The sequence below is a fragment of the Engystomops pustulosus genome, chromosome 4 (genome assembly GCF_040894005.1).
Source record: "Engystomops pustulosus chromosome 4, aEngPut4.maternal, whole genome shotgun sequence".
NCBI lineage: Eukaryota > Metazoa > Chordata > Amphibia > Anura > Leptodactylidae > Engystomops > Engystomops pustulosus.
The window spans coordinates 213,170,881-213,426,556 of NC_092414.1; the positions used below are offsets into that span (position 1 = coordinate 213,170,881).

The window sequence follows — 255,676 nt, forward strand, 5'->3', positions numbered from 1 at the left end:
GCAGGAGACACTGACTACATGGCATCACGTGTGACCCTACAGACTGCAGCCAGTGTTATGTATTGTCCCTGGAGAGCTGTGTAATCAGACCTTTGTGTATGTTATTAGTAGCAGCAGGACTGTGATATATGGATTTATTTTCTAGGATTGTACTGGGGGGGATGTCCTCACACTGCTGTGCTCTGTACACCCATGCAGCCAGTGTTATGTATTGTCCCTGGAGAGTTGTATAATCAGACCTTTGTGTATGTTATTAGTAGCAGCAGGACTGTGATATATGGATTTACTTTCTAGGATTGTACTGGGTGTGTGTCCTCACACTGCTGTGCTCTGTGCACCCGTGCAGCCAGTGTGTCCAATCATACCCTTTCCCCCTGCCCTTTACTAACTAATGCAGTGTTTAATCAGCAGCCTCTACACCTATACACAGAGAGTGCAGAGAGCTAAGAGCACAGCAGTGTGAGGAGAATCCTGTAATATAAATCCATTTTTACAGCCCTGGTTCTACTAACATACACAATGGCCCCGGTCCGGTGACTTAGACCCTGCGGGGATAGAGTTTTCCCTCAGCTCCGCATCTGGACCTAATGCTGTAATACAAGGATCAATGGCTCTATATATAAGGAGCGGTTACATCTCCTCCAGCGCTCCACCCGTTCCCAGGCTGTGCTCGCCCTGACAACACACGAGAAGCCACGAGAGGACGGGCGAGACTATTTATAGAGGAGTTATGGAGATGGAGACAAACAGAAACCCACACAAAACATCCCACATGTGTGTCAGATGTCTCACAGAGAGACTGCCGGGAGGGGCCGCTGACCCCAGGGATAGTCTAGGGATAGTCACTGTCCTGTCCCCCCAAGTGTCAGCGTGTCCCTGTCCTGTCCCCCAAGTGTCAGCGTGTCCCTGTCCTACCCCCCCAAGTGTCAGCGTGTCCCTGTCCTGTCCCCCAAGTGTCAGCGTGTCCCTGTCCTGTCCCCCAAGTGTCAGCGTGTCCCTGTCCTACCCCCCCAAGTGTCAGCGTGTCCCTGTCCTGTCCCCCAAGTGTCAGCGTTTCCCTGTCCTGTCCCCCAAGTGTCAGCGTGTCCCTGTCCTGTCCCCCCAAGTGTCAGCGTGTCCCTGTCCTGTCCCCCAAGTGTCAGCGTGTCCCTGTCCTGTCCCCCAAGTGTCAGCGTGTCCCTGTCCTGTCCCCCAAGTGTCAGCGTGTCCCTGTCCTGTCCCCCAAGTGTCAGCGTGTCCCTGTCCTGTCCCCCAAGTGTCAGCGTGTCCCTGTCCTGTCCCCCCAAGTGTCAGCGTGTCCCTGTCCTGTCCCCCAAGTGTCAGCGTGTCCCTGTCCTGTCCCCCAAGTGTCAGCGTGTCCCTGTCCTGTCCCCCAAGTGTCAGCGTGTCCCTGTCCTGTCCCCCCAAGTGTCAGCGTGTCCCTGTCCTGTCCCCCAAGTGTCAGCGTGTCCCTGTCCTGTCCCCCCAAGTGTCAGCGTGTCCCTGTCCTGTCCCCCAAGTGTCAGCGTGTCCCTGTCCTGTCCTTTCCTCCCAAGTGTCCGCGTTTCCCTGTCCTGTCTCACAAGTGTCAGCGTGTCCCTGTCCTGTCCCCCCAAGTGTCAGCGTGTCCCTGTCCTGTCCCCCAAGTGTCAGCGTGTCCCTGTCCTGTCCCCCAAGTGTCAGCGTGTCCCTGTCCTACCCCCCCAAGTGTCAGCGTGTCCCTGTCCTGTCCCCCAAGTGTCAGCGTGTCCCTGTCCTGTCCCCCCAAGTGTCAGCGTGTCCCTGTCCCCCCAAGTGTCAGCATGTCCCTGTCCTGTCCCCCCAAGTGTCAGCGTGTCCCTGTCCTGTCCCCCAAGTGTCAGCGTGTCCCTGTCCTGTCCCCCAAGTGTCAGCGTGTCCCTGTCCTGTGCCTTCAAGTGTCAGTGTGTCCCTGTCCTGTCCCCCAAGTGTCAGCGTGTCCCTGTACTGTCCCCCCAAGTGTCAGCGTGTCCCTGTCCTGTCCCCCAAGTGTCAGCGTGTCCCTGTCCTGTCCCCCAAGTGTCAGCGTGTCCCTGTCCTGTCCCCCAAGTGTCAGCGTGTCCCTGTCCTGTCCCCCAAGTGTCAGCGTGTCCCTGTCCTGTCCCCCCAAGTGTCAGCGTGTCCCTGTCCTGTCCCCCAAGTGTCAGCGTGTCCCTGTCCTGTCCCCCAAGTGTCAGCGTGTCCCTGTCCTGTCCCCCCAAGTGTCAGCGTGTCCCTGTCCTGTCCCCCAAGTGTCAGCGTGTCCCTGTCCTGTCCCCCAAGTGTCAGCGTGTCCCTGTCCTGTCCCCCAAGTGTCAGCGTGTCCCTGCCCTGTCCCCCAAGTGTCAGCGTGTCCCTGTCCTGTCCCCCAAGTGTCACCGTGTCCCTGTCCTGTCCCCCAAGTGTCACCGTGTCCCTGTCCTGTCCCCCAAGTGTCAGCGTGTGCCTGTCCTGTCCCCCAAGTGTCAGCCTGTCCCTGTCCTGTCCCCCCAAGTGTCAGCGTGTCCATGTTCTGTCCCCCAAGTGTCAGCGTGTCCATGTTCTGTCCCCCAAGTGTCAGCGTGTCCCTGTCCTGTCCCCCCAAGTGTCAGCGTGTCCCTGTCCTGTCCCCCAAGTGTCAGCGTGTCCCTGTCCTGTCCCCCCAAGTGTCAGCGGGTCCCTGTCCTGTCCCCCAAGTGTCAGCGTGTCCCTGTCCTGTCCCCCAAGTGTCAGCATGTCCCTGTCCCCCAAGTGTTATCGTGTCCCTGTCCTGTACCCCCTAAGTGTCAGCGTGTCCCTGTCCCCAAAATCTTTATGATATTTTGGAGCTTCCTTACAACAGGACTGAGTCACAGCCGGTCACAGTGACAGTGTTGCTCTTCTGAGGGAGTTGTCGGGGTCACGTCCATTACACAATCCTTATTGTGTGCACAGTCATTATAACGAGAAACTTTCAATCCTTTTAATTCCTGTTGAATGCACAATCTTTCATAACACAGTAACATCTCTGCTGCTCCGGACTGACACTGACTAGTGATGAGTTATCTCCTACACCTTCTGGCGCTGAATCCGTAATGCGTCCACCATGTTGGTGGAACATCTACTACAAAGTGGCAATAATCAAGGGGTTTGTCCCACTTAGGAACCACAGGCTTCTGTACTGACAATGAAGAATCAACTTCTAGACCCACAATTTGTTCCTGTGATGGCACCACTAGGATTTGTACTGCTGCTGATTAAAATATATATATTTAAAATTTCTCTTTTAGAAATATGCTAACTGTTGAGATTTTTCTTTAATTTATACAAATTTCCATCCACTCTTGGTTCTTGTGCCTCCACTTATCTCTAGTATTAGCCTCCCTGAGCAAGGATCTCCATCGACCTTGTCCATGGACCTCATGCCACATGATAATAAACACAAGAACTAATAAAAGCAACAGGACTATTGGGTGGTGGGATGCTTAGTCTTCTTCAAACAGTTGGGTTAAATTTAGTACACATCCTCAGTTTGCCTCAAAGCAATGGAAATAGCCATCACATAGGATCGAAGTATTACTAAACTTTTGGGTGGTGGGATGCGGTCAGGGTTCTGGGTCAGTGAACCCCCTAGACCACCGTGGACGATGACACTAGCCAACACCTGGGACTGAAATCTAAGTGGCACCTGGTCTTCACCAGAGCCTACTGCAAAGCAGGATGGTTTTGCTGCGGCAGGGTGTATCGGGCACCCGAGCTACAGGATCGGCAGACAATCTCGTGGTCAAGCGCAGGCAGAAGTTCAAGACAGGCGGCAGAGGTGCAAAGTCAGGGTCAGATCCAAGGTCACAACAGGAGATCAAGGCTGGAGAACAAGAAACAATGGGAACACGCATCAGAAGCATTCTCTAAGTCTGGTAGCTCAAAAATCCAGCGGGGGTTGATGGGAGACGCCGGCCTTTATGGAAAACCCGGAAGTGCCAGTGCCAATCAGCGATGCGCTGGCCATTTAAATCTTCGAGAGCCGGCACGCGCGTATCCTAGGGAGCAGGGACATTCATGCTTACCAGACGAGGAGGGAGCAGGAACGTGGAGAGGTGAGGGCTGGGGGGTCGTGCCGCCACGGAGAGGGGCACGGGTATGCCTGTGATCCGAGACGTGGATCGCAGGGACACCCATGACTGATGCTTGATCTTCATCCAGTAGAATCTGGTAAACATTTTAATTCTGTCTAAAAGCAACATAAATGATAGAAGCAAAAAACTATTGTGTGGGGGAATGTTTAGTCTTCTACGAACAGTTGGGTTAAATTTAGTAGTCATCTTCAGCCTGCGTCTAAGCAATGGAAATGACCATTACATAAGATCAAAGTTTAACTAAACTATTGGGTGGTGAGATGCTTAGTCTTCATCTACTAGAATTTGGTAAACATTTCCAGCCGCCTCGAAAGCAATAAAACTTACAGAAGCAAAACTATTGCGAATGTGATGTTTAGTCTTCTATGAACAGTTGGGTTACACTTAGTAGACATTCTCAGCATCTAAGCAATTGAAATACCCAACACATAGGATCAAGGTTTTACTAAACTATTGGGTGGTGGGATGTTTAATCCTCTGCCGGTAGAATCTGGCAGACATTTTTTAGCCTGACCCAAGTCAATGGAAGCAACCATCATGCAGCATCTTGTCATGCGTCATAGTACAATAGCTGGAAAATTAGGTAGTCTACAGAAGAGATTGAAGCCCGCCTTCTGTGATCTTCATATACCTGAGTAGAACATATGGAAGAAGGTTCAACGTCTTTACGATAATCTGACTACTAATTTATACTAAAGTTAAAATTACTTTCCCCAAAAATAATTTCAGTTTAGTCGAAATGAGTCCCTTAATGAGAAGCATCAAAGTTTTTGTGGTCGAGTTATGTAAGAGTCTTCGGATATACCCAACGCCTGAAGACTGACGCATGATGCTGGCAGCAATCCTCAGCGTACAGTTGCTAATTTCTGATGAGTAGTGTCGTTTTTTATTGATTTCCTTCCAAGAAAGTGACTCAGAGCACATATTAATATTGGGAGTTGATAACTGAGGACGTCGGCGTGGTGGACTTGCTTATCAGCTGGGAAAATCTCACTGAATATAAGTGTTCAAATGACACATATTGATAATTGTGATTCCATGTGTGAGTAGTGATCTCGTCTAGAACCGGTTTGGCATAAATGGTTGCCAAAATGATTATGTCACCATCGACGGAGTCTACCATCAACCTTATAGGTCTGGCCGCTAAGAGTATGATGAAATTTCACTATAAGCATCAGGAAGCTGGTCCCCAACCCCCAAATATCCCAATATCAGTTTTAATGAACAGATAATTCATGGTCATTGGAAGGCCAAACAATCAAAACCATCAAAGATTTGAACCTAGATAACACAATGGAAGCTCCCACATTGCAATAGGAGGCATATGACAAGGTCTAGACTTGCTAGGCAGGCAATGCACATAATTATAGCGTAGCTTAAGGACAATGAAGGCTTGGGGCCATGGTAAGGTGTGGTTGATGGAAGTCAACCATTACCTGTTACATCTGTCAGAAGCTAAGGAAAATCAGAAAAACATCAAATGGTCAGATGATCCTGGCAGAACCTTGATGCAGGCAACGCACATATAGTAGCTGCTATGTCCCCTCACTTCTCCGCACACAAGTACACTTGGCTCAGTTGAAGCTGGTATACATGACCCCAGCAAGCAGTGTCAGACTGGGTTTCCTTAGACCCACCAGAGAAAATCAATCTGGGGCCCACACTTCAATATCCCCCAGGAAATATACTCTAGCAGCCTTCAAATTGTGATGTTTTCTGATGGACCTCTGGGGTTCAGTATTGGGTTGAGACAGGGCCCACCGGAGGATCCTCTGTTACTCTGGTGGGCCAGTCCGACACTGCCAGCAAGCCATCTTTATTGTCTTTGATATCTGGTGCCTTTTTTGGCTCTGGGCTCTAGATTTTGGGTTTTTCAAGTCAACATTATGTGATCAGGTCTGGGGCTGAGATCTGAATGATGTGATCACGTCTAGGTCTTCATCTAGGCCTGGGGTCTGAATAATGGAGTCTGGAGCCTTTATCTGTGGTGGATGCCTATATTTTTGGACTATTTAATCTGGTCTGAATTAAGTGATCTGGGATGTAAAGTATGTAATCTCTCCTAACCCTGATATTTGGATCTGGGTTCTGAATCATGGCGTCTTGGGTCTATACTTTCGGGACTGCAACCTAAATTATGTGAACCAGTCTGGCCATTAATCTCTGCTTGAGCTCAGAATTCTGGAGTCTATATTTTTGAGGACTTTTCTAGGGTCTATTTGCATTTGGGTCTCAATTTGGGATCTGAAATTATAGGGTGTTTATTTTGGGAACTGATATCTGAATTATTCAACCTGGTCAGAGTGCTTAGGGTCAAACTACATTGGGTTCTGGCCTAGGTCTGAAAATTGTGTCTTAGTCTTGGATTCCGGGTTCGGAATAAAAAAAATGGGAACTGGTTTGGGTTGTTTAATATGGATCCCCCATCCTTTATAAAGTTCTCTTTGTCTATCATCCAAATTGAAACTCTGCCTCATGGGAAGTTAATCCAAAAAAAACTTCTCTTCCAAATGTCTGTGGAAAAAAAACTTGGCGATCTCAACCTCTTAAACACTGCAGAAGGTCACGTGTTGCTCCTCGTTTGACCATGGAACCCGGCGAGACATTCACTGACAGGGGTGGAGTCCTGTTTCGAGAGGAACTGTGAGAACTAAGTGATGTGGAGGATTCCCCTCTGCTACTTGACAGGGCTCCGACAGTCCATGACTCAAACCTAACACCCCAAACCCCGTCCAAACTTTCCATCGGAGAATGTTCTTATGTATTCTGAGAATCCTCTTCCCAAGCCTTAGTCAGCTTCCAAGTGACCACAGAAAAACCTTACTATAACAAATACTCGACCATGTCATGACTACGACTACTATTTATAGGCAAACCGGGCCCATTATCACCCAGGATACATGTACAGATTGTACTTCCTGACACATCGCACATGCTTGATGATATATGAATATTTCCAGAGATAGATCATCCATGATGAGGGGAAACTTATGGAGACCAACGGGACTTTGGAGACAGTACTGTCCTAAATATTCCATATGATACCACTATAAAGTCACCCAATTACAAGCAATAATATCACTGCCTTAAAGAGGTTGTTCCAAGTATTTAAGGATGACTAACTGATCGGTGAGAGATTCCGACTGGTGGGATCTTCGGGATCATGATATTGGGAGGTCCTGTTCTCTCTAATGGGTGGTTGGATCTCCGTAATTCCCATACGCTGGTCCCATGGTCCTCCTGCCTCTCCGCACACTAGTGAGAGCACGTTCTATGGAGAGAGGCATAGGGATCGGCCTTATCTCTTGTAAGATTCCCCTTTATACGGCTTCCTGAGATCCTCCTGGACACATGTGTTGTACATTAGCTGATGGCCATTCATTCCACTGAAGAACGCTTTCTCCATGAGTCATGTCAAACAAGTGACATCACACCCGGATAATGTATACCGTGCCCTGCAGACGTTACATCACCCCACAACAGGTAAACACATAGGATCCATACAGACGCCGGGGTAAGACTGATAGACAATACAGTAAAGGGAAGCACGTAGATACATATACACAATGATACATACTGAATAGTGATGAATAACGGCATTTACAACGCAGTGCACAATCGTATGATAAATCCCCCCCTATATTTTTCAGTGTCTGTGTATCACAGAAATTTTTTGAAGGTATGGTGAATTAATGAATGGGGATAGTAGTAGAAGTAATAGTTCTTATTATTACTAATACTGGTAATGGTTAGTAAGTTGGTAATATTAGTTTTAGTAGAAGCAGTAACTGTAGAAGTGGCAATAGTAATACTGGTAGTAGTAGTAGTTGTGACAGTGGAATGAGTAATATCAGAAGCAGTAGTAGTAGTACTAATAATAGTACTAACAACAGATGTAACAGTAGTAATAATACCAGTAAAAGTAATAGCAGTAGTGGTAATAGTAGTAGTAATGGTAGTAGCAATAGTAAAAGTACGAGTGGTAGTAGTGGTGGTTGAATTGGTAGTCGTAAAGTAGTAATGATATTGGTAGTACTAATAGATGCAGTGGTGGTAGTAGTAGTAATAACAGTAGAAGTAATTGTAGTAGTGGTAATAGTATTAGCAGTAGTAGTAATAGCCATAGAAGTAGTAGCAATAGTGGTAATACTAGTAGTAGTAATGGTAGTAGCAGTAGTAATAATACAAGTGGTTGGAGTAGTAGTACTGAAAGTGGTAGTAGTAATAGATGCAGTGGTAGTATTAGCAGTAGTAGTAATAGCAGGAGAAGTAATCGTAGTAGTGGTAATGATAGTAGTAGTAATGGTAGTAGCATTAGTAATAGTACAAGTGGTAGTAGTATTTGCAGTAGTAGTAATAACTGTAGATGTAATAGTGTTAGTGGTAGTAGTAGTAATAGCGGTAGTGGTAGTAGTGGCTGTAATAGCAGTAGTAGTAATAGCAGTAGTGGTAGTAGTAGTAATAGATGCAGTGGCTGTAATAGCAGTAGTAGTAGTAGTAGCGGTAGTAGTAATAGCGGTAGTAGTAATAGGGGTAGTGGTAGATGCGGTAGTGGTAGCAGTAGTAGTAATAGCAGTAGTGGTAGTAGTAGTAATAGATGCAGTGGCTGTAATAGCAGTAGTAGTAATAGCAGTAGTGGTAGTAGTAGTAATAGATGCAGTGGCTGTAATAGCAGTAGTAGTAATAGCAGTAGTGGTAGTAGTAGTAATAGATGCAGTGGCTGTAATAGCAGTAGTAGTAATAGCAGTAGTGGTAGTAGTAGTAGTAATAGATGCAGTGGCTGTAATAGCAGTAGTAGTAGTAATAGCAGTAGTGGTAGATGCGGTAGTGGTAGTAGTAGTAGTAATAGCAGCAGTGGTAGTAGTAGTAATAGATGCAGTGGCTGTAATAGCAGTAGTAGTAATAGCAGTAGTGGTAGTAGTAGTAATAGATGCAGTGGCTGTAATAGCAGTAGTAGTAATATCAGTAGTGGTAGTAGTAGTAATAGATGCAGTGGCTGTAATAGCAGTAGTAGTAATAGCAGTAGTGGTAGTAGTAGTAATAGATGCAGTGGCTGTAATAGCAGTAGTAGTAATAGCAGTAGTGGTAGTAGTAGTAATAGATGCAGTGGCTGTAATAGCAGTAGTAGTAATAGCAGTAGTGGTAGTAGTAGTAGTAATCGATGCAGTGGCTGTAATAGCAGTAGTAGTAATAGCAGTAGTGGTAGATGCGGTAGTGGTAGTAGTAGTAGTAATAGCAGCAGTGGTAGTAGTAGTAATAGATGCAGTGGCTGTAATAGCAGTAGTAGTAATAGCAGTAGTGGTAGTAGTAGTAGTAATAGATGCAGTGGCTGTAATAGCAGTAGTAGTAATAGCAGTAGTGGTAGATGCGGTAGTGGTAGTAGTAGTAGTAATAGCAGCAGTGGTAGTAGTAGTAGTAGCGGTAGTGGTAGTAGCGTAGTGGTGGTAGCATTATTAGCGGTAGTAGTAGTAATAGATGCAGTGGCTGTAATAGCAGTAGTAGTAATAGGGGTAGTGGTAGATGCGGTAGTGGTAGTAGTAGTAGTAATAGCAGCAGTGGTAGTAGTAGTAATAGTAGCAGTAGTAATAGTGCATTGACATTATTTCGGGACATGTGATAAATTTAGCACATTTTGCAGAAGGGAAAAATTTACTATAAGGTCAATCATAAAATGTATATAGTATGTCTGATGTATTTGGGGCTATCGTCTAGTGCCCTCTGTTTCCTGTTGGGTTTTATCTTGGAGCCCAGACTCCCTGCATGCAGTGTATTATAAGGCTTCCAGTAATAATAATAGCCCCCATAGCTATACATGTCTGCGGGTGACGTCACACATTACTGACAGATCACTAAATATGGCAGCATGAACAATCACACACCGCAAGCTGCAGCTATTATTCACATCTGGGACGGCCAGACTGAGCATGAGCTTTCCACATGTATTAGGAAACACCCCCCCTTCCCGGGGGCGGCAGGACGGGATATAAATTCCAGGCTGGGTCACACTCACATACACACAGCAGCCAGACTCTCCCTAGTACTGCCAGTATATAGCGGAGCGCTGCACCTACTATCACCTCCGCACAACTTCAGAGAAATGGCTTTTAACGCACGGTAAGTGGACCTCACAGGGACAGGGGAAGTTTGGGGAACTTTACACAACTTAAAAGTAAACTTTAATTTATTTGAAACTGATTATTTATACTATTCTCCATTCACATCCAAAGCTGCATCAAAAGTTTAGCCAGTTGCCACATTACTATGTTAGCTACCCGTGTAGAGCTAAGCTGTTGGGTTTGGGCAGATTTTGGGATACTTTGTTGGATGTGACCGGTGTAAGTGAAAATTAGTGCAATTCATTATTTGCAACTTTTTATGTTGTTTTATAATATGGAAGGTAAAGCTCAGCTTTTGGAACATATCAAAGGAACCGTGGGGGGTAACCATAGAAATGTGAGTTTGTTAGCTTCAAAATAATTATTAGTCTGAAAAATATTATGAAGGGGATGGTAATGGGGTCAAATTTGGGGCCTATTGCAATTTTGGACTCCAAACATTGATAGATTTTTGAGATCAGTAACATGGGGAAGGATATGAGTGATATGACATCAACCATTTGCCCAAAGTATAGATTATGTTTTTGTGACGAGGGCGGGATACTTCATGCACCCATTGCGGTTCCCTCTGACTATAGATACTCACCTCTGTATGTTCCCTATAACTATAGATACTCACCTCTGTATGTTCCCTATAACTATAGATACTCATCTCAGTATGTTCCCTATAACTATAGATACTCACCTCTGTATGTTCCCTCTGACTATAGATACTCACCTCTGTATGTTCCCTATAACTATAGATACTCACCTCTGTATGTTCCCTCTGACTATAGATACTCACCTCTGTATGTTCCCTCTGACTATAGATCCTCACCTCTGTATGTTCCCTCTGACTATAGATACTCATCTCAGTATGTCCCCTCTGACTATAGATACTCACCTCTGTATGTTCCCTCTGACTATAGATACTCACCTCTGTATGTTCCCTCTGACTATAGATACTCACCTCTGTATGTTCCCTATAACTATAGATACTCACCTCTGTATGTTCCCTCTGACTATAGATACTCACCTCTGTATGTTCCCTCTGACTATAGATCCTCACCTCTGTATGTTCCCTCTGACTATAGATACTCATCTCAGTATGTCCCCTCTGACTATAGATACTCACCTCTGTATGTTCCCTCTGACTATAGATACTCACTTCTGTATGTTCCCTCTGACTATAGATACTCACCTCTGTATGTTCCCTCTGACTATAGATACTCACTTCTGTATGTTCCCTCTGACTATAGATACTCACCTCTGTATGTTCCCTCTGACTATAGATCCTCACCTCTGTATGTCCCCTCTGACTATAGATACTCACCTCTGTATGTTCCCTCTGACTATAGATACTCACCTCTGTATGTTCCCTCTGACTATAGATACTCACCTCTGTATGTTCCCTATAACTATAGATACTCACCTCTGTATGTTCCCTATAACTATAGATACTCACCTCTGTATGTTCCCTCTGACTATAGATACTCACCTCTGTATGTTCCCTCTGACTATAGATCCTCACCTCTGTATGTTCCCTCTGACTATAGATACTCATCTCAGTATGTCCCCTCTGACTATAGATACTCACCTCTGTATGTCCCCTCTGACTATAGATACTCACTTCTGTATGTTCCCTCTGACTATAGATACTCACCTCTGTATGTTCCATATAACTATAGATACTCACCTCTGTATGTTCCCTCTGACTATAGATACTCACCTCTGTATGTTCCCTATAACTATAGATACTCACCTCTGTATGTTCCCTATAACTATAGATACTCATCTCAGTATGTTCCCTCTGACTATAGATACTCACCTCTGTATGTCCCCTCTGACTATAGATACTCACCTCTGTATGTTCCCTATAACTATAGATACTCACCTCTGTATGTTCCCTCTGACTATAGATACTCACCTCTGTATGTTCCCTATAACTATAGATACTCACCTCTGTATGTTCCCTATAACTATAGATACTCACCTCTGTATGTTCCCTATAACTATAGATACTCACCTCTGTATGTTCCCTATAACTATAGATACTCATCTCAGTATGTTCCCTATAACTATAGATACTCACCTCTGTATGTTCCCTCTGACTATAGATACTCACCTCTGTATGTTCCCTCTGACTATAGATACTCACCTCTGTATGTTCCCTATAACTATAGATACTCACCTCTGTATGTTCCCTCTGACTATAGATACTCACCTCTGTATGTTCCCTATAACTATAGATACTCATCTCTGTATGTTCCCTATAACTATAGATACTCACCTCTGTATGTTCCCTATAACTATAGATACTCATCTCTGTATGTTCCCTATAACTATAGATACTCACCTCTGTATGTTCCCTATAACTATAGATACTCACCTCTGTATGTTCCCTCTGACTATAGATACTCGCCTCTGTATGTTCCCTATAACTATAGATACTCATCTCACTATGTTCCCTCTGACTATAGATACTCACCTCTGTATGTTCCCTCTGACTATAGATACTCACCTCTGTATGTTCCCTCTGACTATAGATACTCACTTCTGTATGTTCCCTCTGACTATAGATACTCACCTCTGTATGTTCCCTATAACTATAGATACTCACCTCTGTATGTCCCCTATAACTATAGATACTCATCTCAGTATGTCCCCTCTGACTATAGATACTCACCTCTGTATGTTCCCTCTGACTATAGATACTCACCTCAGTATGTCCCCTCTGACTATAGATACTCACCTCTGTATGTCCCCTCTGACTATAGATACTCACCTCTGTATGTTCCCTCTGACTATAGATACTCACCTCTGTATGTTCCCTCTGACTATAGATACTCATCTCAGTATGTCCCCTCTGACTATAGATACTCACCTCTGTATGTTCCCTCTGACTATAGATACTCACCTCTGTATGTTCCCTATAACTATAGATACTCACCTCTGTATGTTCCCTCTGACTATAGATACTCACCTCAGTATGTTCCCTATAACTATAGATACTCACCTCTGTATGTTCCCTCTGACTATAGATACTCACCTCTGTATGTTCCCTATAACTATAGATACTCACTTCTGTATGTTCCCTCTGACTATAGATACTCACCTCTGTATGTTCCCTCTGACTATAGATACTCACTTCTGTATGTTCCCTCTGACTATAGATACTCACCTCTGTATGTTCCCTCTGGCTATAGATACTCACCTCTGTATGTTCCCTCTGACTATAGATACTCATCTCAGTATGTCCCCTCTGACTATAGATACTCACCTCTGTATGTTCCCTCTGACTATAGATACTCACCTCTGTATGTTCCCTATAACTATAGATACTCACCTCTGTATGTTCCCTATAACTATAGATACTCACCTCTGTATGTTCCCTATAACTATAGATACTCACCTCTGTATGTTCCCTATAACTATAGATACTCACCTCTGTATGTTCCCTCTGACTATAGATACTCACCTCTGTATGTTCCCTCTGACTATAGATACTCACCTCAGTATGTTCCCTATAACTATAGATACTCACCTCTGTATGTTCCCTCTGACTATAGATACTCACCTCTGTATGTTCCCTATAACTATAGATACTCACTTCTGTATGTTCCCTCTGACTATAGATACTCACCTCTGTATGTTCCCTCTGACTATAGATACTCACTTCTGTATGTTCCCTCTGACTATAGATACTCACCTCTGTATGTTCCCTCTGACTATAGATACTCACCTCTGTATGTTCCCTCTGACTATAGATACTCACTTCTGTATGTTCCCTATAACTATAGATACTCACCTCTGTATGTTCCCTCTGACTATAGATACTCATCTCAGTATGTCCCCTCTGACTATAGATACTCACCTCTGTATGTTCCCTCTGACTATAGATACTCACCTCTGTATGTTCCCTATAACTATAGATACTCACCTCTGTATGTTCCCTCTGACTATAGATACTCATCTCTGTATGTTCCCTATAACTATAGATACTCACCTCTGTATGTTCCCTATAACTATAGATACTCACCTCTGTATGTTCCCTCTGACTATAGATACTCACCTCTGTATGTTCCCTCTGACTATAGATACTCACCTCTGTATGTTCCCTATAACTATAGATACTCACCTCTGTATGTTCCCTCTGACTATAGATACTCACCTCTGTATGTTCCCTATAACTATAGATACTCACCTCTGTATGTCCCCACAGGTTGCTGATACTTGTCCTGCTCTCATGGACCGTGTTTGCCTTACACCCAAAATCTGTAACCCACGTGGCCAAGCAAGATACCAATTTTGGGGTGCGCTTATTCAAGGAAATCCTACAAGAGAACAAGGATAAAAATTTAGGCTTCTCACCCTATGGGGTATCCTCGGCATTAAACATTCTACAGTATGGGACAGCTGGAAAAACCATGGGACAGCTGCGAGAGGTCCTGAATTATGGGTTTTCAGGTAAGATATTGACATTTCATTGAGGACAGTGCCCCAGAAGTCACCCTATTGCATCCTATTATTTCTGGTTCATGAGATCAGACATCTCCTTCTCATACAGTTTTGTAGACCTTCCACTCACGATTGACTCTTCCTTCATTCAGAGCGAACTGTCTCCACATCTCTCCGTAAACTGAGGGAGAAGATCTGCGGCTCGCTCGCCTCCGGAGACAACACAAAATCTGTCCACGTAGCAGACGGACTGTTTGTTCAGCGGGATCTTGAGTTGACGCCAGGTTTCCTTCAGCGTTTCTACTCTACTTTTCGAAGACACGTCACTCAAGTCAACTTCACCGACCCTCAAGCCAAGGACATCCTGAACCAATGGGTGGAGAACCAGACAGATGGTAAGAATGGAGAATGACTATGGTCACACGTTGCTACATGTCAACTTCTTGTCTTTCTTCTAATCGTTGTGACTCTATTTCTCATGACTAGGTATGATCCAGGACTTATTGGGAAGTAACTCTATTCCTCCACTTACCCGTCTGGTCCTGCTCAGTGCTGTCCACTTTGATGGCAAATGGGTCCTCCCCTTTCCAGAGAAAGAAACCCATGAGAGGCCGTTCTACCGCGCCGATGGCTCCCAGGTGCAAGTACAGATGATGGAAAACACCGCCAAGTACAACTACAGTAAGTGCCTACAGATTTACTGTATTCTGTATCCTACTGGAAAGTAGTAGAGCAATGGGTTAACAACTGATATGGTCTCTGCAGGTGAACTAGAAACTCCAGAGGGGGAGTATTATGACGTCATTGAGCTGCCATATGAAGGGGATGAGATCAGCATGTTGATCGCTGCTCCTTATGAGAAAGGCGTGCCACTGTCCACCATCACCGACATCCTGACCCCTGAACTCATCACCCAATGGAAAGAAAGTATGAGGAGATCAACACGCCTTTTTGTTTTGCCAAAGTAAGTTACATTTTGGCTATCTGTTGACCAAGTTCTTGACCAAATGCGTCAGTTCTGCACATATTGACCAGCAGGTGTGACAATGTTTGAGGAACATTCATCTTGGGCCATCCTTGGTCCTCAAACATTGGACCATCTAACTTTCCAGATGGTCATCATTCTAGACTCACGTTTACCTTGTGTTCCTAGGTTCTCTCTGACAAGTGAAGTCAACCTCAAGAGTCCTCTTCAACGTCTTGGAGTCACAGACATGTTCTCCGCAGAACGAGCAGACTTTAGCCGATTATCATGTAAGTAGTGTCCCGTGTAGCACTATCATGAAGAGAGGAACTTGCCATAGACGTGGACAACTTCAAAATCAGTTTTCCTCAGTTTAAACTAAATTATTTTTTTTATTTATAGCTGAAAGACCTCTCCATGTATCGGAGGCATTCCAGAAAGTCAAGGTGGAGGTGACGGAGAGTGGGACAAAAGCTTCATCTGCAACCGGTAAGAAAGTGACTCTTCTCACACATTGGACTTGTGGGTGAGAAGCAAAGTAGGCACCACGGGATAGGTTTAGTTACCTCGGGCATATGGGAGGGCACCTTGTGGACAAAATGACCCATGTGTAGTGTAATATGAGGTTGATGGACACATCATATATCATATTTTCTCATTTCGCAGCTGCAATTCTTCTGGCCAGAATGGCCCCTCTTGAAGTCATCATGGATCGCCCATTTTTGTTCATCATCAGGCACAATCCAACAGGTGAGGTCTATCATATACACACCTAACAGATACCTGCCCCCTGGTGGTGGCTGGCTATATTCATCAATAGAATACTAAAAATACAAAGAGTGATCCATTTTGTGTGTAGCAATAGATATAAAGATGATAATTTAAGGACCTAAAATGTAGAATTATTTACAGAGTTCTAAAGTAATATATTTTAGATAAATATTACAGTAGTAGTGGCCTTGACATACCCACAATCCTCACTTCACGATCTGTTTAAGACCCTCTAATTATAATATGTTGTTAATTTGTACATTGAGAGGATGGAGCTGTTGTTCAAAGGTAGAGACAATAGTGACAAGTTCATGGTAGATTCTGAAGGAACCGCAATGGGTCCATAGACAGGCCATTTCATCACGCAGAACTGGTTTATGATGCTAAACCTTTTGCATTCCTTGTTAAATGCTATATATGGGGATACATTTCTTTCCGTTGTCCATATTTCAGGCAATAACTTTTTAGGGACCGCAATGGGTACAGTAAAAGACCCTAACTCACTAATGATTGATAAACCTTAAACATTCCATGGAAAAATTTTCTTCTTTGAAATTTCTTTCTAATTTCTATATCTCACGCACAACTCATTAGGTCCAGTGATAGCCTTTGGGGGTAGTTGTCTACCCCATGACTGTTCCTAGAAAATAACTATACAGTATTATAAAATATCAAATCTAATGTTATTGATAGCATAGTTAGGTATCAGGACAGGATCATAGTTGTGCTATCAGCTACCTGGGAGATGCCACACATTACTTTGAAGTAAGAATGATTGATTGATATACACATCACTTACAATCTTTCATTTTCTCCTCCAGGTTCCCTACTATTCATTGGACAAGTCATGGAGCCCTGAAACCCAGTGCCCACTAGTGGCCATATCCAGTACCTCACCACCTCTTCCACCTCAAACAGCAGGAGTCACGTAACTCAAAGCCCCTCTACATGAGGAGGAGCAGCTGACCGGACTACTAGGAAATGGGGTGGATGAGGGTCGACACGGGTAGTATGAATGAGCAACAATATGCAAAGAGTGCGTGAGATGTACAGTATGAGATGATTGCGATGACTACAGATTGTACAATTATTACAGAGCAGATGATGTCATTTTATATGGAATTTCTATTTAATAAATCTATTTATTTATATTTTATGGAATCGGCGTGATTTGTTTTATCAGAGAACCCAAAATTTCCTACAAATTCTGCATAAAATTCTATAAATTTCATGTGTTCCTGGGGAAAGATGGGTGAAGCTAATGGTATCTTGGCTCATGTGATATCAGCAGGATGTACAGTGTATAACTGGGCTCATTTCTATGGAGGTTAAATGTGGACATGTCTGGCACCATCTCCTCTGGGCTGGTGGGACCAAGATAAACCTACTTGGTTCTGATGGTGTCCGGTGTGTGGTGGTGGCTGTAAGCAGGTGACGAGGACAAAGTGCGTTGTGTCTACAGTCAAGCATGGTGGTGGGAGCGTCATGGCTTGGGGGGGGGGGGCTTGTTGTTGACTGTGGAGAGATACAGCTCATTAATGGAACCATGAAGACACCATGTATTGTGATATACACGATCCACTCCTTTGGTCAACTTGGCCGTGGGGTATTGTCCAACATGATAATGACCCCAAACACAGCTCCAGGACCACCACTGTCTTCCGCAAGAAATTTAGGGTAAAGGTGCTGTAAAGGGCCAAGCATGTCTCCAGACCTAAACCCTAAGGGTCATCTGTAGAGCCTCCTCATTGGAAGGTGGAGGAGCTCAAGGTCTCTAACATCCAGCAGCTCCGTGATGTCCTCACGTAGGAGGAGCGGAAGAAGATTCCATCTGTGAAGATTGAGTTGGTGATCTCCATGCTCAAGATGGTGGCCACGCAAAATATTCCAACATATCTTAACCCTAAGAACTCAAACCGGGGCGGCACGGTGGCGGAGTGAGTAGCACTTCTGCCTTGCAGCACTGGAGTCCTGGGTTCGAATCCCACTCAGGTCAACATCTGCAAAGAGTTTGTATGTTCTCTCCGTGTTTGCGTGGGTTTCCTCCGGGTACTCCGGTTTCCTCCCACACTTCAAAACATACTGTTAGGCTGTTTAGATTGTGAGCCCCATGGGGACAGGGACCAATTTGACATGCTTGTGCAGCGCTGCGTAATCTGTGTGCGCTATATAAATAAAGAATTATTATAAACCTAAATATTCCAGACCTGAACCCTAAGGGTCATCTGTGGAGGTTCCTCATTAGAAGGTGGAGGAGCTAAAGGTCTCTAACATCCATCAACTCCGTGATGTCCTCACGGAGGAGGAGTGGAATAAGATTGCAGCGGGTGTAACCTGTGAAGATTGAGTGATGTCCACGATCCTGTAAAATTATATAATAAAATATTTCCAAATATGTGAGGGGTGTACCGCTTTTTTTGTAAGATAATGGGGGGTCATTTACTAAGGGCCCGATTCGCGTTTTCCCGACGTGTTACCCGAATATTTCCGATTTGCGCCGATTTTCCCTGAATTGCCCCGGGATTTTGGCGCACGCGATCGGATTGTAGCGCATTGGCACTGGCATGCACGCAACGGAAATCGGGGGGCGTGGCCGTAAGAAAACCCGACGGATTCTGAAAAAACGCTGCATTTAAGAACGGAAAATGTGTCGCTCGGGACGCGCTTACCTTCACTCAGCCCGAGCCGGTGAACTCCAGCGCGTTCAGATGCTTTTCAGCGCAGCAGCGCCACCTGGTGGACGGAGGAGGAACTACCTTAATAAATCCCGGCCGGACCCGAATCCACCGCAGAGAACGCGCGGTGGATCGCAAATGGACCGGGTAAGTAAATCTGCCCCTATGTCTATTACCTCAGTGTTTATGGGGACGAAGGATAAGGGGTTACATTTTAGACTATAATAATATGTATTTTTAAGGGTTGTCTCACTGATGTAGTAGATATATACAGTATATACTGGAGGACAATCCTGAAACTTGGTTGTAATTTCAGGGGCTTTTAGTTCTTAAAGGGCTATTCCTCCCATGAAGACAAGTTTCTTATTTGTTCTCAGGATAACACAATAACACATTCTCTAATCACTGTTATTAACAAAAATACAGCATCTCACAGATATAAGTCCAAATTGTCTCTATCAGTCCTGCTGTACACAATTTCAGTTGCCCCTTCTGACCTAGGGTTGGGCCGCCATCTTGGATTTTTGTGTGAGATCATGGAGCTGAGATTTCTGTCTGTAGCCACGCCCCCTGCATGGAGCTCAGGGACTCTGACTGATTACAGCCTGTCAGCTAGTGATGGGAATTCCGGCTCTTCTTATTGAGCTGGCTCATTAGGCTCCGCTCACAAAGAAGAGCCTGCTCCTTATGAAATATATAGTAGGGAGCTGCAGGCCAGTCAATCACCCCTCTCCACACCACTTTTATCCCGATTTTATCAGGTTAAAGGGGGCGTAGTGAGCCGCTTAGGGGGCGGGGTTTAGTGAGCCATCAGCTCACTGAGGTGAGCCGGCTCACATCGTTCACGCGAATGAGTCAGCTGTTTGTGCCAGCTCGTTCGCAAATCACCCATAACTACTGTCAACATATGGTGAGCAGAGAGAGGGAGGCTGCAAACTACAAGCTACAAGGAGATAAGTGTCACCCCACAGAACTAGATGGATAATAATGTGTCTGCTAAGAGAGGCCCCGCCCACACCCTAGGATTTTGCACTGAACAGCCTAGGGAGTGATAGGAGCTAAAACAGCAATAACACTGAGTAACATTGTAAAGTAAGGGGTTAAACTGATCTTTATTGTGTTAATTGAGAATCTTCTTTCTCAGAAAATCCCTTTAAAGTTACTCCGGACTATCCACTGGAGTCTAAGGTAGTCTGAACTCCGCCTCCTGCAGGGTAGCTTGAACAAAGCATGTAAATCTATGAGCTATGATATCCCACAGGGCTGAATATTCAGCTCAGATACAAAAAATTAAGAAGAATATGTAATATGTGTAAATTATGACTTATCCAACCAGGAAAATGGCGTCCAATCTTACTGACCCCGCCCCCATGGCGGAGATATGACTCGGTCTGATCATTGTAAAACTCCGCCCATAGTCTCTCAGTTCACCTGTCCTGCTTGTTTCCATAGAAACTAGGACCTCATAGCCCCGCCCCATTAAACGAGGACGCTTTTGCTTCCGAGGATGATTGAGCCTCGTGAGTTTCCGTAGTCCCAGTTGGCGCGTGCGCGGTGTTGTCTTTCCCGTAGCCACGCATGCGTATTCTTGATTGACTTCCCCCCTCCCTCCGGGGTGAGGCCGGGGGGAGGAGGCACCGGGTCCGGATAGTGAAACACGACAGGCCGGGGACCGAGGCCTGAGAAGAGGCCCTAGTACCGGGAGAGGCGGAGCACACAGCCGGCGCCAAGATGGTGAGAGTGACGGGAGAGGACGGGCGGAGCGCGGAGCCGCCATTGTGTAACACAGCTGTGTCCAGGTGTGAGGACTGCTGAGGTGGCGGTGCCTTGTGTCACCTCAGGGGTCACGTGACTGCAGGGGTCACAGCCGGGGGCACCATGTGACACCCCCGTACCTGAGCATCACCCCGAGAATATAGCGAGGGCTCCCCCATAATACAGAGGAGACCCTTCCTACAGAAGAGACCCCCACAGGGAGGGGGTAATACGTCCCCTCTAGGAGCCCCCCATAATACAGAGTACACCCTCCGTACTGAAGAGACCCCCACAGGGAGGAGGTAATACGTCCCCTCTATGAGCCCCCATAATACAGAGGAGACCCCACAGAGTGATGAGCTCCCCCATAATATGTTCTCTATGCTGCAGGGTCCCTCACAGGTAGGGGGTACCCCAATATAGTGTCCCCCTTTAAGATCACTGCATATAATGAAGAGAGAAGTCCTAAAATATAGTGTGGACCCACCAAATGATGAGCCCCCCCATACTACGGAGTACAGTCTCCAGACTCCACACTGTGTTATAGGATTCCTCACTAAAGACGAGTGCCCCCAATATCACCCGGGGAACCCTGTAATAGGGTCGTTAGTCTACAGAATACTGTCATCCTCTGTAGCCAGGAGGACCCCATAATATGGTCTCCATCCTCTATAAGAGAGCATGGACCTTACTTACTGACACTTCTCCATAATGTACCCCCATAACACAGTGTAGCCCCCCATACTGAGGAGCCCCCTCTATAAGAGAGCATGGACCTTACTTACTGACACTTCTCCATAATGTACCCCCATAACACAGTGTAGCCCCCCCCCATACTGAGGAGCCCCCTCTATAAGAGAGCATGGACCCTACTTACTGACACTTCTCCATAATGTACCCCCATAACACAGTGTAGCCCCCCATACTGAGGAGCCCCCTCTATAAGAGAGCATGGACCCTACTTACTGACACTTCTCCATAATGTACCCCCATAACACAGTGTAGCCCCCCCATACTGAGGAGCCCCCTCTATAAGAGAGCATGGACCCTACTTACTGACACTTCTCTATAATGTACCCCCATAACACAGTGTAGCCCCCCTATACTTAGGAGCCCCCTCTATAAGAGAGCATGGACCCTACTTACTGACACTTCTCCATAATGTACCCCCATAACACAGTGTAGCCCCCCCATACTGAGGAGCCCCTCTATAAGAGAGCATGGACCCTACTTACTGACACTTCTCCATAATGTACCCCCATAACACAGTGTAGCCCCCCCTCATACTGAGGAGCCCCCTCTATAAGAGAGCATGGACCCTACTTACTGACACTTCTCCATAATGTACCCCATAACACAGTGTAGCCCCCCCATACTGAGGAGCCCCCTCTATAAGAGAGCATGGACCCTACTTACTGACACTTCTCCATAATGTACCCCATAACACAGTGTAGCCCCCCCATACTGAGGAGCCCCCTCTATAAGAGAGCATGGACCCTACTTACTGACACCTGTCCATAATGTACCCCCATAACACAGTGTAGCCCCCCCATACTGAGGAGCCCCCTCTATAAGAGAGCATGGACCCTACTTACTGACACTTCTCCATAATGTACCCACATAACACAGTGTAGCCCCCCCATACTGAGGAGCCCCCTCTATAAGAGAGCATGGACCCTACTTACTGACACTTCTCCATAATGTACCCCATAACACAGTGTAGCCCCCCCATACTGAGGAGCCCCCTCTATAAGAGAGCATGGACCCTACTTACTGACACTTCTCCATAATGTACCCCATAACACAGTGTAGCCCCCCCATACTGAGGAGCCCCCTCTATAAGAGAGCATGGACCCTACTTACTGACACTTCTCCATAATGTACCCCATAACACAGTGTAGCCCCCCCATACTGAGGAGCCCCCTCTATAAGAGAGCATGGACCCTACTTACTGACACCTCTCCATAATGTACCCCCATAACACAGTGTAGCCCCCCTATACTGAGGAGCCCCCTCTATAAGAGAGCATGGACCCTACTTACTGACACTTCTCCATAATGTACCCCCATAACACAGTGTAGCCCCCCCATACTGAGGAGCCCCCTCTATAAGAGAGCATGGACCCTACTTACTGACACTTCTCCATAATGTACCCCCATAACACAGTGTAGCCCCCCCATACTGAGGAGCCCCCTCTATAAGAGAGCATGGACCCTACTTACTGACGCTTCTCCATAATGTACCCCCATAACACAGTGTAGCCCCCCCATACTGAGGAGCCCCCTCTATAAGAGAGCATGGACCCTACTTACTGACACTTCTCCATAATGTACCCCCATAACACAGTGTAGCCCCCCCATACTGAGGAGCCCCCTCTATAAGAGAGCATGGACCCTACTTACTGACACTTCTCCATAATGTATCCCCATAACACAGTGTAGCCCCCCCCCCCATACTGAGGAGCCCCTCTATAAGAGAGCATGGACCCTACTTACTGACACCTCTCCATAATGTACCCCCATAACACAGTGTAGCCCCCCCATACTGAGGAGCCCCCTCTATAAGAGAGCATGGGCCCTACTTACTGACACTTCTCCATAATGTACCCCCATAACACAGTGTAGCCCCCCCATACTGAGGAGCCCCTCTATAAGAGAGCATGGGCCCTACTTACTGACACTTCTCCATAATGTACCCCCATAACACAGTGTAGCCCCCCCATACTGAGGAGCCCCCTCTATAAGAGAGCATGGACCCTACTTACTGACACTTCTCCATAATGTACCCCCATAACACAGTGTAGCCCCCCCATACTGAGGATCCCCTCTATAAGAGAGCATGGACCCTACTTACTGACACTTCTCCATAATGTACCCCCATAACACAGTGTAGCCCCCCCATACTGAGGAGCCCCCTCTATAAGAGAGCATGGACCCTACCTACTGACACTTCTCTATAATGTACCCCCATAACACAGTGTAGCCCCCCCATACTGAGGAGCCCCCTCTATAAGAGAGCATGGACCCTACTTACTGACACTTCTCCATAATGTGCCCCCATAACACAGTGTAGCCCCCCCATACTGAGGAGCCCCCTCTATAAGAGAGCATGGACCCTACTTACTGACACTTCTCCATAATGTACCCCCGTAACACAGTGTAGCCCCCCCATACTGAGGAGCCCCCTCTATAAGAGAGCATGGACCCTACTTACTGACACTTCTCCATAATGTACCCCCATAACACAGTGTAGCCCCCCCATACTGAGGAGCCCCCTCTATAAGAGAGCATGGACCCTACTTACTGACACTTCTCTATAATGTACCCCCATAACACAGTGTAGCCCCCCCATACTGAGGAGCCCCCTCTATAAGAGAGCATGGACCCTACTTACTGACACTTCTCCATAATGTACCCCATAACAGTGTAGCCCCCCATACTGAGGAGCCCCCTCTATAAGAGAGCATGGACCCTACTTACTGACACTTCTCTATAATGTACCCCCATAACACAGTGTAGCCCCCCCCATACTGAGGAGCCCCCTCTATAAGAGAGCATGGACCCTACTTACTGACACTTCTCCATAATGTACCCCCATAACACAGTGTAGCCCCCCCATACTGAGGAGCCCCCTCTATAAGAGAGCATGGACCCTACTTACTGACACTTCTCCATAATGTACCCCCATAACACAGTGTAGCCCCCCCATACTGAGGAGCCCCCTCTATAAGAGAGCATGGACCCTACTTACTGACACTTCTCCATAATGTACCCCCATAACACAGTGTAGCCCCCCCATACTGAGGAGCCCCCTCTATAAGAGAGCATGGACCCTACTTACTGACACTTCTCTATAATGTACCCCATAACACAGTGTAGCCCCCCCATACTGAGGAGCCCCCTCTATAAGAGAGCATGGACCCTACTTACTGACACTTCTCCATAATGTACCCCCATAACACAGTGTAGCCCCCCCATACTGAGGAGCCCCCTCTATAAGAGAGCATGGACCCTACTTACTGACACTTCTCCATAATGTACCCCCATAACACAGTGTAGCCCCCCCATACTGAGGAGCCCCCTCTATAAGAGAGCATGGACCCTACTTACTGACACTTCTCCATAATGTACCCCCATAACACAGTGTAGCCCCCCCATACTGAGGAGCCCCCTCTATAAGAGAGCATGGACCCTACTTACTGACACTTCTCCATAATATGCCCCCCCCATACTGAGGAGCCCCCTCTATAAGAGAGCATGGACCCTACTTACTGACACCTCTCCATAATGTACCCCCATAACACAGTGTAGCCCCCCCATACTGAGGAGCCCCCTCTATAAGAGAGCATGGACCCTACTTACTGACACCTCTCCATAATGTACCCCCATAACACAGTGTAGCCCCCCCATACTGAGGAGCCCCCTCTATAAGAGAGCATGGACCCTACTTACTGACACTTCTCCATAATGTACCCCCATAACACAGTGTAGCCCCCCCATACTGAGGAGCCCCCTCTATAAGAGAGCATGGACCCTACTTACTGACACTTCTCCATAATGTACCCCCATAACACAGTGTAGCCCCCCATACTGAGGAGCCCCCTCTATAAGAGAGCATGGACCCTACTTACTGACACTTCTCCATAATGTACCCCCATAACACAGTGTAGCCCCCCCATACTGAGGAGCCCCTCTATAAGAGAGCATGGACCCTACTTACTGACACTTCTCCATAATGTACCCCATAACACAGTGTAGCCCCCCCATACTGAGGAGCCCCTCTATAAGAGAGCATGGACCCTACTTACTGACACTTCTCCATAATGTGCCCCCATAACACAGTGTAGCCCCCCCATACTGAGGAGCCCCCTCTATAAGAGAGCATGGACCCTACTTACTGACACTTCTCCATAATGTACCCCCATAACACAGTGTAGCCCCCCCCATACTGAGGAGCCCCCTCTATAAGAGAGCATGGACCCTACTTACTGACACTTTTCTATAATGTACCCCCATAACACAGTGTAGCCCCCCCATACTGAGGAGCCCCCTCTATAAGAGAGCATGGACCCTACTTACTGACACTTCTCTATAATGTACCCCCCATAACACAGTGTAGCCCCCCATACTGAGGAGCCCCCTCTATAAGAGAGCATGGACCCTACTTACTGACACTTCCCCATAATGTACCCCCATAACACAGTGTAGCCCCCCCCATACTGAGGAGCCCCCTCTATAAGAGAGCATGGACCCTACTTACTGACACTTCTCCATAATGTACCCCCATAACACAGTGTAGCCCCCCCATACTGAGGAGCCCCCTCTATAAGAGAGCATGGACCCTACTTACTGACACTTCTCCATAATGTACCCCCATAACACAGTGTAGCCCCCCCCATACTGAGGAGCCCCCTCTATAAGAGAGCATGGACCCTACTTACTGACACTTCTCCATACTGTACCCCCATAACACAGTGTAGCCCCCCCATACTGAGGAGCCCCCTCTATAAGAGAGCATGGACCCTACTTACTGACACTTCCCCATAATGTACCCCCATAACACAGTGTAGCCCCCCCATACTGAGGATCCCCTCTATAAGAGAGCATGGACCCTACTTACTGACACTTCTCCATAATGTACCCCCATAACACAGTGTAGCCCCCCCCATACTGAGGAGCCCCCTCTATAAGAGAGCATGGACCCTACTTACTGACACTTCTCCATAATGTACCCCCATAACACAGTGTAGCCCCCCCATACTGAGGAGCCCCCTCTATAAGAGAGCATGGACCCTACTTACTGACACTTCTCCATAATGTACCCCCATAACACAGTGTAGCCCCCCCATACTGAGGAGCCCCCTCTATAAGAGAGCATGGACCCTACTTACTGACACTTCTCCATAATGTACCCCATAACACAGTGTAGCCCCCCATACTGAGGAGCCCCCTCTATAAGAGAGCATGGACCCTACTTACTGACACTAATCCATAATGTACCCCCATAACACAGTGTAGCCCCCCCCCCATACTGAGGAGCCCCTCTATAAGAGAGCATGGACCCTACATACTGACACTTCTCCATAATGTACCCCCATAACACAGTGTAGCCCCCCCATACTGAGGAGCCCCTCTATAAGAGAGCATGGACCCTACTTACTGACACTTCTCCATAATGTACCCCCATAACACAGTGTAGCCCCCCCATACTGAGGAGCCCCTCTATAAGAGAGCATGGACCCTACTTACTGACACTTCTCTATAATGTACCCCATAACACAGTGTAGCCCCCCCCATACTGAGGAGCCCCCTCTATAAGAGAGCATGGACCCTACTTACTGACACTTCTCCATAATGTACCCCCATAACACAGTGTAGCCCCCCCATACTGAGGAGCCCCCTCTATAAGAGAGCATGGACCCTACTTACTGACACTTCTCCATAATGTACCCCCATAACACAGTGTAGCCCCCCCATACTGAGGAGCCCCCTCTATAAGAGAGCATGGACCCTACTTACTGACACTTCTCTATAATGTACCCCCATAACACAGTGTAGCCCCCCCATACTGAGGAGCCCCCTCTATAAGAGAGCATGGACCCTACTTACTGACACTTCTCCATAATGTACCCCCATAACACAGTGTAGCCCCCCCATACTGAGGAGCCCCCTCTATAAGAGAGCATGGACCCTACTTACTGACACTTCTCCATAATGTACCCCCATAACACAGTGTAGCCCCCCCCATACTGAGGAGCCCCTCTATAAGAGAGCATGGACCCTACTTACTGACACTTCTCTATAATGTACCCCATAACACAGTGTAGCCCCCCCCATACTGAAGAGCCCCCTCTATAAGAGAGCATGGACCCTACTTACTGACACCTGTCCATAATGTACCCCCATAACACAGTGTAGCCCCCCCATACTGAGGAGCCCCCTCTATAAGAGAGCATGGACCCTACTTACTGACACTTCTCCATAATGTACCCCATAACACAGTGTAGCCCCCCCATACTGAGGAGCCCCTCTATAAGAGAGCATGGACCCTACTTACTGACACTTCTCCATAATGTACCCCCATAACACAGTGTAGCCCCCCCATACTGAGGAGCCCCTCTATAAGAGAGCATGGACCCTACTTACTGACACTTCTCCATAATGTACCCCATAACACAGTGTAGCCCCCCCATACTGAGGAGCCCCCTCTATAAGAGAGCATGGACCCTACTTACTGACACTTCTCCATAATGTACCCCCATAACACAGTGTAGCCCCCCCATACTGAGGAGCCCCTCTATAAGAGAGCATGGACCCTACTTACTGACACTTCTCCATAATGTACCCCCATAACACAGTGTAGCCCCCCAATACTGAGGAGCCCCCTCTATAAGAGAGCATGGACCCTACTTACTGACACTTCTCCATAATGTACCCCCATAACACAGTGTAGCCCCCCCCATACTGAGGAGCCCCTCTATAAGAGAGCATGGACCCTACTTACTGACACTTCTCCATAATGTACCCCCATAACACAGTGTAGCCCCCCCATACTGAGGAGCCCCCTCTATAAGAGAGCATGGACCCTACTTACTGACACTTCTCCATAATGTACCCCCATACTGAGGAGCCCCTCTATAAGAGAGCATGGACCCTACTTACTGACACTTCTCCATAATGTACCCCCATAACACAGTGTAGCCCCCCAATACTGAGGAGCCCCCTCTATAAGAGAGCATGGACCCTACTTACTGACACTTCTCCATAATGTACCCCCATAACACAGTGTAGCCCCCCCCATACTGAGGAGCCCCCTCTATAAGAGAGCATGGACCCTACTTACTGACACTTCTCCATAATGTACCCCATAACACAGTGTAGCCCCCCCCCATACTGAGGAGCCCCCTCTATAAGAGAGCATGGACCCTACTTACTGACACTTCTCCATAATGTACCCCCATAACACAGTGTAGCCCCCCCCATACTGAGGAGCCCCCTCTATAAGAGAGCATGGACCCTACTTACTGACACTTCTCCATACTGTACCCCCATAACACAGTGTAGCCCCCCCATACTGAGGAGCCCCCTCTATAAGAGAGCATGGACCCTACTTACTGACACTTCTCCATACTGTACCCCCATAACACAGTGTAGCCCCCCCATACTGAGGAGCCCCCTCTATAAGAGAGCATGGACCCTACTTACTGACACTTCTCCATACTGTACCCCCATAACACAGTGTAGCCCCCCCATACTGAGGAGCCCCCTCTATAAGAGAGCATGGACCCTACTTACTGACACTTCTCCATAATGTACCCCCATAACACAGTGTAGCCCCCCCATACTGAGGAGCCCCCTCTATAAGAGAGCATGGACCCTACTTACTGACACTTCTCCATAATGTATCCCCATAACACAGTGTAGCCCCCCCATACTGAGGAGCCCCCTCTATAAGAGAGCATGGACCCTACTTACTGACACTTCTCCATAATGTACCCCCATAACACAGTGTAGCCCCCCCATACTGAGGAGCCCCCTCTATAAGAGAGCATGGACCCTACTTACTGACACTTCTCCATAATGTACCCCCATAACACAGTGTAGCCCCCCCATACTGAGGAGCCCCTCTATAAGAGAGCATGGACCCTACTTACTGACACTTCTCCATAATGTACCCCCATAACACAGTGTAGCCCCCCAATACTGAGGAGCCCCCTCTATAAGAGAGCATGGACCCTACTTACTGACACTTCTCCATAATGTACCCCCATAACACAGTGTAGCCCCCCCCATACTGAGGAGCCCCTCTATAAGAGAGCATGGACCCTACTTACTGACACTTCTCCATAATGTACCCCCATAACACAGTGTAGCCCCCCCATACTGAGGAGCCCCCTCTATAAGAGAGCATGGACCCTACTTACTGACACTTCTCCATAATGTACCCCCATACTGAGGAGCCCCTCTATAAGAGAGCATGGACCCTACTTACTGACACTTCTCCATAATGTACCCCCATAACACAGTGTAGCCCCCCAATACTGAGGAGCCCCCTCTATAAGAGAGCATGGACCCTACTTACTGACACTTCTCCATAATGTACCCCCATAACACAGTGTAGCCCCCCCCATACTGAGGAGCCCCCTCTATAAGAGAGCATGGACCCTACTTACTGACACTTCTCCATAATGTACCCCATAACACAGTGTAGCCCCCCCCATACTGAGGAGCCCCCTCTATAAGAGAGCATGGACCCTACTTACTGACACTTCTCCATAATGTACCCCCATAACACAGTGTAGCCCCCCCCATACTGAGGAGCCCCCTCTATAAGAGAGCATGGACCCTACTTACTGACACTTCTCCATAATGTACCCCCATAACACAGTGTAGCCCCCCCCATACTGAGGAGCCCCCTCTATAAGAGAGCATGGACCCTACTTACTGACACTTCTCCATACTGTACCCCCATAACACAGTGTAGCCCCCCCATACTGAGGAGCCCCCTCTATAAGAGAGCATGGACCCTACTTACTGACACTTCTCCATACTGTACCCCCATAACACAGTGTAGCCCCCCCCATACTGAGGAGCCCCCTCTATAAGAGAGCATGGACCCTACTTACTGACACTTCTCCATACTGTACCCCCATAACACAGTGTAGCCCCCCCATACTGAGGAGCCCCCTCTATAAAAGAGCATGGACCCTACTTACTGACACTTCTCCATAATGTACCCCCATAACACAGTGTAGCCCCCCCCATACTGAGGAGCCCCCTCTATAAGAGAGCATGGACCCTACTTACTGACACTTCTCCATAATGTACCCCCATAACACAGTGTAGCCCCCCCCATACTGAGGAGCCCCCTCTATAAGAGAGCATGGACCCTACTTACTGACACTTCTCCATACTGTACCCCCATAACACAGTGTAGCCCCCCCATACTGAGGAGCCCCCTCTATAAGAGAGCATGGACCCTACTTACTGACACTTCTCCATACTGTACCCCCATAACACAGTGTAGCCCCCCCATACTGAGGAGCCCCCTCTATAAGAGAGCATGGACCCTACTTACTGACACTTCTCCATACTGTACCCCCATAACACAGTGTAGCCCCCCATACTGAGGAGTGTCCTCCTATCATAGTGTGTGGGTCCTATATAAAGATGAGCTCCCCATATTGTGGGGTACAGCCTCCTATAATGAGGGGCTCTCGCCTACAATGATGTCAGGACCCCAGTAGTGGAGCTTGGATCATGTATAATAATCACAGCCCCATAACATGGCCCCCCCTAATATACTGCTCTGCCCCCAAAGTGATAAGCGCCCTCTATTATCCGTATGTAGAGCGTGGCTCCCCCACCCACATTTATTATCTATGGCCTCCGTCCTTCTAAACTCAACCTTTACAATTATGCTAATGAACTAGAAAGGGTCTGGCGGTGTTACTAGAGCCCCTCCGTGCTGCATCTTCACAGGCTGTTACACTGTGCAGGAGCATTTCTCCCTCTCTCTCATTGTGTAAGATTACATTTGGTAGAGGAAGGGGGAAGTGCTGAGGGAGTACAGTGGGAGGGAAGACAGTGTAACAGCCTGTGAAGCTACAACACAGAGGGGCTCTGGTAATGCCCCTCGGGCACTTTAGGCTCTCTTAGAATAATTTTATAAGCTGTTTTTTAGAAGGAAGGAAGCGATGGATAACAAATATACAGGGGATCCATAATGAATCTCAGATACCTCTCACAGCTGAGGGTTTGTTTCAGTTGTATCTGGTCTTTGCTGATCCTCCAGAGCCCTAAATCCTTCAGCAGCACAAGACCGTTACAATGTATCAGTGCAGGTAAAGTCTGGCATCCTAGGCTGCAGGGACACAATTGTGACAAACCTCCGGCGATGAGACCTATTCTAGATGGGTGAAGAGATGTAGCAGAGCTGGGATTGTCATGGAGATGTGCCTGCTGTGTGTTAGGGCATGCTCTCCTCACCAGAGTATAAGACGCAGGGCCAGTTGTAGCAGAGCTGAGGGTGTCAGGACATGCTGGGAGTTGTAGTATCATACCTAATGAAGAGCCGCAGAGTGCACACAGATGTAGCAGAGCTGAGGGTGTCAGGACATGCTGGGAGTTGTAGTATCATACCTAATGAAGAGCCGCAGAGTGCATACAGATGTAGCAGAGCTGAGGGTGTCAGGACATGCTGGGAGTTGTAGTATCATACCTAATGAAGAGCCGCAGAGTGCATACAGATGTAGCAGAGCTGAGGGTGTCAGGACATGCTGGGAGTTGTAGTATCATACCTAATGAAGAGCCGCAGAGTGCACACAGATGTAGCAGAGCTGAGGGTGTCAGGACATGCTGGGAGTTGTAGTATCATACCTAATGAAGAGCCGCAGAGTGCATACAGATGTAGCAGAGCTGAGGGTGTCAGGACATGCTGGGAGTTGTAGTATCATACCTAATGAAGAGCCGCAGAGTGCATACAGATGTAGCAGAGCTGAGGGTGTCAGGACATGCTGGGAGTTGTAGTATCATACCTAATGAAGAGCCGCAGAGTGCATACAGATGTAGCAGAGCTGAGGGTGTCAGGACATGCTGGGAGTTGTAGTATCATACCTAATGAAGAGCCGCAGAGTGCATACAGATGTAGCAGAGCTGAGGGTGTCAGGACATGCTGGGAGTTGTAGTATCATACCTAATGAAGAGCCGCAGAGTGCATACAGATGTAGCAGAGCTGAGGGTGTCAGGACATGCTGGGAGTTGTAGTATCATACCTAATGAAGAGCCGCAGAGTGCATACAGATGTAGCAGAGCTGAGGGTGTCAGGACATGCTGGGAGTTGTAGTATCAGACCTAATGAAGAGCCGCAGAGTGCATACAGATGTAGCAGAGCTGAGGGTGTCAGGACATGCTGGGAGTTGTAGTATCATACCTAATGAAGAGCCGCAGAGTGCATACAGATGTAGCAGAGCTGAGGGTGTCAGGACATGCTGGGAGTTGTAGTATCATACCTAATGAAGAGCCGCAGAGTGCATACAGATGTAGCAGAGCTGAGGGTGTCAGGACATGCTGGGAGTTGTAGTATCATACCTAATGAAGAGCCGCAGAGTGCATACAGATGTAGCAGAGCTGAGGGTGTCAGGACATGCTGGGAGTTGTAGTATCATACCTAATGAAGAGCCGCAGAGTGCATACAGATGTAGCAGAGCTGAGGGTGTCAGGACATGCTGGGAGTTGTAGTATCATACCTAATGAAGAGCCGCAGAGTGCATACAGATGTAGCAGAGCTGAGGGTGTCAGGACATGCTGGGAGTTGTAGTATCATACCTAATGAAGAGCCGCAGAGTGCATACAGATGTAGCAGAGCTGAGGGTGTCAGGACATGCTGGGAGTTGTAGTATCATACCTAATGAAGAGCCGCAGAGTGCATACAGATGTAGCAGAGCTGAGGGTGTCAGGACATGCTGGGAGTTGTAGTATCATACCTAATGAAGAGCCGCAGAGTGCATACAGATGTAGCAGAGCTGAGGGTGTCAGGACATGCTGGGAGTTGTAGTATCATACCTAATGAAGAGCCGCAGAGTGCATACAGATGTAGCAGAGCTGAGGGTGTCAGGACATGCTGGGAGTTGTAGTATCATACCTAATGAAGAGCCGCAGAGTGCATACAGATGTAGCAGAGCTGAGGGTGTCAGGACATGCTGGGAGTTGTAGTATCATACCTAATGAAGAGCCGCAGAGTGCATACAGATGTAGCAGAGCTGAGGGTGTCAGGACATGCTGGGAGTTGTAGTATCATACCTAATGAAGAGCCGCAGAGTGCATACAGATGTAGCAGAGCTGAGGGTGTCAGGACATGCTGGGAGTTGTAGTATCATACCTAATGAAGAGCCGCAGAGTGCATACAGATGTAGCAGAGCTGAGGGTGTCAGGACATGCTGGGAGTTGTAGTATTAGACCTAATAAAGAGCCGCAGAGTGCATACAGATGTAGCAGAGCTGAGGGTGTCAGGACATGCTGGGAGTTGTAGTATCATACCTAATGAAGAGCCGCAGAGTGCATACAGATGTAGCAGAGCTGAGATTGAGGCTGCAGGTTGTACACTACCTCCTATAGACCATGTTGATGAGATGTAGCAGAGCTGAGCGGTTTCCTATTGCAATATAAAAGTAATGACAAAACTTGCAGGTCCGGACTATTGGATATTCTGGAATAATAATAATAATTCTGGATCTTCCTAATTACTGGATTATCAGATAACAGGGTAATATTCATGGTGTAGTGTCACTTCTTCTACCTGATGAGTGCAGTCTATTGTTCCCTGTTGTCAGCCTCTTCCGATAGATTCCTGTAGGATTGTGGCAGCAGTGCTGCTGAGTGTCCAGTAGGGGGCGGCGGTGGCGGCTCACGTGTCCCCTCTCTCCTCACAGATGCGGTTTATGCTGCTGTTCAGCCGGCAGGGGAAGCTGCGGCTCCAGAAGTGGTACGTGGCCACCTCCGAGAGGGACAAGAAGAAGCTGGTGAGGGACCTCATGCAGACCGTGCTCAGCCGCAAGCCCAAGATGTGCAGCTTCCTGGAGTGGAAGGACCTCAAGGTGGTGTATAAGAGGTGAGCGCCCCTAGGGCACCCACACGCTGCCCCCAGGGGAGACTGGCACGTCCCAAACAAACACTGCCCCCAGGGGGCGACTGGCACGTCCCAAACGCTGCCCCCAGGGGGCGACTGGCACGTCCCAAACGCTGCCCCCAGGGGGCGACTGGCACGTCCCAAACGCTGCCCCCAGGGGGCGACTGGCACGTCCCAAACGCTGCCCCCAGGGGGCGACTGGCACGTCCCAAACGCTGCCCCCAGGGGGCGACTGGCACGTCCCAAACGCTGCCCCCAGGGGGCGACTGGCACGTCCCAAACGCTGCCCCCAGGGGGCGACTGGCACGTCCCAAACGCTGCCCCCAGGGGGCGACTGGCACGTCCCAAACGCTGCCCCCAGGGGGCGACTGGCACGTCCCAAACGCTGCCCCCAGGGGGCGACTGGCACGTCCCAAACGCTGCCCCCAGGGGGCGACTGGCACGTCCCAAACGCTGCCCCCAGGGGGCGACTGGCACGTCCCAAACGCTGCCCCCAGGGGGCGACTGGCACGTCCCAAACGCTGCCCCCAGGGGGCGACTGGCACGTCCCAAACGCTGCCCCCAGGGGGCGACTGGCACGTCCCAAACGCTGCCCCCAGGGGGCGACTGGCACGTCCCAAACGCTGCCCCCAGGGGGCGACTGGCACGAATACAACAAAAAGAAAACAAACTGTTCAATGCCCCAATATACTGGGGGTATCCTCCCCCGGATTGGGGTAAGCAGAATCACACATGAGGCAGATGGAGGCAGCACCGGCACTCGCCTCCTGTATCACCGCTCACTATATTCACACATTTCGGACAAATTTATAAAAGGATTATACACCTACAGATACGTTACATCATCTCCGGGACTGGTGATCCCAATGCCCCGTGTTACACGGGGGAGTGACGGGGGTACAGGAGGGGGGGGGCACCTGTTACACGGGGGAGTGACGGGGGTACAGGAGGGGGGGCACCTGTTACACGGGGGAGTGACGGGGGTACAGGAGGGGGGGGCACCTGTTACACGGGGGAGTGACGGGGGTACAGGAGGGGGGGCCGCACGCCCCCCCCCCCGCTCCTGTACCCCCGTCACTACCCTGTGTAACAGGTGCCCCCCCCCTCCTGTACCCCCGTCACTCCCCCGTGTAACAGGTGCCCCCCCCTCCTGTACCCCCATCACTCCCCCGTGTAACAGGTGCCCCCCCCCTCCTGTACCCCCATCACTCCCCCGTGTAACAGGTGCCCCCCCTCCTGTACCCCCGTCACTCCCCCGTGTAACAGGTGCCCCCCCCTCCTGTACCCCCGTCACTCCCCCGTGTAACAGGTGCCCCCCCCTCCTGTACCCCCATCACTCCCCCGTGTAACAGGTGCCCCCCCTCCTGTACCCCCGTCACTCCCCCGTGTAACAGGTGCCCCCCCTCCTGAACCCCCGTCACTCCCCCGTGTAACAGGTGCCCCCCCCCTCCTGTACCCCCGTCACTCCCCCGTGTAACAGGTGCCCCCCCCCTCCTGTACCCCCGTCACTCCCCCGTGTAACAGGTGCCCCCCCTCCTGTACCCCCGTCACTCCCCCGTGTAACAGGTGCCCCCCCCTCCTGTACCCCCATCACTCCCCCGTGTAACAGGTGCCCCCCCCCTCCTGTACCCCCATCACTCCCCCGTGTAACAGGTGCCCCCCCTCCTGTACCCCCGTCACTCCCCCGTGTAACAGGTGCCCCCCCCTCCTGTACCCCCGTCACTCCCCCGTGTAACAGGTGCCCCCCCCTCCTGTACCCCCATCACTCCCCCGTGTAACAGGTGCCCCCCCTCCTGTACCCCCGTCACTCCCCCGTGTAACAGGTGCCCCCCCTCCTGAACCCCCGTCACTCCCCCGTGTAACAGGTGCCCCCCCCCTCCTGTACCCCCGTCACTCCCCCGTGTAACAGGTGCCCCCCCCCTCCTGTACCCCCGTCACTCCCCCGTGTAACAGGTGCCCCCCCCCTCCTGTACCCCCGTCACTCCCCCGTGTAACAGGTGCCCCCCCCTCCTGTACCCCCGTCACTCCCCCGTGTAACAGGTGCCCCCCCCCTCCTGTACCCCCGTCACTCCCCCGTGTAACAGGTGCCCCCCCCCTCCTGTACCCCCGTCACTCCCCCGTGTAACAGGTGCCCCCCCCTCCTGTACCCCCATCACTCCCCCGTGTAACAGGTGCCCCCCCCTCCTGTACCCCCGTCACTCCCCCGTGTAACAGGTGCCCCCCCCCTCCTGTACCCCCGTCACTCCCCCGTGTAACAGGTGCCCCCCCCTCCTGTACCCCCATCACTCCCCCGTGTAACAGGTGCCCCCCCCCTCCTGTACCCCCGTCACTCCCCCGTGTAACAGGTGCCCCCCCTCCTGTACCCCCGTCACTCCCCCGTGTAACAGGTGCCCCCCCCCTCCTGTACCCCCGTCACTCCCCCGTGTAACAGGTGCCCCCCCCCTCCTGTACCCCCGTCACTCCCCCGTGTAACAGGTGCCCCCCCCTCCTGTACCCCCGTCACTCCCCCGTGTAACAGGTGCCCCCCCCTCCTGTACCCCCGTCACTCCCCCGTGTAACAGGTGCCCCCCCCCTCCTGTACCCCCGTCACTCCCCCGTGTAACAGGTGCCCCCCCCCTCCTGTACCCCCGTCACTCCCCCGTGTAACAGGTGCCCCCCCCCTCCTGTACCCCCGTCACTCCCCCGTGTAACAGGTGCCCCCCCCCTCCTGTACCCCCGTCACTCCCCCGTGTAACAGGTGCCCCCCCCTCCTGTACCCCCATCACTCCCCCGTGTAACAGGTGCCCCCCCCTCCTGTACCCCCGTCACTCCCCCGTGTAACAGGTGCCCCCCCCCTCCTGTACCCCCGTCACTCCCCCGTGTAACAGGTGCCCCCCCCTCCTGTACCCCCATCACTCCCCCGTGTAACAGGTGCCCCCCCCTCCTGTACCCCCATCACTCCCCCGTGTAACAGGTGCCCCCCCTCCTGTACCCCCGTCACTCCCCCGTGTAACAGGTGCCCCCCCTCCTGTACCCCCGTCACTCCCCCGTGTAACAGGTGCCCCCCCCTCCTGTACCCCCGTCACTCCCCCGTGTAACAGGTGCCCCCCCCTCCTGTACCCCCGTCACTCCCCCGTGTAACAGGTGCCCCCCCTCCTGTACCCCCGTCACTCCCCCGTGTAACAGGTGCCCCCCCCCTCCTGTACCCCCGTCACTCCCCCGTGTAACAGGTGCCCCCCCTCCTGTACCCCCGTCACTCCCCCGTGTAACAGGTGCCCCCCCCCTCCTGTACCCCCGTCACTCCCCCGTGTAACAGGTGCCCCCCCTCCTGTACCCCCGTCACTCCCCCGTGTAACAGGTGCCCCCCCCTCCTGTACCCCCGTCACTCCCCCGTGTAACAGGTGCCCCCCCTCCTGAACCCCCGTCACTCCCCCGTGTAACAGGTGCCCCCCCCCTCCTGTACCCCCGTCACTCCCCCGTGTAACAGGTGCCCCCCCCCTCCTGTACCCCCGTCACTCCCCCGTGTAACAGGTGCCCCCCCCTCCTGTACCCCCGTCACTCCCCCGTGTAACAGGTGCCCCCCCCTCCTGTACCCCCGTCACTCCCCCGTGTAACAGGTGCCCCCCCCCTCCTGTACCCCCGTCACTCCCCCGTGTAACAGGTGCCCCCCCCCCTCCTGTACCCCCGTCACTCCCCCGTGTAACAGGTGCCCCCCCCCTCCTGTACCCCCGTCACTCCCCCGTGTAACAGGTGCCCCCCCCCCATGCAACCCCATCACTGCTCTGTGTAAAAGGTGACACCCCCCCCCTCCTGTACCCCTGTCACTCCCCCGTGTAACAGGTGCCCCCCCCCCCATGCAACCCCATCACTGCTCTGTGTAAAAGGTGACACCCCCCCCCCTATTCTCCCTTCTCTAACAGGTGACTGCCCCCAGCATCCCAGTCACTGCTCTGTGTAACAGATGGCAACCCCTATACCCCCGTCATTGCTCTGTGTAACAGGTGACCGCCCCTGCACTCTGCACCTTGTAATGTGAGCCGCAATGCGCTCCTCTGGATGCAGCTTTGGGTGTGACTGGAGGTGATGTACATACACTATACATCTGGCACCCGCTGGTGTGTACAGGTCTCCCTGTGCTATACACAGGTCCTGGCACCTCACACCGGGCCACACAGCTGAGGCCCGCAGCTACAGGTATGTTGTGGTGATGCTGCCGTAATACTGGGTGTCCATGTACGGGTGCTGTGCATTAACCCCTGCGCTCCCGCTCTCTCCTAGGTACGCCAGCCTCTACTTCTGCTGTGCGGTGGAGGATCAGGACAACGAGCTGCTGACCCTGGAGCTCATCCACCGATACGTGGAGCTGCTGGACAAGTATTTCGGCAGCGTAAGTCTCTTCCAGACACGCGGAGGCGGCGGGGAGCGAGTGGGCTCAGTAATACAGGGGCCGGGGGCGAACAGCAAACCCTCCCCCGACATCATTACTTCCCCTACCTCACAGGCAACAAGCATTACTCCACACTCTACTAATTACATCACAGGCCCAGGGAGTAATCCTCCTAATCAGCAGCCTGTAAGTAGTATTACACACAGCCTACTCCATACTGTCACCTCACATGTCTCTACTGACCTCATCCATCATATAACTACTGTAATACTGCCCCCTATATACAGGAAAATAACTACTATAATACTGCCCCCTATGTACAGGAATATAACTACCATAATACTGCCCCCTATGTACAAGAATATAACTACTATAATACTGCCCCCTATGTACAGGAATATAACTACTATAATACTGCCCCCTATGTACAAGAATATAACTACTATAATACTGCCCCCTATGTACAGGAATATAACTACTATAATAATGCTCCCTATGTACAAGAATATAACTACTATAATACTGCCCCCTATGTACAAGAATATAACTACTATAATACTGCCCCCTATGTACAAGAATATAACTACTATAATACTGCCCCCTATGTACAAGAATATAACTACTATAATACTGCCCCCTATGTACAAGAATATAACTACTATAATACTGCCCCCTATGTACAAGAATATAACTACTATAATACTGCTCCCTATGTACAAGAATATAACTACTATACTACTGCCCCCTATGTACAGGGATATAACTACTATAATACTGCCCCCTATGTACAAGAATATAACTACTATAATACTGCCCCCTTGTGTACAGGAATATAACTACTATAATACTGCTCCCTATGTACAAGAATATAACTACTATACTACTGCCCCCTATGTACAGGGATATAACTACTATAATACTGCCCCCTATGTACAAGAATATAACTACTATAATACTGCCCCCTTGTGTACAGGAATATAACTACTATAATACTGCCCCCTATGTACAGGAATATAACTACTATAATACTGCCCCCTATGTACAAGAATATAACTACTATAATACTGCCCCCTATGTACAAGAATATAACTACTATAATACTGCCCCCTATGTACAAGAATATAACTACTATAATACTGCCCCCTATGTACAAGAATATAACTACTATAATACTGCCCCCTATGTACAGGAATATAACTACTATAGTACTGCCCCTATGTACAAGAATATGACTACTATAATACTGCCCCTATGTACAAGAATATAACAACTATAATACTGCCCCCTATGTACAAGAATATAACTACTATAATACTGCCCCCTATGTACAGGAATATAACTACTATAATACTGCCCCCTATGTACAGGAATATAACTACTATAATACTGCCCCCTATGTACAGGAATATAACTACTATAATACTGCCCCCTATGTACAGGAATATAACTACTATAATACTGCCCCCTATGTACAGGGATATAACTACTATAATACTGCCCCCTATGTACAGGAATATAACTACTATAATACTGCCCCCTATGTACAAGAATATAACTACTATAATACTGCCCCCTATGTACAGGAATATAACTACTATAATACTGCCCCCTATGTACAGGAATATAACTACTATAATACTGCCCCTATGTACAGGAGTATAACTACTATAATACTGCCCCCTATGTACAGGGATATAACTACTATAATACTGCCCCCTATGTACAGGAATATAACTACTATTATACTGCCCCCTATGTACAGGAATATAACTACTATAATACTGCCCCCTATGTACAGGAATATAACTACTATAATACTGCCCCTATGTACAGGAGTATAACTACTATAATACTGCCCCCTATGTACAGGAATATAACTACTATAATACTGCCCCCTATGTACAGGGATATAACTACTATAATACTGCCCCCTATGTACAGGGATATAACTACTATTATACTGCCCCCTATGTACAGGAATATAACTACTATAATACTGCCCCCTATGTACAGGAATATAACTACTATAATACTGCTCCCTATGTACAAGACTATAACTACTATAATACTGCCCCTATGTACAAGAATATAACTACTATAATACTGCCCCCTATGTACAGGAGTATAACTACTATAATACTGCCCCCTATGTACAGGAATATAACTACTATAATACTGCCCCCTATGTACAGGAATATAACTACTATAATACTGCCCCCTATGTACAGGAATATAACTACTATAATACTGCCCCCTGTGTACAAGAATATAACTACTATAATACTGTCCCCTATGTACAAGAATATAACTACTATAATACTGCCCCCTATGTACAGGAATATAACTACTATAATACTGTCCCCTATGTACAAGAATATAACTACTATAATACTGCCCCCTATGTACAAGAATATAACTACTATAATACTGCTCCCTATGTACAAGAATATAACTACTATAATACTGCTCCCTATGTACAAGAATATAACTACTATAATACTGCCCCCTATGTACAAGAATATAACTACTATAATACTGCCCCCTATGTACAGGAATATAACTACTATAATACTGCCCCCTATGTACAGGAATATAACTACTATAATACTGCCCCCTATGTACAGGAATATAACTACTATAATACTGCCCCCTATGTACAGGAATATAACTACTATAATACTGTCCCCTATGTACAGGAATATAACTGCTATGATACTTGTTACATGTATATAAGTGTCTCTGTGTATATAAGTGTCTGTGTATATACATTACTGCTGTGCAGGCTCCTGACCCCCCCCCCTGTGTGTGTCGCCCCCTGCAGGTGTGTGAGCTGGATATTATATTTAACTTTGAGAAGGCTTATTTCATCCTGGATGAGTTCCTGATGGGGGGAGAGATCCAGGACACGTCCAAGAAGAGCGTGCTGAAGGCCATAGAGCAGTCAGACATGCTGCAGGAGGTGAGTGCGCTGGGGCAGCGTCTCTTTGCTTTCCTTCTTCCTTTGTGTCTCGCTCGCTCTCGCTCTGCCCCCTCCTTTCTCTGCAGTGGATGAATCACCCGTCTCTGGTCCTGTCACAGCTCACTGACTCCCACCCACTCACTTTCATCGCAAGAAATTTCCACACTGGAGATGTGGAGGGAGGGGGAGAGTGTGTGTGGTGGGGAGATTACCAGCGAGTGGGGGGATTATACGGAGCGGGGGGGTGATGGGGACGAGCGGCGCATCAGGTGCCTGCGCCATTCACTGCCTCAATGAGATGATGAATGGGAGCCGGGGCAGTAATCATCCGGGATGGGGAGGAGGAGATTACACATTCATAGCAAGAGGCAGCGGTGATGATGATGATAAATGGGGCGAGCACAGGGGCCGGCAATGATAGATGGGGAGCGGGGGTCCGCTACTGGGGGCATCACCACCATCTGTGCCTACAGGTATAAATGTGAGAGACTGGTCAGACCCCAAACATACACATGTACTGATCCTGAGTTACATCCTGTATTATACTCCAGAGCTGTACTCACTATTCTGCTGCTGGTGCAGTCACTGTGTACATACATGACATTACTTATCCTGTACTGATCCTGAGTTACATCCTGTATTATACTCCAGAGCTGCACTCACTATTCTGCTGCTGGTGCAGTCACTGTGTACATACATGACATTACTTATCCTGTACTGATCCTGAGTTACATCCAGTATTATACCCCAGAGCTACACTCACTATTCTGCTGCTGGTGCAGTCACTGTGTGCATACATGACATTACTTATCCTGTACTGATCCTGAGTTACATCCTGTATTATACTCCAGAGCTGCACTCACTATTCTGCTGCTGGTGCAGTCACTGTGTGCATACATGACATTACTTATCCTGTACTGATCCTGAGTTAGATCCTGTATTATACTCCAGAGCTGCACTCACTATTCTGCTGCTGGTGCAGTCACTGTGTACATACATGACATTACTTATCCTGTACTGATCCTGAGTTACATCCTGTATTATACCCCAGAGCTGCACTCACTGTTCTGCTGCTGGTGCAGTCACTGTGTACATACATGACATTACTTATCCTGTACTGATCCTGAGTTACATCCTGTATTATACCCCAGAGCTGCACTCACTATTCTGCTGCTGGTGCAGTCACTGTGTACATACATGACATTACTTATCCTGTACTGATCCTGAGTTACATCCTGTATTATACACCAGAGCTGCACTCACTATTCTGCTGCTGGTGCAGTCACTATGTACATACATGACATTACTTATCCTGTACTGATCCTGAGTTACATCCTGTATTATACTCCAGAGCTGCACTCACTATTCTGCTGCTGGTGCAGTCACTGTGTACATACATGACATTACTTATCCTGTACTGATCCTGAGTTACATCCTGTATTATACCCCAGAGCTGCACTCACTATTCTGCTGCTGGTGCAGTCACTGTGTACATACATGACATTACTTATCCTGTACTGATCCTGAGTTACATCCTGTATTATACTCCAGAGCTGCACTCACTATTCTGCTGCTGGTGCAGTCACTGTGTACATACATGACATTACTTATCCTGTACTGATCCTGAGTTACATCCTGTATTATACCCCAGAGCTGCACTCGCTATTCTGCTGCTGGTGCAGTCACTATGTACATACATGACATTACTTATCCTGTACTGATCCTGAGTTACATCCTGTATTATGTTCCAGAGCTGCACTCACTATTCTGCTGCTAGTACAGTCACTGTGTACATACATGACATTACTTACCCTGTACTGATCCTGAGTTACATCCTGTATTATACTCCAGAGCTGCACTCACTATTCTGCTGCTGGTGCAGTCACTGTGTACATACATGACATTACTTATCCTGTACTGATCCTGAGTTACATCCAGTATTATACCCCAGAGCTGCACTCACTATTCTGCTGCTGGTGCAGTCACTGTGTACATACATGACATTACTTATCCTGTACTGATCCTCAGTTACAACCTGTATAATACTCCAGAGCTGCACTCACTATTCTGCTGCTGGTGCAGTCACTGTGTACATACATGACATTACTTATCCTGTACTGATCCTGAGTTACATCCTGTATTATACTCCAGAGCTGCACTCACTATTCTGCTGCTGGTGCAGTCACTGTGTACATACATGACATTACTTATCCTGTACTGATCCTGAGTTACATCCTGTATTATACTCCAGAGCTGCACTCACTATTCTGCTGGTGCAGTCACTGTGTACATACATGACATTACTTATTATGTACTGATCCTGAGTTACATCCTGTATTATACTCCAGAGCTGCACTCACTATTCTGCTGCTGGTGCAGTCACTGTACATACATGACATTACTTATCCTGTACTGATCCTGAGTTACATCCTGTATTATACTCCAGAGCTGCACTCACTATTCTGCTGCTGGTGCAGTCACTGTGTACATACATGACATTACTTATCCTGTACTGATCCTGAGTTACATCCTGTATTATACTCCAGAGCTGCACTCACTATTCTGCTGCTGGTGCAGTCACTGTGTACATACATGGCATTACTTATCCTGTACTGATCCTGTGTTACATCCTGTATTATACTCCAGAGCTGCACTCACTATTCTGCTGCTGGTGCAGTCGCTGTGTTATATGACCTATGTGTACTGTAAGATCTTTATATCTTGTTTCTGGGATTATATTGACCCCCTTGTTGTGTTTCTCTGCAGGAGGACGAGTCGCCGCGCAGCGTTCTAGAAGAGATGGGACTGGCTTGATAAACACAGAACACCCCCTCCCCTTTTTATTTTTGACCAAACCCTCTTGTACATTCCCCTTCGGTAAAATACACCAAGTCCCCCCCTTCCCATTCCCCGTGTACAATCACAGCGTCCCCTCCCTTGTCTACATGACATACGGCTATACTATGTGTGTACATACCGCTATACTATGTGTGTATATGACACGTGTGGCACATATACTGCTATACTATGTGTGTATACGTGGGTGGCTGTGCGCACACATACCGCTATACTATGTGTGTATATGACACGTGTGGCACATATACTGCTATACTATGTGTGTATATGACACGTGAGGCACACATACCGCTATACTATGTGTGTATATGTGGTCTTGTGCGTGGCCGCTCGTCCTCTCCTCCTTGTTCCGCCTCCAGGCAATGATGAAGGAAAGGGACCAATTGCACTTTCTCAATCCGTTCCCCGCACCCTAGAAAACGCGTAGAGACAAGTAATATGACACATTTTTGTACACAGTTTGGACGCCTACGGTTTTATTTTTGTTATATTTTTTTTATTTTTGGAACATTTTGGTGATGGGCACTTACCTTCTCTGTCTGTTCCCTCTCTGAATCTCCCACTTACGGACTTCTTCGTTACTCGTGTGGACCACTACCAATCACTACCTATTAGGGTCCATTACAAGGACGTTACTCTCTGCCCCCTTCTTACCCACCACCACCGCACGAACTTCTGGAATAAAACATGAGTGCTGCTAAATTACCTGCGCTTTCTGGTACTTCATCCAGAGTTCTTCAGGTTTGCTGGGTAATAACAATGTGGGGGGGGTACAAAGAAATGTTTGGTTTGGGGGTTTTACACATTTGCTACCCGGAAACGGTCAGAAAGCTGACGAAGATGATGGAAATCCCTCATTACTATCCACAAGTCGGTGGAAATCTACTAAATATACGACAGAAAACTGCAAATGATCAGTCAATATAGACTTGTAGGATGACTGTATGCAAAGGAGCCTGAGGGGCTCCATGTTCAATAGGTGTTAATGGAGCTTGGGGCCCCTCAGACTCATTTGCATACAGTCCTTTATCCTGGTGGTAGATGTCCTTTAAGGAATTCCACTTGCTTTGTGGAAAAACAGGTTGAAAAGTCCGCGATAACGTAACAGTCCGCAATAACGTAACAGTCCGCAATAACGTAACAGTCCGCAATAACGTAACAGTCCGCAATAACGTAACAGTCCGCAATAACGTAACAGTCCGCAATAACGTAACAGTCCGCAATAACAATAGGAAAGGTTATCTGGTATTCAGCTTGTGTAGTGTGTGCCTACGCAGGGTGAATATTGGTTGAAGCCTCCTTAGCCCCGGTCTCTGCCCTCCGTTATCTTTTGTGACCGTAAGAACTATAGTCTTAGTGGGTGCAGGAATAGAATAGAGTTGAAACATTCAGTCAGTGCCTGTATTCAGTCTATATAGTGTGTGTCTATGCAGGCTGAATACAGGTAACAGCCTTCTTAGCCCTTGACTTCACTCTCCATTCTCTCTGCAAATTCAGACAGTGAGAACTATAGTCTAAGGCTACATTCACACGAACGTATGGGGGACGTATATACGGCCGACGTATATACGGCCGATATACGTCCCCCATACACTCCTATGAGCGCACAGCACCCTACGGGAGCGGTACGGTGCAGCACACGTGCGGCACCGTACCGTTCCGTACCCGGGAAAAAGATAGGACATGTCCTATCTTTTCCCGTAATACGGGGCCGTGCGCTATAGGTTGCTATGGAGAGGGGCGGGGGTGAGCTGCGCTCACCTCCTCCTCCTCTCCCCGTACACTGCCGTTGCCCGCTACGGTACGGTACGGGCGGGCAACGGCAGTGTGAATGTAGCCTAAGTACTTACAGGAAGGTTGGGATAGGGTTTAAAAAATGCAGGAACATGACTGTCTGTACTGAGCTTGTGTAGTGTGTTTCTATGCAGGATTATTACTGTTTACACCTTCTTAGCCACTACGTGTTTTATCCTTTTGTAGCCTTCTTTTAGTTCATTCATATAACACGTTATCTCCTAGTCCAATCTCCACTAGTAGGACATGAGTACAGGCGGTCCCCTACTTAAGGACACCCGACTTACAGACAACCCATAGTTACAGACGGACCCCTCTGCCCACTGTGACCTCTGGTGAAGCTCTCTGGATGCTTTACTATAGTCCCAGACTGCAATGATCAGCTGTAAGATGTCTGTAATGAAGCTTTATTGATAATTCTTGGTCCAATTACACCAAAAATTTTGAAACTTCAATTGTCACTGGGACAAAAGAAAAAAATTGTCTAGAACTTCCATTATAAAATATACAGTTTCGACTTACATACAAATTCAACTTAAGAACAAACCTCCAGACCCTATCTTGTATGTAACCCGGGGACTGCCTGTAGAGAGATACAGGAAGAACTAAAAGCAGAAAGAAGGTAGGTTAGAGGCTCAGGGATAAGGAGGCTATTACCTATATTCAGCCTGCATATACAAGCACTATACAGTGTGGATACAGGCAGTCGCCAGTATGGAGCCTGCATATACAAGCACTATACAGTGTGGATACAGGCAGTCGCCAGTATGGAGCCTGCATATACAAGCACTATACAGTGTGGATACAGGCAGTCGCCCGTATGGAGCCTGCATATACAAGCACTATACAGTGTGGATACAGGCAGTCGCCCGTATGGAGCCTGCATATACAAGCACTATACAGTGTGGATACAGGCAGTCGCCAGTATGGAGCCTGCATATACAAGCACTATACAGTGTGGATACAGGCAGTCGCCCGTATGGAGCCTGCATATACAAGCACTATACAGTGTGGATACAGGCAGTCGCCCGTATGCAGCCTGCATATACAAGCACTATACAGTGTGGATAGAGGCAGTCACCCGTATTCAGCCTGCATATACAAGCACTATACAGTGTGGATACAGGCAGTCGCCCGTATGCAGCCTGCATATACAAGCACTATACAGTGTGGATACAGGCAGTCACCCGTATGGAGCCTGCATATACAAGCGCTATACAGTGTGGATACAGGCAGTCGCCCGTATGGAGCCTGCATATACAAGCGCTATACAGTGTGGATACAGGCAGTCGCCCGTATGGAGCCTGCATATACAAGCACTATACAGTGTGGATACAGGCAGTCGCCCGTATGCAGCCTGCATATACAAGCACTATACAGTGTGGATACAGGCAGTCGCCCGTATGGAGCCTGCATATACAAGCGCTATACAGTGTGGATACAGGCAGTCGCCCGTATGGAGCCTGCATATACAAGCGCTATACAGTGTGGATACAGGCAGTCCCCCGTATTCAGCCTGCATATACAAGCACTATACAGTGTGGATACAGGCAGTCGCCCGTATGCAGCCTGCATATACAAGCACTATACAGTGTGGATACAGGCAGTTGCCCGTATGCAGCCTGCATATACAAACATTATACAGTGTGGATACAGGCAGTCGCCCGTATGAAGCCTGCATATACAAGCACTATACAGTGTGGACACAGGCAGTTGCCCGTATGGAGCCTGCATATACAAGCACTATACAGTGTGGATACAGGCAGTCACCCGTATTCAGCCTGCATATACATGCACTATACAGTGTGGATACAGGCAGTCACCCGTATTCAGCCTGCATATACATGCACTATACAGTGTGGACACAGGCAGTTGCCCGTATGGAGCCTGCATATACAAGCACTATACAGTGTGGATACAGGCAGTCACCCGTATTCAGCCTGCATATACATGCACTATACAGTGTGGATACAGGCAGTCGCCCGTATGCAGCCTGCATATACAAGCACTATACAGTGTGGATACAGGCAGTCGCCCGTATGGAGCCTGCATATACAAGCACTATACAGTGTGGATACAGGCAGTCGCCCTTATTCAGCCTGCATATACAAGCACTATACAGTGTGGATACAGGCAGTCGCCCGTATGGAGCCTGCATATACAAGCACTATACAGTGTGGATACAGGCAGTCGCCCGTATTCAGCCTGCATATACAAGCACTATACAGTGTGGATACAGGCAGTCGCCCGTATTCAGCCTGCATATACAAGCACTATACAGTGTGGATACAGGCAGTCGCCCGTATGCAGCCTGCGTATACAAGCACTATACAGTGTGGATACAGGCAGTCGCCCGTATGCAGCCTGCGTATACAAGCACTATACAGTATGGATACAGGCAGTCGCCCGTATTCATCCTGCGTATACAAGCACTATACAGTGTGGATACAGGCAGTCGCCCGTATTCAGCCTGAATATACAAGCACTATACAGTGTGGATAGAGGCAGTCGCCCGTATTCAGCCTGCATATACATGCACTATACAGTGTGGATACAGGCAGTCGCCCGTATTCAGCCTGCATATACAAGCACTATACAGTGTGGATACAGGCAGTCCCCCGTATGCAGCCTGCATATACAAGCACTATACAGTGTGGATACAGGCAGTCGCCCGTATGCAGCCTGCATATACAAGCACTATACAGTGTGGATACAGGCAGTCGCCCGTATGCAGCCTGCATATACAAGCACTATACAGTGTGGATACAGGCAGTCGCCCGTATGCAGCCTGCATATACAAGCACTATACAGTGTGGATACAGGCAGTCGCCCGTATGCAGCCTGCATATACAAGCACTATACAGTGTGGATACAGGCAGTCGCCCGTATGCAGCCTGCATATACAAGCACTATACAGTGTGGATACAGGCAGTCGCCCGTATGGAGCCTGCATATACAAGCGCTATACAGTGTGGATACAGGCAGTCGCCCGTATGGAGCCTGCATATACAAGCGCTATACAGTGTGGATACAGGCAGTCGCCCGTATGGAGCCTGCATATACAAGCGCTATACAGTGTGGATACAGGCAGTCGCCCGTATTCAGCCTGCATATACAAGCGCTATACAGTGTGGATACAGGCAGTCACCCGTATTCAGCCTGCATACACAAGCACTATACAGTGTGGATACAGGCAGTCGCCCGTATTCAGCCTGCATATACAAGCACTATACAGTGTAAATACAGGCAGTCGCCCGTATTCAGCCTGCATATACAAGCACTATACAGTGTGGATACAGGCAGTCGCCCGTATGGAGCCTGCATATACAAGCACTATACAGTGTGGATACAGGCAGTCGCCCGTATTCAGCCTGCATACACAAGCACTATACAGTGTGGATACAGGCAGTCGCCCGTATTCAGCCTGCATACACAAGCACTATACAGTGTGGATACAGGCAGTCGCCCGTATTCAGCCTGCATATACAAGCACTATACAGTGTAAATACAGGCAGTCGCCCGTATTCAGCCTGCATATACAAGCACTATACAGTGTGGATACAGGCAGTCGCCCGTATGGAGCCTGCATATACAAGCACTATACAGTGTGGATACAGGCAGTCGCCCGTATGGAGCCTGCATATACAAGCACTATACAGTGTGGATACAGGCAGTCGCCCGTATGGAGCCTGCATATACAAGCGCTATACAGTATGGATACAGGCAGTTACCTATGCTGTTCCCTTAGTAGGGAGGACGATGGGCAGAGAAAGAACAGGAAGGTTACAATAGGGTTAAAGAATGAGAGCAGAGGCTTACGAGTCTTAAGCCTGTGTTCAGCCTGCATAGACACACACTATGAATACAGGCCTTCACTGTTAGGGGACACGTTACAGCCTGTCACTTCACAGAGTACGGGGAATTACTATATAAAGTATATTATAAAGATGTCATGTACTCTCAGCCAACACCATTACTGCACTACTGACACTGAAAATAAGAATAGCAGCCCCATTGTAACCCCCCCCCCCCCCCCGGTGTCTGCAGACAAATCCATACACATCTACGTGACTCCAGGCTCAGGGATTTTGGAGGAAGTGTCTGAACATGAGCAGAGCCTGACGTGTGCAGGAGGTCGTGCGCTGATCACAACGAGGAGGAATAATCTGTATAATGAGGAGTCTACTCCTGCATCTATGTTACCCAAACTGTGTACTAACCAATCACAGCTGCCCATACACATAAGACCTGATGGGAACAACATGTGCAGCACACTGGTATATAGCATAGTATAACCACAGCATGCACCTAATATCTACAGTATTATAGTAGTTATATTCTTGTACATAGGGAGCAGTATTATAGTAGTTATATTCCTGTACATAGGGGGCAGTATTATAGTAGTTATATTCCTGTACATAGGGGGCAGTATTATAGTAGTTATATTCCTGTACATAGGGGGCAGCATTATAGTAGTTATATTCCTGTACATAGGTGCAGTATTATAGTAGTTATATTCCTGTACATAGGGAGCAGTATTATAGTAGTTATATTCTTGTACATAGGTGCAGTATTATAGTAGTTATATTCCTGTACATAGGGGGCAGTATTATAGTAGTTATATTCTTGTACATAGGGGGCAGTATTATAGTAGTTATATTCTTGTACATAGGGGGCAGTGTTATAGTAGTTATATTCTTGTACATAGGGGCAGTATTATAGTAGTTATATTCTTGTACATAGGGAGCAGTATTATAGTAGTTATATTCTTGTACATAGGGGGCAGTATTATAGTAGTTATATTCTTGTACATAGGGGCAGTATTATAGTAGTTATATTCCTGTACATAGGGGGCAGTATTATAGTAGTTATATTCCTGTACATAGAGGGCAGTATTATAGTAGTTATATTCCTGTACATAGGAGGCAGTATTATAGTAGTTATATTCCTGTACATAGAGGGCAGTATTATAGTAGTTATATTCTTGTACATAGGGGGCAGTATTATAGTAGTTATATTCTTGTACATAGGGAGCAGTATTATAGTAGTTATATTCTTGTACATAGGGGGCAGTATTATAGTAGTTATATTCTTGTACATAGGGGCAGTATTATAGTAGTTATATTCCTGTACATAGGAGGCAGTATTATAGTAGTTATATTCCTGTACATAGAGGGCAGTATTATAGTAGTTATATTCTTGTACATAGGGGCAGTATTATAGTAGTTATATTCCTGTACATAGGGGGCAGTATTATAGTAGTTATATTCTTGTACATAGGGGGCAGTATTATAGTAGTTATATTCTTGTACATAGGGGGCAGTATTATAGTAGTTATATTCCTGTACATAGGGGGCAGTATTATAGTAGTTATATTCTTGTACATAGGGGGCAGTATTATAGTAGTTATATTCCTGTACATAGGGGGCAGTATTATAGTAGTTATATTCTTGTACACAGGGGGCAGTATTAAAGTAGTTATATTCCTGTACATAGAGGGCAGTATTATAGTAGTTATATTCCTGTACATAGGGGGCAGTATTATAGTAGTTATATTCCTGTACATAGGGAGCAGTATTATAGTAGTTATATTCCTGTACATAGGGGGCAGTATTATAGTAGTTATATTCCTGTACATAGGGGGCAGTATTATAGTAGTTATATTCCTGTACATAGGGGGCAGTATTATAGTAGTTATATTCTTGTACATAGTGGGCAGTATTATAGTAGTTATATTCCTGTACATAGGGGGCAGTATTATAGTAGTTATATTCCTGTACATAGGGGCAGTATTATAGTAGTTATATTCTTGTACATAGGGGGCAGTATTATAGTAGTTATATTCTTGTACATAGGGGGCAGTATTATAGTAGTTATATCCCTGTACATAGGGGGCAGTATTATAGTAGTTATATTCTTGTACATAGGGGGCAGTATTATAGTAGTTATATTCTTGTACATAGGGGGCAGTATTATAGTAGTTATATCCCTGTACATAGGGGGCAGTATTATAGTAGTTATATTCCTGTACATAGGGGCAGTATTATAGTAGTTATATTCCTGTACATAGGGGGCAGTAGTATAGTAGTTATATTCCTGTACATAGGGGGCAGTATTATAGTAGTTATATTCTTGTACATAGGGGGCAGTATTATAGTAGTTATATTCCTGTACATAGGGGGCAGTATTACAGTAGTTATATTCTTGTACATAGGGGGCTGTATTATAGTAGTTATATTCTTGTATATAGGGGGCAGTATTATAGTAGTTATATTCTTGTACATAGGGGGCAGTATTATAGTAGTTATATTCTTGTACATAGGGGGCAGTATTATAGTAGTTATATTCTTGTACATAGGGGGCAGTATTATAGTAGTTATATTCTTGTACATAGGGGGCAGTATTATAGTAGTTATATCCCTGTACATAGGGGGCAGTATTATAGTAGTTATATTCTTGTACATAGGGGGCAGTATTATAGTAGTTATATTCTTGTACATAGGGGGCAGTATTATAGTAGTTATATTCCTGTACATAGGGGGTAGTATTATAGTAGTTATATTCCTGTACATAGGAGGCAGTATTATAGTAGTTATATTCTTGTACACAGGGGGCAGTATTATAGTAGTTATATTCTTGTACATATGGGCAGTATTATAGTAGTTATATTCTTGTACATAGAGAGCAGTATTATAGTAGTTATATTCCTGTACATAGGGGGCAGTATTATAGTAGTTATATTTCTGTACATAGGAGGCAGTATTATAGTAGTTATATTCCTGTACATAGGGGGCAGTATTATAGTAGTTATATTCCTGTACATAGGGGGCAGTATTATAGTAGTTATATCCCTGTACATAGGGGGCAGTATTATAGTAGTTATATTCCTGTACATAGGGGGCAGTATTATAGTAGTTATATTCTTGTACATAGGGGGCAGTATTATAGTAGTTATATTCCTGTACATAGGGGGCAGTATTATAGTAGTTATATTCTTGTACATAGGGGGCAGTATTATAGTAGTTATATTCCTGTACATAGGGGGCAGTATTATAGTAGTTATATTCATGTACATATGGGGCAGTATTATAGTAGTTATATTCCTGTACATAGGGGGCAGTATTATAGTAGTTATATTATTGTATTACTGTATTGATGAATATTTAGAAAAAAAAGGTAATTAGGTAAATCCAGTAGGTATCTGTTAGTTACATATGCCATCTTTAACTGGAACATCCCTTTAAATAAAGTAAGTGATATTTTGTTGCGGTGATGAAATCTTTGTTGTGGTAATGAGTATCCCTTGCCTGTTCCTCCTGAGTGAGGATTACTCTCCCTGTGGGTGTATATTAGCGGTATCTGGACATCTGTGTGCCTGCAGTCGGTGTAAGTCACTCTATCCTCGGAGATTAATTGTGCTTCGCTTAGAGGAATAGATTTACCTCACACAGGATTTACCTTATCCCCTCGCTCAGGCTCTGAGCAAAGCTTCAACATTTCAATGCTTTTCCTAATTTAGTTAGGATATTACAGCCAAGCCGGTGAGTGGATATGTTAACTCTCATTTAAAGGGATGCTCTTCACTCTCTGAATCGTTACTAGTAATAATGAGTGACGTCACTGAGGTTTCTTGTCGGTGATGAATAAGTGTCTGTGCCGTCTTGATTGTGTAGTGAACCTACTGCGTTCTCTTGTTTGTCCTGCGTTTTTCACCCTCTCTTGAGTTGTCTCCGACGTGCTGCTGGAGGGTTCACCACCGTTGCCTATCCTGTGCCTATTCTTACATAAGTACCCTGTGACATTATTTGAAATTCTCAGAATTTCTCACTTTTTGGAATGCATGGAGAGCTATCTGTTTACATTAGACACTTGTATAACCCGATTGCGGTGTTCACCTAGGCACGATGTCAAAAACATCTACCTAATGTTACTACCTTCCATTCCTCATCAAGTCTTGGGCTCCTCAAGATATCTGAAGGTGTCCTAGCTCTAAGATGTTATGATCAGTCCTGCAGGTTGTGAAGGGCTAACCTCTGCGGAAAAGATCCACAAAGACTTGATCAGATTGAGATCTTGGGAATTTGAAGGCTAAGCCACCAACTTGATCTATGTCATGTTCTTCAGAATATTCCTGAAGACTCCCATTGACATTTGGAGCCATGGAGGACACTTTGACACCGTAACATTCATTGTCAATACCGGGACTCAAGGTTTTCGGTAGAACACACCTCCTTTGGTGACTTCTTCCCATATGTCACCCGTATCTGCCGCTCGTAAAGGTTAACCGCCTGGTTTTTGACATAATATCAAGGAAGTGCGTTCCTCCGGCCAGTCCACCTTCTTCCGTTGCAAAGTGGTCCAGTTTTAATGGTCACGAGATCATCTTAGGTTGGACATGTCTGGTTTGTTGACTTTGACTTGTCTGAAATGGCCGCCTTGTCCTATTGGCTTCCAGCTTGCCACCAGACTCTACCGTATGAGTGAACCTTAGGTGCCCTGTTGGCCAGTTTACCAATTGTTCTCCTTTAGGCCACTTTTGCTGTGGCCCACTCATTTATTGATCGCGCTTCGACAATGTTGTTCTGGTCTTCAAACTTGCCTATTTAGCTTGTTTCCGACCTCAGCCGACTGTTCACCTACTGCCGAATATATACCACCCCATAAAACCTTTCAGTGTCTCGAGATAATTACTCTCGCCCTCTACTGGTTGTAAGGTTTGCGCAGATCTGTGCAGGCATCTAACATAACATCCTTCAACTTGTCTTCATGTTATTGCAGAGGCGTACGTTTTGCGTCCCTTTAAGAAGAATGTGAATCTGCATTTAGGAAAGTGTTGGTATGACTGAACCGGTGAGTGACGAGCCTGAAATTACTCAGAGCGGGTGGTCACATACCCGGCAAACGCTATTATCTCTCTGTCAGGGAATTGTGAGGGGAGCAGAGGGTTAGTCATAAATGTCTCCGGAGAGTGATTAGAAAAGTAATAGTCTGCAAATTATTGTTAAGGTAGAAGAAAAAGAACCCATTCAGATTAAACCAACGCTGCACTTCTAAGCTTTCTTCTTCTTCTCCAAGTTCAAAGTCTGTTTCCAGAACTTGTGAGCGTGGAAAGTTCTTTTATCCGGGCTGATGTTTATCGGGAACGAAGGTCATTTTTGTAAGCTCCACATTAATTAGACCGTTTGACATTTGCAGTTCCTTCGTTTCTATTAAGACGGGGATGTAATCATCTCGCCTATCCAGCTTCACCTGCATGACCCCTTACCCTCCAAATAAGCTCCTACTACCATATGGCCAACGTAAACTGTGGCTGCATCTTTGTGTTGATCACATAGGCAGCCCCTTGGGATGCTTTTGGGCCTACAGACATCCAAGGCCTGCATCACCTCCGGAGCTGGGGACGATTTTGCTGCAAGGTTGCCGGCGCTGCTCCCTGATGGGCTTGTTCTTGCTGCCTTCCCTCTCCGCCCACTAAGCCCTGCAGCAATCCTCGAGGAGCTTCCATAGCGCCCGACCTACTGCGTCCTATCAGCCGAAGCCTCGATTTCACCACGAAGCCCATGGCCAATGCTTTCACTGCAGTGTCTGCTAGTGCCCCTGTCAGTCTCCTGCCTTGAAGACTTGCATTGTGCCCATCATCGCCTCTGGGACTTGGGCTGCCACTTTATCATCCTGTAGTAAAGCAGGTTTTTGGCTTTAAATTATTTAAAGTTAATTAAATAAATTATTGGCTTTCAATAAATACCACTGAAACCAGTGATGGGCTGCAGTGGTCATGCTCCATCAGTTTGACATCACCAAAGTTTTGAGCTAAGAATAAACTTATTTTATGGCAACCCTGCCAAAAGCCTTCAGGGCAAATGCTTAAGAGATTCTCCTCTTCAAAAATGTTTTCATTGGGTCATACACAGCAATCACCCTGCCCGATTGCTGGCAATTGGCAATTATCTGCGAGGAAACCTTGTAGGTTGTGTTCTGATTTACTGGAGTGTCCTCAGGACAGTTAGCATTTTGTACATTCTTCTCAGTGGGTCATGAAGTGGTATGTGGTTATGATCTCTTTTTATAGAGCGAAATCCTAAAAACAGAAACCCATCTTTTAATGGGTAACACACAGTATACTTGAATGAAGATCTTTAAGGGCTGCAGCTAATGATTCCCCCCAAAACAACCCTCATTAGACTATAGCTGCCAGGAGTGGTTCTTCAGAGGAGAACATATTGATGCCTAGGAACATACAATAGTGGTTCCATTGTGGTCACTTAACATTGAACACGTGGGTGGGTGGTGGCATGTCTAACTACTGACCTGTATCGATGCAGGTCTTGAACCCTTTGTCCCCGGCTCCCATAATCTGCCTCGATCGGGGCCTAGAAGCGGGCACAGGCATCTGAGACTACACCTGCGGGACCCGAGCTGGCTGTGGGAGCCCCCTTTAGATGCTTTGGGGCCTCCGGACATCCACGGCCAGAGTTGGGGCCAATTTTTCTGCAAGGCCTGCGGCGCTGCTCCATTACCCAGTCGGAGCCCTGATGGGCCTGTCCTGGCTGCCTCCCCTTTCTGCCCACTAAGCCCTGCACAAGCCCTATTGGAACCCTCGAGGAGCTGCCATAGCGCCCGGCTAACCATCTGGTCGAAGCCTCGATTAAACCACGCAGCCTGTGGCCTTCGCTTCCACTGCAATGCCTGCTAGTCCTCCATGTCAGAGACCTGCCTTGAAGCTTTGCATTGTACCCCTCATTGCCTCTGGGACTTGCACTGCCACTTTACCATCTTGTGGCGCTCCTGTGTTGATTCTCTGGTGCTGGGGGTTCCAGGAGCTTGGGCATATACCCATCCCATCTGCTGGACAAGACTCTCCTCAGGTACCAAGACCCTGTCATTCTCTCCCTACCGCCTGCTGTAAGCGACTGAACTATAAAGACCAGGGCACCATCCTCCGCCTCTTCATGACATCCCATACTTATTCTATGTCAGTGGGCGAGACTGCTGATTATCTAGCTTTCCTCCCCACCCCTTGACTTTCTCCTGAGAATAGTGCATAGGGCACTATAGGGCATATTATTGGGCTGCCCTGTTATGCCATTTCCCCTGGATGATCCACCTAGAAAAACTGTGTCCCCTGCTTATCATCCTGTATTCATCCTCCTTACCGCACCAACTATTTGACAAATTTACTCCCCAATGAAATAACCCTGCCCATCCTGAACTCTCCTCTATGCCCAGTGGGGGCAGCTGGAAGACCAAAGGGGTGATGTACATGCATGACATTTGTGAGGGTGGTGTGCTTAGTTTATTTCAGCAGCTCAAGAGTTGCTATGATCTGTCTAACTCTTTTCACCTGCCATTACTCCAGCTCTGTCATGCTGTGGTCATGTGTCCAGTTGGTGGAGCACTCCTTCCCTACCCGCTCCCTACTCTTGGAAGTCCCTGATAGGGTCCCTATTTCACTCCTTTACTGTGAGCTGTTGCCTGCCTTAACAACTCGGGCACCACGCCAGGCAAGAGACCATTGGGAAAGTAACCTGGTTTTCCTGACGGACAAATAGTAGGACATAGCTGACTTAATACTTTTTGACCCACTGCAGTTTCTCCTCAACTTAGTCAACTTAGGTCAGTGATGGCGAACCTATGGCACGGGTGCCAGAGGTGGCACTCTGAGCCCTCTCAGTGGGCACTCAGGCTGTTGCAACAGCACAGAATTCATCAATCAGACAGGACTTAATGGATCCTCCCGTAGGCCCAGGTAGCCCTCGACGTTAAGTATCTGGGTCTACCTGAGACTGCAGGAAGAGAAGGTGAGGACATGGTGAGAGTATCATTGGAGCTATTAAGCTCCTGCTCTTGAACCCTTCTTCCTGTTCATTGGATTGTCAAGGGAAGCTCCAATGGCAATCTGAATTTTCCCTCCTTCTGTCAACGATATTGGTGTCCTCAGGACTCTTGAAAGCTGTGGTATAGCTGTGATTTTCATAATTTTGGACACTCAGTCTCTAAAAGGTTCGCCATCACTGACTTAGGTGAAACTTTGTGGCATAGTTGCCTAAAGAAAAGGATTAAACATGGGGTCTTGGAAAACTAAAGTAGCATTTTGATTGTGCTCACATAGAATTAAACCATGGATTTGGAGCAAGTTGGGGCTAGTAAGAACAAGCACTTGGTTTGGGGGGGGCATAGTATACATTGGAAGACAATTGGCCAATTTTGGTCTTCTGACGACTGCATTTGTCGGAAGAGATGAGCATCGAGCAAGAGGGTTTTGTTCTTTGGAGATGAGCTGCTACAGGAGGAGCAAGCCCAAGGACTTTTCCATGTGCCGAGCCAAAGCCTACGGTGACACAAGGAGTCTTTCTTCAGGATCGTGCACCAACCCTCATGTCTTGTCCCAGACAAACTACTACTCCGACAACTTGAGAACAGGCAGCATCACTGAGTCATGAGGCACAACGCACCTCACGTCTCTCTATTATCACTCAGTCTCTGCGAATTAATAGGCTAAATAGCGGCTGTGCCCACCAAATCACTGCGTGGGCGGCAGGTACACTGTTAAAACCTCGAAGGCTCAGTCGGCTGCAAAATTCCTTTTTCTTTTAATCCAAAAAGAAAAAAAAATGAATGGAAAAGATGTCGGCACATTAGTCGCTTGATTTGGAATAGCGATACAGATCGTTATTGAAGTCATGACTCACGGCTGTGGGCAGGATGAGGGATTTTTTTTTTTTTTGCTTCACTCCGAAGCCGATAGAAAATGTATTAAGTCACAGCAAATAAAGAAACACTCAGAAGCCAATGTCCCTGCACGAGCCCCGGGGGCCAGAGGAAAAGCCGTCTTTTTCATCTTTCATTCCTGGATGTGTTTTCTTAAAGCCACCTCATTGTGAACGCGCTGAAGCAGCTTTTGTCGGAACAATTATAAAGTCTCCGTTCCCCGGAGCCGTCTATGACTCGCGTTCTAGTGGATAATCTCTTAGTAATGCTGATAATAGAGTATGACTTTGTGCCAATCTACCCATCGCAGAGGCGCACGATGCCACATGTTTTCCAAATCGGATCCAGGTCCCTGTACACGGATGTAATCGGTCCATAAAATTCATCCCAATGTCATTCTAGAACCCATTGCCACCCCCTCAGGGCTACAGCCCTTATAATGTATACACAACTATACATAATGTCCATGAGGCATGCAAGGAATCCCTACAACCCCATAGTGAAAACATGACTACAGTATGATGCTGTCGTACTGAAGTATTCTTGGAGTCTCTCCTTTCTTCTCGGGATTGCAACCCTTATAATTAAAATGTGACTACACAATGATGCTAGGAGTCCCAGCCTCTTCCTCAGGACTACAATCTTGTAGTCAGTAAATGACTACAGTGCAAGGCTGTAGTCTCGAAGAATCCTAGGAGTCCCTGCCTTCCCAATGGGACAGCATCCCTTATAATACAAAGACTGCAGTATCAAATTAAGCCATGAATGATGCAAGGATCTTCTGCCTTTCCATTGGGAGTATAGTCCTCCAATGAAGCCCTTACAAGCATGTAGTGCAATAGTATGCCTTACCAGTACTGCAGCCCCAACATTAAAAACATTAGGGGTTGGCCACTTTTCAATACATCTGTTCCAGTAGGCGTGTCTCCGCGTGTATTTGTACCTGTGTCTTTGCCTCCTTTGAGAGCTTCAGCCTTTCCCTGTTTTCGCCATGCTCCCCTTTACATATATACACAACCACCTCTCTTCCACAGCACTAGCTTGTCCTAATGGTGTCACCCACTGAGTCATAAACTCCTGCTACAGCTCCTCCTATCCATCAGAACTCAGAGATGTAAACAAAGAATCTCAGAGAGTCTGCACACAATGCAAAAGTAAGTAGCCTCTGCTTGATGAACATTTAGGAATTGTCCATAAGGCAGTAAGGTCACATGGGCAACTTATGAGAGAGTGGCCAAACCCTTTAATACTGTAGTCCAGAGCAAAGCCAGGAAATCCTAGCTTGCTATATAAATATGATCCTCAAATTTTATGAGCTTTTTACACCGATGTGAAGGAGGCCTTTGGGTGGACCTGATGCTGTGGAAATAGACTTTATTATCTTGTTTAGGAGCACAGATAAATGTACTATTCTTTTTTTAATAACCTGTTTAGTAAGAAACCCTGAAACCTATTTTCGCTGTACATTTGGTCCAGATGCTGAGACCCCACCTATCTGATATTGCCAGAGATGGAGCATGTGGGTAAAATGTCCTCTAGAACATGACATTGAATAATTAGTCAAATATGCTCTTTCCATTGAGGGGGTTGGCCACTATTTCATAAAGCTCTTCCATTGGACAGGTCTCTGCATGTATATGTACCTGTGTCTTTGCCTCCTTCAGGAGCTTTAGCATTTCCCTATTTTCACCACGCTGCCTTCTGCATATACACAGCATCCTCTCTCTGACCGTTCTGGGACGTTCGTCTGTCCTCAATAGTGATGGATCGTTCACAAAAGAGCCGGCTCATTTGCGTGAACTACGCTCACCTCAGAAAGTCAATGGCTCACTAGACACGCCCTTTAACGGCACCCCACACCCTCTTTAACAAGATAAAATCGGGTTAAAAGTGAAGTGGTGTTGGGTGGCTGACTGTCCTTCGGCTCCCTATCATATATTTAATAGGGAGCCGTTCAGGCGCCAGAAGAGCTGGCTCTTCTTAGGGAGTAGAGCCTAATGAGCCAGTTCTCTAAGAAGAGCCTTAATTCCCATCACTAGTCCTCAATGAGGGGGTGGGAACAGGATGAGTCATAACTCTGCTGCTACAGCTCCTTCTATTCAGCCGGGCTCAGACATCTAAACATAGAATCACAGAGAGTCTGCACACGACACAAAAGTAAGTATCAGGACTCCTAAATCACTTGCTGAACATTTAGGGATTATTATTAAGACAATAAAAGCACATGGGCAACTTTATGTAAAAGAATGGATCAATCAATTTAACTTTCAGACCTGTGGATGAGCCGTCAAGTGATGCACAACCCATTCAGATCTCCTAGATCGGAACTTCTTGTTGAAATAGACAATAGATTAGACTGATGCCCAGAATGTTGCGGTGCATGGCGTGTTACAATCGCTCATGCTTTATTTTACTGACATCAGGAGCCTCACAAAAAGGTGACGGAGAATCTTGACGAGCGGCCACGATCACTCTGCACAATGCCAAGTGTCAGCTGTTGTGGTGTAAAGCGCGTCATCCCTTGACTTCTGGAATAGTGGAAATGTTTTCTCTGAAATGATGAATCACTTATCACTGTCTGGCAATCGGATGGATGAATCTGGGTTTGGCAGATGCCCAGCGAATCAGAAAAACGCTCCTTATCGGAATGCATTAGTCTACTGTATAACCGGTGGTAGGAGGACGAATAGTCAAAGGTCTTGTCCAGTATTTCCACACGTTTTGTCTTAGCTGCTTCTCCATCAGGAACTGATCCTCATGACGACTTCTTTTGGCCATGGCATATCACAGAAGAATTATTCCAGCAGGTGTCTTCAGCATTTTGCAACACCTCTCAACACTACGCCCCTAAAAATGGCACAGTCACTTACATTACAGTGTTGCTGGTATATCAACTTATTCTACAAGTCTTTTCTGCTTCTCCTAATAATAAATATATCTTTCAAATGACCCAGTATAAATTAAAAATGCACTTTGACTGGCACTGGTTCCAGTTTCCTATCCTAAACCATATCATAGTCATGTCATTGTCATGTTTAGTTAGTGGCTACATTACTGACCAGCAGATGTAGCATTCAGAAACTCACTTTCCTCTCCATCAGGAACAGATCGTCATGATGACTTTTCTCAGCCATGGTATATTAGTGTAGAATAATAAGCGCAGGTATCTTTAGCATCTTGCAACACCTCTCCAAACTATGCCCCTAAAAATACCACAGTCATTCACATTATAGTGTTGTCGGTATATCAACTTATTCAAAAAGTATTTTCTTGTTCTCCTAAATAAAAAATATCCCTCTCAACTGAGCCAGTATTAATCAAAAATGCACTCTGACTGGCACTTGTTCCAGTTTCCTATCCTAAACCATATCAATGTCATGTAATTGTCATGTTTAGTCAGTGACTACACTACTGACCAGCAGTTGTGGCATTTAGCTACTCGCTGGTGACTTTCTTCTCCATCAAGAACAGAGACTTATGATGACTTCTCTCGTCCACGGTAAGTGTAGAATTATTAGAGCAGGTATCTTCAGCACCTTCCAACACCTTTCCACACTATGCCCCTAAAAATACCACAGTCACTTACATTATAGTGTTGCTGCTATATCAACTTAGATCAACAAATCTAATTCGGTGGTCCTAAATAACAAATCTCTCTCAACTGACCCAGTATAAATTAAAAATACACTCTAGCACTGTGACCAGGCTCCTAAATGTTAATAAGAAGCCTGAATGGCCCCTATCGGTTTGCTCTCCTGGCATTTCCATAGCCAGCCCCTCTCTGACTACAGCTCTGTATACTCCGATAGGCTGCTCTGTTTAATCACAAGCTCCACGCTAAATCAGTAGGAAATCAGTATATAGAGCGCTGACTTCCGTCACATCCAGGACAGGATAATTATAAACTTCATCTTCTCAATAACGGTTGAGTTTAGTGGAGACTATCGGTTTCCTGCCACACAGGAGGAGGGAGCGTGAGATGTGTTATAACTCCAGTAGCTTATAATGTTTCGGGATATAATCACTGTGTAGAAATATGTTAATGGTCCGTGATAACTATACAGGAATTTTCTTCCGTTTTACAGACCCCCTCGGGGAAACAAAAGGCCATATTATTATTCATCCGGAAGAACATGGATTACTCACCGGCGATGAGAATGATTGAGTAATTACAGGGAGGCAGAATTATCGGAAACGCTACCACAAAATCTGATATCGACGGAGGATATGGATCAGGCTGATTGTATAGAGAGGACGGGACCCCAAATGTGGAGGGAAGTGATTTACGTCATGTGGTTTTGTTTCTTTATTGATCAATTTTATGTATCAATTTTTCAAATTTTTTTCATTCTTCGCCTTCTGCTTAATCTCCTTTTCCCCCTCTTTTCTCTTCTACTTTTTGCTTCTTCTTTCTTTTAGTCTCTATTTTTCCTTCTCCTCCTCCTTCCTCTCCTCTTTTTCTTCAGCCGACCTTACAATTTTAGGTTTTAGTTGTTTTTTGATCAACAGATGTCACAGTGAACTAGTCGGTGGTGTCAGAGATCAGGGTACCGTTGTAACGCATATGAACGGAGCGGATGACCAGACATTTACAATCAGTAGTAAATGTCAGGGCCGGCGCCAGCAGTGGGAATACCCGGGCAAATGCCGGGGGGCCCAGAGCTGCTGGGGGGGCCCACATAAGGCTGTACTTAAGGAACCCATGGGGGTGAGGGGGCTGTATCTAATACATCCATAGGGGTCTGGTGGGGCTTTATATAAAATAACTGTAAGGGGGCTGTTTGGGATGATAAACTAGGGAATATTTTAGGGAACAGGTGACTGCTTTACTGTCAGAATTTTTGATGCCGCCAAGTGAGTTTACTGCAAAGGGGCCCACTGAGGCGCTCTCATCCCGGGGCATACTGAATCCTGGAGCCGACCCTGATTGAAGTTCATCGGTTTTGTAAACTGTCATTCATGACTGGGCTGCCATAAAGAGACGACTCATTTCAATGAACAGCGGGAGCCGGCTCTCATCTTGGAGCTAAGCCGGTGAGCCATCTTGCTGCAGATTGCACTAAAAAAGGGGCGGAACAGGCAGGAGGAAAGGACATGTGACCTTTATTGGGTGTCTCCTCCTAATTCTCCCTGACCCAACTCTCTATTTCTAGTAAAATTACACTGCACTTGTCGGTTCCCTACAGTGAGCCGATGGCTCAATTAACTCTGCTCCGTTATGACTGACTCTGCCCCTGAACAGAGACTCCATATAATATATTCATATACGTTCATCTTATGGACGCTTTCAGATTAGTTCTCATGGCTGACGACGCAACCCCTATTTGTTGCTCTGCAGGAGGCAGTTTGTTGTAGCAGGCCAGCAGCCTCTCTGAGCAGGGGGTGTGTAAGTCAGTTATATGGGAGTGTTGGAGGCTGCACCAATCGCCTTCTGGGGCGGCATACATTCACTCCATATGACTACCTGTCAGTTACATATACATGTGCCTATTACTGTCTATACTGGCTCTTAGTAAGTTTTCCTGATATTTTGCTGGGACTGAACATTTTGCCTTTACCTTGATCACTCTTTTTGATTCACAAATTTTGTATCTCGCCGCCATCTTGGTTTTGACACAATTTGTTCGTTTTTACTTTCTGTACTATGCACTTAGCTAGCATATGGACTGTTAGACAGTTGCATCTCGCAGTGTAGCCCTAATCTGGCAAGTAGGCAAGGATAGAGATTTTGAAGGTTCAGGGCTTGCTCTTAAAGTAGCGCAATACAGAAAGGAGCAAAACCGGCACTGCCGCCAGCTAAATAGACCCGTCGGCCAGGTGTGGTCATGTTAAGGGGTGAACCAGAGCTGCTGAGTTTGATCAGAACTAGTAAAGCTCAGCATCAGCCCTCACAGGGGTCATTTCCTTATAGATGCCCCAGTTACAGGGGAAAACTTATTAAAGAAAAAAAATGTAAAAATGATTAAAAAAAAGAAAAGTTAAAATACCTTATGAGGGACATACAAAGTAAAAACCTGCACAAAAAAAAAAAAAAAAAAAATTATAAATATTCAGAAAAATTCTCAATATAATAAAAAAAATCACCCCGTTTGCCCGAGACTATACATATTATATATCAAAACGACTGAAACTAAATAGGGAATTCAGTAATCATGTTCATTTTGAGATAATTTGAAAATGAAAAAAAAAAATACTATAAATTGCAAAAAAAAGCCTTTTTTACACTTTTAACCCCAAATAAAACTAAAAATGAAAAAAAAAAAATCTTTAAACTTTTATTATGCTTTAATTAGCACTATGTGTCCCAAAAAAAAAAAAAACACAGCAAAAAATTCTAAGGTAGCACACAAAAAAAGAAATTATGGTTCTTAAACCGCCATGTTCGAAAATTCGGTAAAAATGCCCCGGTCAGTAGTGCCTTTTCAGGCCGCGCCAATAAGGGGTTAAAATGGTACTTCCTAGATATGAAACCTCAGCTCACTTTATAAAGGAGAACAGAGAGTCCAGCTCAGTGCTGCAGTACATATATACACAGATTATTCTGTAATTTCTCAAAATATACATTTTTTATTGGGGGAAAATCTTGGCTACGGTGGCCAGCATCACATCACAATGTACAGAATGGAGACCTCCCTTATTGAGGCTTATTCCCTTATACAGGGCAGTTCTTGATCATTTTCTCTTTTACAAGGGATCCAGTATCATCCTGGAGCTATGATGATGTGTCCAGAGCATATATATATATATATATACACACTCACCAGCCACTTTATTAGGTACACCTGTCCAACTGCTCGTTAACACTTAATTTCTAATCAGCCAATCACATGGCTGCAACTCAGTGCATTTAGGCATGTAGACATGGTAAAGACAATCTCCTGCAGTTCAAACCGAGCATCAGTATGGGGAAGAAAGGTGATTTGAGGCCTTTGAACGTGGCATGGTTGTTGGTGCCAGAAGGGCTGCTCTGAGTATTTCAGAATCTGCTGATCTACTGGGATTTTCACGCACAACCATCTCTAGGGTTTACAGAGAATGGTCCGAAAAAAAAATACATCCATTGAGCGGCAGTTCTGTGGGCGGAAATGCCTTGTTGATGCCAGAGGTCAGAGGAGAATGGGCAGACTGGTTCGAGCTGATAGAAAGGCAACAGTGACTCAGATCGCCCCCCGTTACAACCAAGGTAGGCAGAAGAGCATCTCTAAATGCACAGTTCGTCGAACTTTGAGGCAGATGGGCTACAGCAGCAGAAGACCACACCGGGTGCCACTACTTTCAGCTAAGAACAGGAAACTAAGGCTACAATTTGCAAAAGCTCATCGAAATTGGACAGTAGAAGATTGGAAAAACGTTGCCTGGTCTGATGAGTCTCGATTTCTGCTGCGACATTCGGATGGTAGGGTCAGAATTTGATGCCATCATGTCAATATGGACCAACATCTCTGAGGAATGCTTCCAGCACCTTGTTGAATCTATGCCACGAAGAATTGAGGCAGTTCTGAAGGCAAAAGGGGGTCCAACCCGTTACTAGCATGGTGTACCTAATAAAGTGGCCGGTGAGTGTGTGTGTGTGTATATATGTATATATATATGTGTATATATATATATATATATATATATATATATATATATATATACACATATACACTGACCTCTGGACAGATGTGACCCCGGTTCCGTTCCTGACTATGCTGCTCCGCTGCCTGCCTTGACCTATTGCTACGTCCCCGACTCTGATCCTGTGTTGCCCGTCCTGACCTCCTGCCTGTCCCCCAACTAAGATTCTGCTCAACGTCTCTGTACCTGGACCTTGGCTGCAACTGCGGACAAAGTCGCACCTGTGGAACGACCTGGTGGTACCACGCCACAGCAAGTCCAACCCACTTTATGGCGGGCTCTGGTGAAAAACGGGTACCACTTTGATTCCGGTCCTTGAGGTCGGCTTATGTCATCGTCCACGGTGGTCCAGTGTGTCCACAACCCCTGGAGCCTGACAACATTTGTACAATCTTTCACAAATACACACATTTACACACTCATGTGCTCACATTTATCCAAGATATAAACATTAAGACACTTGTACATAGAGTATACACACATCTAATATACACATATAGCATATCTGCTTGATATACAAGCAAACTATACACACACCACAAATGCACAAAGAGCATATATACATCTCATATACACACATACACTATACAATATGCACATGAATAATACACACATCACATACAGGGCATATATACATGACATATACACACATACACTATACAATATGCACATGAATAATACACACATCACATACAGGGCATATATACATGACATATACACACATACACTATACAATATGCACATGAATAATACACACATCACATACAGGGCATATATACATGACATATACACACATACACTATACAATATGCACATGAATAATACACACATCACATACAGGGCATATATACATGACATATACACACATACACTATACAATATGCACATGAATAATACACACATCACATACAGGGCATATATACATGACATATACACACATTTACACAAACATACAACATATTCGTGCATTTATACACTTATACATACATATATACTCTCTCGGGAAGTCTTCTTATCCAAGGGTGGTGGCCAAAGATCTGTCCCAGTAGCTTCTGCGCACATGGGGGAAATAGACGGCAGGAAGTAGATATGAAAGATATAGGCACTGCCGTTCTGCTGTACACACCCTTCTCCCCCCCCCCCCCCCCAATATTTCTTATCAGGTTTGGAAGATGTGCCCTGTTACATACATATTATACCGTACCATACATATAATGGCGCACATCCTCTATTCTTTAGTGTGTCAGGTTGTCTGCCAGAGCCCCCAAACACTGCGGGCCCCATAGCAGCTGAGATGGCTGCTACTGCTGTAGTTACATCCCTGCATGATACTAAATCAAGATGGTGGATAGTATCCCAGTCCACCATCTACATGGACAACTCCAGTTTAGGGAACGTGAGGGCCAGTCAGTGACATCCATGTCATCCAAGAACCATCTACAACTTTAGGCCCCATGAGGGCGGGCCCTAACCTGCAGTGGGAGGAACCCAGGACCTACTGCATTATTTGGTACTTATTATTTCATCCAGGTGTCAAAATGAAGTCATAGTTGAAGCGTCACTGATCTGCCATCAAACTGGTCCGCCATCAAATTGATCCACCATCAAACTGATCCACCATCAAAGTGATCCTACTGAGTGATGGTACAGACAGCATAATACTCACCATGGATTGTGGGAACTGACCACCGGATGTAACAAGACAGCAGCAAAACTAAAGAACAATGGGGATGGACAAAGGAACATCAATCACTTGTGGTGCCCACATGAGTAATCGGGAAATTTAGCCCTAAAGTCTTCTTCTTCCCAAGCGGATAGATACTGATCTCTGAGGTTGGAATGACTTGGAGTTATACTGTGATAAATACATTTTCACTTTCTATTTTGAGCAACATTGATTAATTTCTAGCCTCGGCTCCGAGAGATGTAAAGACAGTTCTCAGCCTATGTGTGTAAACATTAAGGTGACCATTAACTAGGAGGCTTGTGTCAGGAGAAGTGTTGGCATGAGGACCTTGTACAGGTCAAAATCTCCATCTGCTTCAATATCGACATCCTACTTTGATTTCAACATATCCTTTAATCAGAGTGTCATGGCTCTTTCCATTGAATCAAAACATTTTACTCGGTAAAGAGGTCGGCCGATCTAACTGCATTGTGCCTACAGCCAAGATCAAGTCTTTCCATGAACCCTTGGATAACCTCTCTAAGGGAAGAACAGTAACGACGTCCTTCAGGGATTTAGAGTAATCACAAGTTAATGGTTACAAACTCGTAGTCTAATGGGGTGAGCAAGTCGAATGGTCAGGGGTATTGAAGAGGTTTTTTTGTAGAATTACCCTCGTGGTCTTTACCAATCATAAAGGCTCTGTCTTTAGCCAGTTGGGATAATCTGTAATCTACCGGAAACCTATCAAAACCACTATGAGCACAGGGGCCACAGTGAGCCACCTGTGGAGCTGAGCAGGTTGCATCGCAGAACGCAGGGGCGGATTAAGAATTTGATGGGCCCTGGTCTGTATGGACATTATAGACCCTTCAAGTCTGGAATCGCTTCCTACATCTGGTACTGGAATCGGCTTCTTGGGGAATGGACGATGTGTCCCTTACTCCTGCAGTTTCAGGACCTTTGGAGGCTCTTCAAAAGTCCTGAAATGGTCTTTGTGTACATGTGTATAGAGAGCAGGAACAGATGTACAAGGATTTCATGGGTGGAGGCCCTTCTCGTTATAAGATTTGGTGGGTGGTTTGGGTGGCCATGGGTCCCCTAGAAGGCTTGGGTCCCGAGCTTCCTCCCAAATCAAATATTATAATCCACTACTGGCAGTACGCCATTCCAACAGGAACTAGAGCGGCTGCTATTCACTGCTACCGTGATTTAGTAAGTAATTAGTCGTCCAAATTAGTCCATAACTCCTCGTGATCTTTTATTGCAAATGAGTGCATTGCCACAGCAGGCTGAAGATGAAAGTGATTTACGGGAGTTTGTGCATATGTAATTATGTGTGTGTACACTCTATTAGTAATGTTGAGGGAGATTCCGGGACCTGCACAGTAATTATTGTGGGACGACCTCTTTTCTTGATCATTTTACACGTACCAAAAAGAAATATTTGAAGGGTCCTGTTTGATAACAACGTCAACTTTGAGTTTTATTTGGTCCATTTAACCAGGAAAATATTTAGACCCATAAAAACTAACTTAACGTGGAGGACTTGCCCATCTCAAGTAGAGACGCATGCTCAGGCCACTAACAGAAAACCTTCACAGATTGCCAGAATAGCTCGTTGCATGAGATGCCTTGGAGATCGAGCCTCTGGAGATACCTACAGGGCTGGTAGTCCCAGAACAGCACTTGGAGCTACCTCCTCTCCAGCAAATTGAACAGTAGCAGGGAAATCAAAATTACCAAAGGTGAAGAAGACCTCTCTACCAGATATTTCTGGCTGCGGCTCAGTGTGTTAGAGTTACATTTCTTTAGGACTCATGGAGCAAAGTGGTATAATCTCCCTGGCAGGGCATTTTTGGATGATATTTGGAGATTGACTCATCCAGATAATATTTTTCTTCAATCCATAATTTGTTTCAGAGGTTGGACTATATGTTTATAAGAAGAGCCCATCTATATGTAGTTAGAGCTGAGAATATGTCAACGCGTTCTCTGACCACACTCCACTCACTCTGTGTCTCTCAGATCTACCATACCCTTCATGGTGCTGGAGACTAAATGAGACTTTCCTAGATCTGGAGAATGCAGATGGAGTTATTGAAGTTCAAGTTATCAACCTACTTCAAGCTACTGAAGTTCAAGCTATCAAAAGGTTTTGTTCTAAGGATAGATTTCATCCCATCACTTAGGAGGCTCACGAGGCCTTTATCTGAGGGAACTTATATGGTTCAAAGGAAACAAATGATGGTATGAAGTTGCTATACGAGCTTGTTGCTGCTCTAGAGTCCTTCCATGAAAGGAGTAAGATGGACTTACGATGTCCGTTGCAGGATCTTGAAATGAAAGCATCTAGAAACTATCTGTATGCTCAATATAATTGCTACGTTCATGGACATCAAGGTAATACAATGATGTGTTTCCTTCTACAGAAGCGGAAAGATACTTCATATATTAAACAAATTCTGAAAGATCCTGAAGAGTATGTAGTGGACACTGTTGGTAGAAGGGGCAAGTTTAGGAAGCTCTATAGAACTATGTATAATTTAACTCTGCACTATCCCAAGGGTTAGGGATGTTCTCCACAGTTTGATGGCTCCTAATTTGGAGCCCACCGAAATAGCCAAACTGTCTATACCACTCTCGGAACAAGAGGCGCAGGTGGTAATTATTTGCACTCCATAAATGTCCAAGACCCGATGGTCTTGTGGCCGCTTTCTATTGTAAATTGGGCCCATATCTAATTGTTTTATGGACTGGACAGAAGAACTTCCTTAAGATCTACATTTTGCCACCCCACTTGTCCCTCTAGTTCAATATTGAATATCCTCATCAGTTCTTTTTCAAGGTGTGCTCCATATTTCAGAGGTTTATCTGGAGAGAAAGTAGTTTGAAACTTGCAAACTTGTACTATAGGGTAAGTCACACTTTAAGGTGCCTACAGTAGTATAACCCCAGTTGGGAAGTGTTGGGTTCAGAGGCTGCATTGTCATGGAACCTTACTCCTATGTTAAAAACTCCAATACATAATTTTAGGGCGTCCTTATGGTGGTAAAATAAATGGCTCACAGCTACTGACTGAATTTCAGATCCTTCTATACCAGCTAGTTTTTTTCTGCATTATTTTTTCTTCTGCATCGAGTTATGTTGCACCAGGAAGACAGCAAAACTCGAGGGTTTGGTCTCCACCAGCGAAACTACTACTTGTGCTTATGGACAATCCATGGGAATTAACATCTCACTTGAACCAACTCTTCCCAAACATTTGCTTCCACCACAAGTAGAGACTATCACTTTTTGAAGGCAATTGTGTGATAAAGGTCTTTCTAGGCCAGCCCTAGTTCTTGGGTGAAGAACTGGCCCTCAAGTCATCTGTACCCGGTAGGCTCTCGGCTGTATAAACCATTGCTCCCTCACTCTCTTACTCCTGTGAAACCAGCTTATGTGGCCTTGTGTCAACAAAAACTAGATATATTTTTTTCCTGATAAAGCTATACGATACCCATTTTTTATAAACATTCCCATAAATTACTTACCAGATGGCATAGATCTTCTCAGAAACTTTTGAATCCTGATAGATGTTGGAAATGTGACAATCCTGGTGATACTCGTTCATACATTTTTGGGGTTCGGTACTACCGCTTTTGGGATGAAGTTTCCCACTATGTTGACTTCTTAAACTATCAGTCGATTACTCTGACCCTCATGTTGGTTCTTCTATGGCTGTCAAAAAAAAAATGTGGCCCCCCATCTAGTTTCAATCTTTCCACCTTTGCTTCATTGGCCTAATAAAAACTCCTCGCCTGTCGCACAATGATCTGAAAAACTAGATCAAATTTGCAGACCGTAAGAAATTGCCAGATGCTCTGACAGACGGCATGCGAAGTCCCGCTCATTATGGGACCCAAGGCTTAGTTTTAAAGATTGTTTAGGGACCACTTCAGCTGAGTTTCTTCCGATTGCTTATAGTATGAAGACTCTATGTATCTCTCTACCAATATAACTGGGTTTCGATGTTATGGATGTAAATATCCTCTAACTTTTATTGGTCTGGGAACACGGATTGGAGTTCTTTAGGTTTTGTTTTTGTTACAATGGCTTGGGGGCTGGTAACAACTGTGACCTCTATAGGTACAACACTGCCCAATGAAGTTACGCTGATGTTCACCACCAACAATGAACGGCTTAGGAACAGATAACTGAGCTTTGATGAAGAAAACCTCAAGATCTGACAAATATTATGTCTAAAACACTGAATAAACTCCTTTTACATTTGGCGCAAAGTATTTTACACAAAATGAGTACAAGAGAGGGATCCTTCCACTACGACTTAGACTTCATCCTTTATTAATTCTTGTAAAAACATCATCATACAGTAGATGACTGTTTTGGGCGCGATAAAAATCACTAAAAATCAAACACACTTGATCATTAAAGGACATCTACCATCAGTTTAGTGATGGCAGATGTGTCCTGAATAGAAGTTCCGGAGGACTTCTTTCATTATAACTCTATATCCCATGATTGCTGAAATATAGGGGGAGTCCATTAATTAAAATACGAGGCTCTCTTAGGGGTTCAGGTGACGTAGCCTCAGCACCCCATGGTAAAAGAGTTATAATAAAAGATGTCCTCAGGAACTTCTTATTAAGACACATCTACTATCGGTAAACTCATGGTGGAATTCCGTTAAGGGTGTTTGATTTGTATCTTGCCCAAAACGCGTCAGATACTGTACAATGGTGACTGTAACCTGCTGATAAAGGATGAAGTTTTGGCGAGGCCTGATCCCTGTCTTGTACTCCATGAAGTTTCTTCATAATTTGGAGTTCAGCTGTTTTGAAAATCCATGTGAACTGGTTGGTGAGTTGTGATTGATATAGCCAGGTCACTTTTCTGACGGAATGGTTAATGATGTAGCAGTGCTGAGTTATACACAGCCACTGTATGTGTCTCCTTTCTCTCATCGTTCCAGCAAGGGATTGTGTACAACTTCCAACTGCCCCTGAAGGTGAATATAAATGGAGCTGTATATGTCTGTAGACATGTAGAATTTTGGCAGATGTACTAGTTCCATACCGGCAGCATGTTTGTAGTAGTGAGACCTGTCAATCCGGACTAGGGAGGCAGGGCAGTGCAGCGATATATATGCATATGCAGGACACTATTGAACTCACTTTAGGTGAGTTACATATAAGTTTACAAACTGATTTTTTTTAACATTACATCTATGGAAAGGAACCATTTAGGGTGAAGGGCAATGCTTTTCTATCATAGTTTTTAATTATGTATTTGGGGTAGGTTAATTTGCATGGCAGGTTCTTCTAACTTTGTGGCTTCTTTCTGTAGAGATGTGGGCAGCCACAGTAACTTCCTTCTGGTTATGTGTTGGTGTCTAGCGAAGGTACATGGGTAAAGCACCTTTAGCACTTGGGGCTGGTTTATAGACTCCTGACTCTTGATATTTTGGGAGGAGTGGGGGGAACAACATATGATGACCCTTCCCCCTTTCTATCTACATTACTACCACATCTTTCCAGTCATTGTGGCACTGACGGAGACTCTTGATGTTTTGGGAGCAGTGGGAGGAACAACATATGATGACCCTCCACCTTCTGTCTATATTACTACAACATCTTCCCAGTCGTTGTGACACTGACGGAGACTCTTGATATTTTGGGAGGATCAACATATGATGTATCCACCCCCCCCTTCTATCTAAGTTACTACCACATATTCACAGTCGTTGTGGCACTGACGGAGACTCTTGATATTTTGGGAGGAGTGAGGGGGAACAACATATGATGACCCCCCCCCCCCTTCTATCTACATTACCACATCTTCCCAGTCATTGTGGCACTGACGGAGACTCTTGATATTTTGGGAGCAGTGGGGGGAACAACATATGATGACCCTCCACCTTCTGTCTATATTACTACCACATCTTCCCAGTCGTTGTGGCACTGACGGAGACTCTTGATATTTTGGGAGGAGTGAGGGGGAACAACATATGATGACCCTCCCCCCTTCTATCTACATCTAAGTTTCTACCACATCTTCCCAGTCGTTGTGGCATTGCACTTTCTTTTGTCCAGGTTTGTCTGATTGAAGTCCGTCTTAGTGAAGCTTTCCATATTCCTATTCTCTCCGTAAAAGTCAATGGAGTTTGGAAATACTTATTTCTTTGATAATTCCAATAATTATGGATCGGTACTCTCCATAGAAGACCCAAAGGCTAATATGTTTATAAATGTGTGTTCTAAAAGCAACTCCGTTATTCAAAAATTACGGCTCGTAGAAGTCAATGAGACTAAAAAATACGACTCTACGGATAGACTCTGTTGATGTCTTTGGGTAAATACTGATCCATAGTCATTGCAGTCTAAACTTGAGACCCAAATTGTAAACAGATCTGTCTTATAGATCAACACACTTTAGGCTCGTCCCTTCTCGTAGGTGTGGTTGATAGTGGTTGATGGTTTTGTTGTATTTTTTTAATGTGGACACTTTTTTCATGTATTTGACACCCCAAACTGTTAATTTTATATCCCCCGGCCCACAACCTTTGCATGGGCCAAATAACAACCATAACTCATAATAAAATAGTTCGCTTTATTTCCTTAGCAAAAGTATTCATATGATATGTACAAAGTGGAGCAGAGAGAAAGCTCGTTTATTAGCAAGGAACACCAACAGCATCACAGAACAGGCTACAGCAGCCAAGACACTGGATGGAGAGGAGGGGTGGGGGTGGGGGCATGCAACCGGAGATAGTCCAGGAGGAGACGGGAAACTCAGACGGGATCTGAGTTGGAGGGGCCGGGTACCCCATAACTATGACATCTTCGTTTTTTCTCTTTCGGGGTTGATGGGACTACAAATATTGTGCTCAATACTGAGAGACGTATTTTACCTCCCAATTTTTATGGTGTAGTAAATATTTAACCCTTAGGTTGATGGTGTAACCTTTTTTAGTGCTTTGGTTACCTCCAGACGGTGGAGACAAATATTTCTGGTGCTCGGATGACATCTCGAATTTTGATATATTTGCATATGGTTCTTTTAACTCCACCCTCTATAATAAGACAGGGGAGTGTTGGGTAGAGTAGGGCTGATATACTACTTCAGTACCTGGGAGAGCACCATCTATAAAACAGTCCTCCAGTCTATGTGGCAAAGCATGTCCAGAAATAGCCATCTCCACTGTGCATAGACCTTCTACGTTTTACATAAGTGCCTCCTTTAAGTCATCCCAAGGATTAAAGATTTAATGTTTCACCTTCTTGGATATTAAAATGAATACCGAGAATGGGAAACTTGTATAGTGCAATTCTGTTAATATACTGACTATATAGAACCTGGCCGGAAAATTAAATCCACATTTGAACTTGGGGGATTGTGGAAGTATCCAAAAGACCATGTCACGTTCAGATCCTCAAGTATAACACCACCTGGTCTCTGGACTATAAGGGCTGTTTTGTATAGTTAACATTTTGGTAGTGGACCTATAGAGTAGGTTGTAGGGTCACCTTTAGGCAATATAGTCATCTAAAATAATACTGGACAGCAAAGGTGCTATTGTGGATTCAGTTGTCACACTGACACTATTAGGCACTCGAATGGAGAGCTTGCTATATGTGTACATAATCATTGGATGCTGAGTTTACTTAAGTTGGTCTAAATGGATCCAACTGAGATCAGTGAAGGTGAATGAGTCATTTATCCATTTATTTTCTCAGTTGAGTTGTATATAATGGAGCTGGACTGGATTTTCTTACTGGGTCAAGTTGTTTAGTTATATTTCACTGGGATAAGATCTGGGAGTATATCACTGGAATACCTCGGGATGGTTCAGCAGGATCCTTTCAATATAGTTCTCCATTTCCTCCTGCTTATCTTGGTCATCATCAAAGTAGTCGTCCAGCTGTGGGACTGGAGGTTTATAATAGTATCTTGGAGGGGTCTGGAAGGTTCTAGGTAGTATGTAATTGGTGTAAGGAGCTGGACGTGCACGATATCTACGCGTGTATGGGTCTAAAGCTTTCATCCAGCTTGGCTGTGATGCCTTATTCCAACTTGAATCTTCCACTTTAGTCCACTTTGTGTCTGGTAGATTGTTCCAACTTGACTCTGAAACCTTGTTCCAGTTTGTATCTGACACCTTATTCCAGTTTGGTTCTGATACCTTGTTCCAACTTGGCTCTGACACCTTGTTCCAGCTTGGCTCTGACACCTTGTTCCAGCTTGGCTCTGACACCTTGTTCCAGCTTGGCTCTGACACCTTGTTCCAGCTTGGCTCTGACACCTTGTTCCAGCTTGGCTCTGACACCTTGTTCCAGCTTGGCTCTGACACCTTGTTCCAGCTTGGCTCTGACACCTTGTTCCAGCTTGGCTCTGACACCTTGTTCCAGCTTGGCTCTGACACCTTGTTCCAGCTTGGTTCTGACACCTTGTTCCAGCTTGGTTCTGACACTTTGTTCCAGCTTGATTCTGACATCTTACTCCAACTTGGCTCAGATACCTTATTCCAACTTGGCTTGGAAATTTCATTCCAGCTTGACTCAGGTACCTTATTCCACCCAGGTTTGGACATTAGATTCCATCTTGGCACGGACACCTTGTTCCATCTTGGCTCTGACACTTTTTTCCAGTTTGGCTCTGGCTCTTTTTTCCAATTGGGCTCAGATACTCTATTCCAGTTAGACTTGGGTTTTGTCCAAATTGGGTTTGACAACTTTTTCCAGGTGGACTCTGATAATCTGTTCCTATTCCAGTTTGGGGAAGAAGACTTTTTCCAGTTTGTGTTTAATTTATGCCAATTAGATTGTTGGTCAAGTTTTCTTCTGGGGTAGTAGGCAGAATCTGGCCATGATTGTGAAGGATTCCTGATTCTTTCCTTGCGTCCTAGAAAGTCATCTCTTGCTTTCTTCTTTTTCATCCTTCTCCTCTTCCTCTTCTCCACATCATTTATTATATCTACTACATCATCAGCTGGCAGATGTAAGCGACTAGAAAGCTCAATTAGTTTATCAATAGTTTGGGGATCTACTTCTTCTATATCATCATCTTTTGACCTCTTACTTGGATTGGTTCCCTCTTCTTCATCCTCGAAGAGTGGTCGTTGACCACCTTCAAAGTCATCTACTGGATAGTCTTGTTCATTCTCCTTTTCGTCCTCCTCTTCCTCTTCATCATCATTTTCACTTCCATTTATTAGGTATTGAAGCAGGAGATCTTGGGCAACATTGGCAAGTTTCTCGTCCTCTTCCTGTTCTTCTGCATCTTCCTCTAATCTTCGAGGAGTTTGTGCAACAGAATTAATCGGGCTTCTTTTTTCCTCCTCTATTTGATCTCCAAAGCCTAATAGTTCTCTTAGCTCTTGCAGGTCATCACTCTCAAGACCCCCTTCTTGAGGAAGATCCTGCACTTTTTTCGATGGCGGTTCAAATGCCTCAAGTTCTTGTAGAAGTGACTTTACACTTTCTATGTCTTCACCTTCATCTGTCTTCTCATCCTCTCGAATTGTGTCCTCTTTATCAGTGCTTCGTGTTCTACTCTTCACACTTTCAGTCAAGCTTTCCTCATCTACATTGCTCATCTCTTCTTTAACAATCTCTTGGTCACTAGGGGGCACTTTTTCTGGTAGTTTTGATGGAGATTGCTCTCCATTGTCTGGGTTCAATGCTTTTAAGAGCACAGCAGCGAGGTCTTTCGGACTTATGTCCTTAAATAGTTCATCTTCATCATCAGAGTTAGATGGAGGTTGAACATCATGGTTTGCCCTCTCTTGGATGGCTTCAGTATTTTCATGCTGACTTTGGACAAGGGGTGTCTCTTCATGGTCATCAAGTTTTGGTGGGTGTGCTGCATCACTGTGTGTGGTTCGATGGGTGGTCTGGTGTCTCTGTTCCTCAGTCACAGGCATGGCATGAAAAAAGGGGGTGTGTATCAGGGTAAGGGTCAGGATGAGGAGGAAGGGGGGTGCAGGGAACATGTCTTTAGGAACAGGGGAAGGGAAAGGTAGGCATAGTGTGCAGGTGGATGGGGGGGGACAACATAATCAATACATAAATATAAATATGATTATAATAAATATGAATATAATGTATAAATCGGCAAAATAAAGGAATAGGGGACAAGCAAAAATGATGAGAATGGAAGATGGAGAAGGGAGAGAGAAAAAGAGATAAAGTGTTTATTGGTTTGTGAAGTCATCACAGAAATTACACCATTTTTGCTTACTGCTGAGATCAACCTCTTCTTGGAAGCCTCAGTGATGGTTTGGAAGGGAGGGAGGGACGATAGGGGGGAGGGAGAGAGCAGTAGAGAGGAGCAGACAGAAGAAGATGGAGGAAAACAGGCTGTGTCTGCATGGGAGTGCGGGGGTTGCGAAACGAGAAAGTCAGGGAGTTCCAATGTGGAAATCCTTTAGGTCTTTCCCGAGCCCCCCCTTTCTAGAATCATGCAGGTGTCTCCTCCCTCTACAAAATTCTGCAGGTCCCTCTCGCTCCCTCCCTTCAAGAAATACTGCAGTTTTCTGTAAGTTAACACATTCATCTCTGTATAGAACTTGGTTTTACATCAGCTTAACATCATTACATACTTCATTGACATCCCCGCTTCACCAAAAACCTCTTTATAGACCTTCTTGTAGACCTTCTTATAGACCTTCTCATAGACCTTGTCATATGCGTTCTTCTAGACATTGTCGTAGACCTTCTTCTAGACATTGTCATAGACCTTCTTCTAGACATTGTCATAGACCTTCTTATAGACCTTGTCATAGACCTTCTTATAGACCTAGTCATAGACCTTCTTATAGACCTAGTCATAGACCTTCTTATAGACCTTGTCATAGACCTTCTTATAGACCTAGTCATAGACCTTCTTATAGATCTTCTTATAGACCTTATCATACACAATGCCTTAGACCTGGGCTCAACTTTTACCTTTATCTCTAATTATTTGGCACCTTTTCCTGTCCTTCCATCATTAACATCACGTATTATAGAGGGAATAATATCCTAATATTATTTTAGGCTTATGCATGACATCTATGGTGGCCTCTTCTTGTAGAGTCTTCGATGACTATTGCCTTCTTTCTGGTTCTCTTACTCCGATCCTTATCCTTTTTTTAGGGGAACCCTTTTGGAAACTATGTACATCTGCTGTGAGCCCAGGCTGCTTAGCTGTCAGAAAATATCCACATGCCTTTTCTTCTGGATCAGTGTCACGTAGTGAGAGCTTTCTGACAATCTGGGATTCCCTGGAAGAATCTCTCCCTCCGCCCTTCCTTCCAATCCTTTTAACTATTGATCTGACACAACCTCTTTAGCTCTGACTTGTACACATTCCCAGTATGCACTTGACATGCCTATTGTCAATATAATACATAATGCACATCCAGGGCTATTTCGTTGGCCCTGGAGGCAATTTATCTGCACTATAGGCTGTTACTATAGGAACCTAGGATGAAGATAGTGGCAGCCCTCCTCCCGTTCCTTCCCCCATCCTCTATGTACAGGGATGCCGCACCAGACACTGCAGAGGAATCATTATGTGTGTGAGTGGGAGGTTGTCCCCCAGTCCCCCCCCCCCCCAACTACCACCATCTCCTTACCCACCAAGGGTTCCCCCTCTCCTACTACTCTCAATGGGGATGCCCTACTGCATTCAATATCTGGAGGGGGAAGCAAACAAACCCATTATCATCTGTAGGTTAACCATTTCATGGGGACTGCTAGGCAGATGTTTCTAAGGACCTAGCAAATAGTTTTTCAATGGATTAAGATGTTCCACCTCGTATGTAAATAAGACTTGAATAGGTTATGACTGAACTTGTTCCTCTTTCTATTGTGCAAGTGTTTATCTGAAGTCTCTTACGATGATGTTACCATTACTTAACATGTCTCAACATGTCTCTTCTTACCTCATGTGGCCTCCTGCTTAATAGCATGACTCTTCTTAGATCTTCACCTACATTATTTATTTTCTTGTTTTCCAAGTTATTTTCACTAGTTTACTTATTCGTTCTTTGAATTTATGTCCCTTTTAACTTCTGTCTCCATCTATTTACCTTGGTTCTCCTTCTCCAACCGCTATATGTGTTCTCCATCTCCATTCTAGTTATATGTTCTCCATCTCCAGTGTAGTGATGTGTTCTCCATCCTTGTTTCCCGTTCTCCATCTCAGCCTAGTTATGTGTACAACTTCTACAACCTTTTCGTGTGTTCTCCATCCTATTTACAGGTTCTCCATCTCCACCCTAGTTACGTGTACTCAATCGACAACCTTTCTGTGTGTTCTCCATCTCCAGCCTCAGTGTGTGTTCTCCATCTCTGGTTTAATTACGTCTACTTTATATTCTAACTATTATATATATTATATATTATATTTTATTTCATTTCCTGCTTATTTACACGTTCATCATCTCGTGGCAGTGTATGAGTTTCTTGCCCTTTCTACATGTTCCCCATCTGCCTTTTCTCCAACTCCTTCCCATCGACCTGTTCTCCATCTCCTTCCCATATATTCTCCATCTTCTTCCAATCGATCTATTCTCTATCTCATTAACATCTTTGTGTTCTCCATCTTCTTCATATCTACATGTTCTCCATCTCCTTTCCATCTACCTGTTCTCCATCTCCTTCCCATCTACCTGTTCTCCATCTCCTTACCATCTACCTATTCTCCATCTCCTTCCTATGTACCTGTTCTCCATCTCCTTCCCATCTACCTGTTCTCCATCTCCTTCCTATCTACCTGTTCTCCATCTCCTTCCTATCTACCTGTTCTCCATCTCCTTCACATCTACCTGTTCTCCATCTCCTTCCTATGTACCTGTTCTCTGTCTCCTTCCCATCTACTTGTTCTTCATCTCCTTCTCATTTGTGTGTTCTCCATCTCCTTCCCATCTACCTGTTCTCTGTCTCCTTCCCATCTACTTGTTCTTCATCTCCTTCTCATTTGTGTGTTCTCCATCTACTTCCATGTTCCATGTTCTCCATCTCCTTCTTATCAACCTATTCACCATCTCCTTCCCTCCTACCTGTTCGCTGACCCTTCCCATCTACTTGTTCTTCATCTCCTTCTCATTTGTGTGTTCTCCATCTCCTTCCCTGCTCCGTGTTCTCCATCTCCGTCCCATCTACCTGTTCTCTGACTCCTTCCCATCTATCTGTTCTTCATCTCCTTCTCATTTGTGTGTTCTCCATCTCCTTCCCTGCTCCGTGTTCTCCATCTCCTTCCCCTCTACCTGTTCTCCATCTACTTCCCATCTACCTGTTCTCCATCTCCTTCCAATCTACCTGTTCTCCATCTCCTTCCCATCTACCTGTTCTCCATCTCCTTCCCATGTACCTGTTCTCCATCTCCTTCCCATCTACCTGTTTTCCATCTCCTTCCCATCTACCTGTTTTCCATCTCCTTCCCATCTACTTGTTTTTCATCTCCTTCTCATTTGTGTGTTCTCCATCTCCTTCCCTGCTCCGTGTTCTCCATCTCCTTCCCATCTACTTGTTTTTCATCTCCTTCCCATCTACCTGTTCTCCATCTACTTCCCATCTACCTGTTCTCCAACTCCTTCCCATCTACCTGTTCTCCATCTACTTCCCATCTACCTGTTCTCCATTTCCTTCCCATCTACCTGTTCTCCATCTCCTTCCCATCTACCTGTTTTCCATCTCCTTCCCATCTACTTGTTTTTCATCTCCTTCTCATTTGTGTGTTCTCCATCTCCTTCCCATCTACCTGTTCTCCATCTCCTTCCATGCTCCATGTTCTCCATCTCCTTCCCATCTACTTGTTCTTCATCTCCTTCTTACTTGTGTGTTCCATCTCCTTCCCATCTACTTGTTCTTCATCTCCTTCTTATTTGTGTGTTCTCCATCTCCTTCCATGCTCCATGTTCTCCATCTCCTTCCCATCAACCTATTCTCCATCTCCTTCCCATCTACTTGTTCTTCATCTCCTTCTTACTTGTGTGTTCCATCTCCTTCCCATCTACTTGTTCTTCATCTCCTTCTTATTTGTGTGTTCTCCATCTCCTTCCATGCTCCATGTTCTCCATCTCCTTCCCATCAACCTATTCTCCATCTCCTTCCCATCCACTTGTTCTTCATCTCCTTCCCATATACCTGTTCTCCATCTCCTTGCCATCTACCTGTTCTCTGTCTCCTTCCCATCTACTTGTTCTTCATCTCCTTCTGATTTGTGTGTTCCTTATCTCCTTCCACGTTCCATGTTCTCCATCTCCTTCTTATCAACCTATTCACCATCTCCTTCCCTCCTACCTGTTCTCCGACCCTTCCCATCTACTTGTTCTTCATCTCCTTCTCATTTGTGTGTTCTCCATCTCCTTGCCATCTACCTGTTCTCCATTTCCTTCCCATGTACTTGTTCCCCGACTCCTTCCCATCTACCTGTTCTAAATCTCCTTCCCATCTACCTGTTGTTTGTCTCCTTCCCATCTATTTGTTCTTCATAACCTTCTCATTTGTGTGTTCTCCATCTCCTTCCCTGCTCCGTGTTCTCCATCTCCTTCCCATCTACCGGCTCTCCATCTCCCTCGAAATCAACCTATTCTCCATCTCCTTCCCATCTACCTGTTCTCTGACTCCTTCCCATCTATCTGTTCTTCATCTCCTTCTCATTTGTGTGTTCTCCATCTCCTTCCCTGCTCCGTGTTCTCCATCTCCTTCCCATCTACCTGTTCTCCAACTCCTTCCCATCTACCTGTTCTCCAACTCCTTCCCATCTACTTGTTCTTCATCTCCTTCTTATTTGTGTGTTCTCCATCTCCTTCCCATGTACCTGTTCTCCATCTCCTTCCCTGCTCCATGTTCTCCATCTCCTTCCCATCAACCTATTCTCCATCTCCTTCCCATCCACTTGTTCTTCATCTCCTTCCCATATACCTGTTCTCCATCTCCTTGCCATCTACCTGTTCTCTGTCTCCTTCCCATCTACTTGTTCTTCATCTCCTTCTTATTTGTGTGTTCCTTATCTCCTTCCACGTTCCATGTTCTCCATCTCCTTCTTATCAACCTATTCACCATCTCCTTCCCTCCTACCTGTTCTCCGACCCTTCCCATCTACTTGTTCTTCATCTCCTTCTCATTTGTGTGTTCTCCATCTCCTTACCATCTACCTGTTCTCCATTTCCTTCCCATGTACTTGTTCCCCGACTCCTTCCCATCTACCTGTTCTAAATCTCCTTCCCATCTACCTGTTGTTTGTCTCCTTCCCATCTATTTGTTCTTCATAACCTTCTCATTTGTGTGTTCTCCATCTCCTTCCCTGCTCCGTGTTCTCCATCTCCTTCCCATCTACCGGCTCTCCATCTCCCTCGAAATCAACCTATTCTCCATCTCCTTTCCATCTACCTGTTCTCTGACTCCTTCCCATCTATCTGTTCTTCATCTCCTTCTCATTTGTGTGTTCTCCATCTCCTTCCCTGCTCCGTGTTCTCCATCTCCTTCCCATCTACCTGTTCTCCAACTCCTTCCCATCTACCTGTTCTCCAACTCCTTCCCATCTACTTGTTTTTCATCTCCTTCTCATTTGTCTGTTCTCCATCTCCTTCCATGCTCCATGTTCTCCATCTCCTTCCCATCAACCTATTCTCCATCTCCTTCCCATCTACTTGTTCTTCATCTCCTTCCCATCTACCTGTTCTCCGATTCCTTCCCAACCACCTGTTCTCCATCTCCTTCCCTGCTCCGTATTCTCCATCTCCAATCCCATCTACCTGTTCTACATCTCCTTCCCATCTACCTGTTCTCTGACTCCTTCCTATCTACTTCTTCATATCCATCTCATGTGTGTGTTCTCCATTTCCTTTCCATCTACCTGTTCTCCATCACTTGCCTATGTATATGTCCTTCATCCTTTGCCTTAAGTGAATCTCCTTGGTCTCCATCCCTGTTATGTTCGGTCTCTCCATCCCCTGATTCTTCCCATCTATTTGTAGATTAGCAGGCTTATTTTTTCCATCGTTATGTTCCGCAATGCTCCCTATGACCAATCAGTTGATGTCATTCATCAATATGCTCTTGTTATGTGTTTCTGTAGCTCAAACTCTCTTGCCTTCCTGTCCACATACCAAAATGTAATTAGCTACGGAAACATAAGGGTCTGTGAGCGTGGGTGGAAGATGACCACATACACCGGCTGTTGCAGTTTGCGCTCGGATGTAGAGGCGTAGTTGTTATTGAGCTGAACATGTCAATATTGTACTGACTGCCTGCATCAACAACAGCTTCACGAGGTCTTCCTCAACGTATCTGGACCATACCTTGTGGTTATCCAAATAAAAATTCCCTTTATCATCTCCTTTATGCTTTCCTTTCTGTTTCTACACCACTAGAACCATCCCTATGCCCTCCGATCTGTTTGCTTACGTTCACTTTCTTTGGTCCACTTCCCACCTCTATCATTGACGATTTCCCAAACATCTCAGTGCTTCACCTTATCATTGCATGTTCCCCGTCTCCTGGTCTACGTCTTATTCACATCTTCTTCTCCACATCCATCTCATACTCTTCGTCTTTGCTCGATCTACTGTTTTACTGTCTCTTCTCCAACTCTACATCGGAGACCTCATCCTCCTCCTCATCTCATCTTGTCCACCTGTGTCCCCCTCTAGTTTGGAGACCACTTCTTGACTATTTAAGCCTCTTCAATGTTGTGTATCGTTCTTCTCTGCCTCATCTATTCCCTTATTTCTCTTCCACCTCCCACTGTCACTCTTCACGTCCTCCGTTTCTTACCCTACGTCAGTTCTCTGCTCGATCCGTCTATTGTTATTGGTCTCTGCCCACCGCCTCAATCCGTGATACTATTTTCTACCTGTTGCTAGTCTCCCTCCATCTCATCATCGACTTTCATTAGCTCTCGTCAGTTTTTCATTTTCTCTTCACCAATTCCCAATCGATCCCCACCATGAAGTGTAGACCTGATGCCCCTCTTCCCCATTCCTGCCTCGTACCATATACAGAGAGAATGTGCAGCTATGCTTTATATTACCAATGTCCAAGTCCTATCTATCCGATACATATTCACAGTAGACACGACATACATCAGAGACTATGCCCACACCATCCTATCACAGACCGTGCAGCTGGGAACATCTTTATCCATCACTATGTGACTATACGAGAAGCAGAGGGGAGGCGAGGGGCCAATGTTCCTCTTATAATGAGATGTGTCAGTTCATGCGTCATTGGGCCCCCTCATTCATTAGTTGCATTTAAACCTCTCCGCTGTGATTAAGGATTTTCACGTCCCTTCTATCAAGAAGAAACAAAGGGCAATTCGATTTTGCTGCCAAGTTTCCGACCAGAAATGAAATCATTGTCTGGAACTGCGATGTTACATATGTCTACATACAAAAATATTCTTAAAGTTACATGCATAAAATTAGCATCACACTAATATTGCAATTGGAATATATAAATATACTAAAAATAATCCAAAAAATAGTCTAAACTTTTATGCTTAAAATGTGGACCTCACTAGTTCTGCAGTCGGAATACATACTGTAAATATACAAAAAATAATCCAAAAATATTCTAAACTTTCTTGCTTAAAATTAGGACCTCACTAGTCCTGCAGTCGGAATACATACTGTAAATATGCAAAAATAATCCAAAAAATATTCTAAACATTCATACTTAAAATTTGGACCTCATTAGTAATACAGTCAGAATACATACTATAAATATACAAAAAATAATCCAAAAATATCCTTAACTTCAAAATGCACCAGAATTAGATTTTCCGGCAATCCCTACTCTTGGAATGCATATATATATATATATATCTCAAAAAGCAAATCCAACAATATTGCTTATATCTTAGATGCACAAGAATTATCCAAAAATATTCCGAAATTGTTCCTGCACCTAAAGTCAGAAGCTGCTAAACAAAAATGATTCTGTGCCATGAAGAATTTTAGTAATTTTTTTCATTCGGAGTGGAGACCCCCATACGTTGCAGTGCTTCGAGCCCCCCCCCCCCCCCCCTCCTCCTGCTTCTTCCCTATTCATGGAATTAGGCAGCAACATCGTGATACAGATTTGGGTTCTCCATTATGGATAAAAGGGTGGAAAATCCCCACGTGGAGAGAGTTCGAGGAAGAGATGAAAGTTTATTTCATCGGTGGTACCGGGTTGGGGGTAGACTATAGAGAGAGGGGCGCACCTATAGGCACGGGCTGATACAGTTTCTAGTCGTAAGCAACAGATGCGAACGTCTAATCTCCAAACATCAACTTCTCGGAACGTACACGTTGATGAGGATTAGGTGAGGGCATGCAACAATGACCCCCCACCCTCCCTCCCGGCACTACCCCCACATGCATTCATTATGTCTCACTTGTTCTGGCAGTCTCGGAGGGATCTCTCTCCCTCCCTCTCTGTCTCTTTGTAGTCTTCAGTGTGTTGTCTCTGTGCAGTTTCAGCACCGGGGACAGCGGCGGCCGCTTTAAATACCCACCCAGCCCCTGGTCACGTGTCCCACCCAAGCTCTCGTGGATCTGCCCTCTCTGACGTCAATGTTCATTCATAAGAATCCTGCCCTGCCTGGGGGTGATGGGGGGCAGGCAGTGGGCATGCGCGGCGCGGGCAGCCTGGCAAGTGAATGGATGGGGGGAGGAAGGAGGGGTGAATGAGAGGAGAAAACATGAATGAGTCAATGAGCAGAGAAAAAAGGAAAAAAAAAAAATCATGAATGAACCTTCCAGATTTACTCCAGGCTGCAGGAAGGCACTGATTGGCTGGAGGGGATCCAGACACATATGGGAGATGTACTGGCAACCATTTACATCAATTACCTCTGGTCGCCTATAGCCGCACTTACACGTGAACCGGGCAGCAATTTACCATTTAACTCTTACGGTTCCTAGCAGGGCTACACTGCAGAGGAATTCACCTGCAGTCCTATGTAACAGCCGACACAAACATGAGATCAGACCCTCTGCAGTCTATCTGCCATAGAAGAATCTCATCCCAGATAATGTCCCGGCCCCCCGGACCCCCATTATCTCTAATGTTCTGTAACATCAGTTCACATTGTGCATTCACTGCCTCCACCGCTGTCTAGTCTGCAGCAACCGAGACCGAGCACGACTTATCCTCCACCTAGGAAGATGGATAGGAGATAGATAGGAGATAGATAGATAGATAGGAGATAGATAGATAGATAGATAGATAGATAGGAGATAGATAGATAGATAGATAGATAGATAGGAGATAGATAGATAGATAGATAGATAGATAGATATGAGATAGGAGATAGATATGAGATAGGAGATAGATATGAGATAGGAGATAGATAAGAGATAGATAGATATGAGATAGATAGGAGATAGATAGATAGATAGAAGAGATAGATAGATAGATAGATAGAAAGTAAATAGATAAGAGATGTAGGGATGTGATGTTTAGATATGAGAAAGGTAGTCAGAATACAAAAGATATGGGGTGGATAGAAACATAGATACAATGTATCCAGAGAAGAGATAGATAGTTACATGATACTTATATACATCATAAATGGATAGATAGAAAGTAAATAAGTTAGAAAGATGAGAGATGGATAATGTAGATCTTCTTTAGATGGATGGATTATGTAGATAAGTAGATACTTCTGCGTTACATGGATGGGTAGGAGATGGACAGATAATGTAGATATGGGATGGATATTATAGCTATGGGATGGCTATGGGGAGGATGGATACTATAGATACGGGATGGATATTATAGCTATGGGATGGCTATGGGGAGGATGGATACTATAGATACGGGATGGATGGATGGATTATGTAGATAAGTAGATACTTCTGTGTTCTATGGATGGCTAGGAGATGGACAGATAATGTAGATATGGGATGGATATTATAGCTACGGGGAGGATGGATACTATAGATATGGGATGGATGGATACTATAGATATGGGATGGATGGATGGATGGATTATGTAGATAAGTAGATACTTCTGTGTTCTATGGATGGCTAGGAGATGGACAGGCAGATAATGTTGCGCTTGGCTGAGCAGAGGGGACATGTCCAGGCCGTGTAATGACAGGGCTACATATATAGAGACATTTTGGGAGCCGGAGTGTGAGTGACTAATCCCCCCCCCCCCCCTCCCTCATTGTCATTTGCAGATGAGGAGAGGCAGCGGCGGTGACGTCTGGATTGCGTCTGTCTCCAGTTGTGGATCAGGCCTGGGAGTGACAGATAGAATAAGGGGTGAGAGAGGAGGGCAAGGACACCTACCTGCTGTGCACACCTACCCCCCCCCCCCCTCCTCTGGATGAGTCACACACTTCATGTGACTGCAGCTCCTGCCTCTTATCTCTCTCCATCTCCTTCCCTTCCTCATTTCTCTTCCTTTTTGTAACTTTTTGCCTGTCTCTTCCCCTGCCCTCGGTCTCCTCTTCGGCAGGTCCTGTGTCTGGGTAAGTCCTTGCTCTTCTTCTTGCTCTTGTCTGGCTGGACACCTGTAGAGTTTTATCGCTTTGTTCCCGCGCAGCGCGGCTCGGCCCCTGCAGGCACTTAACCCATTACTTACCCCGGAGCCTGGAAACTTTGTTACTATGATGTGTTACAATGTGTTAACCCCTGCCTGTCCCCTCGCCTCTTCCTCCAGACTCTGATTATCTGCCCAACCTCATCCCTGCAGTACAATTTTGTCTGGAGAGCGTTGTCACAGCTCCCACCCCCATAATTACCCCTGCAGAGCGTTGTCACTGCACACTCCCCCATAATTACCCCTGCAGAGCATTGCCACCGCACTCCCTCCTGTAATTACCTCTGCAGAGCATTGCCACCATACACAGCTTTCCATATTTTCACCTGCAGAGCATTGCCACCGCACTCTCTCCTATAATTACCTCTGCAGAGCATTGCCACCATACACAGCCTTCCTTATTTCCACCTGCAGACCATTGCCACCGCACACCCTCCTGTAATTACCTCTGCAGAGCATTGCCACCATAAACAGCTTCCATATTTTCACCTGCAGAGCATTGCCACCGCACACACAGCTGCCAGTGTTTACCCCTGCAGAGCATTGCCACCACACACATTCCTATAATCATACCTGCAGAGCATTGCCATTGCACACCCTCCTATCATAACCTCTGCAGAACATTGCCACCAGTCTCCCATATTTCCCTCTGCAGAGCATTGTCCTTACACACATTCCTATAATTATTCCTGCAGAGTATTGCCATTGCACATAATTAGCCCTCCGAGCATTCTCACTACACTCTCTTCTGCAGACCATTGTCACTGCTCACACTATTATAATGTCCTTCTTGTTTCCCCCCTGCAGAGCATTGTCCTTCAACCCCCACCCATAAATATCCTTGCAGAGCTTTGCCACAACACCGACCCCCATCAATGCCTCTGCAGAGCATTCCCCATTCATATAGCCTCACAATTATCCCTGCAGAGCATTGTCACTGCACACCCCCCTATATCCACCTCTGCAGAGCATTGCCCACAACATTGCCTCCCATAACTACCCCTGCAGAGCATTTACACTACACAAAGCATCCCATAATTATGCCTGCGGACCATTACCCCTGCAGAGCATTGCCACTGTGTACACTCCTATACTTACCCCCTGAAGAGCATTGCCACAGTGCACACCCCTATAGTTACCCCTGCAGAGCATTGCCACAGTGCCCACCCTTATACTTACCCCTGCAGAGTACTGCCACAGTGTACACTCCTATACTTACCCCCTGCAGAGCATTGCCACAGTGCACACCCCTATACTTACCCCTTGCAGAGCATTTCCACTGTGTACACCCCTATAATAACCCCTGCAGAGCATTACCACTGTGCACACCCCTATAGTTACCCCTGCAGAGCATTACCACTGTGCACACCCCTATAATAACCCCTGCAGAGCATTGCCACTGTGCACACCCCAATACTTACCCCTGCAGAGCATTTCCACTGTGCACACCCCAATACTTACGCCTGCAGAGCATTTCCACTGTGCACACCCCTATACTTACCCCTGCAGAGAATTGCCACTGTGCACACCCCAATACTTACGCCTGCAGAGCATTTCCACTGTGCACACCCCTATACTTACCCCTGCAGAGCATTGCCACTGAACACACTTTTGCCTTAATCAGTTCTTTCATCTGCAGAGCATCCCTTCTTTAACACCTGCAGAGCATCGTTTCCATCACCCCCTCAGATTCGTCTCCAGAACTTTTGTGTGCGTGCTTCCTCACATTTGGCATGCGCCATTAACCTCCGGCAATTCTCCGCTTCCCCATGCAGGGCATCGCTCCCTCTCTGCAGAGCCTCTTTCTACGATCCTCTGCATTACCTGAAGACCATCAAGGCTTTCGCATACTCCTGCAGAGCGTCGCCGCTCTTCCTAGAACTGTTTCAACTCTGCAGCACATCACTCTTTCTAGAAACCTTTCCCAGGCATTGTATCTAGATCTGCAGAACATTGCACCCCATTGTTGACATAGTTTCACCCCATAGACGTCCGTTAACTCCTTTCCCCGCAGCTCATCTCAACCTGAACTGTGATAAGAGCAAAATTGCTTCCTTTGTTCCCTCGTAACCTTGAGAGCCACACAGCGCTGAGCCTCACGTGCTGGCTGCAGAGCATCGCTCCACTTTTAACCCCTGATTATACTGATGATGACCCTATAAAGGGCCACTTACCTCTGCGGCACCAAATGTGATTCATTTTTTCCTGTAATTTGCCACGGCCAGGACGTAATCTTTTTGATTACACTGCAGACTATTACTCCCCCCTTTTAGTCACCGGTCTCGACCGCCAGGGCTCCGATTATCTCCGGTTTTTTTTTGTCTGCAGGTCATCGCAACCTTTCAGCTTCTCCATTTTTCAGAGTTTTGCAGAAATGACTGTAGTTTTTATATATATATATTTGTCTGTAACTCCTCGGGTGTGGGCTAGTTGTGACTCGCACCTACGTATCAGTGTTTGTCGCATTGCGGTAGTGGTGGCGTTCTGTGCGTGGGTGTGTTAGCCGCAGTTTGTGTGTGTGTGTATATATGTGTGTGGGAGGTTGTGTTTTACTTTACACATGTGTCCAGGTACCACTTTACGCTTATTTTGTGCCCCCCTTTGAGTCATAGGGGGAGATATTCTGTGTAGTCGTAGCGTCGGAGAAGTTGTACAGACGTGAACTCTTCTGTCGGACTACGTCGGGTTGTGCCGAGTGACGAGCTCAACTCTGCTGCATCCCAGATCGGCGCGTGGAGGAGCAGGTTGTCAGGATACGGCGTTCTCGCGACGCCGAGACCCGAGTGAATGCCACGCAATTAGCATTGTATAATAGTGGGGTAACAAGCGTGTAATGAGGAGATAATGTGTGTCACCGTTACGCAACCGGCGCACCGCGCTGTGAAATTATGTTCGGTATCTGAGGGAAACAGACACCAAGAGGGGGAATATTTTTGGCGGGTGATTAGGGGAGGAAACTTCTTGTGTACGGAGAGGGGGGGGGGTACTGACATCACAGGGCTTCTCGGAGAACACAGGGGGCACAAGATGCTGTTTTAAAACCCATTTATGGCTAATGATACCGTCCTCCTCCTCCTCCTGCCAAAGCGGCAGGACCCCATCCTAATAAATGCAGGGGACGTGCGTCATACGTGGATCTGGACCTATCTCACTGGAACATCCCCTTTTGCTTGAAAGGAGACGAGAGTTTTGTTGGATAAAGACTTCAAATATTTCCAGAGGAAGGGGGATACAAAGGTGGAGGGGGGGGGGGGGTTGGTCAACATGAGACTGATCATTACCGTCGAGGATGGAGGAAGCTGAAGAGCCGGGATGGGATTGTCATTGAGCACTCGTGAGGTGTTATGATGACTCGGTTGAGGTTATTTTTTCCTGTCCAATGACAAATGTTGCTCCGAAGCTCTTCTCATGGCCAAGATTGTTGGAAAGTATGGCCGAGGAGCCAGATCGTGTTCCTGAAATCCGGCTCGGCTGCCAAATGTGCGACGAGTGTCTATAGATAGAGGAGACAAAGTTGGTTGAGGAGATGGAGTCAGCAGTCAGTCATTCAAGAGGAATGGATATTCTTCAAACTGGGCATTCAGGGGGTACACTGAGGGGTGCACTGCACACACTATGCAGAGGGACGCAGCAGAAGAATAGCACATTCTGGGCACTAAGTTGGCAGAAGGAAGGCAGAGCAATGTCCAAAAAATTAGAATTGTTCAATATCAATCGCTTTAATTAGGCAATGAGGGGACATGAAGGGTGTACATAGGCATATGGATGGGTACCAGATGGGCAAAGGCGTACGGAGAGGTACCAGATGGGCAAAGGCGTAGAGAGGTGTACTAGATGGACAATGGCGTATGGAGAGGTACCAGATGGACAATGGCGTAGAGAGGTGTACCAGATGGGCAAAGGTGTAGAGAGGTGTACCAGATGGACAATGGCGTAGAGAGGTGTACCAGATGGACAATGGCGTAGAGAGGTGTACCAGATGGACAATGGCGTAGAGAGGTGTACCAGATGGACAATGGCGTAGAGAGGTGTACCAGATGGACAATGGCGTAGAGAGGTGTACCAGATGGACAATGGCGTAGAGAGGTACCAGATGGACAATGGCGTAGAGAGGTGTACCAGATGGACAATGGCATAGAGAGGTGTACCAGATGGACAATGGCGTAGAGAGGTTCCAGATGGACAAAGGCGTAGAGAGGTGTACCAGATGGACAATGGCGTAGAGAGGTGTACCAGATGGGCAATGGCGTAGAGAGGTGTACCAGATGGGCAATGGCGTAGAGAGGTGTACCAGATGGGCAATGGCGTAGAGAGGTGTACCAGATGGACAATGGCGTAGAGAGGTGTACCAGAGGGGCAATGGCGTAGAGAGGTGTACCAGAGGGGCAATGGCGTAGAGAGGTGTACCAGATGGACAATGGCGTATGGAGGGGTACTAGATGGGCAAAGAGTTGCAGCGGCAAAGTCTATAGATCCGGTCACCGTGACTGTGGTATCTTCTTATATTTGTTACTTTACTAATGTTGATGAACCTGAAGGGCTCCTGGGGGTATTGTCAGAGCCTCTCCATGCTGTAGTTTCACAGGCTGATACACTGTGCTAAAGCAATCCCCCCCCCCCCACTGTGTGACATTACATCAGGCAGAGGAAGGATTAGTACTGAGGGAGCAGTTTAAGAGCCTGTGAATCTGCAGCATGGAGGGTCTCTGGTAACACCTTAACAAGCTCTTCAGGCTCATAAGTTGATTTGAGAAGGAAGGAGGCCATGTGTAACAAATATAAGAAGATTACCACAGTCCTGGTGCCTGGATCCTATGTTGTGAGGATGACTGAGATCTATGATAGAGGCAGCTGAAATAATTGAAGATCAATGGGAAAGCTGCGCAGTACGGGGGTACAGTGGCTGAGGAGTGATGGGCTGGGCGCGGTGATGATGAGGAGCGACATGCCAGCCCAGATCTTCATCACTGTACTGCAGAGCTGAGCTACATGCCCAAACAGGAGAGGGGCACAGAGCCCACAAATCTGAGGTTACTGAGGAGGAGGAGGTGGTGACAATACAGGGGGACACATCAAAGTGGGCACATTGCCAGCAATACTGCATGCACAAGAAGAACAAAGGCGGCACCACACTGGGCACCGGGGCAGAAGAAAACTAACAGGTCCTAGTAACAGAAGGAAACGCCGAAATAGGTGTAATGATAGAACTGCAGCGCTGAATGTCAGACAAAGAAAGTGGGCATGACAGCCGGAGAGCGGCACACGCTGAGATGGGCACATTTACAGGAGAGCTGAATGCCCTGACAGCACAAAGAGACAAGTGATCAGCACATGATGGGAGAAGACGGGCATGATGACCCTCCAGAATACACTAATGTCTGCACATTGCCAGGAGAGCAGCTTATAGTCATAGGACAAAGGGACTAGGTGGGTACAGAGGCAGGAGAGCTGCTGGTGCTGGCACCACATCAATGTGGGCACAGTGACAGTGACCGAGGAGGACACAGGGACAAACCAAGGTGGGCACATTGACAGTGAGCGAGGAGGATACAGTGACAAACCAAGGTGGGCACATTGACAGTGACCGAGGAGGATACAGGGACAAACAAAGGTGGGCACAGGGACAGTGACCGAGGAGGATACAGGGATAAACCAAGGTGGGCACAGAGACAGTGACCGAGGAGGATACAGGGACAAACCAAGGTGGGCACAGTGGCAGTGAACGAGGGGGATACAGGGATAAACCAAGGTGGGCACGGTGGCAGTGAGCAAGGAGGACACGGTGACAAACCAAGGTGGGCACATTGACAGTGACCGAGGACGATACAGGGACAAACCAAGGTGGGCACATTGACAGTGACCGAGGAGGATACAGGGACAAACCAAGGTGGGCACAGTGACAGTGACCGAGGAGGATACAGGGGCAAACCAAGGTGGGCACACTCACAGTGACTGAGGAGGATACAGGGACAAGTCAATGTGGGCACAGTGACAGTGACCGAGGAGGAGACAGGGGCAAACCAAGGTGGGCACATTGACAGTGACCGAGGAGGAGACAGGGACAAGTCAATGTGGGCACAGTGACAGTTAGTCGAGGAGGAGACAGGGGCAAACCAAGGTGAGCACATTGACAGTGACCGAGGAGGATACAGGGATAAACCAAGGTGGGCACAGAGACTGTGACGGAGGAGGATACAGGGACAAACCAAGGTGGGCACATTGACAGTGACCGAGGAGGAGACAGGGACAAGTCAATGTGGGCACAGTGACAGTTAGTCGAGGAGGAGACAGGGGCAAACCAAGGTGAGCACATTGACAGTGACCGAGGAGGATACAGGGACAAACCAAGGTGGGCACAGTGACAGTGACCTAGGAGGATACAGGGATAAACCAAGGTGGGCACAGAGACTGTGACGGAGGAGGATACAGGGACAAACCAAGGTGGGCACATTGACAGTGACCGAGGAGGAGACAGGGACAAGTCAATGTGGGCACAGTGACAGTTAGTCGAGGAGGAGACAGGGGCAAACCAAGGTGGGCACATTGACAGTGACCGAGGAGGATACAGGGACAAACCAAGGTGGGCACAGTAACAGTGAACGAGGGGGATACACGGATAAACCAAGGTGGGCACAGAGACAGTGACCGAGGAGGATACAGGGTTAAACCAAGGTGGGCACAGTGACAGTGACCGAGGAGGAGACAGGGACAAGTCAATGTGGGCACAGTGACAGTTAGTCGAGGAGGAGACAGGGGCAAACCAAGGTGGGCACATTGACAGTGACCGAGGAGGATACAGGGACAAACCAAGGTGGGCACAGTAACAGTGAACGAGGGGGATACACGGATAAACCAAGGTGGGCACAGAGACAGTGAATAGGATATGGGGACAAACCAAGGTGGGCACATTGACAGTGACCGAGGAGGATACAGGGACAAGTCAATGTGGGCACAGTGACAGTGACCGAAGAGGAGACAGGGGCAAACCAAGGTGGGCACATTGACAGTGACCGAGGAGGATACAGGGACAAACCAAGGTGGGCACAGTGACAGTTAGTCGAGGAGGATATGGGGGCAAACCAAGGTGGGCACAGTGACAGTGACTGAGGAGGATACAGGGACAAACCAAGTTGTTCACAGCGAATGGAGGGTTGATGAGGCTGGCAGGATCACTATGAGGGTAGAGACTTATAGTTCCACGAGGGCACCAGAAATTGAAAGGGACACCTTAAGGCACAATTGCTGAAGAGTTACCTAAATAGCAGCTGGTACATTGGCATAAGAGCAGCGCAAAACTATGGGAAATACTAGGGTGGGCACAGAGACAGGAGCGCTGATGAGACTGGCAACATCTTAATGCCAGCATAATGGCAGGAAATTTAACAAAATCAGAAGGAAGAGATTTATTAAGGGATCGTTAGAGACAGACGCATAGGGCACGGTGCCAACACAGCACCAGAAACGGGAAGATTGAGTGGAAAACGAGCAGAAAATTGAGGTGTGGATATTGGCATGAGAGCAGACTGGCAGAACAAAGCGGCATGCTGACGCGTACAGCTTCATAGAGAAAGCATGACAAGAAGGAAGTGCACATGGAATACACAGAAGAGCACAACACCCATGTAGGGTGAGAATTACAGGGGAGCTACAGGGGGAGTATAGTAGAGGGTCACATATGCCAATGGGGTAGCAAAGGTGCTGATATTGTAGAGGATACAGTTACCAGTGTGACACCAAAGGGTCCAATATGGGAGAGTATACAGTTACCAGTGTGGCACCAAAGGGTCCAATATGGGAGAGTATACAGTTACCAGTGTGGCACCAAAGGGTCCAATATGGGAGAGGAGACAATAGAGTACGGAGTAGGGATCTATATGGGCAAATAATCACAGTTACCAGTGACGTAATAAAGGGTCAACACAGAAGAGGAGTGCAGTTGCCAGTAGGGTACCTTGTGGACATTATAGGAGAAGATTACACCATGTTTGGTGAAGTGCAGTCAGTTTTTATCGATTTTTGTTCTTAGGGTTCCTCCTTAGGCTGTCCTCTCAGTGGTCTCCTCGTTTCCATCTTTTAACCCTCGCACATAGTTCACAACCACTTGGTGTAGTCTCCGTTCAGTTACGATGACCAAGGTTTATTAAGATGCCATGACGGGCAAAGTGGATGAGCTGAGGTTAAGGCGGGCACAGCTCGGGTGTAACTAGTGGTGGGAGGAAGTCAATGCGTTTCAGGAGCAGTCGGGCCGTTGATGCTTTTAATGGGGTATCACCAGAATCAATATTAGAGAACGTCCCACTTACCAACAGAGATTGGTACCAGGCCAGATAATAAATAACAATACAGACCCCAGATCAGACAATAGCTAAAAATATTGACCCCAGGCCAGATTATAAATAACAATACAAATAACAATTTGTCTAAATTATAGACAACCTTAGACCCCCGCTATATTTAATAATACAGATCTCAGCCCAGATAACAATACATACCCCAAAAAGCTAAGAATACAGACCTCAGGCCAGATAACAAATAATTATAAACAACCTTAAACCTCATTATATTTAAAAGTACAGACCACAAATTATTATCCAGATCCCAGACTCTAAAACAAATAACAATACAGACCCCAGGCCAGATATTAAATAATATTAGACAACCTTCGACCTCACTATATTTAATACAGACCAGAAATTATAATACAGACCCCCAACCCCGATAATAATACAGACCACAAATTCAGATAAATAATAATAGACAACCTTAGACCCCACTATATTTAATAATAGAGACCCCAGCCCAGATTAACAATACATACCCCAGGTCAGACAATAGCTAAAATACAGACCCCAGACCAAATAATAAATAACAATACAGACCCCAGATCAGACAATAGCTAAATTACAGACCCCAGACCAAATAATAAATAACAATACAGACCCCAGATCAGACAATAGCTAAAATACAGACCCCAGACCAAATAATAAATAACAATACAGACCCCAGATCAGACAATAGCTAAAATACAGACCCCAGACCAAATAATAAATAACAATACAGACCCCAGATCAGACAATAGCTAAAATACAGACCCCAGACCAAATAATAAATAACAATACAGACCCCAGGTCAGACAATAGCTAAAATACAGACCCCAGACCAAATAATAAATAACAATACAGACCCCAGATCAAACAATAGCTAAATTACAGACCCCAGACCAAATAATAAATAACAATACAGACCCCAGATCAAACAATAGCTAAATTACAGACCCCAGACCAAATAATAAATAACAATACAGACCCCAGATCAGACAATAGCTAAAATACAGCTAAATACCGGCCAGATAATAAATAATTATAAACAACCTTAAACCTCACTATATTTAATACGTATAGAGCCGAAATGATAATATAGATCCTGGAATATAATTAATATTACAGACCAGGTGGTCAATGAACATACCAAACATTTAATAACCATATAGACCACAGACCAGACTAGAATGAATAATACAGACCCCAGACCAGATAATAAATAATACTAAACAACCTTAGACCCTACTATATTTAATAGTAGAGACCAGAATTTATAGTACAGACCCTCAGCCCAGATATCAAATAACAATACAGACCCCAGGCCAGACAATATCTAACGTACAACAGATCAAGTATTCAGCCAACAACTACAGAAAGTCCATAGCTCCAGGACATTGACACCAATGAAGGATATGCTGTAACGTGGAGACATTGAGATCAGGGTAGTCCGGGGACTCTGACCATTGTGTTATGGATTTGGTCGTAGCAGAGCACGACACGTCTGTCACTGAAAAGATATGACCTTGAATCTTGTCTTACCAAAACACATTAGTGAAATGAAAACAATTCCGAGGCAGACTCCGGAGCGGAGCATGATCTAAATATCAAAACATATCCCGAAACCTCTACAGACTGTTCTACATTCAGGCTCCGTGAAGCAAGTACAAAACATCTAGATAATGACAGGCGGTGAATGTAGAATACTTATTATGTCATCATGACCTGTACACGAGGAACCTCTCCTTGGGCTTCACGTCGTAGCCTTTTCATCAGAGGTGTCTTTAACTGGCAATACCGGGTTGCGTGGATTAGAGATAATCGGTGGAGTTTGCCAATTCTAACTAAAATAATGGAGAGACTGGTTGATGATACATCCTGCCACCGATCTTGGGAGTCTCGGAAGTCTTTCCTACGTGTGGCAATCTCGTAAAGGATCATGCTAGTGCCGGAGATATCCAGGAATTTCCAACACTTCCATCGTATTAGCTAGAGTGGCAGGACACACTCTCACTTTAACTGCCAATACCGGGTTGCGTAGATTAGAGATAATCGGTGGAGTTTGCCAAATGGAGAGACTGGTCAAGCATACATCCTGCCATCGATCTACTGTGTATGGGAGTCTTGGAAGTCTTTCCTATGTGTGGCACTCTCGTAAAGTATCATGATAGTGCCGGAGATATCCAGGAATTTCCAACACTTCCATCGTATTAGCAAGAGCGGCAGGACACATTCTCCACCGGCCGCTTAACCAGTTAGTGAGAACAGGACGTCTTCTACTTAGTTTTGCCGTCAAAACCTTCTGAAACCCTGATGCATAGTCAGATACCAGCTTTTGTTACAGTCCATGAGGAATCTCAGCCCATTCCTCATGAGCGCTGATTTCTAGTTGACTAATATTTTTGGGTCTGCTACTTCAAATCTCATAACGCAACTTCAGTCAGGTTAAAGCTATGGCCATCTAATTGGACTTCTCAAACCAAGCCATGGTGGAAGTTGAGGCATGTAAGGGATTATTTTCCCGATGGAAGGTCCCATGAAACCTAAGTGTCCTGCTTCCTAACAGGAGGCATGACGTCTCCTCCTTGGCTTTACTTATACTTGATTTAATCCGTCTTGCCCTCCATATGCTTAAGTTACCAGAGGCAAAGACAAGGGAGAAGCACAAGGACATCACCTTGCCACCATTCTTCACTGTAGGCATGGTGTTAATTTCAGCATATGTTTCATTCTAGCTTCCTACAGAAAAAAAATCAGCAAAACCTCTTTGCTTTACCTTACCTATAATTTTGAACATAGGGCATAAGAGGCTCAAATAAGAGCGGATCCTGGCAGAGGAGGCACACACCAGTATGTCAGTTTGGTTGGTTTACAATCCCTCATCATGGTGGTAGATGTCCTTTTACCTCCATTTTTTACAGCCGATTTGCATCAGATTGGCTTCTTCTTTTTTGATCACTCCATTTCGGGGCCCCAAACACTGAAAAATTCTATGTGCAATACATGGACAGCCCAGCAATACATAGACAGCCCACCAAAACATAGACTGCCCACCAATACATGGACGGCAGACCAATACATGGACGGCCCACCAATACATGGATGGCATACCAATACATGGACGGCCCACCAATACATGGATGGCATACCAATACATGGACGGCCCACCAATAAATAGACGGCCCACCAATACATGGACGGCCCACCAATACATAGACGGCCCACCAATACATGGACAGCAGACCAATACATAGACGGCCCACCAATACATGGACCGCAGACCAATACATGGACCGCAGACCAATACATAGACTGCCGACCAATACATAGACTGCCGACCAATACATAGACTGCCGACCAATACATAGATGGCCCACCAATACATGGACCGCAGACCAATACATGGACCGCAGACCAATACATAGACTGCCGACCAATACATAGATGCCCCACCAATACATGGACGGCAGACCAATACATAGACGGCCCACCAATACATAGACGGCCCACCAATACATAGACGCCCACCAATACATAGACGACCCACCAATACATAGACAGCCCATCAATACGTGGACGGCAGACCAATACATGGACGGCCCACCAATACATAGAGGTCCTGAGTCGAGAGCTGCAGTTACTCCTGTGCCTGTGCTAATCGTGGGAGCAGGACTGGGTCTCCGGCTTCTGCCTTCTCATTTCTTCACTGCATAACGCTGGAGTAGCTGAAGTAGCGCTATGCAGTGCATACAAAAACCGGTAACGCTGCCTTCTCTATAGATTCTGTGGTTAATGGGATCACTGGCTTTGAAAGAGTTAATCAGACTCGGTACAGCTCTGCCCCTGACATTTTCCCCCACAAGGGTTATTCTCCCCTGTAACTAGGGCTCTTATAGATGCTCCAGTTATAGGGAAAATCTTACTGGGAAAAAATAATTACAAAAAATGTAAAAAAAAAAATACCCCCCCCTATGGGTTTTTTATGACCTCATGGGGGACATATGAAGTATAAAACACACAAACATATTACATATTAATAAATATAGAGTATATAGAAATATATATCAATGTTTCCCAATAAAATACCTTATATACTCGAGTATAAGCCTAGTTTTTCAGCACAAAAAAAATGTGCTGAAAACCCAAACTCGGCTTATACTCGAGTAAAAAATATATAGGTTTTACCAGGTTTTTGTGGTAAAATTAGGGGCCTCGGCTTATACTTGGGTCGGGTTATACACGAGTATATACGGTAATAAAAACCTTCTTCTACTCTATAAAAAACAACGCCATAGTCATCACGTTTCCCCGAGACTATTCATATTATATATTAAAACAACCATCACATACTACAGAATTAATTAATAATGTTCATTTTATAGTTCATTTGAAGAAAAAAAAATAATAAAATTAAAAAAAAAAAAAAATTTTTATATATATATACATACACTATACATTACAAAAAAAAGTATTTTCCAAACTTTTTGTAACTTTAACCCTTAAAAAAACTATAAATGGAAAAAAAAAATCTGTTAACATTTGTTAATTTTTAACTAGGCATATGTGTCACAAAAAAGCCACAAAATTGTTTTGGGGTAGCACACACAAAAAAAATTCTCTACAACAATCTCCTCCTGCAAATGTGTGGCCCTTAAAAGCAATAAAAAAAATACTTATCACAGATGTTTTTGTTTTAAAGTTCTAAAACAAAAACAGCAACACGTTGGTATTTGGGTCACTATAGAGACAAGTATAATAGAGAGAAATGGCACAACATGTAAAACATAAAAATGTAAAGTAAATATAAAAATATTTTTTCCCAGCCTCTGACAGAAGGGTTGATAAAAAGGATTTATTAAGTTTTATGTTCTCCAATCAAAAAACGCAGGTAGTCCAGCAAAAAAAACAACCACTCAGGCAGCAATCCCAACAGAAAATTATGGAAATTATGAAAAAATAAAAAATAAATAAATAAAAATATATCTGAATATAAAAAAAAAGCTTAGTCAAAACAGGGAAAACCTTATTTCGGGGCACTGGCCAGAAGGCTGGGACATAAAAACTAAAGGACATTTACTACATTTATTTACCCAGTGTGACCACAGTGAAGAGGCCGAGACCTGGGAATCATAGTTGATTTAAGTAGTAGAGAGTCCCTTCTTCCCCATTGTAATCATTACAGTGTTGATGTTCCTGTTCTGTGGGGAAGCAGGGACTCCTTACATATATCACTCTGATGATCGGAGTCTGGTGCAGCCGTGTGGTTTATCTCTACTGCCGTTTGCAAAGCCAGGAGCCAATAGGATGTTATTTGAAAAAAAAATACCTGTGTGATTTACCATAAATGCAGCCATGAAAGGCCTTAAAAAGGAGATAGCTGTCCTTGGATACGACCACCTCCACACTTCGGCAGCAGTGGTCACATATATTGAGCCCTGACGGCCACCTGCATTCAGTGTTCACTACCACAAGGATGACTGTGGGACATGTAGTAACTCCCATTTGCAAAAACTGTTTGTTTATTTGTATTATCTCTCCAGCAATGGTGGTCGTATCCAAGGACAATAATCTTGTTGGTAATGAACCATATGGCTACATTTATGGGAGATTATCTTAATGCAGGTACCTAGTAAAACCCACCATCAGGGATCTACCTAGTAAGGTAGGTCTGATGGAAGGTTTCTACTATGTACCTGACCACAATACTGTTCCTGTCTAATCTTTACATTCAGTAAATCCAGAGAAAAATCTTATCTTTTATTTATGCAAATGGCCGACAGAGGCTACTGGGGTGTGGTGTAGCCTCTCTGGGGAGGAGGAGCCAAGGCTACTCCACTACCGTTCCAGTAATTCAGCTGGATTTTTTTCTTTACACAATTTTTTTAAAGTTTTTTTTTATCTATTGTTGCCTTGTATGACAAGAAAAGATATCTGGTGGTAACATTGAATGGGGATAAACATTGTGTGGACCATCGGCTAGAAACCCGACTTTTAAACACATCGATTTATGTACACATAGGATTAGATTTTCGATGCGTTGAAAAATGTCCCCGCCTCCACAAAAAGACAGATCCCATACAAACCCTCACTACCGCTCCTTCTTTGGGCTTCAATGATGAAACTTGTGTGATTAACTTTGTCATTTGCATTTTTCTTCAATAACTTCTACAAACTGTTTCATTGTATAAATGGGGTCTTGTTTTTTTTGCAGGACACCTTGTTTTTAATGGCACAATTTAAAATTTCACATATGCTATTGTCCAAGGGTCGGTTAAGCACACGATGGCGCATATACATATCTTACTTTTTATCTTCCCTTTTTTTAATTTTTTTGTGATTTTTAATGGTGCATGTGCTAATTTTTTTGTGCATGAGACTCCAGTCAAATTCCCTATTGTCTAGTTTTTTACAGTGTTCCCTGATTTATCACCTGAATCCTGATGTTAAAATGTGAATATTTTGGCACAAATCTAAGGCTGCCCCGGACCAGGCGTAGAATCTGATTGTGACATTTGGAGATGTTTGTCACTAGCTGACCACACTGCCGGGTATGGGATTCCTTGCATTATGTTGATATATGATCCAAGGAGCCCCTGATTCTCGGATGACTGCTGTGTCGGAGGAGCTGAGTGTTTTTCCGCTCCTTGGTGTTTTCTCTTGTGATCAGCTGTATCCGCACCCAGTGTCTTCCCATGATGTCCCACCATAGAAGCAACGGGTATCAAAAGAGGGTGCCTCAATGGGTGCCGTAAACACCTGATTAAAGGGTTGAGGCTGGTGGTTAGACAAAGGGGCCCATTGGTTTTTGCCTTTTAACCTCGTGCAGGGATCTCGTCTTTACTACAACAAGGACACGGGACTGTAGGTCAGAAGACGTAGATGAGCGGCAGGGTACAAAATCTAAGTACAGGATGGAGGTCAGGGTGGACGCACATTGATCAGGTCAAGACAGGATCATCAACAGAGCAGAAGTAAAAATTGTAGTCAAGGAGCCAGGGTCAAACACTCACTTTTTGGTAGCGTTGTGTTTATTACCAGGGGAGTGCGCTGATTGGTTAGGGACACATTAGTGGGCACACCGGCTCTTCTGAGGGTCATTGAGTTGCAGGGCAGCAGATGATACAAGGTCAGAATGGAGAGATAGCCGCAACCTTACCTCCAGAGCATGTGACACGGCGGGGCACCGGTTGTCGCCATCGCACCAATCTCCAGCATTTATGTCCGGGACAGCTCCGTACTTATTATACCTATAATGACCCTGTCGAAATAGGAGATGTTCTACTGACATGCCTCCCTCATGTAGAAAAAAAAAATCTTTGCTTTTATAAGATCTTAGCTTAAAGGATATAATTGGTTAATGGAATATCGCCACATGTTGTGTTCTCTTTATTTCATTTAATTTAGTTTTTTCTAAATGATTTTCCATTGAAAATCATATTTTTTTTTCCATTGCAAGTGGGTGGGAAGGGGCAGTTATAAATATAAAATAACACAAAAAGAGTTTTTTGTTATTTTTTCTTTCTTTAACCCGTTACCGACTTGGCCCTCGGTCCGTTTTTTACTCCCCACCATCAAAAATCCATAATTATTTTATTTTTCCATGTACATAGCTGTATGAGGACTTGTTTCCTTTTTCTGGTGGGGTTATTTAATATTCCATGCTGTGCCAGGAAAAAAAAATTCCAAATGTGGTAAAATTGGCAAGAAAAACTCATTTGTGCCATTTTCTATTGGGCTCTTTATTTAGCTATTTTAACGTTTTGTTCACCTCCTCTTTATGCCTTGGGTTGGTACAATAACGAAGATACCGGATTTATATTGGTATTAAATTTTTTTTAAAAAAGGAAACCTTTTGTACGAAAAAAAAAATATGTTCATTTCGCCAGGTGGTAACCCCAATAACGGTCTTATTTTTTGCGGGATTGGATTAGGTTTTCTTCGCTGCCGTTTTGCGTCCTCTATGACCATTTTATCACTTTAAAAAAAAAAAAAAAATCTGTTTAAATAAAGTTTTAAAGGCAGTAAACAAATCATATGGAATCAGGTAAAGTATTTGTCCTTTTTTACACCTTCAAGGGTAGTTTATCCCTGGTCCATGCTATAGTTAGTGCGCTGGTGTGGGGTTTCTCCACCCTGTACTGGCCCACTCCATGACAGCACAGCCCACTACACACCCCTCAGCACCCACTTGGCTTGGCTTAAAGGAAATCTACCATTTGCTTTTATACATTGTGAACCAAACATACCTTGAGAGTTCTGTAGCGACACAGATGCAGAAACATATCTTTAATCGCTGAACCAAGTGGTTTTGCTGAAAAAACAATTACAAAATTGTGATAATGAGGCTCTGTCGCTCCTGTGGCTGCCCCGGTGCTTCTCCTCACCCTAATTATGCCCTGCTCCAGCTTTGTCCTGCCCAGCATAAGCTGAGAATACGTCAGCACTGTGTTGTGCCTGACAGGCAGAAGTAATCAATCACTGCACCATCCCCCAGCTGCTGTGTATGATTGATTCCAGCTAAGGTTGATTAGTTCTGTCTTAACAGTTCCGGAAGCTCAGTATAATGTGTTTATGTAAAGCAGGCAGTTTGCAACCCAGCTTTCCCAAAGTCCTGAATTTTAGAATTGTTACACAAGATATGTTTTTGCATCAAGGTAGCCACGGCATTCTGAAGGTATGTCTGGTTCACAATGAAGCAAAACAAATGGTAGATTTCCTTTTAGTGGGGAAATAGTCACAATTCCTGACTGTTCACCAGAACAAGCCCTGACAAATTCCCCTTTTATATAATCGTGTAACTTCAGTATCCAAAACGCTTAATAGTTGTAGGTTATCAGGAAGCTCCAAGAAATGGTATGTGCCCCCACCAAAATATAAGGTAAGTATTAGGAAAAATGTGCTGTGTAAAAAAAAAAAAAATTAACATACCCTACAGCTAGAGCAATCAATTTTTGATGATTTTTGGCTTATCTGGCTAAATGGAATGACAAAATTTAAGAAAATTGTAGAAAATTGCTAGGTTGGTGAAATATAAATATTTAAAAGAAAATATAAAATTCTTTTATAAATAAAAAAAATAAAGAAAATTACAATAAAATAAAAAAGTAAAATGAAAATCATAATTTGAACAAAATAAACAAAATAAAAATAAATGAAAAAATAGAGGAATCTAAAAAAATATTTTGACTGAAAGATAAAAATAAAATGATCCTGTCAATGAAAGATAAAATAATAATAATAATACCTTATATGCTCGAGTATAAGCCTAGTTTTTCAGCACAAAAAAACCCCAAACTCGGCTTATACTCGAGTACAAAAAATATAGGTTTTTCCCAGGTTTTTGTGGTAAAATTAGGGGCCTTGGCTTATACTCGGGTCGGCTTATACTCGAGTATATACGGTAATATTATTGTTATTATTCATGAAAAATAAATCAATAATAAAAAAAGATTTAAAAAGCAGCAAGGAAAGAGTAAAAAATACTCTGGTGTTCCGGCATGCTTGACATGCCTAATAATGTATTTTTCTGTGTGCATGAAAAAACAAATATATATTTTAATAAAATACCCACAATTTATGATAATAGGAAAACAACTGCCTAGTGAAAGATCTAAAAATGAAACATGATAAAAGGATAATCACTTTAGGAAAAGATAAAAAAAAATGGTTTGAAAGTGATTTAAAAAAAAAAAGTACACAAAGAGTTTTTAAAACCCTCAAAGAAAAATCAAAAAAAATCTGCTCATAACAATTGAAAATCACCACCAAATACCAATATACCTATAAGCCTAGTTTTTCAGCACAAAAAAATGTGCTGAAAACCCAAACTCGGCTTATACTCGAGTAGAAAAAATATAGGTTTTACCGGGGTTTTGTGGTAAAAATTAGGGGCCTCGGCTTATACTTGGGTCGGCTTATATTCAAGTATATACGGTAAATAGATGTAATAAGATCTAGAAATTCCAAAAATAAAATCGCCAACAATAGAAAAAAGCAAAGTCTATAGTTAATATATTAAAATACAATCTGTTTTTTTTTTTTATTTAAACCGGGAAAGTTTTGGCCTCCTGTAAGCAACTAGTTTTTAATTCAAAAAAAAATTTTTTTCTTTAACTGGCTGATACTTTTTTTTTTTTCTCCAATCTTTCTTTCCTATGTTTTGATGGGACATAATGCTGTGTGTACCTGTCAGGCTTGTATTTTATACCATTTATAACATAATTAAAAATATATATATATATATTTTCTATAGGCAAAGAATTTTTTGGTGCAAAAAATTTTTTTAATTGTTAAAACTGTTTTCGAAGTTGTGAATGCAGAATTCTGTGATTATAAAGTTTTCTTTGTTGCCGTTGTGGGAGAATTTGAATCCTGTTGAAGTTGTTGTCCAGTTTGATCAAGTAGAGCCTGTCTGAGCCCCTAAAGCAGTGGTGGCGAACCTATGGCACGGGTGCCAGAGGTGGCACTCAGAGCCCTTTCTGTGGGCACTCAGGCCATCACCCCAGGACAGAGTTCACCAAACAGGACCAAATCCATCAAATCTTTCTGCTGTCCCAGGCAACTTGGAGAGAAGCTATAATTAAAGTCTGAATTTGCCCTCCATTCAACTGTATTGGTGGCCTCAGGCGGCCGATACAATTGAAAGAAGTGGAAGAATACCTTATATACTCGAGTATAAGCCTAGTTTTTCAGCACAAAAAAAATGTGCTGAAAACTCAAACTCGGGTTATACTCGAGTAAAAAATATATAGGTTTTACCAGGTTTTTGTGGTAAAATTAGGGGCCTCGGCTTATACTTGGGTCGGCTTATACTCGAGTATATACGGTAGGTAGCATTAAGTTACTTCTTAAAATGCCACGTTGGCACTTAACGGTAAATAAGTGGATTTTGGTTGTAGTTCAGGCACTCTGTCTCTAAAAGGTTCGCCATCACTGCCCTAGAGGGTAAATCCCCCAGTGGGCGCCTAAAAGTAACAATATTCTATAAATGCTTTTCCGTTCTTGATTTTGACCTTATTTGCAGAAAGCTTTGAGCGGAAGTGAGGAGCCGGAGCTCAGGCTCAATTACCGTCTTGATGTAAAAACAAGATTTTAGTTTGAGCGAGATTATTGTAATGAGATAAAAAGGTTTATTCCTCGCTCGCTGGTGAGTCACACGCCCATGTGTACCCGGCAATTACACATGAATCCTGCATCATTTCTGAAATAGCAGCTCCTGAGTCTTGTCAAAGCTTCTGCCATATATATATAACAAATTATATAAACTACGTAACACGCACATAAATACCTCAAATCACAAGAGTTTTTCAGTTCTTTTTTGGCTTTCCTCTGGATCCGCACTTTATACTCCAAACTCCTGCACTCATTGTGGGGTCACTGTGTACATATCCTGTAAATCTTTTATTTTATATAAAAGTGAAAAACATAACAATAATAAACATAAATAAAGCCATAACTTCTGGCAAAAGAAATACAAAAGAACAAATATAAACGAAAATAAACTTACAAAACCTCCTGGCCCAGCCACACACACCACACACTCAGCATGAGAACAAACACAACCCTCACCCAGTCCCACCGCCTACATTTTTTTTTTTTTTTTTAAATTGAAATACACAGCAAAATACACATAAATAAATAAACAATAAATAAACACAGAAATAACAATGAATATAACGGAAATAACATTAATAACAATAAATATAACTAACTAAATCCCACGCCCATCACCCTCCCCCCAGACACTGGTCTAACGTCCAAAGTTCGCGTTATATAGTCCAGACCAGTGCCCAGGATCGTACAGTCCAAGTCCCGTCCACCCCCCTCCCAACCTAACACCCTAACACCAACACCCCAAAACCAACCAACCTATATACACACAAGAACTATAACTACATATAACTATATACACACTGTACACAAAATACAAACACATTAAACATATCAACATATAACAAATACAAACCACATAAAGCCCAGGTTCGGCGCCTGCAAGCCCTACATCACTATACCCTCAGATACAAAACAAAAATCTACAGTGCAGCATCAGCCCAACACCAGGAGAGGAGATGACAGACTAAGGGACACTAAAGGAGAACCCCCTCCAAAGGAGAGAGGCCCTCCCCGTGCCCAGCCTCTCATACTCCAGAGAGCGCACCTTCACCAGGTCACCCAGAATGTTCCTAACCACCTCATCCACCGGGAGGATTTTACGCTGCGTCGATACTAAGCACCGTGCGTTCCACGTGTGGTACCTGACCACTAGACTTACTAGGAATACCGTGCAGCGGTCCCGGCCACCCAGGCCTCTGAATGCTCCATAGGCCCACTCTGCATAGGAGAGACCGGCCAACCCGGGCCAATGGATGGAAGCGCCCACCCGGTTGTACACCTCTGTGTTAAAGGGGAACTGAAGTAGGAAGTGGTCCATGCTCTCCAGCAGGCCAACGCACTCCTCCCGGGGACAACCCCTTTCCTCAGAGCTCCTACACTTCAGATTGTCCCTCACACACAGCTTTCCATGGAAGCAGCACCAAGTCATGTCCCAGAACTTGATAGAATTCAAAAGACTTAAACCCACCCTCAGATCCTGACTTGGGCAATCCCTAAAGGCCAGAGGCTTCTGGAAATGGGTCAACCTCGACATGGTCCTGATCTCCCGCACTCCCAGACCCCACCGGCGAATCACCTTCGGAACCGGGATAGCATAAGCCAGAAGATGCCCATGCGACATTGATCTTAAGAAAGGTATTCACTAGGAACACCACAGGGTTGACCATACACAACCCTCCTTGTCTCCTCGTGCGGTAAGTAACCTCCCTCTTGATAAGGTTCAGCCTATTCCCCCATAACAGCTGGAAGAACAGACTGTAGACCCGAGTCCAGAGGGGTTCTGGCAACATGCACACACTGCCCAGATAAATCAGCAACGGGAGCAGGTAAGTTTTGATCAGATTAACCCTTTCTCTGAGGGTCAAAGACCAACCCTTCCACTGGTCCACCTTCTGAGCGTCGATCTTAAGGCTGCTGTCCCAGTTTAACCTGGGCTAATCCCCCTGGCCAAATTCGATGCCGAGAACTTTGGCAGAGTCTTGGGGCCTGGAAGAGTGTCTGGGAGATCAAAGCCTGGATCCCCCTCTCCCAGCCAGGGACTCTCACACTTATCCCGGTTGATCTTGGACCCAGAAGCCTCTGAGTAGTGGTCAACCTCTGACATTACCCATTGTGCCTCCCCTCGCGAGGACACAAAAACGGTGACATCATCAGCATACGCTACCACCCTTAGAGTGGCTTCTGGAGCCACCCGGTCCATCCCGACTCCCACCAACGGCCCACGATCAACCCTCCTAAGGAATGGGTCAATCGCGAACATGTATAAAAGTGGGCTCAGAGGACAACCCTGGCGAACACCAGACCCGACCTCAAAAGAGCGGCCAATCCAACCATTCACAAGCGGGAAACTCTCTGCCCCTGCATACAAAACTTTCAGCCAATTGACAAACTCCCCCGGCAGGCCATACCTCAGAAGGACAGACCAGAGGTACTCGTGGTTAACCCGATCAAACGCTTTTGCCTGATCCAAGGACAGCAAGTACCCCTTCCAGTTACCAGCCCTGCCCTGCTCCACTGCCTCCCGAACACAGAGCACAGCACTAAATGTACTGCGGCCTGGAACAGAGCAGTGCTGGGTCCCCGAAAGGAGCCGGGGTGCAAACTGCACCAGCCGATTAAACAGCACCTTTGCCAAAACCTTTCTGTCCGTATTGAGAAGTGCTATGGGGCGCCAGTTCTCAACACGAGATCAGTCCTTACCCTTTGACAGGATGATCAGGGCTGACCTCCTCATTGACTTCGGCAGAGCGCCCGAGGAAAGACACTCATTGAATACCTCAGTCAAGAGGGGAACCAAGGCGTCCTTAAAGGTCTTTTAAAACTCGGATGTTAAGCCTTCCTCTTCCCTAATCATCTCTGTAAAAACATCAAGAGAAGGGTCTACTCCTGGCTCAGGGGCAGTTTCAGCTAGAAAACATATACATATCCTGTATTATACTCCAGAGCTGCACTCACTATTCTGCTGGTGCAGTCACTGTGTACATACATGACATTACTTATCCTGTACTGATCCTGAGTTACATCCTGTATTATACCCCAGAGCTGCACTCACTATTCTGCTGCTGGTGCAGTCACTGTGTCCATACATGACATTACTTATCCTGTACTGATCCTGAGTTACATCCTGTATTATACTCCAGAGCTGCACTTACTATTCTGCTGGTGCAGTCACTGTGTACATACATGACATTACTTATCCTGTACTGATCCTGAGTTACATCCTGTATTATACTCCAGAGCTGCACTCACTATTCTGCTGGTGCAGTCACTGTGTACATACATGACATTACTTATACTGTACTGATCCTGAGTTACATCCTGTATTATACTCCAGAGCTGCACTCACTATTCTGCTGCTGGTGCAGTCACTGTGTACATACATGACATCACTTATCCTGTACTGATCCTGAGTTACATCCTGTATTATACCCCAGAGCTGCACTCACTATTCTGCTGCTGGTGCAGTCACTGTGTACATACATGACGACATTACTTATCCTGTACTGATCCTGAGTTACATCCTGTATTATACCCCAGAGCTGCACTCACTATTCTGCTGCTGGTGCAGTCACTGTGTACATACATGACGACATTACTTATCCTGTACTGATCCTGAGTTACATCCTGTATTATACCCCAGAGCTGCACTCACTATTCTGCTGCTGGTGCAGTCACTGTGTACATACATGACATTACTTATCCTGTACTGATCCTGAGTTACATCCTGTATTATACCCCAGAGCTGCACTCACTATTCTGTTCCTGTTGCAGTCACTGTGTACATGCATGACATTACTTATCCTGTACTGATCCTGAGTTACATCCTGTATTATACTCCAGAGCTGCACTCACTATTCTGCTCCTGGTGCAGTCACTGTGTACATACATGACATTACTTATCCTGTACTGATCCTGAGTTACATCCTGTATTATACCCCAGAGCTGCACTCACTATTCTGCTGCTGGTGCAGTCACTGTGTACATACATGACATTACTTATCCTGTTCTGATCCTGAGTTACATCCTGTATTATACTCCAGAGCTGCACTCACTATTCTGCTGCTGGTGCAGTCACTGTGTACATACATGACATTACTTATCCTGTACTGATCCTGAGTTACATCCTGTATTATACTCCAGAGCTGCACTCACTATTCTGCTGCTGGTGCAGTCACTGTGTACATACATGACATTACTTATCCTGTACTGATCCTGAGTTACATCCTGTATTATACTCCAGAGCTGCACTCACTATTCTGCTGTAGTGTGCACCAGAGCTCCTCTCTAATGAAGTAAATGGGAGTCCCAAAAATAGCAGAAGCAGTATGCGTGGCTTTTTTCAGAGATAAGTGTTGGCCACAGAGGTGGATCCTAGTGGTCAAATGAAAAAGACAGTTGATATCCCAATAAGTATATTGGGTGCCAAAACCAATGGGACTGATTCCTTAGGAACAGCAGGGGTACAGAAATATTCCCACTGTATCTGAAGCCTTGGAGTGGAGCCTACTGTAGCATGCAGACTGAGCTGGAGAAGGTGGTAAAAGGTCCTCCTTGAGAATTGTAATTCCTGTCAGTATATGGCTGGGTTCACATCTTGTTTTTTTGCATGTTGTAAGGACATGTCGGGAGGATTCCTGACGTGTCCTTACAATATATGGCACAGACATTTCCCGCTGTATTCTTATGCAGTGCGATACATTGTCTATTCTGCCTGTGTTTACACAAACTCGGGTTCTCTAATGGTTAATATAATCCACTGAGTGAGCTCAAAGAATTCATGCAGAGACAGAAGCATGGTCTAAGACAGGGGTCTCAAACTCAATTTACCTGGGGGCCGTTGGAGGTAGATTCTGGGTAAGGCTGGGCCGCATCAAGTTTTCCACACAAAATGCGCTTACAAAATATCATTATTCAGATTCAAATGTCATGGCGTCTCCCAGTGCAAGGAAAGCCCCAAGCTGGGAGACGTGTTTTCTCTATGAACGCGTCCTGTGTACCGAGGGGTGCCAAGCTCCTACCGCACTGAGCCCAGTCAGGGACACTCCACCCCCCCCTCCCCCCCGGTACTTGCCTCCCCGTGTCCCTCCCATCGAAGAAGATGAAGTCGCCGCTCTGACCTGCACCAAGTGCGTTCAGAGCGGCGACTTCATCTTCTTCAAGTACCGGAGGGAAGGGGATTAACCGGTTACGGGCCCTTTCCTGTTTTTTCATGTCCATTTTTCACTCCTCACCTTCAAAAAACTATAACTTTTTTATTTTTACACGTAAAGAGCTGTGTGATGGATTGTTTTCTGCGTAACAAATTGCACTTCATAGTGATGGTATTAAATATTCCATGCCATGTACTCGGAAGCGGGAAAAAAATTCCAAATGCAATGAAAATGCATTTGCGCCATTTTCTTGTGGGCTTGGATATTACGTCTTTCACTGAGCGCCCAAATGACATGTCTACTTTATTTTTTGGGTCGGTACGATTATGGGGATACCAAATTTGTATAGGTTTTATAATGTTTTCATACATTTACAAAAATTAAAACCTACTGTACAAAAATATTTTTTTTTATTTTGCCAAATTCTGGCGCTAATAACTTTTTCATACTTTGGTGTACGGAGCTGTGGGTGCTGTTATTTTTTGCGAAATTTGATAATATGTTCAATGATATCATTTTTAGGACTGTACGACCTTTTGATCACTTTTTATAGATTTTTTTATATTTTTCAAAATGGCAAAAAAGTGCCATTTTCGAATTTGGGCGCTATTTTCCGTAACGGGGTTAAACGCACTGAAAAACCGTCATCATATTTTGATAGATCGGGCATTTTCGGACGCGTCGATACCTGATATGTTTATGATTTTTACTGTTTATTTATATTTATGTCAGTTCTAGGGAAAGGGGGTGATTTGAAATTTTAGGTTTTTTTATTATTATTTTTTTTTTTTAAACTTTTTTTTATTTTTATTTATACTATTTTTCAGACTCCCTAGGGTACTTTAACCCTAGGTTGTCTGATCGATCCTATCATATACTGCCATACTACAGTATGGCAGTATATGGAGATTTTCCTCCTCATTCATTACAATGTGCTATCAGCACATTGTAATGAAGGGGTTAAAACCTCGGGTCTTCGGAAGACCTGAGGCTACCATGGAGACGGATCTCCGCCCCCCGATGACGTCACGGGGAGCGGCGATCCCAGGTAAGATGGCGGCGCCCATGCGCCGCTATCTTTTTGAGGCTGCCGGCAGCTTTGTCGGCAGCCATCGCTGTGAAAGCACCCGCGATCGGTGCTAGCACCGATCGCGGGTGTTACCGGTAAGCCTTTGCTGCAATATGCAGCAAAGACTTACCGGCTATGGAGAGGGCTCAGCCCGTGAGCCCTCTCCATGCAGCGCGACCAGGTGGGGGCCGCAAAATATTGAGTTTGAGACCCCTGGTCCAAGATATGGTCCAAGATATGGTCTAAGATATGGTTTTAAGATATGGTTTTAAGATATGGTCCAAGATATGGTCTAAGATATGGTTTTAAGATATGGTCCAAGAGATGGTCTAAGATATGGTCTAAGATATGGTCCAAGATATGGTTTTAAGATATGGTCCAAGAGATGGTCCAGGATATGGTCCAGGATATGGTCTAGGATATGGTCTAGGATATGGTCCAGGATATGGTCCAGGATATGGTCCAGGATATGGTCTAGGATATGGTCTAGGATATGGTTTTAAGATATGGCCCAAGAGATGGTCCAGGATATGGTCCAGGATATGGTCTAGGATATGGTGTGGGATATGGTCTAAGATATGGTCTAAGATATGGTCTAAGACAGGGGTCCCCAAACTTTTTACATAGGGTGCCGTTCACTGTCACTGTCGTTGTAGAGCTGGACTGAAGTTTAAAAATTAAAAAAATATAAGAAATTCCTTGAAAACACAGCGCTAGCGGTACATGTGACTGCATCCGTAATACACTGGGCCCCCCTCAATTAATTATTTAATATACTGCACCCCTTTATGAACTATTTTATTTATTGGTACAATTAATGAATTAATTGGGTCAATTAATTATTAAATATGCTGCCCCCCCCCATTAATTACTAGACTGCCCCTCATAATTAATTATTTCCTATGCTGCCCCCCACCATTATTTCCTATGCTGCCCCCACCATTAATTATTTCCTATGCTGCCCCCCACCATTAATTATTTCCTATGCTGCCCCCCACCATTAATTATTTCCTATGCTGCCCCCCACCATTAATTATTTCCTATGCTGCCCCCACCATTAATTATTCCTATGCTGCCCCCACCATTAATTATTTCCTATGCTGCCTTCCACCATTAATTATTTCCTATGCTACCTTCCACCATTAATTATTTCCTATGCTACCTTCCACCATTAATTATTTCCTATGCTGCCCCTACCATTAATTATTTCCTATGCTGCCCCCCATCATTAATTATTTCCTATGCTGCCCCCACCATTAATTATTTCCTATGCTACCTTCCACCATTAATTATTTCCTATGCTGCCCCTACCATTAATTATTTCCGATGCTGCCCCCCATCATTAATTATTTCCTATGCTGCCCCCACCATTAATTATTTCCTATGCTGCCCCCACCATTAATTATTTCCAATGCTGCCCCTACCATTAATTATTTCCTATGCTGCCCCTCATAATTAATTATTTCCTATGCTGCCCCCACCATTAATTATTCCCTATGCTGCCCATCCATTATTATTTGCTACAATGGCCCCATAATTCATTATTTCATATATTAGGGCCGCCACAACCTTACCTCTGGCTCCAGCGTCTTCTTTCTTCTGGCTGCTGCCGGACAGGAAGGGGTCCGCGGCCGCGTGATTATGTAATCACGCGGCCGCGCATCCAGGTTCAAGAAGCGATGTGCGCCGGGGTTGTCTTCCGGGCACATCGCTCCACCTGCAATAATAGTGCAATAATAGTGCTAGTGACGGGCAGGAGCTTCCTGTCCGGATGGACGGATGCCCCTGCCTGACTGCAGAAGGCCATTGTCTAATCATTGACTCTATTGGAGTGCCAGCCCGGAGGCCCCCAAATAACAAATCCGGATCCGGGGGCTCGGCGCTAGCGCTCCAAGCGCTGGATGGGCCGGGGCTGGATAGAAACGGTCCGCAGGCAGAAAGTGGCCCACGGGCCGTAGTTTGGGGACCCCTGGTCTAAGATATGGTCTAGCAGGTTTGCTTCTCCAAGACTTTTCATAAACGCGGGATCCATAACGCCTGCTTTCTCCAAGGAAACCTAGAGAAGAATGTCCGCTCATGAATTTGAGAAGCATTTGGTAACACATTGGTAGTTCTGATGGACCATATCACCAGGGTTCTCCTCCTCCTGGCAGTCATGGAGGAGGAGGTTACTTTTCAACCTTTGCGGCTCACATTTTGGAGAACTTGCGTCTAACTTCCTCATCATCCATTTCTTGTTGCCTGACTCACAGGAATGCACATGCCCATCTCTGGATTCATACAATACCAATACGTGTCCATAGCCAAATAACCCCCCCCCCCCCCCGGCAACTCCACGTGACCCCTAGTAATAAAAAGCATCTTCTTCGAGTCTCCCTAATGCTGGTCTCTCTCTTTATGTCAAGTTTTTGCCCCACAGTTTATCTCAGACTGAAAAACTAGACGGAGAGGAGGAAGACAGTGGTAATCGCTGAGGGAAATTGGTGGTTACTTCATCAGTTGGTCAAGCGAATTTGCATCCCACCATTCATCGTTTTGGGGTGGTCCTAGTCTTTAGGGCCTAATGTAGATGCGTGGGATGTATGATGGGAAAATCTATGGCAAAGCTGAATGCTGATTGACTCCCATGCTCTGACCGTGAATGGGTGCTTGTCCTACAACCTATTCCTCAACTCTTCTAGAACTTCCCAAGCCCTGATCTTGGCTTGTTCCTGACTAGCGATGGTCAGACCCGTTTTGCATTCAGGTGTGCCACGTCCACCTGGCCAATCATAGCAAAGACTAGTAGCAAGGGGGTGTTTCAGCCACTAATCCGACAATACGTCTGGGTCAAGTAGCCCAACCAGAACTGAAACTATGGTTCTGCTCATCTCTATCCTTAACCTCATGCTGCTTGTGCCACTTTCTCCAGACCCTCGTAGGACAGCTGCCACCTACACCTGGACTACAGGTAGTAGTCACCTTGGGAACCTCTGATATTGCAGTGTATATCGTATTAGTTTTAGTGTCTGGTATATCGGTTACTTCTCTCCCAATATTGGGGTCGTGGAGAACATTTTCGTCGGACTGTGCAACTTTTTCAGGGATTGCACGGCTTGGACAGGTATTTAGCAAGTGTTGGCTTTGGGATTTTGGCACTCGCGATAGATTTTTTGTACTTTCCGGAGACAGAAATCGGGGAGGGGGTTGCCGTTGGCCGATCCGACTGAGATTTAACTTCCAAATTGTGTCGCAAGACCGAGCACTTTGATGCACCAGGAAGAAGAAGGTGAACTCCGGGGACCTGAACGGGGAAGCGACGCATGCAGGATATCGGGCGCACGATCTTAGGGAATCGCGGCACAGGGCATTATCGTCGGTGAACTCCAGCGTACAGGTAAGTAAATGAGCCCCTAGTGTATATACATATAATGTGGTAGGTTGGACACTGCAGTTTTCCACAACATATTGAGTGATTTGTGTTGCTTTTATCTGTATTATTCACATTTTACAGAGTGACACAGAGCGTGCCATTGTGTGGGTGCGCGGGCAGGAGGGTGGGCATGTACAGGTATGCATCCACGGCTGGCACACGCTCACGTACACGCTCAATGTCTCAGCTGCTCACCGTGATTAAACTCTCCTCGGACTTGGAATGACTCATTCTGCACTGCAGAGAGCGTCCTGCGTCACCAGGAGGGGAGTGGGGGCTGTGGGGGAGACACACACAAAGACTGGAGGGAGACACCCATCTATATATGTATGCTGGGTGCCAGATGCTGCCTATGGAAATGTATATCATTCCTACACATATATATAGAGACATATCAATACATAGAGATATAGCAGAGCCGGATATATCAGCTGTTATGCAGAGATAATGCAGTCAGGTCACCTGCACAGAGAGAAAACAATTAACCTTTCTTATCGCCATCCCGGGGACATATAACTATACCGCACCAATACACCCAGCTCCACTCATATCATATACTTATCTCTAGCTGAAAGTGCACGGAATATTGGCTACATTTATAGTATTCAAAAAAGATAGCAATTATATTATAGTACACAGGGGGAGGTATTATAGTAGTTATATTCCTGTACATGGGGGGCAGTATTATAGTAGTTATATTCTTGTACATAGGGGGCAGTATTATAGTAGTTATATTCTTGTACATAGGGGACAGTATTATAGTAGTTATATTCTTGTACATAGGGGGCAGTATTATAGTAGTTATATTCCTGTACATAGGGGGCAGTATTATAGTAGTAATATTCTTGTACATAGGGGGCAGTATTATAGTAGTTATATTCTTGTACATAGGGGGCAGTGTTATAGTAGTTATATTCTTGTACATAGGGGGCAGTGTTATAGTAGTTATATTCCTGTACATAGGGGGCAGTATTATAGTAGTTATATTCTTGTACATAGGGGGCAGTGTTATAGTAGTTATATTCCTGTACATAGGGGGCAGTATTATAGTAGTTATATTCTTGTACATAGGGGGCAGTATTATAGTAGTTATATTCTTGTACATAGGGGCAGTATTATAGTAGTTATATTCTTGTACATAGGGGGAAGTATTATAGTAGTTATATTCCTGTACATAGGGGGCAGTATTATAGTAGTTATATTCCTGTACATAGGGGGCAGTATTATAGTAGTTATATTCTTGTACATAGGGGGCAGTATTATAGTAGTTATATTCTTGTACATAGGAGGCAGTATTATAGTAGTTATATTCCTGTACATAGGGGGCAGTATTATAGTAGTTATATTCTTGTACATAGGGGGCAGTATTATAGTAGTTATATTCTTGTACATAGGAGGCAGTATTATAGTAGTTATATTCTTGTACATAGGGGGCAGTATTATAGTAGTTATATTCCTGTACATAGGGGGCAGTATTATAGTAGTTATATTCTTGTACATAGGGGGCAGTATTATAGTAGTTATATTCCTGTACATAGGGGGCAGTATTATAGTAGTTATATTCTTGTACATAGGGGGCAGTATTATAGTAGTTATATTCTTGTACATAGGGGGCAGTATTATAGTAGTTATATTCCTGTACATAGGGGGCAGTATTATAGTAGTTATATTCCTGTACATAGGGGGCAGTATTATAGTAGTTATATTCTTGTACATAGGGGGCAGTATTATAGTAGTTATATTCCTGTACATAGGGGGCAGTATTATAGTAGTTATATCCTTGTACATAGGGGGCAGTATTATAGTAGTTATATTCCTGTACATAGGGGGCAGTATTATAGGAGTTATATTCTTGTACATAGGGGCAGTATTATAGTAGTTATATTCCTGTACATAGGGGGCAGTATTATAGTAGTTATATTCTTGTACATAGGGGGCAGTATTATAGTAGTTATATTCTTGTACATAGGAGGCAGTATTATAGTAGTTATATTCCTGTACATAGGGGGCAGTATTATAGTAGTTATATTCTTGTACATAGGGGGCAGTATTATAGTAGTTATATTCTTGTACATAGGAGGCAGTATTATAGTAGTTATATTCTTGTACATAGGGGGCAGTATTATAGTAGTTATATTCTTTTACATAGGGGGCAGTATTATAGTAGTTATATTCTTGTACATAGGGGGCAGTATTATAGTAGTTATATTCCTGTACATAGGGGGCAGTATTATAGTAGTTATATTCCTGTACATAGGGGGCAGTATTATAGTAGATATATTCCTGTACATAGGGGGCAGTATTATAGTAGTTATATTCTTGTACATAGGGGGCAGTATTATAGTAGTTATATTCCTGTACATAGGGGGCAGTATTATACTAGTTATATCCTTGTACATAGGGGGCAGTATTATAGTAGTTATATACCTGTACATAGGGGGCAGTATTATAGGAGTTATATTCTTGTACATAGGGGCAGTATTATAGTAGTTATATTCCTGTACATAGGGGGCAGTATTATAGTAGTTATATTCTTGTACATAGGGGGCAGTATTATAGTAGTTATATTCTTGTACATAGGAGGCAGTATTATAGTAGTTATATTCCTGTACATAGGGGGCAGTATTATAGTAGTTATATTCTTGTACATAGGGGGCAGTATTATAGTAGTTATATTCTTGTACATAGGAGGCAGTATTATAGTAGTTATATTCTTGTACATAGGGGGCAGTATTATAGTAGTTATATTCCTGTACATAGGGGGCAGTATTATAGTAGTTATATTCTTGTACATAGGGGGCAGTATTATAGTAGTTATATTCCTGTACATAGGGGGCAGTATTATAGTAGTTATATTCTTGTACATAGGGGGCAGTATTATAGTAGTTATATTCTTGTACATAGGGGGCAGTATTATAGTAGTTATATTCCTGTACATAGGGGGCAGTATTATAGTAGTTATATTCCTGTACATAGGGGGCAGTATTATAGTAGTTATATTCTTGTACATAGGGGGCAGTATTATAGTAGTTATATTCCTGTACATAGGGGGCAGTATTATAGTAGTTATATCCTTGTACATAGGGGGCAGTATTATAGTAGTTATATTCCTGTACATAGGGAGCAGTATTATAGGAGTTATATTCTTGTACATAGGGGCAGTATTATAGTAGTTATATTCCTGTACATAGGGGGCAGTATTATAGTAGTTATATTCCTGTACATAGGGGGCAGTATTATAGTAGTTATATTCCTGTACATAGGGGGCAGTATTATAGTAGTTATATTCTTGTACATAGGAGGCAGTATTATAGTAGTTATATTCTTGTACATAGGGGGAAGTATTATAGTAGTTATATCCCTGTACATAGGGGGCAGTATTATAGTAGTTATATTCCTGTACATAGGGGGCGGTATTATAGTAGTTATATTCCTGTACATAGGGGGCAGTATTATAGTAGTTATATTCTTGTACATAGGGGGCAGTATTATAGTAGTTATATTCCTGTACATAGGGGGCAGTATTATAGTAGTTATATTCCTGTACATAGGGGGCAGTATTATAGTAGATATATTCCTGTACATAGGGGGCAGTATTATAGTAGTTATATTCTTGTACATATGGGGCAGTATTATAGTAGTTATATTCTTGTACATAGGGGGCAGTATTATAGTAGTTATATTCTTGTACATAGGAGGCAGTATTATAGTAGTTATATTCTTGTACATAGGGGGCAGTATTATAGTAGTTATATTCTTTTACATAGGGGGCAGTATTATAGTAGTTATATTCTTGTACATAGGAGGCAGTATTATAGTAGTTATATTCTTGTACATAGGGGGCAGTATTATAGCAGTTATGTTCTTGTACATAGGGGGCAGTAGTATTGTAGTTATATTCTTTTACATAGGGGGCAGTATTATAGTAGTTATATCCCTGTACATAGGGGGCAGTATTATAGTAGTTATATTCTTATACATAGGGGGCAGTATTATAGTAGTTATATTCTTGTACATAGGGGGCAGTATTATAGTAGTTATATTCTTTTACATAGGGGGCAGTATTATAGTAGTTATATTCTTGTACATAGGAGGCAGTATTATAGTAGTTATATTCTTGTACATAGGGGGCAGTATTATAGCAGTTATGTTCTTGTACATAGGGGGCAGTAGTATTGTAGTTATATTCTTTTACATAGGGGGCAGTATTATAGTAGTTATATCCCTGTACATAGGGGGCAGTATTATATTAGTTATATTCTTGTACATAGGAGGCAGTATTATAGTAGTTATATTCTTGTACATAGGAGGCAGTATTATAGTAGTTATATTCCTGTACATAGGGGGCAGTATTATAGTAGTTATATTCTTATACATAGGGGGCAGTATTATAGTAGTTATATTCCTGTACATAGGGGGCAGTATTATAGTAGTTATATTCTTGTACATAGGGGGCAGTATTATAGTAGTTATATTCCTGTACATAGGGGACAGTATTATAGTAGTTATATTCTTGTACATAGGGGGCAGTATTATAGTAGTTATATTCTTGTACATAGGGGGCAGTATTGTAGTAGTTATATTCTTGTACATAGGGAGCAGTATTAGAGTAGTTATATTCCTGTACATAGGGGGCAGTATTATAGTAGTTATATTCTTGTACATAGGGGGCAGTATTATAGTAGTTATATTCTTGTGCATAGGGGGCAGTATTATAGTAGTTATAATCGTGTACATAGGGGGCAGTATTATAGTAGTTATAATCGTGTACATAGGGGGCAGTATTATAGTAGTTATATTCTTGTACATAGGGGGCAGTATTATAGTAGTTATATTCTTGTACATAGCGGGTAGTATTATAGTAGTTATATTCTTGTACATAGGGGGCAGTATTATAGTAGTTTTATTCCTGTACATAGGGGGCAGTATTATAGTAGTTATATTCTTGTAAATAGGGGGCAGTATTATAGTAGTTATATTCTTGTACATAGGGGGCAGTATTATAGTAGTTATATTCTTGTACATAGAGGGCAGTATTATAGTAGTTATATTCCTGTACATAGGGGGCAGTATTAGAGTAGTTATATTCTTGTACATAGGGGGAAGTATTATAGTAGTTATATTCCTGTACATAGGGGGCAGTATTATAGTAGTTATATTCTTGTACATAGGGGAGAGTATTATAGTAGTTATATTCTTGTACATAGGGGGCAGTATTATAGTAGTTATATTCTTGTACGTAGGGAGCAGTATTAGAGTAGTTATATTCCTGTACATAGGGGGCAGTATTAGAGTAGTTATATTCTTATACATAGGGGGCAGTATTATATTAGTTATATTCTTGTGCATAGGGGGCAGTATTATAGTAGTTATATTCTTGTACATAGGGGACAGTATTATAGTAGTTATATTCTTGTACTTAGGGGGCAGTATTATAGTAGTTATATTCTTGTACATAGGGGACAGTATTATAGTAGTTATATTCTTGTAAATAGGGGGCAGTATTATAGTAGTTATATTCCTGTACATAGGGGGCAGTATTATAGTAGTTATATTCTTGTACATAGAGGGCAGTATTATAGTAGTTATATTCCTGTACATAGGGGGCAGTATTAGAGTAGTTATATTCTTGTACATAGGGGGAAGTATTATAGTAGTTATATTCCTGTACATAGGGGGCAGTATTATAGTAGTTATATTCTTGTACATAGGGGAGAGTATTATAGTAGTTATATTCTTGTACATAGGGGGCAGTATTATAGTAGTTATATTCTTGTACGTAGGGAGCAGTATTAGAGTAGTTATATTCCTGTACATAGGGGACGGTATTAGAGTAGTTATATTCTTATACATAGGGGGCAGTATTATATTAGTTATATTCTTGTGCATAGGGGGCAGTATTAGAGTAGTTATATTCTTATACATAGGGGGCAGTATTATATTAGTTATATTCTTGTACATAGGAGGCAGTATTATAGTAGTTATATTCTTGTACATAGGGGACAGTATTATAGTAGTTATATTCTTGTACTTAGGGGGCAGTATTATAGTAGTTATATTCTTGTACATAGGGGACAGTATTATAGTAGTTATATTCTTGTACATAGGGGACAGTATTATAGTAGTTATATTCCTGTACATAGGGGGCAGTATTATAGTAGTTATATCCCTGTACATAGGGGGCAGTATTATAGTAGTTATATTCTTGTACATAGGGGGCAGTATTATAGTAGTTATATTCTTGTGCATAGGGGGCAGTATTATAGTAGTTATAATCGTGTACATAGGGGGCAGTATTATAGTAGTTATATTCTTGTACATAGCGGGTAGTATTATAGTAGTTATATTCTTGTACATAGGGGACAGTATTATAGTAGTTATATTCTTGTACATAGGGGACAGTATTATAGTAGTTATATTCCTGTACATAGGGGGCAGTATTATAGTAGTTATATCCCTGTACATAGGGGGCAGTATTATAGTAGTTATATTCTTGTACATAGGGGGCAGTATTATAGTAGTTATATTCTTGTGCATAGGGGGCAGTATTATAGTAGTTATAATCGTGTACATAGGGGGCAGTATTATAGTAGTTATATTCTTGTACATAGCGGGTAGTATTATAGTAGTTATATTCTTGTACATAGGGGCAGTATTATAGTAGTTATATTCTTGTACATAGGGGGCAGTATTATAGTAGTTATATTCCTGTACATAGGGGGCAGTATTATAGTAGTTATATTCTTGTACATAGAGGGCAGTTTTATAATAAGATCACCCCCCCCCCTTAAGATAAGTGGAAAAGTTACCCTCAATTGTCAATTCATTTATAAAATGTAATGAAATTGTCAAGAAGAAGACTTTCCCATCTGAGCATTTTCACACTGAAGCCTCCAAACTTTTTACGCCTTTGCTGCTGCTTAGCATCGAGCTATAATCCATTGTTTGCATTAGCATACACTTAGTAGTTTGCATGTTAACACTATGGCGATCACTGGCGTTCTGGTGTAAATTAGTAACGCTGCATGCTCATGATCCATGGGTTTATTGTTAGTTGCTATGGAGTTTTACTTCATTATGAACAGCTTCTACACCTGAAGTGATAAGAAAAGGTAACTTCACCCGCCTTGATTTCTCAGGTTCACCTAATCAGGACTTGTGTGTAGTTGTGTGTGACGCAGCGCTGCTACATCATTAACCACTCCCTCAGAGAGGTGGGGCCGGGAGAGGACTGGTTATATGAAAAGAAATCAACCTCACTCCGTCCTCAGGAATTCTCTTCAGAGAATTACATGTCTCTCGCATTCATAAGTGTCAGTGAGCAGGTGGAGTAACTTTTTGGTTTTCTGTAGCCCCCTGAATCCATGATTGGCACAGAGGACATCAATTAAAGCCTTTTTTAGAGCAATGGTGGCGCCAGGAGGCGCACTAGCTACAGCCAGCGACATTTCATGTGACCGGAACCTCGTGATGTATTTGAAAGTTAAATCCCGCGCTCAGTCCGAGTCAGTCGGATCGTCCGACGGCATGCCCCCCCCCACCAATTTCTGTTGCATGAAAGCCAGAGCAGCCTCATTACAATCCGATCACGTGCGACACAATCTCGACTTAAATACCTCTCACAGTGGCGCAAATCCTAAAAATGTTGGAAAATCCGGCGAAAGTGCGGCCTTGGACCCTTAGTAAATAAGCCCCAATGTATGGTGCATTTAGAAGGACCTTTCTTTATTTACACAATGGACTTAAACCGCAAAATGTCCACAGCTCAATAAAACATAAATCGGTGGAGTGATAAGGATTCGTTTACCCTTCAAGTCTTTACACATCTTCTGAATAAATGATGGATGGCGAGGAGCCAAACCTTACTGTGACAACAATGGCACCCCAAGGGGAACCGAATAATGTTCTACCAATCCAAGGAGTTGGTGAGGTCAGGTAGATCTATATTCACGTTGGGGCAGATTTACTTACCCAGTCCAGTCGCGATTCAGTGGCGCGTTCTCCGACGCTGATTCGGGTTCACTAAGGTTGTGCGCCCGATGTCCACTAGGTGTCGCTGAAGTCCGCCGGAGTTCACCTCCTCCGTCTCGGTGTATGTGAGTGCTATTCTTGCGACACAAATTCTTTTTTAAATTCTGCGGTTTTTCCGAATCCGTCAGGTTTTCCGACGGCCACGCCCCCGATTTCTGTCACGTGAAAGCCGGCGCCGATGCTCCACAATCCGATCACGTGCGCCAAAATCCCGGGGCAATTCAGCACAAATTGGAAACAATCAGGAAACCCGGCGGAAAAACGCGTTTCGGACACTTAGTAAATGTGACACATTGGGGGTTATTTACTAAGGGCCTGATTCACGTTTTCCCGACGTGCTACCCGAAAATTTCCGATTTTCGCCGATTTCCCCTGAATTGCCCCGGGATTTTGGCGCACGCTATCGGATTGTGGCGCATCGGCGCTGGCATGCACGCGACGGAAATCGGGGGGGGGGGCGTGGTCGTACGAAAACCCGACGGATTCGGAAAAACCCGGCGCATTTAAAAAACAAAAATGTGTCGCGGAGCTTGCACTTACCTTCACTCAGCCCGGCTCGGTGTATTCCAGTGCATTCCGATGCTCTGGTGGACGGCGGAGGAACTGCCTTAATGAATCCCGGCCGGACCCGAATCCACCGCAGAGAACGCGCCGCTGGATCGCGAATGGACCGGGTAAGTAAATCTGCCCCATTATGTCTGGACCAAGCAAAATAAAAAGTCCCTGAACATTGGTGCTGATAACTGTGGATTTGTTACATTCTGTCCTTACTAGTCTAAACACTGGTTAACTCGTTTTGCTTAATGTCTCCTGTGGATTTTGTTCAGGGTTGCAAACAGTTAAGTTAGACAGATGGACAGAATCTTCTTCCCCTCACTTTTCTCCCTTGCGGGTTTCCCTGTCTGTATGTCAGAACTGGTCCAATCATCTTCGGGACTGGGACTCATAGTTTATATATGACATCTCATATACGTTTTAATGCTATTTCCTCCTAGCTTGCTATAAGTCTTATTTTGAGCTAGCTGGTTTCTTGACTTGTATATGTTTCCTGAACCTTGATTTTGCTTGTTGATTTTGTACTGCTCTGTCTTCTTGGTTCTGGACTTTAGTGGTTGAACTATTTCTATATTTATATTGTCCAGTCTTTGTCTCTGTGTTTGCACTTTGTGCAGGGAGGGAACATCAACCAGTTGTCACTTACCCCATAGGGAAGGCTGAGCAAAAATGTAGGGACAGCTGGGAAGGGGATTTAGCCTTAGCCTTCACTGCCCTTGTCTTGCCTTTCAATCCAACCAGGCCGTTCCCCAGCATAACAGTCACCCTATTTTCTGGGAAATCATAAGTTGGCCTATGGGATTTAGTCAGGGTGTCTTCATTCTTCTAGGATACCACAAGATACTAAATTCCTCAAGCATCTCATGGTCAGAACGTATTATAAAACAACTTATGAGCATGAAAAATCATCTCAGTTGACTTTCTTTTTAGGAAATTAGTAAAGTTGGCTATGGATTGATCTAAAATAAACCAGTGGTAGATAAAACCTCTGACTTATTTAGGTTTTCAGGTTCCAGTCACGTAGTCATTCATTTCATAGAAGCTCAAGCTCACTTGGACATATTTTAGTGCAGTGGTGGCGAACCTATGGCACGCGTGCCAGAGGCGGCACTCAGCACCCCAGCACACCAGACAGGACTCAAAGAATCTTCCTGCAGTTCCAAGCAAATTAAAAGACGCTGCTTTCAGTCATATATTAAAGTGATACTTACTTTGCTACTTGGGACTGTAGGAAGAAGGAGAAGGGACAAATTATCTTTGGAGGACCTCCTGCTGGCCCCACGATTCTCTATGTACAGAGGGACACTGGAAAGAAGCTAAAATGATGCAAATTTTCCATCATGTCCTCAGGAGGCCAATATGATAGAACGTTGTTGAGGAACAGGAAGCAATAAGTTACTGCTTTCATTTTTGGTTGGCACCTCGCGATAAATAAGGGGGGGGGTTTGGGTTGGGTACTCGGCCGCTAAAAGGTTCGCCATCACTGTTTTAGTGGTTTCATGTTGACATTATCAAAGATCTCCGCTGACTGGCTTTTAGAATATTTAGGAGATAAAGTTGAATAGTTTTAGTGATAGATCAACTTCTGACCTATCTGATATATTCGGTCTTCACTTGGCCTATCATGTCATAGAAGCCCAAAAATTGCTAAATTTTTAAAGCTGAGTTGAGCAGATGGTAACTGGCTTCAGTCTTTGGGCACCACCGAACTTCTCAGCTTACGGATCTTGAGGGAATTAGTCTTCGGCGGAGTGGGATATTTATGGTTGTAGCATAACACAACTTCTGACTCCATCTGGGGGCAACTCTATTTACGCTACTGAATATTAGTACATACATTACTGCAGTAGGAGATGTATGTACATAATGAATTTCCACACTGACTATTTTAGTGTCGTTATATTTTATTCATGGGCCGCTGTACTGTGCGGAGTTATTATCAGGCTTATTATGACGTTAAGTGCTCTTAGATGCATGCGGAGTCAAGTGCCTCTTGTCATTGCTTGCTTGCACCTACGCAGACATGAAGGTTCCATGTCCTTCTCCATTCATGACGTCACAGAGTAGAAGGATGCACAATTTTATATTCATTCCTGGAATTCAGAGACGTTTATCAATCTATGTTTTACAGCTATTAACTGCAGGCGCCTGAGGGAATCTTGACAAGATACAAGGATTGTCTCGGAGTGAAGCGGCCATCTTGTCAGCACTGTAATTGACAAGTCTTATGTCCAAGGTTGACTCTATTTTATAGAGAGGTCTAAATGACCAATTTCTAAGGAATGAAGACTCTTTATTTGAGATACTTTATCCATACCACAGTAGATATGTCTACAAATTTTAAATCTTCATGGCCAAGTCCTGTCAATTTCAGTAGGATCCTTCAACGTCTCCTAACCCTAATTTGACTGGAGAATACATAAAGACTTAGCCAGTGGTGGATTTAGCTTAAAGGCATCCCACACAAATTTATGGGGCCTGGAGACCATGTGGTGACCACACCGTGGTGGGATGCAAGTTTCTGGAATGGTTCAGGAAACCAAGGATGCACTTGGGCTCCGAACCGGAGTGTATACTTCTTTTCTGTAGACTATAGACTTTTTAGCTACCTCCAGGGGCTATGTCTCCAGGCACAGGATAAGGGGTTAACAATTTGATCAGTAGGGATCCAACTGGTGAGACCTCACTGATCATGAAAGCTTCAAGATGGCAATGTGGTACACGGCTGCCTGCACATCGCGCTGTGGCTTACTTTCCCCCGCAATGTTTTTTGGCAGCTTGCTACCCCATGCCTTACTCACTGCATCTAAAAGGAAGGAGGTCTAGAAGCCAGATGATCCACACTGCTACTCTGGATGCTCCGCTACCTGCTTACTGACTACTCTGGACTCTCTGCTACTTACTGACTCACTACTCTGGATGCTCCGCTACCCGCTGACTCACTTCTCTGGACGCTCCGCTGACTTGCTACTCTGGATGCTTCGCTACTCTGGATGCTCCGCTACCCGCTGACTCAATACTTTGGATGCTCCGCATCGCAGGCTATGTGTTGAGGGACACCACGGCTTCTCGGCATGGAAGCATTAGATGGCTGCTACCACCCACAGATCCAGACAGTCCACTGTGAGGGACCCCTGAAGAGAAGCAGACAACATCAGACTGCTAGTCAGGTGCAATAGAGCGCCGGAAGCTGGTAGCACACAACCTGATCCAGTCGCGGAGTTATAAGTCCCAGCATGATCTAAGGCTCACATGTACTCCAATGCTCTTGACCTCAGCCCATCCCTGATCATTCACTGGCCTGACCACTCGTTGCACAAATGTTTCTAGGTCCACTAGGCTAGCTGCTGTTCATACCATGAGCACCTTCAAAGCTTGGGGCTTTGGTACTGTTCTCTTGACCTCAGACCATCCTTGGCCATTCACTAGCTTGACCACTTGTTGCACCAGTGTTTTTAGGTCCACTAGGCTAGCTACTGTCCACACCAGGAGCACCTTCAGAGCTCGGGGCCTTGGTACTGTTCTCTTGACCTTGGACTATCTCTGACCATTTACTGGCCTGACCACTTGATGCACCAGTGTTTTGAGGTCCACTAGGCTTGCTGCTGTCCATACCATGAGCACCTTCAGACCTTGGGGCCTTTATACTGTGTAGGGCATGTTATAAGCTTTCTAGTCCTATAGGGCATCAAAGTTTTCTACACTATGACCTTTCACTTTTTTGTTGATTTGGAGGCTTAGATCCTATCTAGTTTTCTGGTTACATTTATTTGTGTTTGATTCCCTTTACCTCAAATTTAAGATTTTAATGAAGTCTTTGTGGATGTTCCTTCTTCTCGATTTTCACAAAGTCACATAGACTAAAGAGCTCAAATTAACCAGGGCTGCCCAAAATAATGGTTTACCGTGGTGGCTGGGAATTTGATTTGAGAGAGTGCAGAAGTTGAACCTGGATCCAGGAGACTTAGAGGGTCTTTGATGATTCTGCTACCCATAAGAGGAGACCTAGAGGGATCAGGACCTAGCGGTGCGCAGAGGTCCTGATAAATATCCCCCCAATACTATAAACATTACGGTTGGGGGTCTGGGAGAGATCTTGCATTAGGATCCAGCAGCTTTAAGTTAATGACTTATCATATGGATCAGTTAACGGCTGGAAAACCCCCTTTAAGGTCGACATAACCTTTAAGAGGACTCAAATACCGTAATAAAACAGACAACTTAATTATGTATTTCGAAGGAATTGGAAGAATTGTAATATTTTGTAAAATACACAGCCAGAGGATTGATTTCGGGATGACGAAACAAGAGAATTCATTGAGGAATTTGAGATGAATGAAGTGAAGTGGAACTTTTTTGAATTAAGCTCGGTGGACGGGAGGAGAATACAAATCATCTCAATGGCATTTGGAGACACAGTAGAAATTTGCCTTGTGGGACAGAAAATGAGGATCGAGGTTTTCTAGTTAAAGTTTATAAGAATTGCGACAGCCGCCGTTTGAATAGACTGGAGAGGAGCTACAGGGGACGTCGAGAAGGTAAGACGATGTGACTTACATCAAAACGAGCAGCCAGTGCGGTCAAAGTCACCGATTCACAGAGTTACGTTTTTTTAGGTTAGGCTGAGTAATTTCCAATATTACCCAAATGTTTCCATCCCAGCACCCCATGCGCGATTTCACTGTATGTAATGGGGCTCATTTACTAAGGGTCCGAACGCAGCACTTTCGTCGGGTTTCCCTAATATTTCTGTTTTGCGCCGAATTGCCCCTAGTTTTTGGCGCACGCAATCGGATTTTGGCGCATTCAGCGCCGGCTTTCACGCGACAGAAATCGGGGGGGCGTAGCCATCGGACAACTCGACGGATTCGTAAAAAAACTTGGAATTTTAAAAACTAATTGTGTCGCAAGATCAAGCACTCACATGCACCATGAAGAAGAAGGTGAACTCCGGTGGACCTCGGCGCAGCAGCGACACCTAGTGGAAATCGGGCGCCCGACCTTAGTGAATCGAGCCAGACCCGAATCCTCGTCGGACAATGCACCGCGGGATCCCGACCGGACCGGGTAAGTAAATGAGCCCCACTGAGTATGAAAGGCTCTCAATACCCTCTAGTGGAGCCCTCTGTATGTTTTCTTCAGTCGCCATCTTGGCTAATTTGATCCCTGTCTGGTCTGCTATCAATCCCATAATCCTAGCACCAAATCAAAGGGGCAGACAGTGTGGTTAGCCTTTTCTGCATATCCTGCTAAATATGTGATATGTCTAGACGTATTTTGTCATCTTCTACATTATAAGTATGTGACGGGAACCTGTCTCCGAGCCGCTCCTCATCCAGCAGTATAGTCTTGCAAAGTCACAGGTTTACAAAGATTTCATGAGTATTTGGTACCTTTGGTACCTTTGGTCATTATGACCAAACAGTTAAATTTTAGTTTTGTAAGACCACAGGATAAGTCTCCAAAATGAAGGTCCTTGTTCCTGTGCATTTGAATGAATCTGGCTGACAAATAACCTGTCTCCTTCCTGAACTGTATGATGGATGGAAATTCCCATCTTGTTCACATACTTGCATATAATTATGAACTAGGCACCTTAAAAATTCTGGAAATTGCACCCAAGGACGAACCAGACTTGTGCAAGTCCACATTGCTCTTCTTTATATGAAGGCTGATTTCTTTAGACTTTCCCATGATGTTATACAAAGAAGCAGTGTGTTTCAGGTGTGCCTTCAAAGTCAATCCACAACTGTGTCTCTAATTAACTAATATATTGCCAATAAATAAGAAGACATGATGATATCATATGGGATGCTCATATTTTTTTTAAGTCATAGTAATCTTAGTGTGTGTAAACTTTTGACTTTGTAGAAAGTCCAATGTCTCTCTATCATTAATGTGACATTTGGGAAATATAAATCATTTTGGTAATCCTAATCCTAAAACGGGTGAAATTTTATTCTGATTTCGGATATTGAGAAAATCACCATATGTGTCTTTTTATAGTGTATGTAAATTTTTGGTTTCAACTGTGACTTTATGGGTTTAACCTGCAATGTTTGGCTCCGTCTGGCCTGGATTCTTTGGGAATCTGCTGATTCCTGCTATTTTTGGATGTTTCTGTAATCTTGTCTCTTGGATTCCAGTCTGGAGAAGGAGCCTGGTGTCACCACAGGATCATCTGTATCTTGGCTGCAGCATAGAGATGTGGATCCATGGTGGAGGCACACAATTTTGGTGGAGTGGTTCCATTGTGACAGAAGGTAGCTCATTGGAGTAACACAGAAGTACAAGAGAGTCTAATAAGTAGAATTGAGCAGACCCAATGGTTGGGTTCAGGTTCAGAATTCGGGTCCGGCAGCTGATTCAGACATATTGCTGATTTGGTGGACAAACGTCAATCTTCTGGATTGGCTGTTCGGACACCAATCTGGCAATATGTTCGGGTTAGGTGGCTGAAACCCTAACCCAAAACTGACCACCGGGTCAGTTCATCTCTATTAAAGGGAAGTAAATAGTGTTCCTATATCTTCACTATCTTAGTCTCTTACTCCTAGTAGACACCTATGTTCTACCTTGCAATGTTGACACATAACGGAAGTATAAGTGGTGCTTAGCAGTAGTAGCAACAGGACCTTCACTAACCTCCAAAAAGCATGGCCCTATTCACCTGACAGCAGCTCCGGTGCCCCAAAAATAGCAGTGATTACAGTAGTTAAAGGACATTGTGGGCCTGAGAAACTATTCCAACTGTGCTGGAATCACTGGAAGATCCATATGGATGGGAAAATATTGAGGTTTGTAAAATGTCATCAATCAAGGGAAGCTTTCAGTTAAACTAACCCAGAATAACTAAACATATCATGCAGCAGTACAACTATCCCTATTTTGTTATTGCCCATGCTCGCAATGTTCCACAGACCGTTAGTAAAGTTGACTGACCATCTATACAAATCACCTCATATGATTCCGATCACCGTCTTTCCGCTCTGCTGTCTCCGGCATCTTCATGGCCTTCCTGCTCAGTCACACCTCTAGCCCATTACTCCCTCCCTAATCAATGAGCAAGATGTTGGTTATGTGGCTTTCTGAAGAGAATTCCCGAGGGAGGGCTGAATGAGGGAGCTGATTGGTGTATGATGAATGATGTATATGAAGTGAAAGCATTGACTCTTGTCAGTCAAGAAGCTGGAGGAGCAGCAGCTAGAAGAACATGAATATGCATAGGTGGTGAGTAGTTTACAAACAGAGTGTGGAACCACAGGCATTGAGATGAACAATATAGGGATAGTTGTTCTGCTGGATGATAGCAATTTTCCAAGATATGTCAGCTTCTCAACCTTGGGCTTTGTCCCAAAACCTGTACTGCGACTTCTTAGAATCTCATAAATGAGCTCTTCATACATGTCTGCCCCCACTATACTATATACTATAATGTCACTCAGATTCCCTTTACCTCCACTTCATGGTTTAATCCCCTTTTACTATCCTGCTAGGTTCCATTGCATCTCTTCTTCTCACCCCTTGTCTATGTGCCCCCAAGCATCAACAATCTCCCAAACTATGAACCTTCTAATCATCATACAGTAGGTAGGAGGCAATATTTTGGTGGGGGTGCATCTTATTTTGTATAAAATATTAGTCACATGTACATGACTGTCCTATTGGGTCAAAAGTTTTATAAAAATTTGGCAAATTGGGTGCTCACTGATATCAACAGCTTCGTGCTGAGGACCTCCTGGTAGGGATGGGTGCATCCATTGGGTGGCCATACGAAGAGTATAGCTGCAATAAAAATTTCTGCATGTTGTGTGTATTGACACAACACCATTACTGTTGCAATTCTGGACAGAGCAGAAGCCATAGACAGTTTCCCTCAGAAATTTCTCATCCAGGCAGGAGGGAGATGGTTCCTGTGCTGGAGATATGTGAACACACCCTTACTTGGGTGTCCATTAGAATACACTGGTTACCATAAAGTATAGAGTCAGGCCAAGTCCTCCGAAGCTCTGGCCAAGAGTCCCATCGTTCTCCAATGCACAACGACCTTCTCCAGTGACCTTGCTCCCCTGCCATTGGTTACAATATGTAGGACACATCACGTACATAGTGCGAGGACTACGTGTAAATAAGTTTGCTGATTTCCGGTGCGGAGGGGTTGGGTAGAGAACTGGTGGTGCCGGCTCTCTATGTATTCTACGTGGAGGACTGATAAACCTTCCTTCCAATTAACCTTTTTGCTGTTTTTGCTTTGGTAAAAGGCGCTTAGATGAGACGCGTTGGGCGACGCGTAGTGATAAAATCTCTCGTACGTATAAGAGGCGTTAATGGCATTCAGGAGAAAATCATTTTACACGGAGACGGAGATGCGTCATAAAAGAGTAACTGTTTAACGACTCCCTTAATTGTACAAATTAAAATGACGGGCGTTTTTATTAAAGCTGACATTTGTAGAAATACCCGTAACGCGCTCCGGCAGGAACCGAAACGGAACATCCGAGGGGTGTGTCATCCCGAGAATGGACACTTCATAGGAACATTGAATAGGTGGTTCTTTACAAGGGTCTTATGGATAGGTCATGTATAGGGTTCACAGCCCGGTCGCGTTGACGAACTTCAGCCAGGAGTTAGGTTTCGGCATTTGGGCTCAATCTCAACGGTAACACCATGATTGGCGCTGTCACCGATCACGGGTGTTAACCACTTAAACATGCGCATGCGTGCACACCCATGTGTTCTGGTTTTGTTTGAGGTTTGGTGAAATTTGGTGAGCCTGATCCTTAACGGTTCTTTACATCACTTATTGTAAGTATTTAACCTTTTAAGGGTCCTATATCCATAATGTATCATCGGTTCACCTGCAGTGAGGGCGTGCTGTGCCTGCAGTGAGGGCGTGCTGAGCCTGCAGTGAGGGCGTGCTGCGCCTGCAGTGAGGGCGAGCTGCGCGTGCAGTGAGGGCGAGCTGCGCGTGCAGTGAGGGCGAGCTGCGCGTGCAGTGAGGGCGAGCTGCGCGTGCAGTGAGGGCGAGCTGCGCGTGCAGTGAGGGCGAGCTGCGCGTGCAGTGAGGGCGAGCTGCGCGTGCAGTGAGGGCGAGCTGCGCGTGCAGTGAGGGCGAGCTGCGCCTGCAGTGAGGGCGAGCTGCGCCTGCAGTGAGGGCGAGCTGCGCCTGCAGTGAGGGCGAGCTGCGCCTGCAGTGAGGGCGAGCTGCGCCTGCAGTGAGGGTGAGCTGCGCCTGCAGTGAGGGTGAGCTGCGCCTGCAGTGAGGGTGAGCTGCGCCTGCAGTGAGGGAGAGCTGTGCGTGCAGTGAGGGAGAGCTGTGAGGGTGAGCTGCCCATGCAGTGAGGGTGAGCTGCGCCTGCAGTGAGGGTGAGCTGCGCCTGCAGTGAGGGTGAGCTGCGCGTGCAGTGAGGGTGAGCTGCGCGTGCAGTGAGGGTGAGCTGCGCGTGCAGTGAGGGTGAGCTGCGCGTGCAGTGAGGGTGAGCTGCGCGTGCAGTGAGGGTGAGCTGCGCGTGCAGTGAGGGTGAGCTGCGCGTGCAGTGAGGGTGAGCTGCGCGTGCAGTGAGGGAGAGCTGCGCCTGCAGTGAGGGAGAGCTGCGCGTGCAGTGAGGGAGAGCTGTGAGGGTGAGCTGCGCCTGCAGTGAGGGTGAGCTGCGCCTGCAGTGAGGGTGAGCTGCGCCTGCAGTGAGGGTGAGCTGCGCCTGCAGTGAGGGAGAGCTGCGCCTGCAGTGAGGGAGAGCTGCGCCTGCAGTGAGGGAGAGCTGCGCTGCGGCCAGATAGATGGCGCTCTCTGCTTTTGCCCCCGACCCTAGGATAGGAGTAGTAGTACTGTGCAGTGCCCATATACACAGGATAGGAGTAGTAGTACTGTGCTGTGCCCATATATACAGGATAGGAGTCGTAGTACTGTGCTGTGCCTATATATACAGGATAGGAGTAGTAGTACTGTGCATATATACAGGATAGGAGTAGTAGTACTGTGCTGTACCCATATATACAGGATAGGAGTCGTAGTACTGTGCTGTGCCCATATATAAAGGACAGGAGTAGTAGTACTGTGCTGTGCCCATATATACAGGATAGGAGTAGTAGTACTGTGCTGTGCCCATATATACAGGATAGGAGTAGTAGTACTGTGCTGTGCCCATATATACAGGATAGGAGTAGTAGTACTGTGCAGTGGCCATATATACAGGATAGTAGTAGTAGTACTGTGCAGTGGCCATATATACAGGATAGGAGTAATAGTACTGTGCTGTGCCCATATATACAGGATAGGAGTAGTAGTACTGTGCTTGCCTGATCATGATTCATATGACATCTTTGTATATTGTACATTATACGTGTTATGAATGTAATGAGAACGCACCTTATGCAGATTTTGGGGAGCACATATGTGTTATTGTTGGGGCAGATGCACACACACATTCTGCACATTTAGTGGGTGCCATATGTGTTATGGCTGTGACTCAGTACAGTATATACACAGTCTCTCTCTCTCTCTCTGTCGCTCCCTCCGAGCCGCAGTTGTGAGTCACCGACTACCCCCCCCCCCCATCACTTTACTGTGTTAATCTTCTATTAACACACAGAAAGTGTCTGGCATCAGTAGGAGGGAAACAAGTGACAATGAGATGGAGCAGAGTTATGTTCTGCTGCGCTGAGACAACATCCCGTCTTATCGAAGGAAAATCCTTTGTACTCAGCGGGGACTCTGAAGAATGAGCAGATCCCAGCCAGTAAATGCAAGAAGTGACTAATGCAGAATCGGACACGGTCCTCGGCTCCGCAGCCCACGTCAGCGCGACCGTCCATTACACAGCGACTTAGCGCCGCTCTCAATGAATCTTTCGCCATCTTTTAAGATCTTTGCTCCATTGTTTCATTATACGGTGATTACGCTCCATTATGATGAATGGGGACAGTCGCGCTTGTCCTCATCTCCTTCGTGTCTGTAATAGGGGATCATTCTAGGCAACGCTTTGTAAGTTATACATAGAAGCACCTGTTCTCGTTTGTATCCACAGCGACTCATTGTCACAAATCATCACCGGTGGAGCAGATGTAGGTCGTTATGTTTTTCCAAGTAGACGGGAAGTCTTCCATTCAGTCACAATAGTGGAAATCCAGATGTTGAAATGGGTCTTCGAGGCAGATCACATGGGAGAATATGCAAATTTGCTCTCCTCTAGAAAGAAGAGATTTGTCTATAGTGTCAGCAATATACCACAAATAAGTCGGTACGTTGGTCAAACCAAATCTCCATCTGTAGACATCTGTTCTCTTTTGTCCAGATTAGATTACTGGTCGGCTGCAACCTACTGGGTGGTGGTGAGACCTACAGAGACCGGATGCTGGTGAGACCTACAGAGACCGGATGCTGGTGAGACCTACAGAGACTGGGTGGTGGTGAGACCTACAGAGACTGGGTGGTGGTGAGACCTACAGAGACTGGGTGGTGGTGAGACCTACAGAGACTGGGTGGTGGTGAGACCTACAGAGACCGGGTGGTGGTGAGACCTACAGAGACTGGGTGGTGGTGAGACCTACAGAGACTGGGTGGTGGTGAGACCTACAGAGACTGGATGCTGGTGAGACCTACAGAGACTGGATGCTGGTGAGACCTACAGAGACTGGATGCTAGTGGGATCTACAGAGGCTGGCTGGTGGTGAGACCTACAGAGACTGGATGCTGGTGAGACCTACAAAGACTGGGTGGTGGTGAGACCTACAGAGACTGGATGCTAGTGACATCTACAGAGACTGGCTGGTGGTGGTGAGACCAACAGGGACTGGGTGGTGGTGAGACCTACAGAGACTGGGTGGTGGTGAGACCTGCAGAGACTGGGTGGTGGTGAGACCTACAGAGACTGGATGCTGGTGAGACCTACAGAGACCGGGTGGTGGTGAGACCTACAGAGACTGGGTGGTGGTGAGACCTACAGAGACTGGATGCTGGTGAGACCTACAGAGACCGGATGCTGGTGAGACCTACAGAGACTGGATGCTAGTGGGATCTACAGAGGCTGGCTGGTGGTGAGACCTACAGAGACTGGCTGGTGGTGAGACCTACAGAGACTGGCTGGTGGTGAGACCTACAAAGACTGGGTGGTGGTGAGACCTACAGAGACTGGATGCTAGTGAGATCTACAGAGACTGGCTGGTGGTGGTGAGACCAACAGGGACTGGGTGGTGGTGAGACCTACAGAGACTGGGTGGTGGTGAGACCTGCAGAGACTGGGTGGTGGTGAGACCTACAGAGACTGGATGCTAGTGAGATCTACAGAGACTGGGTGGTGGTGAGACCTACAGAGACTGGTTGGTGGTGAGACCTACAGAGACTGGGTGGTGGTGAGACCTACAGAGACTGGGTGGTGGTGAGACCTACAGAGACTGGGTGGTGGTGAGACCTACAGAGACTGGATGCTGGTGAGACCTACAGAGACTGGATGCTGGTGAGACCTACAGAGACTGGATGCTGGTGAGACCTACAGAGACTGGATGCTGGTGAGACCTACAGAGACTGGATGCTGGTGAGACCAACAGAGACTGGATGCTGGTGAGACCAACAGAGACTGGATGCTGGTGAGACCTACAGAGACTGGATGCTGGTGAGACCTACAGAGACTGGATGCTGGTGAGACCTACATAGACTGGATGCTGGTGAGACCTACATAGACTGGATGCTGGTGAGACCTACAGAGACTGGATGCTGGTGAGACCTACAGAGACTGGATGCTGGTGAGACCTACAGAGACTGGCTGGTGGTGAGACCTACAGCGACTGGATGCTGGTGAGACCTACAGAGACTGGATGCTGGTGAGACCTACAGAGACTGGATGCTGGTGAGACCTACAGAGACTGGATGCTGGTGAGACCTACAGAGACTGGATGCTGGTGAGACCTACAGAGACTGGATGCTGGTGAGACCTACAGAGACTGGATGCTGGTGAGACCTACAGAGACTGGATGCTGGTGAGACCAACAGAGACTGGATGCTGGTGAGACCAACAGAGACTGGATGCTGGTGAGACCAACAGAGACTGGATGCTGGTGAGACCAACAGAGACTGGATGCTGGTGAGACCTACAGAGACTGGATGCTGGTGGTGAGACCTACAAAGACTGGCTGGTGGTGAGACCTACAAAGACTGGATGGTGGGGTCCTCTAATGGTGGACATCTACACTAGAGAAGAAACAAAACCATCACAAGGTGAGGGACCAACCACCAAAACCTAGACACGTGACCTCAAGGAGCTTCTGACATGGGCTTTAGAGCTGAAAACCGTGACCATTTCTCCATTAGCCGTTTCTTGCATTCGCTGTTCAAAGGGTTTTTCTTCCATAAGACGAGAGATTGTCTCAGCTCTGCAGAATATAAATCTTCTCTGTCTCCTTGGTCTCAATGAGTTTGTCTTCTCTGTAGACAATGTCTGGGGCTGCATGAGGGAGCAATGAACCTGACAACCAATAACACTACTCCTTAACCTCTCAGAGGGAATACCCTTAGGTTTCAGTCTCTATCAAGGGTTGAACACACAGAGTAGCTACTTGGTACTGTTTGGTTGAGTAAGACAACTTCAGAATACATCTCAAGGTCCTTTTTATGGGATCCAGCTTTGTTGTCTGCCGTTATGTTAGCCACCCAAGGGAGCCAATAGTGAGATAGTATTTTTCTCTTGAAAAGGGCTAATTTGCATACCTTTTCCCCCCCAAGGACATTTCAAGTAAAGCTTCCTACATCAATAAACTTCTGCAAGGAGAAAAGTACCTATTGTAAGCTGCATCAAAGAAATCTCATCCAGCCAATCAGTAAGGTTCTCTACTAAAGACGAGAAAGGATGAACGGTCTCTGTATTGGCATAAATTCTCTTTCAGGATAGACCCCTAAAGGCCTAGGGGGGGATTTTGTGTGTGGCCATCAGGTTCCTCACCACTCTGCAACCTTGGTGCTCCTCTTTAGAAAAGGAAGCACCTTTATGGTTCCTTATTTGACACTGGGGCTAAGATCCATGTGGAATACATGAGACCTGGTGGGTCCTTCTGGCTCCACAAGGGTTTACTATTGAATGCTCATGGTGGGACCCACCAGCGAGTGCCTTGCAATAGACAACATCCATAGACTAGATACAGATTGGTGGCAATAGAGAGTTGTCTTCATTCAGGAGGAGACTCGGCTTGCACATAACGCTCTTGGATGAAGCCTTGGTCCCTTTGACCCACCATTTGGGAAACCAGGTCCAATAATGAGAATTCCATGATCCAAAGATGGAGAAATTACTCAAAGTATCTGACAGTTTCTAGGTTGGGGAGCTCCTGTATTTAGTCAAGCTTCTTAGAGGTTTTTGCGGTTTTTTTCCCTACATTTAAACTTTATATTTTATAACCTTGACTTTCACTTTCTGACATTTTAGAAGGTTGGAGCTATCAGATGAGGTCAATGATTAAGCAAGCTGAGATCACGAGCTACAGATCCTAAAGAGAAGTAGGAGAGAAGAGCCAAGGAGGAACACGTCGTAAGGATGTGAATGGCAGGAGGTCCACAAGTTCTTTCTGTATTAATTAACATATTAATTACTCCTTTGATTACCAACCACCCTGCAGCTCTCAGACTCATTTTCGCGCAATACTCGTTCCCATGGAAACTCAGATGCAGACGACAAAAAACACCATGGAAATTCTAAAGAAAGTAAATTACGATGATTGAATCATCATCAATAATTCCATGTTTGTGTTGGACTGCATGTTTGTGCAGTCATGGACCATCTCAGAACCAGCCATCTTTATCTCATCTATTTCATCTTTATCTATTTCAACTGCATTTACATACGAGAGGACTTCAGAGCTGAAATCTCCCAGCATTTCCTGTTTGCTCAGTGTACAGTCATGTGAAGTGGCAAATCGTTGTGCATTCCCTCCATTATGGAATTTCTCCTGTGGTGGTAGGAGCATCTTATGACTTGTTGACCGTCAGATGGTTTTCTCCTATGGAGGAGCCTCGTTGTAATGTAGAGTGGGGATGTTGGGATTTACACACGGGGTTCGAAGGTGGTTCTTATAGTCTATTAAAGTAAGTGATTTGAGTTTGGGTTGAGTTAGTCATACATCAAGTCAAGTGATGTAAACCTAATGCTCTTTAAAAAGGTTCTTCAAGCCAACCCTCAGGAGAAACCATCAGGATAAGCTGATATTATCAGAACATACAGAGTTGGAAACAAAAATCTTCGGGGGCCAGGTTTCGGACCACCCATCATATTCAATTAATGACCTTTTCTAAGTATTTAAGAACCCCTTTTAGAGTAACATGGAAAACTAAGAGGATTCTCAATAAAGGTTCCAGTAAAGCACCAAGTAAATAGAGAAACTAAACCTGGGCTTGTTGGTTTGTGTTAAGGCCTCTGATTGGCCCTGGTAGCCCCGTGATCATCAACAGTTCCATCTCAACTGGGAATTTCAACCTACCGGAGGCCGCCATGATGCCTGAGTAGGTTAGGCATACTTTTTGGTCAGTCTGCCCTGAACTCCCAATGGATTTGCCTTTCCCTACCCCATAAAACAAGGATGAATAAATGGAAAAGTCAAGATATATCCATACGACAATTGCCCCCAAATCTTTCATCTTGTGCAATTGCATAATATGAGATGCTCTAAATGGAAACTCAATGTTACAGGTGAAATAAATATATATTTTTTTTACAAAAAATGTCTAAACTATCAATTTCAATTAGCATCCATTATGTAACTGCAATTTGGTTGGACGGATCAGAGGTCCTAATATCAGTAAAGAGCCTCTAGTCATGTTTGGTAATGATGAGGTTTTTATTTAGACCTGTATTTTCCAAGAGGGCATTTACCCCACATGAGCATCTGAATGTATCATTATTTCACGACTCGGAAGCCTTTTCAGATGCGGCTCGGCAGGAGGCACAACCTATGGTACAAGTTGATTGCTCCTTTTATTCGGCCGATCAGAGTGTTTTAGGCTGCGGAATGAGAAACCTGACTACATGATGGTAGGGAAATGCGTCATGACTTGGGCACGCTTCCAATCAAGTATTTTTCTGGAGGGCCTGGCGAGCTGCTACGTAGGTGATCATATAAAAGACAGTAATTGTAGGACATTCTCTTAACCCCTCGAATACCTAGACAAGTTTGGTCTTCAGAATACATACTCTTAATATTTTCCACTGGGGTTCTGCAGTGGCCTGGTCCTTGTATGTCTGGTCTAGATTTAGTTTTTGTAACTTTAGATAGCATTAAGGACATGTAGACATCATGGGGGCAACTGTGAGGCTTGGAGGACACGGAAACTCTGAGATAGCTCTTATGGACTCTTGTCATGCTTGTATTTCATGGTTCGTAGCTGTGTAATACTACATTCCACTGGTGGCTGGCCCGAAGAGAGGTTGTAGAGCTCTGGCCCTAATTAGCAAGGCTGTTTGACCGCCAATCCGGCATTATGTCTAGGTCCCGCATCCAAGCCCTGACATCTGGTCCACTCATCTCTAATAAGGATGTCATCTGTGTGATGGGGTAATTGGAGAGAGGGGATGATGTCCAAGGTATAGATGAGTCCATCTCTCTTTAGCCGCAAAAAGCAGCATTTCTATCCACTCGCTTATTTTTAGGCATTTTGTTAGTCGTTTCCCGGTGTGGATGGCGTCATCGAAAATTTATGGGAGTTGTCAATACAGTTGGACTGAATGATGGTGGGGGACCTTATGGTTTTACTCTTGGAGACAGGGATGGCTAATATCCCATGGCTTCTGCAGATGCCAGGTTTCGGCACCTCGGAGGCAGGCTCAATGACTTGGGTAATATGGAGGGTGGGGCTCATATTGACACCAGTTTTTTTGTTAGCTCTGAGGACTTCATGTGTGATTCTTTGTGCTCTGTTTATGTCTCAGTTCCACGGGATAAGGGATTAAGGGTTGATTGGGTATTACAAGTCCCACTTAGCTGCACAGACAGTCTTGAACTTACAGAATTGAATAATCCCAGAGGACCAATAGAAATCAATGGTGTCCCAGGAGAAAATTATCCTGTTCTCCATTGATTCTCTACTGATCCGGGAAGTCCTTGGTAGTGTAGGTTATGTTAGATAGTCGAACCCCCCATGATCCATCATTCCTGTAGATACGGTATAAAACCTCATAAAATCCTCATTATAGTCTGAGAAATTTGCCTGGAGGTGGTGGGGTTGAAGAGGTCACATAACCTTGTACCACTCGACTTACCAGCCATCCACATCTGTTTTTCTATCGGTGTAGGAGGCCTTCAGACCCATCAATAAAGAGATTTTAGTGAAGATCATATATCTTATTGTGGCCTACCTTAGGATCTGGGAAGACCGTCCTAGAATCCATTACACATGTGGCAGGGAAGTTTTAAAACCAATATATGATAAAAAAAAATTCCCTGAAAAAAAATGACGGCTCCTTCCATACGGCAAAAACGCCCAAAAATATCTAATATTCTGCATTGGTTGCTCTTGTATCAGGAGAACCCGACTCCCTCCGTGCAGCTTTTCCTGTGATGACTACAAACCTCGTCACAAATTGTAACATCTACCTACAAACTTTGTAATTACGATTCCTGACTGAAGAAAAACTTTCCCAGGCTCTGGGCTCTGTCGTGTATTGCCACCTGGTGGAAAGATGGAGTCAGCATGAAAAAAATCGAAGTAATAAAAACTTGAGAAATCCTTTGAGCTTCCGATGGTATCACGACGGAGGATCTAAAGGGCAACACCCCTGCTGGTGCAAAGGGTTAGGTAGGTGTTGGGAAAGTCTCCATCTCCATGTCAGAAGCTGTAACATGAGAGACTAAGTAATTACAGCCTGAAGATATTTCCTTATGTGTAAGTAATTAACCAATGAGTTGGCTGTATTGTAAACTGGAGTGTGATTGGAGAGGTGCTACCACCTGACCCTCGTGTAGTGGGAGCACATGTCCAGACCTCATGGTCTTTCCACAGGGCATAGTCTTAGCACATGGTCTGAGTGCAGAGAGAGACAGTGTGTAGCACACCTTCAGCACTGACACTAATCCCAGGACCAGAGTCAGGAGACTCTAACAGAGAGCTGCAGCTTCCACAGTTTGGACACAGCTCCATCCCAGCCTGCATCTACTACCAGGACCCTCTCCACGACCACTACAGTTCTAATATCTGCTGTTGACCATTTAGGCCAGTTGCCTGCAACCTCTTCAATAAAGAAATGTAAGTTGATTTGCACAACGTCGCCTCTGTCTGATCCCTGGATATGACTGTTACCACCAAGGGCTTTCCCATCCATTACCCAGGGACTCATCTTACGGGTTTTTAGGGACATTTAGGGGTTGCCCAGGGAGAACCAGTACATCAGCCTCTCCCTCCATATTTCTTGCTCACACCACCTGCTGGAGACCTGCCAGGCTGTAGGACAGCCCTCCGGTCCCCATACCAAGCACCATGACCACAGCGTGCACTAGGCCCCAACCGCCAGCCACTCCGGTATTCTGGGCTCCGGCTGCCTTCAGGTTTCAAGGAAAGGCTAGGCCCTGGTGGGGGATGTTGCAAAAGGGCCACAGTTATAGGTCCGTATTCCAAGTACAGACGGTCCCCTACTTAAGGACACCCGACTTACAGACAACCCATAGTTACAGACAGACCCCTCTGACCACTGGTGAAGCTTTCTGAATGCTTTACTATAGTCCCAGACTGCAATAATCATCTGTAAGGAGTCTGTAATGAAGCTTTATTGATAATCCTCGGTCCCATTACAGCAAAAAATGTTTAAACTCCAGTTGTCACTGGGGCCAAAATTTTTTTTGTCCGGATCTACAATTATAAAATATACAGTTTCGACTTACATACAAATCCGACTTAAGAACAAACCTCCGGACCCTATCTTGTACGTAACCCGGGGACTGCCTGTACAGTATTCACTTCCAGCTTCCCAGCATCTCGCAGCAGCAGTGGCCTCAGTGCTAGGTTAACTCCTTAGCCAACAAGTCATTCTCTCTTTAGTCAGTTTTCAGGTTCAGTTGAACGACTTCTGTTTTTAACATTAATGGACCCAGTGCAAAGCAAACAGGTTGAACCCCCTAATAGAGACTCATATATACAGGATAGGAGTAGTAGTACTGTGCTGTGCCCATATATACAGGATAGGAGTAGTAGTACTGTGCTGTGCCCATATATTCAGGATAGGAGTAGTAGTACTGTGCTGTGCTCATATATAAAGGATAGGAGTTGTAGTACTGTGCTGTGCCCATATATACAGGATAGGAGTCGTAGTACTGTGCTGTGCCCATATATACAGGATAGGAGTAGTAGTACTGTGCTGTGCCCATATATACAGGATAGGAGTCGTAGTACTGTGCTGTGCCCATATATACAGGATAGGAGTAGTAGTACTGTGCTGTGCTCATATATACATGATAGGAGTAGTAGTACAGTGCTGTGTCCATATATACAGGATAGGAGTAGTAGTACTGTACTGTGCTCATATATACATGATAGGAGTAGTAGTACTGTGCTGTGCCCATATATACAGGATAGGAGTAGTAGTATTGTGCTGTGCCCATATATACAGGATAGGAGTAGTAGTACTGTGCTGTGCCCATATATACAGGATAGGTGTCGTAGTACTGTGCTGTGCCCATATATACAGGATAGGAGTAGTAGTACTGTGCTGTGCCCATATATACAGGATAGGAGTAGTAGTACTGTGCAGTGCCCATATATACAGGATAGGAGTAGTAGTACTGTGCTGTGCCCATATATACAGGATAGGAGTAGTAGTACTGTGCTGTGCCCATATATACAGGATAGGAGTAGTAGTGCTGTGCTGTGCTCATATATACAGGATAGGAGTAGTAGTACTGTCCTGTGCCCGATATATACAGAAAAAGGAGTAGTAGTACTGTGCTGAACTCCTATATACAGGATAGGAGTAGTAGTACTGTGCACTGCCCATATATACAGCATAGGAGTAGTAGTACTGTGCTGTACCCATATATACAGGATAGGAGTAGTAGTACTGTGCTGTGCCCATATATACAGGATAGGAGTAGTAGTACTGTTCTGTGCCCATATATACAGGATAGGAGTAGTAGTGCTGTGCTGTGCCCATATATTCAGGATAGGAGTAGTAGTACTGTGCTGTGCTCATATATAAAGGATAGGAGTTGTAGTACTGTGCTGTGCCCATATATACAGGATAGGAGTCGTAGTACTGTGCTGTGCCCATATATACAGGATAGGAGTAGTAGTACTGTGCTGTGCCCATATATACAGGATAGGAGTAGTAGTAATGTGCAGTGCCCATATATACAGGATAGGAGTCGTAGTACTGTGCTGTGCCCATATATACAGGATAGGAGTAGTAGTACTGTGCTGTGCTCATATATACATGATAGGAGTAGTAGTACAGTGCTGTGTCCATATATACAGGATAGGAGTAGTAGTACTGTACTGTGCTCATATATACATGATAGGAGTAGTAGTACTGTGCTGTGCCCATATATACAGGATAGGAGTAGTAGTATTGTGCTGTGCCCATATATACAGGATAGGAGTAGTAGTACTGTGCTGTGCCCATATATACAGGATAGGTGTCGTAGTACTGTGCTGTGCCCATATATACAGGATAGGAGTAGTAGTACTGTGCTGTGCCCATATATACAGGATAGGAGTAGTAGTACTGTGCAGTGCCCATATATACAGGATAGGAGTAGTAGTACTGTGCTGTGCCCATATATACAGGATAGGAGTAGTAGTACTGTGCTGTGCCCATATATACAGGATAGGAGTAGTAGTGCTGTCCTGTGCCCGATATATACAGAAAAAGGAGTAGTAGTACTGTGCTGAACTCCTATATACAGGATAGGAGTAGTAGTACTGTGCACTGCCCATATATACAGCATAGGAGTAGTAGTACTGTGCACTGCCCATATATACAGCATAGGAGTAGTAGTACTGTGCTGTACCCATATATACAGGATAGGAGTAGTAGTACTGTGCTGTGCCCATATATACAGGATAGGAGTAGTAGTACTGTGCTGTGCCCATATATACAGGATAGGAGTAGTAGTACTGTGCTGTGCTCATATATACAGGATAGGAGTAGTAGTACTGTGCTGTGCTCATATATACAGGATAGGAGTAGTAGTACTGTGCTGTGCCCATATATACAGGATAGGAGTAGTAGTATTGTGCTGTGCCCATATATACAGGATAGGAGTAGTAGTACTGTGCTGTGCCCATATATACAGGATAGGTGTCGTAGTACTGTGCTGTGCCCATATATACAGGATAGGAGTAGTAGTACTGTGCTGTGCCCATATATACAGGATAGGAGTAGTAGTACTGTGCAGTGCCCATATATACAGGATAGGAGTAGTAGTACTGTGCTGTGCCCATATATACAGGATAGGAGTAGTAGTACTGTGCTGTGCCCATATATACAGGATAGGAGTAGTAGTGCTGTCCTGTGCCCGATATATACAGAAAAAGGAGTAGTAGTACTGTGCTGAACTCCTATATACAGGATAGGAGTAGTAGTACTGTGCACTGCCCATATATACAGCATAGGAGTAGTAGTACTGTGCTGTACCCATATATACAGGATAGGAGTAGTAGTACTGTGCTGTACCCATATATACAGGATAGGAGTAGTAGTACTGTGCTGTGCCCATATATACAGGATAGGAGTAGTAGTACTGTGCTGTGCCCATATATACAGGATAGGAGTAGTAGTACTGTGCTGTGCTCATATATACAGGATAGGAGTAGTAGTACTGTGCTGTGCTCATATATACAGGATAGGAGTAGTAGTACTGTGCTGTGCCCATATATACAGGATAGGAGTAGTAGTACTGTGCTGTGCCCATATATAGCACAGTTAGTCTCTTATTGATGGTGTGGATATTCATAGGGTTGAGTTGTCAGTGTTAGGGGACCTCATGCTACCATAGGACTTGGTACAGCTGCTCTTTTTCACCTATAGTAATTATAGCTGTGACTCGTCATATTGCTAACCCAACCTCGCTACATCTCCAAATTTCTAAAGCAGAACACAACAGAGCAGTTTTTCCGTCTATCCTGGATTTGTCTCTGTGGCTTTGTCCCCTCTGTTCTGTATACTTGGCTTCTCCATGGTAATTGCTGAAGAATAATCTTTTTCTTACCTCTTTATGGAGGATTTAGGAAAGTGAGTGGCTATAGATGAGATAGTACTATGGCTGTAGGAGAACTGCCTATTGGGTGGTGGCTCTTTCCTCCCACATTCGGCACAAATGCACATTCAGCTCCTGGGAGCTGGATCATTAGTGGAGAAAGTTCTCCTAAGGCTCCTCAGTCCTTGAGAATGAACGGATATGAAAACACCAAAGTTATACCTAATAATAACAACAATATTTATATACCTAACATGAATACAAACCATTCTATGAAGCCCCTCCTGATCCTATCCGGCTTCCTGGGCTTAATTGGTGCATTTTCATGTAGCTGCCACTAGAAAAGCTCAATACAAAGAGATTTGTACATTTTCCATTGAGTTCCATAGAAATTGTATTCATTCCTATGCACTTAGCTCCCCCTAGTGGTGGCTGTAGGTGGACAGATTTATTACTGCATACTATAAATGTGGGAATCATCAATGTATTTATTCCAGTTTTCTTCTGGCAAAAGTGAGATATTTTACACAGGCTTGGAAAGTATTTTTTGTTGAGCTAAAGTTCTTATGGCAAGGTGACCATGGCAAAAGAGGAAATTTAACGTTGTTAGATCAGTTCGCTCAATTTATTCCCTACTGATTGATGTGTAAGAGGTGGGGGGGGAGGCTGCGGAGAAGACTCCCTGGCACCTCATCCTTATCCTGTCTTAGATCAGGATAATTGAGATGGTCAAAAGGTGCGATAGACGTTGCCACCTCCGGCGCCTGCCGGAAGGACCGTCGCGTGTGACACACAGAATACATTACCCTTAATGACTAAGCCGAGCACATAATATAGACGCAGCATTTTCACATGAAAGCCTGTGATTATGGAACTTTTAATAAATCATGAATCATAACTCACCAGTTAGAGGTTGGCTAATCTTCAGGAAGGAAATAACACGACTCTGGGCAGCATTGCGGATGGAGTGCATACATTATTTTTGGGTATATCTCCCCGGCTTTGAAGTTGGATGAGGATAATAATTCCCCCGTCGGGCTATGTCACTTACTCTCTAGGAAGGACAAGTTGCTTCGCCTCAAAGATAAGGAAGGAAGGAAGGAGCTGAATTTATTTCGTGACTCGGTGATCTGAGATATGAGCGATAGATGAAAGGTGGAAACTCTCACATTCTCGTGAATCAATCATTCATAAAGAGGACTCTGCCGCTCCACAGATATGGAGGGAACATGAATGATACATCTGCCTTCTACCTGTAGGAGAAAGTCTATCGATTCAAGACAACTAGTGTCTGGGGAGGCAAAAGTACCGGCCATGTAGGAAGGAGACACAAATCTTCTCAAATCACATTTCTTCCAAGTCTTCTCCGTTTTGATACTGCCCCATTTACTGATTATTACGGAGTTTTCTTGGTTTAGATACTACCAAATCTACCAGTCAATGGGGGTCATTTACTAAGGGCCCGATTCGCGTTTTCCCGACGTGTTACCCGAATATTTCCGTTTTGCGACGATTTTCCCTGAATTGCCCCGGGATTTTGGCGCACGCGATCGGATTCGGAAAAACCGCCGCATTTAAAAAACAAAAAGTGTTGCGGGACACGCACTTACCTTCACCAGGAATAGGCCGGTGAACTTCACTGCATTCTAGCGGGCCTCGGGGAATTTCAGCGCAGCAGCGCCACCTGGTGGACGTCGGAGGAACTATCTTAGTGAATCCCGGCCGGACCCGAATCCAGCGGAGAGAACGCGCCGCTGGATCGCGAACGGACCGGGTAAGTAAATCTGCCCCAATAAGTCTTCTCGGTTTAGATACTGCCCTAACCACTGATCATTGGGGCACATTTACTAAGGGCCCGAATCGCTCTTTCTCGTCGGGTTTCCCGAAAATTACCGGTTTGTGCCGAATTGCCCTGGGTTTTTGGCGCACACGAACGGATTGTGGCGCATCGGCGCCGGGTTGCATGCGACGGAAATGGGGGGCGTGGCCGGCGACAAACTCGACGGATTCGGAAAAAAACGCAGTATTTTTTTTTTTTAAATGTGTTGCTTGACCCACACTCACATGCACCAGGAATAGGATGGTGAACTCCGGCGGACCTCGGCGCAGCAGTGACACTTGGTGGACATCAGGCGCACGACCTTACGACAAAGGGGTGTAGGCCCTGCACAGCAAATGTATACAGGTTGCTTTATAGACACAAAATGCCAACAAATATGTACAAGAAAAAAGCGTGTCAAGACAACCAAACTATAAGCAAAGTAACAAACTTTATTTACACGTACTAAATATTTTGACAAACACTGACCAGATTAAAAACACTTAAAACGTGTGACAAGTACACAAACACAAAAGGACTCAATGGGGCAGATTTATCAAGTGTCTGAAAGTCAGAATATTTCTAGTTGCCCATGGCAACCAATCACAGCTCCCCTTTAAAATATTCATGAGCACTGGTAAGATGAAAGCTGAGCTGTGATTGGTTGCCATGGGCAACTGGAAATATTCTGACTTTCAGACACTTGATAAATTTGCCCCTATGGGATGAAAGTGGTAGAATCATCCCAAGGTGCACGACCTTAGTGAATCGCCGGAAGACCCGAATCCACGTCGGAGAAAGCGCCGCTGGATCGCGACAGGACCGGGTAAGTAAATGAGCCCCATTGAGTCTTCTTCTCATTTTTATTACACTATCTACCAATCATTGGGGGTCATTTACTAAGGGCCCAAATCGCGTTTTTCTAACGGGTTATCCGAAAATTTCCGATTTGTGTCGATTTTCCCTCAATTGCCCCAGGATTTTGGCACACGCGATCGGATTGTGGCGCATCGGCGCCGGCATGCACGTTACGGAAATCAGGGGGCGTGGCCGTACGAAAACCCGACGGATTCGGAAAAACCGCCACATTTTAAAAAAAAAAAGTGTCGCTTGACACGCGCTTACCTGCACCCACGATAGGACGGTGAACTTCAGTGCAGCAGCGCCACCTGGTGGACGTCGGAGGAACTACCTTAGTCAATCCCGGCAGAACCCGAATCCTCCGCAGAGAACGCGCCGCTGGATCGCAAATGGACCGGGTAAGTAAATGTGCCCCATTATGTCTTCTTTGTTTAGATCCTGCCTTAACCACTGATGATTGACTTCTTTTTGGTTTAGATACACTAGGTAATGATGATTAAGATCTAGAGGAAAGTGTTCAATACCAACAACTGGGCAATGAGCAGGAAGAAACCAATTGTGGTGCTTTCAGCAGTTAGTATTCAATTTAGCCTTTTTGAAGGTTTTGTACAGGATGTAGTTTTCTTCCATATCAGCATCATCCCTAGAGGTTGTGTGTGGTATTGCAGTTTCAGTTTTCAGAGTCTGAGCTGAAGAACCTTGCTTGGCGGTACTTTTTAGGTCCAGCTTAGGTTCTTGAAGCTTTGTTATTTGAAGTAGCAACCACTGATCTTCTATCCTGGGTAACCAATCAGGTACAAAGTCCATAGTAACTGGAAAAAATGATAACTTAGAAGTATCCAGATACCTGGAACTTATACAAGGACGGCTGCTCAGAAGAGGAATCCCTCCTTTTAAGACTTACCTGATATATCAGTGATGGCAAACCTTTTGGAGACCGAGTGCCCAAACTATAACCAAAATCCACTTATTTACTGGGAAGTGCCAACATTGCATTTTAAGCAGTAACTTATTGCTCCATGTTCTTCCACATCTTTCAATCGTATCGGCCCCCTGAGGCTACCAACACAGTTGAAAGAAGGTGGGCAAATCAGACTCTCATAGTAGCTTCTCACCATGGTCTATCTTTAGGGAAAGAATGGTGGGTCCAGCAGGATGAGCTTCAAAGATAATGTAGTCCTGTCAACACCTTCTCACTTTCCCCGCAGTTCCAAAGAAGTGTCGCTTAAGTTGCCTAGGACTGCAGGAAGATTTGGTCCTATTTGGTGAACTCTGTCCTGGGGCGATGGTCTGAGTGCACACAGAAATGGCTCCGAGTGCCACCTCTGGCACCCGTGCCATAGGTTCGCCACCACTGTGATATATGGAAACATGATCCTAAGGGTGATGTCACACATTCAGTTTTTCAGATGCAGTTTTTGATGCCTAAACCAGGAATGGAGTAAAAGTAGGAGGAGGAGCATCACCTTTCAATTATTTGTCTCACCCATTATGATCCACATCTGCTTTTGGCTTCAAAAACTGCATCTGAAAAAACTGAACGTGTGACATCACCCTCAAGCCACAAATGTGAGGGCCACATCCGGGGTGCAAACAACCAGCCCTATTCTGTTGCCTGTGGATGACATGGGCTCAACCTGCCAATGTCCAATCCAAAGTGTCTGGGAGACGGCCTCACCGCACCGTGCCCATGCACAAAAGACCTCAATCGGGGCTGCAATTTATGCGGCACATGGCCCCACAGAAGGACCATGACAATACTTACAGTATGGGAGTCACTGGGTGTATATACAGGCGGTTCACTAGATAAGTCAATCAATAGCGACTTGTTACCATTGAAAAAAAAACTGTAGGACCTTGTCATGTCATATTAATATTACCCCTGTACAAGGCACTGGTTCGGCCTCACCTGGAATATACTGTCCAGTTCTGAGCACCGGTCCATAAAAAGGAGGCCCTGGGGCTGGAGAGGGGATAATGAAGAGCCACAAAAATGATAAGGGGTGCGGAGGGTCTCACTAATAAGGAAAGATTAAAAGAACTAGATTATTTTTAGTCTTGAAATGCGATGACTAAGGGGGTGCGCAATTTATTTAGATATATAAATATTCCTTACATAGTGCAATGGAAAGTTTCAGGTTAAACCAAAGGACAAGGAGACGCTGTCTCCTTCTAGGTTTAATCTGCAGAGGTGACAAGGTTTATTTACTGTAAGAACTGTGAATGTGTGGAATAGCCGAGCTCAGGAGCAGAGCACAGCAGGGACAGCAGAGAGCTTCAAGAAGGGTCTAGATGCACATTCAATTAACATTTGTGGTTATATTATAATAAAAAATTGTGTTCACCTACATTTCTTCATACTTACCTCCTTGTTTGAAATTGATGGACTTGCGTCTATTTTTCAACCAAACTGTGTAACTATGTAATGATTGGGTCCAGATATATTGTATACCAGCTGATCATTATCTGTGTTACATGCAGGTAACCAGTATAGTCAAGACGAAGTTCCACATTAGAAGATGAAGAATCATAAATTATAAACTATTGATAACTGGTTTGGAGAAGATCTGCAAGACCGAAAATCTCAGTTTAGCAGCAAGATAATGGGGGGGATGAATTAGGTCTAGAGCTTGAAACTAAATTAAGTAAAGGATGATAGAAGTGATGTGTGATGTTAAAAGGGCAATAACTTCCAAAGTCTAGAGACAAACCCAACATAAGATTATCCATCAGGACCATCGGTTGTTTAAAGAATTTGGAATTTATTATATTGAACTAATTAATATTAGTGATGAGTGGAGCTACACCTGCAATGTTAGGCACGGACAGCCAGAAGTTGGGGTTTGGTGTTCTGGTACCCCCCCTCACCTACACCCATCACCGATCATTGTTGTTAGACCAGTAAAGCCATTTCCCCAAGGATCATTACTCCACATGACGTCAACAGATAGCGACGATCCTCAGGAAAATGGGTAGCACCCAGGAACAGTGCCAGTGTACAGGGGTAACACCTGTACGGGGTCAGCACCTATAGCAGATGTTACCAGTGGAGTTGAGCATTCGGATTCGGTACCCAAACCAGAACTGAACCTTAATGGGTCTGCTCATCCAAAATATCAAGCTAACAAATAATACCCCCTGTACCTCCACTTGACCATTAGGTTCTGTCTACTACTATATACTACTACATGGTGTCACGGGTGCTCCTGCGATCCCTGTCTCGGATTGCGGGTGCTCACCTTTCTTGGCTCCAGTGGCGTCCCCTAGGGCACACGCGTGCTGGCTCGCAAAGATTTAAAGGGCCTGCGCGCCAATAATTGGCGCTGGCCCACCATAAATTCCTGCCCCTTCCTGTGACCCTTGCCAGATCTTCAAGCCATCACCTGAAGAGAAAGCTCCCCTATGTATCCTGCGTCCCTGTGTATTCTTCCCTCCTGTGTATCCTGCGTTCCTGTGTATCCTGATCCGTGTGCCAGTCCGTTCCTGTGTTCCTGATCCGTGTGCCAGTCCGTTCCTGTGTTCCTGATCCGTGTGCCAGTCCGTTCCTGTGTTCCTGATCCGTGTGCCAGTCCGTTGCTGTGTTCCTGATCCGTGTGCCAGTCCGTTGCTGTGTTCCTGATCCGTGTGCCAGTCCGTTCCTGTGTATCCTGATCTGTGTGCCAGTCCATTGCTGTGTTCCTGATCCATGTGCCAGTCCGTTCCTGTGTTCCTGATCCGTGTGCCAGTCCGTTGCTGTGTTCCTGATCCATGCTCCAGTCCGTTCCTGTGTTCCTGATCCGTGTGCCAGTCCGTTCCTGTGTTCCTGTTCCGTGTGCCAGTCCATTGCTGTGTTCCTGATCTATGTGCCAGTCCGTTCCTGTGTTCCTGATCCATGCGCCAGTCCGTTCCTGTGTATCCTGATCCGTGTGCCAGTCCGTTCCTGTGTATCCTGATCCGTGTGCCAGTTCGTTCCTGTGTTCCTGATCCGTGTGCCAGTCCGTTCCTGTGTTCCTGATCCGTGTGCCAGTCCGTTCCTGTGTTCCTGATCCGTGTGCCAGTCCGTTCCTGTGTTCCTGATCCGTGTGCCAGTCCGTTGCTGTGTTCCTGATCCATGCGCCAGTCCGTTGCTGTGTTCCTGATCTATGCGCCAGTCCGTTCCTGTGTTCCTGATCCATGCGCCAGTCCGTTGCTGTGTTCCTGATCCATGCGCCAGTCCGTTCCTGTGTTCCTGATCCGTGTGCCAGTCCGTTCCTGTGTTCCTGATCCATGCGCCAGTCCGTTCCTGTGTTCCTGATCCGTGTGCCAGTCCATTGCTGTGTTCCTGATACGCGTGCCAGTCCGTTGCTGTGTTCCTGATCCATGTGCCAGCTCCTGCGATTCCTAACGTGAGTCCTAGTGTGCCTTCTTGTGCTGTTCTCATGCTGTCACCCTGGGTTCAGACTGTCTCCTGCATTGCTACCTTGGCTTCCACCTCAGGCTAGTCACACCTGTGGAACGATCTGGTGGTACCCCGCTGCAGCAAGACCATCCCGCTTTGCGGCAGGCTCTGGTGAGGACCAGGTGCCACTTAGACTCTGGTCCCAGGTGTCAACTAGTACCACCTCCCGCGGTGGTCCAGAGGGTCCACGGACTCACAGTCCTAACACATTGACCCTAGAGTTAATGAAAAACCATCAGTAATCTGCTCAAGGATGAGAGCAAACTCAATAAATCTCCTAAAGAAGCCGCCACTGTAACTGGACGCCCAAGGTGCATGGCCTTAAGTGCCCAATAATATATAAGACCCTGCTAGAAGGAACCTCATAAAGTACCATGTTTTGGGGTGTTTATTTTGACCTGTCACTTTCCTGTGACCAGACAGGAGTCAGAATATGTACTGAACAAGAGCCTAAGGGGAGGAAGGAAGATAAAACAATCAGTAAGTACATTGCAGTCCCAACGCAAGCCCCCCCCCCCCCCTTTTCCCTCATTAGCTTCTTGATACTGTTCCGAGTTGTTATGGATAAAATGTAAACAGACATTTCTAGGACACAGATGCATATTTCTGCACAATTTTATTGGAATCAAATATTTGTGCGCACAGTAGTCCTAAGTGATTGGCTTTCTATAGAGTTTATTAAGCACTGGACCACAAAAAGCTAAGTATAAAAATTAGGTGTAGAATTGTAACAGCAGGAAAATTCAGGACAAAAAATGGACTTCTTATCATATTCAGACAATGAACAAACCAGATGGAACATTTCACCACTAGGCCACATTGAATACACATATTACTCACATTGATGTTAATATTCTGGAATAGGTGGCCTTTTCCATTAATTTTTTTCCCCTCTCGTAGCAGGAAGTCTCAGCACAAACTCAAGTTCAAGCGACAAAATCAGAATTTTATGGACTGAATTTAATGACACCTTTATCTCTTATGTTGTCTATAAATTTTAGCTGAAGATCTTATCTGGGTGCTGGTTCTTGGCGAGCTGACAATAGATATGGGTTCAGAAGTTTAGTGACACAGAGAATCATGGGGAGGGACCAGACAGGTTGGACATGAAAATGTTGGAGGCAACTTTGCAGGAAAACAGAGAACGCAGTTCAGGAGACTCAGGTAGGGGCTTCTCTGGCATCTATTTACAGATACTTTCAATGCAGGAGGTGGACAAGTAGTGCAGAGAAGTGGAACCCAAGCAACGCTAGATGTCCATTTCCAAAATCAGTTGTACCCACGTAAGAGGGAATGGAGTCAACCCTTCACAAAATTGGGCAAGCTGAGCTTTGAGACTCTCTTCCGGGTATAGTAAAACAACAACACGACTCCCTGCAGGCAATCCCTGCACCCCCATTTTCAACTGCTGAAGGACATTGAGCTTTGCATGTGAGGGATCATTTCCAAACAGGTCAATCTCGAGACAATAAACTTGCTCAGAATACGGCACCGGAAATGGAGGGCTACCAAGGCTAAGAAACTCTTCTCGATAGGTTTGGGGATCACCACAAGTGGTTGCAATCTCAGAAGATCTTTCAGAGTCACCTGACTCCCTGGGATGGGAATAAATCCAGACAATTTTCCGTTTCAGTAGAAGATTTAGGTTGGACTTTTGAGTTGTGAGCGCGAGCCAACCTTGAACTAAGAAGCCACCAAGTAGCAGGTCCTTTCTGGTCTTGGACTCATCAAAGAATTTGAGAATTTCTTCTGCTCCTAGAACAGAGAGGTGTTTGGATGAATCCAAATTGTCCACACGAGACTCCAGTAATTTGAGGGATGTTTCCAGCTGGTCAGCCGGAAGAATTATAGAAATCACTTCCTAATTAGGGAACACAATGAACAAAGAAAAGGAATTTGTGGTCATAAGATGTGAAATATTTGGAAGAAAGGCACTTGGAAGGACAAATATTGAGCCTTTTTGGTTTACATACTGCTACCGATCATTAACTGGTCATATCTTATATTCCACCCTGTATGCACATGATTGGTCATTGAGTCTTCTTGATTAACATACTGCCCTTTTTACTGAGTACATACTGCCCTGTTTACTGGAGAATGATCATTGAGTCTTCTTACTTTATACACCCTCCATGTGATCTAGAATAGGGATGAGTGGACCCACAAAGTTTGGGTTTGTACCCCACTCCTTGTTTGGGTACCCAAACCCACAAAGTCCCTGACGACATATACATCGATCTGTGTGCGCCATTTTGAGAGAATCGGCGCTCCTGAAAATTGCGGAGCCTCCCCATAATGCTGACTGCGCCTCTTCAATTTAAATGCCACCTGAACATCCATGATTGGTGCCAGCACCAATCATGGATGTTACTGAGGGCATGGTCCGTGTCTGGGATTTGTACCAGAGACCGGGCCCGAACAGGATTTTCAAGTACGGGTCAGGCCAAACTTGGCCGGACCTGAACTCAGTTGCAGTAGCAGCTATAGCAGACCACGAGCATTTAGACTGCGATCCGGTTCAGGTGCACCTTTAACATAGAGGGGCTCATTTTCTAAGGGTCCGAATCGCGCATTTTCGTCAGGTTTCCCGACAATTTCCGATTTGCGCTGAATTGCCCCCGGGATTGTGGCGCATCGGCGCCGGCTTTCACGCATTAGAAACCGGGGGTGTGGCCGTCGGACAACCTGACAGATTCGGAAAAACCTCGGAATTTAAAAAAGAATTTGTGTCATAAGATCACGCACTTACATGCACCGGGACGAAGAAGGTGAGCTCCAGCGGACCTCGGCGCAGCAGCGACACATGGTGGAATCCTCGTCGGACAAAGCGCCACTGGATCGCGTCTGGACCGAGTAAGTAAATGTGCCCCAGAGTGTACAACTTAATTCTGTCGAGTCGCTGTAAAAAATATGTCGCTAGTTTCGAGTCTGCACCAGAATGCCCCTTCAGTTGCAGAATTTTGTGGCGCAGTGGACACAGTACACCACAGAACTGGCGCAGACACTTCATAAATACATGTGCAGGCAGTTTACACGTTCTTTCCAGTGCAAAGTCAGACAGAAAACTTTAAGAAGTGTGACCAATAATCAAGTAATTCAAAGATCTACCCGTCACAAAAACAATAGGAAAAATGATTGACTACAGACTCCTAAATCTATAATAACCTGACCTCATCTTCTGTCCTCCATCTAGCCTGGATGCCATGGTTGTCGGGGTTATCTCTCGATCAGACAACATTTGTGTTATAGTAATGCTGTAGTAGTAATAGTATGTGTCAGTACTGAAGAGATCCGGCCCCTCAGTCACTGTAGCTGCCCTATGCAGAACACGACACTGTGACTTAGAGGTCTGGATCTTTTCAGTTCTACAGTATAATTTCAGCTATTGGTCACATGATGCAATAACATGTTTTAATCTCTGGAAGGGGTGATCAGGTGATCTAAAGGCTTCCTGGTCCCCCAAGGTGCTCAATAACCTGAAAAATAGGGTAATGGGTATGGAGGACTCCAATTGGTGTGTTGCTCATCGGTGTATATTCATTTTAATTTCTAAGGAAATCCCTTTTTTCCCTAAAACAGCACCGTCTCTATCCAAAGGTGTCCAAGTGTGAGGTGTTACAGGTTAACGTCACTAAAGTGAGCTGCAAAACCTTGCATAGCTTGTGGATCGGTAGTTCTTCTTATAAGGTAACACTTTCTTGAAACTTTGTTATTTGAAGTAGAAACCCCCGCTCTTCTATCCTAGATAACCGGTTATGTACAAAGACCATAATACCTGGAAAAAAAATTCACCAAGTTTGAGAACTGTCAATCTGTGGAATAGCTGAGCTCAGGCGCTGGTCACAGCAGGGACAGCAGAGAGCTTCAAGAAGGGTCTAGATGCCTTTTTACACCTAAATAACATTGATGGTTATGTTATATAGAATTGTATCCCCTAAATCCCTTCCTCATCCAATCCCTTCCCTTCCTTGGTTGAACTTGAGGGACAGGTGTCTTTTTTCAACCACATAAACTATGATACTATGAGGGGCTTGGATACAGGAGGGATTCCTTACTCTTGGAAAGTGACCTCAGTCCTGCAGCTGTAGCCTTATACCGGCAGCTGAGGGATGTCAAGGCATCAAGTTGACAATGAGACAACATTGTCCTCGGCAAGGTCTTCTGCTCCACTATATGATGATCCCATTGGTGGGTCATACATAATGCGGCTCGTATGACAACCCTGTAGGACATCCATGTTGTATCTTCTTTAGGATGAAACTAAACAAGGAATTTCTTTGTAGTTCCCAACTACAGAATGTAAGAAAATATAGATTCTCCATCAAGAATATTGGAGAATTAACTTTAACAGTTTTTATTTAAAAAGTTTTAAAAGAGTGAGAATCAACCATGAAAATGGCACAGATACCCTTCAAATACAGATTTTATGTAGCATATAATTGTAATTATACCATAGAGATAAATGTCATCTATGTACAGATATTTCCAATTTAAAATGTAGACGAGGGGAAACTAAGCAACGCTAGATGTCCATTTCCAATAATAGTTGTTCCCTCACGAGAGGGAATGGAGTCAAACCTTCACAAAATTGGTCAAGCTGAGCGCGGAGACTCTCGTCCGCGTATAATATGCAGATGACACCGCTCCCTGCAGGTAATCCCTGCGCTCCCATCTTCAACTGCTTTAGGACATGGAGCTTGGCATACGATGGGTCATTTCCAAACATGTCAATGTCTAGACGTTTTACTCCCTTAGAATATGGCACCGAAAATGGAGGGGTACAAAGGCTAAGAAACCCTTCTAGGTAAGCCTGGGGGCCACCACAACTGGCTGTAACTTTAGAAGATGTTGTCAAGTCACTTGACTCCCTGGGATGGGAATAAATCCAGACAATGTTCCGTTTCAGTAGAAGATTTAGGTTGGGCTTTTGAGTTGTGAGGGGGAGCCAACCTTGGACTAGGAAGCCACCAGCAAGCAGATCTTTTCTGGTCTTGGACTCATCAAAGAATTTGAGAATTTCTTCGGCTCCCAGAACCGATAAGTTTTTGGATGTGTCCAAATTGTCCACACGAGACTCCAGTAATTTGAGGGATGTTTCCAGCTGGTCAGCCGGAAGATTTATTGAAATCACTGCCTAATGGAGGTATCACAATGAACAGAGAAGAAGGATTCCGATAAGAAACACAAAATAGATGAGGCAAATGTTCAAGTGATGTCATGATTCAAACCCAGGACCTTCTATGTCCTAGGCAATGGCTCCTCTCATGAAGTGACCGGTTGTTTTGGACACCTTTTCTTTCCACGCTTAGCAGTAGCTCAGAAATCTATTACTTGAAGGTTGTCACAGGAGACTATGGGTTAGTGTGAAAGAATATATTCACAATCACTAATCTGACTGGTGGGATTGTCTAGCCCTGAAAGGTCAAGTAGGAGTCCAGTGGCTGAGACAATGCAGATGAGTTTGTTACACAGATAATGAGGTGGTCGTGGTAGCATTAGGTAGAGCTGTATTCTAGTATCAATCCAAGTTTGGAGCATAGATAAGCAGGATAAGCAGCTAGACTTAGAGGTAGGAGGCAGTATAATCTGAAAAGGAGGTTATGCCAATGCCTGGCCTAAAGAGGACATCCATGAGTGGAGTCAATCAGGCAAAACTCGGTAAATAAGTTGCAAACTAAAAGAACTAGTAGTCTTCAGATTCTGGAAAGAAGCTGTCCAATATAACCTTAGCTGAATGAGACGAGCTATTGCCTGGCACACAAGAGGTTTTAGATACAAATCCCATTTGGTGTAGTCTTCAGTCTCATTGCCCTCGTATATCTGCTGCTGCCAATCGGCTGCATGTGGTTTGGTCCATAAAGACATGGTTGGGGGAGTCTAAAATGCCCCATGAAAGTACCTTTGAGATATACTGGTGTAAAGGCATGTTGGGAGGGGAGTGGTATGGTTCATAAAGGCATGGATGTGGGGGGGATTTGTATGGCTCATAAAGGCATGGTTGGGGGGGTTTGGTATAGTTCATAAAGTCATGGTTGGGGGGGGAGTTGGTATGGATCATAAAGGCATGGTTGGGGGGGTTGGTATGGCTCAAAAAGGCATGGTTGGGGGGGGGGTTGGTATAGTTCATAAAGGCATGGTTGGGGGGGTTGGTATAGTTCATAAAGGCATGGTTGGGGGGGTTGGTATGGCTCATAAAGGCATGGTTGGGGGGGTTGGTATGGCTCATAAAGGCATGGTTGGGGGGGTTGGTATAGTTCATAAAGGCATGGTTGGGGGGGGTTGGTATAGTTCATAAAGGCATGGTTGGGGGGGTTGGTATGGCTCATAAAGGCATGGTTGGGGAATGCTGCTCTCTTATTACACTATGCATCTAGCAGGCTGTAATAGAGATTGTGACAGAACAGGCCTAACGTCATTATGGGACAGTGTTTGGTGCCAATATAGTGGCACTCATACAATGCCATTTCATAGCTGCTACTGTCTACGGTTTACTGCCATGAACTATGCCGGCACCAATCTATAGAAAGTTGTGACATTTCGGTCTTGATGGACCTTTTTCAGACACAAGATTGCTGAATGGAAGGAAGAAGGGCTGAATGGTCTCTGCGAGGCTGATGGCGACGTGGAGACTGTGATTTAAACACCGCGTAGAAGAAAGAAGACGATCTTTCTCGTGGGTGGTGTTTATAACATGGTCTCCTCGTCACCATCAGCCTATCAGAAGCCATTGTACCTTCAGCCTTTCTTCCTTCCCTTCAGTAATCTTGTGTCTAAAGAAGGTCTATCAAGCTCGAAATGTCACACCTTTTTGTGGGTTGCTGTTTATATGTTGTATACAACAAAGTAAAATATTACTCTATATTCAAGCTAAATCGAGTCCCAAGTTACTTTTGTGATTGACTTTTGTGATGTCGTGAGGTTAAGCTGAGTATTACTTTATTTAGTTTCTTGGTGTATGGTCCAATCCAGGAGGACTAGTCCCAAGTAACATCACCCTACAAAGTTGCCTAGACTACACAGAAGCAGTATTTTCCGATAATAACAGATTAAACCCACCTTGGAGTTTAGGACTTTGTATTTCGCCAACATGTCAGCTGGTGGATTCTCTACCCGGGTCAGTCGTACTTTTTTAACCTCTGGGTGGTCAGAATGTAGAATATCCAAGCAATGCTTTTGGATCAATCCAGCCACCCCACGTCCTCTCATCCAAGGGGCTACTCGAAGACCTTCAACCACTGCAGTAGTTCCGTCATCAACCAACAAGAATGACTCAAAGCCCACCTGAAAATAAGAAGATGAATGTAGACTTAACGGTACATTGATAATCATGGTCTTGTTTACATTCCCGGGTTTAAAGCCAACCTGACCCAGTGGTGGAGAAGCGATGTGAGATTTACCCATAACTAAATATGCCTCCAATTTCCATAACTATAATTAGTTTTATTGTTTTTTCCTCTGTATGTGTGTAGATGGAATTGTAAGTGTACAATGCGCCCTTCTCTCCCACCATGCCTAACATTTGGTAGAGCGCAGTAAAGTCTATGCGTCACCTTCATTTTGTTTTTGACAGATGAATGAAGGCGAAATGGAAGCTCACGCGGAAATCATTTATCTCTATGGAGACACATGGAGAAGCTCACGTCCTTTCTTAAAGGTTGATGGATATGGACAAAGAAAGTAGATTATTTTCTGTGTTATTTTTCAACCTTCTTCCTTCATCAGTCATTGTACACAAAATGCAGAGACAAGAGGTGAAAGGCACTTCAATTACCGGTAGGTGCCCGCGAGGACTAATGTCTACGGTAAGGCAAAATAGAATGTGTCTTAAAGCTAGTAACTAGGGGCTACCTGGGGTGAGTGTGTAGACGGCCCAATATATCTTCAAGGAAATACAATGGGTTTTGTCCTGATCTTAGAGAACTTTTAGGTTCAAGGTTAGTAAAAATAGTTACTACTGGACTCTAAACTTCACATAGTGCTTAGGGACTCCAAAAAAATGTTGTCCAAAAATTTCAAGCTTAGCTTTTAGGATCTCGGCAATTGAAAACAATGTTTACACCTTATGTCCAAAGGTAGAACCATTGATGTGTATATAATCTCTCAATTCTCTCCCCAATGGTAGATGCCCAGATGGGGCAAACACAAAGGATCAAATTATGGTTCCAAGTAAAACATATTTTTAGACTTGCTACATGTATAAGACCCATTTGGAACCAACTTGGTTGGCCAGTATGGTCTTGCACGTTTTACCTGGTCTAAGTACATTTTTGTAGGACCACTCGGCCTACCATTTATTCAATGATGGTCAAAGTCCACCTTCAGCTTCCATGGGCAGCGGTTGTTGTCAAAGCAACACATGCAAGCGTTCAATGTTGACTTTTTGCAGGCATATAAGGTGAGGAGACCCTAGTTAATACATGGGAGCACCTGGCTCTGTCTTCTTCTCCTCTACCCCAAAGACAGATGTAGGGGGCAATGAGTAATCAGGTTTCTTTTAGACCTGGTTTCTTTTGGACCTGGACCTAGGAGATCAGGTACTTTGAATGCCAAGAGTGGTAGAATGTGCCTTCTCCCCACTGATATTTTTTATAAAAAATGTTACCAAACATTCTATTCCGACTACTCACCACTTTCCCTTCACACTTGGCCAAAAACATTGTTCTCTGTGGGTCCTTCAGCCACGCATGGTACCTAAAAGGTAGATAGTCCAAGCCGTTATAGATCCCACCAGAGATGGACATTACTTCTTCATAGTCTTCTGCTTTCGCAGGTACAAAATCAATCTGTGAAAATGAAGCCTTATCCGACATGATGTCACCAAGTGAACCAGGTAAATTCTTCAGCTGGAAGGACAAGAATAAAAGAAATTCATCCACGGGGGAAAGTCCACTGAGAATAACACACCCCGTCCCCACTGGTACTGCCCTCGAAAATGGATCCTGAATCCTGAAAATTGTCTCAGATAAATAGTATGCATGAATGCTAATGGTTTATTTATTAAAGAACATGAAGGTCAATTACAAAAAGGTCCAAAAGTGCAAAAGTTGAGCAATAAAATTCTTTTTTTTTTTATTACAGGTAAGATAATAAAAAAAAGAGAAAAGGTAAAGTCGGAGAACATTGGGAAAGTGAGGACTTGTTTTTCTGCATTGGTTTATGTGCTCCAGGATTGAAAAAAAATAAAATAATATTGATTATGTTATGATAATGGCTTCTGTCTGCATGGTCCGTCCAGCATGGGCGATAAATAAAGGTCTTACCATGAAGGACCTACCTTACAAATTATAAGTATCCAGTGCCAGATACAAAAGGGCAGTTTCTAGGAAATTACTCAAAAGGGCAGTTCTCCCAAAAGTGCCCCTCAAATGAAGTCTAACAATTTGAACCCCAACACAAATACAAAAATTAAAAATATGTAATCTAATGCTTCTGGATGAATTATAGTTGATATGTCACATCCCCCTGAACATGTATATACGATACGTTGCTTTAATTGTACCATATTCATTGACCGCCCTTCAATTACAATATGTACTGTGCCCCTCAAATTATACTGAACTAATTATAGCAATTTACTACATATACTATACAATACAGCACCAGAACCATACTCTATATGTATTTATAGTACCAGAACCAAGTGTAATACATAAATACAGTACCAAATACAAACCCATTACACAAATATAGCACCAGAACCAAGTTTGGTACAGACATTCAACCCCGAAGTGCTGTGTACAGAAAAACAGCACCAGAGCAATGTTCATACCATAAATGCAGCACCAGGACTTGGATCCATGCAAGACCAAGCTCAGTGATAACAAATAATTTGCAGTGGAACCTTGGCGGGATCTTACTGTCAGGCTTCTGGAGTAGTGGACCCACTGGACCACCATGGACAATGACGTAAGCCGACACCCGAGACCCGAGTCTAAGTGATACCTGGTTTTCACCAGATCCCGCCGCAAAGCAAGTTGGACTTGTTGCAGTGTGGTACCAGCAGGTAGTTCCACAGGTGTGACTTTGTTTGCGGTAAAACGAGGTACAGAGACGTTGAGCAGAATCGTAGTTGGGGACAGTGAGGAAGTAAGGACGGGCAGCACAGGATCAGAGTTGGGGATGGAGCGGAAGGTCAGGGCAGGCGGCAAAGGAGCATAGTCAGGATCGGAACCGGGGTCACAATGGGAATTCAGAACACGAGCACAGGGCATCATGAACAAAACTTTCTCAAAGGCACAAGGCACAAAGATCGGGCGGTGTGCAGGGAGAGGCTGGGTTATAAGGGATTTTGGAAATGGCCAGCATCAATTAACAATGCGCTGGCCCTATAATCTTCGGGAGCCGACGTGCACGCACCCTAGGAGATGGGGACGCACGCACATGACCGCCAGAACAGGGACAGGTAATTGGTGCCTATGAAGCACGGAGTGGGGCATAGGTGAGCCGCGACCCGAGAAGTGGGTTGCAGGAGCACCCGTGACATTGACTCTACTATAATTTGGAGCAAGTGGGGGCAGAGGCACACCCACCTGCCCAATGGTAAAAAAAGCCCTACCAAATAGCACCTTCAGACGTCTTGTGATGTCCATGCCTAGTTAGATCCGTTTCAGAAGCATTCGAGAAACCTACATAATATCTGACTTATGGCCTTACTTGTAAAAGAGCTTCTTAGGTGTCTTCAACCTTAGTAATGGCATTTGTGTCTGTAGAGGACGTACTGTTGTATGTCAACCTGTTTGGGTTACCGGACCCCCTTGACACCTTGGGCGCTATGGATGTTATGCCCCCAAGTGTTACAGTTGTACTTGTGGCTGACACTTGGCCACTTTATGAATGACCATGGCTCACTGGAGCATCATCATGGCATTTCTGGGGTTAGCGGATCAATTTCTTCAATTCAGAAGGCTGTCAAAGAATTTTCGTGACATATCCTGGTCTTCTACGTATGGTGGACTTTTAGTTCTTCTCTAATGGACATGAATGCGACAGCATGGACTGGTAGTCGTGCAAGTAAAGAAGTTGGACTCCCACTTTTACGGGAGATGAAATTTGGGTTCATCTTCCACCCTAAGGAAAACCATATTGTGCCAGGACTATAAAAGGTACCACATGATGCTCACATCTAATAGAAGCTCTGCTGAATTTGCTTATTGAAATTTCTACGACACAAACTTTTTCCAAAAAAAATCTCCCAGTGAATTATTTTCCAGTAAGATGATCCTATGAATGGAATAAGTTGACTCGTGGATTTTTTTCTTGTTGGTGGAGATATAATGTTGGGGGGAAGTCATGGATCTCCAGCACAATAGGAGTGAATGGGATTATCCTGGTACCTCTGACGTCTTCCGACCACATGATGCGGGTAAGCCTATTTCAGCTCCATGGTTCCAGAGATAAAAGGACTCTTCAGATGTAAATATACACACAAGCCGCTCATTAGAGAGAATGACGCCGTATTCTTATAGACGATGGGACTGATTGCTCCCAGACTGATCTCAAGTGCACACAGATGTCTTCCAAAAAAGCAAACGCGTAAAACTGTCTTCTTTCCCTCCCAACAAGTTCTTCTGCTTAGATTACGGCAGGATTTGAATAGATCTCATCTCTTTCTGAGCTCAATGCGGGCACTCCAAAAAAATTCCAAATAACAGCTCAATGTGACCTGGGTGGTATATATTCCACACGACCCTATTCTGCTGCCCTTATAATATCATGTTGAGTAGTGGATTATAATAAAAGCGGTTTGGGTGGTTGCCCGGGGCCCACCAACCAAATTTTTATACTGAGAAGAACCTTCATCCATGAAGTCCTTGAACATCTGTTCCTGCTCTCAATACACATGTACACAAGAGCCATTTCAGGACCTTTGGAAAGTCTTGGCAGTCTTCATCCTCATCCGCATCCTCATGTACACTATGTTCAAGCTCCCTCATATTCTGTTTCGATTTTGTGAAATTTAAAGGGGTTGGAAATTACTATCGAGCATTTTCAATAGTTGTCTTGATCCGTCAGGTACGACAAATGGTCCCCACACACCATTTCCGTTTACCTATTTAGCACCTTGATCACCAAGAGTATGAAGCCAAAAGGAGATAGCAGCCAGCTCCGTCACTGCACCCGTGGCTCCCATTGATAGTGAGTTGGATCTATAGCTGTAATTACAGCTTCCGGCCACTATATGAGATGCAGCCAAGTTTCTTCACTTCCACAAGCTCTGTTTTTAACAACTTATCAGCTGATGAACTTTGTAAGCCCTATTCTAGGGATGAGAAGTCAATAGTAAAACCTGGTCAAACCATTAACAACACATGAAGGATCTAGAGGTCAGGGTGTTGTTGTGGCGCTTCAAGTACCCCCCTCTAATACCCACATGCGGAGCTGGTCCCTATTGCCTTGTTAATTTATTTAAATGCCTCACACGTACGCCATCATATCAGCTCCAAGTATATGGTAGGAGCCTTGAACCAGCAGGGGTTCAAGAAACCAGGGGGTGTAAAAATACAGTGAAAATATAAAAATAAAAAAAAGTTGAAATCCGACCCTTTTTTGATAGAACTGATATAAAAATAAGCAAATATAAAGACATTAGGTATCTCTACATCCCAAAATGCCTGATTTATCAAAATATAAAAAGTATTATGTCCGGTGACGAACTCCGAGACAGCAAAAAAACTTTTTGCAGCACATAAAATTTCTATAAGCGAGGAAATGGTTGTACAATCCCCTAAAAGCAATGAAAATGTCAGTTCATCCCGCAAAAATCGATCCCTTACACAGGGCGGCACTGACGTAGGAAAAGTTATGGCAAAACAAAGAGATTTCAGCACAAAATGTGCTGAAAAACCTCCCCTCGGCTTATACACGAGTCATGCCTGCCCCCCACAGTTTGCCAAGCAGAAAAAAAATAAACTTAATACTCACCCTCCGGTGTCCCCGATGTTTGTCGCGGCTCCCAGCGCCTCCCGGTCTCCATCGCGTCCATGCGATCTGCAGGCCTGCGCACACTATGATGCGGCGGTGTTGCCGCTGATGACGTCATCAGCAGCGACAGCATCACATTGTAGTGTGCGACGGCCGGCAGATCGCATGAATGCAATTCTGCCAGCTAGAGAAGAGAGAAGAAGCCGCCGGGAGCCGCATCGGGGATCGGGAGCCGCGACGGACATTGGGGACACCGGAGGGTGAGTATTAAGTTTATTTTTTTTCTGCGGGGGGCAGGCTGTATACTACATGGGGGCAGGCTGTATGCTACATTGGGGCAGGCTGTATACTACATGGGGGCTGTGCTGTATACTACATGGGGGCAGGCTGTATACTACATGGGGGCAGGCTGTATGCTACATTGGGGCAGGCTGTATACTACATGGGGGCAGGCTGTATGCTACATGGGGGCAGGCTGTATGCTACATTGGGGCAGGCTGTATACTACATGGGGGCTGGCTGTATACTACTGGGGGCTGCCTGTATACTACATGGGGGCAGGCTGTATGCTACGTGGGGGCAGGCTGTATACTACATGGGGCTGGCTGTATACTACATGGGGGCAGGCTGTATGCTACATGGGGGCAGGCTGTATACTACTGGGGGCAGGCTGTATACTACATGGGGGCAGGCTGTATACTACTGGGGGAAGGCTGTATACTACATGGGGGCAGGCTGTATGCTACATGGGGGCAGGCTGCATACTACATGGGGGCAGGCTGCATACTACATGGGGGCTGTCTGGCTGTATACTACACTCTCGGCTTATACTCGAGTCAATAGGTTTTCCCAGTTTTCTGTGGTAAAATTAGGGTCTTGGCTTATACTCTGGTCGGCTTATACTCAAATATATACGTATATAATATCTCCATGATTGTACCGACCCAAGGAATAAAGCGGAGGAGCCACTTGGACTATTGGAGTGAAAGACGAAAAAACAGAGGCCACAAAAAATGCCGCAAAAGTGTTTTTTCTTTGGTCAATATTACTGCACATGGAAATTTTTTCCCTCTTCCAAGTCCACGTCATGAAATATTGAATACTAGGAAGAACAATTTATTACAAGCCTCATCCACCTCTGTACATGGAAAGAATAAACGTTATGGAACTCAAACCCTAATTTCATGAGCAGCGAGGGGTTAAACTAGACATAATACAGAAATTAAGACCAAATATGGAAAAATTGGACCATCTTTTGCCTATTTCACCTAATAACTACGAACCGGGGAGGGATTGCAGGGGAATAAATGTAGATATGAGAGAAGAACACAAAATAAATTCAGCCTCCACATGGAGAGAAGGTGCAGGGGCTATACTATCACTATACAGGTGGTCCCTGACTTAAGGACACTTGACTAACAGACGACCCCTAGTTACAAATGGACCTTGGTGGCCACTATGACCTCTGGTCAAGGTCTCTGGATGCTGGTAATTTACTGAACTTTAGTCTCCGGCTGCAGAGGTCACCTGTTCAATGTCTGTAATCAAGCTTTATTGTTCATCCCCGTTCCCTTGTCAACCCAAAATTAATTTGACTGGATCTTTACTTACAAAATATACCTGTCCCGGCTAACATAAGAACAAACCTACAGAACCCAACTTGTATGTGAGCCATGGACAGTCTGTATATGCTCGACCTATTACTCCACATTCACAGCTACCTACACTGTGCTGATGAGGAGCAATAACAGTGAAACAGAACACTGGGAGTCTACTCCTTCTGCAAATTTGGTCATGACATGTGGTTTCGTGATAGTTGAGCACTGATGTGGAGGGGGGGGGCTGCGTCTTTGTGGTAGAACTGCAGGTGAAGTTTCCTTTTTCCCCAGATTTCTCAATGGACCATGTGTGATCATTCCGGTTCAGAAGATGCCATGTGGAGTCTTAGTCTTGGGCTGGTAGTTACCCATAAACACGACCAGATGCTTTCTCACCCATATTCGTTCTCATAAGTAGACGTGATCCTTGCAGACCCCAACTCTCTACCCTAGGTTACATCAGAAGTTGACCCCTCACACATTATTTCTGACCATCCCCCCTCAGGGTTGCATTAGATCGGGCTGACTTGTCCTTTCAACCCCAAACCTTAATCGTAAATCCATTGCTGCCTCCCATTTTTTCCTGTATGCAAATTAGATCAATTTATCGAAATCAAGTCGTTCTATTTTAGATTCAAGGGACATCTTCTAGGCATTTGTACACTGCGTCCTTTTGGGTCTCTTAAGTCCACAAAATCGGTTGAGCCTCCCATGTAGCCCAACTGGAATAGGACAGTCTCCAAATCTATGATCCCTACCATGACAATTGGTACCTTGAAGGACTATCCATAAGGAAACCCTACGAGGCTCATCTGTGGCTGTGTACAATGAATCTGTGTGTCCGGCTCAACAGGAAACCTGAGCTTGGTGCTGGTAAGGTGAAGGACCCAATGTCTCATCATGGAGGGACTTCTTCTGACACTTGGTCACAGACGTTCTCTTTTCATACAAGGTAAAAGGTTCTTCAAAGTTTTATTCCATTGATGAGCATTTTGTTATTTGTGGCTTAAACCAAACTGATTCCCTTCGTTGAGATCTTTTGCTCTTTGTGCTCAGAAGCGAAACAACACTGACACCACAAGGAATCCCATATAACAGCAGCCTTCTTATTATAACAGAATATACATGAATATATATACCCGGATTATAGCGGAATGCTCCCAGGTTATACCGGCTGTACATATATCATTATATACAGGAGATCCCCAGGTTATACCGGCTGTACATATATCATTATATACAGGAGATCCCCAGGTTATACCGGCTGTACATATATCATTATATACAGGAGATCCCCAGGTTATAGCGGCTGTACATATATCATTATATACAGGAGATCCCCGGGTTATACCAGCTGTACATATATCATTATATACAGGAGATCCCCAGGTTATACCAGCTGTACATATATCATTATATACAGGAGATCCCCAGGTTATACCGGCTGTACATATATCATTATATAGAGGAGATCCCCAGGTTATACCGGCTGTACATATATCATTATATACAGGAGATGCCCAGGTTATACCGGCTGTACATATATCATTATATACAGGAGATTCCCAGGTTATACCGGCTGTACATATATCATTATATACAGGAGATCCCCAGGTTATACCAGCTGTACATATATCATTATATACAGGAGATCCCCAGGTTATACCGGCTGTACATATATCATTATATACAGGAGATCCCCAGGTTATACCGGCTGTACATATATCATTATATACAGGAGATCCCCAGGTTATACCAGCTGTACATATATCATTATATACAGGAGATCCCCAGGTTATACCAGCTGTACATATATCATTATATACAGGAGATCCCCAGGTTATACCGGCTGTACATATATCATTATATACAGGAGATCCCCAGGTTATACCAGCTGTACATATATCATTATATACAGGAGATCCCCAGGTTATACCGGCTGTACATATATCATTATATACAGGAGATCCCCAGGTTATACTGGCTGTACATATATCATTATATACAGGAGATCCCCAGGTTATACCGGCTGTACATATATCATTATATACAGGAGATCCCCAGGTTATACCAGCTGTACATATATCATTATATACAGGGGATCCCCAGGTTATACCGGCTGTACATATATCATTACATACATGGGGATCCCCAGGTTATACCGGCTGTACATATATCATTACATACAGGAGATCCCCAGGTTATACCAGCTGTACATATATCATTATATACAGGAGATCCCCAGGTTATACCGGCTGTACATATATCATTATATACAGGAGATCCCCAGGTTATACCGGCTGTACATATATCATTATATACAGGAGATCCCCAGGTTATACCAGCTGTACATATATCATTATATACAGGAGATCCCCAGGATATACCGGCTGTACATATATCATTATATACAGGAGATCCCCAGGTTATACCGGCTGTACATATATCATTATATACAGGAGATCCCCAGGTTATACCGGCTGTACATATATCATTATATACAGGAGATCCCCAGGTTATACCGGCTGTACATATATCATTATATACAGGAGATCCCCAGGTTATACCGGCTGTACATATATCATTATATACAGGAGATCCCCAGGTTATACCGGCTGTACATATATCATTATATACAGGAGATGCCCAGTTTATACCGGCTGTACATATATCATTATATACAGGAGATTCCCAGGTTATACCGGCTGTACATATATCATTATATACAGGAGATCCCCAGGTTATACCGGCTGTACATATATCATTATATACAGGAGATCCCCAGGTTATACCAGCTGTACATATATCATTATATACAGGAGATCCCCAGGTTATACCGGCTGTACATATATCATTATATACAGGAGATCCCCAGGTTATACCGGCTGTACATATATCATTATATACAGGAGATCCCCAGGTTATACCAGCTGTACATATATCATTATATACAGGAGATCCCCAGGTTATACCGGCTGTACATATATCATTATATACAGGAGATCCCCAGGTTATACTGGCTGTACATATATCATTATATACAGGAGATCCCCAGGTTATACCGGCTGTACATATATCATTATATACAGGAGATCCCCAGGTTATACCAGCTGTACATATATCATTATATACAGGGGATCCCCAGGTTATACCGGCTGTACATATATCATTACATACATGGGGATCCCCAGGTTATACCGGCTGTACATATATCATTACATACAGGAGATCCCCAGGTTATACCAGCTGTACATATATCATTATATACAGGAGATCCCCAGGTTATACCGGCTGTACATATATCATTATATACAGGAGATCCCCAGGTTATACCGGCTGTACATATATCATTATATACAGGAGATCCCCAGGTTATACCAGCTGTACATATATCATTATATACAGGAGATCCCCAGGTTATACCAGCTGTACATATATCATTATATACAGGAGATCCCCAGGTTATACCAGCTGTACATATATCGTTATATACAGGAGATCCCCAGGTTATACCGGCTGTACATATATCATTATATACAGAAGATCCCCAGGTTATACCGGCTGTACATATATCATTATATACAGGAGATCCCCAGGTTATACCGGCTGTACATATATCATTGTATACAGGAGATCCCCAGGTTATACCGGCTGTACATATATCATTATATACAGGAGATCCCCAGGTTATACCAGCTGTACATATATCATTATATACAGGAGATCCCCAGGTTATACCAGCTGTACATATATCATTATATACAGGAGATCCCCAGGTTATACCGGCTGTACATATATCATTATATACAGGAGATCCCCAGGTTATACCGGCTGTACATATATCATTATATACAGGAGATCCCCAGGTTATACCGGCTGTACATATATCATTATATACAGGAGATCCCCAGGATATACCGGCTGTACATATATCATTATATACAGGAGATCCCCAGGTTATACCGGCTGTACATATATCATTATATACAGGAGATCCCCAGGTTATACCGGCTGTACATATATCATTATATACAGGAGATCCCCAGGTTATACCGGCTGTACATATATCATTATATACAGGAGATCCCCAGGTTATACCGGCTGTACATATATCATTATATACAGGAGATCCCCAGGTTATACCGGCTGTACATATATCATTGTATACAGGAGATGCCCAGGTTATACCGGCTGTACATATATCATTATATACAGGAGATTCCCAGGTTATACCGGCTGTACATATATCATTATATACAGGAGATCCCCAGGTTATACCGGCTGTACATATATCATTATATACAGGAGATCCCCAGGTTATACTAGCTGTACATATATCATTATATACAGGAGATCCCCAGGTTATACCACCTGTACATATATCATTATATACAGGAGATCCCCAGGTTATACCGGCTGTACATATATCATTATATACAGGAGATCCCCAGGTTATACTGGCTGTACATATATCATTATATACAGGAGATCCCCAGGTTATACTGGCTGTACATATATCATTATATACAGGAGATGCCCAGGTTATACCGGCTGTACATATATCATTATATACAGGAGATTCCCAGGTTATACCGGCTGTACATATATCATTATATACAGGAGATTCCCAGGTTATACCGGCTGTACATATATCATTATATACAGGAGATCCCCAGGTTATACCGGCTGTACATATATCATTATATACAGGAGATCCCCAGGTTATACCGGCTGTACATATATCATTATATACAGGAGATCCCCAGGTTATACCGGCTGTACATATATCATTATATACAGGAGATCCCCAGGTTATACCGGCTGTACATATATCATTATATACAGGAGATCCCCAGGTTATACCGGCTGTACATATATCATTATATACAGGAGATCCCCAGGTTATACCAGCTGTACATATATCATTATATACAGGAGATCCCTAGGTTATACCAGCTGTACATATATCATTATATACAGGAGATCCCCAGGTTATACCGGCTGTACATATATCATTATATACAGGAGATCCCTAGGTTATACCTGCTGTAGATATATTATTATATACCCAGGTTATACCAGCATGTTCCATATCACTGTATATAGGAGATTTATAACTTTTACATAAATTATATGTTTGTTGTGTGTTTCTTGGCCATATATTTGTCACTGTGGATTTTCCAGAGGTTTTCCTTTGGGATTAGATCAGGACTTTGGGCCTCGGCCATTTCATTGTTTCAATGTTTTCTGTTTCAAGCAACTGCTTTACCTTAACCTGCTAGGTGTTGGGGGGAATTATCCTGCATATAAATCACTGGCTGCTTGAGTGAAGAACACAAGGAATGAACCAGGTGTTGAAGAAGGTTCTGATTAGAGATGAGCGAACATACTCGTCCGAGCTTGATGCTGGTTGGAGCATTAGCGTACTCGAAACTGCTCGTTGCTCGGACGAATACTTCGCCCGCTCGAGAAAATGGCATCTCCCGCCGTTTTGCTTTTTGGCGGCCAGAAACAGAGCCAATCACAAGCCAGGAGACTCTGCACTCCACCCAGCATGACGTGGTACCCTTACACGTCGATAGCAGTGGTTGGCTGGCCAGATCAGGTGACCCTGGGATAGACTAGCCGCTGCCCGCGCTGCTCGGATCATTCTGTGTCTGGATGCCGCTAGGGAGAGAGCTGCTGCTGCTCAGGGAAAGCGTTAGGGTGTTCTATTAGAATAGTGTTAGGCAGGAGTGATTCTACAAGAACCCAACAGCCCTTCTTAGGGCTACAATAACGTTATACTTTTTTTTTTTTTATTTGCTTGTGGCTGGGCTTGCTGGCACTAGTAGTGCAGCTAGTACCATACTGTGAGGAATTTGCTGGGAGACCTGCGACCGTTGTGTTTAGCTCTTAGTGACTCACATATCCACCTCAAACACCAAAGTGGGACAATTTATTAGGGGTTTGAGTAGAATTAGGCAGAGTCTGCTGATTTATTTTTTTTTTTACCTTTATTTCATTTTATAGCTCAAACTCATCAGGCACAGCACAAAATCCAGTTGTGTGCTGTCAGTGTAGGTTAGAAACTAGCCATAGCAATAGGATAGCATTGTTTTGGTAAAAAAAAATAAAAATAAAAAAAAAATAAACACACAAAAAAAAAAAATTAAAAGTTTACACTTTAATTTGGAAAATGTTTAACCCGAGGGCTAGGGGTAGAGGACGAGGGCGTGGACGTGGGCGTCCAACTACTGCAGGGGTCAGAGGCCGTGGTCCTGGGCGGGGTGAGACACCACCTGCTGATGGGGGAGCAGGGGAACGCCGCAGAGCTACACTCCCTAGGTTCATGTCTGAAGTTACTGGGACTCGTGGTAGAGCACTGTTGAGGCCAGAACAGTGCGAACAGGTGATGTCGTGGATTGCGGACAATGCTTCTAGCCATTTGTCGACCAGTCAGTCTTCCACGCAGTCCACCCATGTCACCGAAATCAGCACTCCTCTGGCTCCTCCACCTCAGCCTCCTTCCCCCCAGTCTGCCCCCTCCCCGCAAAATTTGGCATTTGAACCGGCATACTCTGAGGAACTGTTTTCTGGACCCTTCCCACAGTCACAAACCACTTGTCCGGTTGCTGCTGAGCAATTTTCCGATGCCCAGGTTTTCCACCAGTCGCAATCTGTGGGTGATGATGACATTATTGACGTAGTGGAAGAAGTGTGTAAAGAGGTGTCGGACGATGAGGAGACACGGTTGTCAGACAGTGGTGAAGTTGTTGTCAGGGCAGGAAGTCAGAGGGGGGAGCAGACTGAGGGATCGGAGGATGATGAGGTGACAGACCCAAGCTGGGTTGATAGGCCGGGTGAACACAGTGCTTCTGAGACGGAGGCGAGTCCTATAGCAGAACAGGTTGGAAGAGGCAGTGGTGGGGCCAGACGGAGAGGCAGGGCCAGAGCTGGTGCATCAGCGCCAAATGTTGCCCGTAGTCAAGCTCCCGTGGCGAGGGCTAGATTTTCAGAAGTCTGGAGGTTCTTTAAAGAAACACCGGATGACCGACGGACTGTGGTGTGCAACCTTTGCCAAACCAGGATCAGCAGGGGTTCCACCACTACTAGCTTAACTACCACCAGTATGCGCAGGCATATGAATGCTAAACACCCCACTCAATGGCACCAAGCCCGTTCACCTCCGGCCGGGCACACCACTGCTCCTTCCCCTGTGTCATCTGCTAGTCAGCCCCCTGCCCAGGACCACGGCCCAAACACCTCCCGTGCGAAAACCCCATCTTCGCCTCCACGATCCTCCACAGCATCCACCAGCGTTCAGCTCTCCATACCCCAGATGCTGGAGCGCAAAATGAAGTATAGCACAACCCACCCACACGCCCAAGCCCTCAACGTCCACATCTCCAAGTTGCTTAGCCTGGAGATGCTGCCCTATAGGCTGGTAGAGACCGAGGCCTTTCGAAACCTCATGGCGGCGGCCGCCCCTCGGTATTCGGTCCCCAGCCGCCACTACTTTTCCTGATGTGCCGTCCCAGCCCTGCACAAGCATGTGTCAGAGAACATCATCCGTGCCCTGACCAACGCTGTTTCTGACAAGGTCCACCTGACCACGGACACGTGGACGAGTGCTGCAGGGCAGGGCCACTATATATCGCTGACGGCACATTGGGTTAACTTGGTGGAGGCTGGGACCGAGTCTGACCCTGGGGCTGGTCATATACTGCCGACGCCGAGGATTGCGGGGCCTACCTCGGTCCAGGTCTCAAAGGCCTACTATGCCTCCTCCTTCTCCCACCCCTCCTCCACCTCCTCCTCCGAATTACCGTCCGTGGGCATGGCGCCATCAGTCGGTAGCTCTAGGCACAGCAGCAGTGCCGTCGCTAAGCGACAGCAGGCGGTGCTCAAACTGCTGAACCTAGGCGATAAAAGGCACACCGCCCAAGAGCTATTACAGGGCATCACGGCGCAGACTGATCTGTGGCTGGCACCGCTGAACCTGAAGCCAGGCATGGTTGTGTGTGACAACGGCCGTAACCTGGTGGCGGCTCTGCAACTCGGCAGACTGACACATGTGCCATGCCTGGCCCATGTGTTAAATCTCATAGTTCAGCGTTTCCTCAAGACATACCCCAATCTGTCTGATTTGCTCACGAAGGTGCGCCGCATCTGTGCGCATTTCAGGAAGTCCAGCACAGATGCTGCAACTCTCAGGGCAGCGCAGCGCCGCCTCCAACTGCCCGCTCACCGACTGTTGTGCGACGTGCCCACGAGGTGGAATTCAACATTAACCATGTTATCCAGAGTTTACCAGCAGCGCAGAGCGATTGTAGACTGCCAGATGTCAACTTCCACCAGAACTGGTAGTCAGGTCAGTCAGCTTCCTCAAGTCTACAATGAGGAGTGGACGTGGATGTCTGATATCTGTCAGGTGCTGAGTAACTTTGAGGAGTCAACACAGATGGTCAGTGGCGATGCCGCCATCATCAGCCTCACCATCCCGCTGCTTGGCCTGTTGAAAAACTCTCTGGTCAGCATGAAGTCGGAAGCTTTGCGCTCGTCACAAGAGACGGGGGAAGAAGATTCCCTTGTTGATAGCCAAAGCACCCTTAGGTCTGTTTCTCAGCGCATATTGGAGGAGGTGGAGGAGGATGAGGAGGAAGAGGAGGAGAATGTTGGCGAGACAGAAGAGGGGACCATTGTTCAGTCCTTCACTGTTCAGCGTGTATGGGCAGAAGAAGAGGAGTTGGAGGAGTTGGAGGAGGAGGAAATGGACAGTCAGGCCAGTGAGGGGAGTGAATTTTTGCGCGTTGGGACTCTGGCGCATATGGCAGATTTCATGCTAGGCTGCCTATCCCGTGACCCTCGCGTTCAAAGAATTTATTCCAGCACTGATTACTGGGTATTCACTCTCCTGGACCCACGGTACAAGCAAAATCTTTCCACTCTCATCCCTGGAGAGGAAAGGAGTGTGAGAATGCATGAATACCAGCAGGCCCTGGTGCACAAGCTGAAACAGTATTTCCCTTCTGACAGCGCTAGCGGCAGAGTGCGTAGTTCTGCGGGACAAGTAGCGAGGGAGAGTAGGCGAGCAGGCAGCTTGTCCAGCATTGGCAGGAGTACACATTTCCAAGGCCTTTGCCAGTTTTATGTCACCCCAGCAAGACACTGTCACCTGTCCCCAGTCTCGGCAGAGTAGGGCTGATCTTTACAGAAAGATGGTGAGGGAGTACGTAGCTGACCATACCATCGTCCTAAATGATCACACAGCTCCCTACAACTACTGGGTTTCAAAGCTGGACATGTGGCACGAACTGGCGCTGTACGCCTTGGAGGTTCTTGCCTGCCCTGCCGCTAGCGTGTTGTCCGAGCGGGTTTTCAGTGCAGCTGGTGGCATCATCACCGATAAGCGTACACACACATCAAGATGAATAAAGCCTGGATTTCTCCGGATTTTCATTCTCCACCAGGTGAAAGAAGCTGAACCTGAATAATGTATGCACTCCTCCTCCTCATTGTCCTCCTTCTCCTCCTCTTTGTACACTAAAGCATAGGAAACTGGCTATTTTTTGCCAGGGCCAACTGGCTCTAGCTATAGTACTCTATGTATTTAATTTTTCTGGAGGGCCACCTACCCGGTCCTCTGTTTTAAGCAATTTTTGGGAGTGCCACATACAGGCACTAAATCTATTTAATTTTTCTGGAGGACCACCTACCTGCTCCTCTGGTTTGAAAACTTTTTTGGACTGCTACATACAGGCACTCAATTTATTTAATTTTTCTGGAGGACCACCTACCTGCTCCTCTGGTTTGAAAACTTTTTTGGACTGCCACATACAGGCACTATCCAAATTAAATTGTCTCCATAGCAGCCTCCACATGTCGTCTTTTTAGCTGGCTCCACACGTTGTCTCCATTGCTACCTCCACACGCCATCGCCATAGCTGCCTCCAAAAGTCGTCCATATAGCTGCCTCCATACATGGTCCCCTTATCAAACGAGCTGTGTCAGGCAGAATTTTTTTCATGGCTTCCACATCAAACTTGTTAACTTTGTCGCCACCCTGCTGTGTAATCCACAAAATATACTGGCAAACTTTTATCATTTACCAATATTATTTCAGCGCTTCTTGCGCATCTGTTTACATTCCCCTCACCCGCCATATCCTAAACTTATAAGAACGCTACTACACTTGATCTTATACAAAAGGTTCTTAAAAGTGCTGTTTGGGGAGTAGCCTAGAGACAGGGGCTTGGATTGGCGAAAGCTCGCCTGGCAGCGGAGCGCCAGCTCCATCTCAAGATCCAACTAACATAGTTTTAACTGCAGCACCTTTAATCTACTACTAGTTCACTGCCTCCATACATGGCCGCCTTATCAAACGTGCTGTGTCAGGCAGAATTTTCAGGTGTCACCAGATACATAGTGGAACGCGGCCCATCTGTCGCCGCCATGCTGGAGACCTGAAGTTGCAATCATAGCAGCGCAATATGGATGCCCCATACTGTCGCTCTTAATCATGGAACCATTTCCGTAAAAACAATTAAAAATAGAACCACTATGCTATTCCATTATTCCTAGGTGAAATATTCAAACGACCCGGCCTGCTTTGAAAATTATAATTTTTTCAAAGTAAACGCTTCTGGCCCCCAGGCCCATTTTGGGTGGGGAGGAGCCGAGAGACAGGGGCTTGGACAGGCGAAAGCTCGCCTGGCAGCGGACCGCCAGCTCCATCCCAAGATTAGGCAGCCTCAGAGGCATCCATGCATGCTGCCCCTGCTGTTTCCTGTCCATTTTGCCTCCACGATCCTCCACAGCGTCCACCAATGTCTCATTTCAACTCCCTATACCCCAGACACTGGAGCACGAGAGGATATGCAGCACATCATCCCCTTATCAAACGAGCTGTGTCAGGCAGAATTTTCAGGTGTTTCACCAGATACATAGTGGAACTCGGCCCATCTGTCGCCGCCATGCTGGAGACCTGTAGTTGCAATCATAGCAGCGCAATATGAATGCCCCATACTGTCGCTCTTAATCATGGAAGTCGTCTCCATGGCTGCCTCCACATGTCGTCCCCTTATCAAAAGAGCTGTGTCAGGCTCATTTTTCGGGTGTTTCACCAGATACGTTATGGAACTTGGTCACTATGTCGCCACCATGCTGTGTTATCGACTAAATATACCGTCAACCTTTTGTTCACATAGGAAATCATTTCAGCGCTTCTTGCTCACCTCCTTTGGTGAAGCCTGAGTCCATTTAGGGTATGTCGCCATGACACTCTCCAGCCTGCCGCTGCTGCCGCTGCCTCTGCATGCCGTCCCCTATAGTGTCAGGGTCAATTATTGGATGTTTTAGATGCTATCTAGCCTCATTCGGTCACTCTGTCATGGCCATGCTGTTGCCCATAATTTTGGCATAATGGTGCGATTAAGCAGCCTCAGAGGCATCCATGCATGCTGCCCCTGCTGTTTCCTGTCCATTTCCGTGGTGTTTCCATCCTTTTCTGAGGTTTCCAGGTGTTTGGCCAAGCTTCCCTGTGCAGAGCCTTGGTCCCCTTGAAAAATGCTCGAGTCTCCCATTGACTTCAATGGGGTTCGTTATTCGAGACGAGCATTTGAGCATCGGGAAAAGTTCGTCTCGGATAACGAGTACCCGAGCATTTTAGTGCTCGCTCATCTCTAGTTCTGATACTTACATTCACTCTGCTGTGTGGGAGGTCCAACTGCTACTGCAGAAAATATTCCCTAAAACATGGCACTGCCTCCACCACCTTTCACTGACTCCTTTACACACTTTGGGTTCAGCCTTTCCCTATTTTGTCAATGACTTTAATGTTTCCAACTATATCCAAATAAATGACCCTGTTCGGTGCTGAACTGGCAACAATTCCATCTGCAGTGTTGAAAAGATTACCCATGGAGATTCTCCGCATTATCCTGTCCTCTCTTACATTTATAATAACCAGCTTTTCTTTCTAAGGCTGTTGCTCACTCATTTGGTCTTCATCTTAGACAATCGGCTTTTGGAGGGTTTCAGTCACTTTGGAACGGCACAACATTGCAAAGTCAGTGAAAAACGGAAAGTTAGTAACCAGTTACATCGGGTTTGTCAGAAAATTACGAAAATTATTACTAGGTGTCAGATTAATGCCAATAACTAACAGGTATATGAAAGTATTCTGTAATTTTGATCAATGAACCTTGGCCGGGACGAGGCATTTTGATGCCCCATGGAAACCTTATTCCCACTATCAGCCACTCCTCCTCGAGATAACAAAGAATCTACCTACCTGCCTGTTTCTTCCTTTCGGAAGGTGAGCAATTTACCTGGTTCCATTTAGCACCTTACCATTTACCTGCACTTGAGTCCTTTACGCTTTTGTGTCCATACCCTTTTTGCAGAGCTGTGTGGGGGCTTATTTTGTGTGTAACAAATTTGACTTCTCCGTCACATTATTTATTATTCCAGGCCATGTACTGGAAAGCTGGAAAAATTTTTTCCAAATTCACGTTCTTGTGGGCGCAGTTTTTACGACTTTCGCTCTGCGCTCCAAATAACACCTCAGCTTTATTCTGTGGTTCGGTACGATCGCGGTGATACCAAATTTATACAGGTTTTATTGGGTTTTAATACATTTTCAAAAATGAAGCAAATGTGTACAAAACAGGAACCAAAAAAATGTCGCCATCTTCTGACGCTAATAACTTTTTCATCCTTTGATGTACGGTGTTGAGGTCTGAGCGACATTTTGGTCACTTTTTATTCCATTTTTTATGTGATGTAAAATGGTGTGAAAGTCGTGTTTTGGACATTCCGGCGCTATTTTCCGTTACGTGATTCACCACCGATAATAATCGTTTTTATACTTTGATCGATCGGCATTTTGGGACGTGGCGATACCTAATGTACAGTTTATAACATATTGGGGGTCATTTACTAAGGGCCCGATTTGCGTTTTCCCGACGAGTTACCAGAATATTTCCGATTTGCGCCATTTTCCCCTGAATTGCCCCGGGATTTTGGAGCACGCGATCGGATTGTGGCGCATCGGCACCGGCATGCACACAAAGGAAATGGGGGGGGCGTGGCCGAACGAAAACCCGACGGATTCGGAAAAACCGCCGCATTTTAAAAAAAAAATCTGTTGCGGAACTTGCGCTTACCTTTACTCAGCCCGGCTCGGTGAACTCCAATGCTTTTCAGCGCAATGCTTTTCAGGTGGGTGGACGTCGGAGGAACTACCTTAATAAATCCCGGCCGGACCCGAATCCAGCGCAGAGAACGCGCCGCTGGATCGCGATTGGACCGGGTAAGTAAATCTGCCCCATTATATCAGTTCTACGGAAAGGGGGGGGGGTGATTTGAGCTTTTAGGTTTTTAACTTTTTTTTACTATTTTTAAAACTTTTTTGAAACTTTTTTACTCCTTTTTAGACCCTCTAGCGTACATTAACCCTAGATGGTCTGATCGTTCCTACCATATACTGCAATACTTCTGTATTGCAGTATATGGCATGTTTGCACAGTATTCAATACAATGAGCCCCTGGCTCATTGTAATGAATCCTCAGAAACCAGACAGCCGTGGGTCTGATGAAGACCCGAGGCTGTCATGGCAACTGATCGCCGCCCCCCGATGACACCCCTCTCACCTCTGCGTGTAAAGCATGCAGCATTAAGTGGTTAAGAATAACGGTCTGTCTATCACGGTACTTAGTTCATGCAGAACCCGGGGGTGTGCGCCATCTGGCCCCGGTGATTTATCTATCTTAGTGGTTGCGAGGCGGCGCCGTACCTCTTCCTGGGTTAAACTGTTGACATTCCAAAGAGAATTTACATTATTTCTCATTGTGTCTTCCACCAGGCGATTTTCCTGGGTTAAGACAGTCGAGAAGGCGACATTCAGTAGATTGGCCCTTTCCTCATCTCCTTCCATCATGACCCCCATGTTATTCCTAAGGGGGTCCACACTCTCTGTTTTTAGTTTCTTATCATTTATATACTTGAAAAATAATTTGGGATTATTTTTGCTCTCCCTGGCAATATTTCTCTCAGTCTATATTTTTGCGGCCTTTATCTGCTTTTTACAAGATTATTTTTCTCTCTATAATCCTGTAATGCCTCATCGCTACCTTAAACACCTTATCTTTCTCGCTTATTGCTTTACTTACAAGACTAGTTAGCCACATTGGCTTTTTCTTGTTCCTCTTATGCTTTTGCTCATATGGTAAGTGTCTCTCACAGGACTTTTTAAAAATATTTATGAAAAAGTCCCATTTTTTGGGTGTTTTTGTCTTTGAGAACATTGTCCTTATAGGGTCTTCCCTTCGCTGCTGAAAGTTTTCCCTCCTGAAGTTTAGAGTGTTGGTTGCCCGTCTACTAACGCTCTTAGTAAAGCGTACAAAATTTAATGGGGGTCATTTACTAAGGGCCCGAATCGCTGTCGAAGGGCCCGAACCCGCCGCTGGATTGCTACTGGACCGGGTAAGTAAATCTGCCCCAATGGGCTGATTCGGGTTCTGCCGGGATTTACCAAGGTCCGTGCGCTGATATTCACCAGGTTTCGCTGCTGCGCCGAGGTCCGCCAAAGTTCACCTGCTTTTTTCTGGTGTATGTGAGTGCTTGATCTTGCGACACAAATGGCTTTTTAAATTCCGCGGTTTTTCCGAATCCTTCGGGTTGTCCGGTGGCCACGCCCCCCGATTTCTGTCGCGTGAAAGTCGGCCAAAAATCGATCGCGTGCGCCACAATCCCATGAAACACAGCGCAAAGTGGAAATATTCGGGGAAACCCTGACGGATTTGCGGCTGCGGACCCTTAGTAAATGTGCCCCAATGTGTCTAATTTTAGTCCCCAGTGTATATAATTATTATATACAGTAGGTCCCCAGGTTATACCAGTGGTACATCATGAAATATCCCTTCATACCTCAGTAGATGGCAGCAAATTACCATCAGTATTTTTGGGTTGCAAATTGTAGATGTGTAGAGCAAAACATTTCTTATAATTCTGGCACCTCTACACATCGATGCCCACAGACCATGGATCCTCATACTGAGTGTGAGGTTCATGACTGATTAGATTGTCACCTGCGTCGGTGCCTCGTGCCCACAACGACAGACTGGTGCCATCTTTGTGGATCGGCAAATGATGTCACCAGCTGCTTCTAACCCTTCCTAAGGGTCACATGACTATGTCACCTGGTAGCCGATCCAATAATATGGGCGGCATTCAGATGTCTGGCAATGGTTTTCCATACGTTGTCCACATATTTTTCTTAACCCCTTAATGATGTACCCTGAAAAGGCTCTAGTGACCGAGGCATTTTTATCTCATTTTAATATGTTGCAGTTCTTTTTTTTCTGCGTTACCTTAAGAATTTTTGCTGTATAAAAACCCCTGGTGGGCAGGAGCACATGGTCTGCAGACTCAGTCAGAGAGTGAGAGACTCCATCTTGGAGCAGATGAAAGCGGAGGTCCACCATCCACACCCGCCTCCATGTTTACCAGCCCAGCCTGAATCTACTACCAGACTGTGAGCAACCCTTTCTGTGGCCCAGCTATCTCCTACCAGCTTTCCAGCTTCCTGAATCTGCTGGTATCGTCAGCTTTGGCCGTTGCCTGCTGTTTAAAGCTGAATAATGAACTCTGAGTTGATTTGCACAACGTTGCCTCCATCTGATCCCTGGATACGGCTGTAACCACCATGGGCTCCCCATCCATTACCCAGGGACCTATCTTACAGACACTCAGGGGTTGTCCCAGGGAGATCCAGTACCACAGCCTCTCCCTCCATATTTCTTGCATACACCACCTGCTGGAGACCTGCCAGGCTGTGGGACAGCCCTCCGGTTCCCCATACCAAGCACCGTAACACTAGCGTGCCTAGGCCTCAACCGCCAGCCACTCTGGTATTCCGGGCCCCGGCTGCCTCCAGGCCCCAAGAAAAGGCCAGGCCCCGGTGGGGGATGTTGCAGATTTTTTTTTTAACTTTTAGCTTTGCTTGGGGTTAAAAGTGGAAAAAGGCGTTTTTTTTTATTTATAGTATATATATATATATATATATATTAATTTTTAAACTAACTAAAAATTAACATTATTAATGAATTCCCTTTTTTGTTTTGGTTATTTTGATATATAATATGTATAGTCTCTGGCAAATAGGGCGACTATGACAAGGGGGCACTTTTACTAAGAAAGATGTGCATGTGTGATTTTACTTTAAATGTCCCCCATAAAAGAAAGTTGGGGTATATTTTCCCAATTTTTTTGATGGTGATGGTAGAACCTCCTCTCCTCTAGGTGTAGAGGATACCCCCGGTCTATGGTGATGGTAGAACCTCCTCTCCTCTAGGTGTAGAGGATGCCCCCTGTCTATGGTGATGGTAGAACCTCCTCTCCTCTAGGTGTAGAGGATACCCCCGGTCTATGGGAATGGTAAAACCACCTCTCCTCTAGGTGTAGAGGATGCTCCCTGTCTATGGTGATGGTAGAACCTCCTCTCCTCTAGGTGTAGAGGATGCCCCCTCTCAATGGTGAGGGTAGAACCTCCTCTCCTCTATGTGTAGAAGATGCCCCCTGTCTATGATGATGGTAGAACCTCCTCTCCTCTAGGTGTAGAGGATGCCCCCTGTCTATGGTGATGGTAGAACCTCCTCTCCTCTAGGTATAGAGGATGCCCCCTGTATATGGTGATGGTGGAACCTCCTCTACTCTGGGTTTAGAGGATGCCCCCTGTCTATGGTGGTGGTAGAACCTCCTCTCCTCTAGGTGTAGAGGATACTATGGTGATGGTAGAGCTGCCTCTCCTCTAGGTGTAGGAGATGCCCCCTGTCTATGGTGATGATAGAACCTCCTCTCCTCTAGGTGTAGAGGATGCCCCCTGTCTATGGTGATGGTAGAACCTCCTCTCCTCTAGGTGTAGAGGATGCCCCCTGTCTATGGTGATAGTAGAACTTCCTCTCCTCTAGGTGTAGAGGATGCCCACTGTCTATGTGATGGTAGAACCTCCTCTCCTCTAGGTTTTGAGGATGCCCCCTGTCTATGGTGATGGTAGAACCTCCTCTCCTCTAGGTGTAGAGGATGTCGCTTTTCTATGGTGATGGTAGAACCTCCTCTCCTCTAGGTGTAGAGGATGTCGCTTTTCTATGGTGATGGTAGAACCTCCTCTCCTTTAGGTTTATAGGATGCCCACTGTCTATGGTGATGGTAGAACCTCCTCTCCTCTAGGTGTAGAGGATGCCCCCTGTCTGTAGTGATGGTAGAACCATATCTCCTCTAGGTGTAGAGGATGTCCCCGTCTATGGTGATGGTAGAACCTCCTCTCCTCTAGGTGTAGAGGATGTCGCTTTTCTATGGTGATGGTAGAACCTCCTCTCCTTTAGGTTTATAGGATGCCCACTGTCTATGGTGATGGTAGAACCTCCTCTCCTCTAGGTGTAGAGGATGCCCCCTGTCTGTAGTGATGGTAGAACCTCCTCTCCTCTAGGTGTAGAGGATGCCCCCTGTCTGTAGTGATGGTAGAACCTCCTCTCCTCTAGGTGTAGAGGATGTCCCCGTCTATGGTGATGGTAGAACCTCCTCTCCTCTAGGTGTAGAGGATGCCCCCTGTCTATGGTGATGTTAGAACCTCCTCTCCTCTTGGTGTAAAGGATGCCTCCTGTCTATGTGATGGTAGAACATCCTCTCCTCTAGGTGTAGAGGATACCCCCTGTCTATGGTAATGGTAGAACCTTCTCTCCTCTAGGTGTAGAGGATGCCTCCTGTCTATGGTGATGTTAGAACCTCCTCTCCTCTAGGTGTAGAGGATGCCCCCTGTCTATGGTGATGGTAGAACCTCCTCTCCTCTAGGTGTGGAGGATGCCCCCTGTCTATGGTGATGGTAGAACATCCTCTCCTCTAGGTGTAGAGGATGCCCCCTGTCTATGGTGATGGTAGAACATCCTCTCCTCTAGGTGTAGAGGATGCCCCCTGTCTATGGTGATGGTAGAACCTTCTCTCCTCTAGGTGTAGAGGATGCCTCCTGTCTATGGAGAAGATAGAACCTCCTCTCCTTCAGGTGTATAGGATGCCCCGTGTCTATGGTGATGGTAGAACTGCCTCTTCTCTAGGTGTAGAGGATGACTCCTGTCTGTGGTGATGGCAGAACTTTCTCTCCTCTAGGTGTAGAGGATGTCCCCTGTCTATGGTGATGGTAAAACCACCTATCCTCTAGGTGTAGAGGATACCCCCTGTCTATGGTGATGGTAGAGCTGCCTCTCCTCTAGGTGTAGAGGATGTCCCCTGTCTATGGTGATGGTAGAACCTCCTCTCCTCTAGGTGTAGAGGATGCCCCCTGTCTATGGTGATGGTAGAACCTTCTCTCCTCTAGGTGTAGAGGATGCCCCCTGTCTATGGTGATGGTCGAACCTCCACTCCTCTAGGTGTAGAGGTTGCCCCCTCTCTATGGTGATGGTAGAACCTCCTCTCCTCTAGGTGTAGAGGATGCCCCCTGTCTATGGTGATGGTAGAGCTGACTCTCCTCTAGGTGTAGAGGATGTCCCCTGTCTGTGGTGATGGTAGAACCTCCTCTCCTCTAGGTGTAGAGGATTCCCCCTGTCTATGGTGATGGTAGAGCTGCCTCTTCTCTAGGAGTAGAGGATGTCCCCTGTGTATGGTGATGGTAGAACCTCCTATCCTCTAGATGTAGAGGATGTCCCTTGTCTATGGTGATGGTAGTACCGCCTCTCCTCTAGGTGTAGAGAATGCCCCCTGTCTATGGTGATGGTAGAACCTCCTCTACTCTAGGTGTAGAGGATGCTCCCTGTATATGGTGATGGTAGAACCCCCTCTACTCTAGGTGTAGAGGATGCCCCCTGTCTATGGTGATGGTAGAACCTCCTCTCCTCTAGGTGTAGAGGATGCCACTTGTCTACGGTGATGATAGAACCTCCTCTCTTCTAGGTGTAGAGGATGTCCCCTGTCTATGGTGTTGGTAGAACCTCCTCTCCTCTAGGTGTAGAGGATGCACCCTGTGTAAGATGATGGTAGAACCTTCTCTCCTCTAGGTGTAGAGGATGTCCCCTGTCTATGGTGATAGTACAACCTCCTCTCCTCTCGGTGTAGAGGATGTCCCTGTCTATGATGATGGTAGAATGTCCTCTGCTTTAAGTGTAGAGGATGCCCCTGTCTATGGTGAGGGTAAAACCACCTATCCTCTAGGTGTAGTGGATGCCTCCTGTTTATGGTGGGGGTAGAGTCTCCTCTCCTCTAGGTGTAGAGAATGTCCCGTATCTAAAGTGATGGTTGAGCTGCCTCTCCTCTAGGTGTAGAGCATGTCCCCTGTCTATGTTGATGGTAGAACCGCCTCTTCTCTAGGTGTAGAGGATGTCCCCTGTGTATGGTGATGGTAGAACCTCCTCTCCTCTAGATGTAGAGGATGTCCCCAGTCTATGGTGATGGTAGAACCTCCTCTCCTCTAGGTGTAGAGGATGCCCCCTGTCTATGGTGATGGTAGAACCTCCACTCCTCTAGGTGTAGAGGATGCCCCCTGTCTATGGTGATGGTAGAACCTCCTCTCCTCTAGGTGTAGAGGATGTCCCCTGTCTGTGGTGATGGTAGAACCTCCTCTCCTCTAGGTGTAGAGGATTCCCCCTGTCTATGGTGATGGTAGAGCTGCCTCTTCTCTAGGTGTAGAGGATGTCCCCTGTGTATGGTGATGGTCGAACCTCCTCTCCTCTAGATGTAGAGGATGTCCCTTGTCTATGGTGATGGTAGTACCGCCTCTTCTCTAGGTGTAGAGAATGCCCCTGTCTATGGGGATGGTAGAACCACCTCTCCTCTAGGTAAAGAGGACGTCCCCTGTCTATGGTGATGGTAAAACCTCCTCTCCTCTAGGTGTAGAGAATGCCCCCTGTCTATGGTGATGGTAGAACCTCCTCTACTCTAGGTGTAGAGGATGCTCCCTGTATATGGTGATGGTAGAACCCCCTCTACTCTAGGTGTAGAGGATGCCCCCTGTCTATGGTGATGGTAGAACCTCCTCTCCTCTAGGTGTAGAGGATGCCACCTGTCTACGGTGATGATAGAACCTCCTCTCTTCTAGGTGTAGAGGAAGTCCCCTGTCTATGGTGTTGGTAGAACCTCCTCTCCTCTAGGTGTAGAGGATGCACCCTGTGTAAGATGATGGTAGAACCTCCTCTCCTCTAGGTGTAGAGGATGTCCCCTGTCTATGGTGATAGTAGAACCTCCTCTCCTCTCGGTGTAGAGGATGTCCCTGTCTATGATGATGGTAGAATGTCCTCTGCTTTAAGTGTAGAGGATGCCCCTGTCTATGGTGAGGGTAAAACCACCTATCCTCTAGGTGTAGTGGATGCCTCCTGTTTATGGTGGGGGTAGAGTCTCCTCTCCTCTAGGTGTAGAGAATGTCCCGTATCTAAAGTGATGGTTGAGCTGCCTCTCCTCTAGGTGTAGAGCATGTCCCCTGTCTATGTTGATGGAAGCACCCCCTCATCTAGGTGTAGAGGATGTCCCCTGTGTATGGTGATGGTAGAACCTCCTCTCCTCTAGATGTAGAGGATGTCCCTAGTCTATGGTGATGGTAGAACCTCCTCTCCTCTAGGTGTAGAGGATGCCCCCTGTCTATGGTGATGGTAGAACCTCCACTCCTCTAGGTGTAGAGGATGCCCCCTGTCTATGGTGATGGTAGAACCTCCTCTCCTCTAGGTGTAGAGGATGCCCCCTTTCTATGGTGATGGTCGAACCTCCACTCCTCTAGGTGTAGAGGATGCCCCCTCTCTATGGTGATGGTAGAACCTCCTCTCTTCTTGGTGTAGAGGATGCCCCCTGTCTATGGTGATGGTAGAGCTGACTCTCCTCTAGGTGTAGAGGATGTCCCCTGTCTGTGGTGATGGTAGAACCTCCTCTCCTCTAGGTGTAGAGGATGCACCCTGTGTAAGATGATGGTAGAACCTCCTCTCCTCTAGGTGTAGAGGATGTCCCTGTCTATGATGATGGTAGAATGTCCTCTGCTTTAAGTGTAGAGGATGCCCCTGTCTATGGTGAGGGTAAAACCACCTATCCTCTAGGTGTAGTGGATGCCTCCTGTTTATGGTGGGGGTAGAGTCTCCTCTCCTCTAGGTGTAGAGAATGTCCCGTATCTAAAGTGATGGTAGAGCTGCCTCTCCTCTAGGTGTAGAGCATGTCCCCTGTCTAAGGTGATGGTAGAACCTCCTTTCCTTTAGGTGTAGAGGATGTCCCCTGTGTATGGTGATTATATAATCCCCTCTCCTCTAACTGTAGAGGATGCCCCCTGTCTATGGTGATGGTAGAACCTCCTCTGCTCTAGGTGTAGAGGATGCCCCCTGTCTATGGTGATGGTAGAACCTCCTCTCCTCTAGGTGTAGAGGATGTCCCCTGTCTATGGTGACGGTAAAACCACCTATCCTCTAGGTGTAGAGGATTCCCCCTGTCTATGGCGATGGTATAACCGCCTCTCCTCTAGGTGTAGGGAATGCCCCCCGTCTATGGTGATGGTAGAACCTCCTTTCCTTTAGGTGTAGAGAATGCCCCCTGTCTATGGTGATGGTAGAACCACCTCTCCTCTAGGTGTAGAGGATGCCCCCTGTCTATGGTGATGGTAGAACATTCTCTCCTTTAGGTTTATAGGATGTCCCCTTTCTATGGTGATGGTAGAACCTCCTCTCCTCTAGGTGTAGAGGATGCCCCCTGTCTATGGTGATGGTAGAACCCCCTCTCCTCTAGGTGTAGAGGATGCCCCCTGTCTATGGTGATGGTAGAACCTCCTCTGCTCTAGGTGTAGAGGATGCCCCTGTCTATGGTGATGGTAGAACCTCGTCTACTCTAGGTGTAGAGGATGCCCCCTGTCTATGGTGATGGTAGAACCTCCTCTCCTCTAGGTGCAAAGGATGCCCCCTGTCCATGGTGATGGCAGAACCTCCTCTTCTCTAGGTTTGGAGGATGCCCCTGTCTATGGTGATGGTAGAACCTCCTCTCCTCTAGGTGTAGAGGATGCCCCCTGTCTATGGTGATGGTAGAGCCTCCTCTCCTCTAGGTGTAGAGGATGCCCCTGTCTATGGTGATGGTAGAACCACCTCTCCTCTAGGTTTAGAGGATGCCCCTGTCTATGGTGATGGTAGAAGCACCTCTTCTCTAGGTGTAGAGGATTCCCCCTGTCTATGGCGATGGTAGAACTGCCTCTCTGCTAGGTGTAGAGGATGCCCCCTGTCTATGGTGATGGTAGAACTGCCTCTCCTCTAGGTGTAGAGGATGTCCCCTGTCTATGGTGATGGTAGAACCTCCTCTCCTCTAGGTGTAGAGGATGCCCCCTGTCTATGGTGATGGTAGAATCGCCTCTCCTCTAGGTGTAGAGGATGCCCCCTGTCTATGGTGATGGTAGAGCCTCCTCTCCTCTAGGTGTAGAGGATGCCCCTGTCTATGGTGATGGTAGAACCACCTCTCTTCTAGGTTTTGAGGATGCCCCTGTCTATGGTGATGGTAGAACCTCCTCTCCTCTAGGTGTAGAGGATGCCCCCTGTCTATGGTGATGGTAGAACCTCCTTTCCTCAAAGTGTAGATGATGCCCCCTGTCTATGGTGTTGGTATAACCCAACATCTACCCGATGTGTGGGCTTTTATGTGGATGAGCCCCAGAGATGCCCAGAAAAGCCAAATGCAGATCCTCCAAAATGGTGATCCAATATGGAAAGGCTTGAGTCTGAATCAGACATGGAGAGCAGGGTTGGTCTTAGACAAGTGAGGCCCTGTGAAAAACTAAAAGTGGGGCCCAAAAAAATATATTTTATGGACAGTCACAGTCAGTAAGAGGCTCCTTTAGCCCTGCACAATGATAACACTTTGTAGTGACACCTAGTAATAGGTAAGTATCTGTAATATGGGACTGCAGGAGGATTTATAGGAGAGACAGATGATCGGGAGATGGATGATGGTAGATATTAAATAGACAAATGATAGGAGATAGATAACTAGACAGATAGATGATAGATATATAGACAGGAGATAAATAATAAGCATCTTCCCCCGGGCATCAGCCAAGGGGTATTAAGGAGCAATATATCCTCTGCCCACAGTCCACATTCTGGGGGCCCCTTTAGTATAGGGGGCCCAGAGTAAATGCCCAGTGTGCCGCCCCCTAACACCGGCCCTGATGGAGACGGGTGTTTAGCAGGAGGGTTCTGTCTCACATTTATAGTGATGGGGTTACTATCTCTGCTTCAGAGGTGGATTAAGACTGCCATGGGCCCTGGGGAGTATAACTATTATAGTCCCACAAGTCTGAAATCCTACATATAATACTAGAATCAAGATTCTTGGGGGACGGACCATGTGTCCCTTCTTCCTGATTTTCCAAAGGTCCTGAAATGGCTCCTGTGTACATGTGGACTGAGAGCAGGAACGGATGTACAAGGATTTCATGGGTGACTTTCGCAATATAAAATTTGGTGGCTAGTCCCCCTATGGCTAGTGCTCAAACCGCCTATATTACAATCTACTTCTGGCTCTAGTAGGGTAAATAGTATTACGGCATGAAAGACAAGACATGCAGTCTATGAACATCTCTTCTACCTGGATGCTGAGGTCTTCTTCTTGCAGGAGACTCATCTTAATACGCTAAGTGACCTTTGCTTTGACTTTGTGCTCCTGAAAATTCTGAAATTTGATAAGTAGGAGCTATCACTATGATTAGGGTTTGAGTCCTCTATTCATATGATTTTCATCTTTTCTTTTCTTTAAAATTTTGACACCTCTTAGATTTCAGTGTTGCCCGTGGTTTGCTGCTGACGATTGTATTTAACTCTTCTGTTCCAGTGTTATATTAGTCGGAAATAAATGGGGAGCGTAATGGGGTCCGTATGCATCCCTGGTGCTAGGGTGCAGGAGGATATTTTAGGTGGGTGGTTCTGTCTGAAGGCTGATGAGTCTTGATCCTGATTATTACTTCAGGTAGCAAACAAAGTAAAGATGAGTCTCTTTGGGAGAAAGACAAGAAGAGAGCAGGAAAGGAAGGAGGAGAAAGCAGGAGAGAGTCTGTGTAAATCACTGACAGCTCCGGAGGGCACATAACATCTATGAAGTACCTACCTTATACAGGTTGAAAGAAATAGCAACCTCTTCAACAGTGACTTTATACCTACCTTGGGGTTCAGCTGAAGCTTCCAGAATCTGGAACAAGGACACTACCAACCCTTAAAGTAACATTTACAACAATGGTGGCTTCCAGGATCCAGCTGGGACTGTAAGTTCTTACCCCTCCCCTTATAATATTGTTTTCAGGAAATAATTGCCAAAATGTGGAGGCTTCTATGACCCATTATAAGGCAAGTGTAACTAATATGACCCATCATCATCCTGTAGACTCTATTTTTAATTTGTTTTCTTTTGGTTAATCGGTGTTGTCCTAGAGCATAAAAAACCCATTGGTGGCCGGGAGGGAAGCTGGCAAAAAAGAAATATTTACTTACCTCCAGGCATCCAGCGCTGCTGTCTGTCTGGTCTGTGCACTTCATTCAGCTTTCAGTCACAATGGCCAGTCCCTATTCCCAGCAATGTACAAGTCTTTTTTTTAATGTGAGCAATTGTGACAGGCAATGAGAACATAACTGCATACAATTATTATCCACTAAAAAATCAAGGATATAACTATAATACTGCCCCTATGTACAGCAATATAACTACTATAATACTGCCCCCTATGTACAAGAATATAACTACTATAATACTGCCCCCTATGTACAAGAATATAACTACTATAATACTGTCCCCTGTGTACAAGAATAGAACTACTATAATACTGCCCCCTATGTACAAGAATATAACGACTATAATACTGCCCCCTATGTACAAGAATATAACTACTATAATACTGTCCCCTGTGTACAGGAATATAACTACTATAATACTGCCCCCTATGTACAAGAATATAACTACTATAATACTGCCCCCTATGTACAAGAATATAACTACTATAATACTGTCCCCTGTGTACAGGAATATAACTACTATAATACTGCCCCCTATGTACAAGAATATAACTACTATAATACTGCCCTCTATGTACATGAATATAACTACTATAATACTGTCCCCTATGTACAGGAATATAACTACTATAATACTGCTCCCTATGTACAAGAATATAACTACTATAATACTGCCCCCTATGTACAAGAATATAACTACTATAATACTGCCCCCTATGTACATGAATATAACTACTATAATACTGCCTCCTATGTACAGGAATATAACTACTATAATACTGCCCCCTATGTACAGGAATATAACTACTATAATACTGCCCCATATGTACAGGAATATAACTACTATAATACTGCCCTCTATGTACAAGAATAGAACTACTATAATACTGCCCCCTATGTACAGGATCATAACTACTATAATACTGCCTCCTATGTACAAGAATATAACTACTATAATACTGCCCCCTATGTACAGGAATATAACTACTATAATACTGCCCCTATGTACAAGAATATAACTACTATAATACTGCCCCCTATGTACAGGAATATAACTACTATAATACTGCCCCTATGTACAGGAATATAACTACTATAATACTGCCCCCTATGTACAAGAATATAACTACTATAATACTGCCCCCTATGTACAGGAATATAACTACTATAATACTGCCCCCTATGTACAGGAATATACCTACTATAATACTGCCCCCTATGTAGAAGAATATAACTACTATAATACTGCCCCCTATGTACAGGAATATAACTACTATAATACTGACCCCTATGTACAAGAATATAACTACTATAATACTGCCCCCTACGTACAGGAATATAACTACTATAATACTGCCCCCTATGTACAGGAATATAACTACTATAATACTGCCCCCTATGTACTGGAATATAACTACTATAATACTGCCTCCTATGTACAGGAATATAACTACTATAATACTGCCCCCTATGTACAGGAATATAACTACTATAACACTGCCCCTTATGTACAGGAATATAACTACTATAATACTGCCCCCTATGTACAGGAATATAACTACTATAATACTGCCCCCTATGTACAAGAATATAACTACTATAATACTGCCCCCTATGTACAGGAATATAACCACTATAATAGTGCCCCCTATGTACAGGAATATAACTACTATAATACTGCCCCCTATGTACAGGAATATAACTACTATAATACTGCCCCCTATGTACAAGAATATAACTACTATAATACTGCCCCTATGTACAGGAATATAACTACTATAATACAGCCCCTATGTACAAGAATATAATTACTATAATTCTGTCCCCTATGTACAGGAATATAACTACTATAATACTGCCCCCTATGTACGGGAATATAACTACTATAATACTGCCCCCTATGTACAGGAATATACCTACTATAATACTGCCCCCTATGTACAAGAATATAACTACTATAATACTGCCCCTATGTACAAGAATATAAGTACTATAATACTGCCCCTATGTACAAGAATATAACTACTATAATACTGCCCCTATGTACAAGAATATAACTACTATAATACTGCCCCCTATGTACAAGAATATAACTACTATAATACTGCCCCTATGTACAAGAATATAACTACTATAATACTGCCCCCTATGTACAAGAATATAACTACTATAATACTGCCCCTATGTACAAGAATATAACTACTATAATACTGCCCCGTGTGTACAGGAATATAACTACTATAATACTGCCCCCTATGTACAAGAATATAACTACTATAATACTGCCCCCTATGTACAGGAATATAACTACTATAATACTGCCCCCTATGTACAAGAATATAACTACTATAATACTGCCCCCTATGTACAGGAATATAACTACTATAATACTGCCCCCTATGTACAAGAATATAACTACTATAATACTGCCCCCCTGTGCAGAGTAATACATACCTTCATACACCCTGGGTCCTTCTGTAGGGTAACATGTGATCTCTATTATGACGTGAATTATCAGATTGGTGTCGGTTTTGCAGGTAGCAGTTTATGTGGTTCAGTTAGTGCAAACACAGGAGATGGAAATATTCAGTTATTATGTGTAGCCTGGGGGCGGAGTTTACAATTCTGGGAGCAAGGGTTGGGGTATTACAGAGGTTACAGACAAGGCGGTGCTGATGTAGAGACATAAGTCATATTGCCAGTTACATATAGAATATCACAGTTGTGCTTAGAACTATGGAAGAGGAATTGCCAGAGTTTTCATCCTAAATGCAAAATATACAATTAAAGGGTTAGTACATAGGTGATTTCTGCCCTTACAAATGTGTAACAACCCCTCTGCTGCTGGTATTGACCTTTCACCTATAACATAGTAAGGTTGATTATAAAAAGTCAGGAGGTGATTAGTTTTGGATGGAGTTCCCCTTTAAATTTACAGTTTGCTACATTCTCTATGTGGTAGCACTTCTTTGGTTCCACCACTTACAGATTGTTAGAATCTTCAAAGACATAATAGTGTTATTTATCTCTGTTGTACTTAAAGGAACACTACAATCAGAGATAATTCATTGTAAAATGCAGGTGATGTCAATACTATTTTACGGTTGTCTTTCAGGGTTGCATTAGTTGGAAATTGAGAGGGACCGTAATGGGGTCCGTACACACCCCCAGTTCTAGGATGCAGGTGGATTCTAAAACCTAGAGTTATGCTCCTCCCTTCAGACCCTGCACAAGTTATGATGCGATAAATCAGCTGTGAATGGAGTGTTCCTTTAAGTGGAGGTGGAGAATCCCTATAAGAGATTGGGCCTATGACTCTACACACTAACACTGATGGGGTGGAAGAGGTCATTTTCCCATGAACCCTCTTTTATCCTGCCCAAGACTGGAAGACACAGCAGCCTGGCTCTTTACGTAACAAACGGCAGATAACAGAGAGCAATAGCTGCATTACGATTCATAGCAAATATTAGTAGCATGTCAATCAGGTTCATGTTTTTGTACAAAGCAACACAATATTCAAGTTTACATAAAGTTTTGCAATGCGCTACGTATGTATAGCAGTAACGGAGCAGAAGGGTCAGAAATCGGGGAGGAAGGGGAGGCGCCAGCGATCCCTACAGTGTGCTTTACAATGTGCTTACACCTGGTGGTGACTCTATGCAACTGCCAGGGAATGTTCATATTATTTCTAAGATTAGAAAACATAGTGGGCCTCTTACATAGGCGGGGTCTCATCAAGCCGTGTTCTCAGCCCCCCTACTATGGCCGCCCATTGTTGTAAGTGGGTGCCATGTAATGCTTAGCTTTCCCTGCAGCAGACAAGCACTGAGAAGACGACTGTGATCAAAAGAAGGTGAATCCTTATGATCGAGACATCCTCAGGGGCGGTCCTGAACTAAAAAGGGGTGGTCCTAACTAACAATGATGCTGGCAACTGAATATTAAGTGCTCTTCCCATGGTGCAAGGCTGGTATTGTCAATGAGAGTCTATAGAATGCCAAAAATGGCCACTGCATGTAACATACCGCAAATGTATGACCATATATTATACTAATACTATCCATTAATATAATATACACCTGCCAACAGGGGTCCCCTGTAATGCCCACCAATCTAAATCTACCCCTACCCATTGTGACTAGTCACCCACATAGATCAGACCTGTCAGCAGGTTTGTTAAAATGTATCTTTGTGCCAGGACTAATATAAAGGAAGCCATTTTGATCCACAAAATGGCCGCCAGCCGGTATGTGCAGGTTTTGGGTTTGACGTCGGCATGTGCAGTGCAAATTATTGCATAAATCTACATTTCTCTCATATACAGATACATATCACATCTAAACAGCTGCAGTCACACTATATACACTGTGTATGTGTATGTATATATAGGCAGTGCATGGCTTCGGCCTTACCCTCCGTCTGAAAATAGTGCAATAAATATAGAAATATTTTATCACACGCACTCTCCAAAATTCTAAGTGCAGAGTATAAAATCCCTACCCTTCCCCCTTGTTATTCCTTACACTCCCCTTAGCTCCCTGTATAAATATATATTGTATATATATATCATTAAACATATATACACACACGTACACCCAAACGTATAGTGCAATGTTAGCAGAACAGTACGAAAAGGAAGGGTCTCTCTCTCTACGTAATTTACAGTATAGCAGGAACAGACTACCCAAGCTTCACCCAATCAACACCCAAAGCCACACCTGTGCTTTTGAAGCCACGCCCATGAGGAGCCAGTTATGACAACTCATGGTGATATTCAGCCTCCTATGACCCCTTTTACTCTACACACACATATATATATATTTGAGTATAACATAGGTGATGTAGGATCTTCTTACATACGTAGGCAAACATATATTTGTAGTGATGAGCAAGTTAGGGTCTAGGTGCAATGTACATCTAATAGGCTCAACTATAGGAAGTGGCTATTGTAATGCAGATTGGGTTAGCTTTCCACCCTCATTTTATACGAGGGGGGCTTTAGGGGTCTTAGAGTCCCTCTAAAGATCTTCTTCTAGGAGATATTGCTCTGTGTATCCTTTCTCCAGCTGCAAACCCAGCACTGAGGTGCAAAAATCAGCCATGGGCCTCCACATACTTGGGGGCAGGAAGAGCTGACATTTGACATCTCCTGGCAGCACTGGGACATGAGCAGCTAGGTGAGATAACAATTGCTCCTGTGCCCCTCGTAGACCAGAACCAAAGACATCAATGTTGAGGTAGAAGCAGAGAGGACCTGCTGGAACCGGGAATGGTGGGGTGCAGAGAGAAGCAACCCGGGGTCGAATGCGATCATCAGTCATCCAGCGAATAGACTTGCGTCGAAGCAGGTCATGGTTCCCAGGTAGGGCCTTGAAAGGTTGCCAATCCTGAATGACAGTCTTATTCGGAAGAAGGTCCTTCAGTATGCCACCACGCTCCAGGAAAACTGCATGGACCTCATCAGGAGACAGGAGGACAGGTGGAGACGTACGAGATGGCCCGGCGGGCAGTGGTATGGAGGGTAAACGAGAGGAAAATTCAGGTGCATTGAAACGGACAAGCAGTATGCCCTGTGTGATAAATGTGAGATGGCAAGTGAATGTCAACATGGACAGAAAAAGGGGGGAAAAAAGAGGAAAAATTGTTAAAACACTACTGTTGAATTCCAACCAGGAAGTTTCATATGGCAAATATTGTCCTCCACCACCATGTGCCACCATGCCATGCCCATACCTGTTTAGCAATCACTCTATACTTGTTAAGCTCCTTGGCAGATAGCTTGTCATCCCGAGTCAGCCTTGTTACTTTGACACTTGGGTATCGATGCTTCACCAATTGGCAGCAGAACCTCTGGAGAACCCCTGCGACACCTCGGCCTCGCTCCCATGGTGCCACACGTAGTCCTTCAAGGAGAGCTGTCTCGCCACCATCCACCACAAACATGGAAAGAAGGCCAATCTAGAATTCGGGAGAAAATGTTAGCATCTCTATGTACAAAAAAAAAAAATCAAAAACAGCTATCCTACGAGCCAAACTGAACATCTAAAAGCATCTGAGAAACGTCAAATGCTCTACATTGACTCGAGTTGCCTCTACTTTGAAAGCATGGGCAGCATTTCCCATCAATCTGATGGATGCCATTTCAAAGGCTTAGTTTCTGCTTTCCTCTCTCTTATTCGCTTGGTCTACTGCAACGTGCTTGGCCTACAGCCTTCTCTGCATCCATATGGTTGGCAAAAGCCCACAATAAAATATGGACGATGCAACTGGTCGACATCACTTGGGTTTCTATTGTGAATGTTCAGTGTGGCCCCTTCAATCCATGTTTATGCAAAAATCTACCAAAACCCTTACTTCTAACTAGAGCCAAGTCAAAAATGGCTTCCATACAAAGTCCATGATGCATCCATGGAAGGCAATGGAGTTCATAGGAGCTACTGGTAAATCAATGAAGACTCTAATTCTCCTGTGGAGGGCATTGCAAGCGCCTGAGGGTAAACATTACAGGGCTGCATATCCTTTTGGATGGCCAATGGGGTGTCCGGAATATGGCGTCTTTCTTCATCCAAAGAGAGAAGATATGTTAAGATAGTGGACCACCCTTTTGTGTTATAAAAAAAACTATATAATATATTTGAAGCATTAAGGTCATCTATCCCATCATGACTGGCATTTGCATGTAAAAATTCCGGACTGGCCAATTACCAAAAATTTTGATGACCTTTTTGTACAAATATAGATAATTACATAGTAAATAGTTGAAAAAGACATAAGTCCATCAAGTTAAATCAGGTAAAGGGTGGGTGGAGTAGGACGGGGAATCCAAGTTTCCCCTAGTTAATCCAGATGACTGTAATTGGGCAAAAATGGAAAAAAAAAATTGCTGTTTTGGATTAATTTGGGCCTTCAGTCTCTCATGTTCATTCGTTGGGTTTATTGCCATTTAATGGCGTCTATTGATTGGAAGGACCATTGACACAGCAAATCGGGCGGAATCATGATCAACGTTCCATGGATTATACACCAAGTTCTTTGCGTTGCACCAATGGCTGTGTGAATGGCCCTTGTGGCCTCCTAATGTCCATAGCAATGCATGAAGAACTGAGCTCTAGGACAGGGCAAAATCCATGGACAAAGACAGCAGACAGTGATGTTAGTCAACGTATACCCATGGACATAAGCAATACGTTAACAACAGGGCAAGATGGCAGCCCAGCAGCTCGAAAGCTGTAATGCAAAGTAGAGGTCGCTTTCAACCATTGTGTTTCCTTACAACATCTCCTTTCTTCTTGGCTAGTACAACCATTCGGTCTTTCTCATTGACCCAACTATGGTATCGACTTGGCAGATAGTCCAGTCCTCCATAGATCCCATGGGACATGGAGACCACTTCTTCAAACTCCTTCTCGGTGGCAAGGACAAATTCCAAATCCCCATCCTGGGGGGCACCAGGTATAGCTTCGATCTTCATGTGGAGGCCAGAAGAGCCAGTAACGCCAAAGGAAAGATAAGGAGGGAGCCACGAACGTTGTGGAGGAGACCGCTTCTACCGGAAAGCCAGGTGAGCAGAAGACACTGGATGACCTTGAGATGCCGGGTAGGATGGACCTTTGTTGTAAGATATCAGAAGAGATCTATAGAGAAAAATTCACAAAACGACAAAAAAAACACTAATATTAAAATGAATATTCTTAACATTTCATTCATTCATCTTTTTGTATAGTTTTCAACTCAAAATCAAAATCAAGCATGGATAAACCAGGCACTTACTCATTGTGACCGTGGTCATTTTCATATTTTTGTTATCCACGGGCTCCTTCCTTCTAAAAGGAAGCCTCAGGGGGTTCTGGGAGGTGTTACCAGAGCCCTTCAGTGCTGTAGCTTCATAGGCTGCTACATTATGCAAGAACACTTATCCTTTCCCATATTACAGTCAGCAGAAGGAGGGGGAAGTGCTGAGGGAGCAGATGGGGAGGAGAGACAGCCTCTGAATCTGCAGCACATAACACCCCCTAGAGCCCTTCTGGCTCATTAGCATAATTATAAAAGTCGATTTTAGAAAGCAGGAGGCCATGGATAACAAATCTAGGCCATGGATCTATGAGTAAGTGTCCCTGGTTCATCCTAATTAACAAATGGGACCATATTCAGCTCCATTCACTTCTGCAGAGGGCAGTGAATCTGTACAAAAATACATTTATAAAAAAAAAAATTTAATTCAATGTTTTTAAAGTCATGTGCTCTTTATAGGCTAATGCATCTGTTCCTGCCATGACTTCCAACTATCCTTGTGCATGCAGCCTGCAAAAGATCAATCAAAAAATCTAATCAATTTGTCACCCTGCGGGGATCTATAAAGTTTTCACACTTGAATATGTGCATGAAGCCCGGGATAGTGTGTGATACAATATTATGGGTCATCTACAGACAGATTAGATTGGGACACTAGAATTTATTTAAATGTATGCTTAGTATTGGTGGTTTTTAGGGTTATATAAGGTCTGTTCAGGTTTATATAGGTTTTTGTTGGAAATTATAACAATAGTCTTCACAAAATAAGGGAACCGTAATGGGGTCCAAATTGACGCCATTCATGTAAACCATTAAGATAATATAAATACTAATTTATCCCAGAAGAGGGTTTCAAGAGGGATAATTTTTTTTCAAAAATATTAGCACCTTGTCCATAGGACACAAACTAAGATACATTTTTTTTTATTATTTTAATAAAAAACTTTTTAAAATCTACATAGCTTAATAGGGGCCAAACTTCTGTGAGAGGAGTTCTGTTATTTTATTGGTATCCGTATATTTGAAATACTGTATAATTTATTAAAAATGTTCATTATTTTAACTTTATTAAACTTTTTATTAAATTGTATTTTGTCTCTCTGGGGGACCTGTTTTATGAGCTAAATATTGTTTGTGTAAAGGAAGTACAGGCGGTCCCCTACTTAAGGACACCCGACTTGCAGACAACCCATAGTTACAGACAGACCCCTCTGCATCCTGTGACCTCTGGTGACCTCTCTGGATGTTACTATAGTCCCAGGCTGCAATGATCAGCTGTAAGATGTCGGTAATGAAGCTTTATTGATAATTCTTGGTCCAATTACACCAAAAATTTTGAAACTCCAATTGTCACTGGGGCAAAAGAAAAAAAATTGTCTAGAACTTCCATTATAAAATATACAGTTTCGACTTACATACAAATTCAACTTAAGAACAAACCTCCAGACCCTATCTTGTATGTAACCCGGGGACTGCCTGTATCCCATGATCCTTATAGCCTGTCAATAACACACTGATGGGCAGTATATCAGATTATATCTTGGTAGTCCCCATCTGCCATGGGAACCTATAGACACCCTGTAATTGGGTAGTGGGGAGACCAATGGGTTGACAGAGGGAGCTGTCCACTACTGTTATGCTTATTGCTGACCACAGCATCTTAGAGGTCATATTTCCGATGGCCAATATGCCCTATAATATGAACTTATGTCAAAGGATATCATGACATATCAATAAATGAAGTCTCACTTGAACAAAATTCAAAAAAATTTATTTACAAGTTGCAAAAATAAAATTCCAAAAACATTTTTGAATCTTAGTGACCGGTACCCGAAATTTCAAGAAAACTTAGAAATTTTTTGTATTTTACTTTCAAGTACCAAAACATATTTCCCAAAAAATTGGATAAAAGATGTAAATGATCTTCCTCCTCCTTAAGTAGTTGATAAGTTACCCATCATTCGGAGAGAGAGAGTGACAACCCTCATTACGGGTCGTTACTGTGTGATTTTCCCCCCCGAGATGAATTTCGGAATATATTTAGTAGGAGAAGATTGTAAACAAGTCTAAAAATTCATACCACATGACTGAAGCATCGAGAGATCACGATGGAATATATTATCGAGGCTCACGGTAGAGCCCCGCAGGATTTTTTAGATTTCATTTCTTGTTAATTATCCGGCGGTGGGTGTTGGAAGCGATAGGTCGATGAATTTGCCAAATGAACAAAATGATGAAAAAAAATCCGGAACAGGATGTTCTATTTCAGAGGGGGATTAGGAGAAAATTAGAAGACTGGCAGGAAAAAAACACTTTCGGGAATAGAGAGTTCATTAAAAAAACTCTATTTCTGATAAATTATACCAATTAGCGTCTTTAGTACTTTCATTTATTCTGACTTAATTTAGCATTTTTTTAATCATGAAATGTCTTATTTTGGTTGTATATATATATATATATGGATTTGTTGGAATGAGACTGTAATCAAGATGCATAAAAAGTGATCACAATGGATGAAATTTATTAGGGAAACGCTCTACAACAAAGAGGAGGCTCTAGGACCCTGTGGACTCCACTAACCAGGATGCGTTGGGTTTTTCCCGAATATTTCCGTTTTGCGCCAAATTGCCCCGGATTGTTGGCACACGTGATCGGATTGTGTCGCATCGGCGCCAGGTTCCATGCAACAGAAATCGGGGGCGTGGCCGTCGGACAACCCCGACGGATTTGGACAAACAACAGAATTTTAAAAAACGAAATATGTCGCAAGATCAAGCAGTCACATACCCCGGGAAGAAGAAGGTTAACTCCGGGGGACCTCAGCGGGGGAAGTGACACATGCAGGAAATTGGACACATAGGGGGTCATTTACTAAGGGGTCGATTTGCGTTTTCCCGACGTGTTACCCGAATATTTCCGATTTGCGCAGATTTTCCCTGTATTGCCCTGGGATTTTGGCGCACGTGATCAGATTGTGGCGCATCGGCTCTGGCATGCACGCGATGGAAATCGGGGGACGTGGCCGAACGAAAACTCGACGGATTCGAAAAAACCTCCGCATTTTAAAAAAAAAAGTGTTGCAGGACTCGCGCTTACCTTCACCAGGAATAGGCCGGTGTACTTGAGTGCATTCCGGCGGGCCTCGGCGGACTTCAGCGCAGCAGCGCCACCTGGTGGACGTCGGAGGAACTACCTTAGTGAATCCCGGCCGGACCCGAAATCACCGCAGAGAACGCGCCGCTGGATCGCGAATGGACCGGGTAAGTAAATCTGCCCCATAATCTTAGTGAATCTCGACGGACCCGATTCCTTGTTGAACGACGCACCACGGAATCGCGACAGGACCGGGTAAGTAAATGTGCCCCAATATATGGCTGAGCATGGAGGTTAGAGGTCGTACATAGACATAAGGACATCAGGGCTTGTACAGGAACATAAACATTGTTGTTGTGCTCCTTTAAATGTTAATAGGGTCTATATGTTTTCATTGCTACAAAATTCTAAATGAAATATACGGAGGAAGCACAATGTTCCTGGAAAATATTCAAAAATGTAGACACGAAAAAACTGGCCACAACTAATCCGAAGACGGGAGACAAGTCATACAAGCAAATATAGTAAAATCTACATTTCCATAGTGACTAGTTTTACATTGCAGCAAACTAAGCAGAGATTAGATTTTGGAATTTTTCAGCAGATGTCAGTCTGTTACGTGTAATGAGAATCTGTGCACCGGAAACCGTCATTAATAATACATTTAGATATTTATAATGCAGAATGTAAAGTACCGATAGGAAACAGGTGATATGGGTAAAGGCTAAACAGATATGTATGATAAAAAATAAATTAATGTACTAAATTGAAACTGCTATAATACTGCCCCCTATGTACAAGAATATAACTACTATAATACTGCCCCCTATGTACAAGAATATAACTACTATAATACTGCCCCCTATGTACAGGAATATAACTACTATAATACTGCCCCCTATGTACAAGAATATAACTACTATAATACTGCCCCCTATGTACAGGGATATAACTACTATAATACTGCCCCCTATGTACAAGAATATAACTACTATAATACTGCCCCCTATGTACAAGAATATAACTACTATAATACTGCTCCCTATGTACAAGAATATAACTACTATAATACTGCTCCCTATGTACAAGAATATAACTACTATAATACTGCCCCCTATGTACAGGGATATAACTACTATAATACTGCCCCCTATGTACAAGAATATAACTACTATAATACTGCCCCCTATGTACAGGAATATAACTACTATAATACTGCCCCCTATGTACAAGAATATAACTACTATAATACTGCCCCCTATGTACAGGAATATAACTACTATAATACTGCCCCCTGTGTACAGGAATATAACTACTATAATACTGCCCCCTATGTACAAGAATATAACTACTATAATACTGCCCCCTATGTACAGAAATATAACTACTATAATACTGCCTCCTATGTACAAGAATATAACTACTATAATACTGCCCCCTATGTACAAGAATATAACTACTATAATACTGCCCCCTATGTACAGGAATATAACTACTATAATACTGCCCCCTATGTACAGGAATATAACTACTATAATACTGCCCCCTATGTACAAGAATATAACTACTATAATACTGCCCCCTATGTACAAGAATATAACTACTATAATACTGCCCCCTATGTACAGGAATATAACTACTATAACACTGCCCCCTATGTACAAGAATATAACTACTATAATACTGCCCCCTATGTACAAGAATATAACTACTATAATACTGCTCCCTATGTACAAGAATATAACTACTATAATACTGCCCCCTATGTACAGGAATATAACTACTATAATACTGCCCCCTATGTACAGGAATATAACTACTATAATACTGCCCCCTATGTACAAGAATATAACTACTATAATACTGCCCCCTATGTACAAGAATATAACTACTATAATACTGCCCTCTATGTACAGGAATATAACTACTATAATACTGCCCCCTATGTACAAGAATATAACTACTATAATACTGCCCTCTATGTACAAGAATATAACTACTATAATACTGCCCCCTATGTACAAGAATATAACTACTATAATACTTTGCGCCGGGGTCATGGTCTTATCTAACAGATATGATGTTCTGTCTGAGTCAGAAGGTGATTATGAGCGCGAGTTACAGCGCATTGATAATGAGTGTGAGGTGGACACAGGAGACCCCCCAACTAAGAAGAAGCCCCCTCCTGTAGAGGCTGCTGAGGAGTCAGACATGGAGACAGGTGGAAGACAGGAGGACACTGACTCTGACTCATGATGATGGGGGTCGCTGCTCTGCTCTTTATCGTTGTAATGGCTGGATTCTCTCTAAAAGTTGCTTCCAGCAACGTCAACAGCATTAAAGTAAGAAGGACCAGACACGCCGTGTATGACCACCTGAGATATCTGGACGCTGATGTCATCTTCCTGCAGGAGACCCGTCTGACCACCTTAGGGCATCTCCGTGAGGCTGAGCGTGAGTGGCGGTCTGGTCCTTCTTACTGGTCACTGGCTGTGGAGCCGTACGCCGGGGTCGCCATACTGTTTAACACCACAGACGTAATGGTGCACAGGCTGACGGAGGTCGCTATGGGGAGGTGCCTGGTGCTGGAGGTGACCATCCATGGTAGGCGGCTCCGGCTGATCAACATCTATGGCCCACAGACAGTGACAGAGAGAATCCAGCTGTTCAATGAGGTAAAACAATATCTTTTTACCTCAATCCCTGTAGTATTGGCGGGCGACTTTAATGTTACCATGACATCAGGTGACAGGTCCTCGGGCAGAGCAGTGGTCAGAGACTCCAAAGTACTACAGAGCATAATATCACAGGCCCATCTATGCGATGTGTTCACCCTGGACGGGAGGAAACCTAAATACACCTACTCCTGTGCTGACAGGAACAGTAGAATTGACATGGCGTTTGTAAGTCCTTCAGAGACTATTAGTGGGATGAGCGAGAGAGTCGTCCCATATTCTGACCATCTGGCCTTATTGTTTCACCTAGGCGCCACTAACCGCTCGGACATTGGTCGGGGGTTATGGAGGCTCAATTCTAGCATCCTGGATGATGTCTATGTCCAGAATTGTGTCCACTCCCTTTTTCAGGACCAGCTTCAGAGACAGGACTTCTATGACAACATATCTGACTGGTGGGAGAACGTCAAGGAGGAGATCCGGTCCCTCTTGAAGAGACTGTCAGTGAAGAAGGGTAAGAGTAAGTACAGCCAGTATCTCAAACTGCGCAAAGAATTGGAGTCACTGTATTCGGCGGGGGGAGGGGGGGACAAACAAAAGATTGACCAACTGAAGTCTGAGATAAAGCAGTATCAGTACAGCCGCTACACGTCCCTGGTAATAGAAAGAGATTACGGGACTCTAGGCGTCCCTGATCCGTATGAAAATTGCCGGGAACGTGTGGCCAAGAAATCGATCACAGGTCTCACTGACTCCCAGGGAGTTTTACAGGAATCTCGGGAGGGTATCCTGGGGGTGGTGAGATCCTACTATGAGTTATTTCAGAAAAAGGTTTTGGATAAAAAGAAAATGGCTCAATTCTTGGAGGCAACTCCAGGTCCTGACACTAGAGATTTGGACTTTTCTCCTTTGACAGCAGAAATAACAGAGGAGGAGGTTAAAGAGGCCATTGATAAGTTACATCTGAAGAAGGCACCAGGTCCTGATGGAATAACATGTGAATTCTATAAGAAGTTCAGAGACCTCTTAGCCCCGATCCTTGTGGATGTATTTACAAATTGTCTAGAAAATCACCTGATGCCTCCATCCATGAGAGTGTCCTCCCTTATTCTGCTGTCCAAAGGTAAGGAGCCGAGTGACATCAAGAACTGGAGGCCGATCGCCCTCCTGAATGTCGACAGGAAAATTCTGGCAAAAATTTTGTTTTCTAGATTAGTCTGTTTGTCCCCGGCACTGTTGGCAGGCTCTCAGTACGGCACAGTAAGAGGGCGGAACATCTCTGGAGCAGTCCTCTCGATAAGGGAGATGTTTGAGAGATGTAAAGCTCTGAGGTGTGGGAGATATGTTGTAGGTCTGGACCAGGCTAAAGCCTTTAACAGGGTTGATCACGATTATCTATGGGCCACTTTATCAAAGTACGGTATTCCGGGACAATTTATAGATTGGCTGAGAACTTTGTATAGAGAGGCGAAGAGCTTTCCTCTGATCAATGGTTGGCAGGGGGACACTTTTGAAGTAGAGGCAGGGGTGCGACAAGGTTGTCCCCTGAGTCCACTGCTGTATGTGTTTGCCATAGACTTGTTTCTGCGATCACTGCAGCGGTGTGATTTTCAGGGGGTGCCAGTCCCCCATTGCTTGCCTTTGAAGGTAGTCGCCTACGCGGATGATGTGACTGTGGTGATATCTGAACCTCGTGAGGTGGAGATGTTATCCACAGCCATCAGAAGTTACTCAGAGGCCTCCGGGTCTCTGGTCAACCTTGAGAAGAGTCAAGCTTTCTGGACATTGGATACTGCTCCTGGCTTTGATCTGCCACAGTTCGCCAAGGCCTCCACCCATATTAAGATCCTTGGGGTTAAATTTGGGAGGGAAGATAATGCCAAACTAAATTGGGAAGAGAAGTTGGAAACCGGAAATGTAAAGGTTCAGCGATGGAAGAACTGGAGGCTGACCTATAGAGAAAGGGTTACTCTGCTGAAGACTTACCTGGTCCCTGTCTTCCTCTACGTCTCTGTCGTATTTCCTTTGCCAGAATCTTTCTCCGCTAGGCTCTTTAGCCTGTTCTTCCAGCTTTTATGGGGGAACAGGTTGAACCCAGTAAAAAGAGGGATCACCTACCTGCAGAGGAGAGAGGGTGGGCTGGATATGTTACATCCAAGGGTCTTTTTTGACTCCATGTTTCTGAAAGTCAATTTTGGTTGCCTGGACTCAAACAATGGTCTCCTGTGGGTAAGTAGTGTCAGGGACTGGATATTGCCTTTTGCAGAATCTTGGATGCGAGGCGGCAGTCTCAAGAGGGGCCGGTGGACTCCTGGCTTCCTCCCCCAGTATCTGGAGTATGGTCTCAGGTGCATGAAAAAGTGGAGAATAGATAAGACCTATCTGGAGAGTAGGACCAGGAAAGACCTCTATACCAGTGTCTGTAGGACGTTCTATACAGTACAGCCAGCTCTGAGGGACTGCACGACGGCCACCCTGCAGGAGAGCCTGAAGTTTCTGAATAGTCTGAGGCTTCCTGCAAAGTTTTTTGACATCGCCTGGTTATCTCTGCATGGGAGGCTCTTTCTTAGGGGCAATTTAAAATTTCTGAGCGTCTCTGAGCGTATGTGCCCCCTAGGATGTCAGCAGGAGGAGACTATGGAGCACTTTACCACCGAGTGCCCGGGAGGGAGGCAGATATGGCAGGAGGTGTCCCGCAGGCTTAGGATACCACGTCTGCAGTCTCTTAGATTCCCAGATATCATCTATGGCAGTGATGGCTAACCTATGGCACTGGTGCCAGAGGTGGCACTCGGAGCCCTTTCTGTGGGCACTCAGGCCATCACCAGAGAGGACTCCAGGTATCTTCCTGCAGTCCCAGACAGCCCAGGACTTGCTGTGCAAAGAGGTATTTTAAAGTGACAGTGCTACCTGGGACTATTTTCTGCGATATTGGTGCCTCAGGGGCTGGTATCAATGAAAACTGTGACATAGAAGGGAGTATAAATCACTAATTACATTTCTGTGTTGGCACTTTGCGATAAATAAGCGGGTCTTTGTTGAGGTTTGGGCACTCGGTCTCTAAAAGGTTCGCCATCACTGATCTATGGGGTAACATCACACATAACGGACATTGACAGGGGGACCATGTACCTCATTATAACCATCATTAAGTATTACCACTGGCATAACAGGACCCGAGTCTCCATCCACAGCGAGACCTTCCAGCACATGACCGCAGTCACACTGATCATGTCTGAGCTCAGGTGGATCCGATCCATAGAGATTGAGAAAAGTGATGGGAATAGGAAGTTATGGAGGAATTTATGTCTGGACTAATGCATCGTGTAATTATGTTTAATCCTTTTCCCTTTAACCAATGATGGACATTTAAGTTACTTATTATACATTTATTTATTAATTTCAATGTATGATTTCTGTTAAATTCTGATTGGAATGTACCATGTATTTTGTTTGTTTCTACTAATAAAAATTGCCCCCTATGTACAAGAATATAACTACTATAATACTGCCCCCTATGTACAAGAATATAACTACTATAATACTTTGCGCCGGGGTCATGGTCTTATCTAACAGATATGATGTTCTGTCTGAGTCAGAAGGTGATTATGAGCGCGAGTTACAGCGCATTGATAATGAGTGTGAGGTGGACACAGGAGACCCCCCAACTAAGAAGAAGCCCCCTCCTGTAGAGGCTGCTGAGGAGTCAGACATGGAGACAGGTGGAAGACAGGAGGACACTGACTCTGACTCATGATGATGGGGGTCGCTGCTCTGCTCTTTATCGTTGTAATGGCTGGATTCTCTCTAAAAGTTGCTTCCAGCAACGTCAACAGCATTAAAGTAAGAAGGACCAGACACGCCGTGTATGACCACCTGAGATATCTGGACGCTGATGTCATCTTCCTGCAGGAGACCCGTCTGACCACCTTAGGGCATCTCCGTGAGGCTGAGCGTGAGTGGCGGTCTGGTCCTTCTTACTGGTCACTGGCTGTGGAGCCGTACGCCGGGGTCGCCATACTGTTTAACACCACAGACGTAACGGTGCACAGGCTGACGGAGGTCGCTATGGGGAGGTGCCTGGTGCTGGAGGTGACCATCCATGGTAGGCGGCTCCGGCTGATCAACATCTATGGCCCACAGACAGTGACAGAGAGAATCCAGCTGTTCAATGAGGTAAAACAATATCTTTTTACCTCAATCCCTGTAGTATTGGCGGGCGACTTTAATGTTACCATGACATCAGGTGACAGGTCCTCGGGCAGAGCAGTGGTCAGAGACTCCAAAGTACTACAGAGCATAATATCACAGGCCCATCTATGCGATGTGTTCACCCTGGACGGGAGGAAACCTAAATACACCTACTCCTGTGCTGACAGGAACAGTAGAATTGACATGGCGTTTGTAAGTCCTTCAGAGACTATTAGTGGGATGAGCGAGAGAGCCGTCCCATATTCTGACCATCTGGCCTTATTGTTTCACCTAGGCGCCACTAACCGCTCGGACATTGGTCGGGGGTTATGGAGGCTCAATTCTAGCATCCTGGATGATGTCTATGTCCAGAATTGTGTCCACTCCCTTTTTCAGGACCAGCTTCAGAGACAGGACTTCTATGACAACATATCTGACTGGTGGGAGAACGTCAAGGAGGAGATCCGGTCCCTCTTGAAGAGACTGTCAGTGAAGAAGGGTAAGAGTAAGTACAGCCAGTATCTCAAACTGCGCAAAGAATTGGAGTCACTGTATTCGGCGGGGGGAGGGGGGGACAAACAAAAGATTGACCAACTGAAGTCTGAGATAAAGCAGTATCAGTACAGCCGCTACACGTCCCTGGTAATAGAAAGAGATTACGGGACTCTAGGCGTCCCTGATCCGTATGAAAATTGCCGGGAACGTGTGGCCAAGAAATCGATCACAGGTCTCACTGACTCCCAGGGAGTTTTACAGGAATCTCGGGAGGGTATCCTGGGGGTGGTGAGATCCTACTATGAGTTATTTCAGAAAAAGGTTTTGGATAAAAAGAAAATGGCTCAATTCTTGGAGGCAACTCCAGGTCCTGACACTAGAGATTTGGACTTTTCTCCTTTGACAGCAGAAATAACAGAGGAGGAGGTTAAAGAGGCCATTGATAAGTTACATCTGAAGAAGGCACCAGGTCCTGATGGAATAACATGTGAATTCTATAAGAAGTTCAGAGACCTCTTAGCCCCGATCCTTGTGGATGTATTTACAAATTGTCTAGAAAATCACCTGATGCCTCCATCCATGAGAGTGTCCTCCCTTATTCTGCTGTCCAAAGGTAAGGAGCCGAGTGACATCAAGAACTGGAGGCCGATCGCCCTCCTGAATGTCGACAGGAAAATTCTGGCAAAAATTTTGTTTTCTAGATTAGTCTGTTTGTCCCCGGCACTGTTGGCAGGCTCTCAGTACGGCACAGTAAGAGGGCGGAACATCTCTGGAGCAGTCCTCTCGATAAGGGAGATGTTTGAGAGATGTAAAGCTCTGAGGTGTGGGAGATATGTTGTAGGTCTGGACCAGGCTAAAGCCTTTAACAGGGTTGATCACGATTATCTATGGGCCACTTTATCAAAGTACGGTATTCCGGGACAATTTATAGATTGGCTGAGAACTTTGTATAGAGAGGCGAAGAGCTTTCCTCTGATCAATGGTTGGCAGGGGGACACTTTTGAAGTAGAGGCAGGGGTGCGACAAGGTTGTCCCCTGAGTCCACTGCTGTATGTGTTTGCCATAGACTTGTTTCTGCGATCACTGCAGCGGTGTGATTTTCAGGGGGTGCCAGTCCCCCATTGCTTGCCTTTGAAGGTAGTCGCCTACGCGGATGATGTGACTGTGGTGATATCTGAACCTCGTGAGGTGGAGATGTTATCCACAGCCATCAGAAGTTACTCAGAGGCCTCCGGGTCTCTGGTCAACCTTGAGAAGAGTCAAGCTTTCTGGACATTGGATACTGCTCCTGGCTTTGATCTGCCACAGTTCGCCAAGGCCTCCACCCATATTAAGATCCTTGGGGTTAAATTTGGGAGGGAAGATAATGCCAAACTAAATTGGGAAGAGAAGTTGGAAACCGGAAATGTAAAGGTTCAGGGATGGAAGAACTGGAGGCTGACCTATAGAGAAAGGGTTACTCTGCTGAAGACTTACCTGGTCCCTGTCTTCCTCTACGTCTCTGTCGTATTTCCTTTGCCAGAATCTTTCTCCGCTAGGCTCTTTAGCCTGTTCTTCCAGCTTTTATGGGGGAACAGGTTGAACCCAGTAAAAAGAGGGATCACCTACCTGCAGAGGAGAGAGGGTGGGCTGGATATGTTACATCCAAGGGTCTTTTTTGACTCCATGTTTCTGAAAGTCAATTTTGGTTGCCTGGACTCAAACAATGGTCTCCTGTGGGTAAGTAGTGTCAGGGACTGGATATTGCCTTTTGCAGAATCTTGGATGCGAGGCGGCAGTCTCAAGAGGGGCCGGTGGACTCCTGGCTTCCTCCCCCAGTATCTGGAGTATGGTCTCAGGTGCATGAAAAAGTGGAGAATAGATAAGACCTATCTGGAGAGTAGGACCAGGAAAGACCTCTATACCAGTGTCTGTAGGACGTTCTATACAGTACAGCCAGCTCTGAGGGACTGCACGACGGCCACCCTGCAGGAGAGCCTGAAGTTTCTGAATAGTCTGAGGCTTCCTGCAAAGTTTTTTGACATCGCCTGGTTATCTCTGCATGGGAGGCTCTTTCTTAGGGGCAATTTAAAATTTCTGAGCGTCTCTGAGCGTATGTGCCCCCTAGGATGTCAGCAGGAGGAGACTATGGAGCACTTTACCACCGAGTGCCCGGGAGGGAGGCAGATATGGCAGGAGGTGTCCCGCAGGCTTAGGATACCACGTCTGCAGTCTCTTAGATTCCCAGATATCATCTATGGCAGTGATGGCTAACCTATGGCACTGGTGCCAGAGGTGGCACTCGGAGCCCTTTCTGTGGGCACTCAGGCCATCACCAGAGAGGACTCCAGGTATCTTCCTGCAGTCCCAGACAGCCCAGGACTTGCTGTGCAAAGAGGTATTTTAAAGTGACAGTGCTACCTGGGACTATTTTCTGCGATATTGGTGCCTCAGGGGCTGGTATCAATGAAAACTGTGACATAGAAGGGAGTATAAATCACTAATTACATTTCTGTGTTGGCACTTTGCGATAAATAAGCGGGTCTTTGTTGAGGTTTGGGCACTCGGTCTCTAAAAGGTTCGCCATCACTGATCTATGGGGTAACATCACACATAACGGACATTGACAGGGGGACCATGTACCTCATTATAACCATCATTAAGTATTACCACTGGCATAACAGGACCCGAGTCTCCATCCACAGCGAGACCTTCCAGCACATGACCGCAGTCACACTGATCATGTCTGAGCTCAGGTGGATCCGATCCATAGAGATTGAGAAAAGTGATGGGAATAGGAAGTTATGGAGGAATTTATGTCTGGACTAATGCATCGTGTAATTATGTTTAATCCTTTTCCCTTTAACCAATGATGGACATTTAAGTTACTTATTATACATTTATTTATTAATTTCAATGTATGATTTCTGTTAAATTCTGATTGGAATGTACCATGTATTTTGTTTGTTTCTACTAATAAAAATTGCCCCCTATGTACAAGAATATAACTACTATAATACTGCCCCCTATGTACAGGAATATAACTACTATAATACTGCCCCCTATGTACAAGAATATAACTACTATAATACTTCCCCCTATGTACAGGAATATAACTACTATAATACTGCCCCCTATGTACAAGAATATAACTACTATAATACTGCCCCCTATGTACAAGAATATAACTACTATAATACTGCCCCCTATGTACAAGAATATAACTACTATAATACTGCCCCCTATGTACAAGAATATAACTACTATAATACTGCCCCCTATGTACAAGAATATAACTAATATAATACTGCCCCCTATGTACAGGAATATAACTACTATAATACTGCCCCCTATGTACAGGAATATAACTACTATAATACTGCCCCCTATGTACAAGAATATAACTACTATAATACTGCCCCCTATGTACAAGAATATAACTACTATAATACTGCCCCCTATGTACAGGAATATAACTACTATAATACTGCCCCCTATGTACAGGAATATAACTACTATAATACTGTCCCTATGTACAAGAATATAACTACTATAATACTGCTCCCTATGTACAAGAATATAACCACTATAACACTGCCCCCTATGTACAAGAATATAACTACTATAATACTGCCCCCCTATGTACAGGAATATAACTACTATAATACTGCCCCCTATGTACAAGAATATAACTACTATAATACTGCCCCTATGTACAAGAATATAACTACTATAATACTGCCCCCTATGTACAAGAATATAACTACTATAATAATGCCCCCTATGTACAAGAATATAACTACTATAATACTGCCCCCATGTACAAGAATATAACTACTATAATACTGCCCCTATGTACAGGAATATAACTACTATAATACTGCCCCCTATGTACAAGAATATAACTACTATAATACTTCCCCCTATGTACAGGAATATAACTACTATAATACTGCCCCCTATGTACAGGAATATAACTACTATAATACTGCCCCCTATGTACAAGAATATAACTACTATAATACTGCCCCCATGTACAAGAATATAACTACTATAATACTGCCCCCTATGTACAAGAATATAACTACTATAATACTGCCCCCTTGCTGAGAGGTTGTGTTAGAGCCGAGCTCCTGAGTCTCCTGATGCCTGGAGACAGCCCAGGGCGGGGCCACCCTTGGTGGGGAGATTCCCCAAGCAAGGCCCAGGCTTCCAGGCCTACACCGGGAGAAAACTCCCATACAATTTCTACAAGGGATGGAAATCCCAGAGTTGTTTGTAAGGAAGAAAGTCAACAGAATATGGATGTTGTAAAGAAGACACAAGAAAACAAAGTGAGTGAAGCAATGATAGAAGTGACTCCCAGGCCCGGCCAGCATGGAGCAGCACAGGTGGTGAGTGCAGGACGAGCAGAAGGTGCACAGCCCCCCACTCATGCACCCAGACAGCATCCCTGGAGAGACAAACCCTGCAAGAGAACTTACTGCAGAGGGATGTGGTGTCCAGCATGGCCTGCACAGGCCGCACCAGATCTACAGCTAAGCCGCTGAGTGTCCCTGCACAGTGTGAACAGGCCTCAAGCTCTGCCACTGCAGGCAGAAAAACTGGAGCAGCAAAGGAGACGGGTGCTCCAAACCCACCTGGAGCAGCACCCCGACCAGCACAGCAGGGGAAGGAGACCGTGCGAGCGCCTGAGCTGAGGCTAGCAGAGGAGACCCCAGGACTGGTAAGGAGGATGGGGGAGCTGAGGCTAGCAGAGGAGATCCCAGGACTGGTAAGGAGGATGGGGGAGCTTAGCCACCATAAGGAAATGCTGCAAATGCAGATAGACTGTACGTATAACCTGAAAACTGCACATCCAGAGAGTAAGAGACTGTATGACACCAAGCTGCACTCACTGAGCATAGAGCTGGCACAGGTGGTGAGGGACATGGACTGTGTTCTGGAGAAGATGGGACCCCTGGCCGAGTCCTATAGGAATAGGAAGCGCTTCTCACAGAAGAAGCAGAGCTGTGACCCTGAACCCAAGATCCCAGATGCGCCCCGTGTGACAACACCTGTACTGAGACACGCAAGCTTCTCCTTCCAAAAGGGACAGGCTCAGGATCAGCTGCAGACATCTGCAGCAGTCACTAGGAAAGAGGAAAGAGCTGTGGTACCACAAGTCCCAGCAGAGACTGAGCAGCAGAAGGACAGTGCATTTACTTCTGTTTGTTAGACTGGTGCATTGTACCAGGAGAACTGTGTTCTTAGGACAGAGACTGGGGACTGTGGGCATTCTGATGAACCTAAAGGGTTGGGGGAAGGAGGGGACCCTCAGCATGTCTGGAATGTACAGCTGTCTGATAACATAGAGGTGGATGGTTGTACAGGATGATGTATTTGACTTCCCCCCTCTGACATCAAGCCCCCCCAGATGAGTCTAGACCAGTGGTGGCGAACCTATGGCACGGGTGCCAGAGGTGGCACTCAGAGGCCTCTCTGTGGGCAACTGCGCAATCACCCCAGCGCAGAGTTCGCCAGACAGGACTCAAGGCCTCTTGCAGTCCCAGGCAGCCCAGGACCCTAGAAGGAAGCTACAATGATAATCCAAACTTCTACTCCTTCTTTCTACTGTATTGGTGTCCTCAGGTGCCTACAATTTAAACATGTGACAGAGCAGGGAGAATAAGTTACTGCTTAAATTGTCGCATCGGCACTTTGTGTAAAATATGTCGGATTTGGTTGTAGTTTGGGCACTCGTTGTCTAAAAGGTTTGCCATCACTGATCTAGACCTTCTAGATCAGACCCTCCCCCCAGTAACCAGAATGAGCCCCGGTAGGAGCATCCCAGAAACACCTGGAGCCGACGTGCTCCCTCCTTCACCTCCGGCGCACACTACTCCGGGCAGGCGTTTAAGAGGAGGAATGTGGTGCGCTTTAAAAACAGAGGCGCAAAGGAAGATCTTCCAGATAGGAGGTTTGTGGTGCGGGATCTCCTGTGCCACCAGATGGGGTTCACGCCTGATGATATCCTCGCGGTCATAAACCTGCCAGACAGACAGGGCTATGATGTCAGCTTTAAGCTCATGTCTAGTCTGGACCGGTTCTGGGATAAATGCCCCCGGTTCAGGGACACTGACGGCTGGAATAAATTTATATTTGTCCCTATTTCCAGGCCAGATACCGTGGTTGTTAATGTCATCTTCTGGAACGAGTCAGTTCCCCATCAGGATATTCTGGTGTGGCTCAGGCAAAATTGTGATCTTGTGTCTGACCTCACCAAGAACCGAGGCGCTGACGGTATCTGGACTGGAGGGTGGAAGGTGCTGGTGAAGTTGCGCCAGTATAACAACATTACCCTGCACCTCCCCAACAGCTTCTTTATAGGGAGAGAGAAAGGCGTCTGCTTCTATCCCGGGCAACCAAGAAAGTGTTTTAGATGCGGTAAGATCGGTCACGTGGCCAAAGTATGCACAGTGATACAGTGTAACCTGTGCGGGGAGGTCGGCCATCTCAGCGCCAACTGCGAGACAGTCAAGTGTAATCTGTGCAGTGAGATGGGCCACCCACACAAGGATTGCCCGAAGGCCTGGCATAAAATCGCCAGGGACTTCTCTGATGATGAGATGGTACAAGAAGCAGGCGCCTTAGAGGAGGAGGCCTTGGTGTCGGGGCAAATACTAACTAGGCAGCAGGTACAGCAGGGGTCAGGTGATACTTAGCCAGAACCTCAGAGAGCAGCCCACACTCAGCAGAATATGGAGGTTGTCACTCAGGACCAGCCTCAGGCAGCAGCCTCTATAACATCTACTACCGAATATGAGGAGGCCAAAAAGATCAAAAGAAAGAAAAAAGACAAATCCTCCCGTAAGCCTGAGACAGAGTATGGTGCAGGGTCTAAGTCCTTTAAAAAAGCCAGTGGTGATGCAGTGATCATGGTCCTTTCCAATAGATTTGATGTCTTATCAGAGTCGGATGAGGATTTGAGCGTGACGGAGACACAGAAGACCCTCTTCCAAAAAACATGCCCCCTTCTGTTGAAGCTGGAGATCCCTTTTCAGGCATGGAGACTGGTGGTAGACACAGGGAATCTGACTCAGATACATATTGATGGGGGTCGCTGCTCTGTTTTTTTGTTTCCTTATGATGGCTGGATTCTCTCTAAAAGTTGCTTCTAGTAATGTCAATAGCGCTAAAGTAAGAAGGACTAGACACGCCATGTATGACCACCTGAGATATCTGGACGCTGATGTCATCTTCCTGCAGGAGACCCGTCTGACCACCCTGGGGCATCTCCGTGAGGCTGAGCGTGAGTGGCGGTCTGGTCCTTCTTACTGGTCACTGGCTGTGGAGCCGTACGCTGGGGTCGCCATACTATTTAACACTATAGACGTGACGGTGCACAGGCTGACGGAGGTCGCTATGGGGAGGTGCCTAGTGCTGGAAGTGACCATCCATGGTAGGCGGCTCCGGCTGATCAACATCTATGGCCCACAGACAGTGACAGAGAGAATCCAGCTGTTCAATCAGGTAAAACAATATCTGGCCTTATTAATTTGTATGGGAGCCTCTAATCGCTCTGATATTGGTCGGGTGCTATGGAGGCTCAATTCCAGCATCCTGGATGATGCCTATGTCCAGAACTCTGTCCACTCCCTTTTTGAGGACCAGCTCCAGAGAGTAGACTTCTATTACAATTTATCTGACTGGTGGGAGAGTGTCAAAGATGAGATCAGTACAGCAGCTACACATCCCTCGGGATAGAACAGGATTACGGAGCTCTAGGGGTTCCTGATCCATATGAAAATTGCCGGGAACGTGTGGCTAAAAATTTGATCACAGGTCTCACTGACTCCCAGGGAGTTTTGCAGGAATCTCGGGAGGGTATCCTGGGGGTGGTGAGATCCTACTATGCTGAATTATTTCAGAAAAAGGTTTTGGATAAAGAGAAAATGGCTCAATTCTTGGAGGCAACTCCAGGCCCTGACACTAGAGATTTGGACTTTTCCCCTTTGACAGCAGAAATAACAGAGGAGGAGGTTAAAGAAGCCATTGATAAGTTACATCTGAAGAAGGCACCAGGTCCTGATGGGATAACAGCAGAATTCTATAAGAAGTTCAGAGACCTCTTGGCTCCAATCCTTGTGGATGTGTTTACAAATTGTCTAGAAAATCACCTGATGCCTCCATCTACGTACAAGAATATAACTACTATAATACTGCCCCCTATGTACAGGAATATAACTATTATAATACTGCCCCCTATGTACAGGAATATAACTACTATAATACTGCCCCCTATGTACAAGAATATAACTACTATAATACTGCCCCCTATGTACAGGAATATAACTACTATAATACTGCCCCCTATGTACAGGAATATAACTACTATAACACTGCCCCCTATGTACAAGAATATAACTACTATAATACTGCCCCCTATGTACAGGAATATAACTACTATATTACTGCCCCCTATGTACAAGAATATAACTACTATAATACTGCCCCTATGTACAAGACTATAACTACTATAATACTGCCACCTATGTACAGGAATATAACTACTATAATACTGCCCCCTATGTACAGGAATATAACTACTATAATACTGCCCCCTATGTACAGGAATATAACTACTATAATACTGCCCCCTATGTACAGGGATATAACTACTATAATACTGCCTCCTATGTACAAGAATATAACTACTTTAATACTGCCCCCTATGTACAAGAATATAACTACTATAATACTGTCCCCTATGTACAGGAATATAATTACTATAATACTGCCCCTATGTACAAGAATATAACTACTATAATACTGCCCCCTATGTACAAGAATATAACTACTATAATACTGCCCCCTATGTACAAGAATATAACTACTATAATACTGCCCCCATGTACAGGAATATAACTACTATAATACTGCCCCCTATGTACAGGAATATAACTACTATAATACTGCCTCCTATGTACAAGAATATAACTACTATAATACTGCTCCCTATGTACAGGAATATAACTACTATAATACTGCCCCCTATGTACAGGAATATAACTACTATAATACTGCCCCCTATGTACAGGAATATAACTACTATAATACTGCCCCCTATGTACAGGAATATAACTACTATAACACTGCCCCCTATGTACAAGAATATAACTACTATAATACTGCCCCCTATGTACAGGAATATAACTACTATATTACTGCCCCCTATGTACAAGAATATAACTACTATAATACTGCCCCTATGTACAAGACTATAACTACTATAATACTGCCACCTATGTACAGGAATATAACTACTATAATACTGCCCCCTATGTACAGGAATATAACTACTATAATACTGCCCCCTATGTACAGGAATATAACTACTATAATACTGCCCCCTATGTACAGGGATATAACTACTATAATACTGCCTCCTATGTACAAGAATATAACTACTATAATACTGCCCCCTATGTACAAGAATATAACTACTATAATACTGTCCCCTATGTACAGGAATATAATTACTATAATACTGCCCCTATGTACAAGAATATAACTACTATAATACTGCCCCCTATGTACAAGAATATAACTACTATAATACTGCCCCCTATGTACAAGAATATAACTACTATAATACTGCCCCTATGTACAGGAATATAACTACTATAATACTGCCCCCTATGTACAGGAATATAACTACTATAATACTGCCTCCTATGTACAAGAATATAACTACTATAATACTGCTCCCTATGTACAGGAATATAACTACTATAATACTGCCCCCTATGTACAGGAATATAACTACTATAATACTGCCCCTATGTACAGGAATATAACTACTTTAATACTGCCCCCTATGTACAAGAATATAACTACTATAATACTGCCTCCTATGTACAAGAATATAACTACTTTAATACTGCCCCCTATGTACAAGAATATAACTACTATAATACTGTCCCCTATGTACAGGAATATAATTACTATAATACTGCCCCTATGTACAAGAATATAACTACTATAATACTGCCCCTATGTACAAGAATATAACTACTATAATACTGCCCCCTATGTACAAGAATATAACTACTATAATACTGCCCCTATGTACAGGAATATAACTACTATAATACTGCCCCCTATGTACAGGAATATAACTACTATAATACTGCCTCCTATGTACAGGAATATAACTACTATAATACTGCCTCCTATGTACAAGAATATAACTACTATAATACTGCTCCCTATGTACAGGAATATAACTACTATAATACTGCCCCCTATGTACAGGAATATAACTACTATAATACTGCCTCCTATGTACAAGAATATAACTACTATAATACTGCTCCCTATGTACAAAAATATAACTACTATAATACTGCCCCCTATGTACAGGAATATAACTACTATAATACTGCCCCCTAACACACAGACCTCTCCTCCTCCTCCTAATACACAGACATCAGGACACACAGACCTCTCCTCCTCCTCCTAATACACAGACATCAGGACACACAGACCTCTCCTCCTCCTCCTAATACACAGACATCAGGACACACAGACCTCTCCTCCTCCTCCTAATACACAGACATCAGGACACACAGACCTCTCCTCCTCCTCCTAATACACAGACATCAGGACACACAGACCTCTCCTCCTCCTCCTAATACACAGACATCAGGACACACAGACCTCTCCTCCTCATCCTAATACACAGACATCAGGAAACACAGACCTCTCCTCCTCCTAATACACAGACATCAGGACACGGACCTCTCCTCCTCCTAATACACAGACATCAGGACACACAGACCTCTCCTCCTAATACACAGACATCAGGACACACAGACCTCTCCTCCTCCTCCTAATACACAGACATCAGGACACACAGACCTCTCCTCCTCCTAATACACAGACATCAGGACACACAGACCTCTCCTCCTCCTCCTAATACACAGACATCAGGACACACAGACCTCTCCTCCTCCTAATACACAGACATCAGGACACACAGACCTCTCCTCCCCTCCTAATACACAGACATCAGGACACACAGACCTCTCCTCCTCCTAATACACAGACATCAGGACACACAGACCTCTCCTCCTCCTAATACACAGACATCAGGACACACAGACCTCTCCTCCTCCTAATACACAGACATCAGGACACACAGACCTCTCCTCCTCCTAATACACAGACATCAGGACACACAGATCTCTCCTCCTCCTCCTCATACACAGACATCAGGACACACAGACCTCTCCTCCTCCTCCTAATACACAGACATCAGGACACACAGACCTCTCCTCCTCCTCCTAATACACAGACATCAGGACACACAGACCTCTCCTCCTCCTCCTAATACACAGACATCAGGACACACAGACCTCTCCTCCTCCTAATACACAGACATCAGGACACGGACCTCTCCTCCTCCTCCTAATACACAGACATCAGGACACACAGATCTCTCCTCCTCCTCCTCATACACAGACATCAGGACACACAGACCTCTCCTCCTCCTCCTAATACACAGACATCAGGACACACAGACCTCTCCTCCTCCTCCTAATACACAGACATCAGGACACACAGACCTCTCCTCCTCCTCCTAATACACAGACATCAGGACACACAGATCTCTCCTCCTCCTCCTCATACACAGACATCAGGACACACAGACCTCTCCTCCTCCTCCTAATACACAGACATCAGGACACACAGACCTCTCCTCCTCCTCCTAATACACAGACATCAGGACACACAGACCTCTCCTCCTCCTCCTAATATACAGACATCAGGACACACAGACCTCTCCTCCTCCTCCTAATACACTGACATCAGGACACTCAGACCTCTCCTCTCCTCCTAATACACAGATATCAGGACACACAGACCTCTCCTCCTCCTCCTAATACACAGACATCAGGACACACAGACCTCTCCTCCTCCTCCTAATACACAGACATCAGGACACACAGACCTCTCCTCCTCCTCCTAATACACAGACATCAGGACACACAGACCTCTCCTCCTCCTCCTAATACACAGACATCAGGACACACAGACCTCTCCTCCTCCTCCTAATACACAGACATCAGGACACACAGACCTCTCCTCCTCCTCCTAATACACAGACATCAGGACACACAGACCTCTCCTCCTCCTCCTAATACACAGACATCAGGACACACAGACCTCTCCTCTCCTCCTAATACACAGACATCAGGACACACAGACCTCTCCTCTCCTCCTAATACACAGACATCAGGACACACAGACCTCTCCTCCTCCTAATACACAGACATCAGGACACACAGACCTCTCCTCCTCCTCCTAATACACAGACATCAGGACACACAGACCTCTCCTCCTCCTCCTAATACACAGACATCAGGACACACAGACCTCTCCTCCTCCTCCTAATACACAGACATCAGGACACACAGACCTCTCCTCTCCTCCTAATACACAGACATCAGGACACACAGACCTCTCCTCCTCCTCCTAATACACAGACATCAGGACACACAGACCTCTCCTCCTCCTCCTAATACACAGACATCAGGACACACAGACCTCTCCTCCTCCTAATACACAGACATCAGGACACACAGACCTCTCCTCCTAATACACAGACATCAGGACACACAGACCTCTCCTTATCCTAATACACAGACATCAGGACACACAGACCTCTCCTCCTAATACACAGACATCAGGACACACAGACCTCTCCTCTCCTCCTAATACACAGACATCAGGACACACAGACCTCTCCTCTCCTCCTAATACACAGACATCAGGACACACAGACCTCTCCTCCTCCTAATACACAGACATCAGGACACACAGACCTCTCCTTCTCCTCCTCCTCCTCCTAATACACAGACATCAGGACACACAGACCTTTCCTCCTAATACATAGACATCAGGACACACAGACCTCTCCTCCTCCTCCTAATACACAGACATCAGGACACACAGACCTCTCCTCCTCCTCCTAATACACAGACATCAGGACACACAGACCCCTCCTCCTAATACACAGACATCAGGACACACAGACCTCTCTTCCTCCTAATACACAGACATCAGGACACACAGACCTCTCCTCCTCCTCCTCCTAATACACAGACATCAGGACACACAGACCTCTCCTCCTCCTAATACACAGACATCAGGACACATAGACCTCTCCTCCTCCTAATACACAGACATCAGGACACACAGACCTCTCCTCCTCCTAATACACAGACATCAGGACACACAGACCTCTCCTCCTCCTAATACACAGACATCAGGACACACAGACCTCTCCTCATTCTTCTAATACACAGACATCAGGACACACAGACCTCTCCTCCTAATACACAGACATCAGGACACACAGACCTCTCCTCCTAATACACAGACATCAGGACACACAGACCTCTCCTCCTCCTAATACACAGACATCAGGACACACAGACATCTCCTCCTCCTCCTAATACACAGACATCAGGACACTCAGACCTCTCCTCCTCCTAATACACAGGCACAGGGACCTCTTCTCCTAATACACAGGCACAGGGACCTCTCTCCTCTCATACACTTGCATTGGCTTTGCACCTGCTCTTCCCATACATTCCCCTTCTCCTCCTATTACACCAGTCGCCGGGGTCTTCGCTCCATCAGGCTGCAGACCTGTCATTGTCACCTCCATGCCGGTGCCATTCCTCCCCCGGAGCCCTCCACGCCGCAGGACCCCTCCATGTGCAGGTTACACCCCCTCTCATACATGCACTGGATACATAGTGTATGGGATGTTCTTACCGATGGATGGCAGGTTCTGTCCTTCTTCTTCCTCTGTCGTCTTCTCTCCTGCTCTGTGCATCTGTCTCTATATCATCTCTATGCGCCCTCCCCACTCTGAAATCCTTCCACTGCTCCCCTCCCCCTCCCTCTATAGAAGAAAGAACCCCCCCCCCCCTGCATCTCTCTCCCCCTCCCTCCATCTCTCCATCCTCGCATCCCTCCCACATCCAGCCATTCACAGGCATGAAATGGGCACATGGATAGTGAGATTCTGGCCCGGGGAGAGGAAGGGGCACATTCATCTGGCAGTGGTCTCACGTGTCACCCCCCACCAAGACACAGACTGGAAATAGAGGCGAGGTCTGGACCGGGCAGACATGCAGGGGCACCGGGTCCAATCCACTCTGGTACCCAATAGAAAAGGGAGAGATGAGAAAAGATGTCGCAGAGAAAAATAACCCAAAATAGTGGCACAATATAACAATTGTATAATGATACAATGTAACAGGGGTATATTATACAGTGTAACCTAATGATACAATGTAACAGGGAGTATATTATACAGTGTAACCTAATGATACAATGTAACAGGGGGGTATTATACAGTGTAACCTAATGATACAATGTAACAGGGGGGATATTATACAGTGTAACCTAATGATACAATGTAACAGGGGGGTATTATACAGTGTAACCTAATGATACAATGTAACAGGGGGGTATTATACAGTGTAACCTAATGATACAATGTAACAGGGGGGATATTATACAGTGTAACCTAATGATACAATGTAACAGGGAGTATATTATACAGTGTAACCTAATGATACAGTGTAACAGGGAGTATATTATACAGTGTAACCTAATGATACAATGTAACAGGGGGATATTATACAGTGTAACCTAATGATACAATGTAACAGGGGGGATATTATACAGTGTAACCTAATGATACAATGTAACAGGGGGGATATTATACAGTGTAACCTAATGATACAATGTAACAGGGAGTATATTATACAGTGTAACCTAATGATGCAGTGTAAAAGGGAGTATATTATACAGTGTAACCTAATGATACAATGTAACAGGGGGATATTATACAGTGTAACCTAATGATACAATGTAACAGGGGGGATATTATACAGTGTAACCTAATGATACAATGTAACAGGGGGATATTATACAGTGTAACCTAATGATACAATGTAACAGGGGGGGTATTATACAGTGTAACCTAATGATACAATGTAACAGGGGGATATTATACAGTGTAACCTAATGATACAATGTAACAGGGGGGATATTATACAGTGTAACCTAATGATATAATGTAACAGGGGGGATATTATACAGTGTAACCTAATGATACAATGTAACGGGGGATATTATACAGTGTAACCTAATGATACAATGTAACAGGGGGGATATTATACAGTGTAACCTAATGATACAATGTAACAGGGGGGATATTATACAGTGTAACCTAATGATACAATGTAACAGGGGGGATATTATACAGTGTAACCTAATGATACAATGTAACAGGGGGATATTATACTGGGTAACCTAATGATACAATGTAACAGGGGGGATATTATACAGTGTAACCTAATGATACAATGTAACAGGGGGGATATTATACAGTGTAACCTAATGATACAATGTAACAGGGGGGATATTATACAGTGTAACCTAATGATACAATGTAACAGGGGGATATTATACAGTGTAACCTAATGATACAATGTAACAGGGGGATATTATACAGTGTAACCTAATGATACAATGTAACAGGGGGGATATTATACAGTGTAACCTAATGATACAATGTAACAGGGGGGATATTATACAGTGTAACCTAATGATACAATGTAACAGGGGGGATATTATACAGTGTAACCTAATGATACAATGTAACAGGGGGATATTATACAGTGTAACCTAATGATACAATGTAACAGGGGGGATATTATACAGTGTAACCTAATGATACAATGTAACAGGGATATATTATACAGTGTAACCTAATGATACAATGTAACGGGGGATATTATACAGTGTAACCTAATGATACAATGTAACAGGGGGGATATTATACAGTGTAACCTAATGATACAATGTAACAGGGGGATATTATACTGGGTAACCTAATGATACAATGTAACAGGGGGGATATTATACAGTGTAACCTAATGATACAATGTAACAGGGGGGATATTATACAGTGTAACCTAATGATACAATGTAACAGGGGGGATATTATACAGTGTAACCTAATGATACAATATAACGGGGATATTATACAGTGTAACCTAATGATACAATGTAACAGGGGGGATATTATACAGTGTAACCTAATGATACAATGTAACAGGGGGGATATTATACTGGGTAACCTAATGATACAATGTAACAGGGGGATATTATACAGTGTAACCTAATGATACAATGTAACAGGGGGGATATTATACAGTGTAACCTAATGATACAATATAACGGGGATATTATACAGTGTAACCTAATGATACAATGTAACAGGGGGGATATTATACAATGTAACCTAATGATACAATGTAACAGGGGGGATATTATACAGTGTAACCTAATGATACAATGTAACAGGGGGATATTATACAGTGTAACCTAATGATACAATGTAACAGGGGGATATTATACAGTGTAACCTAATGATACAATGTAACAGGGGGATATTATACAGTGTAACCTAATGATACAATGTAACGGGGGATATTATACAGTGTAACCTAATGATACAATGTAACAGGGGGAATATTATACAGTGTAACCTAATGATACAATGTAACAGGGGGGATATTATACAGTGTAACCTAATGATACAATGTAACAGGGGGATATTATACGGTGTAACCTAATGATATAATGTAACAGGGGGATATTATACAGTGTAACCTAATGATACAATGTAACAGGGGGGTATTATACAGTGTAACCTAATGATGCAATGTAATAGGGGGAATATTATACAGTGTAACCTAATGATACAATGTAACAGGGGGATATTATACAGTGTAACCTAATGATACAATGTAACAGGGGGGATATTATACAGTGTAACCTAATGATACAATGTAACAGGGGGGATATTATACAGTGTAACCTAATGATACAATGTAACAGGGGGATATTATACGGTGTAACCTAATGATATAATGTAACAGGGGGATATTATACAGTGTAACCTAATGATACAATGTAACAGGGGGGATATTATACGGTGTAACCTAATGATACAATGTAACAGGGGGAATATTATACAGTGTAACCTAATGATATAATGTAACAGGGGGGATATTATACAGTGTAACCTAATGATACAGTGTAACAGGGAGTATATTATACAGTGTAACCTAATGATACAATGTAACAGGGGGATATTATACAGTGTAACCTAATGATACAATGTAACAGGGGGGATAGTATACAGTGTAACCTAATGATACAATGTAACAGGGGGGATATTATACAGTGTAACCTAATGATACAATGTAACAGGGGGGATATTATACAGTGTAACCTAATGATACAATGTAACAGTCATAATAATACTGTTATATCTATATAATCATTACAATGTAAACACAGTGTGATACTTGTAACTGATATCAAATAATCATCATATGACGATACAAAGTAACATTTGGTGTATAGTATAACAGTGATAAAAAGTAACAATAATCTAATCCCCATAGTGATACCACGGGCCACATACAAGTGTTCTGCCATACAAAGCCAATGACTTGATAATATTGTCCTTGAATATGATCTATTGTGGCTTATGACATGAGAATGTCAATGATCTTGTATGATGGATGATGGGGGTGATGTCTGGAGCCGGAGGCTCGGGTTCTTATCTTTATGGTGTCAGGTGTGATATAGGGAGACATAAAACTGGCAGGTCCATGACTCCCACATTGTCAGGTGTCACCCTCTACACGACTCTCTCCTTCCTCTACCTCCGGGTCCCATGAGAAACGTCATTACAAATCTTCCTTTTCCCAAACATCGAGGCCGGTGGTGGGGCAACTTACATATATACAGGATAGGAGTAGTAGTACTGTCATGTGTCCATATATACAGGATAGGAGTAGTAGTACTGTGCTGTGTCCATATATACAGTATAGGAGTAGTAGTACTGTGCTGTGTCCATATATACAGGATAGGAGTAGTAGTACTCTGCTGTGCTTATATATGCAGGACAGGAGTAGTAGTACTGTGCTGTGCCCATATATACAAGTTAGGAGTAGTAGTACTGTGCTGTGTCCATATATACAGGATAAGAGTAGTAGTACTCTGCTGTGCTTATATATACAGGACAGGAGTAGTAGTACTGTGCCCATATATACAGGATAGGAGTAGTAGTACTGTGCTGTGTCCATATATACAGGATAGGAGTAGTAGTACTGTGCTGTGCCCATATATACAGGATAGGAGTAGTAGTACTGTGTTGTGCCCCTATGTACAGGATAGGAGTTGTAGTACTGTGCTGTGCACATATATACAGGATAGGAGTAGTAGTATTGTGTTGTGCCCATATATACACGATAGGAGTAGTAGTACTGTGATGTGCCCATATATACAGGATAGGAGTAGTAGTACTGTGCTGTGCCCATATATACAGAATAGGAGCAGTAGTACTGTGCTGTGCTCATATATACAGGATAGGAGTAGTAGTACTGTGCTGTGCCCAATAATACAGGATAGGAGTAGTAGTACTGTGTTGTGCTCATATATACAGGATAGGAGTAGTAGTACTGTGATGTGCCCATATATACAGGATAGGAGTGGTAGTACGGTGCTGTGCCCATATATACAGGATAGGAGTAGTAGTTCTGTGTTGTGCCCATATATACAGGATAGGAGTAGTAGTACTGTGTTGTGCCCATATATACAGGATAGGAGTAGTAGTACTGTGATGTGCCCATATATACAGGATAGGAGTGGTAGTACGGTGCTGTGCCCATATATACAGGATAGGAGTAGTAGTACTGTGTTGTGCCCATATATACAGGATAGGAGTAGTAGTACTGTGTTGTGCCCATATATACAGGATAGGAGTAGTAGTACTGTGATGTGCCCATATATACAGGATAGGAGTAGTAGTACCGTGCTGTGCACATATATACAGGATAGGAGTAGTAGTACTGTGATGTGCCCATATATACAGGATAGGAGTGGTAGTACGGTGCTGTGCCCAAATATACAGAATAGGAGTAGTAGTACTGTGCTGTGCCCATATTTTTCACGTCTTCTATCTTTAGTACAGGTAGCAGTCCCCCTGCAATCCAATGTAAGATCTCCAGCTGCGGACAGTAGAGATTTCCTACCTGACAATATAACTGTAATATATGACAGACCTGCTTTATCTATGGAGGTCACAAATTATCCGCCTGACAATGTACAGATAAGAAGCAGAGTCTCTCTGGTCCCACCTCACAAGTCTGCAGTGTATAGACCTGAGCCGTCATTATATATCATTAGTCCACATTTATCAGAACCAGTGCAGTCTGGACTATGTGCAGTTACATGTGGAGTGTGAAGGGGGCGCCAGATTCTTCAATACTGCCGCTCTGTCTTCATTAATCTAGCGCCCCCTTGTATACAGTCATACAAGATACAATGTGACAGTGATGTATACAGTCACACAAGATACAATGTAACAGTGATGTATACAGTCATACAGGATACAATGTAACAGTGATGTATACAGTCATACAAGATACAATGTGACAGTGATGTGTACAGTCACACAAGATACAATGTAACAGTGATGTATACAGTCATACAAGATACAATGTGACAGTGATGTATACAGTCACACAAGATACAATGTGACAGTGATGTATACAGTCACACAGGATACAATGTGACAGTGATGTATACAGTCACACAAGATACAATGTGACAGTGATGTATACGGTCATACAAGATACAATGTGACAGTGATGTATACAGCCACACAAGATACAATGTGACAGTGATGTATACAGTCACACAAGATACAATGTGACAGTGATGTATACGGTCACACAAGATACAATGTGACAGTGATGTATACAGTCACACAGAATACAATGTGACAGTGATGTATACGGTCACACAAGATACAATGTGACAGTGATGTATACGTTCATACAAGATACAATGTGACAGTGATGTATACAGTCACACAAGATACAATGTGACAGTGATGTATACAGTCACACAAGATACAATGTGACAGTGATGTGTACAGTCATACAAGATACAATGTAACAGTGATGTGTACAGTCATACAATATACAATGTGTCAGTGATGTATACAGTCACACAAGATACAATGTGACAGTGATGTATACAGTCACACAAGATACAATGTGACAGTGATGTATACAGTCACACAAGATACAATGTGACAGTGATGTATACAGTCACACAAGATACAATGTGACAGTGATCTATACAGTCATACAGGATACAATGTGACAGTGATGTATACAGTCACACAGGATACAATGTGACAGTGATGTATACAGTCGTACAAGATACAATGTAACAGTGATGTGTACAGTCATACAAGATACAATGTAACAGTGATGTGTACAGTCATACAAGATACAATGTGACAGTGATGTATACGGTCATACAAGATACAATGTGACAGTGATGTATACAGTCGTACAAGATACAATGTAACAGTGATGTGTACAGTCATACAAGATACAATGTGACAGTGATGTGTACAGTCATACAAGATACAATGTAACAGTGATGTGTACAGTCACACAAGATACAATGTGACAGTGATGTATACAGTCATACAAGATACAATGTGACAGTGATGTGTACAGTCATACAAGATACAATGTAACAGTGATGTGTACAGTCATACAAGATACAATGTGACAGTGATGTATACAGTCACACAAGATACAATGTAACAGTGATGTATACAGTCACACAAGATACAATGTGACAGTGATGTATACAGTCACACAAGATACAATGTGACAGTGATGTATACAGTCACACAAGCTACAATGTGACAGTGATGTATACAGTCACACAAGATACAATGTGACAGTGATGTATACAGTCGTACAAGATACAATGTGACAGTGATGTATACAGTCACACAAGATACAATGTGACAGTGATGTATACAGTCACACAAGATACAATGTGACAGTGATCTATACAGTCATACAGGATACAATGTGACAGTGATGTATACAGTCACACAAGATACAATGTGACAGTGATGTATACGGTCACACAAGATACAATGTGACAGTGATGTATACGGTCACACAAGATACAATGTGACAGTGATGTATACAGTCATACAAGATACAATGTGACAGTGATGTATACAGTCACACAAGATACAATGTGACAGTGATGTATACAGTCACACAAGATACAATGTGACAGTGATGTATACAGTCACACAAGATACAATGTGACAGTGATGTATACGGTCACACAAGATACAAGATACAATGCTCTATCTTTTTATGGCTACGGAACGGTCCGGTGGACACACGTTGAGCTCATCGGACCGTTTCGTGTACAGTTAGGGCCAGAAATATTTGAACAGTGACACAATTTTGGCGAGTTGGGCTCCGCATGCCACCACATTGGATTTGAAATGAAACCTCTGCAACAGAATTCAAGTGCAGATTGTAACGTTTAATTTGAAGGGTTGAACAAAAATATCTGATAGAAAATGTAGGAATTGTACACATTCCTTTACAAACACTCCACATTTTAGGAGCTCAAAAGTAATTGGACAAATAAACATAACCCAAACAAAATAATTTTATTTTCAATATTTTGTTGCGAATCCTTTGGAGGCAATCACTGCCTTCAGTCTGGAACCCATGGACATCACCAATCACTGGGTTTCCTCCTTCCTAATGCTTTGCCAGGCCTTTACAGCCGCAGCCTACAGGTCTTGCTTGTTTGTGGGTCTTTCTGTCTTAAGTCTGGATTTGAGCAAGTGAAATGCATGGTCAATTGGGTTAAGATCTGGTGATTGACTTGGCCATTGCAGAATGTTCCACTTTTTTGAACTCCTGGGTAGCTTTGGCTGTATGCTTGGGGTCATTGTCCATCTGTACTATGAAGCGCCGTCCGATCAACTTTGCAGCATTTGGCTGAATCTGGGCTGAAAGTATATCCCGGTACACTTCAGAATTCATCCGGCTCCTCTTGTCTGCTGTTATGTCATCAATAAACACAAGTGACCCAGTGCCACTGAAAGCCATGCGTGCCCACGCCATCACGTTGCCTCCATCATGTTTTACAGAGGATGTGGTGTGCCTTGGATCATGTGCTGTTCCCTTTCTTCTCTAAACTTTTTTTCTTCCCATCATTCTGGTAGAGGTTGATCTTTGTCTCATCTGTCCATAGAATACTTTTCCAGAACTGAGCTGGCTTCTGGAGGTGTTTTTCGGCAAATTTAACTCTGGCCTGTCTATTTGTGGAATTGATGAATGGTTTGTATCTAGATGTGAACCCTTTGTATTTACTTTCATGGAGTCTTCTCTTTACTGTTGACTTAGAGACAGATACACCGACTTCACTGAGAGTGTTCTGGACTTCACTGAGAGTGTTCTGGACTTCACTGAGAGTGTTCTGGACTTCACTGAGAGTGTTCTGGACTTCAGTTGATGTTGTGAATGGGTTCTTCTTCACCAAAGAAAGTACCGTATATTCCGGCGTATAAGACGACCTGGTGTATAAGACGACCCCCCTACTTTCCTGTTAAAATAAAGAGTTTAAGTTATATTCGCCGTATAAGACTACCCCTTTTCCATACATACAGCACATCCTGTAAGCAAATACACACATATACCATACATTCATTAACTATACATACATATATAGGGACTTACATATCTTGCTGTGGGGTGGGTCGGTTAGGAGGCATACTGCGAGCCTAGGAAGTGTGCTGGCCGGGCAGCAACTTGGTGAGTGGCCTTGGGAGCAGTGTGGAGAGCCGGAGGCCGCGGGACCAGGAAGCCTACCGGGCAGCCGCGGACCAGGAAGCCTACCGGGCGGCCGCGGGACCAGGAAGCCTACGGGGCGGCCGCGGGACAGGAGAGCGCGCCGGGAGGCCGCGGGAGCAGCGTTGAGGGGTCCAAGGTAACGGCCAGGCGGCCACGTTGTATTACAACAGCTTCTCACCTTTTCTGCGATCCACCGAAGCTCCGCTGCTACACTCCGGCCGGCGGTGACAGCTCATTGAGCGCTGGCGGCTCACAGAATATGACGTCAGCCGCGTGCCGACGTCATATTCTCTGTGACGCCGGCACCCACGGAGCTGTCACCGACGGCCGGAGTGTAGCAGCGGAGCTTCGGTGGATCGCAGAAAAGGTGAGAAGAAACATTACCGGCGTATAAGACGACCCCAGACCAGACAGAAGATTTTTCAGTCTTCAAAAGTCGTCTTATACGCCGGTATATACGGTATGCGGCGACCATCCACCACTGTGGATCATGTGCATCATCCGTGGACGCCCAGGCCTTCTTGAGTTCCCAAGCTCACCAGTCAATTCCTTTTTTCTCAGAATGTACCCGACTGTTGATTTCGCTACTCCAAGCATGTCTGCTATCTCTCTGATGGATTTTTTCTTTTTTTTCAGCCTCAGGATGTTCTGCTTCACCTCAATTGAGAGTTCCTTTGACCACATGTTGTCTGGTCACAGCAACAGCTTCCAAATGCAAAACCACACACCTGGAATCAACCCCAGACCTTTTCCAGTCCATTGTCCAATTACTTTTGGTCCCTTGAAAAAGAGGAGACGATGCATTACAGAGCTATGATTCCTAAACCCTTTCTCCGATTTGGATGTGGAAACTCTCATATTGCAGCTGGGAGTGTGCACTTTCAGCCCATAGTATATATAGAATTGTATTTCTGAACATGTTTTTGTAAACAGCTAAAATAACAAAACTTGTGTCACTGTCCAAATATTTCTGGCCCTAACTGTAGCTATTGCCGTCTATGGGGGGACATAAGTACAAACGTACCCCTCACGGTCGTGCAAATGTAAATTAACAGTGATCTACACAGATACAAATGGCACAACATTACAATGATAGATTTACATACAGTAATAAAGGGAACCTGTCACCAGGGACCTCATTTTCACTAAAGACAGGTTGCAGGAGCCCATTACAGCTGCAGTACAAATATGACTTTTTGTTTTCACTAAGCATTTACATTAGAAATTAATTGTGTGTTATAACTTATCCTGCACTCTGGCAGAATCCTCTGTGTAGTCCCAGGGGTTGAGCTTTGGTTTTGATGCGTTTCAAAACAACATGTGACTTGTGCTGCAGATTCAGTAAGCCCACGACAGTTTGTGAATCCTAAAATCAAACTATTTAAGCTCCATTTTGTGACTAATGAAATTGAGTTTAATTATATTCATTTATTTCTAGCAATTTAGGTTTTTGTATCAGACATTCATATTCCTGGAATTCCCCTTTAACCAAATAGCAAATTGGAATAAGACTCCCAGGGATGTGCTTATAGGAGCTGCTCCATGTTGTATTGTACAAGCAGCAGTCATTGGCATAGAAATGCAGTGCAGTCATGTACAGGTTAATAGTAGCCACAGGGAGGAAGTGCCACGAGTAATATCTGGCCTAGAGGAGGATGAAGAAACCCAGGGAATGTCTCAGGCTGGCATAGCTATAGGTCACTCCAGGTGAGAGTGCCAGCCAGATCACTGAGAGAGACTGCACTGAGATAACGGGCAATCACAGCCATAAAATATTATCAGATTGGACAGCACCGAACCAGAAGCAAAGGGAAGGAAGATAAAATGGATCTGACAGATTTTACCAAACCATTTACAAAAAAACAAGACAACCTGAGAGGAGCTGCACCGATACAGAGCACCAGATCTCCTCACAACCACAATGTTACATTACAGAAATCTAACTACCAGCTGGTGCCACTAGAGGGAGCTCAGGAGCTTACTGCATACACACACAATAAATAATTATGAGAATACAGTGGGAGGTTAACTCTTCGGGTCCCTCCAATGGCAACTTCAGGCATTAAAAATTTCAGCACAGAATTTTGTATTTTAGAATACCTGATTATATGCATTTTTCTATAATATACCCCAAAATATATCCAGTGATAGATAGAAGAAAAGTGTCCACAAAGTCCATTAACATGGTGTAAAGGGCTCATAATCTTAAGTTCTGACTGCTGGAACCCAACCAATCAGAAACCCCCTATCATAGGTATATTTGTAGTCAGTATATTTAGGGTTAACACCGCGGCGCTCACCTGTCTCGCTTATTTGCAATCCTTATGGCTCAGTGATTTTCCGTGTCCTGTATCTGGGAGGTAACGTGAGTCGACACACGTTCTTACATTTTTAGCTACAGATTTTAATGATGCAAATGAGGAAGGGGCTGAATTTGCATAATGTCAGCAGATGTGGAGCTCTCTAGGTATAAGGACCAGCAGCTTATTCTAATATGGATTGTAACCTCTGTCCCCCTCCTCCACTTACTCCCCCCATTACCTACAATTACATACAATGCCCGATGTGAGAAGACACCACTATTATAATGGCACAAATGATACATTAAAGGGATATTCCAGGAATCAGAAACATCCCATAGATAAAAGATCCCAAAAATCCCAGACTCTCATGTAGGGTGAATAGTGAGAGTCATAAGTCCAACAGCTTGGTGTCAAGTTTTTCTAGTCAGAGGAGTCGATGTCATGTTCATTGTGTACTTGACTACTGAGCCAATCCCTTCTGCACCATTCTATCAAGAAAAGGATTGGCTCAGTGATCACATGCAAAAGTGAAGTGAAGGGATGACAAGCAGTAGAGACTAAGAGTCCCCGACGGAGGCCCCAGAAGCAGGAAAGTAATATTTTTATTCAAAATCTATCCCATGTTTTCACTTCCTGGAATAGCCCTTTAAGGACCCAGACTTTAAGAGGGTAATTGTTGGTGCTGTCTGTCCTGTCTGAGTATAAAGTGCTGAAGTCATGGGAGCTTGAGTAGAGATGAACAGACCGGATGGACTGCTTCGGCTTCCTGATTCAGCCGTCTGAAGCTACATGCACACTGCCATTGCCCGCTGCACCGTAGCACTACGGTGCGGGGAGAGGAGGAGGTTAGCACAGCTCATCCCTGCCCCTCTCCATAGGGACATAGGGGCACGGCGCCGTAACACAGGAAAAGATAGTTTCCCGGGCTACGGAGCGGTACGATGCCGCAAGTGTGCTGCACCGTACCGCTCCCGTACGGTGCCGTGAGCCCATGGATGTGTATGTCAGCTATGATTGGCCAGGAGACATGGGCAACAATTTGCCGGATTGTCTGTACAGCCACCAATCCAGCAATATGTCCGCCTCAGGCGGCTTACCACGAACACCAAACTGGACCTTCGGGTCTGTTCATTTCTACTAAGTGAATGAACAGCCAATCCAGAAAATTGCCGTCCCTGTCTCCTGGCGAATCACAGCTCTGGCTAGTTTCTATGGGCGACAATTTGCCATATTGGCTGTCCGGCCCCCCAGTCCGGCAATATGTTCAGGTCTGGTACCCAAACCCAAACTCAACCATCGGGTCCATTCATCTCAACTCCTAAGCGAATCCTTCACAATGAACATGACATCAGCAAATTGGGGAATGTAAGAGATCCTCAGCTGGGAACCGTCCCCAGGGGACTGACGCCTAAAAAATGGCTTAGCCATGTAGGATATTTCAGGGTTATGTTTTGCAGAAAGAGAAGATTTGGAAAGGTTAAGGGAAGGGGGGGGGGGGCATACGGATACAGGGGGCCTAGAGGTGCCATTGCAGGTGCCCAGGAAGACATCAGATATACAAGCAAGGACTGTATATAGAGAGAGGGATGAGGACAGGGGGAGGCAGGCGGAAGCATCGGGCAGTGACTCATGTATAACAGTGCAGGGAAGACACGAGGGCGTGAAATCTGCAAGGAACAAAATAGAGGAATGTGACAAGAGGAAAAAATAGAAACTAAGGCATAAGGAGAAAGTGAGAATCCATTACCCTGCAGGAAAGGAGACTGTTCTCCACATCCAGATAAAAACTGCAGGAAGGGGGGGAAAGGCACAAAGTCACCATCTGCCACCTACCACCATCTAGCCTGATACAGTATCCCCCAAAACACATAATTCACCCCACAAACATGTACAGAGTACCGCGAGGTGTGGGGGGCCCAATTAAAAAAACATATAACTGCTATAATACTGCCCCCCATGTACAGGAATATAACTGCTATAATACTGTCTCTATGTACAAGAATATAACTACTATAATACTGCCCCCCATGTACAGGAATATAACTGCTATAATACTGTCTCTATGTACAAGAATATAACTACTATAATACTGCTCCCTATGTACAAGAATATAACTACTATAATACTGTCCCCTATGTACAAGAATATAACTGCTATAATACTGCCCCCTATGTACAAGAATATAACTACTATAATACTGCCCCCTATGTACAGGAATATAACTACTATAATACTGCCCCCTATGTACAGGAATATAACTACTATAATACTGCCCCCTATGTACAGGAATATAACTACTATAATACTGCCCCCTATGTACAAGAATATAACTACTATAATACTGCCCCATATGTACAGGAATATAACTACTATAATACTGCCCCCTATGTACAAGAATATAACTACTATAATACTGCCCCCTATGTACAAGAATATAACTACTATAATACTGCCCCCTATGTACAGGAATATAACTACTATAATACTGCCCCCCATGTACAAGAATATAACTACTATAATACTGCCCCCTATGTACAGGAATATAACTACTATAATACTGCTCCCTATGTACAGGAATATAACTACTATAATACTGCCCCCTATGTACAGGAATATAACTACTATAATACTGCTCCCTATGTACAGGAATATAACTACTATAATACTGCTCCCTATGTACAAGAATATAACTACTATAATACTGCCCCCTATGTACAAGAATATAACTACTATAATACTGCCCCCTATGTACAAGAATATAACTACTATAATACTGCCCCCTATGTACAGGAATGTAACTACTATAATACTGCCCCCTATGTACAAGAATATAACTACTATAATACTGCCCCCTATGTACAAGAATATAACTACTATAATACTTCCCTCTATGTACAAGAATATAACTACTATAATACTGTCTCTATGTACAAGAATATAACTACTATAATACTGCCCTCTATGTACAGGAATATAACTACTATAATACTGCCCCCTATGTACAAGAATATAACTACTATAATACTGCCCCCTATGTACAGGAATATAACTACTATAATACTGTCTCTATGTACAAGAATATAACTACTATAATACTGCCCCCTATGTACAAGAATATAACTACTATAATACTGTCTCTATGTACAAGAATATAACTACTATAATACTGCCCCCTATGTACAAGAATATAACTACTATAATACTACCCCCTATGTACAGGAATATAACTACTATAATACTGCCCCCTATGTACAGGAATATAACTACTATAATACTGCCCCCTATGTACAAGAATATCACTACTATAATACTGCCCCCTATGTACAAGAATATCACTACTATAATACTGCACCCTATGTACAAGAATATAACTACTATAATACTGCCCCCGTATGAACAAGAATATAACTACTATAATACTGCCCCCGTATGAACAAGAATATAACTACTATAATACTGCCCCCTATGTACAAGAATATAACTACTATAATACTGCCCCCTATGTACAAGAATATAACTACTATAATACTGCCCCCTATGTACAAAAATACTGCCCCTATGTACAAGAATATAACTACTATAATACTGCCCCCTGTGTACAGGAATATAACTACTATAATACTGCCCCCTATGTACAAGAATATAACTACTATAATACTGCTCCCTATGTACAAGAATATAACTACTATAATACTGCCCCCGTATGAACAAGAATATAACTACTATAATACTGCCCCCTATGTACAAGAATATAACTACTATAATACTGCCCCCTATGTACAAGAATATAACTACTATAATACTGCCCCCTATGTACAAAAATACTGCCCCTATGTACAAGAATATAACTACTATAATACTGCCCCCTGTGTACAGGAATATAACTACTATAATACTGCCCCCTATGTACAAGAATATAACTACTATAATACTGCTCCCTATGTACAAGAATATAACTACTATAATACTGCCCCCTATGTACAAGAATATAACTACTATAATACTGCCCCTATGTACAAGAATATAACTACTATAATACTGCCCCCTATGTACAGGAATATAACTACTATATTACTGCCCCCTATGTACAGGAATATAACTACTATAATACTGCCCCCTATGTACAAGAATATAACTACTATAATACTGTCCCCTATGTACAAGAATATAACTACTATAATACTGCCCCTATGTACAAGAATATAACTACTATAATACTGCCCCCTATGTACAGGAATATAACTACTTTATTACTGCCCCCTATGTACAGGAATATAACTACTATATTACTGTCCCCTATGTACAGGAATATAACTACTATAATACTGCCCCCTATGTACAGGAATATAACTACTATAATACTGTCCCCTATGTACAAGAATATAACTACTATAATACTGCCCCCTATGTACAAGAATATAACTACTATAATACTGCCCCCCGTGTACAAGAATATAACTACTATAATACTGCCCCCTATGTGCAAGAATGTAACTACTATAATACTGCCCCTATGTACAGGAATATAACTACTATAATACTGCCATTTATGTACAAGAATATAACTACTATAATACTGCCCCCTATGTACAAGAATATAACTACTATAATACTGCCCCCTATGTACAAGAATATAACTACTATAATACTGCCCCTATGTACAAGAATATAACTACTATAATACTGCCCCCTATGTACAAGAATATAACTACTATAATACTGCCCCCTATGTACAAGAATATAACTACTATAATACTGCCCCCTATGTACAGGAATATAACTACTATAACACTGCCCCCTATGTACAAGAATATAACTACTATAATACTGCCCCCTATGTACAAGAATATAACTACTATAATACTGCCCCCTATGTACAAGAATATAACTACTATAATACTGCCCCTATGTACAAGAATATAACTACTATAATACTGCCCCTATGTACAGGAATATAACTACTATAATACTGCCCCCCTATGTACAAGAATATAACTACTAAAATACTCCTCCTATGTACAGGAATATAACTACTATAATACTGCCCCCTATGTACAGGTATATAACTGCTATAATACTACCCCTATGTACAAGAATATAACTACTATAATACTGCCCCCCTATGTACAGGAATATAACTACTATAATACTGCCCTCTATGTACAAGAATATAGCTACTATAATACTGCCCCTATGTACAGTAATATAACTACTATAATACTGCCCCCTAGTGACAAGAATATAACTACTATAATACTGCCCCTATGTACAGTAATATAACTACTATAATCCTGCCCCCTATGTACAAGAATATAACTACTATAATACTGCCCCCTATGTACAGGAATATAACTACTATAATACTGCCCCCTATGTACAGGAATATAACTACTATAATACTGCCCCCTATGTACAAGAATATAACAAATATAACTACTATAATACTGCCCCCCATGTACAGGAATATAACTACTATAATGCTGCCCCAATGTACAAGAATATAACTACTATAATACTGCCCCCTATGTACAGGAATATAACTACTATAATACTGCCCCCTATGTACAGGAATATAACTACTATAATACTGCCCCCTATGTACAGGAATATAACTACTATAATACTGCCCCCCATGTACAGGAATATAACTACTATAATACTGCCCCCTATGTACAGGAATATAACTACTATAATACTGCCCCTATGTACAGGAATATAACTACTATAATACTGCCCCCTATGTACAGGAATATAACTACTATAATACTGCCCCCTATGTACAGGAATATAACTACTATAATGCTGCCCCCTATGTACAGGAATATAACTACTATAATACTGCCCCCTATGTACAGGAATATAACTACTATAATACTGCCCCCTATGTACAAGAATATAACTACTATAATACTGCCCCCTATGTACAGGAATATAACTACTATAATACTGCCCCCCATGTACAGGAATATAACTACTATAATACTGTCCCCTATGTACAAGAATATAACTACTATAATACTGCCCCCTATGTACAAGAATATAACTACTATAATACTGCCTCCTATGTTCAAGAATATAACTACTATAATACTGCCCCCTATGTACAGGAATATAACTACTATAATACTGCCCCCCATGTACAAGAATATAACTACTATAACACTGCCCCCTATGTACAAGAATATAACTACTATAATACTCCCCCTATGTACAGGAATATAACTACAATAATTCTGCCTCCTATGTACAAGAATATAACTACTATAATACTGCCTCCTATGTTCAAGAATATAACTACTATAATACTGCCCCCTATGTACAAGAATATAACTACTATAACACTGCCCCCTATGTACAAGAATATAACTACTATAATACTCCCCCTATGTACAGGAATATAACTACAATAATTCTGCCTCCTATGTACAAGAATATAACTACTATAATACTGCCCCCTATGTACAGGAATATAACTACTATAATACTGCCCCCTATGTACAGGAATATAACTACTATAATACTGCCCCCTATGTACAAGAATATAACTACTATAATACTGCCCCCTATGTACAGGAATATAACTACTATAATACCCCCCCTATGTACAAGAATATAACTACTATAATTCTGCCTCCTATCTACAAGAATATAACTACTATAATACCGCCCCCTATGTACAGGAATATAACTACTATAATACTGCCTCCTATGTACAAGAATATAACTACTATAATACTGCCCCCTATGTACAAGACTATAACTACTATAATACTGCCTCCTATGTACAAGAATATAACTACTATAATTCTGCCTCCTATGTACAAGAATATAACTACTATAATACTGCCTCCTATGTACAAGAATATAACTACTATAATACTGCCCCCCTATGTACAGGAATATGACTACTATAATACTGCCTCCTATGTACAGGAATATTACTACTATAATACTGCCCCCTATGTACAAGAATATAACTACTATAATACTGCCTCCTATGTACAAGAATATAACTACTATAATACTGCCTCCTATGTACAAGAATATAACTACTATAATACTGCCTCCTATGTACAGGAATATAACTATTATAATACTGCCCCCTATGTACAGGAATATAACTACTATAATACTGCCTCCTATGTACAGGAATATAACTACTATAATACTGCCCCCTATGTACAGGAATATAACTACTATAATACTGCCTCCTATGTACAAGAATATAACTACTATAATACTGCCTCCTATGTACAAGAATATAACTACTATAATACTGCCCCCTATGTACAAGAATATAACTACTATAATACTGCCCCCTATGTACAAGAATATAACTACTATAATACTGCCCCCTATGTACAAGAATATAACTACTATAATACTGCCCCCTATGTACAAGAATATAACTACTATAATACTGCCCCCTATGTACAGGAATATAACTACTATAATACTGCCCCCTATGTACAAGAATATAACTACTATAATACCGACCCCTGTGTACAGGAATATAACTACTATAATACTGCCCCCTATGTACAAGAATATAACTACTATAATACTGCCCCCTATGTACAAGACTATAACTACTATAATACTGCCTCCTATGTACAAGAATATAACTACTATAATACTGCCTCCTATGTACAAGAATATAACTACTATAATACTGCCTCCTATGTACAAGAATATAACTACTATAATACTGCCCCCTATGTACAGGAATATAACTACTATAATACTGCCCCCTATGTACAAGACTATAACTACTATAATACTGCCTCCTATGTACAAGAATATAACTACTATAATTCTGCCTCCTATGTACAAGAATATAACTACTATAATACTGCCTCCTATGTACAAGAATATAACTACTATAATACTGCCCCCCTATGTACAGGAATATGACTACTATAATACTGCCTCCTATGTACAGGAATATTACTACTATAATACTGCCCCCTATGTACAAGAATATAACTACTATAATACTGCCTCCTATGTACAAGAATATAACTACTATAATACTGCCTCCTATGTACAAGAATATAACTACTATAATACTGCCTCCTATGTACAGGAATATAACTATTATAATACTGCCCCCTATGTACAGGAATATAACTACTATAATACTGCCTCCTATGTACAGGAATATAACTACTATAATACTGCCCCCTATGTACAGGAATATAACTACTATAATACTGCCTCCTATGTACAAGAATATAACTACTATAATACTGCCCCCTATGTACAAGAATATAACTACTATAATACTGCCCCCTATGTACAAGAATATAACTACTATAATACTGCCCCCTATGTACAAGAATATAACTACTATAATACTGCCTCCTATGTACAAGAATATAACTACTATAATACTGCCCCCTATGTACAGGAATATAACTACTATAATACTGCCCCCTATGTACAAGAATATAACTACTATAATACTGCCCCCTATGTACAAGAATATAACTACTATAATACTGCCCCCTATGTACAAGAATATAACTACTATAATACTGCCCCTATGTACAGTAATATAACTACTATAATACTGCCCCCTAGTGACAAGAATATAACTACTATAATACTGCCCCTATGTACAGTAATATAACTACTATAATCCTGCCCCCTATGTACAAGAATATAACTACTATAATACTGCCCCCTATGTACAGGAATATAACTACTATAATACTGCCCCCTATGTACAGGAATATAACTACTATAATACTGCCCCCTATGTACAAGAATATAACAAATATAACTACTATAATACTGCCCCCCATGTACAGGAATATAACTACTATAATGCTGCCCCAATGTACAAGAATATAACTACTATAATACTGCCCCCTATGTACAGGAATATAACTACTATAATACTGCCCCCTATGTACAGGAATATAACTACTATAATACTGCCCCCTATGTACAGGAATATAACTACTATAATACTGCCCCCCATGTACAGGAATATAACTACTATAATACTGCCCCCTATGTACAGGAATATAACTACTATAATACTGCCCCTATGTACAGGAATATAACTACTATAATACTGCCCCCTATGTACAGGAATATAACTACTATAATACTGCCCCCTATGTACAGGAATATAACTACTATAATGCTGCCCCCTATGTACAGGAATATAACTACTATAATACTGCCCCCTATGTACAGGAATATAACTACTATAATACTGCCCCCTATGTACAAGAATATAACTACTATAATACTGCCCCCTATGTACAGGAATATAACTACTATAATACTGCCCCCCATGTACAGGAATATAACTACTATAATACTGTCCCCTATGTACAAGAATATAACTACTATAATACTGCCCCCTATGTACAAGAATATAACTACTATAATACTGCCTCCTATGTTCAAGAATATAACTACTATAATACTGCCCCCTATGTACAGGAATATAACTACTATAATACTGCCCCCCATGTACAAGAATATAACTACTATAACACTGCCCCCTATGTACAAGAATATAACTACTATAATACTCCCCCTATGTACAGGAATATAACTACAATAATTCTGCCTCCTATGTACAAGAATATAACTACTATAATACTGCCTCCTATGTTCAAGAATATAACTACTATAATACTGCCCCCTATGTACAAGAATATAACTACTATAACACTGCCCCCTATGTACAAGAATATAACTACTATAATACTCCCCCTATGTACAGGAATATAACTACAATAATTCTGCCTCCTATGTACAAGAATATAACTACTATAATACTGCCCCCTATGTACAGGAATATAACTACTATAATACTGCCCCCTATGTACAGGAATATAACTACTATAATACTGCCCCCTATGCACAAGAATATAACTACTATAATACTGCCCCCTATGTACAGGAATATAACTACTATAATACCCCCCCTATGTACAAGAATATAACTACTATAATTCTGCCTCCTATCTACAAGAATATAACTACTATAATACCGCCCCCTATGTACAGGAACATAACTACTATAATACTGCCTCCTATGTACAAGAATATAACTACTATAATACTGCCCCCTATGTACAAGACTATAACTACTATAATACTGCCTCCTATGTACAAGAATATAACTACTATAATTCTGCCTCCTATGTACAAGAATATAACTACTATAATACTGCCTCCTATGTACAAGAATATAACTACTATAATACTGCCCCCCTATGTACAGGAATATGACTACTATAATACTGCCTCCTATGTACAGGAATATTACTACTATAATACTGCCCCCTATGTACAAGAATATAACTACTATAATACTGCCTCCTATGTACAAGAATATAACTACTATAATACTGCCTCCTATGTACAAGAATATAACTACTATAATACTGCCTCCTATGTACAGGAATATAACTATTATAATACTGCCCCCTATGTACAGGAATATAACTACTATAATACTGCCTCCTATGTACAGGAATATAACTACTATAATACTGCCCCCTATGTACAGGAATATAACTACTATAATACTGCCTCCTATGTACAAGAATATAACTACTATAATACTGCCCCCTATGTACAAGAATATAACTACTATAATACTGCCCCCTATGTACAAGAATATAACTACTATAATACTGCCCCCTATGTACAAGAATATAACTACTATAATACTGCCTCCTATGTACAAGAATATAACTACTATAATACTGCCCCCTATGTACAGGAATATAACTACTATAATACTGCCCCCTATGTACAAGAATATAACTACTATAATACTGCCCCCTATGTACAAGAATATAACTACTATAATACTGCCCCCTATGTACAAGAATATAACTACTATAATACTGCCTCCTATGTACAAGAATATAACTACTAGAATACTGTCCCCTATGTACAGGAATATAACTACTATAATACTGCCCCCTATGTACAGGAATATAACTACTATAATACTGCCCCCTATGTACAGGAATATAACTACTATAATACTGCTCCCTATGTACAGGAATATAACTACTATAATACTGCCCCCTATGTACAAGAATATAACTACTATAATACTGCCCCCTTTGTACAAGAATATAACTACTATAATACTGCCCCCTATGTACAAGAATATAACTACTATAATACCGCCCCCTATGTACAAGAATATAACTACTATAATACTGCCCCCTATGTACAAGAATATAACTACTATAATACTGCCCCCTATGTACAAGAATATAACTACTATAATACTGCCCCCTATGTACAAGAATATAACTACTATAATACTGCCCCCTATGTACAAGAATATAACTACTATAATACCGCCCCCTATGTACAAGAATATAACTACTATAATACTGCCCCCTATGTACAAGAATATAACTACTATAATACTGCCCTTATGTACAGGAATATAACTACTATAATACTGCCCCCTATGTACAAGAATATAACTACTATAATACTGCCCCCTATGTACAAGAATATAACTACTATAATACTGCCCCCTATGTACAAGAATATAACTACTATAATACCGCCCCCTATGTACAAGAATATAACTACTATAATACTGCCCCCTATGTACAAGAATATAACTACTATAATACTGCCCTTATGTACAGGAATATAACTACTATAATACTGCCCCCTATGTACAAGAATATAACTACTATAATACTGCCCTTATGTACAGGAATATAACTACTATAATACTGCCCCCTATGTACAAGAATATAACTACTATAATACTGCCTCCTATGTACAGGAATATAACTACTATAATACTGCCCCCTATGTACAAGAATATAACTACTATAATACTGCCCTTATGTACAGGAATATAACTACTATAATACTGCCCTTATGTACAGGAATATAACTACTATAATACTGCCCCCTATGTACAGGAATATAACTACTATAATACTGCCCCTATGTACAGGAATATAACTACTATAATACTGCCCCCATGTAGAGGAATATAACTACTATATAGAATATATAACTACTTTTGTACTACAAACCTTTTCCAATGTTTCCCCCTTTAAGAATGTTAATTGTCTTTCTATTTTGGCTGAGTGTAATGTATACAGTGTGATGTGATTGGCTCCTGACCTATATCCTATTCTCTGAGAACCTCGAGACGCTATGGAGCTGTCTTATCTGAAGTGTCCTATTTTTAAAGAGGAGATAATCTACAGGTTATTACACTTCATGTCTTGGGTTGTTTCTGCTTTTTAACACGATAAGAGTTTTTTTAGTAACACAATACTATTGCTTTACATTACGTAGAAATTACGTCCCCTATGATGAGCCACAAAACTATACCTCTTTGCCCAGGCGTAGAGCATGAACCCTGACTTCTCATGTTTTGTCAGTAAATATTTTGATGAAGGGGAGGAGCCAAAGCCAATGATGCCTAATTAGAGGGTCTGCCTATAATTTTTGACATGATCTAAAGGGTTTATCTCCTCAGAAGACCTAATGGGCAGCACCTTCCAGACTGGAATTAAGGTTCTTCATTTCAGCCCGCCATGCTATGTCCTAAGCAGAATGCTTCTCCTAGAAGGACTTTCGGATACATTGGTTATGAAAACCCATCTAATTATGAGTCCAGGGCTTTTTCGGCAAAGGAAGTGGGTGGAGGAACCTCTCTGGTAACCTTTGAGGCACTTTTGACCTCACGTGGCCACGAGGGCCACCAGTAAGACTTATCCAAAAGTTATTGGGTACTAGCAATACCAGTGTGTCCTGCCACTACAGAGGAATTAAGTATTTCTAGCACCTGTAAGTGGAGATTGGGGTACAAGTTATTTATCCACAGGAGTGGTTCTAGGTGGTAGATCTTGAGAGTTCGCGATTGAAGAAGCAAGATCATGATCAATGGTAGAATCCACTCCAGAGGTCAAGAGTTTTTCAGGAGCAACGTCTGAGGTATCGCTGGTATCGTAGCAGTAAATTCTCGTGCTCTAATCCAATGCCCATTGATGGCCAAAAGTTCACAATTTCATACGTCAAAGTTGGAAGGAGACTTTCCTTGAGAAGAAGGCCACCGGCTACAGACGAGTGAGAGATTTTCGACTCAACTTCAAAACCCAACTTCTGAAGGATCAACTTCCACCACAAACAGATGGTTCACGTCAGGTTGGATCAGGACTGTAGCATTAAAGAAGCATTTGTTAAGCTTCACATATTCCATACATGGGACCCAATACCTCAAGTCAGCATTTTTCTTTGTGACATCTGTCAACGGTTTAGCTAATGTTTACTAATTGGAAAATCCGAAAAAATGCTAAAGAACTTTGAGGTCAGTAGGGTGTTCCCAATCTTCTATAGCTGTGACTATGCCTGGATCAATACAAAAAGGTTTAGGGGGGATGATGTAACCCAGGAGGGTGATCTTTTGTACCTCAGACACTTGGACAACTTGGCAAACAATTGGTTTTGAAGAACCCTCAAGAGTTCTTCAACTAGATAAACCATCACAAACTAAGATCACAAAAATACACAAAAAATTACACAATCTGAAAGGCATCATCAGGTGTTCAAAATGACCCTTTCCAGGCATTAAATGGTGTCTTCCACTCATCCCCCTCTCTGATCCTAATATATATGGATAAAATGGATATCCTAAGTTCATGATAATCTATACAGGGTCTGAGCCTTCCTTCTTTTTAACGAGGAAGACACCTGTCCGCACAGGAGAGTAAGAAGGACGGATGTGCCACTTCTGGAGACTGTCCTGAATGTTCTCTCACACAGCCTTTTGCTCAGAAGGAAATAAATTGACAATCCTTCCCTTGGGGTTTTGGGCCCTGGAAGAAGATCGATTAAACATAAGCCCTATGCAGATTTGGGGGAGGGGGGAAGGTAAAGATTTATTGTCAATAACCTCAACAAAATCTGAAAAGTGGTGGAAATCAATTAAGAGATCCAGGAGTGAAATAAGGCAGTGTTCAGACTAGTGCAAGACCGAATGCAACAAAGTTTAAAATCACAGTCAGCAGCACATCTTCTGTTGTACCTTAAAGGTTGAGGATGGTGCTGAAGCCCAAACATTCACAGATGTTACAGCTATGGTGGAATATGGACCCATGTGAATGTCATACCCAATTAAATACCCTTATCTTAATTCTTCCTTGCGCCTCTCCCATTCACCCTAATAATCCTTACCATTTCAATCTATCCATGATCCCCCAACCTTTTGTTCCCTGAACCTTCCCATTTCTTCACTTTTCTTTTCTTGGCACCCTCCACCCTTATCACAGTTTTCTCAGTGGCCACAATATTTTGGCTACTTTTGTGGTGGTTGCTGGATCTTCTTGGACACAGGACTACATAGTGTTTTACTCTATGCCCTCAATATGTTATTGGTAGAACTCTAAGGCTTGATAATCTGGTGAAATCACATTGGGGCAGATTTACTTACCCGGTCCATTCGCGATCCAGCGGCGCATTCTCTGCGGTGGATTCGGGTCCGGCCGGGATTCACTAAGGCAGTTCCTCCGACGTCCACCAGGTGGCGCTGCTGCGCTGAAGTTCCCCCGGAATGTCCAGAAGTTCACCGGCCTATTCCTAGTGAAGGTAAGCGCGAGTCCCGCGACACTTTTTTTTTTAAAATGCGGCGGTTTCTCCGAATCCGTCGGTTTTTCTTCGGCCCCGCCCCCCCCCATTTCCGTCGCGTGCATGCCAGCGCCGATGCGCCACAATCCGATCGCGAGTGCCAAATTCCGGGGCAATTCAGGGAAAATCGGCACAAATCGGAAATATTCGGGTAAGACGTCGGGAAAACACGAATCGGGCCCTTAGTAAATGACCCCCATTGTTTTCTGTGAATGGCCCGTTTACATTGTGTCGTTAGGAAGCCACTCCTCCTTGACTTCTTGGAAATGGCTTCTTTAACAACACCCACAAAAATTAGACCTCAAACCAGCTCCTGATCCTGTACCCCTGGCTTGCCCTGTGTGTTAGCAGCTGGCAGGGGGTGTAAAGTCCTGGCACTGGGCTCTCTCCCCAGAATATGACACTTGATTTGTCTGAGTCTCTTTCCGCTTTTCAATAATGAATTTGGAAACTGGATCTTATAAATGAATAATAGCTGCTCCTTTTACCCGTGTTTCCCCGTACACCAGAACCTACACACAGATAACCTTATACGCAGTAGGTCCAGGGCTCGGAGTCATGAGGTGCCGACAGGTCTCTGTGACGTGAAGATACTGAGCTCTCCAGAGCTGAGGAGATCCGAGGTAGGTAGGTAGTGCTCAGACATATAACAGTACAGACTTATATACATTATATACATAGTTTATGACCCCAGAGTTCTGGAGTCTTCGAGGTAAAGGTGTAAATACCAGTGTCCCCGGGGGTCTGGGCATTGGTGGTTAACCACATTGATGTGGTCGGTATGGAATCCTTTGTTGGTGAACTCGTCTTTCATGGTTTGGTGACCAGGATCAATGTGAACATCCTTTGTTTTCTAGGGAAGTAATGGAGGTAATAATGCTAATATAGGGAAGCTGAAGGATCTAAAGGATTTGTGGTAGTCAAAGGCAGGAAAAGGTTTGCTATAATTATCTCCAGCGCACTGGAGACCCCAGAGCAGACGGCACAGGAGACCCCAGAGCAGACAATAATAGCACTGGAGACCCCAGAGCAGATAATAATAGCACTGGAGACGCCAGAGCAGACAATAATAGCACTGGAGACCCCAGAGCAGACAGCGTACAACAATGGCACTGACGACCACAGAGCAGACAGCAGACAATAATGGCACTGACGACCCCAGAGCAAACAATAATAACACTGGAGACCCCAGAGCAGAAAATAATAGTACTGGAGACCCCAGAGCAGTTGATAATAGCACTGGAGACCCCAGAGCAGATAATAATAGCACTGGAGACCCCAGAGCAGATAATAATAGCACTGGAGACCCCAGAGAAGACAATAGCAGCATTGGAGACCCCAGAGTAGATAATAATAGTACTGGAGACCCCAGAGCAGATAATAATAGTACTGGAGACCCCAGAGCAGACAATAATAGTACTGGTGTTAGGCCCAGAGCAGATAATAATAGCACTGGAGACCCCAGAGCAGATAATAATAGCACTGGAGACCCCAGAGCAGACAATAATAGCACTGGAGACCCCAGAGCAGACAATAATAGCACTGGAGACACCAGAGCAGATAGTAATAGCACTGCTGACCCCAGAGCAGATAATAATAGCACTGGAGACCCAAGAGCAGATAATAATAGCACTGCTGACCCCAGAGCAGATAATAATAGCACTGGAGACCCCAGAGAAGAAAATAGCAGCACTGGAGACCCCAGAAAAGACAATAATAGCATTGGAGACCCCAGAGGAGACAATAGGAGCACTGGAGACCCCAGAGCAGACAAAAGCAGCACTAGAGACCCCAAAGCAGATAATAATAATAGAGACTTCTAGAAAAGAAAAAGGATCCAGTTGTCTTTCTCGAAAAGGATATGTCTTTATTAAAACATCTTTGAACAAAATATAGAACATATTAACAATGGCAACGCATTTCAGCCAAACACAGGCGTCCTTCATTATGGCCAAATGCTAACAAATAGTAGCAACACTTTGTACTATACAACTAACATCATCCTTAAAACCATATGTATAAAAAGTAAAGGCAAACTCTATTTTTTTAGCCTATGATTGTATGTATGGTGAGCTGCGTGGGTCACCTTCAAGTGTTATTTGTTAGCATTCGGCCATGAAGAAGAGAACCATCATTGCCATTTGTAACACGTAGTTTATTGTCCTGCAAAGATGTGTCCTTCTGGAGAAAGAGAGCCGGAACCTTTTAGTTTCCTACAAGTCTCCGTTATTACTGTCTACTTCAGAGGATCTCCAGAGGCTCTAGGGTCTCCCTTATTATTGTCTGGGCTGAGATCTCCTGTACTATTATTATCTGCTCTGGGGAGTCCATTATTATTATCATCTGCTCTGGGGTCTCCCTTATTATTGTCTGGACTGGGATCTCCTGTACTGTTATTATCTGCTCTGGGGAGTCCATTATTATTATCATCTTCTCTGGGGTCTCCCTTATTATTGTCTGCTTCCCATGGAAGTCCAATATTAATGTCTGCTTTGTGAGGTTCTCCATTATTATTATTGTCTGCTCTAGAAGTCTCCTTTGTTAATAGTCAGCTCTGGAGAGGCCGATAATGGTTGTCCACCCAGGTCTACAACAAAGGTCTCTAAGCACATGAAGTCTCAGTGAAAGAAGGACGACTTAGGATCTGGGAATGTGTATGAAGGTGTAGTAATAGTTATAACGTCTGTACCTCCTGGATGAAGAACTTATCAGGTTGTATCAACAAACATCTCAATGTCTCGGCCTTCAGCCAGGTATCTTTCCTCACCTTTCATCCTTCAGGAAACCTTAGACCCTTTATCAAACTGATCTTTAATCCTTCACTACTTGTGCTGAAA

The 255,676-nt window shown here is 44.5% G+C and overlaps 5 protein-coding genes and 1 long non-coding RNA gene across 7 annotated transcripts; 3 read left to right on the forward strand and 3 right to left on the reverse strand.

Annotated features, from left to right (window-relative positions):
- The first annotated feature begins 10,028 nt into the window (after positions 1–10,028).
- SERPINE1 (serpin family E member 1) lies at positions 10,029–17,514 on the forward strand. Its single transcript, XM_072149843.1, has 9 exons — positions 10,029–10,184; positions 14,388–14,632; positions 14,776–15,018; positions 15,110–15,304; positions 15,389–15,587; positions 15,777–15,877; positions 15,990–16,076; positions 16,254–16,337; positions 17,180–17,514. Exons 1-9 carry the CDS (start codon positions 10,168–10,170, stop codon positions 17,215–17,217), a joined length of 1,209 nt encoding a protein of 402 aa, XP_072005944.1. The 5' UTR covers positions 10,029–10,167; the 3' UTR covers positions 17,218–17,514.
- Positions 17,515–20,577: 3,063 nt separating this feature from the next.
- On the forward strand, positions 20,578–45,300 carry AP1S1 (adaptor related protein complex 1 subunit sigma 1). The gene is made up of 5 exons (XM_072149844.1): positions 20,578–20,767; positions 34,218–34,396; positions 38,672–38,780; positions 41,602–41,739; positions 44,506–45,300. The coding sequence occupies exons 1-5, from the start codon at positions 20,765–20,767 to the stop codon at positions 44,551–44,553; spliced, it is 477 nt and encodes a 158-aa protein (XP_072005945.1). The 5' UTR covers positions 20,578–20,764; the 3' UTR covers positions 44,554–45,300.
- Positions 45,301–74,978: 29,678 nt separating this feature from the next.
- Positions 74,979–91,231, reverse strand: LOC140128271 (uncharacterized). Its single transcript, XM_072149845.1, has 2 exons — positions 91,087–91,231; positions 74,979–78,376 (listed from the first exon to the last, which is right to left on the reverse strand). Exons 1-2 carry the CDS (start codon positions 91,109–91,111, stop codon positions 76,209–76,211), a joined length of 2,193 nt encoding a protein of 730 aa, XP_072005946.1. The 5' UTR covers positions 91,112–91,231; the 3' UTR covers positions 74,979–76,208.
- LOC140128273 (uncharacterized) lies at positions 88,757–164,982 on the forward strand. The gene is made up of 4 exons (XR_011855131.1): positions 88,757–88,841; positions 163,385–163,587; positions 164,585–164,644; positions 164,893–164,982. It is a non-coding gene; the product is annotated as an uncharacterized lncRNA (long non-coding RNA).
- LOC140128272 (probable N-acetyltransferase 16) lies at positions 156,414–164,760 on the reverse strand. 2 transcript variants are annotated; one of them, XM_072149847.1, is made up of 3 exons: positions 164,442–164,760; positions 162,871–163,095; positions 156,414–157,675 (listed from the first exon to the last, which is right to left on the reverse strand). In XM_072149847.1, the coding sequence occupies exons 1-3, from the start codon at positions 164,622–164,624 to the stop codon at positions 157,064–157,066; spliced, it is 1,020 nt and encodes a 339-aa protein (XP_072005948.1). In that variant the 5' UTR covers positions 164,625–164,760; the 3' UTR covers positions 156,414–157,063. The 2 variants fall into 2 exon arrangements, with proteins under 2 accessions (XP_072005948.1, XP_072005947.1); XM_072149846.1 differs by lacking the exon at positions 156,414–157,675 and adding an exon at positions 160,181–160,948.
- A 32,356-nt stretch (positions 164,983–197,338) lies between the features above and the next one.
- On the reverse strand, positions 197,339–226,992 carry NAT16 (N-acetyltransferase 16 (putative)). The gene is made up of 4 exons (XM_072149849.1): positions 226,868–226,992; positions 202,090–202,450; positions 200,550–200,774; positions 197,339–200,386 (listed from the first exon to the last, which is right to left on the reverse strand). Exons 2-4 carry the CDS (start codon positions 202,285–202,287, stop codon positions 199,835–199,837), a joined length of 975 nt encoding a protein of 324 aa, XP_072005950.1. The 5' UTR covers positions 202,288–202,450; positions 226,868–226,992; the 3' UTR covers positions 197,339–199,834.
- Positions 226,993–255,676: the final 28,684 nt, after the last annotated feature.

Excerpts from the sequence above, each read along its gene's own strand:
- SERPINE1 (XM_072149843.1), top strand. Across the intron at positions 15,019-15,109 it reads GGTGGAGAACCAGACAGATG|GTATGATCCAGGACTTATTG; the intron begins GTAAGAATGGAG and ends TCTCATGACTAG. Across the intron at positions 16,338-17,179 it reads CATCAGGCACAATCCAACAG|GTTCCCTACTATTCATTGGA; the intron begins GTGAGGTCTATC and ends TTTCTCCTCCAG.
- AP1S1 (XM_072149844.1), top strand. Across the intron at positions 38,781-41,601 it reads TGGACAAGTATTTCGGCAGC|GTGTGTGAGCTGGATATTAT; the intron begins GTAAGTCTCTTC and ends CGCCCCCTGCAG. Across the intron at positions 41,740-44,505 it reads AGTCAGACATGCTGCAGGAG|GAGGACGAGTCGCCGCGCAG; the intron begins GTGAGTGCGCTG and ends GTTTCTCTGCAG.
- LOC140128271 (XM_072149845.1), bottom strand. The coding sequence starts at position 91,111 with ATGAATCACATTTGGTGCCGCAGAG. Across the intron at positions 78,377-91,086 it reads TCACATTTGGTGCCGCAGAG|ACATGTTCCCTGCACCCCCC; the intron begins GTAAGTGGCCCT and ends CTGTTCCTAAAG.
- LOC140128272 (XM_072149847.1), bottom strand. The coding sequence starts at position 164,624 with ATGTCGGATAAGGCTTCATTTTCACAGATTGATTTTGTACCTGCGAAA. Across the intron at positions 163,096-164,441 it reads CCAAGTGTGAAGGGAAAGTG|GTGGGCTTTGAGTCATTCTT; the intron begins GTGAGTAGTCGG and ends TCTTATTTTCAG. Across the intron at positions 157,676-162,870 it reads ACAAAGTCCTAAACTCCAAG|GAAGTGATTTCTATAATTCT; the intron begins GTGGGTTTAATC and ends TTCCCTAATTAG.
- NAT16 (XM_072149849.1), bottom strand. The coding sequence starts at position 202,287 with ATGAAGATCGAAGCTATACCTGGTGCCCCCCAGGATGGGGATTTGGAA. Across the intron at positions 200,775-202,089 it reads CCAAGAAGAAAGGAGATGTT|ATTGGCCTTCTTTCCATGTT; the intron begins GTAAGGAAACAC and ends CCCGAATTCTAG. Across the intron at positions 200,387-200,549 it reads ATAGAGTGATTGCTAAACAG|GGCATACTGCTTGTCCGTTT; the intron begins GTATGGGCATGG and ends TTTATCACACAG.